Genomic DNA, 281,818 nt, shown 5'->3' with positions numbered 1-281,818 from the left:
AAAACACACTCAAATAAACAAGTATTATCACTAGAAATGACTTTTATCTGGTAAAGTAAAGAATCTATTGTGTCAAGTTAAATCTAGTTATTTAGCCAATTTTAATCAATAGGATTCAACAGTTTAGTATTATTTGTTGCTTGAGAAATTAAAGTTGTGTTTACTTCTTATCAAATACATTGAAAAGAAAAATTACATACACTTTTCAAATCAATTGTTCTTGCAGAAAGTAAAGTATTTCAATAAATTAAAAAAAAATCTGGAGCTCTACATTGCTTTAACTATTAGGTTAATTGAATTAATGAGCATTTTAATACCGATTAAAATCTGCAGCCACTGGAACCTGATAATCTCATCCAAGAAAACTGCACCAGCAGTAGCGCCAGTGGAGTCTCTCACCGCCGACTTCTACTCTTACTGCCGCCGTGTGATAAATGCTGTATTCCACGAGTGGGGACGTTAGATCACTCTGAGAATGATTTGAAAGGGAAAGAAACACTAAAAAACAAATGAGAAGCTGATTGGGATCTGTGGCGAACTTGGCAGGACAATTTCCTCTCCTCACCTCTCCCCCGTTGAGTACCAGCACCCACCAGAGCTGGAGGCGTCCCACTGGGAGAGCCTCTCTGTGGTTATCATACCCCATCTAGTGGCTGCACTGGGTTAAAGGAGGACAGTGTCAGCGGCACCTTTTAGACCTCCACTAGCTGCTCTCTACATTAATGGTAAAACAGACACACTGTAGATGTAAATAGATAAATAGATAGATAAAAGAGTATAGATATTTTGAGGAAAAAATTGCCTCGCTTTGGTTGCAATAATATAATAATAATAATAGAGAATTTGGATGCAAGTGACTGTGAAATTAAAAGAAAACAGAGACACAATTTCACTCAATTTGTTTGGAATATCTCATTAAGAAGAGCTTCAACGTGGTCCGACAATACAGTAGTGCACGTAGCACTCTTTTAGGTGCAAATTGAATTTGATTTAGTGTGGAGAAAAAAAAGGCTTATAGAGGTGTTGAGACTGAAGCGGTACACGGGTCGTGTTACAGAGATATGAAGCCATAAGAATGTGTGAAAGCGATGCCCTCTAGATCCCCTCTTTTCACAACCCCATTATCCAATTGAAAACTGATCTTCGGCGAACTCCCATTGTGCGCCTCTCTAGGAGAATAAATGCACCCAAAATTGATCGCAGGGCTCTGAAGTAGGCCCGCGGAGCTGGAGTTTACACATGGGACCATTTTATTCACTTCTGGTGGCAATTTACAAACACGTAAAAAAAACAAAAAAAAACTGAGAGCTCTCCACCACAACCTGCGAGCCGAACGCAGGAGCTCCACCTGTCTCATAGAGCCTTGTTGGAGCATCATTTTCCTGCCCACGGAGAGGGGGGTGTGGGGGGGGGGGGTGTAGCTGTGACAATGTCAAACAATGTGTGTTAACAATTCAACAGTACAGTGGGACTGTCTCAAGAAAGAGCAGCCAGTTTGGAGGATCTGCTAATGTATTGTGACTCCTGCTGTCAGCAGTTCAGCTCTGCACCCTGTAGTCCTGTATTCTCCATCGCTCTCTGCACTGATACCGTTTCTAAAGGCTGCTCACTATCACGCGTGCTGAAGCTGGGGGGTGGGTGCTCTGGTTTTGATGTTTTGCATTGTATGAGTGCAAAGAAAGATGCTTTCAAAACAGTCACGTGACCGAGATGAATTAAAGATTCACATTTAAGGTCTCCTTGTATACGTCTCAGCTTCCAGGCTGAATATTTTGGAGATACCACCTGATTATGTAAACAAATGGTCGGTTATTTTGGTCATCAAGTATCGCTTACCTGTTTTATGTCTCAGCAAGTGAAGATGTAAGTCTGTTAGCAATGTAAAAAGCCCAAACCTGTGTGTATCCAAAAATAAAATGGCAAAAAATTTATCTATAAAGTTTAGCATTTCTGCAATATCCAAACAATCGATTGATGGTTTATAACACATTCTAATACACTAAAATGTTGTAACCATTTTTTTAAAAGTGTTTATTAATGTATTTGTTAACAACTATAACTTGTAACTATATTAATGTATCTATTGATGGTTCATTTGATAGGGACGGTCATAATATAAATTTAAAAAACTAGTGTTTATAGCAGATGCTAGTTTTCGACGCCCGTCCCGAGAAAGGTTTTATGAAACTAATAGATTAGAAACATTTAAAAGACATGAGTGTAAAGTATAAATACATGATATATGATTGACATATGACACAGCTGTAATCAAAATGTGTCCCCATGTATTAATGCATTTTAAGTATTTACTGATTATAAAATTTGTGAATATATAATTTCTTCATGATTATTTATTGTGTGTATATACATATATATATATTTATATATATATATATTTTTACTACTTGTCGAACAAAATACACACAGCTATAATGATGATAATAACTTCTTACCTTTTGTGTCAAAGATCTTTCTAAGTGTTTGACACCATATGTAATAACAGATAGTCATATGTAATAACAGAACTAGTTCATATACCATGTGGTGTACCACAAGGATCTATTTTAGGACCCTTATTTCTTTATATACTTTATATTAGTATGTACATGTTGTGGTCTGATGATACAAACATGATTGTATCACATGTATATTTCCTTACTGGAGATTATCAGCAAATGGGGTTTAATTCATGTGTTTTGTTAACTATATTATTTTATGATTTATTCCTTTTTAAGTTATAGTATATTTATTTATTTTTTTAAATAAAGAGCTGGTGAATATTGCAGCCAATGAATGAGAGAGGAGGGCCTACGTGGTAACTTTATTAGTATAAATGGAAAAACATAAATCTGGGATGAGAAAAAGAGAAAACACCCGACCAGAGAATGTCTAGCCTTTGAGCAAACAGCAGGACAACCCTTCCTAATAATCATTCAATCCCTAAAAAAAAGGGGGGCTTAATATATGTGTTACTATAACCCTATACCGATGTATTAAGGTTGTTCATGTGCACTTACATGTCTGAATGCACATGACGTAGTATAGTTCTACTCTTAACCATATATTCTCAGAGTCTAATTTAAAATAAAACCAACAGGAGCACCAGGACGGAGCTGTAAAGTTGCTCTGGTAGATAAAACGCTGTCCCAAGCCTTATTATATGGTTTATAATTGTAGAGCCCTCAGCTGTTTCAACCTATTTCCTGAGCATCCTTTTTAATCAGGCCATAACCACCAGTACATGTGTTCATCCAATGGGTGATGCAATCCCTGAAGCCAAAGCTCTCTATTCATTAGATTGTTTTAATGTGCCTGAAAGCGGTTGTGCAAATAAACAAGCGGTTACAGTGAAAAGAGAGGAATCCCTGAGTCTAGGAAGGACTACAATTCCAACTTGTGCCTTTTTATCTTATTAATCCCACGCACCGTCATTCTGCAGGTCCCCGAAAAAAAGGACTCATAAATTGCATCTAATGGGCTTCAAATCAAGCACTAATTAAAACTGCATTAACCGTAATGAAGCTGAAAAATTGAGACCCCAATTTATTGGAGTTGTGTTTATACAAGGGCTGGTTTCAATAATACATGACGCAACCGTCTGTGTGGGATGAGACCGTCTTCCTAATGCGAACCTCCTGTGAGTGAGAGTGTGTGTGTGTGTGTGTGTGTGTGTGTGAGAGCATCAGTGTGGTGTGTTTTGGCCCTGGCCGTCATTACAGGCCTTGTTAGAGGTTAACTTTAGCAACATTCGGGCGTCTTTAGCGCCGTGGAAGGAGACCGAGCCGCATGGTGCCAATCAGCGTCACAGGTGTTCATAATTGTCTGTCTAATTGCTTCATTACTGGCGAGGAGGCCTGAGCCCCGTCTGCGCTTCCACCACATCTGGATTTTTTGGGAAGCCCTCTCCAGCTCAAACGAGGAGCTCTCTCTCTCTCCTGAGTTCTAACATGTATCTGCTTGTTGCCGTGATTTCCCAGGAGCGCGTCATTTATTTGTACGCCGATTGTGACTCAAACGCCTTTAATGGAAATTCCCATGGCTGCTGGGGGGGGGGGGGGCGTGGAGCGCTTACGGCAATTTGTTGACGGTGAGAACTCGTTTGTTTTGCCGTGAATGAATGTGAAAAGACGTAAAAGAAAGAAGAAAAAAAAAATACAACATGCAAATGATGTTAGCCTTGTGCTCCGGTGAAGTAAAGGGAGGTTTTTACCTTTACTGTGTGTTTTTGGTGTTATCCCAGTCACTTGTATGGTTAGAAGACCCTTGAGATTTCCCTCAAGAGACCTGCTGTCCTAATGAATCAAGCCTTTCCATTGTGGGAAGGACCTGAGGGGGGGAAAAACTGATTCTTTATTACTGAGGCTTCAGCAAACCCGCCAAATGCACCAGAGATCCCTCTTCACTCTTGTTATGTCAGAACACTGAAATCGCAAAGTGACAAAACAAAAAAACCTAGACCTTTTAAAATCCTGAAATCACTCCATGTCTGTCTGATTACTCACCGTCTAATGGCTGCAGTACTTCTCCCCGCGAGGAAATGGGCGATAGCTGAGGTCACCGCCGTTAATGAGACATTTAACATGCCATTTGCAGGAAGTGCCCCAAGATCTCCCCTCACTCCCAGATAAGCTCCATGACGCACGTGTGAAATGGTATGAGGGGGGGGGGGGGGGCTCGACCTCAAACCTCCAGCCACCTCTGCCCACCCACACAGGCTGTTATGTATCCATGCTCGCGTCAAGCCCGGGCCTGCGCGCGCCAATTAACTCCCAGCCATATGGATTTCAACTGTGGCTTTTGGCAGATGTTTGTCCAACCCAGCGCTCAATTTGCCGCACGGGGGGATTTGGTGTCACCTTTTGGGAGTTTCGAAGGTTTCTGTCAGATTTTGATTATCAGTCTTCATCAGGTGGATTGGCGTTTTCCCGGAGGTGAAATCACGGCCCAATGTGGCTGTTATTTAGACATGAAAGGGATCTCAGGCGCCCCGCGGTGCCAGCAGTCGCTCATGGGAGTTCGCCGCCATTGTTCACCTGTAAAAAAAAAAAAAAAAGAAAATCTGTGCTCAGATTGATTCAACATTGTGGATTATATTCATGTCCAATGATGAAAGTCTCACAATCAAATGTATGAAATGAATTATAAAAAGTATTTGTTGGTACAGCTCCTCTCTCGCCCTGCTGTCAGAGGTAGACGGGCGTGTCGTGACTTGATTCTGCCTGACAACAGAGTCTTCAGTCAGGCATGTCGAGGTCCTCTGAGGGCTCGCCGGTGTCTCGTGTAATGTCAACACTCAAAACACAACATGCTAGTCTTCATTTGTATCACGCCTCAGACATTCACGTCTCTCTCATACTTGGCGACCACACACAGGAATCCAGCTATCGTGACGTAATTAGACATGACGTAATGGCCAACAATGAGCATCTTATGCATCTTGATTGTCTAGAAACGGGAAAAAAACGGCAAACCGGAGTGAACATTTCCCGCCATTGTCTGCCCCGAATTGACTCGACGGTAGGTATTTCAAATACAAGTGGTGAAATATTTCATGTTTTTTGCAGCTTATGTGCAATAGACTTGGCAGCAACACAATGGCTATGGGAGGTGATTTATTTTCTTAAAGTAATTAAATGCCTACTTGATCATTTTTTTCCTGGGAAAATGTGAGAATGTGGCAAACAAATTAAAAGAGCACTCCATGACTAAACCTATCCCTGGGATTGGTGGAAACATCACAAGCCAAACGGGAGCCAAACCTCCTTAATCTACGTGGCGACATTCGCGAGTTTCTGAGGAAACAATTCGGAAACATGCATTCTATTTCTGTTTGCGCCCGATTATTAATTTCAATTTATGTAACCCCACTTACTCCCACAGTTTAATTAATGATGCTTGTTATCGGCTGTGTTTAAGAGGTAATGGACAATGCTGAATTTTGAGTGTTTACAGTGCTGGAGAAAAAAATCCCGCTTTACCCCTTTGTAATGGACTGCCAGCAAACAAGAGATTAACAGTGTTTGTCACTCTTGCTGCAGCTGTGTTATAATGCAAAGCAAAGCAAAGAGGGGAGGGGGGGGGGGGGGGGGGGAATTAAGCACATAACTTTGAAATGGTGACTTGAAATAGCTACCATGGTCAGAAGAACTGGCATGCCCCTCCATCACCTAATCCATACCATAATTCCTGATCTAATTAGAGGGAGGCTCAGCGCTAGGCCTGCCATAAAAGAATAAAGAGCACAGGCAGACCGTGTGCCCAGGGAGCGGAGGGAATAAGAAGTCAGTGAAATAGAAAGAGAGAGAGAGAGAGAGAGAGAGAGAGAAGTAAGGGAGGGAAGAGGAAGAGGGAGGAGAAACTAGTGCACAGTGAACTGAACAGGTAAACATGGCTGACCGCTGAATTAAAGCACCATGTAATGATCTCATGCACCCACTCTCTGTCACTATAACGGTATGTATATTTTTGAACGTATTCAGTAAATGTTTAATGTACTCACCAGGTTATTGGCTCAACTTTAACACTGTCTCTGTGGGAAAAGCAGGTAAATCTCAGGTGTTTCACAAATCTCTGCAGGAATGATGCACAAACATATGAAGCTGCAATAAAATGTCAGGAGCCGACTCGATGCTCACAAGGTAGCCGGACAGTGTGGCGCTGATTTGGTTTCGGTGCTAATCTGATTTTGGCAGATGTATAAGCATTTTTTTAATAGCCAACAAGGCTAATAGTGCAGCAAATGTTGCATCACACAGTTATTCCATTTCAGTTCATCCACAGAATTATTAAACAGTGCAATGTGTAAGATCTGGCCAGAAATGTTGTGTATTCTTGCCCGGCTGTTAGTTAGTAGTTGGCTTTTTGTTTGTACAACTGATGACTGTAAATTAAGATTGTGTGGACTCGGTAGTGGAGGTGAAATGCTGCCCTCTTTCTGTTTGGAGCAGGTGGCTACACCTCACACATTGCACCTCTTAAACTCCAGAATCAATAAGATAATTAGCAAGACGTGAATATAGTTTCACAACATTTTTACATATGAGGCGGGTTTGTGAAACCACTGGTATATTGTTTTCAGAGAGATACAGAGGCAACAATGGGTCAAAGAAAGGTAGTGTGTGTTCACAAATGAGTCATTCCTGCACTTGAACTACTTAAAGGTCCCGTGTGGAGTCTTTGTCCACGAGTAGCGCTGTGGAGCCATGCGTTTAAAAACCCTGAATGTTTGTTTATAATAAAACTTCAACACACCTTTAATTCATTATCACATTAATAATTCCTGCAAATGTACAAAAGATAAAGTTAAACAATATTGTTTACTTTTAGCCTACATTAAAGGCAAAGATAAGGTTTGATAATAGCCCAACAATGTTAATATGACTATTTGTACGCAGCTCAAAAGGCAAAAGAGCTAGCATGTTGCTAATACAACCATTGATTACCTCAGTCACTACTGTTACAGTACCATGACGCTAACAATGAGCACAAATGACTAATTCTTGCCCACAAAATAGTAATTCAGTACTGCACATTTCTAATTTGTGCACATGCGACATGAATAGGATTCCTGACGCCTGCAGGGCTTCATAGACTATTACTCATACAGCAATAACTCAAACAAAAACTGAAATGTTGCAAAGAGCCAGAAAACGTAACTCAATCGTTGTTTTGCGATGCAGAAATCTACCATTTCCCCTTCCATCTGGACAAGATGAAGTCATTTGAACAGCCCGGCCCCCGCTCGGCTTCAAAGTGTCCGTTTGAGGTCTCAGACTGGACACTTGCTGCAGGTGCAGCGTTGGAAACACTGATGCAAGACCAGAAATGTCCGACCCCTTTCCATAAAGAAGGGGGGGGGGGGGGGGGGGGAGGGGGGGGGGAATGGCAAAAGAGAGAAGTGAAGTCCCCTCATGTGTCTACCTGATCAGACATGCAGCCTAAATTCAAATTTCCAACATTTGAAGACCTTTCAAAGCCAAACTGCATAAAAACCAAGTGGGGAGATAAGATACCTCCCCTGGGTACTCAGGTGAAAGTAATAAAAATCACTCTGCTGCCTCTCCAGATACAGTAGAGCTACAATAAGTTAGCCGAGGATTACGCCGCTGAGTAGCCAGAGGCTGCGCGTGTATCATCGGCTTGGATAACTGCACTATTGCATACCACACAATCGCGCATTGCCAGTAATGTAGTCTGTACTCTGAATTACATTCACGGGGGATGTCAGTAAACTCCCCTGTGATGTATCTTTGTGGGTTAAGAAATGAAATACACTGATCCACGAGGAAGATAGCTGTGCTTACCAAGGTCAAGGAGGCTCCCCGGCGTAATTACGCGACTGCCGAACACAAAGGGCATTGTTATTGGACAAGTATAATGCTGCACATTACCAGAGCAACACAGCTGCCTCTATCAGCGAACACTAGCTCGGGAAGACATAGGGCGGGCATCAATTTAGCCTACTTATCTAAAGTCTCTAATTACTTGGTTTATTTGATAAACAGAACAAGGAGAATCCTTAAATGATTCTGCAAGATCCAAAGGGGATTAATTTCTTACTCCTTGAAAAAACAAATCACTGGTAGAATCCCTTATTTCACTCTTTAATCACACATTAATTAGCAGCAATAGGGGCACCAGTTACACTTGGCATTTGGTGAGATTGGGGGAGGAAAGAAGAAGAAGAAGAAAAAAAAAAAGGGCCGGCATTAGCCTCTCCAGAGGAGGCGGCGATGAGCACATCAGGCTAAGACAAAGACAACACAATCAGACAGAACAGCAGGAAGTGTGAGTTGGGAGAAAGGGGATCGGAGCTTCTCGAGCCCCCGTTCTCACACAAAGCACATCTTTCCTTCGGCAAAGCCAGACTGGATACTCAGACTCACTGGTCTGACAGTCTGGAGTCAATATTGCACCACCGTTTTATTCTAATATAGGTTGTTACGATGTGGCTAAACATCCCTTGATGGGAAAAGGGGAAAGCACCACACAGACCAGACAAGAAGGGAAAGCTCAAGAAGTTCAAAAGAGGAGAAAGATCCAGTAGACATGGACACACATATGGACCAGTTATGTAATTAGATGATGTGACAAAACGTGCGGCGCCAACACAGAGGTCACCGACGTGAGAAAACAGCTGCACACGAAACCTGCAAAACGTCTGTAATAGCAATAAAACTGTCCGGTGTGGAGCGTGTGGGGGGAAGCGTGGAGGGGAATGACCTCTGGGAGATTTAGCAGTTTAAGACGAGCACTCCAGGAAAAAGAAAAGGGGGAAAAAAAAGACTGAATGCATGGAGCAAAGCTGGGGCTAAACACCACGGCTATGTTTACATGCATGGACTCGCTGAATGAACTTTCAATTAAGGTTTGTTTGAATTATGCTATTTACAACCAACTGGCAAAAACAAGAGGACAAGCCTCTGTGTTGCCGTTTCAAATGAGGCTTTTGCTTGTAGCGTCAGTAGCAGTAGCTATGTCCGACTTCAAAATGCACATCAGATACTCGTGCTGTATGCTGATATTTGGGCCACTTATCAGATATCAGAATGCTAACAGATCGTGTGTTTTGAGGTCAACACAACGTGTTTTAATATCTGGTTTAAGCACCAAGCAAGATCCCTGACGACACGATCACAACCCAGATGTGACAGTTACTGTGCATCTGGGTTTGCAGTGGCATCCCTTTGCATTGTGGTTCTGCACTTCCGCGCTTTCTACTAGAAGCAACCTTTAAAAAGCACCGAACCTTCAACGTTGCGGCACCTGAACCCAAAATGCTACTAAACGGCTTTCAAGTCTTTGCTTAATAAAACATTTTTTTGGGGGGTCGACTGGTTATCTAAGATGAAAAACGTATCGAAAACAACGAGCAAAAATGGCCCGTAGAATGTGTTTTGAAACCATTATGCTCCCAGTCTGTTTTCTTATTTCGCGAGCTTGAATAAAGAGGTAGCTTCTCGAGCAATCTCGGCCTTGTTTGTTTAAGGTAATTACTACTTGTCCTCCCATCCTGCCGGCCCAGATGATGCATGAAAATTACCATTCCCCTACTTCAATCAAAGCTGGAAAAAGAAAAGGGAGAAAGGGGGGGAACAGAGGCGAGCAGATGGGAGGGGGAGGCGGAGGGAGAGGAACTCTGAGAGACGCGCAGAGCTCCCTCCCCGCATGACAAGAAAGGGCACTGTCTCTGATTAATTAGCTGGAGTTGGTAATCAGTTTAATAAGACTGAAGTTGATGGTGAGAGGTCCCCTTTGGCGGAGGCACGCTAAGCTTAGCACTCTGTTCAGGGCCCTCGCTTTCTTCCACCAAGTAAACACGCAGTGTCTATTTACATAAACAGTTGTTTCTTTTTTGTGGGGGGCTATTTTTCCTTCCAAACTGCCTCAAAGCCTAACACCAGCGCTTAAGTCGCTCCCAACAATGGCAGCGGGGAATTGCAGACAAATTCATGAATTTTTCAACATATGAGAACTAATTAAATTGAGGCCTTTTTTGAAATGAATATAGTGCGAGGTACTCACCAGCGCTACGCGCACAAAAGAGGGTATAATTCAGCGATTGAATTGTGGCGTGATAGCATTCAGCCTTTTACCATGGTGAGCTATACAGATGGCCGGGGTCCTTTTTTTCCATTCTTTTCTTTCTTAATGGCAAATCTCATTATGGCAGTTATCACTGTATGGAGAACAAGACGGGAACGGCGGCCCCACAAAGCCACGCGGTGCAGGAATTTGGTACCTGTCTTGACGCGGGACATGATACTTACGGGTCGGTCGGATCGTGATGGGAATTTAAAATGTGACTTTGCTTAGATACACTGTTTCATCAAAAATCAGCAATGTGATGGACCAAATAGATTTTATGACCTCTTAAAGGAATAGATTGGCATTCATGTGAAAATACACTTATTTGCCTTCTTGCCAAGAGTTACATGAGACGATGGACGCCTCTCTCATGTCTGTGCATTAAAGGGAAAGCTGGAGCACGGAGACAGTTAGCTTAGCTTGGAGTTAGGACTGGAAGCGGGGGAAACATGTAGCCTGCCTCTGGTCGAAGGTTAAAAAAATCCACCTTACCAGCACCACTAAAACTCACTAATCAATAGTGACTTCCCGGAGTCTTTGAGAAATTGCAGGGAATCAGAAATAGTTTGCCACATAAACCACTTTAAAGCCACAACTCATCAGTTTTAGTTTTTCCTTTTGTACGGATTAAACGAAGGAGATATAATGTGTTAATTAATGAGCAGTCGTCTTTGACTAACCACCATTCAAACCCACTGAACTTTATTTTAATGGAAATTCCAAAGTTTCCAAAGACACCAAATTTGTCTCAGTGTAGAGATCATGGATGGAATAGTGAATTATGGGTTTGAATACTACACTTCATCATACTGTCAGAGTAGAACGATTTTTTCACTTGTTCTGTTTTGTCGTTTTGAAAAAAATAAGAAAAAACATGGGAAATCAGTTTGAAGGAGTTTTAAAGGAGAATACCGGCATTATTCTAAACACAAATCTTAGAAGACCTAAACCAACAGTGTGTTAGTGTGTTAGTTTGTCTCTCAGTACTTTCTAACTGTGGCTCTCAGCTCCAGCCACATTTTTCCACACTGAAGCCAAAAACTGCAATCTTTCCGCCCAGGAGTCCACTGTTCGTACCCCATGTGAAGTGTGAAGTCAATGTTCATTTATATGTCATGTAACTGCGTACGTCAGTAACGGCACTTCCATAGTTATTTTAACCCAAATGACTTTTCCCAAACCTAGCTAAGTAGGTTTGTTGCCCAAACCTAACAAAGTATTTCACGGTCTTTTCCTCAACCTAACTGAGTTGTTTCCTGTGAAAACTGAAATTCATATTTAAAAGACTGTATGCATTTAACGAGCGGAAATTGACAGGTGTTGCTGGCTTTCATGGGAAAATGCTTGAAAAACGAGGAGTAACATTATTATTATTATTAGTAAGATATCATAAGAACCGTTGTATGAGGATACGTTGAATAGTGCATTTGTTGGGGACTATTTTCTGCGGCGGACTAATACACATTGGAGCACTATTGAGCGTTTCCGGCAGCAGCACTGTGTATGTGAAATTGAGTCAAAATAAACTACAGTGTGTGTGTTTGTGGTGTCGAAGGAACACGTCGTCCAGTGCAAAAGCGGCTCACTGATGTGTTTTTAAGCTTGCTGGCGGAGGAACAGAGGAATGAGCTACATCAGTGTTTGGATCAACTCATTGTTGGTTTTGGCCTTTTCATGGGATTTATTAACAGCAAGAAAAGTATTGAATATCACCAGACTTATCATTTATTGAAAGTTTGGGTGAAATTTTAGGGGAAAAAACCAGTGTTGAAGTGGTTGAGATGAATCATGTGTGTCACCAGCACAGCGCCTGTTTGAGCTCCATCTGTTAACTGAACCCTGCTCAGACGTAAATGTGTACCTTCTTTCCAGCCAGTTTGACATTTCTAGCCCATCAAACCCAGACAAAATGAAAGGATTGGCAGCTTGATAGTCTTCTCTTCGACTATCCATTTTCTTTCAGGTTCTCTGCCACTCATTCTTTTGACCACTGTTATATTTAAGACAGTTTTCTTCAGATGAATTAGTCATAAGAAGCCTCTCGCATATCAAAATCCCTATAAAAGTATAATTTAGCTTTCTACATTGGTCACTCTGCTACATATAAATCTAATAAGTCACGACTGAGACTAGTCCTGGAAATAAAAAAATAAAAACAAGTTGTTGCCGTCATGGCCGAGCAGCTTCTATCTAAAGTGAACTCTGAGGACCGAGCCAGAGATAAGGGCGCACCACATCGCCCCGTGGCGTTAATGATCGTCCGCCGTTACAACACAAAGACAGTCAAGTAGCAGATAGAGCACCGAAATAATTTAAGCAGTGCTAAGTGGTCCATTGTCATTCAAATGACAAATTATGCTTGGCAGAGGTTTTAGAGTCACTTCTACAAAGCGTTGCTATTGTTTGTGTCGAGACAAGGTTTTAAGGAGTCGGAATAGAGGGAATTACTTGGGAGAGTTTGGAGTTTCTTGGGGTTTGGACACTAAATTGGTTCCCAGCTCATCGGGCCTGCTCTGACTGTCAGACGACCCTCCTACATGGCGACATTAGGGCCGTGTGTGAGTGAAGATTTGGAGTCAACATGGAAGCTTAGATAAAAAAAGCTATCGGAAGATGTTCAGGTGAAACACTTACAACTTATACACAATGAAAGAAAAAACATTAGCTTGCTTAGCATGGTGCCTCAAAGCAAGGAGGAGAGGCGGACGTCGCCGACTCAAAGTGCGGAGGAGAGACACTGACCAAAAGGAAGATGTTTCCAAAATGGAGAAACAATAAAGTTGTTCTGATTTCAGAAACAGATAAGCCTGCGAAACCGTCAAAGGGGAAGAAACCTTCCCTGTTGAAAGAAATCTGGTTAATCTGCATTCTGGTTAATCTACATTCGCAGGTGCAGATTAACCCTTCCTTCGGTGATAGTCTGGCCATCGATTGAGGCTCGGTGCGGTGATTGTCTGGAAAGCAGCATAAGTGCCATATTATAGGAAGACTTTTACTATAGCATGGTACAGCATACCGTTCATCAATATATATATATATACCATTAAAATCATTGATTTAGTATGGCTGACGCTGATGAGGTTTAGACCTATGTCACACAAAGACAACCCAGATTAATTGGAAGAACTATCAACCTAGTTCATTGAATGCAATGGGGAGAAGTGAGCACAAAATAAAGACAAATGTTGTCGATAGATTAACAAAATCAAGAGTAGGAGGAAAACATCTTTGGGCCTTTTACGGTAAGAGCTTCCCAGGTTTGGGACATCCTTCCATTAACGTCATAAGGACTTTTACTTATTCCTTTGAACATAATCTAAAGACGTGGCTTCCATCACATCTAGTCGCTGCATTTTTGCCCTGTCTGCCCTCGTTTACTTTCTCAGATTGAGTCCATATAATCTAACGGGATTTTTCTTTTCTTTTTTTTTTAAAAATGTCTTACTTTGCATGATGCTGCCTTCGTCCTCACAGCTTTTCATCCCGTTCAGTCGTTTGTGTTTTTCTTTCTCCTGGTCTAATTGTGTATGTTGTGTGTTTTGTTTTGTCGTTTTATTAATGGACAATTTAACATCCAGCACAGGGGCAACAGTTTACAAATGTGAGTTCCTGAGAATACATTAATAAATGAATAAATGAAAAAGGTAAATAAAAAAAATAAACATTACAAAGCAATTCATGATCATTAGGTTCAAACGGCCTCTGCATCGAAGGATTAATTCGATGTTCTTGTTGCAGCACAGCTTCAGTATTAATCGATCGATAACAAGTCTGGAGCGGTGTCTTCCCCCTCTCTAATCAAGCCCGTGTTTGTAATGACCTGCGCCACAGTAGGCGAGTGTTCTTCATAGGAACTCCGCAATAAATTACCACACAAGCCAGACTCACCGAGGTCTTTCCTGGGACAAATCAAGGTAATGTTAATTACACCCATTCAATTCATTTGCTCAGCGTAAATCCCCCCCGGCTGCTCGAGGCCACGCTGGGTCCATTCTTCAAGATACAAAGGGATCTCAGGTCCATGTGTGTGGAAATAAAACCAGATCAGTGCAAGTTCTATCGGCGTGTTTATACACTATAACAGGAAGGGGAGGTCTCAATATAGCCCCATATGTTGCTCACCTATTCTCTCCTCTCTCTTCAGGTACTTGTCACCGCTTAAGATGTCATTACCTCAGTTGGGGCCTTTAAATGGTTCCATGAAGAAAAAAATGAAATATTCATTAACGCGGTTAATAATTCATTCAGATAAAATGCAGTATGTGGTTTGCAGAGGGGAAGATGAACGCATAATGGGTGCACGCTCAGCATATTTGTGCTCGGGAATGTTTTTATTTCGCGATAGCAGAAAGAAGAGAAATTAATTGAAAGTTCATTTTCATATTTTTTTTTTGTTCTATAAGTTATGCTAAATGATAAAATAGATGCTTTCCAAGCAGTTTCAAACTAAGAAACAATTAAGAGGGTTGTGTGAGTGACCCGCGTGCCACAGTATGGCTTTTAATTACGCAGGGTGTGCATTTCAACATTACATTTATCACATTGTAAATGTTAGCTTGACCTAATTCCCAAAGCTGTGGGAAACTGTGTGAACCACTTTGTACTTTGCTGCCTGGAAAAATTGGAACCATAACCTCTGCTTATCATGTGACAAAAGCCCGCAGAAACAAAACCGCACTTTCATAATTTCATGACAAGTTTTTTGCCATTAGTGCAAATATCGCAGCCGCTGTTCCAGACGTGACATGAAACAGCAGCACGAGTGCGTGCACGTTGCTTCAGTTAACACCGGAGTGGTAAAGTGTTCCCACACCGCCGCACTGCAGTGTAAACACCGCTCATCCAAACACTGTCAAACTAATTTCCTCACACCACAGAGCTTCATTTTGGCTTTCAGATGAATCACTCCTTCCTCTAATTATCAATTGTGACACCCATAATCACTGGGAGACTGTCGCGCTGACTAAATGGCATATCTTTTGTGTTATAATTCTGTGCATCTTGACAAACATGACCCATTAAACAACCCTGTGGCCTTTTTTTTGAAGAGCGACGATTACACTAATTAAAACGGCGAAACATCTGAGGGGGCTGCAGACGTGCCAGAATTAAACAGGTCATTAAATCAGCCGAGGAATATGTCAACATCCACACTGGCTGTCGCTCACGCGATGCGTTGCTTTGAGAGGAAGGTACAAATATACCTTGTGTACTGAGGTGGGCACGTGACTTACACGACATCGCATTATGGAAAGTGCCATGCCTACGGTGGCCTAGAGGTGCAAAACACGACAACATTGGCAAGAACACGTCAAACACGACATAGGCTTTTGCAACGATGTTGGTAATGAAACATTTAATGTGATTTCTAAAGTGTAACATATTTTGTTTGTCTAAATAATTTGTATTGTGCTTTCAGAAAGTCAGTGTTTTTTTTGTATAGCGTGTTGAGAAGTTGAATCTAATGCGGTTGTGTTTTGGCCCTCAGAGCCGCCGTACATACGCTAGTTTTCCGACGAGAACAAGCGGAAAATATCCTCCATGAAAATTACGTTCCCTTGAAAATCGACGGTACCTTTTATGAAGGTAAAACATTTTACAAATGTAATACGGATTGAACCCTTTATTAACACATGGAACATTTAACGATGGCAAGTGTAACAAGTTGCAGTTACGGGATAAAACCACACCGTAGCAGCTATTATGTTACAATGAAAACAAGACAAAGCAACACTGCCACGGCTGATGCACACGCTCCGTTAGGTGTGTTTTTTCAGCGTTGCTCGTCTTTATCAGCTGCATCTCGGAGATGGAGTTAATCCTCTCCTAGCCGGCGATAGCAGCAAGTGATAGTGCCGATGTCGCGTTACCACCAACACATGTTCCCTTTCATACAACAGCAGCTTTCCAACCATTTAATGGGATTGCTGTTGTTTTTTTTTACTCTCTCCGCACAACAAACACTTTTCCTAGAAGTGGCTTCGACATGTGCCCAAGGAGTGTGTCTCTGCGTTTCACAACAAATCAGCCCAGGTCAGGGGGCTAAGACGGGCCTCCAGGAACAGACTCACCACGACGATGAGGGGAAAGTGGATTTTCCAGCTTAAAAGCAGAATCATCTCTGCTCAGGGCATCGCCCTGTGTTCCTAGAGATTAATAAAGTGAGATGCTAGTGATACGGCGCGGCGCTCAACCACGTTCACCGACAACTAGTAGCTTTAAAAGTAGTAGCTTCTACCTATGGGTATCACATATTCTCAGATGCTTTTTGTTCTTCCATTGAGATGATGAATGTAACAACTGAAGAAAACCTTGAAAAGTTCTTAAGTTGTCGAATGTGCAATACACACCTGTGAAGAAGAAGAAAAAGAGACTCATAAACCCCAAAGCTCCAGAAGGCTCTGAAATTCGACTACTTTCTGTCCCGTTAATGAAGCATCTCTGATGTTTCCTCACTCCTCAGTCAAGATATATTTTTCATAGCAGTCATCAAAGTGAAGAAATCCCACGTTGTCCTTTGATGTGCTTAACGCACTTTTAACTCGCGTCTCATTACAGAGATAATTAATAGTTTAATTAGCACCAATTCTCACCGACTGACAGCCGCTCAGACACACAGTCATGTGGATGTGAAATGATGGAGAATGATTTTATTTTCAGATTTCAGCATTTGTTTTGCGTGCTCTGGTCATATCTAGCTTTGTTCAGCTCAGTTCATTGTGTCATGAATTGCCCACAAACTTTTATTTCTGATGTTTAGTTCATTGTTTTTTTTTTTTACCTCGTCCCGTTTCAGCCGACACAGCAAAGCTACGAGAACGCTGCTCCTCACCAGGGGACAAAATGCCCAAATATGTGCATTGCAAACAACTTAGGTGGGATTAATTTTAATTCTCATTACCTTGAAGCAAAGCAATCATTTTCTATGGTTGGGGGAAGAAAAAAAAACACACACAAAAAAAAACATAGAAGCAGGCATTATGAATAAAAGTAATTATCATGCTCGTGCTTCTTTTGCATGCTGTTTGCAATTAACACTTCCTGGAATCTGGATGAAGCGCGAGCGGCTGCGGAGGCAAACGCTGCGAGATCGAAAAAGATCAAAGTGACGGCGAGAGGAATCGAGGAGTTTACAGATGCTGAAGAGAGCTCATCGCACAATGAGCAGCGAGTGTAGGCTTGGAGATGTTGTTCGGGCTGAGAAACAATAGCTCGTCTCCCAACATGGGTGAGGGCCAACAGCAAAGCCTCTGTTTCATGTCTCCCCCCCCCTCCCTCCCCGCCCAAAACGTTCACTCAACTTCCAGTTTACAACTGCTCACACACTGTTTACAGCAGCCAAATTTCATTTTCTTCTCCCAAATCCTATCGCACATTATCCTGTACATTGCATTAGGGCCCTAATCTTTCCTTTCTCTCCCTCGGAAGAAGAAAAGGAGCGCCTTCATGATTAACCCACTTTACAGCAATAAATAAACGCATCATCCAGTAATGTACACCAGATTTAATTTGAGAGAGGGGGGGGGGGCAGAACACTCAAATCACTGAAATGTAATGAAAAATAACACAATGCAGACACCAATGGGCGCCTTAGGAATTAATTTGAATGCTCCATAATTTTCTCTCTCTCTCGCTCTTGCACCCTCTGGATTGGTTTTTCCTCAGTCAACTGTGTGACTACCCCCCCCCCCCCCCCCCCCACACTCAAGTCTTCAAAATATACAAAGAGAATAAAAAGAAAAGGGATCAGTTCGCTATTAAAAAAAAAACCCCACTGCTTTTATCAAATTAACTTAAAAAACAAAGCTGAAAAGCGGTCGTTCTCCTCCGTGTTTGTCACATGAAGCCCATGTTGCTTTTGGTTTCCCATCGCCTCTTCGCCTCGAACCTGCAATGCAAAAAAAAACATTGAGTGACTGAACCCTTTATGAATACATTTCAGCTGTCAACTTCAATCTCTGCGTGAGTAATCGGTCAAAGTCCAGCTAATGCCGGTTTCAGTTGCTGTATCCTAACTGTGCTTGAGCCCAGAGTGTCAAACGTGGCAGATGGAATGGCAAACACATACACGAGGACAGAGAGAGAGAGAGAGAGAGAGAGACAGAGAGAGAGAGAGAGAGAGAGACAGAGAGAGAGAGAGACAGAGAGAGAGAGAGAGAGAGGGAGAGAGACGTCCTACCCCCAGGGTATTTGGTTCTTCCTTTTCTGCGCTGCCCTCAAAGCTTCCTCTTCCTGTTTGTGTCGCACGAAGTCACGGCAATCAGCGGCTTGAGCGATTTTCACGGCCAGCTATTTAGAGGCAGACAGAGGAGAGGCCCGTTAGAGAATGGAAATCAGTCTGTGGCGAGAAGAAGCTTTCTGACTGATGTGACAGGGCGGCTCGTCGTCAGCGTCTCTGCCTCCTCCGCACCGAGCTGCACAACACAGGAACACGGGAAGGCTGTCCTGCTAACCCTGGAACTGAACACGCTTTACATTAGGACGGGTGATAAGGGTTTAACATACAGTACGTCACACCAAGTAACTCTTGCATAAGAGAAGCATACGCACATCGCTCAAAGTAGCCCTCTTCTCAAATATCAAGATCTGATGTTATTTTCTTAACTAAACTTCTTAAATAAATTTGGGTTTTGGATGGTTGTTCAGTAAAAACAAGCAATTTGAAGGTTATTCTCAGACTATTTTAGAGCCCAAACGCTAAATTAAGGAAAAATAATTGGCAGATTAATCAATAATGAAAACAACCAGGAGTTGAGATGTAGATTTCTGAAGTACTTCCTGTGTTTTTCTTTAGAAACAAGCCGTTTATAATCTGTCTTGGGCAATAGTCAATGAAAACTCAATGTGAAGAGAAGCAGCATAATGTGTGAAGTGTTCCGTAGCTCCATAAATTAAAGGAGCACCCTTTTATTCAAATTATTCTGATTCTATTTTGCCTTTTGTTTGAGGTGTTTAAAGAGGAAGTCCTATTTTAAAGCTCCTGGCTTACAGTCTCTCTCTCTCTCTCGCACATTGTTTCTATTTGATTACTTCTTCTTTTTTTTTCTTGTTTAATGTGCAAATGAAATAACGGAATGAATAAATAAACAATGTTCAGCATTTTGCCATTTCCCCCCCCCTCCGTCTCAAAAACCTTGCAATGGCATTTCCCCCCTCAGTGTAAGAGAGACTTGTGTTTCTGTTTGGAGTACTGCAGGCAGTCCCGGAAATCAGAAGTGAAGAGAATGACCGTGACTGCAAGAGGCAAACATTCAAATCCCGTGGAGGACGTATGTATTGTGAAGCAGAATAATCCCAATAACCCCAGTCACACAGAAGCACGCGAAACAAAGGCAAAAAGCCTGCCTCCTCTGTCACTCCTGAGATAGGTTTATTATTCAAGCAAAGGCAAAGTGTGATAAACAACTTGGAACAATTTCACCCAACCTTTGGGTAATTCTCTGTAATATTCAGAGTACAATCAGGGGGGGGGGGTCTTAAGGTAATGAAGAAATGTGCCACCACTGTGCCACTTGAAGAAAAAAAAAAAAAAAGAAAGACCTGCTGGAAAAAAAAAAAAAAAAATGTTTCAATTATAATTAAGTGGGATAAACTTTATTAGAAAGACTGAAACTAAAATATCTCCTAATGCATGCTGGGATTAAGCAGGTCAGAGCGAGCAGGCAGGAAAAATTAAACTCTAAAGGCTTTTTATCACCATATTTCAGGAACCAAGGGTGTAAAATGTTCTAATTTGGGATACATTAAAAGCCATAAAGGTCTTTCAAAAAGATTAATGGTACTTTGCTCGGATTTAAGATAAGGGCTTCGGCTGGCTGCAAGTGCTGGGCTCCGGCTGGGCCCTCAAGGCATTCATCTATACAGTCACTGGAAGATTTGTGAAAAGCGTCTGCGTAACCTGAAGCGTACATACTATGACAGCTCTCCAGTTCTTTTGCCATTTTATAGGTTTTAAATTCCTCAAATCATGTTTCCCCCTCTTAAAGAGAGTTATAGCGGGTGACGGCTCTTACATTTTTGCCGGAGATTTGCGAGCAGATAAAACCACACCAGGGTTTTTTTTTCCCCCCCCCTGCTCCTTGACGGGAGTGCTTTAGGTGCTAAATGCTTCCGAGTGTCTGCGATGCACGTGGAGATTATAGGCCAGACGTTTATTAAATTGTTGACAAATCTGAGAGCAGCTCCTGCGCTCTCTCTCTCTCTCTCTCTCTCTCTCTCTGTTTGCTGGGAAATAAAACCCCTACTTTAGCTCATTCTGGGAGCAAATCAAATGAAACTGCGTGATGCTAAATGGTTTCATTTGGAGATTTACAGCCAGAGCCGTTTCTTTTTTTCGACACCAGGATTACCCACATTAACCTGCTCTCCTGTGGGGTTGCATTTGAAATGCAAAAGGTCTGGAAAACACGCCTTCCCAAACATTCCGAAAGCTAAATTAAAACCCACGTCCATGCCCCTCATTTCCCCCCTTTTTTAAATTCACAACATAGCGTTTACTATATTTAAAGCATTAAAGGTCTTTCCTTTTTTTTTTTTTTTTTTTTTTTTTTTTATCAGTTTAGTCTCCAGTCCCTGATTGTCTTTACTGGGGCTCAACATTAATGTCAACCAAGTTACCTAGGAGACAGAACAGATCAAAGAGACAAAAAAAAAAAAAAGCTTCAAATGTCTGATTAATCAAGCCTGCAAACAGCTTATTTCTTTTAGCCTGCATGCAAGTATGAAAATGAGATTCCGAGAGCAGTACATTGTGCAGATTTGTTCATTCTTATCTGAACAAAGCCAGCGGCAGCTTATTTCATGGATCACTGGCACTGTCAGCGCTGTGGCGCCGAGCAGGTGACGGCTCCTCTTTCTGTGGCGAGAACAAAATTAGCAAAAAGTCGGCACAAATTAGCCTCTCATATTTTCAGTAATATGACATTATTTTTCATTTACTTTTTTTTTTTTTTGATCCACTTTTCAGGATTTTTTTTGATCCCCCCCCCCCCACCCCCCACCCCGTCCACCCCCGTCCACCACCGCCTCCCCTTTGCGTGCATCTTAGTGCCAAATCCTTTCACATCAGAGGCTGGGGGGAAAAATAAGAATGAAAGCACAAAGCAGGAGACGGGAAACCTCATGCGTTCTTTGTTTATGTGGCTCCTAAAAAAAAGGAAATTCTTCCCACTCGACCACGTGTTAATATACAATTAGATGTCCATCACAGCCGTGTTGCTGTGCCTTGTCTCTCTCTCTCTCTCTCTCTCTCTTGTGTGGCCCGGGCACAGCCGCGCTAAAAACAAGGTTTATTCAGAGGATTAATACTCTGACCTTTGGAAGATTTGAGGGCAAAGGAAAAAATCATGGTGCACAAAGCTGGCACTGCAGCAGCAGCAGCTTAGGGCCACGAGGAGGGTTAAGTCAATAGTACCGTTTTCTGTTCATTCATGTTTGGGTCGTCATGGAGATTCAAGTGGAGACCCAAACATGGGGCCTTAAGACCAAAAAAAAAGAAAAAAAAAAAGAAATCTGCATTGCTGCTGTATAAGCCATACACAAGATAAAGCAGGCCTATCTTAATGACAGTTTCACACTCTGTTGTCATGTGCGTGTCTGTTGCATTGCGTCCTTTCGGAGGTGTTTGACGAAGAAAAGAAGCATTGGGAAGTCTTTATGAGCAGCACGGGCTCCACGGAAACACTGTGGCAATTAAACAGCAAGTGAGAAAAGACAATAGCTGAATGAAAGAGGGGAAAAATACATCTCTGTGTGGATAAAGTGTTAAAGCTCCTATTAACAATACGAAATAAATGATGGCTTTAAGAAAGAAATGGCCTTAAACCCATTCATAAATTTCCTATCCAGGAAGCCTCTTCCAATTAAAACGTGTGAGAGGTGGATTAACAAGGGCTATATGGCTTTGCCTCGCTAAATCACCTCCCCGAGCTGCTCTGCTGCATTTGACGTGTAAACGATTAATGACCAGCCTAATTCCCTTATCACACTACCTTAATGCCTAAATAATGTGGCCTTAGTCAACTTTGGGAAAGCAGGGCTGTATAAGAAAGGAATGAATATCAGATTAGGCAGCTTGTGTGTTATTTCAGCGTAATTTGTTAGAATTGAGGCGGAGGAAGGGGGGGGGGGGGGGGGGGGGATAAATGGGTTTCTGGCTGCAAAGCCCCGGCGTCGCTGTGACATCGGGAAGGTCGAGAGATCGAGGGGTCAATCAATACCACCCGTATCGCATTAAAGAGGAAGGGACGCAAAGGTTCATTCAGCGAGTTCATTTCGACACAAGGGAAGTGATAGACTGGAGGAAACGCAAAGAATACAAATCAAGCCCTTTCAAGGTCTCGTGTGAGACAATAGATGTGATTATTGCTCGGTGTGAACACGCAGACCATCGCGGGTTCAACGAAATAACGGAATCTATTCGTGGATTCCCAAAAATGTTGCTCATCCAAGTCGTGGAGGAAACATTCAGATTCTTTACTGAAGTCAAAGTAGTAAAACCACGCTGTGAAAGTACTACGTTAGACGTAGAAGTACTGAAACTCAAATGTATGTATTGCCACTAGTGATTGGTCTTATTACTGATTAGTCTACTAACTCTTAACTATAACTTAATTATAACTTAGTAATAGCTATTACTCGATTAATTGTTTGGTCCGAAAAATGTTAAAAGAAATGTTAAAAGAAATGTTAAAAGAAATGTCCGTTAGAGTGACTTTTGATCTTTAAAGAGCGTGTTTTGTCCAACCAACAGTCCAAACCCGTTAGTCATTTAAGAAACAGGAAAGGAGCTATTTTTGCGGGGAAAATGAATTAGGACTCATCCGTTATCAAAATAGTTGCAGATTCCTTTTTCTGTCTCGACTACATCGATGAATCGACTTATCGTTTCAGCTCATATTTACTACACTACCGGGTAGTTTAATATATAGTAATGCCTCATATTTCATCGGCTCATCACAGGTGTTTCATGGGAAATCTTAATATGTCAACTAACAAGGGCTGTAGATAAATGTAGTGGAGTAAAAAGTACATTTGTCTTTCAATTATGAAACAATCGACACATTTGAAATGCACCTGCTACCAAGTATGATGAGTATCAGTCAGTGTGCCCCGAGTGTACGCGATGAAAGTACCTCAAATGTATAACTAAGTAGTAGTAGTCAGTAGTGTACTTGGTTACATCATTACTCAACCAATCGCTGCAGCTCTGCTCACGAGTTTAACGTGTATTTCTCTGAAGGACTGCGTCAATACCACCGTTTGAACAATGTGTAATGTGAAAAGCATCAACAATAGTCCAAACACGACAGCGTGCACCTCCATGTTGTTTCATGTAATCCTGCCTCCACTTTGACAAACACAATGACATGGCAAGCAAAAAGAAAGCCACTCCAGGGAAGGCACAGTGAAACAGCCATGTCTACATTTTTTCCTCTATTAGTAATCTGATGCTAGATACACATGACATGACATCTTTAGGGAGTAGACAAAAAAAAAAGAAGAAAATCTCTAAAAGTTCGCCTGCTTTGTGCACATTCCATTATCTCGCCTCTTCTGAGTAGGGTAGGCTTATTAGCAAGCTTTGAACTCACACTTACAATAATATGCCATCAACAGTTTTATAAGCTAATTAGAAAAAAACAGTTTAATTAATGAGTGACTGGCAATAAAATGGCAATCATGAAAAAAGAAACCGAGGGTGCTAAGCTTCCACTACCACCAATTAAGGCCTAATTACAAACAAATTATATATGTGTTTTGCTGTGGGCTTTAATTTGAAGAAGAAAAAAAAAATGGCTTTAATTAAAAGAGAAAACATGCTAATTAATTAAACAGCACACAAATCTACATTGAAAAGTATGCTTTGTCTATCAAGTAATTAATGAAATACAATAATCCAAATGAGATTCCCAGGCATTTGATAAAAGCTTAGTACCCATTTCAAAATCCATTTCAAAATTAATGGGCGAAATTTTAATGTGAGTCATCCGGAGATACAATAAAAGTTCATTCAGTGATAAATTGCTTATGCTGAAGGAAGAATGAACAAAGAGGAGAGTTTCCCTAAACTCTCTGCGATGTGGCCTGGGGGGGGGGGGGGGGGGGGGTCAGCCTCCTACTCCGATGTGGGGCGGGGAGAGCCACAATCTTGATAAAAGCCCACTTTCCACAATAGCGCTGCTCATTAATTTTTTTTTTTTTTTTTGGATTACAAACATGGGGCATGGCGGGGAGAAGGTGGCGTGGGAGAAGAAAAGGAAAGGTGCTAAATAATGTGAATATCATGAAACGCTCTTAGTTCAGCTCTTTGTTTCCACTAAGCCACCATGTCTCCTCCGAACAAAATGCCGCGACACCTTTGTTTCACAGCATTTAAGCGACGCTTTCCAAAGGGTAGATTTCAAGGACAGTGGGGCTTTTCCTTTCAGCTGCCGCTCCTATTGAAATACGAGCCGGGGCCGTAATGAAGGGATATTATAACCAGTTCAAACGCTTGCAGACACCGTAAATGCCTCCAGTTAATACATATTCATCACGTTAAGTATTGTTTATTAAGCGATCTAACAATTAGGAGGGAGCCCTTTTCAAACAGTTTAGGCTGAACGGGTTAATCTCGGTTTAAACCGGGTTAGAGACGAGTCCACCAGCCAAAGGCCATCCAGAGTACAGGAAGCCCCCTGGTCCAAAATGAGGCTAGATTAGGGGTTGTTGAGCCAGACGGTCTCAGGCAATCAGTCGACAAGCCAGCACAACGCGGGCTCAAAGAACAGTAACACTATGCACAACTCAACACGAGTGCGGTGTGATTTTATACTGTAATGCACCATTTATTCACTACTTATTTCTGGGAAGAATGTCAGAAACAACTGACTGACAATAAAAGACAGCAAAGTGTTCGTCCTCTCCTCTCTGACAGCAACATCAGGTTTCACAGAGATGATCGTTTAAAATTGTCAAGACCACAAAGTCATGCGAGATGTTTGCTGTGCTGAAGCAATATAATAGTTGGCCGCACATCTTAAAACAGGTTTCCCCTGAGAAAGTTGCTCATGACATTAATATAGTGTTACAATGACAACTTCACAGAGCATGTAAACGCATCCAGAGCCAGTGTGGGGCTTTGTCTATGTTACCTTTATTGCCCTTTATTGCCCTTTATTGTGTGTTCTTTTACCTCAATAATGAACGCATCACTACTACAGTAGAAGGTCAGGGAACCTGAATTAGACCTGAACTGGACGACAGCCAGAGACTGCTTATTGGATGGAAATGTAGCCAGTGAGTCAAGGATCTATGAATACAATTATTTACAGCTACTCTGTTTATTATGTCTGAGCAGTTCACCACATGTCTTGAATACACTGATCCTCCTTTGTGCCGAGCTCTTTTTCACTGTATAGACTGAAAATAAAAAAATTGCCTTTTGGGACATATAGGGTTCTTTGTTTGTGGCGCCGTTTGCAGGAGAAGCCAGCAGCCATGCAACCTAACTTTTTAATTTTCCATATTCTTCAGCTCCTGGAAGTAATGAAATGGACCTGACACCCCCCATTGTTAGAGACTGAGAGAGTTTCTGTTTTGAAGTGGTAATGCCACTCTAATGGCTGTGATGAGTGCTATGGGCGAACTGTGAACTCTAACATGCCGTGACAGTCTTTTGTGGTGAAATATGCCCACTTACTATATATATATATATAAAGTACAGCTCCTCACTATTTCAAAGGACGTCAGTGGTTCTGTGTTCTAAAAAGAAAACAGGGTGAAGGAGAAACTATTTGTTGTGACAAAGAAAGAACGGTACAGTAGAAGTTATTTTGAGTTGGGGACAGCTCAATGAAGACACCGATACACGTTCTCTCTGCATGAGATCATCATATGTTTAGCACATCATTTTATTGTCAATACCGATCCGGGTTCAGAATATCTGGTTGTCTGGTTCTGATGAACCTTCAAAAAGACTTTTCATACATTATTTAATTTGATGCATTACATGTATGGCCACTAGGTGTGATAACCTGGTAGTTTGTTGGTTTAAAATCATACATAAGGAATGTTATTCAGTATGTAGATATGACACCTTATACAAACTAGGGCTGGTCACATGGAGTTCCACAAGGATCAATCTTAGGACCATTACTCTTTTGAATAAATGTAAATAATATGAAAGCAGCAGTTGATTGTGAACATTTTCTCTATGCTGATGATTTGGTTCGTTTGTGTCCGTCGACATTGAGCACATTTCACTTTAAATCTTTTTCTATTTGCCTCAACAATAAACTTGCTCAAACTATTTCCTATTGGGTATGTAAGCTGCAATGGAGTCACGATAATAAGGTTAGATCTTTAGGCTAACCTTTTCAGGTAATTTTATGTTTCAAGAAATTGTCCAGAAGTCAAATAATCTAAGAAACAAATATGATCTGCTATGATACAATGAAGAGTTTATGTTACCATGGTCTTTCTGAGCAACAACAGGCTGGCTTACCACTTGTACACAATAAGATGATACAGGACATATTTCAACACAATAAATTCATTAATTTGAGTATGAGGCACGTTGAAGCATTAAGTGGTTAAAGGGGGCGTGTGCTTCTGGCGTCGGGGAGGAGAGGCCAACTTTGAACGTTGCATTAACAAACCGCAACCGACAGATCCTACTCATGTTGCCTTTAAACATTGCCAATATGGTTCAGTATGTACCAGCAAGTCTAGTCAAGTATTTTCCTATAGGTCACAGTACTACACTTTAGAGGACACAGGAAGCCCCACTGTGCTTTGCAGGACTGAGGAGTTATCAGCTCTTTGCACCGACTCATTTAGCAGGAAGAGCTGCATAATCAATCTGTCATATATGAGCTGCTGGATGCTATCGAGCCTCCTGACAGGCTCCGAGCCGTTCACACCATATGTGTCACGTTATGCTCATTACTGCATTAATTAGCCCAGATGCAACTTGCAGCGGTGCTAAACAATGTGCAGCAATCAAAGGATGGAGCCTTGTTAATTTGAGGACTTGCACCGTTTACTCTACTGAACTATAGGTCTACTTTAGAGGCGAGAAGTTTTTTGACATTATTTTGCGTCTTCTCCGGCTTGTGAAAGGAAATCCAAAACGTGTTGAGCTGGATCAACAGACATCTTTATGAGAAAAGACACCCTATCTGCACAGTTTAACGGAATACATTAGGGAGCTTTGTCTAAGCAATGTAGACATAAATAATATTCTGTTACCTAAAAGGGGATGTGATTTCTTTGCGCCGTCTTCGGGGGCGTTAATACTTTCACTTAAAAGCGGAGCGTGTCTCCGTGAATTCATCTAAAACAAAGACTTACAGCCTCTGGAAATATTTAAAAAACTGTAATGAGAATAAAAACCCCCAACCTGCAATATCCGAGCGGCGCGTCTCAGAAGTTTTGACAGATGAAAGAACACATATCTCACAATTTGTAAGGAGCCTTCAAAACAGGTTTTTTTTACCAAATTGTTTTAATGTTCAGATTAAAAAGAAGAAAGTGGAGCAAATGGAAATCATTAATTGATTTGAGGGAGCCAAAAGCAGCAGAAACAAACATTTGTGTCGTATAAAAGGGGACATTCTGACAGCAAGCGCTCTATCTTCCTTCCATTTCCCTTTGCTTTGAGGAGATAAGTGGGGAAAGCGTTAGATTGAGGATGAAAATACACTGAAACATTGTCATCCAGCATGTACCAGCGTTTTCTGAACAAAACAATGCCTAGAGGGACAAACAGGCCTCTTTAGTTCTTCACAGCTGTCGGAATGCTTTTGCATTTTTCGCGAAGAAAACCTGTTCCTATTCTTCCGGTGAAAAGCCTGCCACAATCACGTCTCGGTGTTATGACCGTAAACAAATTAAACATCTAAGCCATTCCGTACCAAATGAGCCACTCAATTATAACCTTGAAATTGATTCTGGCCACAGCGGGGATTATTGATCCTCTAAATGTTTGTCAGAGTGCGCCTGTCAAAAGTGAACAGGAGTGCGGTAAACAAACATTGGTCTTAATGCTATCTGCATTACAGGGCTGCACCGTTTAAGATATTATATAATCCTCTCGAACTGATTCAGAAGCCTTCAAACTTTTACCCTTATATGCAGCGAAGGCTCTCTTTGTATTCAAAAGCAAACGATAAAAGAACTTTTACGTTTTTTGGGGGGGGGGATTTTCAAAACGGTCAATTGACTCGACTCTCGTGAAATGAAGTTATCGCTGCTAAACAAGGCGCCGCGGCTGCCAGACCGCTGTCACGCTCCCATCACGGCTCTGGCACGACGCGAGTCAGGTGCCAGGGAGGCGAGAACCTCGGCTCAGGCTAAAACCAATCCACCGGCGCTCTAAGAGGCTTTCTCAAAGTACAGCGCAGGTGCCACTCACAAGAGCTTTTGTTTAACTTCCCCCATATTTGACCACTCTGCCAGCAGTTAAGATGGGAATATAAGGGCTCTGATGCTGCACGCTAATGTCCATTACACACCGGAGATACCGTGGGCCACCCATGTAATGCCAATTCAATGAACAGTACAACTGCTTCTTTTTTTTTCAGTTTCTAAACACAGATCCCTGTTGTTGGAGCCTACTTATTCATTCAAGGAGGGTGAGGCTTAAAAGATTTACTGACTGAATATCGTCTTTTCGGGGGACACATCTAGTCTGAAGGTTAGATAATGTTTTCTACTGTGATTTTTGATTTGTTATGGTATAGTTTAAGTGAAAGATGCAGTTTTTGGGCGTCCCTGTATCAGTGCAAAAAGACATAAACCGTGGTTCTCTGATAAAAAGTCAAAAAGGTACAAGCCTTTGGACATAAAAACACGAGGAGATTAGTTGAATATGACTCCTAAGGTGAGTATTGGTGAGAAACATCTAATCACAGCGCACGGCAAATTGTTTTGCGCAAAAGCTTTAGGAGGTGCAGATTTTGTGACCTTCCTACAGAGCCTAACTAGCTTTTTCCCCACTGTTTCCAGTTTTTATGCTAAGCTAAGCTAACCGGCTCGCTGGCTCTCGCTTCATATTTAGTGTACGGACATGATAGTGGTATTGATTTTCTCATCGTTACATTATATCGGAGCCTCCTGAGTTTCTATGTTGAGATAGAATATTTCCTGAACCATTAGCCCCGCCTTCTTTGCAACTCTATTGCAATCCAACAATGAAACCTGAGCCCAGAGTGTTTGTGCTGCTATTATTACAAAATAAAATTAAAAAAAGGCTCATGGGATGCTGTGAGCGACATGCATCATGAAACAAAGAAGTTCATCTTTGATGCTCCAAGTACGGCAATTCCCCCGGTGGAGAAGTAACACCGCGGCTGTGTGTCTTTTTAGCCACAATTACACGTGTGTTGGGCTACATTTTATGCTAAATTAGTTTCAAACCACTTGATCCTTGATGCCTGCCAAGGCGGTTAGTTACAAAACTTCAGGCACTGCATTTAGGGACATGTACACTTCAAAGGTATGAAACTCTTACCTGGAGAATGATTTAACAGTTGGCTTGAAAGCAATGTACCCTTCATTAAAAAGCAGAGCCAAAAGTCCTTTAGACACTGCAGCACTTCAAAACTAAGGGGAGGGCTTTCCATTAACTCAATGGAAAAGGGCTGCAGGACTGAATGGTGGGTGTCTGCGTGTGTGTTTTTTTGTTCCTCTATGTCTTTGCAGCAGAAATGGCCACGGATCCATTAGCCCGATTTGTCACAGCGGGAGCACCCCCAAAGATCTCTTATCAGCACAACGTACCTCTCGAGTGGCGAGCCTGTCGCTCATCTCCTCCGCCTTTGCAATGTCCCCTTCAGCTATGGCCGCCTCTATGCTCTTTTCTAGGCCGGACTGCAAGAAGAAGGGGGGGGGGGGGGGGGGGGGGAATTCAGTTTTTTTTCTTTTTTTGAAATAGGGGTAGAGAGAAGAAAAAAAAAAAAAATCAAAGAGTAACTTCAAAAGTCCCCAGGGCCTTATTTTTAATATGATTGCCATTACTACAAATATGTAGATTTCCCTTCACAAATGAAAACCTTTCTGATTGGATATTAGTGGGGAAATCTTAGAAATGCTACAGGAGATTACCAAACATAAATGTGACTCTTTAATTACACATTTCCATTACAGGCCTAAGCAGAAGGGGGTGCAGAGAGGCCCCCCGGTTACTGATGGCGAGGCAGTTCTGCTGTGATGAGCCTATCTGAGGAAGCCGAGCACTAGATTTCTTCTGCCTCCCAAATTTCATCATGCTAAATGGAAAAAAGAGGAAAAATACACCGGAAAGAGGCTGTAATTATGAATGTGTCCCCTCTGATGTATTGTTTGAGGAACCTTGGCTCAACTGTTAAAAGTACGAGGACGATGCCATCAGGCTTAAAAATGCAGAATTAGTAGAACAATTTTCTCCGTGACTCCAGTTGCTCGATTTCGCTTTATATAGTTTATTATTCTGCACATAAACAGAAGCCGAGACACTGACTTATCGTGCATTGTATCGCACAACACACCACTCTAGCTGTCAGACCACCATCCTTTATTCCCTGAAACATGTTTTTAAGGTCACTGAAGAGCTGCTGGGAGATGAATTAATGACATCTGGCTGCTGTGACAGCTTTTTCCTCAAATGACTGTGTGAAAGAAAAAGAATATGATATTAATTACAAGGAACTGCTTTTGAGGGATGAAGGAGCCCCCTCATTATGTTGATGTGACAAGTTCTGTTTCATTCAGCTTGTTAATCATTTCTTTTTATCCTTTCATAGTTGCCCTATTCAAAAGGAGGCTAAAAATCAGCAAAAACTCAATTTTATGCTGCTCTTAGATAAATTAAGCACAAAATACTCCAAAATAATCATTAAAAGGATTTCCAATTGAAATGAGAACAGTACCCATTCACTGGGTCAGCTATAATGTTCATCAAGCTTGCAAATATTATTTTTTTTTGCTTCATTGGCAATTTGCAAGCCTTCGCAATAAAGCGTTCATTCAGCTTAAAAGTGCAGAAATGTATCCGAATGAAAGAAAGTAAGTTATAATTTCTTTCAATTATGAATTCCACAGCAGCGGCACAAGGCCCGTTTATTATCAAACAATTAATTTAAGTGTTCTAGCCGCAGTCACAGCCGCTGTATCGGGTGCTCTCACCCTCCCTTCTTTGTCAGGCAAAGTGTAGATTTTCATTAGGTCTCGCGCAGACGAAGAAACCTACACTTCACTTTAATCTCAGGCACACGTGAAAGGAGATTCACCCTAATCTTATCACTAAAATGTAGCCAAACATAATCCGTAATATTCATCTCAGTGTCAGGTTGAGAGAGCGCAAGGATTCTTCTAATCCACGTGTCATATCGTGTAAAACAATGAGGGGGGGGGGGGGGGATACAGTGGCACGGAAACACAAAGGACGGGAAGGTGTTGCTAACAGCTACGACTGACACAGTATTAAACCTCGGCAGATAAGTTGGGAGGCAGCCGTCTTTATTACCTGCGGAGGGGGTTTGGAACATGCGGGGGGATGAAATCGATCGTTTACACCAAAGTGCTGCTTGAGATCACCCCAGTGCTTCTCCCGCTGCTCCTGACGCTCTCTGTCGACAGAGAGAGAATGTGAGTTAATGTTCATTAATATGCAGCCCAGCTGGACCTCTTATTTCTGTCGCTACATGCCGGCATCAGAATCCATACGTCTATCACGCAGCACGGTAACACCATCAGTGCTGGGGAAAGGGTATCATTACACTTCCCTCAACACAACACAGCTGTGATGCTACGACTGGTTGGTGATCCAAACGTACTGACAAATAGATGATTAAGCTAATTATTTAACTATGAATGATCTTCGTTTCTGGCATGTTTACAACAAATCACGCATACTGCCATTTTCTATTAGCTATGAGCAGCATCTTACTTGTTTGTGTTAGATCGGCCGTTTCAGCTATCATGTCTGCTTTTTTTTTAAATCTTTGTTCAGGAAAGTTGTCATTTCCTGGTGCCGTTTGACATGTGAGATTCACAAGCTTTTCATGCTGGCAGTCCACAGTTGCATGTGTGGAATTAGCTGAATCTTTTGGTGCATGAATGAATTTCACTGGTTGGACATAATAATTCGGTACCTTGTCTCTGTGGGTTCCTCACTCTCTGTGCCTGTTGATTGACACAAGAGACACAGTTACAGGTTTGTATGGGTGCAAATAAACGATCATCTTTACAGAAGTCTTTAAGTACAACAGCCAGTAAGGTGCTCTGTTACATACAGCATTACGAGGGTGGCTTAAAGTTCTAATATGGGTGAGTGTTTATTATTTTTCTCTCCTTTTGTCATAAAGACTGATTCACACCTTTCTTATGTCGTCTTCTTTTTTTTCTTCGTCTGGGGTCTTTTGTTGTCTTCATCTCGTCGTTCTTCTTCCGTAGATCCTTGAATTTCTTAAACACACGCACATATATACACACACACACACACACACACACACACACACACACACACACACACACACACACACACACACACACACACACACACTGACTTAATTCACAAACTGAGGCCACCACAACCTTAGATCTGCCTCTGCTATACACATAGTGTGTTATGATACACACACATGTAGTCCAACAGGGCGACAAAACACTTTTATTTACATTTTGATAGCTCAAGAAGGACTGGGGATTAAACAGAAATTGTAATTGTATTGTAATTGTTATTGTAAAGGTGTTTTCTTTAAAGAATTAGCCCTCATTTACAGACAACAAAAACAACAACAACACAGGTACTCTACAGCTAGCTTGTACTTCACAGAATGAATGCTAATCTTAGCTCACTGCATAGCAGGTCCACATACTTGCCACATTTCCTGTGATATACCAGGCATACTGCTGGAATCACTGTCTGCATCACTGGCGGTGTGAGTCGACTGTGCCTCCACCGCCGATGCTGTTGTGTTTTCCGCGGCAGAGATCAACTTTTCTGCAGAGCCCTCACACTCGTCTCCCTCCCTCTTCTCCTCAACAGCATCCTCCTCGTCATCTGGACTGAGGTCGTCTTCGGTTAAGCCTTTGGGCAAGAGTCCGCTGTACATTCCGAGTCAGTAGATTACGGTCAAATTATACGTTAATGTACTATTTGGATGGACTAAAAACGGTCAGAAATGGATAAATTACGGATTTTGACAGCGGCTGCTGGAGCAGGCTCTCATTTCCGGGTAAACACTGTGACGTTTATGATAAGAAAGCACCGATTGGCTGAAAACTAGGAACGTTCTGCACATGATCGAATCGGAACCTTGCTTGTAAATGCTGGGCAGCGGTGCACGAGGGCTAGACTAAAGCTCTCATTGGCTGTTTTTTTAAGCACCGTGGTTAACAGTTATGGTTTAATTTTAGTTTTTTTTGGTCTAGCAGAGCGGTTCTATGGTGCAAAGTTTTCGGTTATCGTGACATTTACAGCTCAGAATAGACGCGTGAACACGCGTGAGGCGTTCTAGCCGTCTGAGGGAGTCTTTGCAGTGAAGTAAAGTCAAGAGCAAGCTGTTGTGGAGCATTTCTAATTGAGGTGAGCCAGGCTTCTGACAGGTCCGTGAATTACCAGGAATCATTCAAATGTTCACCTATATTTGTGTCATGTTCTCGGCGAGATAAGCCGCCTTCTATGACCAGTGGTTCGCAATTTGCTCAAAGCGCTCTGGGCATTACATTATTATTAGAATGATTAGCATGCAAATCTTGTATAGCCCCTGGCACTGGCACAGGCACATCTACCCTTAAATTGCTCTTTCACACTCATTCACATTAGGCTTTCTTTTGGTTGCATCTTATTGCAGAGCCAATAATCTACATAAATTACAGCCTGTATTTTGGGTGCCATATGAATGTATAATAAAGAGTGAGACCTATAACACCAATGTATGTATGTATATATATATATATATATAAAGGGTCAACAGCCAGGCCCGGGCAGGCTGGACGCTGAGTGGGGAAGAATAGGTGAACCAGCAGTGTTGTGTAGGACTCACTGGGAATGGTGTGAAATGATACTTTGCAGTAGGATTTTGGATTTTGAGTACTATTCTTTGAATTTAACGTAAGAGGCCAAACGTCTGGAATGTTAAGCATCTAGACAGAGACTTTGAACAACTGCCCAATTACACCTTTAATCCGTGGACACAACATGAATTGACAAGAAAATGGATCAATGAGTCATCATTTAATTCAAGTTATCAAGACAAACATTCCTCCAGCTTTTTAAATGTGTATTTGCTGCTTTCTTCTGAAGCAAATTAACTCAAATTCATTTTAAACGGAATCCCTTTTGGCGTTGGACTGTTGGTCGGGCGACATATTTGAAGACACCGTTATGGGCTGTGCGATCTTGGGGTCGTTGTATGTCACTATTTCTTTTACATTTTAAAAGACGAGGCGATTAATCGAAAAGATAATCGACGGCTTGACCGATAATGAATGAATGAACATCTAGCCTCTTGGGACTACAGATGAAAAGTAGCCTCTTGGCTAACTCTGGCACATTTACAGCAATGTGTTTATTAATGTGCACTGTCCCTTATCAAATAAACCAGTACAATAAATGAAAATAAAATAAAGTTGCAAAAGCCCATAAAATCAGAAACCGGTAACAAATGGAAAAAGCCATTCGATGCCAGCTTTTTGATACTCTGTGCCACGGACACGTTTAAAACAAAAGTATTGAGGTTCTGACACCCAGATGTCAAAATGTTAAAAATACATCCCCTGGAGACCTTGCACGCTCCTTGACCTCCCTGCACCCGAAGAAGAGAGCGATTTTAAAATGCTCTTAAACTGGGATGATGAGGCTTACGCTGCATTGAACGTCATCTGGAACATTTTGAAATCTCGATCTCATCCCCTAAAACGCGGAAGCACTAACTGGTACCACTCACTCAGCATTATTGTGACTTTCATTACTGCTGTGACAAGTTGATGAGCACGGCGGCGTCTGAAGGTAAATGAGAGCCACAAAGCCCTGTTAATACCAAACAAATGTTGGCATTACAGGTCTGAATCATTTCCTTATTGATTACTAGACTTTGTGTTCTATTTCACACTTGAATTAATGTCTCTCAGCTCTCCCGCCATCCGTCTCTCTCTCTCTCTCTCTCTCTCTCTCTCTCTCTCTCTCTCTCTCTCTCTCTCTCTCTCTCTGGCATGTGCTCCAGTTCATTATTTCCGTCATTTCTTGGTAATTTGGAGTTGGCTGTTTAAAACTTAGAGCCTCTTATTAAGTTTTTGGCCGCGGCGGATAAGAGGCAGGACTGTAAGAGCACAGAGATAAACTAATCATCTTAAAACCCTAATTATTAGTATCTTACTGTGACAGGCTGTTTTCTGCGAGCCGGCCAAATTGAGCTTTTTTAAATGAGGAAAAGGCATATCTCTCGCGAGTGGTAATAATTTTAAGTCATCTCGATCTGGCTTGGTGTGGCAGAATTCATTAGTGCAGATTAGCACTGTGTGTACAAAGTAAATGAGATATCTAATGGCAAACGTGGAGGTCCGGGGACTCTTAATTTCCTCCCCGAAATGAGGGAGGACGTGAAGAGGCGATTATTTATACTTTTAACATCGTGGCCTTGTGCTGTGTGGAGTCGTCTGCTCCTTCACCGAGCGGTTACACTAAACAGTGCCACTAAACCGTCCACCTCTCACCTTCCTCTCGGTCGCGGCTGCAAGAAGGTGACGAGAACGAGAACCCCCCCCCCCCACACACACACACACACACAAATCAGATTAAACTGTGTGTTGCTCTGATGCAGAGAAAAGCTTGATTTCTTTTTTTTTCCGCGAGGATATGAAGGAAGTTAATTATGTGTGTAAGGAGAAGGTTGGGGCGGGAAAATAATAAGATTACAAAGAATAATTTGCTGATATAATTACACCAGAATTGGGTACACACAATTGTAAAATACATGTATTGCTTGACCTGGGTTAGCCAGTGAAATAAATCCTCCTTCTATAGCCTTTGTTAATTTGTTTTTATCATCTCCAAGTGGTGTTTGTGCAGGCAGTCCAATTTGCATGTGTAATTCCACTGTGCAAATTGACAACAAGTAGATAATTCGAGGGAAATAGGCTGGTTGCAGGCCCCTGCTATCTTCCCCGAGCCTATTCATTTTGAGGAACCGCTGAGGCATGAAACTCATACATCAACTATTTCCTGACAACGCTGAGGCTTATTGTCCCCTAAAATGTCATTACAGCCATTATTTATGAAGCTAATTCATTTATTAAACCATATTTACTCTGACAGAGTTTGTCACATTCTATCCATATCCGGAACAATGTATTTCGGTGAGTATACGCGCGGACACACGTACGTGCACCTCGCAAAGTTTCCCGAATCCACCCCGTTTTGTCACTCATAATAGTTGGAATGTTGCGAAAATGAAATGGCTTTATTCAACTTTTTATGGCAAAACGCTTCTACCTTGTGTCACAGAAGTCCACTAAAAATCTGTTTGGTGATAACCTGCCTCCCTTTTTATTTTTTTTTATTTTTTGTATCTTCGTCCTAACAGAGCGGAGTTACCACGGGCGTAATCAGATGGATTGCAGCTACTTTAGCGGCGCTGATAAATCCCCCCTCTGACAGCCTCCTTCCCAAATGAGTGTGCATTAGTCACTTTCAACGCGCCGCAGTCAGACATCTGGAGCTAAAGAGTTCTCGCGTCGAGCCTCCTGGCCTGTTGCTGCTGACTTTATGGATCTGTCAGTTTAGCGCGGCGCACACTTCATGACAGTGTGGATAATTTGCAATTGTGAGTGATGAAGTAACACACGGGAGGGGTGTGTGTGTGTGTGTGTGTGGGGGGGGGGGGGTCATACATTTTAATGTTGCATGTTCGCTCCCGTATAATTCCGTCATAGCATTCTCCCGCCTCTCTTTTCTTTGGACTTACCTGTCACCCAAAACGCACTTATCACAGCGAGTGGCGATGAGTTGTGTTTGAACTGTTTTTACAATATTGATTTGGAGGCATGACATTTTAATTAATACTGGGTGTTTAGCTGTCATACAGGCAGCCAGCCTCATTGGGTGTAGAGTGTAGAGACAGGCGAGGTGGGGGCAGTGAAGATAAGGCTGAAGTACTTAGTGTGAAAAGGCTGTAAAAAGGGATCAATGTGGCGGGAGAGAGACAGTCATGGGCTGAATTTAAGGTGGAGGAAAAAAAAACTGTAATATCTGCGCTCACTATATTTCTGTCAAGGCCTATTCTCTGCCCGATAACACAAATCATGGAGACACAGCGTGGCCTCTGTCTTCCACAGGTTGCAGACTGCGTCGTGCTATTGGGAGTCTGTGTTGCCAGCGTGCTGAGAGACAACCAGGGGGGGGAGGGAGGGAGGGAGGGAGGAATTAGGTAACTTTGTAGCACTCCATTGAACAGCAATAAGCTTTAAGGGCTTAGCGAGCATAAACACATTAAACTGATGAGATTCATCAGCACTCTTGTGTCAAATCTGTTGTGCCCACAGGAGGAGGAGGAGCTCACAGCGGCAGCGCTCTGCAGGGTGGGGAGAGGCGATCCGGTTTCCTGCTTTACCCAGTCCCACTGACACAAGGTGACCTCTGACCTATCGGTGTAGCCGAAACACATTTCAGACGCTTTGAACCGCTTGGAAATAGCAAGAGACTTAGTACAGGGTCAAAAAACGTTGGATTAATGATTGCGAGTCCTCGCTCCACTTTCTGATAATTGAATTAAAGACGAACTCTGTTTAATACGTCAGATAATAGAAAGAGTGTTCACAACGAGATCAGATCCCAAAGTGGTGCCTTGAATCTCTCTTGAATATCTGAATGATCGTTTACTGGAGGATACTGACACGCAGCTAAACCAAGACGAGCTCCACAAACACAGCATAGAGCTGCACATTGTCTGCAGTGTGAATAAAGGTTGTGGGACAGAACAATGGAAGACATGTATGAATCATAACTTGCTGTACAGAGGACAGTGTAGATTATTTACAGTGTAGCCTGTGCAGTCTGCTTCCTCTGTTAGGCGATGCATCTTAGTACATCATCTTAGTATACATCATATGATGTGCATATACAGTAATATGCATTAACATTATTTGCTGTTATCTGCAAATATTCACTGTTTCTACTTGACTGAATGACTGAGACCAAGAATCGAGTCACAGTTTTGGAATCAAATGCTTTTCAGTCGAGCGATTTGCCGATTTTACGAGCGATGGTTTCAGCACAGCAGCTGCGTTGTGGCCCGTGCGACGCCCACGCTGAAGCGACACGCGGCAGACTAATTGTGGTTGTAAGTGAACGCCTCTGAACAGCATCAAGCCAACCTTTAAACAGGAGCACGCCGAGGCATTTCTTCACTCTTCAGTCAGCTCGCCATATTTGATGTTTAATTGGTGTAATCTCAGAGCCGCAAAGCTGGGGGACTCTCCCCTGATGAAGTGATACATTTAAATTAAAACATTTCTTCTTCTCAAAGGTAAGAAGGGCCCCTCAACTTCATTTTTACCGTTTATCTGTTGTCTCTCCCCCCCCCCCAAATCACTGTAGCCTCTCGCCTTTTGGACGGTTTCACTGGAGGCGACCAGATTGGCATGAAATTAGCTCAGTTTGAGTCGTTACATGGTCCAATCAGACGAGCTGAGATGTAATCTCGGCTGGCCTGCCCCGCCAGAGTCCGACCCCTTCGGATGAAATGGACTACATATTCATAGGTTCACTTGCATGCTTGATTACAACAGCATAGATGGAAGGTACAACCTTTTTTTTCTTCTGTTTATCTTGCTTCCAATTTCCCCGTGCGAGAAGGAAGATTGAATACTGAATGTGATTGAGTCGAGACCTAAGGACACAATGACATGGAACTCATCTTTCACCAGTCCAAATTAAATTATGAAGAAATCACATTTACACAACCCCTTCAGTCCATATTTTACCCCATTCCACCGCTGATTGTGTCGGGGTTTTTTGGAATATTCTATCATCTCCAGCCGTCTTCTGTTTCATCCGCTCCCGCAGACACTGTTGTGTTTTGTAGCTAAACAGCGCGCGAGCCCTCGTAGCGATTCATTACCTTGGCTGACATAAAAATAATGCCTCGGAATAATGGGAAATATTACCTGATGAATTAATTACCACGATAGCATCTAGGGTAGGAGGCTTAAATGCCATCTTAAATTACATGCAGACATTAGAAAACTTTCAACTTGTCTCATTTGCATAGGAGAAGCAGCAAATAGGAAAGGGGGCAAGTACACTCTCTGGGAGGCCTGCTCAACTTATTGTGGACGTTATGAGTCGGTAATGACAAAGAAGAGGCTCAATGTCTCACCTATGTGAAGGCATGATTTGTTTACTGTATACGACATGTTTTCTGTTTCCTCTTGATAAGACCAATATGTTTATATTTATATTTCTATATATATATTTCAACGGTTAAACCCTTATCAATTTAAAACAAATTTAGTTTTTACAATGAAGCTGTGGCAATTTTCCCATTATTTTCTTTGAATGTCAGAAGTGATTGTCTCCTGCAGAAGTTCAGCATTTTTAATTGACTTAATGGACAAAATGCCAATTTAAAAACAGGAAATGAAAGCGGTCAGTTGGCCGATAAGAGACGCTCAGTTGTGCTGAATCCAAACACTGATGTAATTCATTGTTTTTCTTCCATTATGTGCACCGGGGACTAATGATGCACAACACAGGAAAGAAGTTTGGGAGAAGAGATTGGGAACAGGATCTTTTGTCACGACAGTGATATGATTAAGATATGACTGTGTTGATCAGAGCATTATTATTGATCAAATAATGTCAACAATAATGTGTAATTGTCACGCCTTACTGATTTCTTTTTTTTGAATGCCTTCCCCCGCATGTATTTGTTTGCGGTGCAATTTAATAAATCTATATTTTTTTCCCCCTCCTTCACCGAGAGCCCACCGCTAATTAAGCTCATGTGCACCTCCAGTCAGTTCACAGGTAAGCCCTCCATCACGGCAGCATGGCACAGGAGGAGGAGGAGGAGAAGAAGAAAAAAGCCCCCATATTGTGGAAATCTCTCTCTCCTCAGAGAAAGAGAGAGGGGGGGAGAGAAAGTAAGAAGGAATGCCTTGCCTTCCTCATTACACTGCTGTCATTTACTCTTCATCCCCCGTACTCTTTAGTGGCATTAAGACGGGATGTAAATTTGACAGTTAACGCTGTTAGAAAATGGCTAGTTCAAGAAGGGCAGGAATTAGAGATGGGCATTAGACGCTGATAAGCTCCTTTCCTCTGCCGCGGCGGCTGCTTAACATTCATGGGAAAGTCATCATCAAACAACGTTATCGCCGCTCTGTTGACGGCTGAGGAACATCATCACTATGATAATTTTTTTTATAGCTGTGAGCCAAAAAAGCACTCTTTTATTTCAGCGGTTTGTTAATGAGATAGGAGCTTGTTGGTATGGGCGAATGCAAACTTGCCACTCTCCAGCGTTTGTTTGACTCCCCCCCAGCCTCCCCCCCCCCACGCCTCCCTTTGCACCCCCCCTTCCACACTGTTTAATGTTGCAGGGAGGAGAGGGAGGGAGGAGGGAGCGGGGGGGGAGGCATTTTTTATGTACTCCTTTTCGAAGTGCTCTGTGTACATTGCTGAAGGAGGGCCTTTATGTGTACCTTTGCAGATCAGTCGCTCAAAGAGAGGAAAACACGGTTGTATCAACAAACGCTCTCTCCTAACAGCCCTGTAGCTGGCACCTGTCACTCACCTGGGACTTAGCCATAGATCTGAATGGATGGAGAGAGCGTCGGGCGCTCATTGAAGCCGGGTAAACTCCCACCAGCACTATAGCGCGCCATCAGCTCTGCCTTTAATGATGAAAAGGCTACTCAAGGCCGCCAGTAATTACGGCTATAAATGGTTTGCATTGTTTCTTCTCCATTCAGTCGTTACGCTCCCAGCAGCTCGGTTCAGAGGTCTCCTGCACCCCCGTTACCGCCGCAGCCATCCGCACACGGGCGCTAGCTGCCAAGGCTAAGCAGCTTTGCGTCGGATGGGGATGCAAACTGTGGGCTGCAGATACCAAAAAATCTGATTCGGGCTTTATTGCCGTTTGTGTTTTGTGGAGTGGGTTGTGTAGAGAGATTTCATCTTTGGAAATCCTCACCAGGGGAGACGACAAATCATCTCTAACTTGCTCCTAATTACTTCTAAAAACTTTTTGTTTGTTTGTTTGCACCACAGTGAGCAAAGGTAGACTATAGGATGGCATGTAATGTTGTCTTTAGGCTGCACTGTCAACATCCTTAGCCGGCTGCGTTAGTACAGTTAAAGCGTGCACAGTCAGAGGCATGAGTTATTGTGAGAGGTTATGACGGTTCAGGTTTAGTTCTTGTCAGCGAATGAGACTCTACTGTAGTGTGCTGGATGACGGTAGTTTGTGTTGCTTCTGGTTGAGACATAGCGAGTCTTCAGCATAGATTTCTTTTTCCTTTTTTTTTACATTTTTTTTTAACTATTTCTGGCACACAGCACCAACATGTCAAAACCAGGTAGAGGAAACACACAGCAGCCTGTCTCCACGATGCAGCGGAGCTCTTGGTAATCATCATGGCAGATGCAAAACCTGCAAAAGTCAACACTTTCTGGCGTAGAATTACTCCCGACATAGAAAGTCATGCATAAAATTTCAACATGTCAATTAAAAAGCCTGTGCTCTTAGGTACTTTAGTGTCAAGAAGTGTTTTTTACGCAGCTTTTTCGACACAGTATTCATAATGATGATTGCATGGAAGCCTCGGTTTATTGGAATTCAGCGATTGAAGGGACCACGAAAAAGGAAAACAGGAAGTCAGCGCAAAGTTGTGATATGATTAAATGGAGAAAAAAAAAAAAAAACATAGTTTATCGTCACATTAAGTGCATTAAAAATGTGCCTTTCTGTGCCGATCACATTACGAGAACGGACAAAGCCACGGCGCGTCGTCGCGTAAGTCAGCTTGTTGTACAACTTTGGAGTCGTTTCATTCCTTAGAAAAATGAGCACAATGCAAATGAACCGCAGATGTGCTGCAATCCTTTTTTTGGATCCACAGTAATTCTGCCTTTTTGAGTGGAACCCACAGCATTATCTCCACTTTGTAGTGGTCTCTGAGCCCATTGTCACGTTAGTTCTATGGTCCTCTGTACTGTAAAGCAGCTCTGTTATTTAGTGCCACTTTGGGAACGTGGAGTCAGCAGAGAGCTCGGTCTTGTGTTTTATGAGCACGGAGATCCTTTTGCAGGGTTGGGAACCCTGAAAAAGCTTGGAAAATAGATTTGATCATATAATGAGACCGGATTTGCTCTTTTCAATATCGATAGAATTAACTCAACAATGTGTTTTATGATTGTTAAATCGTTCAGTGCCACACACGGGATCTTCAAATGCAACCAACAGGAGAGAATCTGGCGGAGACGTTTGAGGCTCACCAGCGTGTAAACTCCTCATAACTAAGCCGAGTTTGGTTTTCCGTGTGTATGATAATCAAATGTAATTCCGCCCTTCATTGACATTACCATTTCCTCCACAATTTAAAGCCATTACTAAATCACATTGTCAAAATCCCCGTTTCCTCTCATCAATCCTACGTTGAGCTTTATTTGTGATCCTCTCTTTCTTTTGCCCTCACCCGTTTGATTCACTCCATTTCTCTCGTTCAATTTCGCTCCACGTTGCTGTTTATTTTTTTTATTTTTTTGAAGAGGAGGACTGGATTAAACCTACTGAAATAGCTGTTACCCAGATTTTAGGTCATCTACCAAAATCCATTAGGGGGGAAATATACAAATAACCCCACTTTCCCCTGCCATCCACAGTGGTCTGCTCTTGTGGCTGCAGAGGCTTACGGTGCTATTAATAGTAGGCAATCTGCAACAGTTTTATCTCCTAATATATTTATGGTTATTGTGTCGAAGGAAATAAACACTTGACGTGGATGAAGGCTGCGGTGTGGCTGCCGACCGGCGGTAAACAGCTCTACCACTTCTCCTAATGTATACTAAACGCTGTTGTGTCGCTTTATTATCAATAACAGAGAGCGCCGGCTGCAGCAGTTCTCATAATTCATAACTCATTCATTAATAATTAGCGGGTTTAATGAAACAGATACTGCAACATTAGTTATTAGGTGCACAGTTTCAACAGAAACAAATCCGCTCATTCAATACAATAAAAGTGGCCACATGAAAGAAATAAAGTGAAGAAGCAAAGAGCATTGAAGCTAACGAAGTGTATTACACACTTATTAAAGTCATTTTCCCTTTGCCTCCCAGACCCGGCCAAAAAACACTTTCAGATTCTCATTGTACTCCGAGGCAGGCTGTGTTTTTTTTTTTTTTTCCTCGTTAACTTTGAAGTAAGCTCAAAAAACATATAGGTAGACAGGGGTGGCATCAAATAATCAGCAACTTCAAAAAGCATGCGGCCACTTAGCACTCCTCAAGCTAATGTCCCCGAGACATTCGGAATGGAAATTATTCAAACTCATTTAGTGGCAGCAAATTGGTCTAAGTTCAATCAGAAAACAGACTGACACTGAACAAGAAGTGCAGCCTAATTATACTTGTTTGTCAAATGAAAATTTCATTTGGGCAGAAATGAAACCTTCGAGCAACTTCTTTTAAGGTGAGCTCCTAGTTGTATTATCAGCTAAATGCAGTAAAATCCATAATCATATGATGATAATGAAAATGGAGCCAATGTTAACATTCAGGCTTCCAGTGCCCCGGGCACACGGCGATAAAAATTAAGTACCATAGTCCTCTGCCAGGCACGCTGACACCCGGGCTGGTCTTTAGCCTCTTAGATGCGTTTTTGCATTTTAAAAACTTTATCAAAGCACTGTTGCAATGTGGAAAATGTCAACGTGAAATGCACTGAAGGCAAATTGGAATTTCATTAATAGTAAAATTATTGCTTTTGACTGATGTATTACTATGCTTGTTAAGAGCCGGAGAGTGGAACGCTCGTCTGTCTGGTCGGCAGCCTCGCCTCTTCTTGTCCCATGCCATTTGCTGAAAGTTAAGAGATCTGCTTCTCAACCGGGGAGGAAAAAAAAAAAAAAAACAGCAAGGAAGTTCCCCAAAGTTGCAGGAAGCGACGAAGATCTCGTTCATTTATTGGCTAGTGTGAGACGCTGAGACTCCTAACTAGGATACATGCAAAGATACTGAGCTTTATGAACAGGATAACAAAGGCCCTGTTGTGTTAGATGACATTATTGACATGGTGGTAGTTTCACACCTGCTTCACCGTGCAGCTGATGTTCACCTGTTTCAACCTGCCGTGGGGGGGGGGTTTGTGCCGTAGAGCAGCAGGCCTCTGTGGATTGGTATCGCAGGTAAATAGAGCCGACCCGGTGTGAAAGGTATCACTTCACCGTGCTCATTCATGAAGCCGGCGCTGTTTATTGATTTACCTCGTAATCCTCTTTCAGTGTCAATGTCGTCGATGGCGGAGGAGGAAATGGGACCGGCGCGTCAGACGGAGGGCATTTTCTGACAGCGGAAGCAGACAACAGATTAGCTTTTAATGGGATACGTGGTATTCCTGTTCTCCTGTGGGGTTAGGACATGTGGCACTCCAAAAAATTATTAGCTCCAAGGCTATTTAAAAAAAATGTTGATGGACCAGCGAGCATGATAGAGGAGTTTTATAATATTGTTATGTGGTAATTTAGTATTTATCAGGACCGCTATCTTCCATCTTCTACAAGTAAGATCAGACAGTTCAGTGAGAAAAAATAAGATTAAAATATGAATTAGCATAACTGTTTTAAATGAGTATTCTGAGGTAGAAACTGGCCCTTTAAATGTTATATATGTATCTCAGATTGCAGTAAAAAGGAGTTGGATGATACGACGTGATAGAGTTAGTTTACTAGATTTGAAATGAGATGAACGTTATTTTTGGAGTTAATCTCTGAAGTGTTTTGGCTGACAGTGAGAATCATCAAGCTATTGTTTTATGGTTGCAGCGCCTTTATTTGTTGCTAATTTAAGGAGTGTGTGTTGCTTAATGTCAGCCATTAGCAGCTTAAATAAGCTTGTGTTTTCAGGATTCAGGAAGTGCATTTCATGAATTGACTCCTCTGCATTGTCGTTTCACTGTAACTGTACATCTGATACTTGCAGAGGTCTTTGTTACATTTTGTTTTTTTTATTTTGTCATTCAACTCTGACTCCTTTTCTTAGTTTATGTGTCATATATTATATCAGAGAGTCAGAGGAAAGATAGCAGATGATCCTCTACTATAGCTGCATACAGTGTTGCAGCACAAACCCCCTGAGTGACTTCCTTTAGCTGGCTGAACAGATTTGTCAACCTAAACACTATCTCAGTGCTCTAATATCCAACACACAGATGCTGCTAACTGGCAGCTAATTGTATTTCTGTGTTAATGCAAAAGTAAATTGAGCCTTACAGTCTAATAAAAATACAAGATACAGCAATACGCCAACCTGTGAAAATATAAACATATGACAACATATAACAATATAGAAAATAACAACAAGCGCTACAGACAACCAAATGATGAATATTTCTTTAACAAAATACGTGAAAAACATGCAAAAGCAACAACTAAAGGCTCGTGCATTATCTCAAGGCGTGAATGACAACCTCCACAAGATCAACGCACGTGAGGGAATTTGAATGTGTGATTTTCATACTACATTCGAAATGAGTGATGTAGTATTACTGCTGGGTAACAAAATATAATGTGGTCGTACTCTCCAGCTAAACATATTTTTAAAAAAAATCTCCAATCCATCTGATAATTACTGTCAGTGTAAACACTGCAGCTGATGCACAGTCGGTAAAACCTTCCTCTGGAACATCTACATTTAAACGCCGCTGATAAGCTCGGCTGCTACCTGCTGTTCAGCTGGTGGGCTTTTGTGCGTTCTCGAAAAAGAATTCACATCGCACAATGTTGTCACTCTTTTCATCTCGTTTAATGACGCTATTAATTGGATTTGTAATGATGTTTTAAGCAAACTTATTTCCGGAGACATCTTTCAGGCGGCGGCGGCGGCGGCCCTCATGATAACGCTGAACAGTGCATGCCTGGAATGCTGTGGCCGTGGATTAGACGCCGGGGTGTTTGGCAGTATTTGTAGTGGAGCTCTGACCTCTTGTGCCTCATTGTGGAAGTGCAAAATCCCCGCGCTACACCAGCAGCGGTGGCAATGAGGAGCTCTGAAATGCAATATCTTTGTAAGTATGCACTTTGTAATTTGAAAAATTAAAGCTTCTCGGAGGCCTCTTTCACAGTCGCTCCATGTGCGGCACTTTATGAACCCCTCCGGTGACTTCCCAGAAAAACCCGGCAACAATAGTCCCCCGTACGAACGGGCCGGGTCACATTCTGCAACAGCCCAAAGAAATGTTCCACAGGGATCCGTTTATGGGCTGTTCACACTGGAACTGTGAAGGAACCTTTTATCAGTTTCTGAAAGGACGCATGCCGGTGCTGGTTGAACCGGGCAGCTGAAGCGACTTGCAGTAGAACTAAATATGGAGCCGGTGTCATCATCAAATCTGAATTCAATGAAGGTATGTCTCAGGGTGCCATTAGATATCCCATAACCCTTCAAAAGCACTGATTTCACTCCTGGCACATGCAATGAAGCAGCAGGATACGTGTTCCTTTTTGCTCAGTTTCTACCTCTCGGTGTTACTGTTGCTAACTTGGACAAACAAATCCAGCCTGGCATAGAGCCAACTAGCAACACAAGGAGACTCTGTCATGGAGGATGGTCTGTGAGAGGCCACAGATTACAGAGCAGTTTGATATCATCAAAATCCACTCAAAAAAGTCCCAAGATTTCAAATATTCCAGAGGACACTCTGAAGGACTTTCTCTCAGAGCAAGAGGAGACGTGACCTCACCCTCTGTTGATGAATCTTAGGAAATCTGTTAACCGGAGCCTCCATTAACAACACCAGCTAATATGGGAATGTTGGTTTCACATTGACCATCAGCAACTGACACCACTTAAGTGTAGCTGTATCGTGGTTAAGTGGTTATGTCCTTTAAAGGCTTTTTTAAATAAAAATTAAAGAAATAGTTGTATGATATGATATAATAAGAATAGGGTCCATGCAGACACCAGGGGAAAATATGTGAAAGAGTATTAGCTTATGATATTACCACAATAAAACTAATTTAGATTCAAATTTAAAATAAAAAGCTGTTATCGACCGGCATTTTTAGATCAATTCGGAGCATTTCAGTTTGTTTGTGTGAAATATTCAGACCCCCTATGAATCCTGACAACACGACTGAAGTACCTCCCGTTACAACAGTCCAAAAGTATTATTAAATATACCACTGGAAATACAAAATACTATTGTTTTTTCCTGAATGCATAGAGAAAATTGCTTCAAAATATTTAGGAAAATGTGTTTTTTTTCATGCGGCACATTTGACATGTAGGTGCAAATTTTCTTGAACCGTTACTTCTTAGAGTGAGTATTTGTTCACTTGCTGTCATCTGTAGATCTCAAGCTGTAAGCGCGTATTTAAGTCAGTACCGGGACAGCAAAGAGACTCACGGAGCCCTGCGCGCTGCTTTTGCTGTTGTTGATTCATCTGATGAATCCTAAATGAAGCAGAAATCTGTCACATTTACTCCGCAATGAGGGTCGCTGGCAAACTTTCTCTGGAAAATGAAACTATTATCTTCAACTAGACACGCGCAGGGCTCAATATAAATAAATAAAGTCACACTTATCTAGTGGCCAGTGTGATTACTGGAGCCAGAGCTGACATCCAAATTGACTCGCTTATCGTGTCGAAGTGATTTCAGCCGAGTGGAGACTGTAGATGAAAGCCCAATGATCTTTAAATAGTAGTTAAAGATGGTCCCTCGATAAGTCGTCCCACAACAGTTTTGATCAATGGAGCATGCATTCAATATATTGCCTATTTAGATATGTGAGATAAACTTAACTGGGCCTCTAAATGATTCATAAATTATATTTCCGTCAGTACAAGGTAATGACTTCATGGCCTTGTTGAATTCCTGATGCCGGGACTTCTTGTGAATGCTTCAGGAGAATGATGGTGAGCTGGAAGAGACACTATGTTGCTTTGCGTCTATTCAGTTTCCAATGCATGATCAAATATTCCCATTCTTTATTTCTTTATCTCTACATATACTTTATATTATATTATATATATGTATGGATGGAGGGAGTGAAAATGGACCTTGAAGCAGTATTTCAGGAGGCAGCCTTGACTACCTCGTGTCTAAAAGCCCACGAATTGAATTTGCCGTGCTCTCGTATACGACAAAGCCTGTCAGGTGGGAGCTCCGGCTGTGGAAAATGTCAAAGCTATTTTCCTCTTTACTAGTCAATGCGATGCTTGTTTAATAGTAATTGGAATCTTATCCTGCTGTTTGCTCATCATTTCCTGTGCCTGGTTATTCCACACCTAAACTCCATTTAAGTTTTTTAATAACATTTTAGAATAGTTCCCATTCAGGTAAACAGAATCTGATTACCTTGATGGATTGGAAATGTATGTCTGACGGTAGTTTATTTGATTTATTTATTCAAGGGGCCTCAAATGGAGGCACTTTAACTGAGGCAAACAAATGGCCGCCGTACGTTCTCCAAGAGCAGAGTGGTTTTTGCGGTGACGGTGAGATTTTATATATTTTGTTAGCCCACGCACTTCTCTGTTCCACTGCGGAGAGACACTGAGAGCGAAGATAACGTCAGGGTTTTTTTTTTTGTCAGCATATCATTGTTGCGACCTATAATGGGTTCCTCAATCCGCCTGTACCTGTTCAAGAGGGGGGAAAAAACACAATCCAGTGGGGTCGTTTGTGTGACTTAAGCCATTTCTAAAAACTGAATACATGCACACTCGGTGCCAGAGGCCAATGAGCAAGAGTCTAAAACTATTCTGTGATAGTTTTGGATTTCCCTCTCTCCATAAGCCTCCCATTGTGTTCGAGGACCTGCTTTGTACAAGTGCTTGCCAGCTGCTTACCAAATGAGGTTATAGTGTTTCCCTATCAACTGTAAATTTCAATAATTTGTCGGAGGGGCCCTCTCACTGTCAGTTTTTATCATATTATCAATGACGACTCAATTTTCCTCCGCCACTCCATCTCAAGCACTGACCCCCGGCCCTATTACAGTCCTGTAATGAAGTGCAATGGAGTGGTAATTGGTCCACATTATACCAGATCAGGTAACATTAGACTTATTTTCTTATCACAATGAGCCCTGCTGGTGACTCTCAATGAGAAACCAAACACAGTTCCTTTCTTATGCAGGCTATCGTCCAAATAACATTTCAGCTCCGGACCCTTTTTTCCCCATTTCAGTTTTCCATTTCAAGATTGCACTCTGTGTCCTCGGACTGCGCTTTGTCTCCGGCTTCCTCCGCTTTAAAAGTCTCCCCGACGGCCTCGGAGTGGGTGCAGATATGAGGTAGAGCTTTCCCGGGACGGGGGGGTGGGGGGGGTTACAGCAAACGAGACGGTAACATGACCGTTATGTCGGCAATATTAGAAGTACAGTACTCCCACTCCCCCTCCGTCACAGCCTCCTGCCTGCCTCGGAGTGCTCGGTGCTTAGCAACTTCAGTTGTGAGCATTTTATTCTGTCATTGTAGGCGCTTCTCTGTGAAGTGAGCAGATTTCATGAGCTCATGAAACTGTTTCAAAGTCTGAAAAAAAAAGTACCTGTCTGAATAGGGCCGCACTTCTTCCCGCTGCTCAAAAATTACCTTTTGGGAAAATTTCCACCCAGGAGGCACATTATGTGGACGTCGTTGAAATCAAATTCCGTTCTGAAAACTGGCACAAATCAATTTCCTCACACCCATCACAGTGATTGTGTGTCTGTCAGCCACATAAGGCTTTTCTTCTGAGTAACGACGAGTTAACCGAGAAAAGTTGCAAAATCATTTCTGCCCCGGTTTAAATTATCGTGGAAATGTAATTTCTAGAAAAACCGCCAAACGCAGTCGAGCAGCCTTGTATTGAACCTCATATTTAGCATATAAGAAGTGGATGTATTCACTGTGATGTCACAAATGAGTTAGTGGACTACAGTTTTGAAGCCTATAAGTTCCACATTTTGTCCGCCGCCTTCTTGTTTTTGTGCAACCAGAAGTGACACGAGAGGGCGGAGCTAAGTACAACAGAACGCTGAATAAGAATTTTTCGGCTTAAAGTTGAAGGTTAATTAAAGTTGTAAGAAGAAGACACAAACTCCGGACCGGACAACGCCGTGGTAGCAACCTGTCAATCACAAGGTAGTCCCGCCCTAAAGCATACCCTGCTTTATGATCTACTTTACTCTGAATGGGACCATCACTTAGTAAATGAACATCATGCTGTATCGTAGAAGATTGAATAGCGATTCAGACCATAAACTCATGTTTACATTGTTTACTGAGGGAATACCAGAGGAGTCGCCCTCTGCTGGCCATTAGCAAGAATGCAAGTTTTAAGGCACTTGCGCATTAGCTTCACTTTTCAGACCCCGGAGGTTGCCGCCTGGGGTAACATCACGGCTCAGGGAGACTTGAACTAACAATAGCCTGGTCAGCAGTAAACTGTTAACGTATGTATCACTGACTAATCCAGTGCCAGCGTAGCCGATTACCACCAAGCTTTTAGTCCCTGCGTGAACCTTTGTGCTCCGACAGGCAGGATCTCAGGTCTCTGTTGTGAACTGACGCACGATCTCTGGCAGAGTCGCTCTCTGTGCTGGAAACACACGGCTGACTAAAAAGACAGGATATTGGATAACAAGGTTAAAACATAGGAGCGAAAATATTCCCTTATTAAACTCGGGCTGCGGGGATTTGATTTGAGCCACCTAATAGATAGTGGTTTCAAGGGAGCCCAAACAAAAGGTAACGGGCCGGTCATGCTTATGGTAGCTAATGGCAGAGTTAGAAGAAATTAGGGGATTTTTTTTCGACAGGAAATTGTACTTAAAGGCGGGTCATGGATCACCCTGCTCTTCACAGGCAGCTTCAGAAGCCGCAGAGTGAACTTCTGCTGCGGCCATTAAAAGGTCTGCGTCGGAGGAAGAGGTCAAAGCAGAAACAAAACTAATTGCATTATTTAAAAAAGAAAAAAAGGTCACGGTCAGACAAGTGGATAAACTCTTGTCTTGTGACTTTGTAACTGTAATTAAAGAAATTGAAGTTTGAAGTCAGGGCAACCCTACACATACATGCCAAAATGCACCAAACACCAACAGAACAGCTTCTCGGCTCGGATTCGACACGCGTCTGGAACTTCGTTGAAGTCATTCTGCGAGCGATGTGATGGTTTGGTGTTTTTCTTTTGATGGAAGTGGGGAAAAAAAGCTGTTTCAGGTGCTTTGTTGGGCTGCGATCAGACCTATCAATCCACAGCCAATGATCACTGATGGTTGCTATGTGTTTATTGGCATCCACTTCGCCTGAAAAGTGGTTCAGTGAGTCTAATCCATGCCAGGAAAATGTTCCTCAAGCAAAACAAATCCCCAAATTCTGCATGAATACTCCATAAATGAGTAAAAATGCTGGTCTTTCACTTGAACAGTAGAAGTCCATCTCTTCAAACCAAAACAGGCTGCATCCATATTCCACATGAAAAAGTGTGTCCATAGTCTTCCAGCTGAGCACAATCATCATCCTGGCCTGCAGATGTCCCAACAGTCTTCCTCTGTTGTCTTCAGCTGAAGAGAAACACCCTGCAGAGATACGTCTTTGAGTCCTGTCTCAACACTCCAATGCCCATATTCGATAATAAGTATGGTGGGATTTTACTGCTAAAGTATATCACCACACCTGTTTAGAGCAACCTGCCTTGTAGTGGCCTTGTTGTCTGCATAGTGATCGGTGATGGAGACGTCCTGTTGGCTAGTGTACGTGATTCACTGCTGCCCTCTAGTGGCTGTGTCAGCGTGGTGCCTCGTGTTGTTACGCTCGGGTTGCTTTAATAAGTTAGTGGAGAAATTCTTGGTAGTAATAGTGACACCATACAGATGATTCATTCATCTATCTGTGTGATCACCTCAGCCAGCATCTGAGCACATAAATGACTCTGTACTTAATATAGAATCACAATAATAATATATATATATTATATATATATATATTATATATATATATAATATATATATTATATATATATTATTATGAGTGTCATCCTAAACATTGAAACTGCTAAAAAGCCTAAAAATACACCTTTACTGTCACTTTAAATGCTGAGTGTATCGGCATACATATTGTATGTGCGTATACGTGAGACACAGTGTGTCGGCGTGTTAAGAGTCAGTTTTATTTCCTATTTAAGTATAGCTATGGTAGTTCAACATTAACTTTTAGTCTCACAATATCAGTCTGTGAAACACCACACACGCCACCTTGTTAAGGAAGTGAAAAAACGGAAGAAGCGTGCAACCCTGAGAACAGGTGAACTGATGTATTTAAGTGTGTGTGTGTGTGTGTGTGTGTGGGTGTGTGTGCCGTATTATTGAGAACAGAAAGCAAAAGTGTTTCCTACATTAAAGACTAAAGGCTTTGTATTTATCTGTTTTCTGCGTCAAAGTCTGTGCCTGAACTCGGTCAGCTACCCCTTCTTTTTATTCCACAAATACTTCTTTTTTCTATTCTGTCTTATTATTTCTTTTTGCCCTGAATAATCGACAATCTACAAACGAATAATGAATTGAATCGCAAGACGTGTTGCACGACATGGAACCTTTGTGTTGCAGTTTCTCACTTCTTTAACTGTTTCAGGAAGTGGGGGCAGTGTCACCGAAATCAGGAAACCGAGTGTTGCTATTAATACAGCTGCGCAAAGGGCTGCAGTACAGCTGGTGAGAGCTAATGTAGCCTCAGTTGACAGGAGCTCTAGTGAACTTTAGAAACCAAAAAGGACATATTTGGGCAAAAGATGCCTTCTCTGGGGTGATTTTGTGCACTTTTCAGGCTTCGCGACCATGGAGGAACCCCACTCAAGTGTTCGATCAGGTAAATACGACATATTTTCTACAGTGTAACTGTCTCTTTAGCCAGTTTCAGCTGGTGAAAATGTCTTATTTTACCCAATATGGATTAGTCTTGAAGAATGTTTTATCTTTTCTTTGGAAATATGTTTTTCTTTCATTGAACTTCCATTGACAATTCTTCTCTGAGCTCATAGAAGTAAAAAAGAGGAAGCAAGCATCTCAGCCTTCCTGTATGATTAAATGAATATGAAGGTTATTTTTGATGTTACGGGTCCAGCCTCTCTGCCCCGTCACCAGTGGAGAGCTGTGAAGAAGGGGAAATATATCCGCGTTGGGTTTCTGTCCCAGTCGTCGTGTACAGCGGTGAACTTGACCTGATTAAACACTGTAATGAGTCACACTCAATTACTCTGACCGGTGTTGACGCAGCGCCGTGTTTGCACAACTCCTCGCTGGCTCGCCGCTGGTCTATCAAAACACGTCGGACATTCACTCTTCGACCACAGTCACCTTGACATTTTCGCACCGGGACAGCTGGTTATGTTGTGGAGCATTTCCACCTGCAAACATTACCTACTTACCTAGCACTGCATCACGGAGGCCGGACACATAGGATACAACATGGCGGGTGTCGTATCGTTAGCGTAATGTTTGAGCTGATTGTGATTCACTGCACGTGGTTAGGCATGAGCAGCAGTTTTTAAGGAACTAATGAGTAATATTTTCCAGTTGCATTGCTTTTGGTGGGGCAATGCTGAATGCCCGCACTGTACATACTCATCACTCTATATTCTGCTTTTCAGCTGAACCCGAATCACCTTCAGCGCACGAGCTGTTAATTCTGCACGCGGCCGAGGCGGAGGAATGGGCGAAGTACTTGCAGCAGATCTTGAAATCCTCCAGAAAGTTCCGCAAGAGGTCCGTCGTGCTGTACGCGGTCGACCCGGCCGATCAGCTCCTCGGACATGACTTTGACTGTTTCCAGAGCTGCGAGTGCGTCGTGCTGCTCCTCACCGGGGTGATCCTGGACATGCTCTGTGACCCCGAGCTGCAGGCGGCGCTCCGGGGTCTCCTTCACCCTCCGCACAGGGTGGTGGCGCTGCTGTGCGGCGTGCTGGAGGACGACGTGCCCACGAAGTGCCTCGAGGACTGGCCGAGCTGGAGGAAGCTCTACACCGACGACGAGCCTGCTCTCTACGTTTCCACCATTCTGGAGTCCATCTCTGATAGTACGCAGAAACACATCACACTTCTTTGTTTTGTTTTGTTTTGTGCCTTTAAAGACGTCACTTTTTGTGGTGTATTTCTGAAGCCCAACAGGTTATGACTATTTAATTGTTCAGATGAAGCTGATTAGAGGCCCGAAGGGCAAAAGTAACCAATTAGAGAGCCAGTTTGAGCTGTACTCTACTCCACTGGAATAGAAGTACATTCAATGCCATACTATATCTGGTGATCAAGATCTGACAACATTAAATGTTTGAAAAACACTCATCTTCATCTCGCCTACCCTGGAACAATGTCCTGGTTAATCGGGTTGATCCACAGAACTAGCTGTTTTCAGAGAGAGGGCAGAGGGAATAGTACAGAGGGAACCGATCACCGTGTTCAAACTGCGGTTTACCAAATGTTATCAACAGCACACGTAACATCCCCCCCCCCCACGTACATCGGGTTACGGTGGTGGCAGAAGTTTCAGAGGTGAGTACCTGAAACTTCTGCATATAAAACTGAAACTATCAGCAGAGAAAGTAAACTTTCACCAACATAAAATGAGCCTTTAGCCCTCGCTGAATAATTACAGTCAGTGTATTTCGGTGACAATATAAGTAAATCATTTCTTTGTTTTTGTATTCAAAAGGCAGACGAGCGGAGGCCGAACATAGGAGCAAAGCTGTAGCTGCGGCAGAGTTGCACATCACAGCAGCCTCTTTGACGGAGGATCCCGCCACCGATGACACGGGGGAAGTGGTGTCAGACGAGCAGCAAGAACCTGTCCTGAAGGATGGAGAACCTGTCCTGAAGGACGGAGAACCTGTCCTGAAGGATGGAGAACCTGTCCTGAAGGATGAAGAACCTGTCCTGAAGGATGGAGAACCTGTCCTGGAGGATGAAGAACCAGCGAGCATGCCGAACTCAACAAGCGAGGAACTTGGTACACCCACGCACCTCACCTGTCTCACTGTCCAGCCCAGCAGAGTTCTGTGCGGGGTAAGACTGAAGTGATTACATTGCAACTCGTGTTTTATCGTCGGATGGACGATTACGTGCAGAAGTGTAGGAGATAATCTCTAAGAAGCCGTATTGATTCCAATTTCCTTTTTCTTTTTTTAAGGAGCGGGAGAAACTTTTTATCATTTTCACGCATAAAGTAGACGATCGGTCGGTACCAGAGGTGGAGTTTTCATTTGAAAATGTAGCTGCAGAAAGGGTCCCAGGCACTGTGGAGAATGAATACACTATAAGTGTCATTGCACCTGGTAAGTGTCTCCAAGTCATTTGATCTGAAGCTGTTTTTTTCTTTTTTTTTTCAGTGTTGATGGCAACATCTTGAAAACTGCAATCTGAAATGACTGTATTTTCCGTTTCTCCCCACTAGATATGCCTGCTGGAGTGGTATCACTCACCATGTACTCTGACCAATGCTGCGTCAGCCTGAGGCCGGTTACGTATTACACCAACATGGGGGAAGTCAGTCGGTATCTTGAAGATGCCGCCGATCCGGTTAACTTCATCTGCCAGGTGGGAGCCTCATGCAGAAACGTTCTCTTTTCATTTCTCATTCGGAGGCGTGTGGCCTCGTGTTTATTGTCAACAGAGATAACACCTAAACACTTTATTAGGGCAGGAGTTGTGCAACTACGAACAAAATAGGAACAAATCGTGGATACGAACAAAAATAAGAGGAAATTTGTTTTTATGTTGCTTCCTGCACGAGGCCAATTATGACATTTAACTTAACGTTGATAGCTCTCCGTGTCATGTGAGTCATTTTGTACTTTCAGGCCTTCAACTTGACGTCCAATACAACCGCATCACTGGACAAAATGCTAACTGACTCGTTCAAATCCATGATGCCCGCAACGGGTCTTCAGCTGTTTGGAATCAGACAGATTGAAGAAGACAATATGGCAGCATGTGAGTACATTTCTTCTGATTTTAGTCGAGGGCATTCCACCAAATATTTGCCCAAAGTTGGGGGGCAGATGTGCTGTTGTTGCAGCTCCGTCAGGAGAACATATCTGGAAGCATTTGACAGCATATATCTGACATCGGCGATGCCTGTTTTAGGATGGATCACGATGAAGCCTCGGAGAGTAAAAGCATATTTTAGGAGTCAACCTACCGTCGTAGGGACGGTTTTATCTGACCGCCTTTTTGTCCTTCAGATCAGCGTAACGAGGAGCTTCCCACGCTGCTCCACTTCGCCGCTAAGTACGGCCTGAAGAAGCTGACCACCATTCTCCTTCAGTGTCCCGGGGCGCTGCAGGCGTACAGCGTGATGAACAAGTCTGGAGACTACCCAAACACGCTGGCAGAGAAGAGCGGCTTCTCGGATCTCAGACAGTTCATGGACGAATTTGTTGTAAGTCCGGTGATGAGAGCTCATTTCTATGTTGTGGTCTCCAGCGATGTGTCGGATCTTTTCAGTTCTACCCTGTGACCGTCTCTCGTGTTCAAACAAATGTAGGAGACGGCAGACATGCTCAAGTCTCACATTGAGGACTCCATCCACACAGAGGAAGGGGCAGAGGTGTATGAGTGTATGACAACTAAGTCTCAAGACATCATGATGAAGTACTCGGGTTGCTCGGAGGACATATACGAGTCGATGCTGGGGATTGACCCTGAATGTGCAGAGGACCTATGTAAGATGATTTTATGTATTGTTACTAACAATTATGACGTTTACAAAAACGTACGGTTAAACAATTGCAGCTTTTTTTTTTCTTCAGATGAGGTGATGACTGCAGTAGACGAGAACCCAGAGGAAGCTATGCTGAGGAAGTTCTTCCAAGGTATACGTTTGAAGTAATGACCTTAAATAGCAGCATTTATACCATAGTATAGTGTATATAATGTAGTGTGGGTGAATGCGTTTCCTTCAGCGAAACCACATGCCAGTTTCAACCAGGACAACACTGACCACCTTGTAAGTGAGGAGGAGGAAAAGGGAAGTCATACTGACTTTGATGAAATTGAAGAAGAGGAGGATCCATACAACATCTGTCCAGAGGATATCTATGATACTGTGGATTTAAACGACAGCTTCAACCCAGCAATCCTGAACCGCCCACCGGCCCCCATCCCCAGACCCGACTCCATGGCGGATCTTGAAAATTCTCAGACCTACATCTCCAGAGGTATCGAGCCGTCTCTTTTTCTTTCCCCCCAAAAATCACATCAGATTTCATAAAGTTGCTCTCCAAGCAAAACTAGAACTAACTTCACATTTCTGACAGTATTCTCAGATAAAGCTGCGTCCCAGAGTACGATGGAGACGGGATGTCCTGCAGGTAAAGCACAGTTTGAGAATCTTTCTTTTATTTTGTAGAACTGGTTTATAATCTCATTGGTTGCATACGACCTCGGCATGATAAGAGCCAAATATAAATCTATTGATGTTGTAACATACCACCAAAGGTTAGTAGAACAGGCCTTGCACTTTACTTTACTAAGCTTTAGGCTTGAGTTCATTCTCTAGTGAACGTTACCCAACGATCGATTCCAATGTTACAATGTCTGTTGATTCAGTGCTTCAGTGTGTTAGTTCAGATATCACTCAAGAGACTATGTATGAAAAACACGATCCTTACACCTTCACTCCAATCAGTGGTGGAATGTCACTAAGTACATTTACTCAAGTACTGGACTTAAGAGCAACTTTGAGGTACTTGTGCTTTACTTGAGATTATCCACTTTATGCTACTTTATACTTCTACTCCACTACATTTGTCTCAACAGCTTTAGTTCACAGATTTAGGTTATCAATAGGAAATATAAATCAACTAATAAATCCTGATATGTTTTTACATTGTAAACTATGCAGCAGTATATAAAGTAATGTAGATTAATCCTACCTTCACCAGCTGCAACATTAAAGTGAAGACTAATTATAATCCAGTAATATAATATATATAATACTGATATACTCTTATTGTTTAATGTTGGTATTTTCAGTACATTTTGATGCTGGTTCTTTTACTGAAGTACAATTTTGAATACTTCCTCCACCACTGTATCTAATCACCCATACATGTTAACATTTGTAAACTTTTTAAATAAACACTTAACAATTTAGCCCCCAACAAGCCAACATTTCCGCCAATTTGCATAGTATTTAAGTTTTCAACATTTGTAATTGCATGTGGGCCTTATTTGCAGCATCGCCTCACTTCTCATAGTCCGTGAATAGAAGACAAAAGTTTAGTGCTTTTGCTGTGCAGCTAAAGTCAGAGAGGACAAAGGCCTTTTGCTTTTTTTTGTAGTGTAAAAGTGTAAAATGTCCCGATGTTTGATGAGTCCTCTGCTTGTGTTAAAATGACGACCTTTTGCACCCGTCCAGCTCAGCATGCGGCGGCCCCCCCCTCTCCTACTTATGACCCCTACGCTGGGATGAAGACCCCTGGACAGAGACAGCTCATATGTCTGCAGGAGAGGGTGAAGGTGGGGGAAATTACCGTGGATGAGGCCGTCCAAGATTTCAAATCCTGGCAGTTTGACCATCAGCAGAGATCGAGCTCCATACGCTATCAGCAGGTAGATCAACTATACGGACTTTGTGGTCGGTCGGGTGCTGATTCGGGCTCATGAAGGGATCTGACGTGTGTGCTGCTTTGTGTTTTTTTCAGGAAAATCTGAAGCGATTACGAGATAGCATCACCAGACGCCACAAAGAGAGAGAGAAGACCGGAAAGGAGCTTGGTAGAATCATTTGACTATTATTTGAATATTTATTCTATTCATTATGAATCAAATGGCTCTAATGCAGATGTAATATAAAGCTCCACAATGAACTGACTATAAGCGTATTTTACGGTTATGAAATGATTAATAAATGTGCAGCACACAGCGGAAAAAAATCACATCCGGCTGTTTTTAAATAAAAATGCTTGAATTGGATGTGGTCTCTCCCCTCTTAGATTATGAGATAAGTGCTCCGCTGCAGAGGAACTTATACTGGGGCCCCAATGTGACGTTAGAGTGTTCTGTGTACGAGCCGGCACCCAGAATGGTTGCTCCTCTTCCTCCTCCGGCGCCTCAGAGTATCCAGCGAGGCAGCTGGAAGACAGGAAGTACGTCCAGCACATCCAGTGAGTCCCAACGCTTGTTTGTTTTGTTTGTTCGTGGGTCAGAAGTGTAACTGAATACAGTTCACAAACTCTTCGTCAGAAAGGGTCAGAAGCACTTCTGATGAGTGCTTCAATTAGTTGGATATTTGAAACAAGTACAAGTTAGAAATAGCTAACTTCTTGAAGGTAAAAAGTTTTATACATGACAGAATGCACCATGATGACTTGATGCTTCTGGCACTCGTCACCTCACAACCACGAGACACAAATACAAAAAGGTTCAGTCAAATTAGTTTTAAACCAGCACCCCATGTGCAACACTGTGTTTGTGGTCAGAACTGTTTCTAAATAATAAGGACCTAAGTGTCGGTTCTCAGCTCTTCACATGGGTTACAACTAACTTCATGAGCTCGCGTTCCGCCCCCAAACTTTTAGCCGTACGTTGTTGGCAACATGTGCTGAGGTTAGCTCAACATGGTCAGCTACCACAGCAACAGAGAGAGAGAGAGTTGTGTACAAGATGTAGTCGAAGCCTCATGAAGCATTGAAGCTTTCCAGAAAATTTGATCCCCAAAGGGTTCATTTTGAGGCTTCATGTGCAATTTAATTCATTTAAAATTTGACAGCATAAGAGATGTTTTTCTGTTGTTTTATTGTCTATTGTGGCCTGTTGCATTGTGGGAAAGTGTTGTTTAGTTTTGGTGTTAAACAGAAGTGTTTCTTATTCTTATAATGAAAATAGTTCACCAAAATTGTGTAATTATAAAAAGTACAGAAATGTATTGTTTTTGTTCAAAAAACTGTTTGATAGTTAAAATATGTCCAAGCTGTTTTATTTTGTACTTTTCATGCATAAATTGGTGTCTTTGCGAGGGATGAAAATCATGAGATATCCAAACTGCTGTTTATTACACAGCCCATCATTTAATGTCTCACTAGTTTGTGCTTAAAACAAACGTAAAGATTTAGCAGTTATACTAACCGTCGCTGAAGGAACTCAGAAAGGCAAGCGGTGAAAATAATACTCACATGGTGGTACGACTGATAACTGCAGCTGTGAAAGCTTTGTGGTGCAAATGCTTGTATTTTCCTCTTTTTTTCATTTGCAACTTGGGAAGCAGGGAAATGAATCCTTTAAATTAAAGCCAGTGGAATAATCCAGAACTAGATAAGTAGTGGACTGAACGGACTTGACTCAAACATGTTTGTTTACGTGTTATTCCCGTGTTCTCTGGGCTCCCAGAACGCAAAGCCTTTGCCTGAATGAGACTTAAATAGCCGCGATGATTGCGGCCATCTCATTACTTGTGAGAGATATGAATGTTTTGGTTTTGGCTCCCTTACATTTTCATGTTCCCACCTCTTCTCAAAACTTTGTTTCACAACCCTGAACAAGCTGTTGCTTCCTTATTCTGTTTTATTACAGTATGACGCACAGGTTATTGTTATCTGCAGGCTATGACATTTTTTAAGCAGCCCAACATCATCGCCATTCCTTCTCTGACTGTCTTTCCCACCATCCTGATGCAATACGGGGTTTCTCACAGGGCTGGGAAACTACACGCTCTCAAACAAACAAGGCGTCAACCCTACGATCTTGACAGATGTCTTGACTTCCAAACAAGTCCTGCTCTGATGGTGCCCTAAAGATGTATTTGAGATTTTAAGATCTGTTAACACTCCCTCTATGAATACCGTTTAGAACGGCAGAAAGAACAGAGGATACAAATGGGCATGTAGTCTGGAGGAGAGTCGCTCTTATTCTAGACATTGTCTCAGATTAAAGTCACGCATTGACTCACTTATTCAAAGGCCAATTACACAACAGGCATCCTGAGAAGCCTCCAGAGAGCAAATCTGCCCGTTGATAGAAATCTGCTCTTAAATGTTCAAATGTCCCTGAAACACTTACATTGGCCCATATGGCCCGTATCATGCTTTTTTTTTTTTATGGAAAACTTGCTTCAAACTAAAAGAAAAATGATCAAAAGTAAAAATAAATATGTGGACAAAGTTTGAGGAATTTGCTGAAGCTCCCCGATAGCTCATGCCTGCAGACATGTTACACAACTGTAACATCTTTGTTGTGAGACTCAAACGGGTATTTATATCCACATTTGGTGGTCATACAGCATCTTTCACCACAAGCACTGACCTCGTTGAAACTCGTAATCACGTGTTTTCTTACCACATTAAGCCTTTTTCTTTTCTCTCTCGTTACATCAGGTACTGAGAGCAACAGACTCAGCACTCACAGCACCTTCAGCTACAGCAGCGGGACAGAGCCTGACTTTGAGGTGAACAATCTTCCAAAAAGACTCTTTTTAACATCAGAAAGTGTGTCACTGCAGGGCTTTTATTGCTGCATTGGTGTTTGGAAACTAAACTCTACTTTCTCTTGTGGCGCTGCACGTGTGTGACCCTGTCAGTAACATGCCTGACATGACTAAATGTGCAACAGAGAGGTGGACAGAAAGTCTGGTCTTTAGTTCTGTAGTCACTACTTCAGTCCCTCATTTCCTAAAACGACTTACAAGTACAGATGTACTTGTAGTTTAAAAGTTATTAAAATACTCACTCTGCAAGACCCAAGTTTTTTTCTTTCTTGTGAAATCTTTTACGCTCGGCACGCATAGCTCAGTGGTTTCTCAGAAATCACCAGAGTGCAATAAGAACTGTGGGGGGTTTCTGAGGATTTACATTTTGACTCTATTTTAAACCCCCAACTCTTATCGCAGGAGTCTTTTATCTGTTGTGGTCAGATAGGCCGGCAACCAACACATATTTTCTTTATTCATTAATTCATCTTTCATATTGTTTTGATACAAATATCATCAAAATGTCTTTAAGCTAGTAATAATAATGATAATACCCAATGATATAGTACAGAAAATACTTTGTTGTCTACTTTTCGAGTCCAAAAGTCAGAAGTTATTCTTTGGTTTGCATGTGCAAAATCTGCTATTAAAAAGGGTATTTTGACTCACATCATATGACATCCAGGCAGGACAGAGTCAAACTCATTTACATAAAAACCCTACATTAGAAGAAGCAGCTGGTACTCGATGGGGAGGACATGGTTCAGTAAATGTGTGCTGTGGTAGCCAGCTGGCTTCAAAAAAAGTGTCTGTTCTTACTAATTCACATATTTTTTGGCAACAGGGCCAAACGGTTTCCTACAGACTTTGATCACCAGTGCAGCTCAAACTCGCGGCCCTTTGCTGAGTGTCATCCCCCTCTCCCCCACCCGTTCTCCATTAATCCAGTAATTGATTAATCGGCTAATTGTTTCAGCTTTAAAGGTGGAGTGTCGTGGAAGGTTGGTCTTATCAAAATGTGTTTGTTTTTTTCAAAAGGACACAATAGATGCTCCTCCTCCACGTCCTCCGCGGCCGTCTGCTGCTTCACCCAGGATTCCTCCACGGGTCCCGGAAAGGTCAGTCTGAAGACCAGTGATTGAGTTTACTGACGTTGCAATGCAGACCAGTATTGAACAATATAGCTCGATACAATTGTATATGAAACGATAAGATGTAGCAAATATATTGTATTGCAACGTGTCAGTGCTGCAGGGATGATGTGTTTTTGTACGCCATCAATTTTTGCATAAACATCTCACTGGTTCCCTTGTGAAAAATGTAGGATATTGCAAAAAATACGCTCTGTGGCAAACAAACGTTTATGATACCTATACATTTTTGTTCTGTAAGATACTCTTCACAAATGAATGCAATTGGCAGGAGTAAACAGCTAACGTTGCTAACCCATTGCTGGGTTTCAAGACTCATTAAGAGTAGAAGTGTGAAGGTGTGACAGAAACAAACAGAGAGACCAATATAGAAGCTAAAGGCAGCATTTACAATAAATGATAAAGAGGAAATGCTCACCCACCAGAAATGCTCACCCACCAGTGATTCACAAGTGAAGGAAGGAAGCCATACGCGAGACAGCGATAAAGCTTTTGATGTTCATGATGTGAAAAGATATAATTATCTACACAGAGGCGAGAGAGCACACACTGACAACATTTGAAAATGAAAGCTCACATTAAAGTGATGCTAAAAGTGGTTTGATTGTTAACTATAACTGAATTCCTGTGACTTTCGCTGCAACAAACTCTGCAGTGTGGTGATCTTAAATGATAGAGGTGTTAGTATCTCTTTAAGAAGTGTGATAAATGTGTGTACTGCTGCAAACCAGGTGTAAACTGATACACTTTTAACGTTACATCTGCAGTAACAAAACAAACGCAGTTTGTCACTTACCGAATGCTGTTCACTTAAAGAGAAAGTCCATCCTCCTTTCTTTGTTGACAAAGAGTTTAATCCCAGTACATCATTTCAGTTCCAGTAAGAAGTCCTTCTCGATTCATGGACGCCAGTGACAGTCGAGCCTCCCCAGTTGTATTTCGCCGGTCTGCGGCGGCCGGTTTGCAGCGGGGCCAGGATCCCACCTCCACCGGCGTGCGGACCGGCCGCGGACCGCAGTTGTGGAGCTCCGTTTCTCTGCGAACGTGTTCGTTGATCTGTAGATCCACTCGGGTTTCTCCTAAAGTTTTCAAAAGCACCGTAGCGTCCTGCCGTGCTATGGCACCAGGACGCTCAGTGAAAATGAAACACATTCCCAGCCATAAAGTGCGCTGTCAGCCAGGAACACCGTTCATAAAAATAAATAAACTACACAAAGCAAAACCCTAAAAATGTTATAATTTCTTCCATATCTTTCAATTTGAACTCTTACTACTCCAACTAACTTCTGCCAGCTTCCTTAAATTTCACATTAGTCACGCGCTGGCCCACTGACCAATCACGGCGCACGTTAATGCAGACGTACTTAGCAGGCTACCTGGGTAGCATCGGCACGTCAAAGAATACGCCCAACATGTCAAACTAAAGATCTGATTGGTTGAAGACTATGACAATCAACAATATCGTCCCCATTTACCTAAACTTCAAAGGCTCTCTAGCGTGCATCAGGCCTCTCTTACATAGAGACATAGGGGCTGAATCTGATTGGATAAAAGCTCTCCTTAAAACAAGCTGCACTGGAAGCAGAGCAACAGAGGAAGACAGGATCTGTGCAATGAGAAAATAAGATAATGGGAAAAAAATGTAGTGTATTTGTGAAAAATGATGAAATCATAAAATAGCTATGACTTTGTGATTCTGTTTAGGCCGGCAGAGAAGGCTGAGCTGGCTCTGACGGCCCGCCACTGGGTTTCAGTTCAAACTCTCAGATTTGTTCAAATGGATGTGAAAACTGAAAGAACGCATTTTGTTTGTGGAGACGTTGCTCTTCCTCTCGTAACATCGAAGAAAGACCGAGTATCTGCATTTTTAGGTATTGTGTAGGTTCTAATTCGGTGTCATTTGGATGTAACAATAGTTTTGAAGTCTGGATGTATCTGTTGCTATTTGTGTGTGTGTGTGTGTGTGTGTGTGTGTGTGTCTTTTTTAAAAGGATAATCAGGAATTGAAAGTCACAGTTCACCCACCCTTTACTGTATTTCTACGACTGCACCAGTCGATGACCTTACAGCACTGTCTGTTTCTCGTAGGGTGCCGGAGAAGCATGAGCGCTACATATCCTGCCCGACTCGAGCACTTCCTCAAAGACCCACCCAGAGACAGCCAAACTCAGCCCCTCCCATACCTCGACGCCTGCGCTGATCGACACATGTCTGCTTCTGCTGGGTTTAGTTTCTAAAGTTATGATTATTTTAAGAGGGATGGAGGAGTCAGAGAGACGGTGTGTTTCTCTGTAAACAACCATCAAGATATGCATCTATACATAGGAATATATGTATGTTTTTTGCTTTTATAAATTGTTTTGCATCTTTCAATGTGTGTGTATGTGTGTGTGTGTGTGGGGGGGGGGGGGGGGGGGGAGTGAGTCTGTGATATTCAGTGTTGTGGTATGTTGTTACTGTAAAAACAATGCTTTACCTCTACAAACCATGGGACATTTAAAGATTTTACTGTTGCAACCTTAAGTTTGATGTGTTGGAGAAAAGGGGAAATAATTGGTTTGGTAATTGAAATCTTAATTCTGATATTTAAACATAGTTGGTAGTGGGTGTCCTGTTCACTGAGCCAATGACTTTCAGTTCACCAGAACAAAAATAATATTCCTTTTTATAATTATGCTAGTACTTAATTGCAAGTTGATTTGACATTATATTGTACTTGTTTTACCTCAAATGATGTCACTGTTATGCTTCTTAAAGAACTTACAGTTTGGTTGTGATATTTGTATAGCTTTCTAAACTTGGAGAATTCATACATGGATGATGAAATAACCTTTAGGAGGTCAGTTTTATTGTACATCAGACTTCTGAATTTCATCATGAAATATAAAAAATATGTTCCTTTTATTCAGTTGAATGTGTTCTTCTTTTATTAATTGGCTCCTTTGCAACCAGTATTGTTTTTTTCTCATGCAGTGTGAGGTTTGGTCACTTGATGGCGCTCCATATTCTCTTTTTGGATTCCACGAACATTTAACATGTATGTGACAACTTTTTTCCAAGTAGATTTGTAAGCACACAGCGATTTAATGAAATTACAAATGACTTCACTGCTATGAATATGAATGAATCCTCCTGCCTGCTAAATGTGTCCGCTCTAAAGCTCTGGGAGGAGAGACACAGGTATAAAGTGTGAGAGAGCGTAGCCAGCTGGGACTTCCGGTCAACACTTTCAAAGTAAAACTACCGATAAATGCACAGTATCGTAGTGAAACAGTAAAAGTATGCTTTAAATTAAAGGTTATTTATTTAATCATTCACTGTATACATTTGTGATTCATAACCCAATGCATTGGAATTCTGCAATGTGATGTCATGATCATCATGCACTTCATTAGGAGTTTCAATGCATTTGTTTAGACCCCAGCTGTCAAACACATTCAACTTAAGTTTTTAATAGCTAAATCTATATGTATTTTTGGTTCCTAAAAAATGTATGTATTTATAGTTGTTTTATGAGGACAAATATACTTTTGAAGCTGTGCTTATCAATATTTTCATATTAACAATGGTTCAAGTGACTCTGGGTAATGTAGAGGTTTTGCTTATGATGACAAACCCTTTGGAGAATTATCTGTAGTTCCTCTCAACTCTACTGAGCACTTTAGCATCTTTAGCTAATTGTTTTGGTTTTCAACTTTACTGTTGTGTTTAGGATCAGTCTCACTGTTACAACTATACAGTCTATGCTATCAATTATGTTTCCCGCCTCAACTAGCAGCTGTAGTAGAGCAAAGCTATATAAAGTCACCTGCCGAGCACCACAGACAGGCTAAGTTAGCAACGTTAGCAGCTAGCTAACATTAGTGAACATAGTGGGGCATTTAGCAGCTATTTTTTTCTAAGGGGTTGATGGCGACTATATTATATTATATCATACTATATTGGACTCATATGTATCAAGTGTTCTGAAACAGGACTCCTAATGAATGCACATAATTGTCCTGGAGGGCTAAATTAGCTAATGCTAACACGGTAGACCTGAACTTGATAGTTAAGGAAATAACACATGTTGTTCAGCTGCCTCCAAGTGGCCCAACAAATATCATAACAGGTAAGTGCTTTGAGTCAAAACATTTGAATGTATCTGCTACCACAACAATATATCGGTTTAGTAATGCAGTGACTTGAGTCCGGGCCTTTATTGTGAAGAGCCGGCTGCCCGGCCCCCGGTGCCAGGTGGTGGCGGTGTGGTGCGGCGCTGCCCCGCTGACGCAGCTGAGGCCGGTGAGGGTGACGCGCTGACAGGGCGCTGGTGGAGAGCAGCCGTCGGCGCACAGAGCTCAGTGGAGTGTGTCTGCAGCAGCGAGCCTAACACTGGATAACCATCACACAGAGGTAAGCGTGTTCCTGCTCCATCACTGCTGCATGCGGCTCTTTAACGGTGTCTGGAGATGTATTATTATTATTATCCCATGCCTACCTTCTTTTTCTTTTTCTTTTCTTTCTTTTTTTATTACATTGGCACCATAACAGCTGACTTTGTGTTATTATTATAGCGATGATGCAAAACTAGCACCACTTAAAGCATTTCTTATTCATCGCTCCTTCACCAAGTGCGAATTCAGCAGACTTAATCAAACGTAAGTGCTTTTTTTTTTTTTTTTTTATGGAGTAAGCCCATTTTGATTTCGCATCTCAGCAGAGAGGCGCTCTGGCTGTGGGACAGTTACTGCAGTACACAGGCTGATCCATACGGTGCAACCCGTCATGGGGGCCGCACTCTGAAGCGAAAAGCCCGGGAGAAGAGCCAAATGATCAAGTCTGGGAATGAAACACCTCCTGACTTAATACTTTGCATAAATCTGCCCGGTCTCATCTCCTTAATCAATCCTCCCTGGTGTGGTTGTTTCCTTAAATTGGCTTATTACTCACAGTGAGTCATAGGCAGCAGAGCGGACCCCACTACTCCACAACAAGGCTGTGACATCAGGACCATTAATGGCATGCATATTATGCGGCACGGAGGTGTGAGGAAAAGTGTATCCAGTAGCATTTCACTATCATTTGTAGCACAGTGTTGTCACATTAGACCGCAGCCTTTTGTCATTTTTCATTGGAGGACTTTGAAGGTGGAAATGCCTTGAGGGATAGATCATCAGTGCTGCATGCTGAAGTAGTGATAACACAGCTTGAAGTGTCATTTGAGTGGAATATTTCAGTCCTTCCAGCGTGTGATTAGAGCAGCTGTGTTGTGTAACTGGTACGGTAGTATTAGTGCCAGTAACCTCTGCAGGTATTGACACAGAGGACCTGCATGTTAAACTTCCTGCTCCGCTCTGACAAACAGGTCCGCCCGAGGCCTCATAATGAACTGCGTGTGACACGGACAACATGCCTCACAGCACGAGTGTGGACCTATATAGACACACGGACAATCAAATATACGGACCCCTTTGTTGCAGCACTACAAAGCGCAGCCAGAATAGGCTTTTTCAACAAAGTAGTCGGCAGAGAGGAAGCTCTACAGTGTTAAATGAAATAGTGATAAAGCAAACTCCGGAAAAAAAATAGCTCAACACTTAAAAACACCAGCGATAAAAAGCCTTTAAATGCCGTCTTTTTAACAATATCCTCACCTAATACGATCCTAATGTCCTTTTTAGCATGTTTTCTGAATATTTTTTCGTGCAGCGTGTACCTCCCAGTTTAAAAAGAAATCATCACCCACATTTACTCCCAAGGGATCTGAGTAACAAGACGCTACACAAGCGTGATCAAATATTAACCCCGGTGCAAATAATTCATCAACTGCTTCGAGGACAGAGGCAAAGCAGTCAGACTGAAAACTTTTCCCCGTGTTTTGCTGTATGTGGAAAGAGTATCTCACTCTCTTCTGCTTGTCTTATCGCATGGACACATTTAACAGAGATAGTGTATCTAGACAGTGTTTGCTCAGAAAGAACAGGACCTCCATTAGCCACATGATAAAGGACCTTTGTGTATGTGTGCTCTAATCCGGTTTTTGTTAAACAATATTTTCAATCTCCCACAAAAAGGCACAGCTTGTGTTCCGCTCCGCTCGCGGCTACGAAGCGGAGCCCTGGCTGGAGACATGTCGGGCAGAGGAGTAGCAGATGTTTTACGCTGCGATGGTGATGGGTTAGCGTGCGGGGATGGAAGTCATATGTTACCTAGTGGTTTAGCCGGGAGCTATTTGCAGCAACCCAAACCCTTATGACCCGTTGCAAGCATTGTGCATTTAAAGCAAGTCAAATGTGAACTATGTGAAGCAGCATTTTTGGTTGAGACTGAAAGGATTCAGTGTACGTATGTCTCCAGTTTACTGATGTACAATGTATCTATTGCAGTAGTTTTCAAAGAGGATTATTGCTTTTTTTTCCAAGACGCAACAAATCAAGGTCAAAGTGTTGCTTCTCTGTGTTTTTGAGCCGGACAAACAGAAGTGATAACCTGTTGAGGAAGCATGGGAACCCAGCACAGTTAATATTTCATGAAGCTTGTTCAGAGTCGAGTTACCACGGCTCCCCTAGATTTGGGAGGAGCAAACCCCTCGGGAACGTGAATCTCCAAACTGAATTTCAAAGATTTACCGGAGCGGGCTGGCCTCCAGATCGCCCAGCCAGGTCTTCTCCAAGGCGATCTCCGTTTGGTTTGGAAATCTGACACCAAATATTAGAAAAAGATGAGCAGTAAAATGAGTGTATTCAAGTTAAACCAACACACGTGTCGTAGGGATTTGACACATATGAGAAAGACGTTGTCTTCGTAGTGAAGGCCCGCTGCACCAATGACAGTAAACTTGACAAAACGGGACAATAGCAGACATGATTTAATGATATTCTTCTCTTTGTCTTGGTATGCTTCTTAAAATCAGCTGGATATCGGCACGACGTGGACCAGAACCTTTGTTGTGACAGTGTTTGTAGAAAAACAGCCTCGTCTTCTCTGTGAATAACGGATCGCTTTGAACACCGGCTTTCTGTTTTCACTCTTCTTGATGTTACAACAGGTTGCTTAGCAACCCCCCCCCCCCCCCCCCCCCCCCCCCTCCCCTCTCCTCCCCGCAATCGTCTGGTTTCTCCATCTGCTGCCATTGGCTGAAGTGGATGGTGAAGTGAAGTGTTATGCTTTGGTTTTCCAGGGTTCGCGGCACAAAGGGATCATGGGCGCATGTAAACAAGGCAGTGAAAAGACAATTTATGCTTCACCCCCCCCCCCCCCCCCCCACACACACACACACACACACACACACACACACACACACACACCCCCACCCCCCTGTGTTACATGTCAGCGACTGATGGGAGACAACAGTTGTTGGAATATATCTGAAGGAGAACCAGCATGTGTCCTCGCTCGCTCATCATCCCACGAACCAGACCGGAATGAACAAGTGACAGTGACGCACGGCGAGGTTGACAAATCACTCACCCGCAGTGTATAACAAACAATAATGAAACTCTAATATCGGTGCCGCCGGCTGCTGTTGTTGATGGAGCGGCCTGCTGTGTGTGTGTGTGTGTGTGTGTCTGGGTGTGACGGCTCGAGTCAGACCGGTCCGGCGTTCCTCAAATAGACGGATGATGGTAGTGGTGGTGGTGGTGGTGGTGGGGACCCGCTGGGGTCCTTTCACACGAAGATACCTTCGTGGCACTTAAAATTGCTGGATTATCACATCGCTGTTTATATTCACGTTCAGCCGCCATATCCTATGACTCAATTATCAAGTGGTTGCTGTCACACAAGGCGCTCGGAGAGCTATATTTAGGGGTCGAAGCATCCAGCGGAGACGAGGTCTCTCTCTCTCTCTCTTTCTCTCTCTCTCTCTCTCTCTCTCTCTCTCTCTTCTCTCTCTCTCTCTCTCTCTCTCTCTCTCTCTCTCTCTCTCTCTCTCTCTCTCTCTCTCTCTCTCTCTCTCTCTCAATGACAATGATTTGAATTGTCATCGCGGCTCACCTAATGTGTGCGGTACGCCCCGTTATCTGAGCCAGGAGGAATCCGTGGGGCGCAGCTGAGCTCGTTATCTCGATACACGAACATCAAAGGAGCATCAGTGTGTCTCGTACTCATATTCCCAGATTTAAATGGCAGTAACTTATTGCTGTGGATTGTCGCCAACTGTATAAATGAACCTTCTTTATTTGCTCATGAGACGTTCTTGTTTTGAATTTTTCACTTTCCTGCCTACCAAAGTAAACTCTCTAAAAGACACACCGCAGGGCTGCTTGTTTATCCTGTGATCCGGGCCCTCTCCCTCTTGGAGTGCAGCCTGGAGGCCTCGCCGTGAAGATGTATCACCCTGGGTAAACTGTCAGCTCGCTGACATTCTTGTAACACTGGCTCTAAAAGCCTAGCAGGCGCGTTATAAGCGGGACCGGCCCAGGACCCTCACGCGTGCCAGCCAAGTGTTCCCTGTCCCCCGGGAGGGGGGGGAACTGGACACGGTCACGTCCAGTAACCGTCATGGGGCGTCTCGAGGACACGCTGGCGAGAGGAGGTGCACATCTTTCACTGGCTGGTGGGACGGGTGCTTCTGCTTTTTTTTTTTTAGCTTCTTCTCAGCCTCACATAAAGGACAGTTCATTCCGAAAAGGTCACAAACATGAGCTGTGGTGCCGATGAATCAATAGAAACTCGTTAAGTCTGTGATATTTCATTAGGTGAGGTTTTCAGAGAATGAAGTCATAGAAGCGGCGTTCATATAGACTCAGCGTAAGCTCCCCTCCATTATCAACACGAATGCGTAATCCCGTCTCGAGGCCCGCGATGACTCGCAGTGTTTAAGTTACATACATTTCCTTTTATGCTGCAGTTGTTTGAAACGGACTTCAAATAGCTCGGTGGAGGAATGTGTAGAATCCCAGGCCTCCGTCCAGCGTGGAAGCTGTTTATGGAAGAGAGTTGGAAGGGTGGGGGGGAGGCGGGGGGGGGGGGGGGGGGGGGGTATTCTCAATTAGGGGGATAAGCTGCTGCTCCGGAGCGGCCCTTTCGAGCCATGTTTGGAGCTGTCTGGTGGGATCCACGCACAGCGCTGGATAGCTTCGCTCCTCTCTGCCATTTGTTGACAAAGCAGAAGTCAAACAGCGTTACGTAAGGCCCCCCCCCCGTCCCCGTCCCCTGTCCGTCCATAGTACAGCTGAGCGTGTGGTGAGAGCTCTTTTGTGTTAGCATAGCTCACTTTTAAGGCGGCCTCTGACTGCGACACAGAGACCCCCCCCTGTGTGAAACCCTTCATAGCTCAACTTGGTACCAGCCCACCTTTGTTTGGGTTTCACAGATAAAGTGATTGTTGCTGCTCTGGTCCACTGGACATTGAACTCATGAAGGAATCCTGGGGAAAAGAAATCAATAACGAGAAACTATATTTTTATATATATATACTGTATCCACTCGGGCCAGACACATTTGTTGGATACCATCCAGTTTGTGTTTCCCAGATCTAATAAGATGGACGTTTCTCTCTGATCACAGCCACATAAAAGCATGTTTTATTTTATTTATTCATTTAAGAGTTTAACGATGTTTCTTGCAGTTTTATTTCTTAAAATGAAGCGACTATCCCTTCAGGTCCCACTACGATCCAGAAGGTGTGGTCAGTCACAGCCTTCAAAATAACAAATATTTTAGTTCTGAAAAAATTACGGAAATATACTTATTCGCTTTCTTTCCACTAGTTGGATGAGAAAACTGATACCTCTCTAATGACTGTACGCTCAATATGAAGCTGGAACCAGCAGCCAGTTAGCTTAGCTTAGCATAAACTGAATCCGTCTAAAGTTTTAGAATATGCCTACCAACACTTTCAAAGCCCACAAACTATCACATGTCATCTAGTTTGTTTAATTCGTACACAAACACCAGGCGAGCTGTTTCCACCTGCTGCTAGTCTTCATGCTAAGCTAGGCTAATCGACGCCTGGCTGCAGCTCCAACTAATTATTAGTTTTGGACCTGATATATTTCAAACTGTAGTATCCACATACATGGTGTCTTACAATACAATAGTTCAATAAACTTTGGAGTCATAGCTGTTATCACACATTAACATGCAGCAGTTCATCATGTTGACTGAGGCTTCATGACCTGATGGACGGTTACCTCGTCCACGAGTGAATTCCAGACGTCCTCCAGCGGACGTCTGTCTGTCTCTCATCTATTGGCCCCGCAGGAGCTTTTTCCAGGGGGGTGGCGGGGGAGAGTTTTATATGGTGGTCTGCACAGTTGTTGAGTGGGTGCCACATTCCCAGGTGGCATGTGGTGACAGGTCCATCTGGGCACGCCTGTTGTCAAAAACAAACGGACCCCCTACATAGCGAGGGTCAAGGTCAAAGCCGGGACCGTCCCGCCCAGACGAGACCCTCAAGGCTGAGCCAGACGCCCCAGGAGGCTTCAGAGGGACCTGGTGTACGTGGACCGAGGACTCGGCGTGCACATCACTGAGGAGGTAATGTGTTGGGATGATCGTAGTCTTTTGAGAGTTGCTTGTTTTGGAATGGCATCCAGTTGGAGATTTATGTAGCTGTGTGTGTGTGTGTGTGTGTGTGTGTGTGTGTGTGTGTGTGTCATATAGTGGAGCTGAGAGCTGCAGATGGGATGAATCCTCTCGCCTTTGCCGCATACTCCTGCTTTTAGGGTAATCCCACAAGGTTGAGCTGCGGGGGCGTTTCATTGGCTGTGATTTCCTGGAACCTTGTCTGATCACTTTAGTGCATGAATAACACCTGCGCCGTTACAAATGCAGGTTTCTCGGGTCTGTGAGTCTCAAGAGACGACCAGAAGACGTCTGAGCTCAGTGCTGTAGTTTGTTTTTACGTTCTTCCTCCTTTTTGAAGGAAACACCAACATCTCGTTGGATTCTCGTCCCGCTCGGTCCGAGACTGCTGGTCTTAATCTAACGACGTCAGATCAAAGAATGTGAGTTTCCACCTCACAAAGTTCTTATCTGTCGAGCTCCTCGGTTCAACTGCTGAACTTTTGAGCCCGCTCTCACATCCTCATCCTTTTGTTTGTGCCCGAGACATTCTCCAAACTGACCCCATGCGTGGTGAAGAGAACTCTGAAAGCTTCCCAGATTAGGAGTGACGGCACATTGATGGTTTTTGTCTGATAAAGTCAACTCTTACCACCCTGTTTGTCTTGGCCCAGTCACTGCCGGCCGTCCCAGAGCTCTGGCACTGGTCTCATCTTTTTTTCACCGAGTGGATGGACGGCGTTTTGTCCGGCTCTGCTCTGAGGCATCTCTTCCTAAAAAGGCCGGGGGGGGGGGGGGGAGGGGGTCTGTGCTCTCATGTGTTTATACAGCCAGCTGAACGCTGCGAACTGTCATCGTCCCCATTATCTATCGCCTGTGAGAGGTTTGAACACTCCCACATCACTCTTTGTTCTGTGTACTCACCATCTTGGGGTTCGTCTGAGGACGCAACGGAAGCACCCCGCGTAAGCACTCCTCAAAAGAATGTCTGTTAATGGTTTCCGCTGGGATGCGGGGGGGGGGGGGGGGGGGGGGGGTCGGGAAGCGAGTTGATTTTATTAAAGAGAGAAAGGTAAATAAGTACACAGAGTTTCTGATGCTCAGGGAACCGCTCAGCTCCGAGACGTTTTAAAAGGTTTTCAGCTCCGTGTCCTCGGGAGACTCCTTTGGTATCGCTCCCGTTTCCCCTCATCCATTTAGGCCTATTTGATCCAGCTGGAACACCTCTGCAGGTTGGCTTATTTACCGCCATGTGTAAACACCGTGCACACTCAGTCCCACGCTAACTCAAGAGTGGAACAAAGCAGAGATACGACTTTAAAAGCACCTCAGAATCGACGTTGTAGAAGAAATCCTCGATGGATTTACTGCTTTTTCCATCATCATCATCCAAAGCCTGCAAAACAAAAACACCGTGAGTGTGCGCGTGTGTGTGTGTAAATGCTTGAGTGACCGTTTGAGTGCCTTTGTGTGTGTGTATGTGTGTGTGTGTTTGTGTCTTGACTCAATCAGCCTCTTAAATGGGGACGTCTCCCTAAATCAGCGGTGCTGGCGGAGCACAATAGGAGGCCCAGCGGAGCAGTGGGACGTGTTTCACGGCCACTCTTCTGGTGGCCTTGGTGTTCCACCGATGCAGCTCAGATTAACATTATGTTTGTTGTCTCTCACACCCTCCCTCCGCGTCCTTAAAGGGGAACGCCGATGCAAGTTTGAATTCATGGCGTTGGTCCTAAAACGGGCCAGACTTCCTCCCGAATCAATCTGAAGGCAATGGTCCCCATTGAATTTAAATGGTTGAAATAGAATCATTATACACGGGAAATACCATTCCCTCACTCATTCCACATGTTGACATCGTAGATTAGATTGTTTCGTGGCTTCATAAACACAGATACAAACACAGACTGTTGAATAGCGCATGGGTAACCGTGAACATCGTTCTATATATCAGATCTTTCCATTTGTAACACCAGAAGTCATTTCTTTGTTATGTTTTTAAGGAAGACGGGTTTATTAATGGTGCAGTCAAAGCTGTGAATGAGTCAGTGATTACTAATAAAGTGTGAAGTCCTGTGTGTCACGGATTGGATGTAAACAGACGACTGAAGGTTCACCGCCTTCCTGTCTGGCTGCATTGGATCTCATTTCAGTGTGTAACCCAACCACAGTCCTCCCACAATTTCATTAGCTGTATACGTTCCCCAATTACAGCCACTGGTGGCAGTGACTCTATTTCTACAGCAGGAGCTTCAGACATGTGTAACGATGCTCCAGTACTCACATCTCCCACAATACAACACGCCCGATGCTCCTATTCTGAGATCTAGATCTATTTCAGGGCTCCTTTTAAAACATTTTCCTTGTGAAATTTAATTCAATTTGATTATTTCTTTTATTTTGAATGTTTTTCCGTTTTTATTTTTGCTTATTTTTGATGCTGTATTATATCTGTGAATGTACATTAATATCGTTTTATAATTCTTCCATATAAAGGGAAATGAGCATATGTACGTTATGTCTAATCTTCTTTGGCTTAATAAAAAGTACATAAAGTACACTAACACTGCAGCAGAACGGCTCTGGTCTGGTTATCAAACTTCCTCCTGATCCAAAACTAATATTAGATGTACTGATATCTACAGGTGCTGACACTGTTAAGCTACATACACAACATGTGTCACTCAGGCTAACTTTCTTAACCGCACTGTACAAACATTAGCATTGATTTGACTGTGACTCGTGCTCGCTGTACCGATCAGTCTCTTTATGTATATTCTCGAGCTGATGTTTAATCACGTGTCACACTTATTCATGTGCTGTTCTCTTCCCTCATATCACTTCCTGTGTTGAATATTTGCCTCCCTGTGTGTCTCCTCCAGGGCTCTCCACAAGGGGGCAGCGTGGGACCGAGCACAAGTACCAGTGAGTCGTCTGACCCTCAAAGTCCCAGTGAGTCGTCATGCTTTTGGTTTAGTGCTCGGATCGAGGACGTAGCTTTTGCTGAACACATCTGTGACAAACACTTCTGGTGAATCTTTATGCACCAATTTATGGAGCAAATGTCTTTATTTATGAGAAGGGAAACACAACATTTAGAAGCCAGGTGATAATTACATTCTGTGTTGCTTTTTAAATATTTCTTCTCAAGTAGATCAACTTTCATTCTTTCATTCTCTGCTGAGTCAACACTCATGTAGGCATAATTTACTCCCCGCTCCTCTTTTGTGTCTTCTGTTTGGGGAAGTAATCACTATAAATGTGCCTTTGGCACCTTTTTACGTCCACGATACATTCATTATTTTTAATTACTTTATAAACCCATGGAATTTAATAGTTCATGTTTAAAACTTTATTTTATACTGTATATCCTACACATCTGTGTTCTCTGTCAAGTTGTAACATTTTGAGGAACAAGTTACTACTTTAATCTTGTAATATTAGGAGAATTAAGTCTTAATTTAATGATAATAAAGTCATAATATTATAAAAAAAGAAAATGTACCTGCCCTTAAAGTCTGCTGTGCATACTCATAGCTGTTTTGGTAGTATTCCCTTCAGACTGTCTGACAGACACAGAACCCCGTTTGGGATTCTCTAAATGAGATCAAGTTTAGCGAAGCTCTTCATCGTCGGTCGAAAACCGAAAACAAACAGAAAACACTTCTGATCAGGCCTAAATCTCACCACAGTGTGACTTATTATCCACCCAAATGTGAACTTCAACACCTCCGCTACAGTGCAGAGCGACACAGAGCTGCCGGTCTGGTAATATCGTAATATTTGCTTCCAAATTCTACTTAATTCTGTCAATGTCAGATTAACATTTTGTCACATTGGCCGTAATACTGACAGACTAGACTAGATCCTGTCACTTATTTGAGGCTGTACTAGAGAAGCTTTTGTCGACCAACTTCTGTGCTCCTGAACTGGATGCAGGTTAAGCACAAAGACATTCAAATCATACACACAAGCACTTAAAGCTTTTTATTGGTACAGAATGTGTCGACATCCTTTCACACTTTGTCCTCTAAACCGGGTAGTTTTGCATTAGCTTTGTGATTAACTGTCATCAGCCACACAGAACTGAAGTGTCCTCGTCTTTGTGTGTGTATTGGAGTCCCGTCAGGTCCTCGAACGCTCTGCGCTGTCCGGATCACGCCTCTGACAACCATGAAGGGCTCTCCTGACCTGATTCCTGCCGCAGGTGACGTATATCCCTCCGCCTCAGCGACCTCTCAGTGCCTACAACTGTGGGACACCTCGTACTCACAAAGTCTTTAAAGTCACTTTAACAACCTGTGTTAAGGCGGCACGCGCTCCCGCTGCTCTACTTCCTGCCCTGACGGCGCCACCGTGGCAATTAGCTTTTACTGGGACAGTAGGATATTAATTTGATGGCCTGGTTTTGGTGTTGCAGTTCTATTTCGGTCATGTGGGGCACGAGGTAGCAATAACTCTGATTCCCAGCGGCCCTGAAGCGGGAGTGCACTCTTGACGGTACCGACTACAGGACCGTTGTGCCTTGAACGATGAGGAGCTGTGGAAGATGACGCTCTTATTTTGAATGTTGTTGTTTTTTTTTCAGATTTGGACCCCAGCAGAGTGTGCAAGGGGAAAGGAGTGGTGACTCTGAGGGCCACCCTCATCCACATAGACGAGGAGGGCCGCATCAGCACGGAGCCAAATGTCATCACAACGCCAAGTAAGTCAGAGCGAGTGGCACAGCTGCTTCACAACAACCTCTCTGCACGATGACAAAATATCTAGAGGCCAGTAATAGTTTGCATGGCCGTGCGAAAACAGCACACGTCACTGTAGAATGTGGACAGACAATGTGAACGTTGAGGTAATTAAAAAGAGCACTTCATCATGTTCCTTTAGTCGTAAGAAATCGACCCATTGCCTTTCACACATCTGTTTTCATGTCAGGATTATATAACGTGTCATGTTTTTGAAGAGAACTCTCCGAGTTGCGATATAAAAGTTCCGATTGCTCATATTTTCATGTGAGCGCTCAAAGAGCTTTATTGTTTCGGCCTGCCCACTGCACTTGGGAGCAGGCGCCTGGACTGTGGGCTTGTTTGTTGCGTAGAGCTCAGTGGAGCCGGACTGGAGGCCGGCCAAGGCTTTTGGGGGGAGATGCTTTAATTGTTGTAGAGTCTGAACATAAAGGCCACTGGAACAAACAGCCTTTGCAGCTCGATGAAAGGCCGCTTTGTTCTGATGACAAAGTTCAGAGATTGTGGGAGAAGCTCTTTTTTTTTTCTTTTTTTTCTGGACATATTAACATCCCTGAAAACCTCCAAGGAAAGCATTCACGCCCTGCGTAACGAAACGGACATTTATTTGCTCAGGAACGAGCTGTTGTGGTTCAAGTTCACTGAAATACGGTACTTTTTAGTGTCATCCTTTAGTGTTTTTGTTCTCGCTGCGCTGGCTGCCAAACTGAGAGAGCTCTGGACTCTTTTCAGGTGGCTGGACAAGCCAGATTAATGGAGACTGCTCTAAAGCGGGATTGGCCGAGGGAGGCAGCAGCATCACAGCTGATTTACCTCCTGTAAACAACACGCAGTGCCAGGTACGTTTACCTCCTCCTCCTTTAACTCCTCCACGTTTGTGGCGTCACAATTATGAGATTTCAGTGGAATTCCCTGTTATATCTTTTTTATATATATATATATATATATATATATATGTTTATTTTCTGTTACTTTCAGGCCAATTCAGCGGAGAGCCTGAAAGAGAATCAGGCTCCATCCTCCACCGACATCACGTCGACCTCCAGCTCTGTTTACCCGTGCACCAGCACAGTTAACCCCACCATCGTGCTGCTGCAACACAACAGAGGTGAGCCCGGCAGTCGGAGAGGACAGGTATCACGCAGAGTTTGCGCAGAGCTGCAAACATGCTTTTACATGTCTGTGCGGCATCTTACATAAAGGCTAGCCTCCATTAGCGTCGTCCTGCTCTGTGACACGAGTAACCTTTTGCTTTCTCACTTCTGCTGAGTCACATTTCACTGTGCCGTCCTTGTCTTGTCTTTCTCTCACAACAGAGCAGCAAAAGCATCTCTCTCGTTTCCAAGGTACGCCCTGGGGTCGTGGTGATGTCGAGTGGATATTTGTGACGTATTTGTCATTTCTGAGGCTGGCAGCCGGCCCAGATTTTTATTACAGAGCAATTTATTTTATTTTTCCATCGACTGAAGCATCTGTCACCCTCCTACTGCCTCGACACAGCCGGACGAATGCATTCGCCATTAATGAGTCATGTTTAATTCATCGATGTGTTGAAAACATTGGAAATGTTTATTAGTTGAAGGAGAATGTACCAGACCACACAGAAACATCACGGCTACGAGATCTTTGCTTTATATTCTTCTGCTATTCGTATTCTGTTTTTGCCGATTCTACACTTTCTTCCACTGTCGTGACACCTGACACATGCTGCACATGTGCTGCAGAGTTTACCTCGGACTCAGCAGTTTGTATCATTGAATGCCTCTACTGCCATGGAGTGAGCAAACAAGAGCGGAAAATTACAAAATATGTGTCGCGTGTTGTAACGTGTTGGGGGGGAAATGCACTTTGATGACACTTGGGAAGCATTTGTGCACTTATTTTGCACCCGAAATGCAATTTTAGAGACATTTGTCAGTGTTGCAACAATCATTTTGTGTTGATATTCGCACACTCTGCTTTATTTGGTGGTAAAAAAACGCATTATGTGAGGTAAAATGAAACAGTTTGTAAATTATAGGTATAAAATGCAAAATCTGATAAGAAGCACAGAATATATTGTGTGCGCAGCAGGAGGCATATGACACGTGGTGCCCATAGACTCTCTACGTAGGTTGAAACGCATACTAAGCCAACACTTTGCTGTCACTGATCACACATTATCTCTATTATTCAATGCAATGCTTACATTTATTGTCGCGCTATGTGTCATTATAAATGTGCTTTGAACTGTGAGTTTTGTCTGGCTCACAGTGTTTTCTATGTGTGTGTTTTTTTTAAATTAATAACAGACCCGACCCCAGAAAGAGACAAAGGCCCTGATCCTGGGAGGGACTCGGTCAGTCCGGTCCCTGATATGGACTGGAAGAGGCTGAGGCTGTCTCTGCACTCCCCGGTCCTCGGTCCTCTCAACAAGCCCATTGTCCCCGTACGGGTGAGCAACTAAACCTCCCATCAAATGAAGACATATCTACTCCCTGCGGATGTGTAATGGGCCTTTTGTTCATGGGTCTCTGATGCTACAGTACAATAGTTTGTATTTATAGAGAGCACATCGCTATACTTTGTTGTAACATAGCATTCAGCGTAACTCATTGTGCTGGAAAACAATAGAATTTACAATGAGGAAACATCTTTCCGCTGGAAAGTCACAATGTTGATGTATTTGTCCGTCATGTATCTACATTTCAGAACACTGAAAAGTCCAAAGACTGGTACAAGACAATGTTCAAACAGATACACAGAATACCAGGTAAGAGGAGAATCCTCACGTCTTACGTTTTAGTTGTGTGGTCAGTTTCGCCCGTGGTGTTCCTCTGTTGGTGGCCACGCCCTGTGTGTGTTTTCTCTGTGTGTTTGTATGTCATGTCACTCTGTGCTCTGTCTCTCCATCGCTGTGCTCAGAGGCTATTGAGGAAAACCCTTACCGCCCCACCTACATTTTCCCCGACAACTATGACAGTCAGATGAAATCAAAAGGTATCGGATGGCAGTGACTCCGCTCTCGTTGGCTTTTACTGATCTGCAGCCAAACCTTTTCCCTTTCAAATACTTTGGCTGCGTTTCACCCGTCCTACCGGCCCCCTGTGGCTAGTACAACGCCGCACAACGTGAAGACGCCCAGAGTATTTGAAAGGCTTTTATCTAATATTTCCCGACGTCTGTTCTCATACCATTGAGCCGCTACCTCCATGAGTTTTAGATACGCTGCAGGTTTCGTGCAGATTTCCTGATCGAACTCCGTTTTCAAGATCAGCAGGAAGATATTTTGACATGTCCCAGTAGGAAAAGCACAGTACACAATAAAATAAATGATGGCTTGATTCCATTTCCCTGCTTCAGGGTCCTGGTATTATGCATGCTGGCCCACTGTCACACTGTCACGACTTCCTGGGATACTTGAATAGAACGCAGCCATCGTTAAAGTTATTAGTGCTGCTCCTGCTATGACAAGTCAAAATGGCTGCTGTGAGAAGAGTGGTACACACACAGTTAAAGTAACTCTACATCACAAACTGGGGGCATGACATTTTAACAGAGTTGCATTATGGGAAATAGTAGTAGCCAGTAGGAACAAATAGTCAGGATATCTCAGCCTCTGCGCCATCAATTTTGACAATTGTTTTTTATTGCAAGTCCCCTAATTTTATGGAAGCGCAATTCTAAATTGCCCTTTAATGTTTTGCTCGGCTGCTAATGGTAAAGTTTATGAAAACGCTGTACCGTCTAATTAATGTTGGGTTAGGACTTTAACATCGTACACGATACATTGACATGTTGACAAGGATGATGCACGAAGCCTCGTAGTGCCGCCCTACTTTCTCTTAACAAGTTGTAACAATTACTCATGCCTTTCTCTTTTTGCTGTTAACATTCAAAGCTTCAAGCTGTTTTATTTTTGATTCCTAAACATGCTCATCATGTAGTGTACTGGTTTTGCCGCTAGATGCCGCTGCAGTCCTGCACTGAGGCTGTGGGCTGTGCTGCCCTGTGCACAGTCCCTCAGGCAGTATAAAACCTTCAGACCGTGCACCGCTCCTAACGAGCTCCACCAATCAATGTTTAGCAGAGGGTTCATGTTCCATTCACGCTCCTGGTTTTAGTTTTGGGTCGGTCAGCCATAGTGGAGGAGACAAGATTTGTACGAGGACAGAAGAGCCTGAATGCTTTTTCTTCAGTGGCATTTCCTCCTTTGGTGGTTGTGACTGATGTGATTCTGTAAACGTTGTCTTACACAAAATATATCACTTATACAGAGATAATTCGGATTGTGGCAGTCACGACTTTTATTTTTTGCTTTACAACGCGTTATTTATTCAGAGCCTCGAAGCGCATCGATGTCTGCATCCCCTTTTTAGCTCCTAATGCTTCCTGTAAAGTGCTTTGATTTGACACTCTTTGATTGTGTTTGGTGAACCTGTAGTCCTAATGGAAGGTGTGAGGTGTGTGTTTCTGTGTGTGTTTTTAGTGCCTTATGAATAATTTAGTTTTGGGTTATACTCATTACTTTTCAAGCACCAGAGCATAGATGGATAAAAGTTGTAATAAATGACTTTTGGTTGTTGTGTGCGCCTCTTTCAGATGATTGTCCCACTCCCTTTGGTTACTTGGAAGATGGTGAGTTTGGGTTTGATGCACAACACCAATATACAAGTATTTATGTATAGAGCATGCAGCGCACGTGATTTACACTTCAGTTGATGCATTCATGCAGCGCAGCCTCACGCTGTTGATGTGCCTGTTTTTCAGTGAGAGCGGTCCCGCGCTCCAAAAGTGATGCCGAGGTGGATTCGAGAGGCCGCTCGATGCCGGTGCCAACGCGCTCCTCTTCCCTCAGACCCTCCGCCAAAAGGTCAGCGTCCTCCATCTGCTCCCACCCTCCTCCATATGGCGTTCGCTTCGATATGAAGTGCAAAAGCACAGTGCTGCTCGTGTTTGTTAGCGAAGAAAGGAGACGTTTACAACCCGGAATACAAAGTAGGAAAAGTGATATAACTCAACATAAGTGGAGGAATCCTATTTGTTGTGATATAAAAGCATGGAACAGGCTCATAGTGGTAGCTCACATGTGTTCTCACAGTGTGACGTTAAAGTCACTTCCAGTGTCGTCGTATTGGTCTTTATTTACGTACAGAGCTAGTAAGCGTGACTAAACACGGCACAGCAGAGCAAGGTCTTCTTTCTGACTTTGCAAGTCTGTTGTTATTTTGTCCCCAGTGGCTTCCACTACCGTGTCCCACAGTACACACACACACACACACACACACACACACACATGTCAGCAGTGACACAAAGACGACCTGCTCTCAGAGAAATGAGTGATAGAGTGCTGAAAGAGGACAGGTGATGGAGGATAAACTGTTGCCCACTAGAGCTGCAGATGACATGTTGAGGACTGACCTTCCTCTTTCCTCGGGGCTTATGTATGAAAGGGGGCAACGCAAAACATGTCTAGGTAAAGAAAAAAAAAGCTGCTTGATGTTGTTGATGCTCAGAAATAATTTGATTCAGAAAAACAGTAGAGAGAATAGGTGTAGGGTTGGGTAATTCTCATTTAAGAGTCTTATTTTGGTCCTTTCATGAGTAGTTATTTTGGCGTTGGCTTTCTATTACAGTAAGAAATTCTCCCGGGAAATACTGCGCTCTGTTTTGTGTCACTGGGTCCAATCTTGTTTGCCTTATCGAGTTACCGATTTGGCTGAACTGTGAATTAGATTTTCTGCCATATCATCATTAGAGGAAGAGAGGGAGGAGAGAGAGAGAGAGAGAGAGAGAGAGAGAGAGAGAGAGAGAGAGAGAGAGAGAGAGAGAGAGAGAGAGAGAGAGAGAGAGAGAGAGAGGGGTAATGAGGGCGGACGTCATATTCGGGGAAAAAAACACAACAAAAAAAAACATCTTAGCCTCTGCTGGTTGCCATGGAGACTACTTGATAAGGATTGGCTCTCTTCCATCCCCGCACCCCACCCCCTCCCTGACACCCGCCCTCTCCACAGGAACGAGTGGGAGCCCCCGGATAAAAAGGTAGACACCAGGAAGTACCGCGCCGAGCCCAAGAGCATCTTCGAGTACGAGCCGGGCAAATCGTCGGTGCTGAAGCTGGAGAGAACGGTATGCTAGCCGCCTGCCCGTCTGCCTCTCTCTCTCTCTCTCTCTCTCTCTCTCTCTCTCTCTCTCCTTCTTTCTGTGTGCATGTCTCTCCAGCCACCACGCACACCCCCACCCACCACCTCTGTATCTAAGCTCCCCGGGTGGCAGCCTCACTAACAGCTCGGACGGCGGCGTATGTGTAGCCCGAATCGCCATGTGCGCCACATTCCTAAAGGGTGTCCTGTTGCGGTGACAGATGATCCTGCCGGGCAGCGGGGGAGTATCGCTTACAAGGAGAGCCATTGTCTCCCTGTCTTCAACTTAAGGTTATTGGGTCGAATCGGCGTGAGAGGATGCCAGCGCAGACACAAAACATGGATCCTGAGTGTGTGTAATGCCCTCTACCCCCGCTTCCGTCTCCAGCCTTAGCAGTTTGTGCTCAATCTCAAACGGAGCGGCATCATTCAGTGTCCTTGAGGGCTGTCTGTTGATGATGAGCTTTGTGCCATATGATAGATAATTGGCAGCTGCTCCCGAGATCTACAGTGTAACATTTACCAAAGGAGAACGCATACATATTGCATTTAGCTTTTCCGTTTTATAATAGAGGACATGGAGGTGATCAGTGTTGTGATGAAGTAGATTTATGTAATTACTGTTTGTCTGATGCCTTCGGTTACATCAAGCTAGTAGATGTCGCTAACCAAGATCTGGCCCCGAGCCCAGTGGCAAACAAACAAATACCCTCATTAGAGGGAGTTCATCCTGGGAACTCGGTGAAATAACGGACTTCAATCACAAGCTCAGTTATTACGGGTCAGTGTTCCTGTTACCTTAGCGGGTCACTTCCTACGTCAGGTCTGTTGTTTTTACTCTCTGGTGCTGAAAGATGTGTAACTTTAGCCCTTATAGAAAATACATATTTTAAAGATTGTTATGTTACATCTCCAAAAATTGCATGTTTTGTTAGTCGTCGTCGGTATGTGTCGTCTGGTTCAATAGAATAAAATGAAAACAATGAATAGTCTACTTTGAATAACAGCAGTTTTTAGGTCGAAGACTTGGTTCGTGTTTTTTCAAGTCTTTTTTAAGGCAATACCTAAATGCCCATATGTACATTGAAACAGTTTTTGGTTGCTGAAAGCAATCCTCCAGTCCAACCTGCCAGAGCCAATAGCAATGGAAGGGATGCCACATGGCATTCAAAAGTTCAACTGAGGCTTCAGCCGTCAAATCCAATGACTATCTAACAAAAGTTAAAGCCTTTTTTAGATCAAAATTCCCTCTTTGTATGTGATCGAACAGTGTTTCCTTGCTGAGGCATAGTAATATATATGTTTAGGAGAAACAAGTACAGCGACCCGTAACTTTGTTAATGTGTGTACGAGTATTGTGTTAAAGGAAACATTCGATATTTTGGGTAATAGATGCTTATTGGCTTTCTTGTGGAGAGTTAGATGAGTAGACTGATGCCACCAGTAAACATACAGCTAGAGCCAGCAGCTACTTAGCTTAGCTTAGCTTAGCTTAGCATAAAGGCAGGAAACAGCTAGCCTGGTATCAGCGCCTCTTAAGCTCAATCATCGTGTTACTGTTGGAGCCGCGGACGGTTTCCAGTCTTCGTGCTAAGCTAAGCTAATTGGCTGCTGGCTGTAGCTTCATATTCATCCCACAGACTTGACAGCGGTGTCAATCTTCTCGAGTAAAGTCTCAAAGTATCCGACGTTTCCTTTAAGATAGACTTGAATCAGTGTGAACCTCTCCTTTCAATGAGAACAGCTGCAGTGCTGCTGATAATTGATGGTGTTGGGCTCATTACCGTGGTGTGTGTATTCTGTGCTGTCTGAACTGTCTTCTCTTTGTCTTTCTCCTCCTCCTCTTGTTGCCATGCCCCTAGACTCAGGATGTAAACCCAGAAGATGTAGGTTTAGAGAGTGAGCCTTGGTATAAATTCTTTTCAGAGATGGAGTTTGACAAAGCGGTAAGTGGTCGCTGTCTTTTAAAGTGACAGTATTTCATTGCATGTAATAACATCCATGTTTCAAATAATGCCTAAACAAGCTGTGTTTATATGTCTATAAGGAATACTCCAGTTTCTGCTTCCACTTCCGATATTCTACTGAATAATGGGATTATTGATCGTGCACATAAAAGGTTATGTGACGGCATGTGTAAGGGGAAACTGTTTCCTCTTCAACTAAATTTACTACCACGTGTCCCATCAACCGACGTTTATCCAACCCTGTTTTTAATCATAAACTCTTTTGTTAACTTGAACTGTTTTTGGATGTATATCAGCGATCCCATCTGCAGCTAAACTTTTTTTCAAAGCTTTTGACATAGCTACTGTCATCCCTCGTCATCACCTCATACAATTTAGAAGGATTTTCTCCCCCTTCGTGTCTAAAATAGTCAACTGAGATCTATTTTTGCCCCCTTCAAACGTGTCTCTCAGCTATTTGTTTGCATCTGTGATGCTGAGTGAGCACAATCAGAAAACTGCTGTGGCAATTCAGATAGTTGGTATTTGATATTGTTTAGGGTTTGTTATACTCCAGTAGTAGCGCAGGTGCCCGTGATAAAGTATCTATTAAATCATCACAGGGTAGTTTTGAGTCATCACCATCCTTTTTTCTTTACACGGGGTCTTGCGATCTCTTGTTCTTCCATGTTGTTAACTCATCGCCCGGCGTTTGGTTCACCTTTTATGTCCACCTCACCAAGTGGGCGAGGCCTGGCCTGGATGATTCATCCAGAAGTCACTCTTCACGTGGAGAGTCTGCGGTCCTCTCGAGCATTCGGCTCCGGGATAATAAGAATTGCTGCCCCGTCTGCTGTCTGGTGTATTTACCAGAATACCCAAATGGACTCAGGCGTGTTGAAGCAGCATACGGTGCCATGACAAGTCCGCGCCTCGGAGCCTCAGTTGGCACCAGACAAGCGTGGCACCGTCCGCCTACAAACAGATGTTGGTTCCCCTCGCTCCCTGTCAGTCAGAGCCACAAGCGCCACACCCTGGATCATACGAGGTGGCACCGCGAGCTCCCACATGAGGTCATGTCCTAGCATCGGGCCAGACGCGGGGTCTCCAGCTCCAGGTTAGTGTATATGTGGAGGAGGTTTAGCGGTGGAGGTCTCATGGCAGCCTGGATGTTTGCCAGATGATCTGGGCCTGATGACCGGCTCCTGTATAATGTCAAAGTCACTTCTAAAGCTGCTCCTGGTATGCGTAGCATTTGACCTTAAGGCCCAGCCAGACACTCTGGCTCATTGGAGTTTGATTGACATATCAGCACTCACTCGGTATTACCGGGGGAGAGATATGGGTGGAAGTCTGCAGAAACCACAGTGCTCCGGGGTTAAAATGAAGAGCTCTGGTCCAGTTTGGTCTTATTGATGACCTTCAAAGTGCTGCGGTGAACCACTTCTACTAATTAAGTGGTATTACTCGACAGTATTAAAAGTTGCTCTGATCTACATCTTTGTAACAGTCTTCTTGTGGTTTCACGCCGCTAATTAGCCAGTTGTCAGCTAAATACCTCTAAAGAGCAGGCTTAGTGTAAGTAACACATTAGATAATCCGACCAGACGGCACTATTTCCTCCTCCTCTTTATCCCGTCCTGTCCAATCGTCACTCCTCGTCACTTAATAGCCACTGGGTAAGAGTGACGCCGGTGTAGAATCACAGTAATGGTTCTCTTGACGAACATGAAGAAGAAAAACGGTGACAGTTACGGTCAAGCACAGGCTCATATCGACGCACACTTAGCTCCGGTCAGGGAAAGAGCCTTCTGGCCGCCTACGACCGACACAGTGACTCCATCTGTGGAGCATGTGCTGACGAGGGGGCTGCTGCCACACTGTCTCAGCGCTGAGTTACATACCCCCCCCCCCCTACACCGCCACCTGACATATTCTAAAGGAGGCGACTCTGTAAGCCCGCCAGCTCATTGTGCTTTTATATTTAACCTCTGTTACACACTTGGCCTTTACCTTTAAGCGTTTAGCGGAGATGAGGCGAGGGGCGCTCGTGGCTATAACAGGCCCTTCACACTGGGGGAGCTGTTTGTTTTCATGAGTACACATCAACACAAATAAGGTGCTGGAAAGAATGAGATTCATGTTACCATGACCTACTCATGATCGCTATTTTGAATATGAAAGTGGCCCTGAGTGGCCGGGGACACCTGTTAGGAAACATGCGCAGAGGAATTCTGCAGAAACAGAGTCATCGGAGCTCCACTGACTCACCGAGGCTTTCATTCATGTCCATGTACAGCTCCGGACATGTCACGCTCTCGCTGCTTTCATCCTCCGTGTGCGTCTTCATCTGATAAGTCGGGGCCAGTTTTAGCATCTTGTTTTTTTATACGCTCTCTTCCTCTACCTTCTATTTGCCCCTTTTATTTCATTAGCTGGATGAAAAACGTCCCTTCGCAGTAATATGATAAGTGATATCAGAGTGGGATTAGTTTCAAGCTGAACAGTTTTACCTTTTATGAGAAAGAAAGGTTCACATGAAGTGACACTAATCAGGCATCTTGTAAATAACCAGATTAAGATGCCATTCCTTTACTCCAGATAAGCTTTCCATGCTTGTTTCCTGTTTACTTTCCACTGATGCCGTGTGTGTATTAGCCCAATTACCCAGGGGGTGCAAGAGGACACTATCTTCTCCCCCTGTTATCAGTTTTGAGGGGGGGGGGGGGGGGGGGGTGGGGTACAAAATGTGGCGGAGCGAGGAAGCGCTGCAGATTATTCAATGACACTGGCGTGTTCCCCCGGGTCGACATGGAACATTTGGCTTTATAAATAGACCGGACTACAGACCTGCCAGCCTGATGTTCTGTTCTTACAAAGACAGGCATTTATTCTGAAAGGTTATAAATGATCATCCTGCCCTGGCAACTAAGTGGAAAGGCATGTTGTGGCAAATGTCGCCGCGGAGAATGCTCCTTGTCTGGTCATCGGCGCGTGGAAGCGGACACTTGGCCGCGCCGTGGGGAAGTGGACGTGGTATTAGCGGCAGGGCCGGGCTGGCTGGGGATGGGGATTGTGCAATCGTATTTGCAAACAACACTTGCGCTCTTATTCATAGTGCCCCGTGTCACATCCGTTATTTTTACCTGCTGTGACGTCTGAAAAGAGGGGAGCAACAGAAACAGTGGGCTAAAATTAGTTGGCTCTAAACCATTCAAAATGCTCGTGGGTGCCACCACACTGAATGACCGCCCCTGTGTTTTGGAGCTAATATCTGCCTCTAAATACCCTCTACTTTTACTCTTGTAGTCCTTTAAACCGTATTCACTCACTGGTTTCTCTCACTTTATTTATTTGTGCTCTTTGTGTTTATAACTGTGTTATAAGGATCTGTTTCTACAATGAATATGTTTGACTGTATTCTTTACTTCGTCAGTAAGCATTTGTGTCTCTTTTTGGCTCTTTAAGTGTGTGAGAGAGAGTGTCGAGTGTGCGTGTGTATATGTGTGTAATCCGGCCTGCTTCCACCACCAGCTGGTTAATTGTCCCCCGGTCTGGTCCAGTGGTAATGAGAGTGACTCAATACCAGACAAAAGAAACGGCTTCGCTGGGAGACAGCAGCCCATTGGCTGAGCCCGTGACAGCCCCCTCCCCGCATGGGTGCCCCCCTGACCGATGCACGCCCACCCGCCCATTTTCCCCCCTCCCCTCCCCATCCCCTCTTCTCACTGCCGCTTGTTTTCTCCAACTTGCATGCAGGCCAAAACACACGCTTACTCCTCCATGCCGAGCCCAGTCCGGAGAAGCTAAGAACCCCGGCTGCTCGAGACAACAAAAAAAAAAAACAGAGCAGCAGAGTGAACGCCAGCGAGGAGAAGAAGAGAGAATCTGACCATAGCTAATGCCCCTGCCTCTGTTCTAGCTGGAGGAGAACCTTCCTGTGGATCTATCAATGACTTCTTTGTTTGGTTTGTTGCAGAGTGCCCCCTCTTTCAGCCCCCTGGAAACAGCCTCCGACCTGCAGCAGTAGTAAGTCCATGCCTCCTTCCCATTCCAATACTTGAGCTTTCTATCTTGCTTTCCTCCCTTCCAGCGTGCCGATGATTATTTAAGGCACGTTTTGGGGATAAATGTCAGTGAGAGATTTTCTCCAACCCTGTAGAGCTGGCCCACCCTCAGCGGGGGGAACTCCTGCTTCCTGAGGAGATCCTGTTAATGAGGCAAAAAAAGGCTCCCAGAACAGTGTGTCCTCTGTCCGTGTTTCACGGTGTTTGTTGGGAGGGTGGGAGTCATGGCTGCTATGTGGGGGATATATTTAAAGACAGCAACCTGGATGTCACTGGGAGAGAGGGAACTCACCCAGCTGCTGCATAACTTAAAAACCGTTATCTTCTCCTGAATGGGCGTGTGCACAGAACTCAGAGCGGCAACTCGCATTGTGAAAGAGGATGCTGGCCGTTACTAAAACAAAGCCTGCCCGAGCCCTTGATCTTTTTTGTTTTTGTCCGATGAGATTGACATCTTCTATTTTCGTTTGCGTAATAAAATGTAAGGAATTCGGGACTGAGCCACGGTGACTGTCTCGCGCTACAGTCCGGGGGGAAAATAAACTTCCTCCCTCCGTTTCTGCTGAGAACTTTCCATCTGCTACAATCATTATGTCACCGTGGCCAAGTACGTGAAGACAGATTCCCAATCCAACTTTTTAATCCAGCGGGTCGTTAGTATCGAAAGGAAGAGGCTCCCGGGGAAGGGGAGGTGGAAGTTCACTCACCCAAAACTTTTCAAAGGAAACCTCAGGTCATAAAGTGACTTCCTTCAGAGGCACACATGTTTAGGGCAGGATGTTGTTTTTATTTGAAATCAGAGACATTCTGAAGAAAACTTCTTCTAAATACATCATTTGATTGTAAAATGCAAAACCATATGCGCCTTGTGGCCGCATTAAATGAATGAATCTCTTAGTAAATGTGTGTTTTCAGGACTCTGTTAGACACACACACACACGCACTGTGTTTGCATGCATGATACCTCTTACCAGTTAAAGTATTTGGAGGATTGATTTAAATAGTCCCAAATTGTTTGAATGGCCTCACCATAGGAGATGCCACGGCGATGCAGTAGTACAGACTCAGTAGATGAGCTCCTCGTCGTTCCAGGGCACTAGATGAACATCACAGGAACCTGCAGTAGGTTCAGTCAGCGGTTCTCTCGCAGGCTGATTACTGACTGTTGACTTAACCAGAACCATAACAGGAGATGGACTTAAATCTCACACGGCTCCTGTCCGGCAGACTTCCTGTGTAGCATTTATGTGAATTCTTGTAAGTAACCCCCAGAACCAACCTGATTTTTAATGGCTCTCTGCAGTCAGCAGTGCACACAGCTATGAAAGAGCCGCTTGTGTTGAGGTGAGGGAACAAGGAGCGCAATGTAGCCTTACGTTGGTGTAGGCTTGTAAAACTCTGACTTGGCAACACCGCAGATATAAAACACATTATGGAAAATAGTAATTCCTCTTTTTCCGAACACTAGTGAGAAAGGGTTTGTCAAGTTTTCTCTCTCGGCTTCATTAACGTGTCACAGATAGAGCCGCAGCGTGAGTAACACGTGAGTAAAACCTGACAGCGGTACAGGTGCGCGGCAGCGGCCGATGCACCATGTGGGAATGTTCAGAGAATATTTATAGAAACGTGTCCTCGGCCTCTCTGGAATGCCAAGATATGTGCGGTAGCGAATGCCTCCAACTCAACGTCGCCCTCCAAATTTCTTCACTTTCTTTCCCAAGTTTGTTTTTTTTTTCCTCTGTCTCTGATTATTTTTCTTGTCTCCCACCAGTGTGCGAAAGACAGGAATTACCTCAAGATGCACTAAATGAGAACCATATGACAGCTCATTACCCAATTGGCGCGCCTCTGGTTATCACGAATCAGGCTGTGTTTGATTAGCTGTCTGCGTTCCTCTTGTCGCTGTCTAGCTCCTCGAGCAAGTCTGGACACAGCGAGGTGGAGAAGGACGGGGGATCATCCACGGGTGAGCCCGGGGCTCCAGAATGCGACCGCCATGTTTACAAGAGCGTCCTGGAGGGCGGCGACATTCCCTTACAAGGTCTGCGGGCCCTAAACAAGCGGCAAGCCAGCGCCTCCTCATCTAAAGGTAGGATAGCAGCCGCGTTAGGCCAGTAAAAGCGGCAGGTGTGTGTGGATGTTTATGGGTGTGGATGTGCGGCCAGACAGCACAGCGGGTCCATTTAAGGCCTTTCCTGCTGGGTCAGAACCAATGAGTTACAGCCGCGATGTTAGACCGCTCAAAGTGTCAGACGGGGATACATGTGTTCCCAGTTACCTTTCTGTTGGAAATCCAAAACCGTTTGCTTTCGCCCAGACCTCACAGCATCGGCCAATCACCTCGCGGCTTCTCATTCCCCCCGCCAAACTTTTGATTTATTATTGATGCCATGGATGTTTTCATCAAACGTGTCTTGGCCATCTGCTTTGGAAAACTCATGGAGGGAGTGAGGTTGTCTCGCTAAGTCGATGGAAGCTAACCTTGGAGAGTTTAACACCCCCCCCACCCCACCTCTCCTCACCCCACCTCTCCCCACCTCTTGCTCCAGTTGTGGGCTGCCAGTCGCTAGGCAGGCTTAGGGCAAGACTCCAGAGCGTTCCAGCGCCAGAGAGCGGATGGATGAGGAGCGGAGATAAACAGACAGGGGTGAGATCAACAGGAGGGACACAGAGGGTGGGTAGGCATGAGGAAGTCAGCTGTCAGTGTGAGGTCCGAGGGCTGGAATGCCTGCGCACATGGCCGAGGGGGGGGGAGGAAACACGGGGGGGGGGGGGGGAGGTGAAGAGATGTAAGCAAGATAAAGGGCAGGACAGTGTGACTCAATACATGTCGTTACTGTGCATTACATCTGGAAAGACTATTCCACAGATAGACATAGGAATAGAAAGTTTCCACTCAAAAGTTTTCTACATTTCCACAATAATGACTAATGTGTTGACGCTTGGAACTAAAATAAATCCCAAAAAGTTTAACTGCGGAGCCCCTGCAGTAAATGCATTTGGCTCTCCAGTCAACTGACTAGCACGCTCCTTCATTAGCCTCCTGTCCGAAGAGATAAAGCACAAAGTGCCAGAAACCAAACACTTCATCATGAGTCTCTGTCTTGTGCTCATGAAAGACAAAAAATATCTGTTTAAATCTTTGTCTTTGGAAGAGCTGAGCCTCCTCGGGGGGCTTTTCAGCGACCGGGACTCTTCTCTCTCTCTCTCTCTTTCTCTCTCTCTCTCTCGCTAGAGTATCTAGTTTACTTCCTCAGTGTGTGTTTTTTCTGCTAGATATGAATGTGACAGATGGGTCACTCGTGCTGCTGAAGTGTCTCGCAGCATGTGAATGTGTTGTGTCACTTCCCGGCTCCATCTGTGGCGTTATCGCCAGCGCCGCTACAGCCGGGAAACCGACGCGGGTATTCATCACAGCTCTCTGACAGACATATTTTTACCGGGCAGGTTGACTCAGGATTTATTTATTATTTACAACCGTGTAGGGGAGCAGCGTATTAACAGGGGTGCCATTGGGCATTTATCACTGCAGCCGCCTGTCTGATTGCTAAAAGTAGAAGAGAAGAGTATACAGCGTGTAGGAGGTTAAAGCGGAACAGGCAGCGGTCATGTGACAGAAAGACGTATGAAAACAAAATAGGTATAACAGAAAATACTTTTATTTTATGATCTTTTTGTTATTAAATGTACTGATACTGCAGTCAGTGTTGATAATTCCTCCACGACCTCCAACATCACATAACATCTCATGGCATATTGCTGTCTTAATACTTTATGTTCCACTTGTTATGTTTCTGTTAACAAATAATATTGACAATGCAAAGAGTCTTTCAGACAGTAAATATCCCCTTGATCCATTTTTACAAAGCATTATTCTTCATGCTGTTAGTATAGAAGTCATATTTTACTTGATGCACAACGCATCAAGTCTGCTTCCTCTTCTCATCCACTTCTAATGGAACTTGGTCTTTACTTTAGAAATGTGCCTGACTCTGTTTTAGTGTGTGTGAACCTGTGACCATTGTAATCTAATATGTTGTTTATTCTGTTGTCCTGCATGCTTGCCAGTGGATTATAAAGGTGGGAATGGCTATATAATTTCACCCTGCTCCTCTGTAAATAGTCGATCGGTTCTTGCCAGTAACGCAATAGGTAACCAGTGTAAGAATATGAAGCCTCTGTCTGCTGCCAAAGCCTGCATACCCCAAATCCTGCCCTCTAAGTTCAAGCCCAAGCTGCTGCCGCCCAGTGGTGACAGTCAGGAAAGCAGGACTAAAGCTGTCAGGCACCCGAAGGCCCACAGCTGTGAGGATCTGTACACGGGGCCGTGTGACGCAGACTTTGCTGGAGCGGAGGAAAGGCAGCGCGGGCAACATTCAGACTCCAAGTCCAGCTGCGGCGCCGAGTGTGAGGACGGCCTCGGGAACGTTTCCCCCGCAATTAGGAGGAGCGCATCCGAGTTCTCCAGCCTGTACAGGACCATGCATCAAATCCAGCGGCCCAGCTCGGCCGGCTGCAGCCCCCGCGGCAGCGTCCGCAGCCTGGCCTCCCTCTTTGAGAGGTCAAAGGCCGACGGGGGCGAGAGGTCGGAGGCGGACGACGGGGGCAACATTCCGCGGGATGCTGTGTCGTCGCGGGTCAGCGAGTTTGAAACGATCATCCAGCGGTCCGGCCCGGCGCCCAGCCGCTCCTCCTCCCTGCCCACCCTGCACTCCGGCCACAGCCCCGCCCACAGCCCCGCCCACGTCTACATGGCGTCCGCAGTGTCAGCGGAGTCTCTTTTGGTAGCTGACGCCACCCAGATGGACGCCTGCTCCGCAGCGGAGGCCGACGGCGGGAGCTGTGGGGAGGAGGCCCTGTCACCAGGCGGTTTGACCGCGGAAGAGGACGGACACGACGTCCGGACTGATTCCCCCTCCAACACCGAGGTCGAGCTGATCTTCAGTAAAAGTTCCCCAGAACTGAACCACCGAAATGTGGGCGGATCAAAAAGTCCCCCTGCCCCGTTGACGGCGTCGCCTCTGCAACACAACCACCTCCACCACCAACACCTCCTGCACCACCTGAACCACCAACTCCTCCTCAAACCCAGCAAATGCAAAGGCTCCTGCCCGGCCTCTTACACCCGCTTCACCACCATCCTCAGGCACGAGAGGCAGCAGGCCTCCACCCAGCAGGAGAGGCTGCCGCCTCTGGAGAGGAAGACCGCGCTGCCCGGGAACCTCTTCCTCATGGGCCCGGCTCCCTTTCGGCTACGGAAGAACCTGCAGTCCCACCAGAGTCGGAGGAGCCTGCTGGCCACCAAGGTGATGGCGGGCACCCAGAGGCCCAGCGCTCTGTCTCCCGAGCCCAGGCCTCTGATCCCGCGGCGCCTGTCCTCCCTGGAGGTCCTGGAGAGGCTGAGTAACGGAGAGGAAAGCGACACTGACCACCTGAGTAACGGGCAGGGCTTGGACGCCAACGGGAACCTACTGCAGCGGCTGGCAGCTCACCGCAGAGGTGGCTATCTCCATACCTTCACCACTGTCACCCTCCGCTCACCCCCCCCCCCCCACCCCCCCCCCCTTCCTCTGTGGTCACCCATTTATCTCGACTCTCTCTTCACCTTGTGTCCCTTTCTCTCCACAAAGCGACGCCGCCGCCCTCCCATCTCTAGTCTGTGTGGTGTGCTTACAAAGTGACAGAGAAGCCTCCATCTCATTGTGTCAGTGTGCTGTTTGGTGCTCTCCCATTTCACTGTGAATCAGTGCGATCCCGCAAACACTGTAGGAGGTTCAGGCAGCTTTTGGTAACGTATGTATATCTCTCCTGGTGACATCAGATTTGAGTTGTATGCAAGAGTGCTAGAGCCTGTGTAAGCATTACATCCATCCAGACTGAATTCTGTGTTTTATTACACTGCTCTGGCGTAGGATAACTAATATGAAACATGACTTTGGTCACAATGAGACGTCAAATCCTGTCCTTGCATAGCAAAGAAAAGAAAGCCTTCCCTAAAACTACAATCCCAGCATCCCTCTGTAATGGTTAAGCAGGATATATATCGATATAACATTGCATACGCTCTCTCAGACTGATGTCTCACCATGTCTGTATCTGGTTTTTTCTTTTTTTGGGGGAATAATTTACATCTGCCATCTTTCATTCTCTCACCATGAAAGGTTTGTTTTAGCCAGACAGGAAGTAAATAACAGAATGAAACATCTATGGTGGGGAACAAATTAAGTCATGAAGACATGATGAAGCTAATATAGTGAAAGGTGAACCTTCTGTAGACTAGTGGATGCCGATTGGTCGATCAGTAAAACCATGGCGTCATGTTTATTCTTTTGGCCAAGATACAGTAGGTTCCATATTTCCCTTCCTGCATTTGTTTTTGTTTTTTCCATGAACACACATCGGATCATTCTGTGTTCATTCCTATGTGCATGCAGGAATACATTTGGTTCTTTGGATGTGTGTGTGTATGTGTGTGCTTTTTGTTTTTAGTGTTACAGAGATTATGGTGTTCATCCAAAGCATGCGTAGTTGTATTTATTCTATGATTCTATTCTTTGGAATTGAGGAGTTGACTGCAATATCATCATCTTCTATTTGAAAAGTGTGGTTATCTCAGTTGGATGTGCCTTGAGGGTTGACGGTAGAAAGGCTTCACGGCGTAATCTCCATGCTGTTTCTGTTTCAGACTCGTCCCCAGTCCTCGGGGAGAGCCAGGATGAAGTGCTGCGAAGGCGTCACGGGGACAAAGAGGTGAACTTCCTTACAGATTTAAGCCAAACTTTTCATAAATTGCACTCCGCAGGGAAAAGCTTTAGTCCAGAGAGCTGGGTTATGAATGAGGAAATCATATATTATACATAACCACTGTGTCGCATGAATAAGAGAGGGGAGAGAGATCCGTATCTGGAGGGGGACAAACAGTTCAGTCTGGTTTCCTGGCAGAAAATCTTGGAGGAGCAGCGGCGGCTGAAGCGGGAACAGGAAGAGGCCGACACGGCGTCCAGGCGACACACGGGCATCGTCCCGACGCACCACCAGTTCATCACCAACGAGCGCTTCGGAGACCTGCTCAACATCACAGATAACACGGAGAAGAGGAAATCAGGCATAGAGGTACAACGTCCTATCCTTCTGTAAGCAGGAAGCCGGATGGCAGATGCTTTGTCAGTTTTGTGTGTGTGAGCCAGGACACGCAGCGCTTTCTCCTCTGGGTCAAAGGTTCAGAGGGGGAGAGCAAGTGATGTTTACCGGCTATATATCTACACGTAATGTGGTATTAGTTGCACCCCTGTGGTGTTTACCGAGGCGTGTGTCAGTCACAAGCACCTCAATCCTGTCATTGCCAGAATATTCATGTTCACACGGGGCACTGAGAGGGCAACAGATTTACAGCTCACAACAAATTCCAGAAAATCTTTTCTTAATACACGTACAATGACAAAGCCCAGAGGGTACAGTAACCAGAAAGTGTCAAAAGATGTCAGTCCATAATGGGTATTTAATCCTTTGGATAACTTTCATTCACTGAGGGATCTGTTGACACTTGAGTCATGAAATCAGAGTGAAACGAGTTTCCTTTTTGTTTCCGCACAGAGAACTCCAGCCATGGCTCGCTTCGACTTCAGAGCAGAAACTCTAAAGTGAGTAACGTATCTGTGACGGGTCTAGCAGGTGGTTGATGCAGGGACGTTGGGTTTTAAGATGCTGGTAAATTGTGTCCACCTTTTTTGAAGATTTACATACAATCCGACCGTATCAGCATTTGTTTTGTCTCATAGGTGGGGTAAGCAACCTCTGACAAAATGCCAAATCATACAATCGCAGGAAGTTGCTGTTTAGACTAGTAGAATCCTAATAATAGATTTACAAGTTGCCTTTTACTTGAATGTGAATAAACCCCACCCACCTGGTGTCAAACACAGGTCTGCATGAGATCACTCTTCCTTCATTCTCGTACTGTAAAATAGTTACTTTCTTTCTTTTCATGTGAGTAACTCATCTGTTTGGGACATTTCTAGGGAGTTGCCGTTTCAGAAGGGAGACATTGTCTACATTATTCGACAGGTGGATCAAAACTGGTATGAAGGGGAACATCACGGAAGAGTCGGCATTTTCCCTCAAAGTTACGTCGAGGTACGTGAGTTCTCTCCGTCTTTCTCGAGTGGTTGAAACGGTGTTTCTGCTGCACAGTGTGATTCAACTGAACTCGATCCGTTTTGTTGCTCGTTGCCTCCTTCAGCTCCTTCCCCCAACAGAGAAAGCCCAGCCAAAGAAAAGCGCCCCGGTGCAGGTGCTGGAATACGGAGAGGCCGTCGCCCGCTTCAACTTCAACGGGGACACGGTGGTGGAAATGTCCTTCAGAAAGGTGTGCAGTGGGAGTTAAGTCGATTCATTTCAGAGCCCTTTGAAGCGAGTTTGAAGGATTTTCTTAACACGTGGAGATGCTTTTGTCTCTGCAGGGAGAGAGGATCACGCTTATTCGTAGAGTCGATGAAAACTGGTATGAGGGCAAAATCTCGGGCACCAACCGCCAAGGCATCTTCCCCGTCACCTACGTGGAGGTGAACAGACGACCCCGCATCAAAAACGGGCTGGAGTATCTCGACCCCCCCGTCAGCCAGTCGCCACAGCGCAGCACCAACGCTTCTCCTCAGGTAGGGAGGCTGCATCTAGACGTGGTGAAGAGGTTTTCTTACCGCGTCTCTGAATCCATGCATTTTCATCGATGTTCACGTTGACTTCACTTTTGATTTTATTCTTTTTTTTTCCTGCCCAGTGAACTTGTCTCATCTTTCCTTTCCTTTTCCTTCTCTCATCCCCTCGTCGCCTCCCTCTCCTCCCACCTTCCCGTTGCTCTTAAAAGCTGTATCGTAACCGTCTGACCACCTCCCCGCTGCCCCTCCCTCGCTCCCCCCGCCGCTCCGTCTCCCCCGAGGTCCACGCCATCTCCTCTGAATGGATCTCCCTGACCGTGGGAGGAGGGAGCCCCCCCGCCGCCCCCACCCCTCCCCTGCCGCCGCTGCCCTCCGGGTCCTACCGCTGCGGCGAGTACCTGCCCCCGCCCTACTCCGCCAGCCCCGTGCCCAACATCACCGGCAGCCCGTACTGCGTCTCCCCCATGGCGTCCCCGTCCGCCTCGCCTCTCCCCCCGCCTTACCCGCCCAGGCCCAACTCAACGACCCCCTTCCTCACGTTCACCCCGCCTCAGGGTGGGGATTTCCTGCTCTCCCTTCACTCCCCGCGTCTGTCCCGCAGCGTGAGCCCCTGTGGGGGGCCGGTGCTGGATGGCTGGGTGAGGGGGGAGAAGGAGTCGACAGAGGGGGAAGGCGCAGAGGGGGACGGGGGCCACGCAGCCCCGCGCGGCAGGCGACACAGCCCTGCAGAGGTATCTTCCGCATGGTGTGCGGTGTTGCATCCCAGGCTCACTCAGAAACACGGGCTTTTGGCCACCGTTCGATTCCCTAAGATAGAAGTGTGATGAAGTAACTGACGTTTGTGAGTGGAGGAAGGGACACTAACTTGTAGATTTGACCTGAAGTTGGCCACATGGATGACTCTGCTGGTTTAGTGGAGGCAGATTAGGTTCAAAGTGGTCACACCGCTTAAAGCTGCAAGTCTGCATGTTGTTGTGTGTGTGCGCTACTAACACGCAAGTGTTTTACAGTGTCTTTCTGTGTCTTTCAGTGTCTTTCGGTATCTTTCAGTGTCTTTCAGTGTCATGTGGTGCGCCGCAGGTTTCCCAGCATTAAGAGGAGCTATTGTGTTTGCATTTTCAGGATCGATTTGAGAGCTCAGATTTCTTCCCCTTCATAAAATTCAGCATGTTGTTGTTGTTCCATGCGGAGGTGTGATAACATGGACGCCGTTGGAGTTTATTTAGGACAGTGACATATTTATTAGTGCGTATTTATAGGTTTGACATGTTGGCTTGCGTTTGAAAAGCTGCTGTGAGGTTGAAATTTCCACCGACGGGGAAATGCAACCTGACAGTGGCTGAGGTATGACGGTATTCACAGCAGGTGGTGGGCGTGCGGTGCGAGCGTTAGAGAAAAGCTCCTATTTTTTTAATTTTTTTTGGAAATGTCCTTCGCTGATTTGACATTTTTGTGTTGCAGTTCGTGAAGAACGAGGCTGACCATCACGGCCGGAGCTCCAGGAGCCCTGTGATGCTGTTTGACATCCAAGATAACAACAATGTCAACTCTTTTGCGGTAAGGTGGAGTTGTACAAAAGCAGTGTGTAGTTTGTTTAGTGACATCATCATCTGTTTAACTTATTAACCCATCAGATCCATTTGGCTCACATCATCTTTAACTCCCATTATGTAGAATATGTGAGATATTAGAGGACTGTCCCTTAATTAAAGGAGTAGTATGACATTTTGGGAAAAATATATCTATTTGCTTTCTTGCTGAAGAAGAAGAAGAAGATTAATATCGCTCTCATGTTTGTCTGCTCAGCATGTAGCTGGAAGTAGTTAGCCAGTTAGCTTAGCTTAGCATAAAGACACCAAACAGGAGGAAACAGCTAGCCTGGCTTTGTCCGAAGCTGATATGATTCACCTACGAGTGCCTCTAGACCTCACTAATTAACATAATGTGTTCATTGGTGTCTTGTTTGTTTAATCCGTACACAGACCAAAGTATTTGGGAGTTAGGTACCGCATGACTGAAAGTGGCTACAGGGGTTTCGTAATGTAAGGGACAGATGAGGTGGTTCGGCACCGACAACTTTAAAAAGAGTTGTTGAATCAGGTCGATAAGCAGGAGAAGTTATTAACAAAAGGTTTACAATAAAACAAGGGGCAACAAAATGTAACTAAGCTAAGCTAGCCGGCTGCTGGCTTCAGCTTTGTATTGAATGGACGGATATGGGAGTGGAATCGCTCTTCTCATCTAACGCTCAGCAAGAAAGCGAATGAGAGAACACAAGAGTACATTTACCCAAAACATCAAGCTATGACTTCATCTGTACCAGTGAGCTTCCCTTAAACACTGCACGATCACACTGAACGGTATCCTGTTAAAAAGTGAACTAATACCTCATGTTTCCTGTCTACATGCTCTCACTCTTGCCTTTCCATGCCTCTCCTCCCGGGCTCCACCAACGTCTCCTCCGTTTTCTCTCCCGGCTTTTAACGGATCACTTCCTTTCCTGCCTTGCTACTTACTGGACCGACCTTCTTGTCTCGCCCCCTTCGACCACACCCCTCACCCCCTCCCCTCCCCCCTCCTCCCTCTCTAACTCCTTCACCTCTTCACCTCGGCCTTCTTCGGTGGGGCCGCTGTCTGTCTCTCTCTGACGACTTCACCCACTACTACTACTACTCCTACCACCACTACTACTAGGAGGCAGTGTGTAATGAGATCTTGAATATAGCTGAGACCTCGGTGAGGTACTGCAGCACCCTGTCCCACCACCCTCATGACTCTGTCCTTAGACTGCACCCCCACCCCAGTAAACAATCTCTCATCATTTCCCAGCAACCCCAGTCTCACAGCAGCAGCCCGGAGCCGAACCGTCTCAGCTGTGGCATGTGAGTAAGATCGCTTTCACTTTCACGCCATGTTTTTTTTGTTGTCATAATTTCATCACTGCTTTTGGGATTTTGCGTCTTCTTAGCATAGCGAGTTTACCAGTCTCGTTCTTTCCTCCAGTTTCCAGGCTCTGTACAGTTACGTGCCGCAGAACGAAGACGAGCTGGAGCTGCAGGAGGGCGATCTCGTCAGCGTCATGGAGAAGTGCGATGACGGCTGGTTTGTCGGTATGTGCCTTGCGGGCCTCGGGGGGGGGGGGGGGTGCATTCCTCTGGGATGCAGTCACACTCGCTGTGTCACATCAATCCTTACAGGGTTTCTGCACAATGACAGCAAAGGATTGTACGCGTGCAATGTGCACGCTCGGGGCAGAAGTAGAGTCATTCTCACATCCTTCCATATAGGGTTTCTAAAGCGTGACAGCGGAGGGTTGAGTGCAACATGCACAGGACTTGCCATTCATCTGAAATATACCTTAAATATGTTATTTTTGCTTTTAAGTCAACGTCGTTTTAGCCTTTAATCTGAGAAAGAATCCTTTTTTTTTTTTTACTTGATCCTTGTTCATTCTTTTCTCTACAGGAACCTCAAAGAGGACGAAACATTTTGGGACGTTCCCTGGGAATTACGTGAAGGAGGTGAAACTGTAAAGACGTCTAATCTGGCTGTAACACATGGTCGCCTGTCAAGCTTTGGGAAGTCACTACTATCGCGCATGGCTGTTGGTTAGCGTAGTCATTTAGCCGGGCGAGTCCATTTTGTCTGGGAAAGTGTTCGGTTGGGCCTGAGGTATGTCAAACTGTACGTGGGGGAGGCGGAGCCAGAGACAGCTCACTGCCCGGACCTCCGTCTGGTGAACACTTCGACAACGCTTTGCACACTCTTCTTGACAGAATTTGGTCTGTCTCCACGTGTGGAATTTCTCCGCGAAAACCTACCGCAAAGTAGCTTTTTATTGTACAGATAAATAGCTTCCATCTTGTCCATGTTATCTACAGTACATAAGTGTTTACGTAGCACCTGAGTCTGGAGGCCGGCAGCAGAGCAGTGTGTGGATTAAAGAGTGGATCTGATTACCTGAACTGGACTTGGGAGGATGCAGGATGTGTTTTTATGAGATGTGTGGGTGGAGCTGTTTGCCGCGAGCTACCTTTCAGGAACCACAGGTGTTCATCGTGATTAGCTAAGTATGAACCTTCAGTGTTAACAGACATTTAATCCAATGTGGTGGTCCCTGCTTCTGTTTTAGATTATGTATGAAGCCCCTCTAGAACATGGTCTCTGACGGACCTGTTTTACTTTCTGTCACATGTCATGAATCTTCATATTCCAGTATTTGTGTCACAGAACGTCACAGAACATTGGCGACTCAGTGTAACCCCAAAGCTTTAGATACCGGTGCAGTATTGCCTTCATTTTTCTATCTCAAAGTTGTTATACGACAGTTATTACCAAGTCATGTGCTGTTGGCTCCTCAACAGCAAACACGGGACATGTGGACTGTGTTGAATGTCTGATAAAAGTGAGGAGAAACTGTGTGTATGCACATCCTCTATTTTCAAACCCTATTTATTTGTCCTTTCACACCTCTTCCGTCTAAAACAGAAGTAAACCGTGTCTGCTGATGGATGAGGCCCGTAGACGCTTGGCTCCAGCGCAACCACAGGACAGGCGTGGTAGCACTTAACTTCCTGAGATCCCACCCTAACAACATGATAGCAGATTAATCACACACACAAAAAAGATATTTCATGTTTGCCAACGAGGTGTCTTAGAATATAATCATTTTTAAGAGCATATTGAGGTTTTAACCACGCCCCTACTGACAGGATTGTATGTTTTTTTTCGCCATGTAAATGTGTACAGAAAACTTTTAAGAGGCCTTCCAAATGTGGCTCCATATTTTCATATTGTAATGACTGCAACTTGGCTTACACAGTGAGTGGAATGGTTTGAGTAAGAAGCATTAGCACTGCATGCACAAGAGGTGGACGGATCAAATCGGAGCATGAAACACGATCAGCCATCGCCTCGACATCGGCCACCTTTAGCTTAAAGCATTAGAAGCGATGACAGTACCTCTCTTTGAGCTTCCGTCGCTCCCTAATGGAAGATCGCTTTGAATTTTTGATCCGAGCCCCCCGAGAGCACAGAGCATGTCAGAGTAGTCCACGCGCACAGGTCGAAAAACGATAGCTATTATTTGTTCTCTGCTCGCATCTTCATCGGATTCCTCGTTGTCATCAACCGCCGCGCCGCGCTCATCAATCCTTCGCAGAGCTTGACAAGTAGCTCTCGGTGCTTGTTACGACCTGCTCGGGCTGGCTGTTTTCATGGTAATTGCTAGGGAAGTATTTTTATTCAGTTGTGTTTATACCAGGTGGACTAGTGTGGCTATCTGATCCTCCAGGTATCCGGGTCCCCCCGGGTCCCCCCTCCCCCCAAATCCACACATTTCTAATCAGAGGGTGCCGGACTATCAGTGGGCCGACCCGTTACACTAGAACTCTTCACGAGTGCACAAAAGCAGAAACATGATATGTGAAGTATTTAAAAGACAGAACAGCAGCTCTCGCTTATATCTAGAAGTGTGTGTTTTCTACGGCTTTGTCTTTTTAATGTGTTAGCTACAGTTGTGATGATAAACATCTGGAACATGTATGTGGCCGCCACATAAGGGACGTATGTAAGTTTAATAAGTGACAAAGTGCATTCATGTAACAACAGTCGGTAGCAATCAGCGTTTCATCCTCTGGCAAAAAAACAAGGAGTTTCTTTCTCGCCGCCGACAATTTTGCCAACATCTGCAAAGGAATGTTTCCCCAAGATAACACGCCGCATTGTGGGTCTGCCTGTGTATCACTGATATAATATTCGGGTATTTTGTTACACCACAAAAGCATGTTTTCCCCTCCGCTGCTGGCCAAACATTTTTCTTTTTTGTTCCTGTGTAACTCCAGCTCCGCGTGAAAATGTGCTGATTGGCTGAGAGTCTGTCGGCTTTTCTTCCGCTCCATCTCAAACACACTACACGGTGAACAAATAAACAATCACTATTTAGTCACACACACACACACGCACACACACAACTCACTCCATATTGTTCCTGTGGTATTGTACTCCAGAAACAGGGATGTGTGAATGTATGAATATATGAATGTGGCACAATGCGCACACACACAATATGTAAAAACATGTCTGTATTTTCATCTTGAATGAACATGCAGACTACTGAGCAGCAAGGCACAAGAAGGATTGTAAATATGTAAAATAAAAAAAAATAGACTGCGAGCAGACTGAGCTCTCCGTCACTCGCAGCGCTTTATTTACCTGAAGGATGTTTTTTTTGGGGGGGGGGGCAAAGCACAGAGTGGAGCGTTACGCATATGAACATTACGCTGCCATTTGTGACGATCATAATGCCTTATGTTAGAAGCAGAATTGTGCCTCATTTTCACTTAGTTTTCTGTTTTTTTGGTTGGGGGGGGTTCATTGAAATGTCCCATTACATATTTAATGTTACCATGGTTTTCCCATTAGTCCTAGTCTCTGTGATGGGAGAACATTTACTAAGAGCTTGTCAGTTACTGTGCAAGTACCTAAAAGTGTGACACGATGCTTTAACGTAATGATTAATAATCATAAGGATGGACTAGTTGGATGAGACACACACACACACAACCTGCAACAGGTTTGCTTTGTTTGCTTCAATTTGCAGTGCTGTTACATTGATAATATTAAAATAAAGATGCTATACACTGCTGTGACTTTCGGTATTATGCAATATTTAATAAACCGTTTAAACCATTTGGTGTGTTATCTGTTTTCTGATTTCTGGCAAAGATCTGAATTAGTTTGACGTATAGGCTCATGTGGCGTATAAATGTTAACAGAGTAAAGTCAGCAGTATAAAGGTTTACGAGCTCAGAGCTACACAGACGTGTTTAAAGGCTCATTCTGTGGCTGTGGAATCAGCAGCGGATGCAAATTTATGTGAGCTACAGGAGCTGTTAATATCCGGGCTGCTGAACTGTGAACTTTTTATTTGGTGTGGCACATAATTTAGGCTACACCTTGGATAATTATTGAAATGAATGAAACAAGTTTAAGTGTTAAAGAGGATAACTTGGGTTTACATAAATAGTTGTGTAAAATGCCATTGAGGTGATGCTGTTGACAGATGTGTTTGTACAGGAGCAGATGTTTTTCTTTGCACTTGACTTGATGTTAAACACTTAAAGGGCTTCACTTTAAAGCCCTCACAGACTCCAGTGGCCTGGAGGCCTGCTGAGGATGCATGTAACCCCCACAAGAAAGGACGTGTTTCATTCGGTCAGTCTACAGAGCTTTTTTCTCTCCGCTTTCAGCAGAGATCCCCTGGCAGGAATTCAAGTTTTTTGGGAGCGGCACATTCCACATCCTGGGATTTAGCTCGACCATAAATGGTAAGCTCGCATGTAACACGGTGACGTACCGGCAGGCCGACATCCCTAAAACAAACACTGGAGCTCCTCTGAGAGGAGCGGAGCACGAAGAGGACTCACTCTGCTCTGACAGTATTTTCATTGAGGTTAAAGGTTCAGCTACCATAATTATTGTTTCTCACTGGTTTGATCAGGATATACATGGATGTTTTTAGTGAGTGATGGCTCACAGTGGGTATAGTTGCGGTCCCTCCTTCTGTTGGTTCTTCATCAGGACACAACAAACAGATCTGGCTTTGCTGCAAAGTCAAAGTTCCTTGCAGTAGCTTTAAAATGGGACCTGAATGTAGCTGGGCACAGTAGTTTATAGCAACAGGAGGAGGCTATATCTCTACATCTATTGGGCTCTATTTTCAGATGCAGTCTTGCGAATTAATACACATTTATTGTACTGGTAACTATTTATAAAAAACAAAGCCCATGTTTATTGTATTGCAGGAACAGTGTAACTCATTTATGTTTTTAATAGTTTTTTTTGGCACAGAGGAATAAGCTTTATTGAGCGTTGGATAGTCATTACTATGTTCAATCAATTGTTGGTTTTGGTCTTTTAATCAGAACTGTATATACAAGTCTTCTGGTTGCGTCCTATGGTTAGTTGTTCTCTAGGTCAAAATCATCCAAAGTCATCCCTGTTACCTTGGTCAGCTTCCCCGACACACATTACGGAGTGATACATTTTGTCAATATACGATCTTTGCGCTCTCATTTATCAGCGAGGAAACTTCAAAATCTATTCGTCCAAGTGTAACCTGAGGGTCCACCCACTGCTCTGCTGCTGCGGAGCCAGGCTCAAACTTCTGGCTATCGATCTTTGCACATGTCACATGCAGTAGGAAGTGAGCTGCTGGTCTGAGACGGATCTCTAAACAAGGTAGCAGACTCCCCGAAAGACCAACAATACCGCCATGCCTCTCCGGGTTGTAGTGCCGGGTCCTGGGCCCTGGGGCTTCAGGCTGGTCGGAGGAAAGGACTTCGAGCAGCCGCTGACTATTTCCCGGGTGAGTGTTCCTGTTAGCCGCTACATGGTCACATTCAGGGTAACCACACCTGGGCTGGTCCCAACGAGACTTTCCCCTCTCGCTGTTTCCTTCACTGCGAGCAGACAAGTAGTTCACGTTAGCTCGAGGCTAACGTTACTTCTCAGACGGAAGTTAACTGATATCACTTTAATTTAACGTTAGCTAACTATTGTTACGCTGTCGGTGTATTGTACTTTGAGCCACTGACAAGAATTGTCCTGTGGTTTTTACACGTTAGCTGTGCACTTTTACACAGCTAACGTAACATTTCCCCATTTCACTTCTTGTTATTTGAAAGCTCACCGTTACGCTTTTTTTAGTGATGTTTTATGTTTTATTTAACTATAAACTTAAGTGTACCGGTCAAAGAAAACTAGTCAAAATATGCCAGCATTTAATAGTTTCTGCAGACTTCATTATATACGTGGGTTGTCATATTTAATTTACTTTAGTCATAACTTTAAATTAAAAGCATAATATGGAAGACTTTTTTTTTTTTCTTTTTGAAATTCCCGAGTGTCCCTGAACTTCTAAACCCCCCTTTGACTTCCTGGTAGCTCGTTCTGTTAATTTACTACCAGCGCGTGTGGCCTAACGTTACCTACATGCAACGCGTTGCTCTGCATCCTACACGTTTCACAGTGTGTCAGTAATGATTTAGAATATGACCCTCCATTGTGTACTCGGCCTGAGCGGCGGCTGCTGTTCCTGTTGTAAATGTTGTTCCAGTGTGAGCTCCACTCCGCCCATGGAAAAGTGATTAGGAATGCCAGGACTGAGTCTCTGCTTCATGCCGTTATCTGCGGTAGTGTGTCTGCCCTCCAGGCAGCTCTCGGCCTCACCCGTGTGTACTGTAAATAACGAACCGTGTTAAGGTCCTTGAAGGTAACAGTTGAACAGTCCAGCTGTAGCTCTGAGCTCTGATTAGACTATAAAGTTGTATCTGACTGTAAACCAAACCTGTGTTCTCCACATATTCACAATTTTTTTTTAAATATAAAAAAGGTTGGGCTTTGCCTCTACAAGTGTCAAATACCTTCCAACACAAGCTCATACAAAGTCCCTGTTTCTTATCGACTGTGTCCCCCGTGTTGCAGGTCACCCCCAACAGTAAAGCCGCTCAGGCCAACCTGTGCATCGGAGACATGATCCTGGCCATCGACGGAGAACCCACGGAGAACATGACTCACTTGGCGGCGCAGAACAAAATCAAGGGCTGCATAGAGGAGATGGTGCTCTCCGTAGACAGGTGGGATGTAGCGACTTGTGCAGAGTCTGACGAACGCTGGGGTAACGTGAGCCGGCTCGGCTGCAGTCCAGGTGTTTTTGGGAGTGACGTGGTGTTTATTCGTGACTGTCTGTTGTTGTATTGACATCTTTACTTTGAGACAAATATGTATGCGAAGCTGCGTTGTAGTCCTGTGTTGTGTCATTATATTGTAACTTACTGGAGGATTTTCTATCTTCTTAAAGCCAATATGTGTGGTACTATTTTGTGATTTTTTTTTTTTTCAATAATAACACAAAGGCTTCTTGTCCTTCTCCTCTGTTCCGCAGGTCAGAATCTAAAATGTGGTCACCGCTTTCCTCGGAGGAAGGGAAGACTCATCCGTACAAGATGAATCTTGCATCGGAGCCAAAGGTGTGTGTGTCTCTGTGTGTGTGTGTGTGTGTGCGGTCTTAACACCACAGCGGGTTGAGCTTTTAAAATGCCCCCCCCCCCCCCCCCCCCCCTAAACTCTCTCATTCAGCTTGGAATGTGGAGTCCTCACAGGTAGTCTCATCATACGGTGTCTGGAAGCCTGCACGTTCCTCTCCCACTGCACCCACAAAGCCTTGTGGGTTTTTCTTTTCTTTTTTCTCTCTCTCTCTCTTTACACTGCCAACGATGAAGTCATTGTTTACTTCCCAACAGGAGGTTTCCTAGGAGATGGTAGTTTATCAGCCAAGCTCTGACGCAAGCCTCAGTTCCTGCCCGCCGACTGGAAAAGTGTGAATTCATGTAGGAAACGGCGTCTCGAGCTCCGTGTGTTTCACAGCTCACAGAATGTTGTGCATTTTTCACACACACACACACACAACACGTGTTTCAGCAGCTTGTCTGGATTTGGTCACTTTTACTGTGTGTTCACTGTTTCATTCCTTTAAACCCTTGCTTTGGGCCGTACGGTCACTGCTCGTGTTGGATTTACTTGCTCCCAGAGACTCTGAGGTATTTCTGCGGTTCGGTCGACGGACGCTTGAAGCATGAGCTATATTTGGAGGCATTTCCGTGCTCCCACCGTGATGCATGAGCTAGATTTGGTGGTATTTATGTGCCCACTTTCATGGCGTGCCAGTGTCATGACGTGCTCCTCTTAAAAGAGACCGTTGGCTATAATTAAGTCCGAATCCGCAGTCGCACATTATCCCGCTAAATTATGTGTGACTTTGAGTCAAACTAGAAGCAGCCGGCGAAGAAGCGAATGAGGCCATTTTTGACGTTTTCAGTTGAACAATATTTTCCATCATTATTGAATTAAAGGTTGGGTGTTTTCAGATATTGAGTAAGATTCCTGACGGTCCTAATTATCTGATGCATGTTTGTACATGTGCAAGCTCATACTTTTTATTATTTATTTATGAAATGACAGTTCATCTGAAGGCGTCAAAAGTTGTGACCACCGTTGCATCGAGGTTGCACAACGAGTGTTGCATGTTTCAGACACAAGCCTCTGCCTTCACTCCCTTTTTTTTTTTTTGCTCGGTTACTCACTGGAAGCTCTAACGGTACCGTTTTTCTAACAGGAAGTGAGACACATAGGCTCCACCCACAACAGGAGCGCTCTGCCGTTCGCCGGGTTTGGCCCCAAGGTTGTGACCAATCAGTACAACAACCCGTCCGGTCTCTACTCTTCAGAGAACATCAAGGACTTCAACTCGGCCGTGGACGAAGTCAAAACCATCGTGACGGCCAACGAGCCCAACAACCAGTAAGTTGGGGTCGGGGGGGATCAGAGACTTTGACTCAATACAACAACAATCTGACAGAATGTTAGCGTCTGAAGTGTACGTAGTTGTTTGGTATCAACATCTAAATGTTGCTTTCTTGGCTCAATTGGTTCCTACTGGGCTCTGATTCGCCCTCTACTTACTCTCCAGAGTGTCCACATACGTCACAGAGAGCAGGTCAAAGTTCAACTACATGCTCAATGTCTCCACGTCGCACGCTTTTTATTGGTGTTTCACTTATGATTCACAGTCCATTTGGACTTACCCACCATTACACAACTTAATTATATATATATGAATAATGGAGTCTTTCTCCCTCTGTGTGTTGGTTGTTGCTTTGTTCGGCCTCGTGGTTGAGAGCCGTGAGGAGGCCGTCCCTCCGCTCTGATCGTCCACTTTAGCTCCGAACATTCAGTTCACAAAGGCTCTGTTTGATCAAAGAGTTCCAATGTTTCATCCTAAGAGAAAGAAGCGCAACACATCTCGGAATCAATCGCTTTATTGATTGGACACACGGGTGTAAGTGGATTCTCAGTATTTCTGCTCAGTTCGCTCAGCAGAAATTGGGTTGCATAAGGCTGTGTGATGCATGTCTTTACAAGTCACAGTAATGTGGAGACGATGAGGTATTCACTCAGCTATTGGCAAATAAAGGTAGACGATTGGATCACTTCATGCCACCTTTAAGACTAGGAAACACAATATTTAACTATCACAAAACAGAATTAAGAAAACAATTCCAGGAAATATGGGTCTTCCATCTCATCTCTGTTGGGTACTAAACAGCAGAATAAGTCTTATTTCATACACAAAAGAGCAAAGGTGTTATGATGTCATGGACTATTCCAGCCGTGCTCTTTATGTATCAACATCAGGAATAACGACAGGACAAAGTGTTTGCCGTGTGTTTCCTGAGAACGCGTTGAAATGAACCCTGTTGCTTCGTAGGGCTCCATCAGATCCATCGCAGACGGTCAAGCGGCCGGCTGTAGCAGCAGATTCTGAGGTTTACAAGATGCTGCAGGAGAACCAAGAGTCCGACGAGCCTCCGCGGCAGTCGGCGTCATTCAAAGTGCTTCAGGAGATCCTTGAGACGGGTACGGAGCCCGTTTATTACTCCCAGCTTTTAGATTAGATTACAGATTTTCTTAGGGGGGCTCAAGAGCCCAATGAAAACGCTGCGTCAGCGATGTGTGTAGAGCCAGCTGAACCTCGAAGTACGTTGAGGTGATCCTCTCTGTGTTTTGTAGGGGACCCTGATAAACCGTCGGGGTTCAGGAGCGTGAAACCTCCCGCCACAAAGATCGGCTCATCGGTGGGCAACACGGACAAGTTACCCTCCTGTGACAAATGCGGGTCCGGGATTGTGTAAGTATTCTACGTTTCCTCTGCACATTCACCACAATCATTTATTACTTCATCTGAACAAGTATGTAAACCGTCCACATTGTGACAAAATGTTGTGACACAACACAAAGGACCCGAGGGTGTCTCCGTCTGGAGTTTGTCTCCACCTTGTGGCTGAGTTTAGTTAGGACCGACGGGGAAGTCTTGTTTCCGCTGTTGTGCATTGAAATGTGTTACAGCAATATATTTCCCCTTAATAGTATTCTTTACTTTTCTTTTTTGTTAAGATATTGCATGAAAATGTCTTTAGTTGCTCATATCCTATGTCAGCCCTGGTTCAGATTAGGACTCATTCTGCATACAGACCCGCACACTCGCAGTATATGAGAATCAGGATGGCCGGGACGTTTGTTGCATCTCTGTCTCTTTAGTTTCCTGACACGTCTCCCTCCTGTCCGTCTGTAATAAAAGCATAATAATAAGGCTGTTTCTGTTGGAAGTGCGATGTTCTCCCGTCCATGTACCGTTGGACATGTAGTGAAGCTTCTAACCTTTTTAGCGCTGCACATACCATGAAAAGCTGATCCCAGCTCCTGATGTAGTGTCTGGATGAACGACATCATTTAACGTGATCTATGTGACGTGTCTCCTTCAGGGGGATGGTGGTAAAGCTGAGGGACAAGTTCCGCCACCCCGAGTGCTACACCTGCACGGACTGCGACGTCAACCTCAAGCAGAAGGGACATTTCTTTGTGGAGGAGCAGATTTATTGCGAGAAGCACGCACGCGAGCGAGTGACTCCTCCAGAGGGCTACGACGTGGTCACCGTCTTCCCCAAGTAGAGCGCTGAGCTGAGCTCTGCCTCGGACTGCACGCCACTACGGGACGCCGCGACGCAACCAAGACATTCCAACATTTAGCTCTTGCTACTCCCAAGACTCTCGAAGGGTCTTTCTCTCGCATTACGCTTCAGTACAGTCACTGGTAGGCAGGACAGTAAAGAACTACATCTTTGAAAATGTTGATTTGCACATTGACTTTGGCATCTACAAAAGGAAAGTTGATACTATGAAATGACGGCATTCAATTCTTTTTTTTCTCTCCCTAAAAAGAAATGTATACTTTTCCATTTGATTGACAGCCACTGTGTTTAAATGATATTTGTCTTTGTACATGTTCAGTATGTTCATTTTGAATCCTGGAAACAAAGGAAAGCCACACTTTTTCACCCGGAGGGACATGTTTTATTAAATAAATAGACGTACTTTTATGCAGCAGAAACACATTTGAATATTACCAAAATAAATATTTTTAGCTCAAACCAATTGTCTTGTCCTCCTCAATGATTGTGCGTCACGGTCTCCGAGTGGGACGGATTGTAAGTTGCTTTGTCATGAAATGTTGTTCTGAAACTCTCTTTGTGAAACACTTCTCATCTTAAACACTCATTTTGAACCCAGTTAGTTTAAGTGCTTTAAAGAACTATACGTTCACACTGAAGGTAGAGAAAGCTGCTGCACTGATGCCTTAAAGGTTTTACCACAGAGAGCAGTACAGCAGCTTTCTACGTTTCTCACAGTTCCTTGTAAAAAAAATAATAGTAAATATAAAAATAGTAAAATGCTCGCGATTATAAAGTCAAAAGCGCCAAGTGTTTTTCGGATCATCTTCCCCACAGGCTGCCTTGAAATAGAAGGTAACGGGGATGACAGCGGACGGGTCTCTCGATAGCATCTTACACTTCATCTGAGGAGAGAACGAGTAACAGTGTGTCGGCCCGCAGACCGCTGAGGTCGCACACCCGGACCCGGACTCTGCAGGTGACGCCGAGTCCCACTCCGCAGAGGACACGCTGGTCGGGCTGCTCAGGTCGGACCCCACCGGCGGCAGGTACTCCGGCGCGCGCCCGTGCTGGTCGGCCATGCGCAGAGTCTCGCTCAGAGCCCAGATGTAGTTGTGGGCGAAGCGCAGAGTTTCGATCTTAGTCATCTTCGCGTCCTCGGGCAGAGCCGGCAGGATTGTCCTCAGCGCGTCCAGAGCGGAGTTCAGGTTGTGCATCCGCGAGCGCTCCCGGTCGTTGGCCTTCGTTCTGCGCCTGCCCCGCTGTCCGGACTGCCCGCGTCTGCTTTGGGGTCTCGGGTTTGTCATTGGGGAGGCTTCACCTCCGGTGACGGTCAGCGGCTCTCGTGGCTCGTGACTGGTGTCACCGGCCTCGTTCACGCGGCTGCGGAGAGCTGGAGGAAACCCGCAGAGCGTCACTGCGGCTCTGGATGTGCGCCGGTCGTTTGGGGAGCACGGTGCTTTGGGAGACATGCTCTGCAATAGAAAAATAATTCACATGGAATCAAATATCTGATGCATAACCATAAATATAAAAGAGCATTTAGCCGACCACTGTTTAGTTTGCAATAATATATTTTAAAGAGTCAGTTCATCAAGTTTGGTTTAAAAATAAAACTTTATTTTTTGAAGCTTTTGAGCCTCTTACATGTGTATGAAATGATTTCACTTGTTATAACCAATGCAGCTTTTTAGCTCAAACTTTTTAAAGCGTTAACAAGAGTCATGTAACTGCGCTTCCATCAGCAATCTATCTGTAAAAGACCAAATACCAGATATTAAAAAATGGATGGACTTACCTGACAGGTGATGCTTGGATATGGAGACATCCAGTCGTCCTTGTTAATCCTCTCTTGGAGCTGGAGGCAGCAGACGCTGTATGTGCAGCTGACAGTGAGGGATGGATGCGCATCTCTTCTATTTTATATGGCCTTTATCTTATCTTTTTGCCCGGTGGACGCCTGAATCAACAGCGACTGTCAGGGGGCCAATCAGCTTCCAGGCAGCGCGTCCTTCACCCTCTCCCCCTCTCGGCGGTCTTCACACTGCTCAATTTCTTTGTGTCATCTTTGTAATTTGAGTGGTGAATTGCCATATATGTAAGCCAAGGTAAAAGTAACCAAATGTTATTGTGAGATCAAACCTGATTTTGTAGACGAGACTTTTTCTTGGCTTTCCCCCAAAAGTCTGCCTTTAAAATCAGCTGAGCTGCTTCTTTGGGGATCTTATAGTAACTGTCTATACTGTTCGTTATATTGTGACCCCACAGAGCAGTAAGTGCTGGACGTCTGGGTAAAATAACACTATTTGGATCTTTGTATTGGGAGGTTCAGTGGGGACACGCGTGTTTCTGATGAACAACGTAGATATCATCACTCAGCCTCCAAACTGAACTGTATTTTTCACATTTAGATTTCAGTCAAAGTTCATGAGCTGTGGAGTTCCAGGCATTAAATGGAAAAAAACTGACATAGAGTAAAGAAGTATATGAATGTCTTCTTTTTACGCATAGAAACTCTTCATCCACATCCGAGCATTATGAGAATGACCTGGTACACGAGTGTGGATGGTAAGTGTTCATCTCCTCTGGAAGCTCTCAAGGCCTGTCAGTTCTGTATTTGTGCAGCATGCAGTAATAACGTCCCCGTGTTAATAAAGAGACGCTGGAAAGGTATCAACAGGTTGTCGTATCTTTTGTACAAAGGCTATGGAGAAATATTTTAACACATCACTGTATTTCTCTCCAGAACGATTTTGTTTTAAGCACGAGGTGTGAGTTTGCAATTGCAGGTGTCATCTGATCTCTATCTTTAAGGATACTTGTAATGCCACATTTTACGCACTCGGGAATATTGGCACATACCGTGCTGGGTACATGTTGGGAATAATAACTTATTCTAAAATTAACTTCAGATGCACCACAGTACTGAAAACCGAGGTAAAAACCACAGCAGCTCCTCAATTTATTTAAAATAAATTGCTTATTAGTACGTATACAGTTGCGTATTTTTGGTTGTGCGCATATCACATGACCTGGTAAGGTTGTCATAAAATAGCTTTGAGCTGCTTGCAAGTTGGTCCTTGCTTGAATGTTGACAACACTTATTTTAAGGAGTCGCTTATCTTCGTGTTAGCTCACAAAATCTGAACTACATCAAAGGAACTGAGACGTTTAATGCCACATATATTTGGACAAACATTCGCCCAATGCCTCAGAGCGCAAAGCTCAGGTAGCTGGACAAGGACCATTACGCATGGGGCCACCCAACGTAGAGTATTCGAAAGGGAGAAACCTTTTGTGTGAACTGGTAGTACAAAGGGTCCTGTTGTGTGCCACAACAATAAAATCCCGATTTATTCTGTAATGTGAGCCTACATGTGTGCGCTATGACATCTCCAAAAACATGTCCACTATCGCCACAACTCAGGGGCGCATTAGATTAACTTTACTTTCGGAGAGTTAAAGATTAGTAAAATATGTCAACAACACGCAGACACGTTTCAGCCCCGGTGGGGGAGGAGGAGAGGGAAGAGGGGGAAGTGTGGCAGAGCTCAAACATGATTTACAATTGCCAACAAAGGATCACAAAAAGCTCTCCTTAACTTTCTGTCTAAATATGTGTTTTGGAAACAATCTGATAACCATATGCTTTCAATAAACTGGACAAATACACCGGTGAGATACGAGATGGTGCCTTGCTGTTATAAAAGGCACAGAAAGTCTAAAGTAAACGGAATATTACCACTTTACAAATATCCATTGATGCCAAATCCATATTCGGATAGCGTGGACAGGTGTGGGTTTGAAGTTGTCAGTCTCTCTTTTTATCAGTGTGCCGTATAGTGTGCTGCTTGTTATGCAAAGTGTAGGCAAACATAAGCGCCCAGTTGCTGTGGAAATAGCAGATATCGGAGCAGACTTGGTACGAAAAGTGATTTAACAATATTTAACAATAAACTGAGCAAGCTCCGGAGCAGGTGATACCTGACCGATGCTCCTGATTAATACTTCCTCAACTGCTTCACTTTGCAGTCTCCTTTGATTATTTATTAAACGAAATCTATTTATTATTATTTTAGCAAACAGAGGTACCAGGTGGGGCTTTATTTTCGTCTTCAGCTTTTTGTTTGAAGGACGTTTTGAGGGGGGCAATCAAAGTCCAACAACTCGCTGACCAGATTGTTGTCATCCCGAACTAGCAGCGAAGCCTTTCAATGTGCCCCCCCTTCCTCTTCTTCTTTTTCTGGCAAAGAGCTGCCGGGTGGGAAAAAAAGAAAAAGGAAACTTCTTCAAGATAGAAAAAACATCTTAAAAACATTTAATTGCAACCCGGATGCCATATGTACACCTCTTGTGAAACCCCTCAACAATGTGACTGCCTTTTAAAAATTATGGAGTGCGTCTTTGGAGACGTGTGCGCTTTTGGAGTGGTGCGCGCATCGTGACCAGAATGACCCCGAACACACTTTACACAAGAAGTAATTCACTTTTAATGTGCTTTAGAGTTCCCTTTCACAGGCAAGGCATTGTACCTCTTACCTCAGCTTTAGAAGACAGTGTACACCAATTACAGCGGAATAGCTGTCCTATGGACACAGTTTGTCTTTTAGAAAAGACGTGAAGCACGAGGAGGGCTGTGGCTGCAAGCCGCCCTCTTTCTCCTCCTAAACTAATGCAGACGGGGTTTTCTTTCTTCTGATAGCTTGTTGTTGTTTATTACTGGGTCTTCGTGGACAAAAAAACCATTCTGCAAATGGATAAAATCCTCAGAAGACATGTTACCTTAAGACTACCTTCCTTTTTATAAAAATAAAATGTAGTAATTGAAGATTAGTATATATTTCTTTAGTCGTTTCTTGCAGTTCATTATACAGAAATCTCCATTTAGCTGACTTCCATTTCAAATTTGGACATATTTCTTTCCCCCAATTCTAATAGATTGAAATGACTAGTGAAGTGAAATCAACAGAATAATTAGTTGTTTAAGGAAGGCAGTCTGCTCTGAAGGTTGATACAGCAATTATAATTTGCTTTAATTAATATCTTGAACATGATGACATATCTAACCAATAAAGTCTTTGATTTTAGTCTTTTTTTTTAATGCGTATGTGGAGCTCAGTGGTGCACAACCTCCCCAGGAGAGTTTAACCACTATGGACCTGCAGCCATCACTACAAACCATTGGGGATAATAATGTCACAGTCACAGCCTGTGCACCACATGAGCTCACTGACTGAGTTATTGATTCAAACATGTTGGTCCATTCATATTACATCCGGAATCATTGTTTGCGTAATACAAGGACACATGTGTTGTTCTTTATATAGCTATATTTCCACTTTATCATTCCAGCTGCTGCGTTAAAATAAAAATAATAAAATTAGCTTCTAAATAACGGAATGTTATATATGCATCTAAGGTAGAAAGGAGATGTGTTTCTGCTGCACGTGTCCTCATTCTATAGTTGTTGGGGGTGTTGTTGTCGCAGTGCCAGAACTCGGCTGCTCCGACGTTCTGTTTTCACTCCTGAAGAGAAAACAACGTTTCATGTCATTACAAAAGCGAGACCAAACGATGCCTTCAAGTCATGTCGGAAATATGGAAGCTATAAGTAGAATAAAGGTGAACAACCTAACAGAGTTGTACATTTGAGTGTGCACAAGAGCATCGCCATTTTCAAAATGCAGAGCGTCGAAAATACATGGCTGTCAGTTCAGTCGTCACTTTTTTAGTTTGAAACAGCGCTTGGTTCATAAACAAACATCAATATCTATCCCATCAACCGACATTCACACATGTAGTTTTCTTTCTGCGACTATGAGGGTTTAGCAATCTGTGGAAGTGTTCCAATATGGTTTTCACTACTTTGAGGCCAATAAATAACTACAGAATTAATGCAGTTGTGTGTGTTAACCCAGAGTCGTCCAGTAAAAACAATGAATCTCCAAACCTGTTAAGTTTAATTTTTTGTGAAAAATTGGATTATGTAAAAAAAAAAAAACATGGTCACAAAGATGGAAATAGGTCTGTCTTTGTAAGCTTTTGAAAATGTAATGTAGATGTTTTAATATAGAGGCATTATGTGGAGAAACAAAATGTACAGACACAAAGTTGAACCGTTTTGATAAACTGAATCCATAACATGTAAAAACATGAATAAAAAAACAGTAGAACAATAAATGGATTAACAATGACAATTGAAAAGTACTGTTTGTGCCCGGTCTAGGTGTGTTGTGTTTGTGATTACATGTATTGAACGCACTGACATAACTGGGAGTTGGAGTTTACGAAGAGCATTAGAACGCAGCATCAGCTCTTCGCTAACACGTCCAGTAGTGGGAGTCAAAACGTGCGGCGCAGCTGCGTCCTCCTCCTCCGTTGTTAAAAATTAGATCTACACAAGGATGCGGCGCCACGCGGACGGCTCTCCAACACGTGATCAGACCCGTCCGCGGCGTTGTCAGATCTACTCTCGCATAGACCTCGCGCAGCTTATTAGGCTGCTCGTTACTTCCTGAATCAGGGTTAGCTTGCTGCTGTTTTTTTTTTGTCGGTAGCATGTTAGATGAGAGCCGGAGACTGAACGCAGGCTACTGGAGGTGACTTTCCTAAGTGGCACACACACGAAAAGAGGACTTTCGGCGACAACATGGACGCGTGGGTAGGTGTCGCTTCACTTTTATCTGTTAATTATTTCCCCCAAATTACAGACACACTGTGATACTGTGACGGTGGCAGCGCTGCTGGAAGAGGAGAAGACTTGTTTATCTTTGTGAAGTGAGCTAACGTTAGTTATGAGACCACTTGTTTTGCTCACCGAGATGTCCCAAGTCCACCAAACTCAGTGCGCGCGCGCGCGCGCGTGTGTATGTGACCCCTCATGCCGAAGCCTTTCGTTACAGAGTTATGGCTGTTTTTTTATAAAGAACCCTTTCACCCACATTGGTTCTTTGGCTCCTGAAATGAGTTGACCCTCAGTATGTTACTCCTATATAAGACAATAAAGGGAAGTACAGTGCAGCCACATGACTGCACGATAATGCTTCCATTAAGCTGAAAGATTTAGTTTTGATAAGGTGTCTGCTGGTAAGATTTACAGCTCCTTCCCATTGTTTATTGCCCTGCTTAAATCCTGTTCAAGTTAAACCTGCAGGAAGCTTAAACAAAGCAGCACTGCCACCAGAGAGCTGTTAGGATTTGGGGAGTTTTCTTTCCTTAAAGGAGCAGAATCAAGCTTTGTTGTCAGCAGCCTTGAGCCAGAGAGGACTCGGCACCAAGGGGCATCTCGTCTGTCACATATCTGCTGTCAGTGCAACATGAACCATCTGTCACAGGCCGGACTCCCATCTGATCAATACAGGGAACAGAAAGAGGAAGAGGAAGAAGAAGTCATCCAAAACAAAAAAGCTTGTTTTGCTACATGTCACGTGAAGCTCTGTTAAAGAAAATACCACAGCTGTAACTATCCCCCCCCCAGTGATTTCTGGATCTCTGTTGGACTAAAAAGCCTGTGTGATGTCGTGCTTCACAGTCTGTTTTCCTCCTTGATGTATCCAGGAGCAGCCACCTCACACCCAGTACATTTCCATGAGAACATGACCTCTCCTCTGAGACAACAAAAGCTCTCCTTACAGAATAGTCAAATGTTGGTGCGAGTGAGTGGTGGTGGGGGGGGGGGGGGGAGAGAATGGGAATGGGCGTGTGTCACAAGTGTCTTTGTGTGAACTCCGATTAAAGTTTTTCTGAGATGCAAAAGATAGCGTTGAACGGTCTGGGAAAAGTGTGGGTGGAACCTGATAGGCCCCGAAAATGTGTTGGATAACAGAGAGGTGTGTGTGTGTGTGTGTGTGTGTGTGTGTGTGTGTGTGTGTGTGTGTGTGTGTGTGTGTGTGTGTGTGTGTGTGTGTGTGTGTGTGTGTGTGTGTGTGTGTGTGTGTGTGTGTGTGTGTGTGTGTGTGTGTGTGTGTGTGTGTGTGTGTGTGTGTGTGTGTGTGTGTGGAGAGACACTTGCCTTTTTGCACAGATCTTAGATAACGCCGGTTTAATCTCGTCTTTACGACGGATGCGTGACAGCGATCGCCAGCCCTCGTACCTTCCCAATCAAACCCGATCCCTATCATGACAGCTGGAGTCTAGCCACACACGCGCACACACACACGGTAATGGCTTCCCCCCCTGTCTGGTTCTATGCAGCTGATCTGGCCCAACCTGTATGAGAGCATGTCATCCAAACAGGCAGGTATGACAGCTGTGGTGTGGGCAGAGGGGCGGACTCTGCTCACCGACAGCCCTCCATTGAAGCTTCACTCACTTAAAACCACTTGATATTCTCATCTGCATGCATCAAACAATGAACGCAGTGTTTCAATAGCTCCAGGAGACGTGCCTCATTGTGCTATTACGGCCTGTTTGTATCAGACGTGGATTACTCAACATGTTGTCTTTTGAACCTTTAAGCTTTCCTCCGTCTGATTGTGGCTGAGTTGGAGAAACAAGGGTCCACGTTATCCAACGGCCTGCGATTGTGTCATAAAAAAACAAGTGGGGAGAGATAACGGAAAGATAATTTCGCTGCACTTATGAAATAGTATTGACGGGTCATTTTATTTCGTGGTTATGGCTGTGATTTAGGCTCAGTTTGATCTTCTCAGGCTGTGAAGAATTCAGATTGACAACAGATATTGCAGCGTTTTACTGGTGATCAGGCTAGGAACTAATTGTACATAATATCCCCGATAGTTCTGTCTATCGTGAGGCAGACTTCCTGTCATGTCATGATAGTGGTTGATTGCCAAACATCCCCTCCTCCGCTGGTTGGATGTGTTGTCTGTGGGTTTCGTTGCTGGGGAGGAGTCTGCTGATAGTTCTCCAGGCTGCTGAGAGCGATCTCTCACTCTCACCTGGAGACCGAAGGGAACACTTGACACATTAGGTGTGAGGGGGGGAAACTGAACTCCGTGGGTCTGACGATGTCTTCTCATGTAAGTACTTCCATTTGGGACTCGTGGGAAATGAGCTACTTGCCTTTTTTAAATCGTTACAAAGTCACTCTTTCTTAAAAGTGAGTTGTTGGAGTATTGTTCTGTTTCATTCAAGACGGATCTCTCTTTGGTTCTGAACTATTGCAGTTCACTGTTTATCAAGCTAAACTGTAGTATTTTGTTCAATTAGCAGCATGGTTTTTTATAAGGATGGCGATAACACGGGATTATTCAACAGTCACGTCCTCGTATTGACATATTCAGAGGAAAAACCAGCTGCCTGTGTGATGTAAGGTAAGTGTGTTGTAAGACGTGCATGTGTCTCTTGTGTCCAGAGTGCCTTGGAGGTGTATAAGGAGATGGTGCTGCTGTACCTGGAGGAGGGCCGACGGCAGGTCAACTCGCACTGCGTGGACCTGGAGCCGTGGCAGATCATCGGAGTGACGGTCTTCACCACGCTGGGAGCGATCTGGATCAAAGGCTTCCTCTTCCAGCGAGAAAGTAATCTGTCACACATGGTGCATTGGTGCAAAGTAGGGGGGGGGGGGGGGGGGGGGGGGGAACTTTCCTGAGGCAAAGATGGCAAATTGTACTAGTGTGATTTACACAGTCATATTCTCTGAAAATGTGAACATGTTTACTGACTTTTAAGTAGTTTCCCTGGCACTCTGCAGTTAGTATCTTCTACTACAGTACTCGTTCCTCTCGTATGTTTGACTGCGTAAACGCCATCAATCAACAAGACTTTCTAGCTCTGCCGTCTATCCATCAATCAATCAGCGGTTGAATTCCTCAGCCACGAGACCGCGGCTCCTCCCTGTCGAAGTTGCTCACTGTGAGCCGTCTCAAAGGGAAGTGCGTGTCTCCGGCGCTTTTGTGTAATCCCTTTGTCATCGGTCACGTCTCGTCTTGGCGCGTGATTAGCGGTCACAGTCAGCTGTTTAGTGTCTGTGGTTGAATTGAATGTGTGCCAGTCTTTCACCACAGCTGCTGCCATGTGTGTGCTTTTTTGGCCAATAGGTCTCCCGTCCAGAATCAAGAAGCTGTGCTTTCGACTCGTCAGAAAAATCCCCTTTGTCGGCGCAACAGTAAGTATCAGTGGTGAACGGGTTCCTTCTTCTACCCCCCCCCCCCAGCAGATGTGCACAGACTCTGACGTCTGAGACTCTTTATGAGTCACTCTTGGATGACTTGAGTTCAGCACGTCAGCGTGGGCTGGGGAGGAGAGGGGGGGGGGGGGGGGGGTCGGGGGTCGGGGGTCGGGGGTCGGGGGGGGGGTCGGGGGGGGGGCAGACCTTTGGCACACTTAACATCATGCTCCGGTGATAACGTTCGGTTACTTCTGGTCGTTATATCACCGACGGAGAGCTCGCTTTCAGGCTTTTATCAAAAACATACGGGGGAGTGTTGACAGTGAAGTGGACGTGTTGTGAAGTTCAGTCTGACGCGCGTCTCGTTTCTACTTTACTTCACTGTTGTTGTTTTTGTAGTCGACGCCAAGAAAGTAACGCCGTCTTCTCGTTACGACAGATCCAGAGCCAGCTCAACAAGGCTTTGGATGACATGTCTGCCAGCCTGTGCACGTTGAAGGAGGGGATGAGCTACACCAAACAGCTGCCCTCTAAAGGCCTCTCTCAGAGTCAAGTGCTGGAGAAAATCCGAGAGTACGAGACTCTGAGTAAGTCATCACTCATTCCCGAGCCTCATCATCTGCGTGGCCGACTGCCTGAGGAGTATAAGGAAGCAGTGTGGCCTTTTTTGTCATATATTGAATAGAAAGAAATGTCTCGTGTGGTTGCAGATGAGGTGCAGTGGGAGAACGGCTGTGTTTCGGGGGCCGTGTACTGGGGTGATGAATCACTGACCAATCTGCTGGTGAAGGTATGCATCTCTGTGTGATACATCTCCGGGCTTTAGAATTCCAAGCACGAAGAGCCACGGTTGAACTTTAATACATTTTCGCTACAGTAAGCAGGGCTGACGCATTCATTGTTTCTTTTTTGTATTTTATTTTTGGACAAACAACTGCTGCCTTTTTAAAAAGAGACTGCTGCCACCCTGCTTTGTGTGTCACAGTCGATGTTTTAACTTCTTTTGTCACTTATTGTTCCCCCTCTTTTGATCCCAGGTATATGGAGACTTTGCATGGAGCAACCCGCTCCACCCAGACATCTTCCCCGGCGTGAGAAAGATGGAGGCGGAGGTTGTCAGAATGTCTTGCACGCTCTTCCACGGCGGACCGAACTCCTGTGGCACAGTAAGTCGTCATAATTATGCTCACAGATTGTAAAAGCTAAGGACGCATCTCAACAAAACTCTCTGCGTCCTTAACCAGGTTACCTCAGGAGGAACTGAGAGCATACTGATGGCCTGCAAGGCGTACAGAGACATGGCGTACGAACGTGGCGTGAAGTACCCTGAAATGTAAGACGAGCCTTATTAGATATGGTTTGATGAGTCATTTCAGTGACTATGAATCATTGTTGCCTTCTCATCTTCTCTCAAATTGTCAACCTTGAGCAACGTGGCAGCACTGCACTAAATGATGGTCATGACAAGACATTTTTAAGGCTTGTTGTTGATGACTGTGTCTAACATTATCTTCTTTTCAGTCTCGCACCTGTGAGCGTCCACGCAGCCTTCGACAAAGCGGCGCATTACTTCGGGATGAAGCTTGTTCACGTTCCCCTTGACAAGCAGACCATGGAAGTAGACGTGAAGGTGAGAATACTGTGTGTGTGTGTGTGTGTGTGTGTGTGTGTGTGTGTGTGTGTGCCGATTGACTGCTCTCCTTAGAATTAAGTTATTCCCATATTGTTTCCTCCGTCTCAAGGCTATGAGGAGAGCCATCAACAAGAACACCGCCATGCTCGTGTGCTCGGTGCCTCAGTTTCCTCATGGAATCATGGACCCAGTTGAGGAAGTAGCCAAGGTCAGCAGTGAAACATTTTTCCCCCCTAAAACGCTTCTGAAACGAGGAAGTGAGCTCTCTTGACACTTTCCCCCGGTGTGTTCCAGCTGGCTGTGCGCTACAACCTCCCGCTGCATGTGGATGCCTGTCTGGGAGGTTTCCTCATTGTCTTCATGGCCAAGGCCGGTTACCCACTCGCCCCGTTCGACTTCAGGGTAAAAGGTGTTACCAGCATCTCGGCTGACACGCACAAGGTAAGGAGTGGTTTTGTGTTCCCTTCAAATCAATTACGTCTCGTGTTTGATTTCCAAACTCAAAGAATACAAAGAAAGTTATGATATCTACCAACACATCTGGAAGTAGTCATTGTGTTATGTGTAAAGACCAATGTTGACTGGCTGCATACTTTTCTAATACTGCATTGTGTGCCACTACATGTCTCTCCAGTATGGCTACGCCCCCAAAGGATCCTCGGTGATCCTCTACAGCGATAAAAAGTACCGTCACTACCAGTACTTTGTGGCTCCGGACTGGCAGGGGGGAATCTATGCCTCGCCCTCTGTCGCAGGCTCCAGGCCTGGAGGAATCATCGCCGCCTGCTGGGCGACCATGATGCACATGGGGGAGGACGGATACGTCGACGCCACCAAGAAGATCATCAGCACGGCGCGCAAAATCCAAAAAGAGTAAGACACTGCCGCGTATTGACAGCGAAGTAGAGATGTGTTACGAAGAACTTTGATTTCATACATAAAATGATCACCCCCCAACATTGACTTTTCTTTTTCTTCTGTTTTTTTTTTTGACAGAGTCAGCAAGATAAACGGAGTGTTTGTTTTTGGGGAGCCAAAGGTGTCGGTGGTGGCAATAGGCTCAGATGTTTTCGATATTTTCCGTCTGTCGAACGCGCTGACGACAAAGGGCTGGAATCTGAACACGCTGCAGTACCCATCCAGGTATATATATTGAATAAAATAAATAAATAATATTACAATCAATAGTCCAGAGTGTAATGTTAACGGTGCGACGTTGTCTTTCACAGCATCCACATTTGTTGCACAGTTCTGCACACGCAGTCGGGCGTCGCTGATCATTTTGTCCATGATGTCAAAGAGCAGGTGGCCATCATCATGAAGAACCCCAAAGAGAAAACCACGGGAATGGTGAGCTCGCTCTGCTGAATGTACAGTACAACTCAAAACGTATAAAATGTACAATCATCATATAAATACAGGTACACGCATTAGATTTCTTTGCGTGTATTCAACCGTGGCCTCTTGTCATCGAGCCAAGTGAGAGAGAGTACACTTTCCATTTGGCGTGCAGCTTGATGAACTATGTGAAATATGTGCGTCAGTCTCTATTGTTTACCAATGCCGTTGGTACTCGTGGCATTTTGTTTTTCTGCCGCACAAGCCGTCGATTCACGTTGACGCACGCTGCGCGTGTGCGGCCGTTTGAAGTGGAGTGGAAACTCCACCCAGCAGACACGAACCTGCTTTGTGCCAGACAGGTTCGTTAGGAGCACACCCATGAATGAAGTGTCGCCTTCAGATTGAATAACAAACACATGATACATGAAGCAAAGTCCTACTGATAATAGAGATCCTGAGATTATAGTAATGCATATGCACTATATATTCAGTTTGTACATTACTGAGGCTCAGAGTGTCCCATTGGCATTTGGGGATGGGCTCAGCTGTCTCTGTTTTGTCTAATGGGGGGGGGCCTGCAGGGTCAGACAACACAAACGCATTGCTTTCCATCTGCAGTATATACAGCTCAGATGAACTGTATTCTCTGGGCGTTGTTAAAAGGTATGCTGGGAGATGTAGGAAATCCTTAAAGGAAGTGCAAGTAGTCGAGGCACGTTTATTAGAAAAGCAAATCATCAAATATTTCCTGAAATGCTGTAAATCCACAGACGGGACACACAGACTGTGTTTTTCTTTCGGTACTGTGCGCTTGTTAACTCAGCGGTGTCGTCCTTGTCGTTTTCAGGGAGCGATCTACGGCATGGCCCAGTCCATCCCAGACAGATCCATGGTGACGGAGATCTCCCGAGGTTTCCTGGACTGTCTCTACAGCACTGAGGTTTCCAAGCCAGACACCAGCCACATGAACGGCAACGGCAAAGCCCACTGAAGCAGGACGGGGCCCTTCCTGGCTCGACCCCTCCGCACGCAGGGAAACGCGCTCGCCTCCTCCCAGAGCCCCAGAGCTCAACGGTTGCCTTATATTGCATAACCTACACCATCCTGAAAACATCTGCAAAGATCTCAGAAGCACAAGCCATCGTCATTTACAATCGCTTGTAACATTGTGCCTAAGTGGCACAGAGAAGAAATGACTGGTTCCGAAAGAGTTTCAGTCTTTTCATTGGATTTCATTAATGTAGTGTGTGTGTGTGCGTGTGCGTGTGTGTGCGTGTTATTCTATTTGTTTTAAAAAAATTCATTTCAATTTCAGCTTTTGTTAAATGCGTATGTCTGTCATAATCTCAACCAAACCATTCCTTTTTGAATTTTGTACTTTTTTTTTTTTTACTGCCGGAACATTTCAGCTTGTTTCCATCACCGCTTCACCATCTGTCATGACTCGGCAAAAAAACACAGACCACTGAATGCCCGTTAGAAACGCTGTGCTGCCCTCTAGCATGGAAGCGGATGTACTGCTTTAGACTGACTCTACGCGTGGAGGCCTGACGAAGGTGAAAGTTCTCATCATCATCATGCCATAGTTCTCTGGAAGACAGCATTTCTTTAATGTAGAAGCACTGCAAAGCCCTGAAAGGAACGTATCAGGTTAATCTGTGAATCACTTGAAACAACAGCTCTGATGTTGTAGTAGGGGCTTGCCTGGGAGCATGAACATGCATGTTCTCGTTTTTTAGCACTTAGTATGATGACGATCGTTTTTGTTTAAGTCTGCATTCGTGGAGGGATGTGTAGACGGAGGGAGAGAGATTTGGAATTTTAAATGTCATTAATATTCAATAAAATTGTCTTTTAAATTTTAAATAAGGAAGAATATTGAAAGCGGTTAGTAGAATCCAAAGCTTTTTTTTAGCCGCTTTGGTTATATGTAATTGTTTGTTAGATTTGGTACTTCCACTCAGTAGCTGGCTTGTAAAGTAAAGCAATGACATTTAACGTACTTTAACAATCCGGACTGGAGGCCGTTTCCAACTCTGCTCTAATGTTTTTGATCAAGAAGCAGAAACTTAATATTTCCTGCAAACAGTCACCTGTGTACCACTCGTTTTAATCATTTGTCTCCTAATTCAATCTACCTCAGTTTCTAACCAATGCAGTTATTCATCCACTGAGACATATTCCAACAGGGCAACTGTGTTTCTCCCCCCATTTCTAACACAATAAACGTCACAATATTCAAGCATTTAACAAACTGCTATAGAAGTGTTCTTAGATATACTGAAAGGAAACAGATCCGTCCTGTGATGGAGGTGTTTTGACCCACAGACTGACAGACTTGATAGTTGTATGTTGGGAGAAACCCACTCGGCTCTGCCTGAATGTGGCTATATTTTGGTAAATATCCATTCAGCAGGATATTTACACATTTACCGACAGGTTGACAGCGTACCGGTGCATTCTGTAACACCAAAAACGACCTTCTCTTGGTCTCTTTCTGTCATGTGCTTTCCTAATATTGCTTGTTGAAATTGTGTATTTCCATTAGATTAATTCCATGTCTGTGCAATATATACCTTTTCCTTTGACGGAGTGAAACGGCGGGGAATGCTCTACTATAAATGTGTAAAATAAAACTAATTAGAAGCATAGTATTTAATGACAGCTTATTGGCCTTGTTAGTGTAATTTAACCATTTGTGTGACCACTGGGTGTTTTTTTTTAATCACTTAATTTGTGAGCGTTTTATGTCTTCAGCTATTTTTTACATGCTGAGCAGTTTTAAAGAGATTAGACATGAATGTATTACGGTTCTTCTTACATGTTCGGGGATTTTAGTCCGTACCTGGTTAAAAGACTGACGACAGACCGAGGACACAACATCCCCATTAGCGATTGATACCATCATGTGTCCGGTGACCAGGTGTGGAAACCCTTACTTACCCATGCAAAGAAAAAAAAAAAAAAGACTGATTCAATCATGACTCATCCTGTGTGCTTTGGAGAAATATCTTGTGACGATTGAACGGCAAAGAAATCTCTTTTGAATAAAAACTTTTAATGCAAATTCCTCTTTAAAGCAAAGTGACGACAAACCGTAACGGAGGAAATGTAACTGGGGACGTGATGTAGCAATAATGAGCGTTCACCTCTGTGCCTTCAGAGGTTGGAACTTGTGACATCAAAGCAGATTTTCTCTCCGACATCCTCAGGGATGTGGCTTTATAACTGCAACATCATTAAGCTCCACTGGTCTTTCAAACATGCACATGGTGGACTAAGTAACACACAAACACCTTGACATAATGTAAAACAAATGGCACCTTACATCAGTCTTTAAATGTTTAATTTTGTTTTTGACAACCATTGCGATTAGTTTTTTGGAGCGCTGGATGGCATTTTATTGTAAGGTTTGTTTTTTTTACTTCTGTTCACTATGTCATCATGTGAGGTTCTGAATGTTTAAAGATTTGTATTCATGTCAGAGTGCATGTTTGAGTGAGGAAGCACCTGCCAGGTTTAACATGATCCATAGCAAACACTGGTTACCCGCTCTGGCCAGTTAACACAGTCACACTCTATAGCTGACTACAGCAGATGGTCTGTTATGTTTTCAATAAAATGCATTCAGTCTGATAAGATCTTTTTCTGGTTGTTGTTTTTTTTAGTTATGACAAGAACAGTTGGACAGAGAAAATAGCATTTACTGACAGTAAAGTACAAAAACATTGGCACATAAGACACTAGTTGTGACAAAGGGACACATGTACCATTGTGAATGTTATCTGTAATAACTGGAATGTTTGCTGAGAAAAATTACTTGAAATCTTTATTGTGTAAACATCTTAACGTTGGTTCATAATCTATTTATCACGTGCAAAACAACATATTTTTAGAACACACATTGGACCCTTTGCAGTACCTACAGCTACATTCCCCACAATTCAGTGGAAGGAAGTATTCTTTGGATTTGCAGGATTTCTCAGAGGAATGAATACGTGAGGAGCTGTTGGCTGATAACGTGTTGCTCACATCAGGGATGCCTGGTCAATGAAGGTGGCCAAAGTGATGTCTCTCTGGGACAGCCCCCCACAGTCATGTGTGCTGAGAGTGATCTGGACCTGGGGGAAAGGGAGCAGGCAACTCATAAGACAAGAAACGATTATTTTGTATCAAGTAACTGTGTGTTTGCTTTAGCCATTAGATGGACAGCCAACTTTATAAAAGCATCATCCACTCTTGCCTTCCCATTGACATACAGCAAAGCCAAAAAGAGATTCAATAAAGGCAATGTGGACACAGACATGTGCAATATTAATACACTTGGAATAAACTGGCATTATCAGCACAATGCAATTAAATGTACTTCCCAGTAAAAACATTTCAGGAAAGTTTGCAAGAAGTTGTTTTTCTAACGTTTACGAACCTTCCGCTAACCGCTCTATTACAACAATGTTGGGTTGGGGTAATGAACATTTTCTGGAGGGTAGGGTTAATGTCTATTAAAGGTGGAGCTTTCAATTCTATGATGCTGTATAATTTAATGAATAATGATGTGCCATATAATTAATATATATATATATATATATATATATATATATATATATATATATATATATATATATATATATATATATATATGTGTGTTATATTTTGAGAGTAAAATCTGAATCTGCAACATAACCAGTGACATTTCTCTGTCAGGTAAATGTAGTACTACAATGTTTTCCTCTGACAAGAAGAGCACAGTCATGAGTGGTACGATTAAGCGCTTTGGGGGCCTTTTGTAAGTAGGGTATAATTAATATCGTTCATATCTAAACACCATAATACATATACAGCTGTTTGGTTCCTCTTTAGTTTGGGGACCCCACTTGGGTGCAACGTCATGTCAGGCGCCATGCTCGGGACCAAAGCACGCGCAGTGTTGAGTTGGCAAAATTGTCTGTATGAGCGGCTCTTTTCAGCAACCACAACAGGCATGTTTTCAACGGGCACTGCACTAGTGAAACAAACATCAGGGTGTTTCCGGCCACCTGATGAACGTAAGTACAACATCCGCTCTCTTTGAGCTCTGCTTCAGTCTCCACCAACTCCATCAGCTGCGAAATGCTCCACTGTGTTCAGCAGCTAACGTCAGTAGCTAGCTAGCTTGCACTGTGTCAGGGCAGCGTGCAGCGAGTTCACACCGTAAGCTAGGGCAGTAGAAGTGAACCAAAACAGTTCAGCTCTAGCTTAGAGACAGACACCTCACTGCTTTTGCAAGCACACTCGCGTTGCACAAACCCCTTCCTGTCTCATTAGCTAAACACGACACACCTGTGTGATCTTTGTGACAGCAGGGAGATGTGTCCAATCAGCCAACTTCAGTTATTGGGACAGTGCTTTTAAATGGGAGCGTCTGTCAGCGTCTTTCATGATTTTGCCAATAAGTGTTGATAACATTAGTTGAAAGCCTGCTGATTATGGAGCTTCTGTACATGATAGTCACGATATTGGGCGCTTCTATAATAAAGAAAGCCAGTCTGCACCAGGTCCAGCATGTGCTCTCACTGAACCATCTTTGCATGTGTCCTTTTTTTTTTACCTTATTATAGACATTGAACCACTCGGGGTGATGGTCCATCTTCTCCGCTTGCAAAGCCACTCTGGACATGAAACCAAAAGCCTGAAAGGTAAAGAAATCATGCAGTCATGTATGTGCATCATACACAGTAGATGCTAGTTCTGTGGATTCTGTGAGTGAACTGTGATTCGTTAGATACCTGATTGAAGTCTTTGAAAATAAACTCTTTGTAAATGGCGTCCCGTCCCACGACCTCCACCCACTGAGCGTTGCGCAGCAGGGGGAGCAGGTGGTTCCTCTCCTCCTCAGACAGACTCTGAATTTTACCAGCCTGGTAGGAGAGAGCAGCAGTAACAGTACAGCAGATCTGAGAGGGGCAGTTTCACTAACACAGACTGTGATTGGTTGCACAGGATCCCATCTGGAAACAATGAGAGGCTGCATTCCTGGTTTAAAAGACTAGCTGGTTCAAAGGTATGTTGTGGTGGTGGGAGGGAGGGAAGAAGAGGGGGTGGGCCTCCCTTTTGGTCACTCAGTTCCTAATCTTGACACATGATGCGGGGGTCACATTGATTTCAATTTATTTATGCTCCTTTCATGCAGCCCTCGTGACCCTGACTCTAAACTGCACTTTTGACATTTCACAACATTCCTCAAATAGATGTCCAGGGGGACTTTTGAGGGCTTTGTCCCCAGACGAGCGGTAAAGCCTACAAACCAGAGCAAACAGATGTGACGACCAGAGAGCAATGACATCAACGGGTATCGTAGCAACAGTCTAATCTACTCAATCAGCAGAGAGAATGCAGCACACACACACACACACACACCCCCCACAGGTTTAAACCTCTTCTACTCATCGGATGCGGTGTTGCGGTTAATGCAAACACAGAAACAGGAAAATATGCTCATGTCATTCTTAACCCTGCAGAATTATACGGGCACATTATAAAGTTTGTATCAAAATAATCTGCATTCCTCACTCTGCCATAAAACATTATCTACAGGAGTTTTACACCGTGAGAGTGGCTAAATGGCAACAAGTGTGCGTGTGTGTGAGGCAGTAAGCAGCTTGGTGTGGCAGACTGAACACACACACACACACACACACACACACCGTAGAGAAGCTGTGTACTCACCATGTTTGCAGAGTGTTTTCATGCACAGAGGTTCAGCTCCAGCTCTCCGTTGCACAGATCTGCTGTAGCAGCCAGTGAGAGTGACTGGAATGAGTCCATTCAGCAACAGGTCCTGTTTAGCTGCCCCTGCAGAAGCCTGAGCAGAAATCCTCACTGCTGATAGGCTGAACTGTCATTTGTTGCACAAGGCATGCGTGAGGCCAGCTATTGAAGCAGGATTCTGCACACACTTGTACACTGGCAGTGTCTGCTGTGTGACGAAAGAAAGAAGCTGCCGTCAGTCATGTACACTCTTTAATAATATATGTTATGTTGTATATGCACACGTATTAAAACAGGAACTTCTATTTTAGAAATAACCGCGCACTGTTAATGATGTCTCTGTTCAATGGGACAGCAGATTTTAAAGCCAGCGCTGCGCTTCAGCTGGCTGGAGTTCATGTCAAAGGTTAATGAGCTGCTCCTCGGAGACGGGCCCCCCGTGAACTCATCTGTCACGGCGAGCGCTCAGGGAAATGAGCTGCTTAATGAAATGAGGAGAGGGACCGGATGTGACAAGTGATCAACATTTAACAGTTGGCTGGGTGGGGAAATGAGAATGGCGCTGCGATTTAGAACATAACCATTAGATTGGAGTCAAATGGTTTTGTGGATTGTGTTTGGGAATGGAGCTAATCCCTCTGACTTCTACACACACGCACGCACGCACACACACGCACGCACGCACGCACACACACACTCATATATAAACTTTTTCAACTGCTGAAGTGTCTGTTTTCATCATTGATTCTTATTTTATTCATCATCTATGCAACTAAATTGCAGCCTAATATTACCCCAAACAGGATTCCAAACATATGCATCACTAACCAGTTTAAAGGAACCACCAACCACGCGTGCCTTGCTGCCCTTTGACCGCTTGTTATATTGGTGTGAGTGTTATAAAGATGAGCGGTGGAATTGGCTGTTTTCAAGCAGCAACATGGAGCCCAGGAGAACTCTTCAAGCAAGTCTCACTCTGTTAATCCTTGTAAGCAGCAGCAGCAGCTACGGAGGACACTTGAAATCAGGTGAGTCTTCTATCTAGTCTAGTCTAGTCTTCTATCGGAGTCATTAGTGGTAGATGTGGATCCTTCTGCTGTTCAGTCTTCAACAGTCAAAGCTGTGTTATTTAAGATTTGTCGCATGACTCTACCAACGAGCTGCCTCTTGTGACAATCACAGTTAGGTCTCCGTAAATCACGGTTAACATTCAGTTCTGACAAATGGACCTGTCGGTAGTATGAGAACGTACTTGGTCAATAGTATTTAGTCCAAATAGTATTTAGTCTGTGTTATCTTGGTAGTGATAGTCATCTGATGCACCCTTCTGCTATCTTATGTTTATGATGCACAAAAAGCTTTGCCTACATCATAAATGAGTGCTGCTTTTGAATCTATGCAGGGCCCACTCTGAAAATGGACCAGGCTCTGTTAACATTACATAACCAGCTGAGTGAAGAAGTGCAGGTCTTCTACACCTCAGATTTCTGCTACAAGGTAAAGGATGCGTACTGTCTGTTCGTCTCTTCCCTCCGTCGGTCTCGTTGTCCAAGATGTCAGCAAAGTTACCAAAGTTCTCCATTTATATATTTTGGAGGTTCTTAGTGATGGTGGTTCTCCAGTGATTTAGAGTTGGACCCTTCTGAAGGTGGTGGACTCACAAGACCGATTGGGAAAACTTAAATTAAGTTCATAGTATCTTTTGATATCCTGACTTTCAGTCCCTAATATCAGTCAAGCTTTAAAGACACTAGATCCTACATTTCCCATAATGCAACACAATGGCATTTTTGACTAGACTTGTCTGTCAAACCCCACATCCTCAGTGTGTAATGCATCTTTCTGTTAAAAATCTGAAGTCGTCATAATGTTAGATGGAGGACTTTGTACAAAAGCCAAATGTCGGTTTGTACAAAAGCCGGTACGATTCTGCTTCAGCTCATATCCTTTGCGAGTATAGTGTATCCGAGGCTTTGGGAGCATTACACATTGCATTTCACTACGTGTGTATATAACAAATAAACCATAGAATACCTTTTAATCATCATGAACCCTGCAGATTTGTCTTGAGACCCCTTTGAGAGTGCCGTACGTTAAGCCAGTGTTTCACCTGTTTTTACTCCCCAGTGTGTGTACCAGCATCTAGTTACTGTGAAACCCAACTACAACAATGCATCTGCGGTGGTCAGCACTAAATTCGCTCTGACTCTGCAAGTGGAATCACAGAGCAGGAATGCAACTCTTTGCAGGTAACAAGTTTTAACTTTGTAACAAAGCATCTATAACCAACCTACGATCCTTCGGAGGTAAAAATGCTGATTAGTTTCCTGTTGACTCATCTTAACTAGCCGTGGGAGTGTATTGCTCTGGTTTCCAGCCATGATATAGTGCGGTGGCATCCCATGATTGCATCAGCAGTCTGTGGGATTATTTACAGGGCTGGGGGAGTAATCCTGACCTGCTTTCTGGACCTGAGTGATGCCCTCCCTTAAACTACCTCCCCGGGTATCGATCAGGAGCCTTTTTGGGGTTAATAAGACCTGACATTCCACTATTGATGAAAAGGGCTCATTAAAGCTTCAGAGCTGCTCGTCCTTTGGAAGCCTCAGCGGGGATGTTAACTGGAGGAGACAGGCGGCATATTTACAAACAATCAGGACTGACAAGACACCAGGGCAGAGTTTTCCATTTGGGGGTCACCTGTAAACACGGTGCCAGAGATTCGGTTGCAACAGGACAAGCCTCTGGTGCTCTTTCTTACCCTCTGAGGTCTGGTCTTGAGCCCCCGAGATCAATGCTGAGGTCTCTAACAGGACTGTGCTGCTATTGATTCCCCTTTTCCTCTTTGAAAAAAAAAAACACTCCAAGTGATAGCTAGTATGTCATCCCAACAGTGGATCAATATGAGCGTGTAATGCATGTTTTTGGGGCCTGACACTGGAGATGACGAGAGGACAGGAGGGATGCACTTTAAGGCTTTAGACAGTAGGTGGTGCTCCTGAGCTTCATAGTGTTAAAAAGAAGGCGATAGGGAGACCATTTTTTTATAGTCGGGTCAAAAGGGAAACAGCAGCAAGTGAATGGAAAAAGGTAATTTAATATCTGCTGCTGAGGAAATATAATTTCAGCCTGTAGTTTTTATGTGCTTTTAGGGGAAGTGTGTCTCAATATTTCACTGTTTTGGATGCAGGTGGAGTCAGACGTATGGAGAAGGTGGTCATTACTCCGTTTTTATCCAGATGTCCGAGGCCACCAGTAAACCCAGCTGCACTGATGCTGTGGACAAGAAACCAAACAATGCACACCTGCGTAAGTGCACGACACTGATGAAGGACACAGGATGGTGACGTTCTGTGATCAGTTTTGAATAACACACTGGGAGCGAAGGTGATTGCTTTGCCGAGACACAGTGACAGTAAAGGAACCTTGGTCCACACTCAGGCCAAGCCTTTGATCCGCTCTCTACTTAATTGAGTCAGCAAAGAGAGGAATCACTCGGCCTGTCCACATCTACCGAGCAGTAATACTCCTCCATCTCCTGGGACATGATGCGTATTGATCAGATAAGACGTGCTTTCTTGAAAAGGGATAAAAGAAAAGCTTTTCTGTTTTGTTTTGAAGGCCTGGCTCCGCGCGTGGAGCATTGTGGGTAATACATTAGGGAGTGTGGAAGGATTAGGGCGTAATGGGATTTTGAAAGCGTCTCTCTCTCCATAATGTACACTGTACTTAACAATATTGCAGATTACGTTGTAGATCAGACTTTTAAGGCCAAGTAGCCATTATCCAAGCAGATGTATGGTCAGTGTGACGGCACCCTTCACCGTATGATGAGCTTCCATTAGCTCCGCAGACCAGTGATTACACAAACTCCCCATAGGACTGGCTCAGCTTAAGTAATGGTCTGGTCAGCAGCTCAAGGCAGGTTAGAGTTGCCCCTGCGAGGGAATTTCAAAGTTTACTTCAGCGTCTCAGATTGATCGGCCGCGGCTCTCTGTGAGCTCATTTCGACGGGTGCGGTATTCCTCAAGGATATATGTTCCTGTGCAGCTACTATCAGATCCACCCTTTAATCACGTTAGTACTGTATTCTGCATTGTTTCACAAACCACAAGTCACCTGCCGAGGATGAGGGTGAACCCTAATCGAGTTGTTCTGAAATGAGTCCATTCGTTTTCTATTCATTCCGACAATAACTAATAGAGGCGAGCGCGGCGGACGTCTGGTGTTGTTCCACTTCGTGCAGCAGAGATGCCACGACTTTTTTTTTTTCCGAGGCCGATATAGTGACCACTCTTTGTTCAGAGTGGATGTCGTCGTCGTGTGGATTCAAGCTCAGGTTGACATGGCTGCTTTTTGTTTGTTTTTCGACTGAAGACAAACACGGCGCGTACATCCGCTTTATTTCCTGTGCTTTGACGCAAGAAGACCCATACTGATATCACCCTGTGTTATAGTTCTATGATTGGTAGCACAGCTGTAAAATGTCTCAATGATTTTTTATTGCTGCTGGTGCAGATGGCGGGGTGAGCAATAATGCAGTAAACTTGCATTTAAAACAGTTTAAATGGTTTTTAGCATGATTTACGTTCAACATTTGTATCCACAACAATCAGTGAAACAGATGCAGGAACAGAAACTCTTTTTTTTGGTCCTTTTTGTTCCTTAAACAATGAATCTTTGTTCTGTGATCTATGTAGATTTCATCATTCTTTTAGCAAATCAAAGACATTTCAGCTGCTATGTTTGTGTCCTCTCGTACGATATACCTCATCTTGACCTCGCTCCTGTCTATGACGCCCTCTGACAGACCAGCTCTCTCCCTCAGTCTTTGTTTTCTTGTCCGTGTTCCAGTGTAGCCTTACATTTTCCTTTTTTCGTACGCCTGCAGGCTTAGATTACCCAGATGGATCGACCCAAGAGTTTTCCATTAGGTCCCTGTTTGTCACTTGAGGGATCCCCTCTGACACTGGTTGACTGACGGAGAGCCACAAGGGAGTCCAGAGGCGAGCAAAGCGGACAGTTTGGAGTGCTAATCAGGCCTTTTATCCCCAGTCAGATCCCATTCTGATAGAGATGTACAGCATCAAGCTCCTGACGTGGACTTCCAGACAGACGGACTATGGCGTCGGATGGTACAGTCTGATTACACAAAAGTCCCTTTTTCAACACTTCCTTTTCTTATTTTCCAGCTCTTGTGGTGGCAGCTCTCTTACTGGCCATAATCGCTCTCTTGTTCGTTATGGCACCCTACATCTACAGGTACTCGTATGTTTGTTTTTTTACATCATCCATAATGAAAATACCATCCTGCACTTCCTCCTCCCTCAGAACAAGGCAGCTCAGACTTGTTGTCCCGTTTACAGGAGCCGTTGTACATCCAAACTTATTAAGACCATGTGCTGCCGGGGCCCACAGTACTCCATGGATAATGTAAGTAAAATCTGCCTCTAATGAATGCATTAGATTAATATCTTAATAAATGCATCGAGATGACACAGAAGAGTGGTTTGATCGATTAGATTTAGATCAATCATAAAGCAATCGAATGAAATGAGTGGCAGTCTCATCAGTGCACACTGTAAAATGTTTGCGACGCTAAACATCTCTGTATGAACTGTAAAATACACAATTGTATTCATGGTTATTTGTGTATGATAATGATTTTGTTATGTCCTTGCTTGGCCCCTAAACTCCTGGAATTTCCCAGAATTTGAAGCGTTCAGAAGAGCGCCTCACAAAGCAACTCCACCACCTTTATTTCTTCACTGCAGAAAAGTATTGACTTACGATCAAACATTAAAGTTGCCTTAATCCAACAGTAACGTTGCATTATTTTCATTGGCAGCTACGCAGCCTGAGCTGCATACCAAAATTGCTCTGAGCCTCCAGTCATCAAGACGTTTAGGAGACACTAATGGAATGATTGATACAAATGTTAGCAGAGCCAATTGTACAGCAGACTTGCATGGAAGCGATGCGGCGTCGTGTCCGTCCAATCATCTTGCTTGATGGCAAGGGCTGCTGTGTAATTTCTGTGAGCATGAATGGCTCCTCTCATTCTTCCATGCAAGATGTCTCTGTCTTCCATATGCCGTCTGGATGGCATGCAGATCCATCATGACGTATTAGCGCTGGTGTCTTCCTGCTCTGGCTCTTTAAACTGCCGCGCAGAGGCCAGCGAGTTTGGGCTAATCCAACTGAGAGGGCAACAGGCCAGAGTCATCTCAGTGCTGCCTTCACAGGGAGAGGGGGAAGAAGAGGCGCCGACACACAGCACAGAGGATGACCTGTGTAGAAAGATATCCAACATCATTTAGAGGAGTTCTGACCCATGTGGCAATTTGGATTTTTGGGGTTTTGTCAGCATTTCTACATTTCGGAACAATTCTAGTTTCAACTACTTTTGTTTTGTGCTACAAGTATGTGATGGTGTTTATGTATTTCTAATTGTGTACTCTTGTTTTTAACCTCTCCATTTTTTTTTAAATTTAAAAGTACAGATAGTACCAAAAATAAAAAAACAACACTTTGGTAGAGAGAACATAAACACTGCGCTACAGAGCGTATTAGGGCCTTTCAGCCATTGTTTTGAATTCACTATCTTGGTTCAGTAGTTCTGTTCTCGTCGACCTTAATTCCAGCAGAAGCGGGCAGCGGTTTTGAGCAGAGAGCTCTAATAAGTTACCTAATCAGCATTAAAAAAGACTGTCGGACAAAGTTAGCAGCTAGCGAGCATAGAGCACCATATAGCACCATCTTTCTCAGGAGTCAACAACTAAAAAGAGCTAAAAGTAGAGTAAATATTGGACTTATTCATCAGGTGACCAGGAACGTGACTCCAAATGAATGTTGTTCCTTGTCTGCCAGATGTGTGGATGTCTCGCCTTTTCCCTGATCATCAGTATGAGCGAGAGACTTTCAATGTTTACACTTTGTTCCGTTGCCCAGAACTAGACAAAAAAAAATCAGTCAATACTGCTTTAATACGTCAAACTGAATATCAGTCACAAGTTGAAACCACACGCTCAGTAGTCCCATACAGTAAGTTAACACATGTTATACGTTTCATAACACCTTGTATGAGCCAGGCTGGTGTTTAGTTACTCAAAAGCCACATTATTTTGTCTACTCTCTAATGGTTTCTACAGGACCGAGCAGAGGCTTGTGAAGCTGAGCACGATACCACTAAAGCTAAACCAGCACGTCTGCTCTCACTGGACACTTTCCGAGGGTATGTACGCCATCAACAACCATCCTGTTTATCGGTCTATCACCACATGCGGCTCGTTCACGTGCTTATTCTTTTTAGAGCAGTCTGGGGCATGATGAAGATCTACAGGCCCGATGTAATGAATAATTACAGGGGTCACAGTCTGGCCACATGCTCCCCAAAGCTCTGGTTATCAGGCGGTATAGCTTTGGGCAGGATTTCTGATATCAGCGCGTCTCGGGTTTGGAACAGTGTGTTTCTGTTGGACAGGAGTGATGCATGTGATTGAATCTGGGCTCCCTGCTCGCCTTAATTGCGGCCTGGGGGTAGACACAAAGCACGCCTCTCTGGAAACAGGATGCTGGTGTGGCTTTGACCTCCCCCTTGCCAAATAATTGATGTAATAATACCGTCAACATATCAGCACACATCCACACGGCCATAGATCTCCTGCCAAAATGGGGAGCGAGAGGAAATCCAGCAGCATCCAGCAGACAATTGGCATCTTCTCCATCTGTGGCTTCCTTTTTGGATGGAAAACCATCTGAAACTAACCGTGCATACGTGCTGAATTCAAAGTACCACATAGTTTCCTGTAGTTTGGGAGCTGAATTAGTTGAGTTGAGACCAGACTTTGCAAAGGTTCAAGGAAAGGCTACATTTCACGTCCGTTGAGTTACGCTGCCTGCTGCAGTTCTTATTAGCAGACCATGTCACTCTGGTGTTACAGGTACTTGTCACATATTGATGTCCTGATACTACTGGAACCTGTCATACCTGGCAACACACTGAATCAAACTGTGACTCAGCAACTCGAGATTAACGCTGCGTGTGCCTCTCCACGGCCATATGACTTATGAGCCATACTCCCCAATAAGTAACAACTTTCTGCAGAGAACAGACGCATCGTCGACATAAACGCTGAGACATTTCTGCTGAAAGGTTTTCCTGATCATTGCTCAGGCTGCTCTGACATGATATACAGAGAACAGCGGGGTACGGTTGCGCGTTAATTTTTCTAAAAGGATTTGGTTTTTAATCTTGCGCCGCGCCGCTAAAAGCCTGTCGCCGGTTTCCACGCTGTGGAAAATCGCACCGTCAGTAGTTCGCGGTGCCATACGACGGAGGGAACAACTATTACAGCAAAAACAATGGATTGTCGGTTGCATTTAACACCAGCTGGCTGACTCGTTCTCTTCGTTATTTTGACTGAGCTCCAAGTTTTCCTCTGATTCGGTTTCAGATATGCTCTGATGTTTGGCCACAAAAAAAAAAAAAAAAGGAACCTTGACATTTCCACTCGAGTAGTAATTTATTATGACTAGATTGGATGTCCGTGTATTTGATACGGCCCGGCACAGTAGGTAACTCAATACTCTGCAGTGATAGAGTGCAACTAACCATTTGCAACAGGGAAATGTACTAAGCTAACACTAATTGGTAATGCATGTACAGTGATTCAAATCAAAGAAGTCCATAAGCGTCCATCAGCGAGTCATAACCAGTTGTCACTGCTGCAAGAAAGACACATCCATCTGTAATCTGTTGGCTATAAATCACGAATGCCAGACATAAATTAAGTCTATTGCTGAAGTGACAAATGCTCTTTGGAGAGCTTCACGGGGATATTTACAACTTCAACCCGATTAGGAACCGAGAAACAAGCCTGTGGTGTTTCAACCCTGGACATTATTAACTTTGGTGCGACAGAAAGCAAAGTGACGTCAGTGCACATCGTATTAATAAGCACTTGTAGTTTCCCTTAATCATAATTAGCCACCACTAGTGTCACACGTGTGTGTGGTGTTTGTACTGTAAAATTGAGCTCCGCGAGTGCTCTGCTTTGAAAAAAGATGTCCAGTAAGCTCTGATATTGCAGGGGTTTTCACCGGGTCTCATCTGGCCAGTAATTCACCTCTCGTCTTTGTCACTATGGCGACTAATGGATGTGTTTCGTCAAAATGTAAATGACGGCCTGCGTTCATATGTGTGTGAGCGCATTGGAGAGAAAGAGCACATGGACAGACGTGCCGCAAGGTTTACTCTACTTTAATAGCCCCTTTGAGATGATAGCGGCCGATTTAAAATCTTGTATCAGCAGGTTGGGGCTAAAAGAGCAGTAATGGCTTTGGTGCACCCCTTAATTGAATCTAGGCAGAGAAACAAGAGGAGGCAGAGGAAGATACAGTGCATCTTATCAGGGAGTCTTGTTCTTGGAGGTTGTCCTGATCTTGTTATGCCTCTTAAAGACCCCCTCGATGATATTACTTTTTTCTTTTTGATTCAATAAAACATGAATTAAAAGCATAAATTCAAGTATTTAGGAGGGCGGACGGCTTTGAATGTGCCTCAGAGTAAACCTCTCGACCATGCAACCGTTTACATTCCCCCACAAGTTTTGTGTGTTGTGTAATGCCCCCCCCCCCATACATACATACAGACATTCAACTCAAACACCTCTCTCCCCTCCGGTGTCTGATTCAGTGGAGCACTCCATCACGTGTGCGGTGTTTCAGCAGCCTTGGCCAGTGCTAAAGTATAAAGTGTATCATATATTAGACGCAAAGTCTTTAGTCAGCACTCCTGCTTGGGGAGATCCAGAGGACAAGTGTTCATTTCCTGAGTGATTCATAATGCTTAGATTGCATTACCTTGCATTTGTGAGTGTGACAGAATAAAAAGCCCGTCCTCTGGCCTCTTTGATTCCAAACTTCATATTGCATCAGATGTATTAGTTAGACGCTAAGAAAGCAGTTAGATACGAAGGTTTTATGCTTTATTTATAATTGTTTTTAAAAAGTTTTCACACATGTTTCCATCATTCACGCTACTGCGTGACGGTTAATCCAATTGTTGGTGATTTGCTCAACGGTGTGATATAGCGCTGACTCATTGTTGTGTCTTTGTAGGTTTGCCCTGACAGTGATGGTGTTTGTGAACTATGGAGGAGGAGGCTACTGGTTCTTTCAACATGCACCATGGAATGGTTGAGTAACGTATAAGACATATACACTTTTCAAGTAGATTCAACAGCTGGAAGGACAACAGCTGACAGCGGTCATCCTGTTTCAAGGAAAGAGCCGATACTTCTGACATTAATGTCCGCCTCCCTTCACATGAAGCCAAATGTGAAATGAATGTGTGAACCCAAAGCTATTAGTCAATGGCAGCGCTCTCCTCATCATGTCCGCAGCATATTCTGACCCGTTTGTCACTAATTATGATCAATGAAGTCTCAAACCAAACACACGGGGTGCCATTCCTCAAATGAGCCAAATCAAAGGCGCAGATCCATAGATTTAGATTGTTATTAACAACCAGGGAGGAGACGAGAAAGAGGCGGGACCAATGTTTAAATGGCAGCTGGGAGAATATGGGAGGGGCAGTGCGTGTGGAGTATACTCGCCTCCTGCAGCAGCCGCTCTTGAGAAAGAGACGGCGGTGAAAGGTCAAAGCGATGTAAACAATGTAAATAAAAGTGTTTTTAAAAAAAAAAGCTAAAATGTCACGGCCACTTTTATGTAATCCATGTCCCGTGTTTAGGGGTGTTCTTAATTTAAATCTTATAATGGCCTCTTTGCCACATCTACACGGGTGTATTGATTTCAGGGGTGGTTTGATTAATCTTCTCTTTGCTGCTGTCACAGGAGTGTAAACATTTACTCACCTTTTTGAAAATGGAAAGTTAATGACTGAAGCGGCACTTTAAGGACATAACATCGTTCTTAATTTACCTTTGTATTCATTTTGGATTGCAGAGATTATAGAAAAGGGCAAGAAGTGTGAACTGTGTCTAACGGCATCCAATTCCGGTTTGTGTGTGTCTATTGATGCTAATGTATGCTTGTGGATTTATTGCAGGTCTAACTGTGGCAGATCTTGTCATGCCGTGGTAGGTTTGCCATATTTTCAGTTCTATTTTAATACATACAAACATGCACTTTTCTTTTTTTTTTACATATATACATGTTTTAATAGCACAATACTGTTGTTCCTTCCAGGTTTGTGTTTGTTATTGGGACTTCCGTGGTGTTGGCTTTCAGATCCATGCAGAGGAGAGGAGTTAGCCGCCTGCAGCTGCTGCGCAAGGTCTCCTGGAGAACAGTCGTCCTCCTGATGCTTGGCTTCTGCTTCCTCAACTACTCTCCCCGAGACGGACCACGTAGGTGCAAAACATGTAGCGCAGGACGGAACAAATGCGTTATGTTTTGTTCTGTACTGGAGAAGATGATGAAAACACAGACTCTGTTATGTCTAATAATATGTCCACTTGTTACATGTACAGCACATTAGCAACATCGGAGAACAGAGAAGAGGCCTCTCTCTCTCTTGCGTTAATGCACCCGTTAGTCTGAAAGATGAAGCTGGGTAAAAAAACAAACTGTATAGGCTTTATGTTATGTAACATCTCAAGATTCATTCCATATCATGTCATACAAACCTGCAACAATTGCTGGTTAAATCAAGTAGACAGATTTAATCAGCAACTATATGCAGAACATTTGTTCGTTGATGAATTTACACTTTTTCTTGACTTAGCTTTATATCAAACTGAATATGTTTGGGTTTTTGACCAAAACCAGACATGTATCAATATCAGCTTGGGTTCCAGGAATTTTCATGGGTTTTCTTATTCCTAAAGAATCAGCAGACCGATTGATTAGGAAAATAATCACTATCTGCAGCCCTGATATAGTAGAAGATACATGTAATATAGCTTATATTTGGTATGTTCATAATATGCCTTGTTTTCTCAAAACTGCAGTTAGTCATGTGACAAAGACAAAGATGTGTTTTGATCCAGATGTGTGATAAAAGCCAAAGCTGCAGGGCTGTGTCAGGGGTTAAAGGAGGGGGGAAAATCCCCATTCCATCGTCCACCTGGGGATGCACAGGGCGCCCTGAACACATTAGCCATCCCCAGTGCTAATGGACTTTCCTGGGTGAATGTCTGCGTAACTGGGTTAACAAAAATATTATTATTGTGAGTGTGCAGTCTCAAAACCCAGCACCAGGGGACGTTTAACGGGCAGATTGAGCAAAAACAAGCGCTGCGGTAATGGACAATTACAAACAGATAGTGTTACACTCTTCAGCCCCATGCAGCTGCTGTAGAGGCTGCTGCTCATCATAACAGCATAGTGACTTTTACCATAAACTGCAGCTTTGTCCCTCCATCTCCAAGGACGTCCTCTGCAGTTCAGTCCCAGGGTCTGATCTAATAAGAGAGTGGAGTCATATCGGCTCAATACGTTAAACCGGTTCAATGTCAGACGGGACAGAGGAAGGTGTTAACCTTTGACAGAAAGCATGAGTCATTTCAAATAAGCGCCGCCACGGTTAGATCATCATCGAAGCGGTCACCTTGAAACTCCAGTTTTTGTTATTTCATTTTTGTTTTGTCACTGAAATGACAGACTTGCACACTGTGTTGTTGGTTCAGACGTTTAGAAAGCACTTTCATTTAATGGATGAATTTCACATTCAATTAGATAAACTCAAAAACTAATCGTGGCGAAGTGAAACACATGGCTGTTTCTCTTGATTGTGTCAATCAAAGACATTATTTAGCTCAAGGCGACAGTGTTTTTTAAAATATTTAATCTTTGACCATTTGACATCTTTTTTGGATGATGACAAGTTACAAGAAATGATCAGTCAGATGAAGACGAGGTCAGAACGTCAGAGTGTGTTCAAATAACAAAAACACTCTTTTTGAAACGTTTTTTTGGCTCAGCTCTACTTACGACTTTATTCCGTTCTGCTCACTTCCACCATAGAATCACTGTTTTATTCAATCTATCACTGAAAGTGCTCAGAGATGGGAAGTAGAGACAGCAGAGCTTTCACTTCTTAAATGATATTGAACGTCAGGAAGGGTCTCAATTCCACACCCAAAAAAACCTACAGAAATAAATCAGAAAGTGAAACAAAAGATTTTACAGTTTCCTGCTAAACTGTGACTTTTTTTCATTTAAGTGACAAATGTGTGTGGGGAGACAGATATAGTTAGTTATCTGGGTGGAGGTGTAACCAGCAGACAAATGTGTCAAAAGTAAGAGCTTCCTCCTTTCCCATGAAAGGAGAGATTTCCGCCTCTTATTTGATTTGTCCGGATCAATGATTGGGATTACACGTTTTTCACGGCACTTTGTGCGGCAAAGAGGTTTTCAATTAACTAATGTCTAGATTACCATCAATCTCTCTACTACAAGCCCATTTTATCTCCCCCCCCCCCCCCCCCAATTTGCCGAGACAAAGAGATAACTGGGAATCTTTGATTAGCTTCCCAGGTTCTTGACGTGTCCGTATCCTGAAGGCTGACACCATTTCCCCGGTGTGGCCAGCTGTCCATCATCCTCCTTCAGGAAGCAGTAGCACTGTGGTGGAACGATAGAGACGAGGTTCTCTTGTCCTCCACTATAAATCTCCTGATTTATAATTTGCTCAGATCAGCAGGAAAAGCTCCACACCGCTGAGTTATATCTGAGCTTGTACATGAGTCGTAAGGTCATGTGTTCATCGTTGGGTGTCGAGGCACTTGTAGGCGTTTCATGCTGCGTGCCGTTGACTGTGTTTCAGTGTCCTGGTCCTGGCTGAGGGTCCCTGGAGTGCTGCAGCGTCTGGGCTTCACCTACTTTGTTCTGTCCCTCCTGCAGACTTTCTGGGGCCAGAAAGAAATCCCACTGAGAGCGGTGAGCAGCTCTGTCAAGTCCACTTTAGTCTGTCATTACACACCAGGGGGACAAAGGGGAAAAAGTCCAGCCTGAAACAAACACATTTATAAAAAGCTAATTTGCTGCCAAGTTGCACCTTAGATTCCATAGTCTGTTACTGTCGCTGCGATATCTGGCCAAACGTGCATCCAAATACTGATGTTAAACGGTGTCAAAGGAGATTATTTGTGTGCTGTGATGCAGAATCCCTGGTGGAGCCCCGTCCAGGACGTGGTCCTCTACTGGCCACAGTGGCTGATTATCATCCTGCTTGAGACTCTGTGGCTCTGCATCACTTTGCTCATGCCCGTACCCAACTGCCCCACGTAAGTCCAAACAAGGTTCCCTCTGTTGTCTAACTGACCCAAGTGCAATCCTCTCATTAATCAACCGCACACACATATGCTAAACGTGTAAATCTCTCCATGCTGAGATGATCTCCAGTTGGGGCTGCAAGCAGCGGTGTTAATGTGCACCTTGTGTGTTGCCGGTGTTATGAACCGCCGTGATTTATGGGCCTGTGGTGGATGCTTCAGAGGGCATAATTAGCCAATCTCAGTCTGTCATGTGCAATAAGAGGAGCGGAGGCAGAGGATCCATCTTCCTCGCTCGGCGTCTTCTGCTCAGTGCTGCTTTTTTTCTCCCCATTTCTGTGGCCCTGCATGGCATCAGTGTTAAAATAGTCTGAGTTCAAATAGTGGCACTGTCTCTTCCAACGTGTAATTTGTTTGTTTGTTGTTGTTGTTTTTTTTGGTGGAATGTGAGGATGATAATGATGCGTTTTATTTATAGGTGCCCTCAGGGACACCTTACAGGCACAGTTAAAAAGCAGCAGTGTATCATAAAATCAAACAAACCGGAGATATACAATAATAAGTGGATGTACTCATTAATTAATTAAAGTGAATATCTTGCGAGAGAGAGTTTGTGCAGCTGAAGGCTGAGTCTAGACCTCATGGTAGTCAGCGACATGTGGTGAACACAAAGCTTAAAGCAGTCGGATAGAAAAACCTGCCTGAGGAACTTAGTGTCTCGTGTTCTAAGCATTTTGTTTCGTTGTTTAATCACTTATTATTTTGTTACCTTTTCAATGTTAAAAAAAAAGTCTTTTAATACTGATGATTCTATGATGTTTGCTATCAGAGGGTATTTGGGAGCTGGTGGAATCGGTGATAACGGTCTTTACCCAAACTGCACTGGAGGCGCAGCAGGATACGTTGATAGCTGGATGTTTGGTGACAACATGTACAGATACCCCACATGCAAAGTAAGATCTTTTTCACACACAGCATTCATTATTTTATCCATCTATCTTAAAACCTTACAGGTGGAATTAAAACCACCTTGCTGGTCCTTTTCATCTTGCTTTTTCCAGGAAATGTATCGCACCACGCAGCCCTTTGACCCGGAGGGGGTTCTGGGTACAATCAACTCCATTGTCATGGGATTCCTGGGGATGCAGGTACGATGGATCATTTATTTCTCCTGATCGGAGTTCTTTTTAAGGTGTCAGCAAATTTGTTTAGTTCCAAATTTCCTATTGCTTGGGATTGGAGTAATGTTTTTCATGATACTGTATTTTGCAAATGTGTCGTTTAGCTCAGTTCAGGTTATATATTGAATAATTATGAAGGCTAATTAAAGGGGTCAGGTCAACCTGAATGGGTTTTGTGATATCTGACATTTCATTTGTGACGCTCAAACCTTTGTTGGCACCACTGTCTCAACTGAATCGCTCTCCATTCCCCCCCCACAGTAAGTAATAAACGGTTGCAAGCAGCAAGTGACCTGGAACAATTTACGGAAATGTTGGTTTTGTGTTTCATAAATTAATTGTCGCACGTCGACGCAACTTCTAGGAACGTCTTTTATTAAAACAATGTCCTACGTAAAGTACCAATGCTAATAAAATGAGCTGTCGTACCGTTTTTTAACGGCAGGGTTTTACCATTTCTTTCTCGTATCGGTATACCGTGCAACACTGCAAGAGAGGGGCCGGCGCTAGTGACAACAAACCCGTAAATCGTTCTAAAGCACAAATGTACACATCCCCACCTCCTAGCAGTAGTTCACTGTGTCCTTAAACCAAGATTATGTGAACGACTCTTTCCCGCCTAATTGTAAGTGCACAGCTGCCCCCCTTTAATGACAAAATGTTGTGAGGGAAAAAGTGAAGAGAGAGAGCTTTAGGTCTTTAGACCTGAGCTTCTGATGGCGACTGTGTCACTCATAACCATTTGTGTTGTGGGAAGTAGCCGTGCAAAAGCAGCCACATTGCTCAATTCCCAGTGGGCGGTGAGCACTGAGCCCTTCAGTCAGCGAGTCTTAGACGACACGCCAGGTGTCCGCTGCCCTCCTCTGTGCTCGCCCGTGCTAATGTCCTCAGCTGAAACATATTCATCATCACCAAATTAATCAGAGGGTGTGGATGACTTCCACCCCACATCTGGAGAAATGTGACCGCCACGTCAGGGACACACGGCATTGACACCCACATCCCAGGCATATTCGGTTACCCAAGGACAAATACATGTCCACACCGGTTGTTGGTGTTTACACAGTATTTCTCATTAAATGTATGATTTAAATGCCTCCTTCTACCGCAGGCCGGGAAAATCATCATTTTCTACAAGGGGACGAACAGCCGCATCCTCTGTCGATTCCTAGTGTGGGCCGTCATCCTGGTACGTTACATCATGCGGAGGCTTTAAACACAGCTGGTAAAGTAAATGAGCATAAAAGTGAATTGATCATTTAAAACCAAGACAACAAATCACTTTAAAACATCGTCCTGCCTCTATGACTCACACAGAGCTAAGCACCTTTATGGTTTTGCCTTGCAACATGTTTTCCTGCCACTCGGGTATTACTCATAAAGCCATTCATTAGCAGGACTTAGTTGAGGACATGTGTGTGTGTGTGTGATCTCGGTACAATTAAACAACATCCATGTGTGGCTGTGTTTCCGGGCAGGCATGGGTATCCAGTGCCTCAAGGGCATATGCACTGTCTCCCATTGCCTCGTGTGTCTCACATGTGGTTTTAGATTCAAAGAGTTGTGCATATTACTTACGGTCTACTGCATCTGATGAAGAGAATGGCTAATTCACAAACCTGCACAGTCTCAACAAATATTTACAGACCAATCACATGACGGTATGGATACAGCGGAATAACAGAAATAGATCAAAGTCCATTCAAACCCAGAATAAAAAGATTAATTTCTTCATAAACCTGCGAAGAGAGCATTTGTGGTTGTATTTGTTTTGGATCTGTGTTCGTTCTGGGTGGTCTCACAACACAAGAAGAGGCAAGCTGGCCTCTATTTCATTGAGAGGGGGAATGCGTCCCACAGGGAGAAGCCAAGTGTTATACGAGACGGCCCGTTTTGCATTTCTAAACCTGTGACAGGAGGCTGTGAAGTCTGCTCTAACGAGATTGACAGATATCCATGTAGAAAGGCGTTGCTGAGCTCTGCTTGGCCGCTGTCTGTATGCACGTACGGCGAGATGCTGCAGAGATGAAGCCGGTTTGCAAAGTGTTGTTTGTAGGAGCCTGCATGCCGTGGAGGCAGACATCCTGAGCTGGCAGTGCTGTGACCTGAAGCGATGATGGAGCTGGAGGAGCTGGCGGCATCACTCAGCCTTTGAAATCAAACTGTGCAGGATGAAAAGGAAAAACACAGAAACAGACCCAATTAGTTTTAGGTTATGTCGTTGTTGTACATTACTGTTACTTTTCTACTATTTTAGACATCAGGTTCCTGCAGACGTGCATGTGTAACTGTTTGACCATTGTGATTAAATCACACGAAAGGTTCTTAAATTAAGTCAACAATTTCATCCATTAACTTAGTTTTTATCACTGCTTCATCTGACGTTTGTCGCATCAAGTCAAGTTTATTTGTGTAGCCCAATATCGCATGCAATATCTCAATGGAGTTGTCAGGCCTGTGATGCTAATGGCTCCTCTTCTAGCCCACACTTTCCACAAAGAAAAGAAAAATCCCCCAAAAACCTCAGCATGTGAGAAAACAAGACGAGGAGTGCACAGTCATGCTCGTAGCTCTGTGAGGCTGCATTTAGCCACAGCAGTGCTCTTGCGCTAAATGCTAACATGCTCACAATAACGACATGCAAGCAGTTAAGTTTACCATGTTATAGTTTAGCGTGTTAGCATGCTAACATTTGCTAATCGCCTAATAAACCACAGTATTGAGTATTAAGATCTGATGATGTAAGAGAATCACCAAAGTTGTTACAATTAATCCTCGGGGGAGCGTGAATGTTTGTTCTACATTTTATGGCGATCCATAAATTAAATGTCCAGACATACAAATGTTGACCTCGTGCTGGCGTTGGAGAAAGTAAAGTCGGGGCTAAACAATTCTTTAAGATTCATCATCTGGGAACCATGAATGTCTGTACCAGATTATGCAAATACGTTTTTTTAGTTGCGGACAGACAGACAAACACTGCCGTCCCCAAACAACAATTGTAAAAAAACTAAAAGGTTGTTTAAAACCATACTACAACAATACTGTAATCCAATAAGTATTTGATAATTGTAATAGGTCAGGATGTGATCAGGTAAGAATCCTGTTCATGTGAGAATCAATTTAAATTCTGTTGTGAGAATTGAATGTCGTTAACCTCAATTCTTAAATGACAAATCTCCCCATTATGTCTCCTGGTGTTGAATCTTATTGACTATCATTGTGGAGCGAGTGACTGGAGGGAGCTGAAATATATTAGATCCATTTGGCTTCTCCCAGAGGCACCAAGTGATAAAGTAACACATGAGGAAATAAATAAACATTAGGCTTTTATGTTTTCCCACCGTATCTCTTGGTTCACGGTGGGGATGCTACTCAAGATTGTGATGCTGGAGATGTTATATTGAGGATCATACAGCGTTTAGTGATTGATCAATACAGGGACTTAAAAATCCTGCTTAACTGAAATGGAGAATAACAATAAAATAGATTTTCTCACATTGCAATGGTTGATAGAGAGAGCTGGCCTTCTTTTTTATTGATTCTGGGAAGAGATACAGACCATGTGTAAAGTATGAATACAGCTTGCGATCGCCCCATGTGTTCTGCTGCGTATGTCTATTTACTTTTGGTTTCTTCTTTAATCTCTAGTAGCTAAATAAGCTAAATCTGTTTTTAGTCCCACAAAAGAAAGAAAGCAAAATAAGTTTTTGGCCTGCTCTTCATATTGACTTTTCCAATCTGATTTGGCCTGAGAGGGGAGGCAGAGCTGAACTGAACCGCCTGTAGTTTCAGACATGTGCTCTTAACATTAGCAGGTCGTCTCGGTGGAGGGAGGGAGCTCATTTCTGCAGGCATCCAACCACAGGATTGATATTATGCACAGGAGGTTCACCAACCAGAACCAGAAAGTGTTGATACAGTAAAAGACAAGCCAGGTTTTACACCACAGTGAGCTCACTGTGGTTTTGATTTCTTTTTTTTTTTTGCGGCAGATTGATATTCAGGGGCGACCATGCATCTTCCTCCTAATAAACAACAGCCCCTGTTAATTAAAATCCAACGATCAGGCTCCAGAAGTGAGATTGAAATTGAGCGATTGCCCCACATACCAGCCCCGTCCCACATCCTGCTGCCTGGATAGCCTGGAGACTCAATCGCGCCCCGGCTAGGCTATTTCCACACCATCGATTCTGTCATCTATACACATGATGGATATGCACCGAACTAGCATGTTTGGACTCTGATCCATTGCCCTGGGTTTCTCTCTGGAGCACACAACGTTTCCTCAAGTATCTAAATCACATGTAAAGGTAAATAGATGAGACAATAAAAGCTTTTAGTGATAAAAGAGTTATCGAGATCATACACAGTTCCTCTGTATCGTGGCTGGTAAGGCTGTGGAGTTGACTTCAGATGGGGTGTGACTCTGGAGGTGGCTGTCTTTGAGGTGCACCACATTCCAGTGTGGAGGATCAAATTGGCGTGTTTGCATTCCGATATTGTGTGTGTGTGTGTGTGTGTGTGTGTGTGTGTGTGTGTCTTGATGGACCTTAATCATCTGACTTTCAGATAATCGGTTAATCTGCCGGACTCTCTTTATTCTGTTGCCTCACGTTTTTAGCAGCCCAATACTACTTGCTTTATCGCCCTCCATCGATTTGAAATCTGTTTCATTTCCACCCTCAGGGAATCTCTGCAGCCATCCTTTCTAAGTGCACACGAGACGGAGGATTTATACCTGTCAATAAAAACCTTTGGTAAGTGCTTCCTGACCCTCTAAATCCAGCCACTTTTCCTCACAAAAGAAAGGATGGGTTTCCAACAGGCACAAATCAAGGCTGCTAAAACACGCGTTTACTTACCTCTAACGACAGCTACGACTGTAAATAATCACCCGCGCTGTCGGGAGTGTGAGGTGGAGCGGTTATACATCCTCACAACATGATCACTCTTCCTTACAGCCAGGAAAATAGAGGATGCTTTATCCTCTCTACTCTCCTCGCTACACATTTTACCAGCTCCGTGTGATGGAATGAGATCAAGCTCTGGGAAAAGGCATCTATATAACCACAGTGTTGTCTCACCGCTCCCGAACTATCATATGCCTTTTTGGTAAAACAAGGTGCGGCATTCTTGAGAAGTGTGTGTGTGTGTGTAATGGTTTTGCATGAAATGCGGCGTAATTGCAACCTCAGACGCACATTACTTTACGAGCTCTGCATTTGTTCCACTCCCACATTCCCCTTAGTATGACGTGAATCATTTTAATGTTGCAGCAGGAAGACTACCATTTCATCTGTGATGTGTAAGCAAATTCTTCACGATGTTCCACAGGGGGCCCCCGCTAACGCTCTGCTCATCCCTCGCCATTACCTGGCTGGCTTTTATAGGCAGTTCATCATACACAGGTTATTGAGCTCTTGAGTACGAGTCCCTGCCTGGATGTCTAGAAGTAATTAACTCCCGGCTAAGAATCCTTTTTGGCCCCACTTCAGCTGAGATAAAAAAAATAAATAAATTAAAAAGGCCCACTGCAAGGAGGCTCCGGGAGGCAGCCATTTTACATCAGTTGATATTACATCAAACATTCTTGCACTTAGGAACAGACAGGGACATGGCTGGCTGGCACGGCTCCACGGGGCACGTGCCAAGGATCCACCGCTGATGCTGGGACAGTTTGCTGGATTGGCTCGAGACCCCCTGGGCGTTATTTAGCTGCAGCACAGGATTGATAGACTCTGTTTTTACACCCTTGTTCACACCGCACCACTTACATTTTAGTGATGCCAGATGCACGTTGTTGTAAAGTGTTGCTGATGGTCTGTCTCTCCAGGTCGCTGTCCTATGTGGTGTGTATGGGCTGTTTCTCCTTCCTGCTGCTGGGAGGCATGTACTTTGTCATCGATATGAAGGGCTGGTGGGGCGGACAGCCATTCATATACCCAGGTACTGTTTATTCACAAATCAACGGGCTCCCTGTATTACACTGGTATGTTATGCTTTGGTTAAAAAAACAACAACCTCAGAAACATTATTGGCACATGATTAAGCACCTCAGAAGTTGGCAGAGAGCGAAACAGAGCTACAAGGAGAGTGAATGTTGAACTTGAGGCCAAATGACTGCGTACTTGTCGGATGTGTAAATAGACAACTGTTTGCTAACAAGTTCGCCATGTCAACTTTAGATATGATGACATATCAGTGTTGTGCTAAAACATCAGTTAAATCAGGCGTAAAGGAGAAATTCTGGTACATTACAACCTGGGTCAAATAACTGCAGCCTTGTTAACACTTTAAGTGCACTTTGCACTCGCTACCTCCATTGAAGTAATTGGGGAAACAGGAAGTCTGATATATCGGAGCAAGCAAAAGCAAAACCAGTTTTACATTTAATTCTTTAGTCTTGATCAGACTCAGAGGCGAGCATTTAAAATCATTAATGTAAAATATAACTTGATTTTGAAATATATGTTTTGTCTGAATTTTTCCAAAGTTTTCCAAATCTCTACAGCGGAGGTGACGAGTGCAAAGTATAGCACGACTCATGAAGAATGAATAAATAAACATACTTTACATTAAAGCAGAGTAGTCCTGTTTGACTCTTCTCCTCTCGTCCTCAGGGATGAACTCCATCTTTGTCTATGTTGGCCACTCTCTCCTGGGTTTCTACTTCCCCTTCAGCTGGGAGATGCGCTTCCAGGACAGCCACTGGGAGTGGCTCTTCCAAAGCCTGTGGGCGACCGCTCTGTGGGTGCTCATCGCTTACCTGCTGTACAGGAAGAAATTCTTCCTCAAAATATAAACCAGGATGATCACACGTCCCCTTTTCATTCTATAGATGCGATTTATTTTTTTTTGTTCCAAGCAAACGCTATTCATGTTAAATTATATAGATTATCATAACTTCAGTGGGAAAAATCTGGCCTACTGTTGTTTGCTTACTTGACAGTGTACTCATTTGAATGAATTGTACTGATGCTAATATCCGAGCCTTCTGATAAAGCAAGCGGCTCAGAGAAAGTGCTTTTAAGTTGTGATCAAACATGCTGCCGCACAGCAAACAAGTATGAAAATGTTCATCCATGAAACCCATTAAAGCAGTAATTTCTAAAGAACATGTCTGATTCATCGTCAGTGTGGGCAGCCGAGGATTTATTTGATGCCACTTGTTTTGTGCACTGAATAGACTGATTAAATCAAATATACTGAGGTGGTACTTAACAAATTACGCCGAGTGATTCCACTACACACCAGGCCAGCCATTATGAGTCTGTTGCCATGGCCACTCCTTCTCCTTCTGTCTGTGTGTGTGTGTGTGTGTGTGTGTGTGTGCACCGATACCATCTGCTGTCCGAGTGACAGTACTTTAATAGGGGTCAAGATGCACAGCTCACAAAGGAGTTTCATTAATGGGACCGACACCTCTTCCACTCATTGTATTAGAAAATCAGGGAAATTACACAAATCCAATTCATCAGAGCGCAGCGACGTGCCCCCTCATAGAGCCCGAGCTCGTTACCGGTTTCACATTCTACATATTTAACACATTGAGCTACTCACCTGCTGAAACCCAGTTTATTTTACTGTTTTGGATTCTAACATTTCCACATGGTTGACAATCGGGTTGAGTGATTTATCGCTGTGTAGAACGCACACATGACGGTATTGAACCCTCGGCATCAGGTCAGGTGGTGTGTGTACATCATGAAATGAGCATCTAGTTAATGAAATGGAGAAGCATCGTGCTCTTCTTCCAGAGTGAAGCCATATTACACGCTGCTCAGTAATGACATTGCGTAATATGCTGTAGTGGTTTTGGTAAGTGTCTTACGAACAGAAGTTGTTGTTTGAATCCCTGTAGGTGCATCCTGCCTTCTTGAACAACACTCAAGTTCATAATTGCTTTCCCAAACTACCGAGCCAGCGAGCAATGGAAACGCATAGCTGCATCTTCTTGAGATGAAAATGAAATCGATACAGACTCACCACCGAGGTCTAAAGATATCTTTTTGTGTGCTTACATGCAGTGATAAAGCTTTTTAATTTAGATATAAGCATTATCTAACTCAATATGAGCGACTTACAGGAACTGCAGCAGCTCAAAACTCATTAGAAACATCCCAAGAAGTTGTTAATACTGATCAGAATTAGAACGTCTAGACAGCGGAGATGATGAATATTCCGCTTATGTTTCAGATTGAATTTCTGCAACAGAGACATCGTCAGAATAAGCACACAAGAAAGCGTTGTCGTGGTTCAATGACTACACCACAACATTTCCGTGTCTCTATTGATTCTCAGTGAGCATATGTCTCAGGATACCTATAGCCCGTCATATGGAAACTTTATCCCAGATACAATGTTCTCATTCAGACCGCTCGGCTCGTCTTATATCACATAATGATCCCCACACTCTCCCTTGATACAGCCAGCAGCATTGACGGTGAACATGTGGGTACAGTATCTGCTAACGTGTTGACATCAATATTATATCTTAAAGAAAGTGACACATTTCTTAAGCAGCACCTTTTTATTTTATATTCATATATTGGGTTTTAGATAGAAGCTGAAAGGCAAATCAGTGTTGTTTGGCTGTATAACAATAAAATTGAATTTAATAGTAATATAATCTGGATATTTTTAGGCTTTCAACTTATATTTTCAGCAGGTCCCAAGTCAGTATAATTCAAATGAATGATATAATACAAATAAATATAAACTGACTACAGCTATTTATTTGACTTACTCACGTAGGATTCTTCCTCTTTATATACAGTCTATGGTTTCTTCTAGTATTTCCTTTTTTTTTTTTAAATATAGCCTAGTTGATACAAATGAAACAAATTGGACCAAAGACAGCAGGTGCAAATATATAATACTAGTGTTTTCTTCCTCTTGGCGGAAGTGGCTGGAGCTCCTGGGAAGCCCTGCTGTCCCCTCTGCAGCCCAGTGAGCTCCAGTGTTTGTGCTCCATGCAGAGACATTGATTGGAGAGCGATAGCTGTGTGAGTGACTGGTGTCCTGCCCCGAGGCTGCAGCAATGCATCACTCCACACACCATCCACAGAGAGATCCCTCACTTCAACGACGGCCTTTGGCCACGAACATACACTCAATACCTGAGGGGAGGGGGGGGTAGGTCCCCCCTCAGAGTTTGGCCAGAGTCACACAGCTGGTCTTACAGTGTTGGGTGATTTTGTTTTGGGACTTAAAAGTGTAATTTATGAGCAGACAGACACTTAGTTATTGGGGAAGTATAACTAATTCATATGGTGTTTTAGGGCTGCAGCTCAGCGGTGAAATGGTTCATCATTCAGCCTGATCCATCCCCGTTGGCAGGAGTTCCTCAGATGCTGGGCCGCTGACTGAAACCTTGTTCTCAAATAGACCTTTTAAAAATATTTGAATCCACTGAAGTAAACCTGTTAATGCCATTGGTGCTGCTAGATGTGAGATAATGATACACTTCATACATGATTACAGATCTGTTATGATGAAGCAGTGATTAAAATGAGCTCACCTGATATACCCTTTTTAATAAAACAGTGCCTGTACCTTTAAAATGCACCATTTAATGATAATTGTTAATAATTTTTTTTCTCCCCCCGCGGAGTGTTAATGAGGTGACTGACCTGTTAAATTATGCTCTTAAATTTCCTGTAGATGCTGTGCTGCCTGCTGCTGCGGAAGCAGCGGGGCAGTGAGTAGTGAAGCAGTGAAGCAGTGAGCCTCCTCCCCCTGTCCAGCGAGCCAGTTAGCCAGCCAGCCAGTCAGCCCAGCAGCAGCCACTGGAGCCGCACACAACAGCGCGTCTATGGGACACTGAGGATTTCATCCCCCTGCCCGGAGCCGCGCGCACAGGACACCCACTGGTTTATTCAGCGCCTTCATTGCTCTGAACGGTTTGATTTTTTGTTTTTGGTTGTGGTTTTTTGTATTCGTCGCTCTAAGGAACTTTTTTGAATCTCATTTCCAATCAGAAACTTTCACTTATGGTTCGCAAATATGGGGTCAAGTTGTGGTTTCTCTCGGGGAAACATCGTTGTGCTGCTGCTGCTGCTGCTGGAAGGTAAGCGGCATCTTTACATTTATTGGTAGTCTCGTGCACATGAGGGGCCACAAGATGAAATTGGAAACAATTTTAAATGTATGTTGTACAGAAGAGTGTTTCCAATTGGTGGGTTACTTGAAAAAGACAGGGAAACATAACAACAACAATTCATATTTTTGTAAATAAAATAAAACTAAATGTTAAAGAGGAGACAATTAGAAATTGTGTTTTATAATCCTAAATCCCGTTTGAGACATTATCTGTTAATCTGACAGCATCAGTTTTTGTTTAAAGCATCCTCTTAATCTCCTGTCTGTCAGAAAGGTAATTACTTGTGGTATGAAATAAGATATATAATAGTTTGGTTTGGGATGCACTCTAAATTCACAAAATGTATGATTCTGTGCAAAACTGACAGTCTTATACGGGGGAAAAAATGAAGAGAAATACAGAGAGGAAAGATTTCTGAGCTGCAACAAACTGAGCCAGTGGACCTGAAGTCTAGATGGCAACTGACAAATAGGCTACACATGAAATTGGCTGCTCATGTGTGAAGCTCAATAGCTTTGCTAAATTGCAACATTTTGGAAGCTGAGTGAGTTTCAAGGCTTTTCCCAGAAGAGTCTGAAATGGCACAGAGTTGGCATTGTTTCTTGCTGCAGAAAGTGATACTTTGCATTGTGCGCTGTCTGTTATGCGTGGTATGGCACTCTGAAACCTGGAGTCAAATGAATACGGCCGTATATCATAATATTATAATCCCATTCACAATCCCACAGCCCAACTGTACCAACAGTCCCCTCCCATGCCGTCTATATTTAAAGTGTCTCTCACTGCTCAGGAGTGTGCAAATCTCATGTGTGTGGCAAGTATGTCAAATGTGATGCTCGGACAAATATAGGCCATTGTGTGGAATCCCTGAATTTTGTTTTTGGACTTTCTCTTAACTGAGGTTACTATATCAGCGCTTTCATACGGGATGTAAAGTGTACAACTGGGACGCTCATCGCAGTCTTTTAGTGGCATTGAGATGTGAAGAGGGTGCTAATTTCCATGTGGATGGGTCAGAGCTGTGTCATGCCTGCAAAACTGGGCTTACGGTACCAATAAACTACAAGCCTACGTAATCGCCCAGGGGAGCACTTTCCTGCAGTGTTGTTAAAATGATTAATGCACATTTTTAAGGTGCCACAGTTGTATGTAATGCTCTCTTCTTGTTTGTCACTGTGACAGACAGTGTGGCTCTCATTGCACGGGGCCTGAGAGATTGTATTCTCACATCACACTCACAGTAGACATGATGCTCCTGCATTACATTTACATCTCGGCTCTGCTTTGTTCCGCGTGTATATTGTCACCGAGGCTGGCGTTCCTCCCGGTATTTATAGACGAGCGCAGTTGGTCCAGTTCGATTTCATATGTCAAGGACGTGATGGTAATTAAATGGGTGCTGAAACCTACACCTTACGTAAACGCCTCACCTGCCTGTTTGCTGCAACAAAAGACCTCCACTTGTACAGAGGAGAAGAGGCGAGCTGCAGGCAGGTGTGCAGCAGCTGCTCCCATCTCTAGGCAAACACTGGCTGTTTGTTTTCTTTAGGAAAATATCGCCTGTTACACAAGTGCACACAGTGTTCAGATTGCATTTCGGACGTTAACTACCCTCAAAATGACACATCAGATTGATTTCGCTGTATATGTTGAAGCTGATTTTCTTATTTTACTTCGCTTTTTAGAGGATGTTCTGACTGTTGACGCCATTAACAATATGGCCATTTCCTTCTGCACACTTCTTTATAAGTTACTCAATCTCCAAATGAGTTTCATAAATGTGTGGGTCCTCTTCTTCTAAGTAATCTAATCATGTTGTGATGCACTTTTTGTATCGCATAGCCTCTTATGTGAGATGATATCATTACACAAGTCATTAAATATTTGATAGAATCGAAGGAAGGGTTAGATTGTAGAAAACGGGAGATAGTGAGGGTTTTGGTAATTCCCATCATCACGGTTCCAGGTAACTCATTAGCTTAGTGTTTCTTGCTGAGGTATTCAAACACAGGAAATTGGCAATCAGCGTTCACTATAAGAGTCATCAGCACTTTTACATTTGGCTGCGTCGCCAAGCACTTACGAGTGGAGTTAAGCAGAAGAAGTAGAGGACGTCATCCAAGTTACTGAAATCCTCTGGTCAGTCATGGCTTTGTTCAGATTTGAACCTCTGATAATAGGAGGGAGCATAATTGGCTTTTGTGTGCGCTAATGAGATCTCATGACTGAGACTAGTTTCAAGAAACGCTGGGGGCTTATGGACTGGTTTGCTTTTCAAAAGGTTAACAAAACGTTCAGAATTGAAACTCAATATATACCGTATGTGACTGAAACCTGGCGTGAGCCTTCACTGAAATGCACCAAATCCTTTTAACAGACACTTCTGTGTAATCCATCAGTACCACAAGAAGAGCCACAGATGTCTTCACATAAAAGCATCGATCCGTTTGTCTTCCACCGTGACCTTGCTGCCGTAGCTTTGACCCCGCTCTGCCCTGTGACCTTTGAAACCTTAACCAAGTGGTAATCCCCAGTGATGACCCCACCGTCCAAGAGGAAGCCACCACGCCTCCTCCTCCTCGCCTTAGAATGATCATTTTCATCAGCATCTTCTCCTTTTGAGGAGGACCAGACCAATAAATCTCATTTGATACATGCTGCTGTTTGATTTAGCTCCTTATTACATTACATGATTTAGTAAAGCTTCTGTCTTGCGCTGCCTATGGAGGCATGATAAATCCTGTCAATTTTCTAGTCCTGCTGTCACTACGTCTCTTTTAGGATAATTGGAAAACATCAGCTGACAAGTTCTTTGCTGTCGAGTTTATCTTTTATATTTAATTACGTAAAACAGCGTCGCTTCTCTTTGTGTATCTCTAAAAAAATCAATAATTTCATTACTTGTCTATGACACTGGCACAGGGACTATATTTTTTGGTGTTTAGTTTATTGCTTTTTTATAAAAAATGGTGGAATACAACAACAACTGGCCTCAGCTTCCCTCCATCCGTCTCGCCGCGTCCCTCCCTGCGTCCCTCCCTGTCCCTGAAAGGCTAATAAACTACAAATGATCAGAATCAGAGCAGTGATACAGCAGTTTCACTCTTTCGAAGTTTGACGCTTTGTCTTTCAGTTATAGCTCCTCCTTTTGCCAGAGCATGCTATTTTTAATCAACAAAATATTGGCAAAAATGCATCATCCCATTTATAAGTTTTTGATCAAACTGAAGTGTTTGTTTTTAGGATCTTGTGTGATGGAGGGACACCGACGACTGCGTTATTACTTCCATAGCTGAGAGTCTTAGCCCCCTGACTCTGGACTGTTGCTTCTGCCGCTGTTGCACGGATGCCGCTCCTACCTGTCAAAGCTCTGTGCCTGATCCTCTAGTCAGTTCAGGGTCACACTTCCCTCTCATGCATGGGCAGAATCTAATTTGCTGTGGTGAAAGGACAAGGAGACATTGATTGAAATTCTGCCCTCTGGGCATTCAGTCCTCTCGTTTCACATGGGCCTTGACAAGTTATTTTCCAGTCGCCTAGCGGTGCGCGCCTGTGTTTGACCCGTCGTTTACAACAATGAACAAAACAAAAGAGCGAGTTGAGCACATTTGATTCCACACGGTCGTGTGTCACTGCGGAAGTGGACGTGGGTGTTTTTAAAGGTGCTAAGTGTACCAGCTTGAAACATGAACATCTAATTTATAAATTCATTTTAATTAACAAACCTCATTTAAAACCCTGTTGCTTTTTGTCAAAATTTGAATGTTGCTGCGTTCCCGCTCCTCCACCGGCCCCACCCTGGCATCGCCCTGTGTCCATTTGTTTGCTCCGTCACTTTACTGAAGTGGGTAAACATGTCGGAAATCATTTTTCCACCACCTGCCAGTGCCAGAAACTCTGAGAGCTTCGCCTTCATTTGTGCCGGAAGATCAGCGCGCTCCGTTCTCTGCCACAAAGCCACGGCCCTCCCTTTGTTTCCATACTGTAATCCATCGGATTCACTGTGAAACCTGATGTGGTGACACACTATGGAGCAGCAGTCAGAAGCTAAAAGTACCAGTCATCTCCACGGGGCTCTTTTTGGTTTCGGTGCTGCCTGATATCTCAAAGTGGTATCAATGTTAAATGATGACATAACTGTATTTTGCCACAGCCAGCCAATGTCTTTGTGCACTTCTGTGTACATGTCAGTGAATCTGATGGCTTGTTACCACCGCTGTGATGAGGATAGAGATCAAAGAGATCAAAGCAGTCTAATGACCACTGCGTCAAACTCAGTCGGGAGCTCTGTGATGTACCACGTGGTCAATTTTTGATGCCGCTGTCACTCCCACAGGAATTGTTAAACTGAATTTGTTGATGCAGCTAACCCCTGAGGAGATGTTCTATTAGATTTCTTGATGACTGATGAACATGGTTCATTGGATCCCAGCTCTTGTATTCTCTGAGGGCTAATTGGATTACATTATGTGGTGTAATTGATTATTATGTTACGGTATGCATCACGGTAACCTGAGTAATCTACCTGGAACCCGACTACCTCCTCCCAACTGAGATCAGATATCGTATTACTCTGATGAAAAGTTGAATGACTCTGTCATCATAACAGGATATGACTGTCTTTCCTTAATTACACCTCATTGTTTTGAAATTGAAAGGATCACAATCGGGACTATATTAAATCCAAGGTTCTGGATCCAGTGTGAGATGACGAAGCAATCGTGCACGCTGGCACAGGAAACCAAGAGGGAGAGATGTCCAAACATTGTGATCAATAAAAGCTTTTATAAGTGGACTTACAGCTCAATGTGCAGATTTTTTTGTTAATTGAATCCTTGACGAGAACCGTTAACTGTTACATCTTCGGAAGCGGAGTAATCGTGATAGGTTTCAGAGTGATTATGGTATTTATTGTGTTTGTATCACCATGACATGCTGCAGCTACTTTGTAGTAAATGGATTATTTGAAAATGTGGCTATTGAAGGACCTAAATTGGGGCTGTGAAATGAACCGTAGCTGTAATACTTCTGTGGCCATGATGCAGCTGAACAAAAGAGTACAACGGAGATGATTGCACACATGCAGCCCCCCCCCCCCCCCCCCCCCCCCCCCCCCCCCCCCCCCCTGTCTCATCAGTAAAAAACAATCAGCATCCCTGTTGATTAGTAAGGTTATTGATTGGTCTGTTGCCCGATACGGGGCCTTTTCAGTGGGTCGTTACCAGGGACAGATGCAGCGCACGTTGACCTTGGTAGAGCAAAGGGCATCGGGCTGATCTCTCACCGCAGGGGGCTCCAGTCTACGAGCAAGATTAGCGAGGGAATGAATCATACACTCCCCCTGCTTGTTGACAAGGATGCTCGGTGAGGACGTCTGGGTGGGAGATCCGCGTTTTATTTCATTGAGACTTGAGGGGCATTCACAGAGGTAGAGGCAGCCTGTGGGTTAGTCTAGCACATGAGCTCATAGCTGGTAAATCTATCAGCCGAAGCACGCATTGAGCTAATTGAGTTCCTGTCTTTGTCTGGGACAACGGGGAGGGCGTACCACCCTATCAGCTCCGACCAGTCCTAGACACACCGCCGTGGTCCGTGGCTGACTGAGCACATGGCTTCAGATTTTGTGATGAGCCTGTGTCCTTTTTGTCCTTCCACGGTTAAAATATGAAACGGAACTGACACAGGCCATAATTAACTCAAGGAAAACTGCCATCGTCAAAGTCATACGTGTATAGACGAGAGAAAGGTTGTTTTTTTTCCTCATTGTTGTTGTTTTTTTCACCAAACAAGCGACGTACGAGTTCAGTTTCAGTCTATCCACTCAGCAGCACATGATATCTCTTGTAAACACGGGTTGAGTCCTCCTGTTCAAACACTGGCTTTGTTTGCAAAAAGACTGACTCTGGCTTTTGAAGAAATGAGACAGTATATGGCCGCTAAGCGTCGGTTTTATTGGTGTTTGAAGGCTGTAAAAGGTCTGCTTATGGTGGTAATGTTTGCTCACTTTGAGTTATGGGGAGGTCAAAGCTGTTCCAAAAACAGCTCATTGTCCACGTATATATGTGAAAAGCGTGTCCGTGTTCCTAAGAAACAGAGTTGAAATGAATGTGCTGCATCTTTTATTTTTTCAAAGGTGAAATGTCGTGACGATCTGTTATTCCTGCGCATCATTTAGGGAAGCTAATGAGTCATACTTTTGGAAAATCTTCATCGTGACACAGACCAAAGATGCCATTTGCTAAGAGAGGCCTGCTTGATCCATTCAATTAATTAGTTTTGATATAAACTGCTTGCTTTCTGTTGGCTTCAGTCCTGGAAAGAAATTGAATTTTGAATGATATAAACAAATTGTGCTGTATGAGGGGGGTCCAGTCACTGTGGCTTCGAGCCAAGGCCGGCGTTCATAAAAACATTCAGCTCCCACTGGTTCACATGTCGGACCCTGTAGGTTTATTTGTTGAGCTGCTGTCATCCGCTCTGTTTGATTCATGACGGTGTCATGTGTTAGATGTCTGTGGATTAAATTCATTTCTTTATTAATATAACACAGGGCTGTTGAAAGGAGTACATTTCTAGCTTGATAAAAAAACACAATTCAATCCAAGATCTTTAGCATTTTATCAAATGAATACCAGCATTAGTCTAATAATGCATTATGATGATGGTTAAGCTGCAGTTCTCCACTCTTATTGGGCCTTTGTCAGTGAGGTAATGGCTCCCTCTAATGGCCATTTTGAGTATACAGATGGAGACCTATGCTGAGATTGCATGATTTCTTTGCAATTAAACTATATTTTCTCACAAAGAAAACTGAAACTCAGTGTTGCTGAGAGTTACATTTCAAGTTTTTTCACAGTATGTAACAGTATGTACCATGTTGAACCATTGTGTTTCTGCCTCCCAAGGTCTTGCAACACTGTACTATTTTATAACACTGGAAAAAGTCAAATGTTTCGATAAAAGAGTTGGCTTTTCATCAGACTCAGGGGTATCAAACAATCTGTGGTGCATTTGAATCAATGTTGTTTCACTTAGGAGGAAACTTAAGCTCATCCTTTCATGCTGTTTTGGTCCGGTTTGAAATCTCCAGCTTGATAACATCCTAAATTCACTTTGGATGATATCCTCTGTTATGTAACTCAGGAAACAAACATAGCCAATTTGCTTAACCTCATTTTCGCCGCGGGTAGATATCACATCCATTGCTGCAAATATTTTCCCTTTTTTGAATTCTCAGATTTGTCCAACACATTGAAGACGTTCAGTTAAAGTTATTACAGTGGCTGCCTTTTATTAAAGAATGTATATGAGAATTCTTTGCCAGTATGTCTTTTTGAGTATATTATTAAATATATTTGATTACGTTGGGGTTTCAACCAGAACAACCGAGACAGGACATTGAACACATGTATAAGGAAACCATTTGAGGTGGCGTCTATTGGGTCTAAATACCTAACAAAAAACAATATAAACCAGATAAAGCCTCAAGACATTTTTCAAGCTGAACGGTTGTGGTGAATTTAGCAGAAGAAAAACCATCGCTCAAATCTGAGTCATGAAACTGACACCCGCCATCCCAGAAAGATTAACAAACAAGTGGCCTGCTGTTTGCTTTTGTCTCGGGAACACTTTTTAATAAAAAGGGCTGCAGCCTCCCTGAGTGTATCTCCATCCTTCAGGAAGGACGGCCACATTTTATCCATCAGCTCGGCCTCCTGTCATCCAACCCCCCCCCCCCCCGCGAAATTAAATCAATGTCTGAAACCAGAGCCGAGGCCTCAACTGCACCAACAGAAATAGAAAATCTAGTTTTGCTGTCTGCTAATGACATTAGTGCGTTCCCTAAATGGTCGCCTGCCGTCGTCAAAGAGGAACATAACAGGGGTATAATTACAGGAGGAACACTTGCATCTCCATTTTCCTGTAAAACACAGCCTGCTATAGCTCTTTATGGATTTCCTCAACACACATGCACACATATATCCCCCCCCCTCTGGCAGGTAATGATTCATCTCTCCTCCATATCGTGTTATCCTGTGTAATTAAACTTCTCAAGGTGAACAGAAGGAGAATCGGAAACCACATGTTATTGACCGTATGAGAAATTCATTAAAAGAGCTGCATAAGTGTCATTTGAGCCCTCCTTTCAATATCCGCTAACGGGGGAGATGACGGACGTATCGGAAGAGAAAAAAAAAAAAAACTGAATCTGTCATATTCCATTTATGTGTTAATTTCCATTCAGTGGCCAGACAGCATTGTCCGTGGGTATTGTTCCCACAGTTAAATATCCAGAAAGAGATGTCTGATAACTGCTAATAATAACCCAGAATTATCTACTGTCAGACCTTATTTTCAGTGATCACAATGTTTCCCTTAGAGGTAATATAACTAAACCCCCCCCCTGTGATTCACTTGGCTACCTGCTTTTTTAACATCTGGTTATTTCTTCTTTCTGCAGGAGCGACCGGGCTGTACTTCCCTCAGAATGAGTACACTGAGACGGTGTACGTTGGCCAGCTGGCAGGGACGCCGATCCTCCAGGTCCACGCCATGCTGGACAGCGCCTCTGAGCGGCCGCATTTCTACCTGTGCTGGACGAACTCCCTCAGACGCCCGGCCTACAGCTCCTGGTTCAACCTGGACATCAACACTGGAATACTGTCCTTGAACAAAACCCTGGAGGAGAGCGACTTTGCCTTGCTATGTGAGTCGGAATGCGAGCATTTTGACGGCAACGTATAGTCTCTTTTCAGTGCCGCACATGCGAGTGAATTAGTGTCTTGACGTTTATCCCTTTTGCATAATGCTTTGGCTCCATGTGCAGGTCTCTGCCCTCGGGATGATAATGTAATTGCATACAGGCAAAAGAAAAAGAGCTTAGTCATCAAAAAGAGCACTGCCTGAGATTAAAAACGCCGCTTCACTTTGTCCCGTCAGATCAACGCTCGTGGTCCGTGAAGAAGTTGTTCCTGCATGCCATGGTGGTACCGAGCTTCACCAGGAAGTCCCAGTGCATCAGAAACTCCCCTCGGGTCACCCTGGACTTTGTCAATGCCACGGTGCCCAAGTGTGCTCAGACAGATATGAAGGAGCTGTGCTTCCCTCACAGAGACACCTCCAACCCCCACATCATGGAGAACAGGTTCCCCGGGGCCCTACGGCAACTCAGGCGTCTCACCAGACTCCACGTCTGCCCCAACTACACCATCGCTTACCATGTGGAATCAGGTCGGACACTTTAAAGAGAGACTTTGTAACGTGTTAAAGAGGAAATGGCGTGTTCTTCCTCTTTACATTTAACAGTTGAATTAAAAAGCAACAAAACACACCATTGTTCAATTGAATACACTCAGGTGTTCTGCCGGTACTGGTATGACCAGTATGGTGTCTAAGTTAGTAAACCTAAGGTAACTATTGCTGTATAACACAATGCTGATCATTTTCTGACTCTTATCAACTTGTGCTACTGTTAAACTAAACCCTATTTTGGCTAAATGCCTTTATTCCATCACCGTCACCGGTAGGCACCGTGGCAACTGTTAGTAGCCGTGCTTTAAATCACACCCGTACCAGCTCTGACTCGGTATCTTGCATTCAGACGGCGGTTGTAGACACATAATACACGCCTGACTTTGGTTGTTCCCCTCGTCTGCAGACACTCCAGCACCGTTCGCTGTGGATGAGAACACCACGGAGCTGGTGGTGACGGCTCCGTTGGACCGCGAGGAGAGCGAATGCTACCGACTCCTGCTGGTTTGCACAGTCCGGACAGAAACGCTCATCACCAAGGTGGAGACTTCACTGGACGTTTTTGTCAACGATGAGGACGACAATGCGCCGTACGTGAACGGAACAGACACAGCAGATGTTATCATCGGCTTCAATCGGACAAAGGTGAGGGGACCAATATGACGCGGGTCTGATCGGTTTGGTTTGTTTTATCGACACAATGTGGGCTGATTTGATCTTCTTTACATGTATTTATTTATTTGTCTTCAGGGTGGCTCCTTTGGGGCTTTGTTCGTCTTTGACCGGGATTTAACCCCCATCTACCCCATCGACCAGAGTCACAATAAGTATGTGGGGACCTTGCTCAATAATGACCCATGGATAAAGGAAACGTTTGCCATAAAAGGCACCTTCAGTGAAAAGAAAGCTGCTCTTGGAGGAATTCGAGAGACCGTCCACGACTACCGTGAGTAATCCTGGGGCTAATACAAATCATCTGTTTTTATGAAAACTGTAGTTTTTAATCCGCCTTTGCGTGTTTTGGCCCTTGATTTTAGAGCTCGTCCTGAAGAGGAACCTGAACGTGACTGAGACTCGCTCCCTGCAGCTTGACTACCTGGTCAATGACACCACCTACCCCGGTCTGGAGGGAACAGTGTCGCTGCACTTCAACGTCACCATCTTGCCCGTCCACATCCGCTTCGCCAACATCACACATATGTTCACGTTGACACGACGAGCTTCTTTCTACGCTCAGGTTCTTATCTGTACTATCATACCGATCTACAGCTCTCTGATTAGTCTGCTGCTGTCTTAAAGTGTAGGTCGACATGTTTTCAAGTTTTGTAGTAACTCGCGTCAAAAGCTCACTGCTGGATGAGCCGCACCTGTTTGCATCACATCAACATGTTTGAAGATGATAACGATGTCCAGCCGAGGAGCTCAGGCTCGCTAAAACAAAGCCTCAATGAAAGATTAAAAAAAGAACATGTGCTGGGAAGCAAAACATCAGCAGAGCATGAAAACTTTCTGGAATATTCCATCTGCCTTGATGTCACTGAAGTGGTCAGAAGTGCAACATGCTTCAAAGTTTTCATGCTGCAATGATTTTATTCCTCAATAGGATGTAACTCTGAAATGTTATAGTGTTATTTCTACTCCCTATTTAGAAATCCTAGCCATTCAAACAGCTTAAGAAGTGTTATTACACTCTTGGGCTTAATGAGACTGCCACCTGCTGGCTCATAATGTAAAATAGAAAACGGTATCTCTGTAATACCGTTGTCCATAAAGCTGTTTGTATTTTGCCAACCTTCCACTTAAATGACATACCGTCTTCTAAATCTCTCGTCCCATCTCCTCTCAGGTCGGCAGAGTCTGTGTGGAAAACTGCCAACAGTTTGATGGCTTCAGGGTCACATACCGGCTCGTGGTGCCAGATAAGAACGTGTCTGCAGACGTGCAGTTCTGCTACGCAGCCATCGGCATCGCCCAGGCCCCGGACGAGATGTGGGGACTGCTCTATGTGAACGACTCGGAGGCGCTGCGCAGGCCCGAGTGCCAGGACCTGCAGTACCTCGTTGTTGCTCAGGAGGAGCACACGCAGCTTGAGGCCAGCACGCAGATATACGTCATACTGGATGGCGAAGGTGAGACCGTAACAGTCGAGGTCCACTTCATATTTCAAGAGGTTTTTTTAAAAAGACAGGGTTTAGCCTTCACATCGTAATGAAATCTGAGCTGTCTTTTGAAGATGTGTGTTTTTGGCACTTGTTGCACACAGCAAACAAGGCCAGTCAGGAGAGCCAGCAGTTCCCGCCCTGTGCCGAAAACAGACGGCGAGGAGACTGTGAGTCTGTCCGAGGCCTGGGGGCGACAACAGGGAGATGCCAGTGGAGGCAAGACACTGAGAAAGGTACGTTTCATTTAACGGGCACACAAACATCATTGGATCATGTCCATTTTAATCATGAGGCCTTGGAGTCATTTAACTAGAACCAAATGTGGTGGTCTAAGGATCAGATCCAGCATGTGCGTCCTTCCCAGTAACATCCTTTTTTGCAACAGGAAGCAACAAGAGTCAGGGAAAATGTGGTCTTCATTTTGATAATTACAAGCTCTAACAACACCATATGATGGCTATTGAGGACTTAAATTTAGGCTAACAGCAAGACAAGCTGGTCATACTTCCGGCATTTGTTTGTCATCTGGTAATGTTTTCCCTCTTAAGTTTTTCTCTCCTCTGTGTCAACGTTCCAGGAATTTCGGAAAATTACTCAACCTGCTCCCCTGACCTGCGCACATGTCCAGATAGCTTTTGTGATGCGGTTGAAAGCAAAGACGCGTCAATATGTCCACAAGACTGTACAAGTAAGAAACATGTGCCTATACTGATGGATTTCTTGCACAAATGTGAACATGTAAAGGACATTTTGTATCACGTTATTATTTATTATCTCTGAAGAGGAAACTGTCACTGGAGGTCATGAGCGAGGCCTGAGGAACGGGATCCAGGCTGGATATGGAACCTGCTACTGCCTCTTTGAGAGATGCTTTTGTGAGAAGGAAGTTGTCGACGGTGAGTCGTCATAGCTCACACAAAACGGTCAATATTAAAGTGAAATACGGTCTCTGAGAGGGTCCTAATTCACGTCCTCTCAAGAATGAACCAGAAATAGATTGCTGCTTTCTTGAAATCCATCCAGAGGCGATATGTGACGAGATGTGCAAGACCATCATCGCCACGGCTCTGCTCCTCTCCTTCATCGTCTCCATCCTCCTGTCGTCATACTTCATCCACCGGTACCACAAGAACTCGCCTAAGCCCCCGATCGCCTCTGCTGAGATGACTTTCCGCCGGCCAGCTCAGGGTTACCCCATCAGCTTCCCTGCTAACAACATTCGCCGGGGCTCGCAGGATTCCATCGAGACAGACACCTTTAAAATACCTGTAAGCTGCTTCTTTTGGCCCGTGACCGACTTTTCTCAAGCAAAGTATATTGAACTGGTTGAGAAGTCAACAATTTTCCTGTGTTTTTTTCAACAGGAGGATCCTAAGTGGGAGTTTCCTCGTAAAAACCTCGTACTTGGCAAGACTTTGGGAGAAGGAGAGTTTGGGAAAGTTGTCAAGGCAACTGCATTCAGGCTGAAAGGAAAAGCTGGTTACACCACTGTGGCTGTGAAAATGCTTAAAGGTAAGACAAGCCAGCCAGAGGCCAGACACGTTGGGGAAGTAATTGGTGACGTATGAGAAGTGAATGTCTGAAGAGATGAATGGTTTCATCATTACAATCCTTTCTTTTTCCTCCACGACAGAAAACGCCTCTCACAGCGAGCTGCGTGACCTGCTGTCAGAATTCACTTTACTGAAGCAAGTCAACCATCCGCACGTCATAAAGATGTACGGAGCGTGCAGTCAGGACGGTAAGACATCAAGCGCTCCCGCTATCCCCTTTCAGGGCCTGCGTGTTGCACGTGTGGACTCTTAAGTGCTGCATTTCTCTGAATAGGTCCATTGCATCTCATCGTGGAATATGCCAAGTACGGGTCGCTCCGCAACTTCCTGCGCGAGAGTCGGAAAGTTGGCCCGAGCTACATGAGCAGGGACTCCAACCGGAACTCCAGTTACCTGGAGAACCCGGACGACAGGGCGCTCACCATGGGGGACCTGATCTCCTTTTCATGGCAGATCTCCAGAGGCATGCAATACCTGGCGGAAATGAAGGTATTTGACAAAATTATATTTTCAAATAAATATATATGTGGGCTCGCTGCAGGAATTTGGCAGTTGAAGCATTTGCAATGTCGTGGCTTTAATTGAGGATTTTGGTCCGACAGCTTGTTCACAGGGACCTTGCGGCACGAAATGTTCTCGTAGCTGAAGGGCGAAAGATGAAGATCTCAGACTTTGGCCTCTCCAGAGACGTGTATGAAGAGGACTCGTATGTGAAGAGGAGCAAGGTAAAGACCAGAGACAGAAAAGTCCTCATTTCAGGTTTATTTACAACAATTTAAAGAAATGTAAACAAACTCTCTCGCTTATTTCCAGGGTCGTATACCCGTTAAATGGATGGCAATAGAGTCCTTGTTCGATCACATTTACACAACGCAAAGTGACGTGTGAGTACAAAAGACATTTAAATAAATAGTTTGTCATGTTGGGAAACACACTTGTTCACTTTCTTGCCATGAGTTTGAAAGTTAATATGGGTATTTCCCAAAATGTTGAATTATTCCTTAAAGCCATTATTATTCCATTCTCTATTTATTGAAATATTCTTATGAGCCCCTGTGCTCTCTTCCAGCTGGTCCTTTGGTGTGCTGTTATGGGAGATAGTGACACTGGGAGGAAATCCATACCCAGGTATCGCTCCTGAACGCCTCTTTAACCTGCTCAAGACTGGCTACAGGATGGAGAGACCAGAGAACTGCTCGGAGGAAATGTGAGCTCCACTCTGTCGCTCTGCAGCATCTCCTCATCTCTTCTGAGTGCAATAACTCTCCTCCGCCACATTAAGACAGTCACGGAAAAATGACTGTTGGGAGGATTAAATGATGCTGATTCTCACCCGCTGTAAAAACCTTTTTCCTCTGCAGGTATAATCTCATGCTTCGATGCTGGAAACAAGAAGCGGAGAAGAGGCAGACGTTCTCAGACATCAGCAAAGAACTGGAGAAGATGATGGTGAAAAGTCGGGTATGGCGAAGCTTCACAGTACATTAATATGAGTTATTCATATTCTTCCACAGGAAAGCAGTGGTGTGGGGGGGGGAGCTATTAATCAACCTCTTTCCATGCAATACTGGCGCACTTGTGACGCAACACTTTGGTGATGCATCATTGAGATCGGGCTGTCAGACGCTTTATGCTTTCCGCTCCTTATGGATTTGCAGTTGGCCCCAAAATAAGCCGTGTATCACTTCTGGTGGACATCATGTACTGTTGGCTTGCTGTTTAGAGTCCCATACACACATGCGGCGTTACGCTGCGGTTTTTGCTGTATGATCTGTCACTCTTCCCAAATGGCTTTAGATACCATAATTTAGGGTTTTGAAGAGCAATCCTAAAATGCGGCCTTGGGCAGCGTAATCACAGAGCCTTCCAGTCAGGCTGTTGAAGTGAGGCTAAATATAGAAGATTTAAGGACATGGGAATGCAGACGTCCCAGAATACAGCAGGCTAGTTCTTTCCCTGTCGATGTCATAGCGAGAGAGCGCTTACACAAATTTCCGCGGGACCTTTTGTGAGTAGACGTCACCGCACCGTGTGTGACCTTTAGCGCGGTGATTCCTCGCCCTCACTAATCAGCCTAATCCCACCTTCATCTGCTCTTGTCAGGATTACCTGGACCTGGCTGCGTCCACGCCAGCCGACGCCCTGCTGTACGACGACGCCCTCTCTGAAGAGGACACACCACTAGTGGACTGTAATAACGCCCCTCTCCCTCGAACCCTCCCCTCCACATGGATTGAAAACAAGCTCTATGGTAGAATCTCCCATGCATTTACTAGATTTTAGAAACAGGACACACAACACAAGCTCTCTTTTTTTGGCAAGTTGTGATTGGCTTTTCCGTAGTCAAGTGTGCGTGACTGTGATCTCGGCATGCCTTGTGCTGATCAATGCTGACATATCTCCCATTTCATCGTAAATGAGAGGCTCAGTGAGAAAAAGATCTTGTGTCTTGACTTTCCTGTTTTACTTGGACCTGCTTCTAATGTACATGAATGCTGACCAAAAGTGCTACATTTGTAAATATTGAGTATACCCTTCATTCTAATTTATACGGCACTGCCCATACTCATGCTTCATCTGCATTTGATTTGTAGATAGTTAATGTCTTCACTCCATCACATTTCCATTGTCATCATTCCATTATTCGTTTACATTGGAGGAAACAGTGTGTAACATTTGAAACAGGTCCTTGCTGAATCAATCACTCACTGTGTTTGTTTAATTTCAGATTGTCTTACATTTTCTGACTTTCTAATGTATATTAGCTATTGATATATATACTGATTTCACAATGCTGAACAGAGAAACGGTAAGGCTTTTGAACGCAACTCTCTGGTGACATTGATTAAAAGTAAAGAACACATTGGACTCGCTACCTGTGGTCCATCTGCACTTCTGAACAGTAAGATCGAGGGAGTCATGGGTCAAAACAGGGGCTTCGATACATCACAATAGCTCAATAAATAGTCAATTATACGATATTTCACTTCATGTAACATATACAAAGCCATAACTGTACACCTCTGAGAGTCAAATCAGGACTTGTTTCAGAGACCGTCACTAAAGAGTTTGATTTGAGAGCCTTACTGTCTGCACGCTGTTAAATCTTCTACTGAGTGCAGAAAAATGATATGTTCTCGTTTTTAGGCATGTCATACCCCAACTGGCCTGAGAAGAGCCCGGTACCGCTCAACAGACATGATGCCACTAATCCAGTCTTTACAAGATATGCCAATGATAGTGTTTATGCAAACTGGATGGCTTTGCCCTCACCCGCAAAAGCTGTGGACAAGCTTGATAGCTAAAGACAAACCGACCACTGTAGAGAAGATGACTAATTGGTAGATGTGTATATTTCTATAAGACTGTACATATACAATCTGATGCTAAAGTTGGTTCCCTTTTATTTCTGTTGCACGGGTATTCAATGTGTAAAACTGGGGTCTTTTTTGCTGCAGAAGCGGCAGGATCAATGTAGACCACGCTTCATCCAGCTCTTCAGTATGTTAATTATTACCTCACGGGTCATGGTGGCCAAGTTGTATCACTGCATGACTATTGTACCAGATTGTATGCCAGTGTCAATGTCTTTTAAGTGCCTGTGCCGCTTCTACAATAGCCTCCAATTATTAATGTGTGACTGTGAAGATCTTGTTCCAGCCCAGGAATTAAAAGGGGACGTCTTTACCATCACCTGCTGTAGACAGCTGGGATTGAGTGGACAAAAGCAAAAGGCTGAACTTGTTCTAAAAACATGTAAAGTTTCTACTTTGGAGCATTGTTCTCCTCAAAATGTCAAGAGACCCATTTAGTGTTTCTCCCAATAGATGTTTTTCAAGCTGTTCTTGCCAAAGAAAAGTAACACAGACATGATAAGTGAACAGTTTTTGCTTTTGTTCTTGTTTTTTTATTTTTACATGACAGATATCAACTAGTGAGTGCTACTCCAGTGTAAGGACATAATGGACTTAATGTAGATTGTGACCATGTCCCGTGTCAGACTACAGTTCACTTTTGGATTCACTGTAATGGCAATCTTTGTGGAAGACGTGTGATTATGTAAACTAATGAGTGTTATCATTTGATTAAGTTCCAATTAATAATAAACATTAAAAATGTGCAATTTGTCTACTCACCTCATGTCTCTAAAAGATAGATAGTGAGCGTCTCTTTACTGATTTTTCTTCTTTTGTTTTGCATTTATTTCAAATATTCCAAATGCAACTTATGCTATCACATGAATCATATCACTCCAAGCTTCACTTTTAAAGATTTTGTACTGATTTAAGCTCCATTTTGGTCTCCATCTCCACCTCTTCTTTCAGGATACACTGGGCTGTCAGAGTATGCGCGCTACTGTGACGTCACATGAATGTATTCATAGTTATATCACCATAAATACAAAAGAAAAACTCAATGTAAATTTAATTTCAGTGATACAGCCCTCAGTAGGCTTCAGCTAATGGCTAACGACAACAACAACACTAACCCTGTAAAGAAGTTGGACACAGCAGTCACCTGAGTTCACCTAAAACAATATAATAATATAACTTTTTTGACACACTATACTGTCTGTGGCTTTTCCATTAACTTGTCATGACTTTTTTGACACTTTATTATGACTTTTTAAATATTACACTATGACTTCACTCTTTTTTTCCACATACTGTACAAGTAATAGCTTGGATTTACTGTACAGTGGCTTTTTAATCACTTTTTTTGAAAATACTATACTATGACTTCTTTGTCTTTATTGTTTTTATACTACAACTTTTTTAAGACACACTTTACTTTGACTTTTTTTACAACTGTTTTTAGAAATACTATACATATATTATGGCTCTTTATTACTTTTTTATACAAACTATTGTGACTTTTTGACACACTTTCCAATGTCTCTTTTACGACATACTGTTGTATGGATTTTTTTTACTACATTACGACTTCTTTATGACTTTTTAAAACATACTATGACTATTTTTTTAGACATACTATAGCATAACTTTTTTGTTTTGACTTTTAGACATGCTATACTGTGACTTCTTTATACATTTTTTTACACAAACTAAGCTATGATATTTAGTACTTTGTTGACATTTGTAGAAACTATATATAAATAACAACAAATCTTTAAGTCACTGATTAAATTGATATAGCATTACTAGCACATTCCTGCCTCTCCTAAAATAAAACAATTCTGCTCAACAAGAGTAAGTTACAGTACATATAGCAACATAATCATGTTTGAAGCCTGTACAGCAACTTACATGATCATTAGTCATTTAACTGCAAGCAGCTTCTTTATTTCATTAAATGTGTTTCTTAAACTCTCCAATGTTTAGTTGTGAGTATTTTATTGATTATCTGTTTCCCTCCTGCCCAGCAACCCTCCCTATATTTTTATTTCCTCCAGATGTCCATGAGCCTTTGTGCTTGTGGCTTTTGCCAAGTGCTTATCCACAGTCGGTATTGATTTTTTTCGGACAACAAAAGAAGGACAAGTATAACAAAAGCGATATAAAACGCCATGTTCCTTCTCACATTAATCTTTGATGTTCGCCTCGCATCATTCGGGGGAATTTGTTACCACTGGGTCGTTTGTATATTTGCCCCAAACAGCAGAAAGAGTTAGAATAAGTTAACTGTCAGCTTCCTTCTGAAAAAAAGGCAGCATTGGACATTTATTAAAATAGATATGTGACAGACTGCTCATCGCGCTGTCCGTGGTGTCTCAGTGATTTCCACATAATGTGTGCTGGGATAGGCTCCAGACTGTCATTGTTAATGGGAATTAATGAAGGCAATGACTAAAAATAGAACCTAATGGGAACATTTCCTGGTTTACTCTAAGCACCATAATGATAACAGATGTCATGTTTGCACATTAAACTAGTAATCTGTCTCCACTTAAGTACTAATTCAATTCAGAATTGTCAGCGAGTGTAACATCACAGATAAGAGGTTTGTTTTACCAGTTTGCAAAGAGAAATACAAAAAGACATTAACTAATATGTATAAGACATATGTTGTTTCTGTTCACAGTGTATGTGTTGATACAAGTGGCATAACATGTAATTATTTAATATTATATAATGATGATAACCTTTTACGGATAATAAAAACCTTTTTCATTATAAACAAGGAGCTTCAGCGTGTGAGATGACGACACTCGTTAGCAAAGCTCCCATTGGTTGGTTGTTGACCGGAAGTAGACTCCAGTCCACTCTCTTCTCTCGGCTCCGTGGCATTTTGCAGCACAGGCTGTCTGCTGCTGCTGCTTTTACGCAAGACTCACAGCAGTAAGCACAGTTCAGGAATGGACAAAGACGGAATTATGTGAGTAGTTGTTTGAACACTATTATAACTGCTTAGCAGGCTCGCTAACAGATATAAAATAACCCAAAAGCGAAGTGAAGCTCCAAAGACCGCTAAGCTAGCTTCATAACCGTGTCAATATCCGGTTTGTATTTTCAAAGTAAGTGTACAGGCTATGTATGGTGTCACATTTTCCAGAGCGACAGAAGGTGCATACATTTGGTCCATGACTTCTGTGCTGAGTAGCTACAACACGACTTTGTATCCCAAAAATGTGCATGACACATATTGAATGCAAATTTCAATCATAATTCACTGTAAAGTTGTACTTTACAAGATTAAAAAGGCAGCAGGCCATGCTCTGAGTTTTTCCCCATTAAAAGTAAGTCTTTAGTCTTTTAAGTCTTTAGTCAATTCACTAGAATTTACAAAACCCTGTTAATGTATGAATGTGTAGTCTTTATGGGTTAATTAATTAAGACTTGGGATGTATTCGTACCAACACAATGATATAAATGTCAAACCTGTACTTCAGGTTTCAGCCAATCCTGTGTTGCATTTATCTCTTGTGCTGGTCCTTGGCAGCTAGAAAGAAGACTACGCTCATTTAAAGCACACAGTGGTCTATAAAGCCTAGACTAATATGTCAAAGTGATGACTAGCAGGAGTTTAATGGGATTTCTTTTCTTTTTCTTCTTGCATGTGAGAAGGGTGTGTCTTGAGAAAGCTCCTCGTGACATTGAAACATTGACTCTTTTTAATAAAACTATGCAGATGAATTAACTTTTGTTCCCTTGGAAATGTGAGAACTGTGTTGCACACAAACCACGGTGTATGTTAGAGGTGACAAAGCTGCGGAGCGCAATGTTTAATCTCACTGACATTATACAACTTTCAGTGGGAACAGCACCTTTTTGCGAGCCTTACACTCCATGAGCTTAGTGCCCGTCTCTGTTTGCACGACCGTACTTCAGGGCAAACGTCTTGCAAAATACAACTTCCTTTTTTGGCGTTGTGGAGGGGCTCTGTTAAGATTCTGCAAACAAGCAGTTCTCAGTGTACAGCTTTTGTTATTGTTTCCTCTTTTCTGACTGGTTGAAACCTTGAGACTTGAGACTTGAGATCAGCAGAATGGCCCCTCTGTGGATATCTCATTGGACTCAGAACCCTGCTGGTTTTCATTATAGCCTGATTTACACCGTTGAGGCCAGAGCTGAAGACTATGACTGTCAGGGTAAATAAAAAAAACGGCATTACTTTGTGTGCTGAGGGTGTGACTCTGACCTTCAAGAAACAATTGTGTGCGGTATGTGGTGGATACGATGTGGTTTTAAAGGCTCCATAAGGCTAGATACTGAGGACTTGTATCGGCTGGCCATGTGTGAGAGCACTTTAGCATATAAGTCACTCAATAATCAGGAATACGTCTTCCAATACCGGGCTTGTTTTATATATTTTGTCCCCGTGGTATGTGGGTAATATGGCTGTTCTGCAGAGTGTCGTGCTGTTATTTTGAAAGTAAGCCGCTCAACCGGAAGTCAATATTGAGTAGCTTGCTGTGGAGCTCGCCCACCAGTTTCCCTCTGTGCTGTTGTGTAGCTTACACGGCTAGTCGCCGTGTGTTAGCTTTCCAGGTGAAGCTCGTTTCTTCCTGTTCTCGTTTGTTCAGGTTGAAGTTAAATCTTCAGAATGTTAAATCGTGATAAAAAGTTGGACACATAGTGCACACGTTGCTGCAGAAACATGTTTTATGAATGACATTTTCACTGGCAGGTTGGTCAATTACACAATGTTGTATTATTAGATCTTATTGTCTGATTATCTGGTAATAACCCACAATGTTTTAATCTGAACCAGAGCTAGTTATCTAAAAGTCTTCACAAATTTCTCCCTCCTTGTGTAGTATATATCATATTTGTTGCCTTATTGTTGATTGCTGTGATTTTTTTTTTTTTTTACCTAGGTGATCATCGCATGGATTTACCCAGGACAAATGTATGAAGACAGTTATAGGTTGGAGACAAGAAACAAGACCTTCACAGTAAAATGACACTTCCAGACCTCTGAGATGATGTGCAGACGCACATCGTAAGTAATGTGATCAGAGGGGAAAGGGAATGCAGACTAGCCAGCTATAGCTTGTATGCAAGCGTGATGCCCAGGCGGGGGTTGACCCTCCAGGGCCGGTTCCGCTGGCTCTTTCTGGGCCTCTTCCTGCTGCTGGTGCTGCTGCTGTTCGCGTACCTGCTGGAGTGCACCCCTCCAGCAGACGTCAGCCTGGCCCTGCCCGGCCTAGCAGGGGAGAGCTACGGGAAGGACTACTACCAGGCCCTGATGCAGGAACAGGAGGAGCGCCACCTAAGCCGTGCCACCAGCCTCAAGCGCCAGATCGCCCAGCTCAAGCAGGAGCTGCAGGAGATGGGCGAGAAGCTGAAGCTCCTGCAGGACAAGAAGGAGCCGCCTGGGGTGCAGGGCCTGGCCGAGAGCAAAGACCAAGAGCCGGGAGATCTGCTGGAGTACCTGCATTCTCAGATCGACAAGGCCGAGGTGAACACCGGCGCGCGCCTCCCCAGCGAGTATGCCCTGGTGCCCTTTGAGAGTTTCACTACCTCCAAGGTGTACCAGCTGGAGATGGGGCTGACGCGGCACCCAGAGGAGAAACCGGTGCGCAAAGACCGCAGGGACGAGCTGGTGGAGGTCATGGAGGCGGCGCTGGACATCATCAACAACCCCGATGAGGAGGACGGCGTAGAGGAAGACATGCCCATGCAGAGACAAACCTACACAGAGGGTCACTTTACTGAAGGTAAGGTCCACGCTGCCCGGCTACGGACGAATAAGTGATCACTGTAAACCGATGCGTTTTCTCAGAGAGCCATTGTTTTTTTCATATCTCACAGGACTGTACAGGACAGAGCGAGACAAAGGGACTCTTTACGAGCTCTTCTTTGCCAAAGAGGATTCCAGCAGCTTCCGCCATGTCACGCTCTTCAGGCCTTTTGGTCCCTTAATGAAAGTCAGGAGCACATCTGTAGAAACATCAGGAATGGTTATCAACATCATTGTGCCGCTGGCAGGCAGAGTAGAAACGTTCTCACAGTTCTTACACAACTTCAGGTGAGAATGAACCAGAAACTGTTCGACACGACTCCGCATGTTCTCCTCGGATGCGTGTTCAGGAGACCCGTTTCCCCCCGGATTCAGCCATTGTTCTGCAACCTTCGTGTTTCTTGTAATTCATTTGAAAAATGCACGTGTGTTTTTTAGGGAGGTGTGCATACAGCAGGACAGACGAGTACATCTCACAGTGGTTTATTTTGGGCCGGAAGGCCTGCCGGAGGTGACGTCGTCTTTGGAAATAATGTCGAGGTTTGTCCTTTCGCTGAGAAAGAGCTTTTCAAATGTTCGTGGTACTCTTGTGGTGGTGACGTGTCGTGTGTTGTTTTCAGGGAGGAGAGCTTCACCAACTACACCCTGATCCCGGTGGACGAGGAGTTCTCCCGAGGCCGCGGTCTGGACGTCGGAGCCCACGCCTGGAAGAAAGGCGACGTCTTAATGTTTTTCTGTGACGTTGACATTCATTTCACACTTGAGTTCCTGAGCACCTGTCGTCTCCACGCTGCTCCGAGTAGGTTTCTTGAAACACATTATTGTTTCTATTCATTGTTTACAGGTCGACCTTTACTAAATTGTTCTCAACTGTTTGTAGATAAGAGAGTCTTCTATCCAGTGGTGTTCAGTCTGTACAATCCTGCCATAGTCTACGGGAATCTGGAGCTGGCTCCACCGACTGAACTCCAACTGGTAAGGACGTCACGTTTCTCTTAATGGGATTTGTACAAAGATTCTTTAAATCTGTGTTCTTTAAAGGTCCCCATCACACGCGGTTTAAGACCGTCTGTCTGCTTGGGATGGTGATTTGCATCTGGTGTTTAACGTTCTTACTACTACAACTACTTCTTATCTCAAAATCCGGTATCTATGAGTTTGCTATGAGGTTTGAGTTTCCACATCACACTAAGCAAGTGGAAAAGGACTTAACTGAAGTATTTACATAAAATGTATTTCAGTTCAACCGAATACGTGGTGTCCCCTCGTTTATTGTAAGTATGAATCTCTTTTCAAATAGATTCACAAAAAAGACGCTGGATTCTGGAGAGATTTTGGCTTCGGGATGACGTGTCAGTATCGCTCCGATTTCCTAAATATTGGTACGAAATTATGGCAATTAATAATGAACTAAGTTAACTCATAAACAACTGAGAACGCTGACTTCAACTTTGACTCCTCCAGGCGGGTTCGACCTGGAAGTCAAAGGCTGGGGCGTGGAAGACGTCCACCTGTACAGGAAGTATCTCCGGAGCGACCTGATAGTGATTCGGACGCCCGTTTCCGGTCTCTTCCACCTGTGGCACGAGAAGCAGTGTGCCGACGAGCTGACGCCGGAGCAGTACCGCATGTGCATCCAGTCCAAAGCCATGAACGAGGCCTCCCACTCGCACCTGGGCATGCTGGTGTTCCGGGACGAGATCGAGACTCACCTCCGCAAGCAGGCCTTCAAGACCCAGACCAAAACAGAGGACTGAACAAAAGCCTCTTCATCACCCTCACCTTCACCATTCCAGCATTTAAGACTGTGAGGCGCCGACAATACTAATCGCACTACAGCAAAGACCTGTTTACATGGATCCTTCTGCATTACACCGCCCAGCTGTAGACAAATGAATGTACAAAGACAAACATGAGTCAATGTGAAACCTAACAACACGGTAGAACGAGCGTCATCGCACACAGGTGCACGACCGGCTTTGCTAACATTGAACGTGCTGGATGAGAACTAACGTGGGTTTAGGTTGCCGATGTATTTTGTGCCGTTATGATCTTGGGGAAACGCAACTTCTCGTTAAGCCGTCCTACCTGCTTTGAACCAGTTTCTTCACCTTCTGCTTAATTAGCTTTCACTGCTGAATGTGACCTCAGCCAGTAGATTTCAGCCCCCCCCAAAAAAAATAATATCAAACAAGATCAAATACAACCAGCTGCTGATGTGTAGAGTAGAAGAAAGAGCGCAGTTACAAAATGGTAAGAAGTCCAACTTTACAACTATTTATTTACTGTTGACAAAAGGAAAAATAAGAAGTTGCACTTTGTTAAAATAAAGGTTAGAAAACACAAGTTGACCTCACAAGCAGAACATTTCTGCAAGTTGAGCATCAAAGCAAATAACATTCTTTGCCGCTCCAGTTACTGGCAGTTGTGTACGGAGTCGTTCTGTTAATATATTTATAGGTTGTTTCAGACCGGCGATGTGTTTTAAAAAAAAAAAAAAGGGAACTTATTTTGTGTGTTTTATGTGAGTCACTATCTTCCTTTGCTGAAGTCGGCTTCCAAGTGACCGGTTTAACAGAGAAGCATGATTTAATAGAGCCAGGAGCAAAGATGAGCTTATAGCATGCAGCGCTATGACAGCGGGTCTGTGTGGACCAGAATGACTGTCTGAATAACATTAACACTCGTCCTCACAATGTTAACGATTCCTAAAACTGGACTGAGTTTGAATGTTTGAATGCTCTTGTAAATACTTTTCTAATATTTTTTTTGGTTCTTGTGAGTTGTACATGACTACCTGCTTAAAATGACATGAAATGTTATTCCATCTCATAATGAGGTTAGAGAGGCGTGACGTTAACGACGTAGAGCAGGCAAGAGGTGCTTTATTCTTCTCACAATGAACGCTTATTCTTGCATCTCATCCTGTATTCTTTTTAATTCATGTTTTGCTAATATTACAGCTTTTTGTAGTTGTGTGTTTTCCTCGCCCTGCAGGAGGAATGTTACACGTCGTCCTCTCAGCACTACACAACCATTCAAACAAAGAACCTGTGCAAGGAAATGATTTATTTTGAAAATGTTGGCCATTAAATAAAACTTACAGAAGGCTGCATTAACTGCTGATAAGTCATTTCTGCTGTTTGCATTTGCTTTGATACATATAGAGTACATTGATCAGTTCTATAATTTAAACTATAAAATGTAATATCAAACATGCCGGCGTCTTTAAATCTACAAGCTCATTTGTATGCTTCTTAATTTAAGACAAATGGCATAATACAATTGTATTATTCATCTGTAGACAATAACCTACATGAATAGAAAATAAAATAGAAGAATTAAAATCTAGGAAAACTGACGTGAAATAAACCGAATGGGAACGTTTCAGACGGGCTTCTCTTCATCGTATTAGTGCGCCATCTGTTCAGGATGGATCCCGATGGTCTTGTAGATCTCTTTGAGGAGAAGCAGCGCTGTGTCTTCAGATTGCCTAAAAACAACAGGAGAGTTATTATAAAGGATTTACCTTCAGCTGCTGACGGCTCACTCATAGCAGCTGAGCTAGAACTGTGGCAGTAGGAAAAGCACAGGTGTTACTAATGACATTAAGGCGGGATCAGTTCCACTCCAGTGTGTGATTACGTCACCAGTGTGCCAGCACGCACCACACCAGGAAGCAAAAACTATTTTTAAAAATAACTTCTTCCAAGTTCCGATTGGACCAGCTGTAAAAACGAAATCACATTTGCAAATTATATATATATATATAAAATAATATATATAATTTGCAAATGTGATTTCGTTTTTACAGCTGGTCCAATCGGAACTTGGAAGAAGTTATTTTTCTTGAAGTTTTGCAGATACAGCAGCAAAAAAAAACTGTTTTATAATCGGGACTTAACTGTAAAAAAAATCAGTAAAAAGTGTCTAAAAGTCAATCCAACCAATAGTTGGAAGCTGGAACCATCACATTCTTGGTATTTTTGTTTGATGAAGTACTTACCGATTCGTTTACAATTTAAATTTCGAAATAATAGCGGATACATCTTCTGTTGATCGGACTAATCGTTTCAGCTTTTGATGCAGTTGCTCATTGGTGGACGGCCTGAATCTGAAACGTTATCGCTAACGTGTGACCGTGCAGCGGTAAACAGCCTGAATCAAACGGAGGTTCTATGTACCAGTAGCAGAGATGACTCTGGAGGGCAAACAGGTACTCGTTGAAACTCTCGATGGGCTTCTCCTGCAGCACGTAGTCGATGCGATTCCCTCCATTCAGCATCCCCACCTTCACCTCAGGCTCCTCCTCTTTTAGTGGCTCCGGGCTCTCTGGGATCTTATGATCTGTAAGAAACCAGAATGGAGTTATAAATATCTCACAATACAGTAATAACTCGATCGAAGAGAGAAACTCACCCTCCCGCGCCTGCTTCTCCTCTTCTTCGATCTGATTGGCCACCATGGCCAGCTCGGCCTGAAGCTGGGCAGACGAGGTGTGAGCGCGAGCGAAGTCGTTGAGCGTCTGCCAGGCGCTCCTGAGGGAGCTGATGAAGCCGTGCTTCAGGTCGGAGCCCATCCTGGTGAGACTCTCCTTCAGCTCTGCGACACAAAGAGATTCATCACTAAACCCATCCGCAGGGAGACGAAGACCCCGGCTGCGGTCTGGTTGTGAGGGCGACGCGAGCAGAAATGTACGAAGACACGATGAGTGAGTGTCGTACCGAGATGAAGCCTCTTCCTCCCTTTGTGGTGTGGGATCAGAACAGGCTTGAAGTCCAAGTCTGGTAGTATCATGGGCTCGATCCTGTATGCCACTGGGTCCAACTGAAGGAAAATGAGTCAATCACACAATAATATGTACGGACTTGCAGTTAAAAACCAAGAGAAACATGCTAAAATAATAACTTTTCTAGCTTAATCAGCAGTAATTCCTTCAGGGTGCACATGTTAGACGAGCTGCGTACCGGATGGTAAATATTGAAGAAGCCTTTGCACGTGGGCAGCTGGTACGTCTCATCGATCTTCTCCAGTCCCCGGACAGTCAGAAACATGCCGATTGGCGAACCCAAGGCGAAGAAATTAATCGGCTCAAAGTCCAGAGCATGGTAAACCACCGACACCTGCAGAACAAATGTTATTCAATGTTAAGAAAAACTCAGAATCAGCCTGAACATGAACCCCTTATTGCGTTTAAAGCCACATTTACCTGCCCAGTGCCAACTTCAAAGTAGTTGTAGTCGACGTGGATGGAGTTGCCCACCGGAAGCTTCTTCACAGAGGGATCAGGAGGAGCTTCAGCTGCTGGCGGCGGCGCCGCGACCTGACTGACCTCTTTGAGCTCCGCCTTCTTCTCCCGGGCGGCTTGACTTGCGGCCTGCAAAAACCGAGACGGAGACACCGAGAGCGCGTTAACCGCCAGCGTCGGTTTGCGAGCCTCACAGGCGCTCGAGAGAGACTTCACGTACCTGCTTGTTCACTCTCTCTTTGACAAACTTGGCGACCTTCTTCCTGGGACCCAGTGGGAGCCCCATCTCCTTCAGGTCCTCGATTGTGCACATGAGCTGAAAGAAGCGGGACAAAGTGAAACAGCCACAAACATCTTACGAAGAAGAAGAAGAACAACAAAAGCTGAGCTGCTACCAAATTACCTCCCACATTTCAGTACTTAAATACATTTAAAATGTTCCTCCATGGCGTCAATCACATCTTATTATTATTCATAATGTTGGCCTTTTTTTGACTTTATGACAAGCAAAGGAGGCTTTTATTCTTACAAAAGATTCAACGTCAATCTTCTCCTCATCGAAGGTGTCCTTGTACTCGGACAAGCCCAGGTGTTCCAGCATGGCGGAGAGATCCTCAAACTCCTCCCCGTCTTCTTTGGGCTCCTCTTCCACAGCCGGAGGGGTGACGGCAGTATTTCCCTGATTCACCTGACGGGAGAGGCAGAATGTACAATCACGCACTGCAGCGGTCTTTTTTTTAAAATGATCCATTGTGCACACCAGTGTGTCAAAGAGCTGATCAGGTATTACGTGCATCACATTCAGTGGGGAAATACATTTTAATAGCAAGATCAGACGTTTGATAGACGACACGTTACTGTTTATGTCCCATTAACTGGTGTGTGACCTGTTTGGTGTGTCCATTAGCAGTGGGCAGGATCGGCACGGCCGGTGCAGAAGAGCCATTCTTCTGATTTGACAACAGGTCAAAGAGAATCAAGGAGCCTGCGAGTGCAGAGGAGAAGCAAAACCATCCGAGTGAACCACAGAAGACAAACACAAAAGCCAGCGGCGGAGAAGCTGAGAGTCAACTGGTTTAGTACCCAAGCTGTGTCCGGACACTGATGTGCTTCCTCTGTAGTCTGGGTTCCTCATCATGAACAGGGCATAAAGTCTGTTAATCTCTTGGGCGACTGTGTCCATGATGGTCTGGCAGTAAGTGGGACTGTTGTAGAAGAGCACGTCTAACAAAGTCTCATTTGTAAAGTGACGTAAGCGTCCAGTGCTGGGCAACGTAATCTTCTTTATCCTCCTGGAAAGAGAAATAAGAAATGTGGTCATAGTTGATTCAGAAAAAAAAAACACATATATATGTTTTTCTTATTGTTAACAAATCCCACGAAAAGATCAAAACCAAAAAGGTATTGTCTGACATGTCTTCTTCCTCCATGCTGCAGAGCTCCATTATTCAAATACTATTAAAACACATCAATGAGCCACACACACACACACACACACACACACACACACACACACACACACACACACACACACACACACACACACACACACACACACACACACACACACACACACACACACACACACACACACACACACACACACACACACACACTTATGAGTCAAACCACATACACTCTCCTGGTGCCACTGCTATTTGGAGTCACAAAAACACCAAATAGGTATGAATCCGCAGCTGAAAATAGTCCCGAGCAAATGCATTATTTCCTCGTTTAAGGCCAAAAACTACAACGGCCAGCTGTTTCTAGGAAATGACTGAGCCTCGTTAAATCTTAAATCTATATATTTGTGACCTGTTTTTGAAGATGTGTAATAGAAATAACCTTTGGGCAGAGTGCCACAGAGTATTGAGAGACAGACAACTGCACTGTTGGGTTTGGTCATTTCATTTGCCGTCAATAAGAAGATGACCTTCTGTGAATGAAAAACTGACTTTGAATGCATCCATGGATCCACTGTCATTTACACATACTTCCTTAACTTCTAAAGTGTGCGTTGTTCATCATCAAAAGCTTCCACAGTCAGCGTGAACCTGCCTCTCCTCACCTGTCCACCCCTGTGGCGTCTCCGTGTAGCGCCGTGTGCCACTGGACGGGGAGGAACTCCACCCTGCTGATGGCGTGCTCGTCCAGCGGCTGGTGGAAGTGACTGTGCAGCAGCTTCAGCGACACGCTGCGGAAGTCGTCCACTGGAAAGCACAGGGATTACTTCAGTACAGCTTAACTTCAGGAGCACCGTCACACCGCGGAGGGCTACACCAATTCTGGCGAACGGCACGATTTGTTTGGCACTCACCACACTCGACCATGCTCCGAAACCTCAGGTCACACACCGGACCGATTCCATGAACCATGAACACGAGATGATCCACCTTGGCGAGCTCACCTGGAACAGATGCAGAGGATGATCACTCATCGCTCTGTTAACATCTCAACACGCACCTAAAACGGTGCTAAACTATAATCACGCTGCAATACTTTAACAGCTGGATATTAAAATGCAGCTCACACAGTTGAATCGGACTCAACTGTTCCTCATAAAACAGACGGATGGCCGGCACCTCCTCTAATGTCTTATGAGATGCCTCATCTCACTTTCTGATGTCCTGACAATTTATATTTTCTACGAATACGTTTAGAAAAGCTTTCTTGTTGGATCAATGAGCTCAGAGTTTATTACCATTTACATGAGGAGTCTAACATGACATAGTACAACGCTGACATTTATGTTGTTGTTTTTCAAATAAGTGCCTTCACGTCACATTAAATAAACTGGGGGCACAGAGGAACTTGACTACCATCTGGTACTTCATCATGGTCATCATCAATCCCTCTCTTCACCACTCTGGGCCTGGTCTGCCCATCCTGAGTTGTGCCCCACTCGTCTGGCATGGAGGAGGGCTGAAACTGCACAATCACCTACGGAGGCAAACGGAACTCATTAGGTCAAACTAACGGGATGAATCATTTACTCTCATCAGACGGCGGCTTACCTTCGGATTGTGCATGACAATGGTCTCTCCTGATGGGAACTCCAGCCTACGGTGCCACTGGTTGGTAGACACGGCTTTCTTATATTCTGCCTGGAGTTAAAATCATACTGTTTTAAGTATATAAAGCGGTTTATAACACAACAAGTGCACATTCAAGTTGATGAAAAGGAGATATGTTTTGCCTGGAAGTGGCAAGATGTTGTCCCCACATTTGATTAACACAACAACTGTTTCTGGTCACACGTAGCAGTGAGACGAACCTCCAGCTTGTCACTAAACTCCTCAGAGTACGGAATGAAGCGACTATCCGTGTCCCCTTTGTAGAACCAGCTGCAGCGCCGGACCTCCGTGGGCTCCTCTTCCCAGTACACCGCAGTCCGTATGCGGTCATAGAGCTGCACGTCGTACCGACCTCCGTCCGTACGTATGATCACATTTTCTGGGTCCGGTTGAACTGGAAGAACAAAAAAATAAAAAGGCCCACAAAACGCGTCAGAGCATCTCACAGCTTCATTGCTCTGTGACAGCACCGACACTGCCAGAGTTACATGCTGTGAGTGACTTCTCTGGAGAAAAGCATTCACGGACCACACACCTGAGTTATAGGTCTCCTCAAGCTGGAGCGAGTCAATGATACTGAAGGGAAGCCAGACGCTCTTTGACTCCACTTGCTTGCAGTAGAACCAGTGAGGCTGAACAGCCTCATAGACATTGTAGTTGTATGGCATCATGGGACCAGCGGGGACTATCGCGCCGGCAGTGGTGGCTGTAGGCGGAGGCGCTTGAAACTGTCCGGGAGGAGGCTGAGGAGAGAAGAAATCAAATGAGGCATAATGAGGCATATAGCTGGTTCTCCGTTAGTAGTGATTTCAATAACCGGACAATCTGACAGTCACTGATTAGCATATATATGTGTATATACACACCTTTGTGAATGTGGCTCCTGACAGCGGGAATGTCTGTGGTGGAGAGCTGAGAGCGTACGGATTCTGCTGAGGCGTGTGTGTTAGTGGCAGGACCTCTGGAGCTGGAATATACGGACTGGCTCGGCTGCTGGTGGGGGTGTGCCGGTACGGGTTGTGACTCTGTGGCTGCATCTGTGGAGGCGGCGGGGTCATCGTGGCGGGGGGAGGAGTGTGACGCCCCATAGGGCTCTGGTAAACTCCACTGCCGAACGCTGGAGGTGCGGGATGGTTCATTTGGGAGCCCGGCGGGTGTGGCGGAGCCACGCCGACACTGCTGGGAACCGACGGCGGGCCCGTTGATGGGGCCGGCGGCGGGCATGGCGACTGGCCGATGGCTGCGAACGGGTCACTGCTGGTTACGGGGCTGGAGAAGTAGTTGAACGTAGAGGGGGCCGGCCCATTCCCAGAGGTCTGACCTAGAAAGCTGTCTTCTTCTCCAACATCAGTGGAATCAACTAATAAATCAAAGCAGGAATTTGAACAGTGACTACATGTATTTGAGACTCGACAAGGGAAACATCCAAAACAACGGATTAACGTTTAAACACAACAGAGGAAGTGGGCATGTCCAAGAGGACATCTTTAAATGTCTGGAGTTGTGTGGGACAAAACCTAAGACATTCTGTTTACAGTGATGTAAAATGATATTACACATTTAAATAATGTATGGCTTATCAGCATTACTCAATCAACCATTTCATCTCTATAGTACATCAGTACATTTACAACAAACACCTGCCACTGAGGATGTTGTGAAAGAGGAAACATTGTATATACAACCCAGACTACAGCTAAAGTCGGCTAGTTTGTCAGTAGTGTTTTTAAGAAGGACTTTAGTTTGTCAGCTGACACAGACAGAAGGAAGTGGCCAATTTAAAGGCATGTTTTGATGACTCTAAAGTGGCTGCTAACCCTCCTCCTGTAGCACCACACAGGGTACAGTGTGTACAGTACACACCACTGTCAACTAGGCTCACTTCTCTGACAGACGACCGTCAGCTCAGACACGCTGTTTCTCTCCGTTTCTCTCACTTGTACACTGAGTGACAGCTGACCGCAGAGCAGGAACCGGGGTTAGTTAGCTAGCTAGCTAGCGTAGCCTGCTAACGACACCGCTAGTGTTTGGGACGTTTCCTCGGTCGGTATTTCATCTCACCTCCTGACAACACCGCTGGACCAGTGGCCTGACTCACTGGCATGAAAGGCAGATTGAAGTTAAACTCCGGAGCAGCGCTGAACAGTAAATTTGCACTGGTGTTGGCAGCATTATTATTCTTTCTATCTGCCATTTTCCCCTAATATTACACGTAGCCAGTGACGTTACTGCCGCAGCCCGGCGGTGAACGCCCGCTTCTCCAAACGGTGGTTTCGCTGCCCTCACAGATTTCACCGACCTCTAGAGCATTAATAGCGTATTAACATAATACAGGACGGTTGAACACATCTTCTATAGGTCTGCTAAATCCACGTAGGTCGTCTGGCCGTTGTTCGTTGGTTGTAGGAAAATCAAACACCTCATCTCACTACTGCCGCCTACAGGCCAACCCGTTCAAATACAGCGAGCACTGTGACTTTGTATCATTTGAATGGGCTAAAATAATCAATGCTATTTTTAATTAAGAATATTATAATAAACGAGTATACGGAATACACGAGTGGCATCCTCACTATACCACCAACCTAAACTCAAAACACCCCGCCCGGTTACAGCTCCGTGCTCCGGTTGGTCCCCGTGTTCAAAACAAACGAACTCCGCTCTTCGACTGGTGACGCAAATTTCCCGCCCTCACTTCTGCCATCCTGTGTGTGAGAAAGTAACCAAATAAGTGTTTTGGACGGATATTTTATTTTGTTATATTGTATATTCTCCAGACGCTAGTCAGTGCCTAATGATGCCTTCCACACAGGACTGGATCAACGACCCTCTCGGTGTTGTTGAAGGGATGTTTGGTAAGACACGCACCGGAACTTCACTCCTTTGACAGCGAACTCGTGAACCTCGCGAGTTAGCTGTATGGCTACGGACCATGCTAGCGACCATGCTCCTCACATGTAGCCCTTAGGAAAGAGAAACTGATTTAATAACATGCGGGTTGAAACTGTCAACGCTGGTGTGTTGCAGCTTGTTCCGGCACCGTCACATGATGAAGTGCAACTCTGTGCACATTAACAGTCCACGACATGATGCATTCACGGGTCTTTAAAGTGTCTTAAATTCGTTTGAAACGGTCTTAACTTCTCTGAATGCACTGAATTGGTTTGGATATAAATGTTTGTTAGGTTTTTTTGTCCTAATAACAGCTTCAGAAGTTGTGAAATATAGTGTTATTTCTTTGTCAAGATATGAATGATGTTCTGTTCAGCTCCTCTTATCCACCAGTACGAAGAACCAGAAGCTGACGCTGATCATTATTACAAAAACACCTAATGTTAAAAGCAAGCAGTCATTTTTGGAGTACTTGGATCATTGAAAATACACATACAGACACAGAAACATACAGTAAAAGTCATCATTGTGATGTACTTTCTCACTTGTCAATAAAGTGGACGATATGTGTTTTTATACTAGTCAAACCGAATTTTATTCATAATAATAAAATATTTTTCACATTATAGTTTAATTTGGTTAATGATTTGACAGTCATGGGCTATTTTGAGTAAATGTCACACCACCACGATTACGCACTGATTTTAGTTTGTTTGTTCATCCCATGCTTACATTATAATATTTCATATAAAGTAACCAAGCTGAATAAAAACGAATCACTGGTATTCTCAAAGCCGAGGTTTTCTGTTATTATGAAGGCCAAATAATTTTTCTGTTACCTTAAATTACCCTCTCGTTGATTATTTTTAGCTGCTTCCCAGAACAATCCAAACTCTGGATGGGAGGCGAAAGCGGTTGAATTCTTCAAAGATCACCTGAAGGAGAAGGACGCTCACACCTGGGTAACGCCGCTCTCCGATGCTCTCCACACATACATTCCACAGAGATGCAGAAGATGCCTGTACACGTCGATGTCACCGCGCTCGTTTCAGCGCTCGTAAATGACGACCGCCTTCATTTTGGTGCAGGTCCCGTCTTTAAACGATGTCCCTCTTCACTACCTGAAGCCAAACAGCCTGGTGAAGTTCCGCTGCTTAATCCAAGACATGTTCGATCCGGAGTTCTACATGGGAGCGTACGAGGCCGTCGATCTGTCTACAAAGGCTAAAGTAAGCGCTTCCTCTACCTCTCCTGTGCAGCTATACATGTACAGCCCTCTCATGTGTATGTGTGTGTGTGTCCGTGCATGTTTCTTTGCTTTCATAACGCATGAGACGTCATCACAGTATCGTCTGATTTTACTGTCTGACTGCCCCACAGGTGTTGCGATGTGGGAAGTACAAAGATGTGACGGAATGCGGGGTAAGTACCACTCGAGAGATCCACAAATCCCTCAATTCAGCTTCGGCTTTGCTCACACACGTGACAACGTGTTTATCTCCAGGTGGATTTTAACTCCAGGAACACTGTGACTGCAGAGAGACAGACTTTCTACTGTGTGCCGATCCCCGGAGAAAGCCCCTGGGTGAAAGAGATATCCTTATCTTGTCCAGATTGTGTGTGGAGATGCTCCTCAGACTGGATTTTTGTCGCGTGTTCTTCGCTGCACCACCAACTGGTGTCGGATGTATTTTTATAACAGTGCGCCCTAGTTTTCCTTAATTCTGTCGCACAGCTATGCCGGCTCCAGCCAAGCAAGAGTGGTTCCCTCCACCTCGTACACACCGACGAGACAGAAACGCAGCTACGAGGAAGACGACGACGACGACATGGACACTCAACCGCAGAAGCAGAGGGAGCCGCATGCTGGTATGAGCTGCTGTTTGAACATGGAGCCGAATGCAAAACAGAAGCGTTGTCCATTCAGCGTTTTACTGCTGTCAAGGTGTTTTTAATAGACACAAGTCTTATAGATAAGTTTTCTTCCCATGGAGATAAAAACTCACCTTGGGAGATGAAGGTAGTGTTTTACTGTATTTAGTGCTCCATTATGTGTGCTCCTCTCTCTATCTGCTTGTATAACCCACAGGTGAATGCAACGTTCTGTTGGAGTTGCCACTAGGCACTCTGGGAAGTGTAGGAAGCTGCTAATTGCAGCAAGTGTAGAGAGCTGGTACACCAGAGATGTAAATTATTAGTCTCATGAAATGACATTTTAGATTATTTAACAATAAAAGTATAAAGATTGAAGATATTTTGCCATAAATGCAGACTGCTTCCCCCCCCCCCCCCCCCCCCCCCCCCCCCCCCCCCCCCCCTCCCCTCTCACTGCAGGTCCTCAAAGTGCATCAGAACAGCAGGGCAATGGTGACTGTAAGCGGCGGGAGACAGAAGCTCCTTCCAGCCAGGCGGCATCTGCCTCCCCTCTGGACCTCAACTTCCCCCTGCCAGGAGAGAAAGGCCCCTCCTGCCTCCTCAAGGTGCGTTTGTTCTCCTCCCGGCTCATTTTTGTTGCCGGCTCGGCGATGCGTCTCTCTGATCTAAAGAGGTGATTTCGGAGACGATGCCGCCGTTACCGGCGGAGTGTCCAAGTAGAGAGCAGAAGCTAAAATGTGCGTGTTGCTGGCAGGTGTACGAGGACTGGGACAGCTTCAAACTGAACGACACAGTGGAGGTGTTCGGGATCCTCTCCGTCAGCCCCGCTCTCAGCGCGCTGGCCGACGAGAAGTAAGACACGGCATTGAGTTTGATTTGCCCTTCCTGGCGCTCGATGTGCTTCGTTGCTCACTCTTGGCGTGTCCACAACAGAGACGCCGCCCCGTCCCTGCTGGACCCGGCGGACAGCATGGAGACGGCGGAGGAGCAGAGAGTGCACAGCCCGCCGGCCTCGCTCGTCCCTCGCCTCCACATGCTCCATGCCGAGCCGCTGGCCCACAACAACCCGCTGCTGCCAGCCGCCGCCTTGGAGGACAACAGTGCCTGTAAGGACCAATAGTAGACTTTTCTTATTTCAACCTCAGTATTTGAATACCAGGCTATTTTACTACATCTGCAGCTGGTGTTCCCATGATAAGAAGCTGAACAATCGCACTGTCGGAAGAGATCCGGGGAAATATTTGGGGAGGGCACGACATTTTGCATCGCCACGATTTTTACAGTGATGTAAATGTGTCTAGCTGCAAGTCATCTGATTTGCATACTGAGTGTGGGTTGTCTTGACACGCGGTGGCGGCCGGCCTGCACTTTTGCAAACGCGAGTGTGTATTCATCCCACAAGAGGAAGCCCGCGTGAGTAAACATTGGTGAAATAGCCCGATGTCGTCAGCTCAGCAAACATCAATGTTTAATTGTGTCGTTCAAAAAACAACGTGGGCGTTTTTTTGGTAAAACATTAAAACACCTTTGACTGGAATATTGCTGTAAACAAGAGAGGACATAACAGGCCTACGTCATTAGTAATATCAGAGGATTATCAGTGGTGCCTCTGCAAAACCCTGACACAGTCTGAATAAAATATTCCCGACTAGTGTCTCTTTCTTGAGCTTACACGATATTAATGTGTAATATGAAATGTTACAAAATGCTACGTACTATGATGACATACAGGCTTCGTCAGCTTTTTACAAAGACGTCAAGTCAAATGACGCGGCGGCTAATCGACCAGTCCGTCAAGATAAAAATGTATCGATACTTTAAAAAAATCTGTTTTAAAATTGTATTTATCAAGCAAAAATGCAAAACATTGTTAAATGTGAGAATTTGCCTCATTCATCAGTTAATCAGATGCAACAAGGAAGACAAACCAGACACTGGCTCGATAAAGGATATAGACTCGATGGGGACATTGATGTTTTCGTGTCGGCCGCTGTAGTTCTTCACGCTTGGCACACGACAGAAGTTTCAGTTGGTTGCAATCTGCTTCCTCACCGCTAGATGCCGCCAGATCTCCCCCCACACTAGACCTGTAGTAGCCATGGGGACTTGTCTTAACTCTTTTATCCTTCCTCCTCAGTTTTATCTTCGACCCTGAGCGAGATGGCCGCTGTCAGGGCAGAGCTGCTCGCGTACTTCTCTCACATCCTCCTGGGAGACGCGCTGGCTGCCGAATACCTCATTCTGCATCTCATTTCTAACGTGTACGTCAAGTTTAAATCATGTCTTTTTTTGTTGCTTCATGCTTAAAGCCAAAGGAGCTTCTTTTTTTTTTTTACATTTTATTCAACGATGCGGTTAATTCTCTCTCGTAGGTACACTAGACGGGACGTTCTCCCACTGGGCAAGTTCACCTTGAACCTGAGTGGCTGTCCGACTGTCTCCTCGTACACCGAACGCTTCTACCAGATCATCCAGCAGCTCGTGCCGTCTGTGAGGGAACATTGTCACTTCCAGCTACTGCCAGTACTCGGTTAATGAATCTATTTATTTTAGTTTGGAATGAACGACCACTAAAGTCCCCCCTTCCCTTCCCCTGCAGTCGTACTATCTGGGCATGACCCTCCAGAATATGAACCAGATGCGGTTAGTGCCAAAGAAGGACTATGTGGCCAACCGGCTAGTGAGTGGGGCCCTGCAGATGGCCAGAAACACTTCCCTCTTCCTGGACGAATCCCAGCTGGAGCAGGGACAGCTGGATGCAGCAGGTGAGGCTTCTAGAGACCACGAGGGGGCGACGCTGAGAGAGGTTTAATGCCCTACCTGCAGGCTGCAGACTGTAGGATCAGATTGAGCTCACGCTAAACGGGCTGGATCTTCTTCTCTGTGTGTTTTGTGTTTTTGTTGTGTAGGTGTGCGCAACGTCACGGCCCTGGGGAACCTGATCTCGTGGCAGAAGGTTGATTATGACTTTAACTACCACCAGATGGAATTCCCCTGCAATATTAACGTGCTCATCGCGTCAGAGGGCCGCTCGCTGCTGCCGGTGAGGACAAAGAGGGATGTGGCGTGCGACTGTAGGACAAAAACACTCACCCCTACCCACTACTGATTCCCTCCCAATCAGCCGCAGGCTTAGGTTTCCTTCAGCCTCTCATGAGACGAGCCACATCTGACGCTGGAGGCTGTTTCCAGCCGGCGTCACGCTGTCATCTGGGCCGCCATTGGTCGGCTGCAGCAACCCCTCCAGCCAGCGGCTTTAGCTCGGGTCTCACTTTGTTGCGAACAGCCCGAGGAATGTGCCGCGTGCTATTCCTGTGCGTTGGTCTAATGGGTTGTCATGGTGGCAGCTGTGTGCCAAAGGAACAATCCTGGGAGAGGCGTCAGGCTCGGCCATCTATTAGTCCTGCAAGTGAAGGGCAGCGCACTGTGAACCACTCCCAGGGCTGATTAGAAGTCAGCAGTGCATGGCCGTGTTTACATTGAATAGCTATTGGCTGATGATCAGCTTGACTCTCCAGCTGCTCGAGTGCTTCACGGTCAGCCCGCCACGGCTTTGCTCCTGTCTGGCGAGCTTTGAAGTTTTGATAACATGCCAAACTAGGCATGCACGCAGCAGGCAGAGCCGACTTTTGCATAGCAACCCGTGTGTGTGTGGAAGAAAAAGATGCATTTAGCTGTTCTATGTGCAACGTTCTTCCCTGGCACTGTGTCAATATTTCTTTGTCCGTTACTCCACAGTCGGACTGCCGGATACACCTTCAGTCTCAGGTCGCCCCGCCCGACATGGACGAGTATCTCGGCAGCATCCGAATGCATCCGCAGGCGTCCCAGCTGAACAAGTTCAGAATGTACCTGAGCGTGGCTCGGCTGCTGGACTACAGCATCTCTGATGAAGTCACGAAGGTGAGACGTGCTGCCGTCTTCAGCCTGAGTTGGGTTGCACACAAGATAGTGAGATAAACCCTGGGGGGGGGTAGTATTCATAAAATAATAATAATCAGTGAAACTTGGAACTAGTTGCTTGCAGCTTATTTGTTCCTCTATGTACCTACCAGGCATGTGTGTGTGTGTGTGTTTATAATGAGCAGTCTGTCATGTGTGTGCATTAGTGTCCTTTAACAGCTTGTTTCTGATGTCCTCAGTCAGTTGAGGATGACTTTGTGGATATGAGGAAGGACGACCCCCAGAGCATTTCTGCAGAGGACCTCCACAGGATGCTCGTTGTGGCGAGGTGGGCTGTGACTGTTATATAAGCTACTTTATTTGATCTAGTGAGAACAGCAGCCTGCAAAGCCTTCTTTAAAAGTGTTAAAGAAACATAACAAGCCATTATGACCAACAGTGGAAATGCCAGATATGACATAAGCAGGGACAAGGGGTTTATGTGACCAAAATAAAATAGTTGTTTAATACTTTGAATCACTTGTTAGTCTGAAGGTCTGGGCTGGGAATCTGAAATGTTCTCGCTGTATTTGGAGTATTAATTAGCGCGTGGGACTCCGTCTGCAGGTTGCTGTCTCTGAGCCTGGGACAGACCTCTCTGTCCAGAGACTGCTGGCTCAGAGCCAAACACACAGAGATGCTGCGGAGGAGCCGGATGGAGCAGCACAAGTGCGTCAACGGCAACGAGCCGTGATCAGAGCAAACAAGATGGCTTTTTTTTTTTTTGCTTTTTGATACCTAAAAAAAAAAAAAGTTTGTAATAAAGATGTTTTTCATGTGTCATATAGTTCATGTTTGTTCAACTTCATTTGAATATATTTTCACCTACTGGGTTGCAGTTTGTACTCATTTTGCCTTAATGTCTCAGCCTGCTGCGAGGTCCATGTCATTATTTCTTATAATTCATTTTCTTGAGTATATACAGCAAACTGATATGCTGGCACGGAGACTTACTGTTAATGGATTTGACAATAAACCTCATGCAACAAATGTACACCCATATCTTTTTAAGTTTTATTCCAATGAAATGTTACGAGACAAAGTGTACTTCAAGTAAAAAACACACCTGAAGAGGATAAGAATAAATAGGATACTTTAATATACAATACAATCTCAGTACACCGTGGAAAACAATGACAACAGTCAGTTGGTAAAGAGGAAAGATGACCATAAAACATTGAAACGTAATGGTGCTGATGGTAGAAAAATGTGCATAAACAGTGCAAATCAAATGCCTTAAGACCTCGAGTCACATGACAGTTCGTCATGGTCTGGGGTCCTAACAGGACGGGAGGACAACCACAGACAAAAAGGAGGAGGTGGTCGCAAAAGCACTTGGTGTAAAAAGGAAACGGAGGAAAATCTCACCCAGCAAACCACAGGATCAAATCGAACGAACAGCTTCTGCATATAAAAGACACAAACACTGAAGCGTTGTGGTCCATATTGGGAATGTTGAGGATTACGGTTCCTTTCAGCAAGTTTGGGACATAATGCGTCCCCGCTCTGCTTCAGAACTGCTCCAGTGTTTGTAATCCTGCAGGAAGTTTAAAAAAAAACACACAAAACCCTTTTAACCTCAGCATTAAAACTTTGCATTACAGCTATTACCTCAAAGCTTTGGCAGCACCACACACCATCTATCAGCAGGTTCAATAATAACTATGATGTAGCACCCGCAAAGCAGCCAAGGCTACAATCTCACTGAACACAACTATAGTCCGATAAAATACACAAGTGTCCCACTTCTTATCTGCTAGTGAGCAAGCTGAACGCAGAAAACAGGCAAAATACAAACACAAAATACGAAATGTGGAACCGTCTATCTTGGGATATTTCAGCTCAAAAGCAAACCGGATAATTATTATTCCTCATAAATAGACACAGATATACAGCAGTGTGACGTGAGGAGACAACCGTGGTTCATTGTACTTTCTTCTGGAGGACTGTAACAAGGTCATGGAGACAAAACCTCATTTGTTTGAGGTTAACGGAAAAAGTGTATTAAATATAACTAGGTTTACGGCTTCATAGCACATAAATATAAGTAGGGCTCTGAGGCGAGCGCTCCTAAATACCAGCAGCAGGGATGCGCTAATGCACACACACTGTACAGTACATATATACACACACACACACACACACACACACAACACGCTGTTTCCTTGTATGTGCCAGTGGATGAAATATCCCAAGATAAAGCTCGATGACAGACAGTAACCCTGAAGATGATCGTTTATACAGTACACCAAATGTAACGTGTAAATGATGGACTTAAAAAAAAAAAAGAAGGTAGATTTAGCCATAAATACCTGATATACATAATCCCACTTCCATTCCCTGTTAAGGCAAATATGCTTTCAGTTTGGGGAGTGCATAAAGCGTCAGTGTGTCTAATCATTGGATGGGAGCAATTGCATATATACCTACTATATGCTACTCTCCTGTCTCTGTCAAACAGGATGCACGACGCTGGCCGAGGACTCGACTTGTTCAAACAAACCCTCGGGAGTTCAGAAGTACAACCATTAGTTCTATCGCTCTATCAAAAACACCTCCAAACCAGTGGGGTTCTGGTTATTGGTGGTTAGCCACGACAGGACGTTCTTTTCAAAATATAATGCTCATACCTCTCTGACCTTATTAAGATGCCACCCTGCCATCAGTTGAAAAAAAGCTTAAGGGAAGGCTGTACTCAGGGAACAGATAAACATACGATACTCACTGTACATATCAACAACCGGGATACTCTTACGAAGGTCTTGTGTTGTCATTATTTCTATAACGGCATATCTTCTAAGTTACACTGGACAACACTGATATCACATCGGATAACTACTGACAGTATGTCGCCTGGCTAGTTTCTGACAGCTATACAAAGGGGAATAGTTAAAGATATTTGGTCGGATTCTACAACAACTGTTACAAATCGAGGGCTATTACGAGGCCTATATCACAAACGCCAATAAGTGACCCGCACCAACAGGACGACGCACAGTACATGAGAAAGTCAGCTTGGTCTTTCAACGCACAGCTAATGTTTACCCGCCTCGTCTACACTCAAGTTACCGTTAACCTCACATGCAAGCACTGCGGGTACAAGAACCTGTCAGACTCAGGAGAGTAACATGTTTACATGCACAAAACACAAGTACATGAGTTTAAAACACCGTAAAAACCTAAATCTGTTCTTTCGTCTTGTTATTTGTCTCTTACAGTAATCGTAATGAAAATATCCTTGAAATTTGATAAGAAAACTGAAGTTATAATAGGATTTCCTTCAAAAAGGTAGCAATGTTAATAAAGTGATTTAGGACATAAATTTATTTCAATCAAATATTCTACCGTCTAAAATTGGACATTTTTTGGGGAATTCTAACAATTGTTTTGAACACCTGACATTGTTGCGAGGTTGCATGGCAAAAAGGGATCAGAGCTAAACTTCCCGTAGACCAAAACAAGTGGACGAGACAATCAGTGCTCTCTTCAGAGTGAGGGAATCCATAAGTATGTGCACATAAACATGGTCACTGTCATGTTGGGCTTAAGTATATGTTTCTGTGTTCTGTACAAGAGCCACCGTTAACTAAAGGGCAACTTTAAGAGCGTGATTCTTGGCCGAGTAGCGACGCTATGTGCAAGCTTTTTGCTACTGCTACCATACAGGAGGTTTCTACACGGCGTGTGACTACAAAGTCCTGCTACAAGGAAAGCACTAGATCTGGATGATCCTGGTCTGGCACTGTGTAAACATTGCCTTCAGCTCGTTCTCTTGGGCTTCGTTGACAGCATCCGGCTCTGGGCTCTTCTGTACCTTCGCCACGGCAAAGTTGATGCCCTGGGTGAGTCCCGCCTGGGTGAGGCTGGCCACCTGGACCATGGAGCTCTTGATCTTGGCAAAGGGGGACACCACTCGGCTGCCGTTGCTGTCAGCGGGTGAAGGGCCCAGGCTGCCCTCCATCTGTGAACCCAGGCTCCTCTGAGAGCCTCCTGAGGCTGCAGAGCTGGGCTTCTGGACGGAGAGCAGGTTGGAACCGGAGGCGGTGGAGTCGACGTCTAGCTGGGAGGGCCTGGGGAGCTGGGGCTCCTCCGGCTCGTGCTGCGGCTCGGAGAGCGGCCGCTTGTCCGAGTCTGCCAGGGTCTTGTTCTGCACAGGCGCCGCAGGGTTGAGTCGGGGGACAGCGGTTGGTGGCAGCTCTCCAAACACCTCAACGGGTTTGGTCTGTGCGTCCTGGATAAACTGGTGGCAGTAGGCGTCGATGGGAGTACCAAAGTCGATCAGAATGGCTTCTTCGGCCACCGAGGCGGACCCTGGGGACTTTTCATCACTGGCTTGGGAGAAGCTTTCCTGCTTCCCGTCACAGCCGGTGACTCGGATGACAGAGGGGATATTTAGCTCCACGCTGCCAATAGACTGGGAGCGACTGCCCAGTCGTGGGTTTGATGCTACAATTCCGCAGCTGGGCAGCACATAGTCCACGTTTTCTAAAGAACCAGAACACGGGCGCTCCGGATCAGAGTTGTAGGAGTCAGAGTCGTCTGAGATTTCAGAGTGGCCGTCTCCGATATCTTTTAGGGCTCCTGTGCCAGGGTTGTTATCCGATGTCTCCAAGCTACTATCAGACTTCCACATGTTGACATGCATAGTTGGCTTTAGGAAATTGACTTTGACATCAGGCTTAGAGAAGGTGCCCAGCCTCCCGAGGGGCTTGAACTGGCCAATGTTTACGTTTGTCTTGGTCTGTTTCACTCTCTGGTTGAGAGAGGAGAACTTGTTGAGGAGGAAACTTTTGCCCTGAGCTAGACCAGAGCTACCCTGGACCTCAGCAGGTTTGTTCTGGATGCCCATTATATCCTCATGAGGTTTACTCTGCCGCCTGTGACACAAACGACATTAAGAACCTTGAATCACAGCTCGCATCATTGGTCAGAAGTTAAAAAAGTGTGCTATGATGGCTGCAAACGTTCATCTTCATTACATCTAAATCTGTGAAAAAGAGACTAAAGCCAATCATCTTAATGAGGACGGATTAGTACTCACCTATCCAGCCTCTTTTCGACCACAAGCAGGTCCAGCCCTGTGGCCTGTTTAGTTATGCGAAGCATCTCAGCAATGCATTGCAATGTGTCTGAAATACATCAGAATGTAAGTCAACCAGTAAATGCATTTCACGTTCCAAAACGTTGCCCTTTTCCGCCGTTTGAAGAATTTTAAGAATGACTTCCTACCCTTTCCATCGTCCTCAGGATTCCGTGTTGCTGCTCTCAGTGTGTGAAAGTATCCGCTCGTCTCTTCACTCCTGTAATGCAGACGCATACAGCAGAACTTCGGCTTCCCAAACAGAGTGGGCTCCGGACCTGCAAAAGAAACCGCAACTTCCATTTTTAGTGATGTGCCTTCCCTGCATGAATCATAAACTGCCAGAGATATTGCTAAAAGGTTACTGAGAAACTGTTCAGCACACTTTTAGGAAGTGTTGGGTGACTCAGTGAGTGTACAAGAACCCTCACTTCTCCTTTGAGTCGAACTTCTTACCAATTTCGATCTTTTCCAAACCCTCTAAATTGAGACGCTGGTATTGGTCGACTCTATCTGCTTCTTCATCGTAGCTACGAGAGAATAAATGCAAACATGAGTGAATCTATCACAACAATCTCTAAAAGAACAATGTTGGTGGAAGTCAGACTTACTAAGCAATGTAATAGGCTTTGTCAGACAGAAGCAGCAGCACATCCAAATCTTTGTTGTTTGCATCAACGAGGCTGGTGGGAGATGAGAAAACAGTGTCATGGAAACGACTGTAAACGTAGTAGAAATAGTGCAAAAGACATGTCAGGTGGCCACTGACCTCATGTCACAGTTGATGAGGGCCCAACCTCCATGGAACTTCTCATCGTCGGGCAGCAATAGCTGCATGTAGGTCTGCAGCAGGAGGCTGACCTGCTCCTGCGCTCCCCTCTGGCTCTCCTTCTCCTTCTCTTCATGCTCCTTCTCCTTACTGAAGATGGAGTACAGGTCCTCCGTCACCGGCAGGCCCATCATTAGGTCTGCAGGGAGAGGCAGAGGATTCGGTGGAGTCGATCAATGGGTGCGATCACTTATATATATACGGCTATAAAAAGGTGTCTGTTTTTCCATACCGATGACAGATTGTCTGTAAGCATCTCTGAAGCGGTTCAGATAGTAGCGGTTGGCCGAGTTCACGCCATCCTTCATCACGCCAGCCAGTTTCCTCTCCCCTGTCCTGGTGAAGTCTCCCTAAAACAGATCAAACAGTGTCTGTTAAATATATCTTTGACTTGTGATTTCAGTCAATTTCCATGTCCAAAAAGGCTCAGTTCATATTCATCATTCTGATGCGTTTAATCTACTGAAATAGTGCATGCTCTGTTGTCAAAAGACGATGGCATGCTTGTTTAAGCAACACTTATTCAGGTGTGAATGTGCGTGCAAAGGCAATGAGGTTACCTTGAGCGCTGCTGTGCCTGCATACTGCCTGCTGATGGTGTCTCCATTGTTGGCCCACATGATCTGATAAATCTTGTAGCATTTGGGAGGCAGAGGCTGTTCTGGAGGCATCACACCCAGTTTCTTCAGCTGCAGGAAAACAAGAGACATTGGGAAAGGTCATTTCTTTGCACATTTATTTAGATCTACACTTGTATTTGCTCGCTGAGTTGCTGGATTTCTATAAAGCCGAAAACATTTGGGTTGTAAAGTCTGGTTGTGTTGCTGCGCTTGGTGAAGATCAGTTCTGCCATCTTTAACAGTGACAAGGAGTCATGTTGCCCAGTGAATCTGTTGGACCTTTTGTGAAGCCCAAGCTTTAGAGTCATATAAAATATGTCACGGGTGATATTCTATATTATTAATACAGGCATTATTTGTTTTTCTCACCTGTTGTTCCATCACTGCCCGAGCAATAGCAGCCTGGACCACGTTGGTCCTGTCGAGACAGTCCATACAGTTGACTCTGAAGATCCCCTCCTGCTTGCAGATGACTCCGGCCTGATCCACCCTGACAGAGGAAGATGCATAGATAACAGGATGCATTCATGGATTACAATCTTTAACCCAATAACAAAGTGGCTCTGTAGCATGTAGCAGCATTTCTCTGAAAGATCACAAATTACAGACATTCCACTTACCAGGCCCACTTCATGTCAGTGATGATATCAGAGATCGCATCCGTCAGTACTTGCACGTTCTCAAACTTCATACCTCGGCTGAGAGAAAACAGGATATAAGAAGCATAAAGGGGAAGTACACGCAACGTGGTATGAAAAAGGAAGACTGCATTCATAACCAAGTTGCACTGCTCAGGAAAGTGTTTCTCTTACCAGTGCTCGTGAAAGTCAAATGAAACGTATGTGAGGTTTGGGTTGTTGTAAAGCAGGACTTGCTTCAGATATGAGTCACCAATTATCTTCTCCCGTCCGGTTTGATCCACCAAGTTGATGATGACCTGAAGAAGACAATACAAAGTGCCGTCATTTAGCCTCGTGTGTAACATCTGCCCCTCTGAGCCGTTCCTTTAGATCACACTGAGATGCTAAATGTTACAGGAAGTATGACTAAAGAACTTTCAGCTAACTTATTGTGAGGATCAATATTAGTCAGGATGCTCCGACATGAAGCACATGGTAGTTTGTTGACAGAATAAGCACATTGGTGATGAATAAATACACAAAAACAATCCTTATACAAGACTGATGCATCGTCGATACCGATGCTAAGCAGATACCCAAACATACACTCCGACACGGCACACACACCTGCGTCTTGTAGAGTTTAAGCTGTTCTTCAAAGTGATCAGAAAAGTAAGTCATGGTCTCCTTCTCTCCTGAAACAGACACATATGCACACAAATGATTATTATATAAATGAATCTGGCTAAAGACACAAAGAGAGCTAGTTCACAAATAACTTGTGTGAAACCCAAAGAGAACACTGGTACTGAATGAAATGTATTTTTTAAAAAGGTAAAACTATAAAACAAAATAAACTGGAAGTGCACTTCACTCAAACACAACCTCTGTATTGGACTGTATGCAAGGTAATGCAGTTCTGCTGACCTTTCTCTAAGCGTGGCCGGGGATTGTAGCGGTACCCCGCCTGGCTCCAGAAGACGGGCACGGAGCCACGCGTCTGCACAAAGGACAGAGTGTGGCTGTGCACGTGGATCAACTGCTCCGTCTCCACATAGTTAGCCACATGGCCATCGGTATCCACTCCTCTGCGTTTGTACCGCATCCCTTTGGGCAAGGAGAAAGCATCCACTCTATTCAGATTATTTATATCACAGATCATGCTTCAATGGACCAGAACAAAAACGTATTGTTTGCCGAGTTACTCAGAGCCTTTTGTGGAAGGAACCCTATGATGTGGGAACAATCGGTACTAATTACACAACATAACACACACATCTTTGACTCAATCTGAGCTCTGGCGTGACCTCCCTCTGGGCCAGGCCGACGGTAGCCGTAGCTTTACCTGCGCGGTGGCGGCTGCGTCTGGAGATGAGGGCCACGGTGAAGCGGGGGTGGATGTCATCCACACAGGTGACCTCCTGTGGCGGGGTCTCAGGGCTGCTCCTGTCCTCATCGGGTGTCTCGTTGTAGTTCACCACCAGCTCCTCCACCTGCACAAAGCCCTGGATGATTGGGATCACCCACAAGTCCACCTCTGGCACCTGCAGCAGTCATAGAGTTAAAAAATAACAGCAGGGCAAGTAGATTAAAATGAGGGTTGTCAGGTTGATAATTGAGCACTTTGCATCCACAAAGTAGATAACCTTGTAGAACGCAGAGCCGTTCGCCGCTCTACTTACTGAGTATTTTCATACTCAGGGCCAGCTGAGAGAAACAAACCATCACGGTGCCACTCTGTATTTATGTATGGAAGGGTTTTTACCTGAAGGTCAATGATGTCTTGAATCATATGTTTATTCCAGAAGAAACGGTCATCCACCTTTAATAAAGAATAACAATTACTGTAATTTCAGACGCAAGTGTTTTTGCTTTACACTGCAAACATGTGAAACAAGTTGTGAGTTGTGTTTCTCTCCACACCTGTTTCCATAGGGGTAAGCTGGACTTCTCAGAGTCTCCCTGACGCTGCACGCTGTTTGTCAGGTCATAGGTCGTGCTGTAGTAGAAGGAATCCGAGTCCATGAATATCTTGTACAGCTCGTCCAGCAGCCGCCTCTCCAGACGCTCCTTCTCTTTGTTTTCCTTGACCTGGAAGGCAGGGGAATACTGGATTGGGCGTGTGGATAGAAAAGAGCGATAAGTTGAAAAAGCAAACAAAGTAAAGTCCCGTGACAACTTCAAAGCCTTTGAAAGCACGAAAGAAAAGAAACGCAGCATGCCTGCTTGAAGATAACAGAATACATGTTAATACAGTTACAACAACAACAATTACCTTTTTCTTGATGGGCACAGCCACATTAGATTTGATCTGGCTGAAGGTTTTCATCAAGAACTTGGACTCATCCGGAGACTGGGCCAGTTTCTCTGGTTTATCGATTCCAAAGTGATGCTTCTTGCAAAGCTGAAAAAGAAGATTTGCTGTCAAATTTCATTTTCTCACATTTCTCAAATGTGTATTACTACCCACTACAAACAGGAAAATGGGAACTATATAGCGTCATGTCTTTTTTGTTTTGGCTAACCTAAGGCTGTAAACAGATACATTGATCTAAAGGATTTCTAGGCACAACAGGGGTGGACTGATCATTCTGCAGTACAATGACGACGTACGGGGGACTAAAAGCCTAACCGGGGTCGATCCTCCTCCTCCGTAGTTACTCACGTGAAAATATTCTGTCTCATCCATGAAGCTCCCCTGAAAGACTAACATCTTAGTAAAATTCAACTGCCTTTGCGAATCTATTACAGTGAAATTAGATATAATTTCCTCTCTAAATATGCGAGTGAAAATAAAATATATATATATATACATCAGCAACTCATTTGGCATCAGAGTCAGCCCATCAGAGATGAATCATACGCTGATGCACACAGGGTATTCTTGGATACATTTAAACATAATAATTAAATACAATTTAGTATTGTGACAAGCACCGTTATAATGACTGTCAGAGGGTTGAAAGCATGATTAAAACACAAGTGCATGACCACTGCTCCTCTAACTCATTACAGCGTTAGTGTACACACCTCCAGCTCAAGCTCCTGAGGCTCTTCGTCAGACAGAGGAATGACGGCTATCTTGGTGATCTTGTAGACTTTGTGGTCGCCTGGTAAAGTGCCCACCAGTGCTTTCTGTCGGATTAATACGAGGCCCAGAGGAAGGTCTGCCAGGAGGAGAAAGAAGAAGGGGGAGTTGCATCATGAGTGCAGAATTTATCACATTCTGAGAGGTGTGAAGAAAGCAGCAGCACCACGGCCATTAACCGCAGATATTTTGAATAAGGTAACACATGACATCTGGTAAACAAAATACCTAAACCATGTCAATCTAAGTGAATTAATAGAAGAATATAATTGTTATCTGTTTTCTTGTGAAACAAGGTTTGATTGCAAACTTCGTACCGTGAGGCACCAACAAAATCAGATTTATCGTCGATGGAATCATCACCATCAGCTCACTCGTCTTCGTAATGACTCACATTCCAAAAGCGCTTTAACACATTTTCTCACACCTTTCCTTGTGAGTAAGAAACATGCTATGCACTGGATGATTTAGTTGCTCAAGCATCCACTGCCCACAGATGGGAAATACTGGTAAGAATGTGTGTGTGCTCGGTGCAAACGCAATACTCAGCTATGTTCATCATTCTCTACTCACCTGTGTGAAGCTGTATCTTTCCAATGACACCTTCTACCAGACCCAAACACACTGGATTCCAAGCCAACAGCAGGTCTGTCGCTGAAACAGAAATATGAAGAGGAAACATCAGAAAAGTGGTGTAGCAAAAGCGCTCACAAAGACACGCTTGAGATCAGATTAACAGCCAGGGTGAAAAAAATGACATATGTAAAGCACAGGGCCCATGTAGGACGCTCTGTTTAGTGAGGTTATTTCATGAAAATGTTTGAGCATGTGCACCTTTTCCACCAGCCGCAGCTAAATATTCACACTAAGAAAGAAACAGAAAGTACCTCAAACGGTTGTGGTTGGGTGTTCTTGTGTTAACACTAAAAGCTGTTTTTAACACCCAGTAAAACACTCTGAACCTTTGTGTGCACCGGGCCAAGTTTGAAGTCGGTTAAGGCAACGCACAAACTCAGTGACTAATAGAAAAACTGGAATGCTTAGCATTGGTGGCGGATTAAAACATCATAATGGAGAAAATTGGAAAAGTGTGAGGGGCGTGGCTAAGGTTGGTGAATATCAACTGAAAGACAATGACTCTTCCTGTTCTACCAGTCGGAACATTTCGTGTACAGGGGAACCGGCTGAGAGGGCCCACAGGAAAAGTGTTGCAGGAAGAAAAAAAAACAAATACAAAAATGATTTAGAAACAAAATAACACATCTTCACTCGATGTGTAATATCACCGAACTGCTTCACTTGAGAGTGGAGTGGAAACCCAGTGAGGAGTGGAAACCCTTTTTCCAATTAAATAATGAAACAGTGGTGCAACTAAAACCCTGTTCAGGATGGCTGCACAGCTTCAACCGACACGGCGGACAACACGCGCTGCCTTCTGGTGACTCGAAGGAAACTTCTCTTTCAGTTCAGCTGTTCTCTCCCTTCAGCTGGTGTAATTCACACAGCCACACTGTACTCCATTCAAGACTAAACCATGGCCGATTCTCTGTCCCAGCTATGAGCCACAGCAGCACTGGAGTTCTGCAAAGGGACTAAAGGTGTGATGTTAGGAGCTGCTTTACACACTCCAGTAACACCAGCATGCCTGTACCTGTAGTTATTGTACCACGTAATACGTCAGAATGGTGTCATGGATTTATAGTAATTCACCATATTAGAATAGTAAATCTGTTAAACTAGCATTTCATATAAAATATATTTTTTAAATCTGTTATTTTAACCCCCTTACAATCCTGTACTATGTGTATTTGGTTTAAAGAAGAAGGGCAGAGTGCAGTTCACCCTTCAGTGTGTAACATAAGGAGCAAAGCAAGAAGTTTGGAGTCTGTTTGGGGTGTTGGCACTGGCCGGGATGAAAGCTAGGACGATGATTTCAAGACTTAATGGCGCATCCAACAATTTCCATCTTAGCATTAAAACAGTCAACTTGTTTTGTTTGACGCAGCTGTATGAATTAGAGCGGTTACATTATTACGTTAACGCGTATTTCAGAGATTAACGAGTGACAATTACGAGTGGGAGATTAGACTAAACTGCTGTGTTATAACGCTACACGGTGACAAGAATACTGTTTGTAAACTCCACACAGGCCATGAAAAGCAAAGCATTTATATTACACTAAAAAGGTAAAAGAGTGAAGCGTTAGTTTCAGGTAAATGGCTGCATTAAAGAAAGCTGTCATCCGTACGCACCAGGTCTGACGGTCATGGTCCCGTCTCTCCGGCTGCACCACAGAGCACGGTCCCCCCTCTGGAGAATGTAGTCGTCTTTGGCTTGGAACAGCTCCATGTTGTCCTTTTACGCGACACGGGGACGGTTAACTAGCTGGCTTAGCAGCCAGGTGCAGGTATTTATACCCGTCCACGTCTCGGAGGTGAACTGTCGCTAGCCAGAGAGCGACTGGCTAGCAACGGTTAGCTCGTTCCCCACAGGCTCGTGAGCTACGGCAGCTAGCTATCTCGCGCGCTAGCAGCAGCTAGATGCGTGTCGGATTTGTTTATTCCGTTTCTACGCATACTGGTAATCCAATTCCCTTTCCACTGGAGAAGCAGCCCTTCACACGGTCATGCCGGACAGAGTAGAGGCAGAGACGCATCAATGAGTGAGCTGTCCCGGCAGCTGCTGCGTGAATTTCAAGACGTAGCCGACAGTTTCCTGCTCTAAACAATAACACGTGACCTGTTCCGTAACAAGTACGGTGCATAAAACTGTTATCATCATTTAGTAAATACATTATTAGAGTAATCGTGAACTATATGGTTAATTATGTATATGATGTAATTATATGTTGTTAACTAGAATCCCTATTCTGATGAAAGTGAAAATATAGAATGTGTGGCTTTATTTGATTGGCTTTTAACAGCCATTATATTGCTTTTATTTGTATTTTTTTATTAAATAATGTGATATATGTCGGAGAAAGCTAAACATCATACTTACATTACTGCTTGTTTAGTGACAGCAGGGTTAATGCCAGTTGAATCTGGAGACATTTAGGGGATTATATGTAAAACAATCATTAAAAGTAATTAAGTCCCTATTCTGATGTTACAGTTTAAGGTCAGTTGTATATAAAAAGCGCTAAAACACACCACTGGTGTCCCCATCCAACAAGGAATAATGGGGGAAACTTGTTCCCAGTCATGACTCAGTGGAGCTCTGAGGGAGAAGGCAGAGAGCAGCTGACCTCAGACTGAGACGTAGCTGTTAAACTGACCAAAGAACAGTAAACCAGACTTAAGTCAGCTGAACACTGTCGAGGAAACATCTTCAACTCCTCTCAGACTGACCCGGTCTGTGGGAAACACAAATATTAGTCAAAGATCCATGTCAAATACATTTTATTTTCAAACATACCAACGTGACTTGCTTTCAACAATGCATCAGTCTGCTACTCATAAACTGTGATTAACACTACACCACAATCCATAACTTGTAAAGGTGTGTTAGGCAGTGACCCCCCCCCCCCCTCCCTCACAGATGGCTTATGGTTGTATTATAGTGACACATTACTACACAAACAATTAGCATAACCTTCAAAATAATTTCAAACCGTTTGAAATGACACATTGAAGTTTTCTTGCACTTCATCTCTTTAAGAATTGGCCAACTTCTCACAGTTGGCAGTTTTAAGGCTTTTAGGCCGTTTTTTGGGGGGTTAGCGTCATTACAGATTGTGGCTGTGGTAGTTATACATTCTGACAACCTGACAACACCAAGTGCTGATTGTCTGACACGTCAAGTAAGATACACATCTCACCTCCATTTGTCATTACACATTCATAAATGTACCAAAATACTATATGATATAAATACTGATATAGTGTTTGAAATAACAAGTAAACCAATGCACATACCAACACATCAATCAAAACCTGTGTAACCTATATATTTCAAATGAGGTGCTGCTGTTTCAGCGTAATACATTTCAATGATGGCAAAGTGCAAAGACGGCAAAATCAGTAATGCACCAAAAAGCAGCGTCTAACAAACATATTGACTGTGTTCTGTGACAAAGCAGCTCCAACATGGCCGTGTGGCTATAAAAGGGGCACATGCTTTTCTGTTGACTTGAGTTTTTGCAGTGAGTTCTGCTTCAAATCTCCAGTGTTTGCACTTGTGTTCCGACTGATTTGTTTTGACTGGATTAAGGGAAGCTCCATACAATATTTGATCAAGACAAAAAGGCAACCACACGTAACGTTTCTTAAGAAAATACCTCTGCTTTTCTTCCCATGTATTTAAATAAAGGCCTCTTATTCAAACTTCAATTTGACTAGAAATCAACACCTTGACCATGACAGCTGTCTTATTATGAAGACATTGGCACAACATAGAAGGCAACAACATTGGCTTGAAAAACATGATCGCACTGAGCTACCATCAAGTATGTGCTGAATGGCAGTAAATACCAACACTGTTAATCGATGCATGCAACTTCCACAAATGCTGTAGATAGAGGAGGAGGAGGAGGAGGAGGAGGAGGAGGAGGAGGAGAGTTCGCCGGGTCGGGCTCGTTCACTATCAAATATAAAGCAGGTTATCCTTCTTCCCCTCTTGATTATGAAGTGTGAAGTCATTAGGATATCTCCTTTGCCAGCTCAACATTTTCCTTGGTGATCATTCTGGGCTCTCCTTTCTGTGTCTGGTTGTCTCCCTCCATCGCCGTCTCGCACGCAGGCCTCGCTGGCTGCTCCTCCATTTGCTCCAGTTCGTCCAGGATGTTCTGAACACGACGGACTCCGTCCCGTCTCGACTGCCGTACATCTACGCGACCCTCCGGGTCGACAGAGTCCAGTGCTAGGAGCTCTTTGGTCAGCATCTCCTCCAGTAACATGTATCTCTTACCATTCTTCTTTCCGTCAAAGCCTCTCACCTCCTGCTCCAGCTTAGCAACCCGTCCAACTATCTGCTGTACCTTAGCCAAGCCCGGGTGGACTGGGCTCTGGGCGGCCTGCTCAGCCTCAACCTTTACGGGTGGGACCTCTGGGGGAACAGCTGTCGTGTCCTCGGGTTTTGGAGGTATTTGAACTGTGATATCTGCAGTATGTTGTTGTGGTTGTTCTGGTTTCTGGGGCTGCTGGAACTGTTGCTGCGACTGCATTAACTGTTCGGGATGCTGAGGCTGTGGAGACGTCTGAGGTGGTGCGTGCTGAAACTGTTGTGGCTGCTGAAACTGTTGAGGTTGCTGAAACTGATGTGGCTGCTGAAACTGTTGAGGTTGCTGAAACTGTTGAGGTTGCTGAAACTGTTGTGGGTGCTGATGTGGAGGCTGTTGGAACTGTTGTGGTTGCTGAGGCGGGGGCTGTTGGAACTGTTGTGGTTGCTGAGGCGGAGGCTGTTGGAACTGTTGTGGTTGCTGAGGCGGAGGCTGTTGGAACTGTTGTGGTTGCTGAGGCGGGGGCTGTTGGAACTGTTGTGGTTGCTGAGGCGGGGGCTGTTGGAACTGTTGAGGTTTTTGGACCTCAGCTTCCGTGTGCAGTGGCTGGGGGAGCTGCGTGTTCTCGGGTTTCTGCTGAGTGCCTTGTTGTTCCTGCTCCATTTTCTGGGGCGGGTCTCTCGTGAGGACATGCTGCTGAGCCTTGGAAGTTACAAAAGAGTCGTCACAATCTAGGTCAACACATGCTGACAAGAAAATCAAAAACATTTTGAAGATAAAGGGAAAAATCCAAGTGAAAACACACACACAAATATTTACCTGTGGTCTTTCTCCCAGCACCTGCGTTACAATAGGGGACTGGCTTCTAATATGAGGCTGGAGGTGAATAGAAGTAGCATCGCGATGCTGGGGAATCAGTACCGGAGAGGCTCTTTCCCGGGGAGGCTGCATCGCCGCAGAGTAGCCAGGCCATTCGTCGGTCTGAAGGCGATAGAAGGGCTGCTGGTGCTCCGAGTGGGGGACGCGCTGAGAGTAGACGGAGGGATTCAGCTGAGTCTGCGATGGTGTCTGGCCTCCTCCACCCTCATGGATCACCGGGATGTGGATGTAACCTGCTTGAAGACCAGTGCTGCTGGGCCTCGGGGGTTGGTGATGCGGAGCAGTGTAAACCTTGAAAACGTAGCAAATTGAAAAATCAGGCATTTTGGTCATTTATTTTGCATACAGATGACACAGTCTTGCAGCATGCATGCTTAAATCCAACCTCTGGTGTTTGTGAGACAGGCGAGCTGGCCATTCCAGGCTCCACGGAGCAGCTATCTGAAGGTCCATGTAAAGGGGATCTGGGCCTGCAGTGGAGCCCCGGCGTCGGGGAAGGTGTCCGCCCGTCCGACCGGATATTCTGTGCAGTGTTTGGCTGGATGTAGGAATAACACGGATGCTGTTGCTGCCTCAGTTCTGCGCCCTCGTGGAAGACGGGGATAGGAACATATCCGGGGCGCAGAATGGGGTGCTTCATCTCTCTCACAAAGGTTTTCTGTAGCTCCTGAGGGCTTGGTTCTGGTGGTATGTTGGGTCCATTTGCTGACACTTCTCTGACCTGAAACATGGCCAACAGTATATCATTTAAAAAGTTATTATTTCTATTACATGATCCAGCAAAGGAACACAACTAAATATAACACTCTAGAATACCTCTAGAACATTTTAGGCACCACTAACATTGTTTTTTAAAGTTATTAAACAATTTCACTGCTAAAATTATGATCCCTAGGCCTAACAAAATGATCAATTATGACCAAATATCATCAAATATTTTGACAGTTGGACATGTTACAACAGCCTATTATAGACATATTAGTACATACAACCGAATGTTTTTAATACATGGAGGTATTTTTAATAGGAAAGCTCTCTCAGACCTGAGATAACTGCAAAGGTCAAAGGTTACAATTTGACACGGGGGGATGCCAAATGTATCACCTCTATTGAGTATTTGATAACGTCTGATTAACGTGAACTAACGCTCATTTCCACTCAGACAGTTGCTGTGTTTGTGTGTGAAATGTAGCTCCACGATAAGACGGGAATCTTTCACCTTATAAACTATCATGTTAACGGCTAAACATCATTAGGCCACACGGAATCTCATTTGACCACTGAAAGAGTATAAATAACACCGGAATACATTTGTATGCATACCAAACCTATATTGACACTGAAAGTATGGGGACTTACTATCGCAGGAATATTATCGCTGGAATTAAAAATAGCATAATATCTCCGTAAATACAACAATGGCACTATCAACAGGCTGCTGGGCGTCAGACAGTGAGACTCATCAGGAATAACGCACATTTATTAGCCAAAGTAGAAAAGGTATTTTTATTGTTCTATTAGTGTACTAAGTGACTAGACACCTGCAAATGACAGCTGTGGAGCAACAAGTCTTCTGGTAATTCGGCACTCTGTCAATGATCTGAGAAGAGACCAAAGCCCTTCTACCTCCAGCCACACAACAAAAACTGCATTTATGTGTAAACCAGTGTCATCTTTGCTCTCAGACAAAAGTTACTAAGTAGCTGTGAACGACCCTTTGCCCTTCTGCCATTTCTGTATGGGACACTTGCACACTGCCAGCACCATTGCACCAATTTTATCCCCCGACAGCTGTGTCTTTCTAGCAGATTCTTCGGGACACTAACTTTGGACAACACCGTCTGTCTCTGAGACGAGAGATTACCAACTGGCAGCCTGTCAGGTTAACTTCAGGGTCTTCTCTGCAGACCCGCGCGTGTTTTCACCACATGTATTAAATACAGCTGAGCGCCTCGATCATACGGTTACACTCTACAGGCCAAAGGGAACTAGCCTCAATCCTTGTAAGGGAAAAAGTTGAATACGAGCTGGACGTCGCAGTGTTTTCCACCGTGAAACAAATGTTCTTAATGAGCTGATCGTAGGTCCGCTGCATGGTGAGTCATCGAGTAATAATAGTGTTAGATCATGACTCGGGAACATAACGGGGTTGATCACCCGTTATAATAGGCTTATGAGCTGTCTGTGAGGGGGAGGCGACGGTGCCTAACGAGGCCTACCGTCAACAAGATTAATAACGGTGATATAGCGCAACGCGTTGCTTTTAACGGCGCACCGAACCAAAACACGCACTGTAACCGACGTAGCGCGACATGAACCAAAAAAAGTGGCCGTTAAGGAGTTGTACGGCCGTTAGCCGTTAACACTGAGAAGCCAACTTTATCCCGCTCCTCTTTTACCTTTTTCGCGTCGTGTCGCGGGTCATTCCAGGTTGTCGTGCGGTTGTTGTGATCCACGAAGAAGGGCCATCCGGTCTGAGGGTCAATTTTGACCTCCCAGCCGAGGGGGAGAGGGTCGTGGTCGTTGTTGGCCGTTGTCGCTAACGGTGTCGGTGACTGCGTCTTCATGCCGTTCATGTTGCTGGCCGTCGAGTACTGAAACATGTTCTACGGGCGACGGACGCTTTAAAGATTCCTTGAAGTGACGTGGAAAAGTGGGCTGGAAGTTTCTCGAAATAGCCGGGTTAATGTTGGAGGCGGACGGCGCTGGAGACCGTGGCATGGGTTCCCAAACCTGTTATGTCGCAGACCCCCCCCCCCCCCCATAGACACAGAGTACACCTCTGATCTGCATTACATGTATTTATCCCAGGGAGCCGCACTGAGGAGTATTTTCTCCGCAGCTGTGGAGAATGTGCTCGCTCCACTCATGACGGACTCTGCTGCTGACGGGGAAATATCTTCTCCCTAATATTCCTGTACCTCTGGAGCCCCCTTTTGAGAGCGATTTTCTGTGTTTTGCAGATCTGGGAATCCCAAAGCTTTTTTTTTTTCATAACGAAATGGGTTCCCCCAAATAGATGTATTCAGACTCCCACATGATAAATCCTTTCCAAGGAGACTCAGTCTGTGTTTTGCTAGAATCTGGTTCACAATTAAGCCCACGTAACTGTGGTGGTGTGCTACAGCGTGGGCACATGCAGCGACACCTCTAATGACAGCCCTTCCTTTATCACAGGACTTACTCCAATTCAGCTCATGGGGAATACCAGAACATGTCAAGGACTTGGAAATAGTGAGGAGATTGACAACACATATACAATAGGAATAATAAAGGTGTTTTTTTATAGGTGATAATGCGATAAATCATTGTCAGAGTCTTTATTCAGTGATGATGTTGTTTCTAGAATATTAGTATGCAGACATATATCTGCCTTATGCAAACCTATCAAGCCGTCCTGCCTTGGCCCATCTCTGAGAGTCAGGTGGTGGTTAAGAAGTTGCTTTTATTGAGTACAGACCTCAGTGTTGCTCTACACAAACTGGAACCACAAGCAAAAACTCTGGATTTTGATGGAATTGTTTTCTAATTCAACGAAACAGGAGAAATATTTCTGGTTGGCCTTTAAATAAAATCACTTAAAAATAAAAAAAAACACCTGTCAAAAACTAATTAAAGAGTGTGAAAGTTCCTGTCTCTGGCGCCCCCCAGTGTTAGTGTTGAAATACATTGTGGCAGACAACAATACAGGTTTCCTTACATACTCCCAGAGGTATCACAGCAATGTATTCTTTAATTCAACAGTCTCGTGATTCAGCGGCATTTTTAATATATATATACCTTTAAATACTATGTGTATTGAATACTTAAATATGTATCTATAAATTAGTCAGTACTCAACGCATTTTAATACACATTTTGTTCAGTTAGAATTACACTGCTATGAGACAGAATGAGTAATTCAAAAAATGTTCTGCTCACGCTGGCCCCTGAGCTCAGATCATAGACTGCAAATAGGCTCAGGTCCAGAAAGTTCGAGGTGGTTCGAGACACCGCCAGATCCGCCGAACACCGGTGAGTAATACAAGCTCACCCTGGCATTCTACTTCAAAATAAAAGGCTCTTCCGTTGCCTTATAAGATAAATTAGGTGCTAAATGCGTTCGCTGTTTTGGCTTTTGTATTTGTTAATTAACTAATCACACCCAGGAACAAAAGATATTTAAGAAATTTATTCTTTACAATGTTGAAACTGTAAAAATGGTGGCTATTCGTTACCTCACTCTGACCTCGGCTCGCCTGGGCGCTTTTTTTCACACCACCCACGCACGCACGCACGCACGCGCCTGCTAGCTCTCTGGACTCCCAGCGTGACGTATACCCTGGCGCCCGGTTAGCTAGCTTCTGAGCTAGTTAGCTAGTTGTTGTAACTAGTTAATTAACAGGATTCACCGGAATCGGTAAACGTTAGCTGTCGGCTTCGGTCATGGACGACGAAAGCTATCCCAAGACCCTGTAAGTACTGTTATGTGTCCAACTGCAGTGTTAGTTAGGTATTCTTAGCTTCGCTAACGTCGGGACCCGGTGGCTAACCTAGCTAACGTTACACAACCCTGGCGAATACCGCCATACAGCACAATGTTATGTCTCACTAGCGTCAGGTTATTAAACACAAGGTTAAAAAGAAACGCGTTTGAAGAGTTAAACGGCGGCAACTATCTCGTTAGCCGTAACAAACGTCTGGCTAGCTTGAATGTCAGGCAAGCTAACGTTAATAAAAAATAACGTCACATAAGTAACTCACCGACCGAACCATGCAAATACCCTAAATTAGCTGTAGATGGGTCAGTTTTTCAGATTAAGTAATATTATCACAGTCTGTACCACCTCGTCGTTAAACTACAGTTTAACAGCTTTCACTGAATTATCCCCTCTTCTCCCTTCAGGTATGTGGGAAACCTCTCCAGGGATGTAACAGAGATCCTGATTCTGCAACTCTTCACCCAGATCGGGCCTTGCAAAAGTTGTAAAATGATCACAGAGGTAAGCAGCCAAGAATGTTGATTTGATCTTTTACGTCTTCTCCTTTTCTTTTCATGTCCCCTGTATTCACATACATGGAGGGAGACCATGTCCAACTAATTATCCAACATTAGATCATAAATTGGAATAATAAATCCACTGTTGACTACAAAGGAACTAGACACATTTTAGCTGCAGTTACGTCACATTGGTCCACCACATAGTGGAAGTGGAACCCACCTGATGAACCTTTGTGTTTGACCTTGTCCCACGCAGCATACAAGCAATGACCCGTATTGCTTCGTGGAGTTCTTTGAACACAGAGATGCTGCTGCAGCTCTTGCAGCCATGAACGGGAGGAAGATATTAGGAAAGGTAGGACAATACGTCTGGTCCAAAATTCAAAGCTTGGCCGCGCAACTGCTTGAATTCCCTTGTGATCCCTCTTCCTTGTGTAGAAAATGTCAACTTCTCAGATTCTCTGTCATTATTTTAAAGGCTCTCTGTAACATTCTTTCAGGAGGTCAAAGTAAACTGGGCCACCACTCCAAGTAGCCAGAAGAAAGACACGTCCAGTAAGTGTTCACCTATTGATTCTTATAAGCTGCTGACATCTTAAGTTGACCAGAGAATAGTAAATGGTTTCTTCCCTCTGTTTGTTCTCACCTTTGTGTCGTTCTAGATCACTTCCACGTGTTTGTGGGAGATTTGAGCCCTGAGATCACCACTGAGGACGTCAAGGCTGCATTCGGACCTTTTGGGAAAATCTCGTAAGTCTTCACTTAGAAGGATAATTCTTTTTACGTGCAGTACAACACATTCGTATGCTGCTGCAATGCAAGCATATTGATTTATCTCAATTTTGGGAATATTAAGTTACTTCTTAGTAACGTTGTGTAAACGTATGTTCTGAAACAACTGTCTATGACCATGTTTGCATGCATACACTATGGGGTGACTTAACTGTAAATGTAGTGACGTTAGGAAGTTCGTGCATGTTGGGATTTCAAACACTGGTCCACAAGGGATGACATCCTGACGGTTGTTGTACCTTCTCAACAGTCTACGAGCCACGTCTGATCTCACGTGAATCATTTAGTTTTGGGATTAAAAAAAAACAATGGTTTGATATGAGACACTGGGACACCCTGGTGTCCTAGGGGTTTGTGGGGGGGGGGGGGGGGGGGGGTCTGACCATGAACTGCAACGTCCCCTTTGTCCATGCATGTTGTCCAGCTCCCCTTCTCTCTCCGAGTATATTTGAAAAAGCCACGTTATCTTTTGTGAGATGCAATGTTTACAAGTCAACCGAGATGGTGAATGTTCAGGAGAACCAATCCAGTTTCGCTTCATCGTGATGTATTTTGTTTGTCAAATGTGTATTCAACAGTGACATTACATCCATGCATGTAAACATAGTTGTGATGGACCAACATGCATACACAAAGTACTCTTTCACATGAAAGTACTGCACCTTTTTACCAACATGTGTTTTTAACAGATTTGAACAGTCTCGTTTTAAGTTTCCAACACTATACCTGTAAGTTGTTAAGAGCTTTGTTCCAGTTACTTACATGTAGTCTGTGTATTTTGTATTTTTATGACTGAAGTGTCAACTTTTAGCCTACTCCTTTTGCATATTTAGGCTGTGGTAAGTACATATAATGTAAGCTGTGTGTATAAACCTGAACAGCTTTTAGTTGTGGGTCTCAGTGAAGTAATAGCACTTTGGTTATTTTACAGAAATGCTCATAGGATTGGACAGGAGCTTGAAGGCTAACAGCAAGGAACTGTGCACTCTGGAGACTCAGATGTAGTTTTTTTTCTCTATTTATTCCATTCTTTCCACATGTCTTTATTTGTAGATGCTATGTATTAACATGATCTAGCTTAGATTAACAAATTCCAGCACTCAATGTATTCCTCTAAATCTATGTTTTAAATTGTCTCATTTTGATTTGCATAGTGTTGTTTGTAGTGCAATGATCCTCTTCCAAAAGTTCTGAAAATGTCAATTTCTCAAAATTTGCAGCTCCCCAAACTCCATACTCCATAGTGGTGGTAAAGAATTGACACGGGAAAAAAAAGAAATCTGTTAACAGGCCATGTATGCCGTTTAATTCCTTTTTTCTCTTTTTGATATTTTCTATATATTTCTATTTGTAGCGAGAGCACCAACAGCAGATTTTAAGAATGCATGGTAATCCCTTTAATCTGTTCCTTTTTTTTTGTGAGTTTAAATCAGGAAGTGGTGCTCTAGTGGCAAGGATCCATTAATTCATCTGAAATGATTTAAAACCAGTACTGTAGGCTGCATGTTTTTGTACTTGTTTTGTGTTCCTCTCAAGTGTTTTAACAAGTCAGTGCTCAGCACGAGGTCATGATAGCTAATGTACATTCATTTAGGACAGAGTAGAGTAGTTCAGTTTGTTTTGCGTGGTTCCTTTTTAGTGTGAAACGTTAGAACTGAGAAGTGCACTGAAGTCGTTTTCACGTCTCCCTCCAGGGACGCCCGTGTTGTGAAGGACATGACGACAGGCAAATCAAAGGGGTATGGATTTGTGTCCTTCTTCAACAAACTGGTAAGGCTCCAGTGCAAGAACACAGACTGAAGGTTATTTCTATTTTCTGTTTATTATCCTACTTTAATACAGTCACAGTCAAGGAAATCTATTTAATCATAGTTGACAACGCCATCAATCATCTAACATTACATAGTTCTAGTAATAATACAAGCAGCAAATGTATATTTTGAGAACCGAGTATAGTCGCCAGCAAACTTTACAGATTCATCACATTCCAGAGAGTTAACCGTCTTTGATTTGGATTCGTAGGATGCAGAGAATTCCATCATTAACATGGGGGGACAGTGGCTGGGAGGACGTCAGATCAGGACCAACTGGGCCACACGTAAACCACCAGCTCCGAAGAGTGTCCAGGACAGTAAGTGTTAAAGATCCCGCACACCCACACCACGGAGTTCACTTACTGTACGAGGCGAGTCCATTTCACCTGGCAGATTTCTGTCTGACCGCACCATCAGGACCGTGTTAGATTGACTTCCTCCTCCCTTCCTACACCTTTAGCCTTATTGGTGCATCTGAAGCTCGCCATAGGTCTGAGGGCTAATCAGCCTGGATAAGTTAAAGTGTGCGTGTGTGTGTGTGCAGGCCCTTAATGCCTAGTTCTCACTACAGGACTAACACCCTGATCGTCAGCGACCTGAACTTGACTTAAAGACCGTACCTTGCTTTATTCTAGACTTTAATATATCACATTGATAACAAATACGGGAGTGTAGGTCATTTTATCATATAGATCATACGTTACAGCTGTAACTTGTTTTTATTCCTCCAAACACACCAAACATCATACACGGATACAAAAACTAGGCAAGACAAATAACCGTGAAAATAATAAACAAAACCGCAGAATGAATTAAATACAATAGAGAAAGTGAACTTAGTTTTGACACTTTGTGTAAGAACGTCCCTTAACGACTGTTGCTTGTCTTTTATTGCAGATGGCTCAAAGCAGCTGAGGTTCGATGACGTCCTGACTCAGTCCAGCCCACAGAACTGCACCGTGTACTGTGGAGGGATCCAGTCTGGACTATCAGGCAAGTGTCACGCTGTCTAAAGATGCACATTAGTAGTCTTACTGCTTACCGCACACTTTCCCTCAAATAGCCTGAAAACTTAACCACTAACCTCTTTTCTGTTTGATTCTTTCAGAACACCTGATGCGCCAGACCTTCTCACCTTTTGGTCAAATAATGGAAATCCGAGTTTTCCCAGAGAAAGGATACTCTTTCATCAGGTAACGCCTCGGTGCAGTGCAGCATCTGGCCGCTAGATGTCAACACAAGCACACTGCATGACTCAATGACAGCCAGTAGTTGACTCCGTGTCAGCGGCCTTTTATGTTCTGTTTGTCTTCACCCAAAACAGTTAGCCCGGACGTGTATTTTCAATTCTGCTTGATGACTTTGACTGCTAAGCTGCTGTTTTTCCTCTTTTTCTTTTTTTTAAGGTTTTCCTCCCACGACAGCGCTGCCCATGCCATTGTTTCAGTAAACGGCACGGCCATTGAAGGACATCTAGTGAAGTGCTTCTGGGGCAAAGAATCTCCTGACGTAGCAAAAAATCCACAGCAGGTAGGGAGAACGTCACGGACAATGAATATTTGATCAGATTTAGAGAACAGCATGTATTTTTATAACTTCAGCAGAGATGACGGGAAAGGAGGCGAGTGATGTCTCCGGTCAGACTAGAGCTACACTGAAACTGATCGAACTGACAAATGCAATTTTAGGAGTCTTTCTGTTAAGCCTATTTATAATAACTATGAAACGAAAATAGAAACCGTATTACAAATCCAAAGATATGTTTTCGGAGTGAAGCCGTGGATTAAATGGCTCTGTACTTGCTGTATTTGCTCCTAATTGAGCATAGAGCTATTGGGACTCTTCATGTATTCACTTCCTCTCTGTTTGTCACTAAGGTTGAGTTCGGTCAGTGGGGGCAGTGGAATCAGGTCTATGGGAATCAGCAGCAGCAACAACAACAACAACAACAACAACAACAACAACAACAACAGCAGCAACAGCAGCAGCAGCAACAACAGCAGCAGCAGCAGCAGCAGCAGCAGCAGTATGGGCAGTATGTGACCAATGGGTGGCAAGTTCCCTCCTACAGCATGTACGGTCAGACGTGGAACCAGCAAGGATTTGGAGTAGAGTAAGTTGAATGAATCTTTCCCCTTTTAACCTGGGGGAGGGTTTATTTATTATTTATCGATCTTCATATGCAGCGACCACGGTCATACTAACGGGGTATTTGTGGCGTCTTTGCAGGCAGTCCCAGTCACCAGCCTGGGTGGAAGGCTTTGGATCTCAGTCAGGCCAGGCTGCCGCCGCATCCGGCCAGGTCATGTCCAACCTGGCCAACTTCAGCATGGCTGGCTACCAAGCGCAGTGAGCCGGCCCAGACCTAAGCGTAGTACCAAGAGGATTTCGTCAACCCTTTTCAGACCACGCAGCACTCTCTCATCTGGGCAGATGCTGTGTTGGAAGAAGGGCAGGGGCCATATTCACAAAGCCTTTGTAGCTAATAGTCGCTCCCAAACAACCAGTTCACTCAGAACTTTAAAAAAAATAGTTAACATGATCATAATTCATAGGTCTGTTATGGATAAGTGCTCTTCTGGGCTTCTGAAGTAAAGCTAAACCAACTGTCTTTGTCTTAAGATGTTAAAGGACACACCGACCTTTTGACTGTCTGGCCCTGTGAAACCTTACCCAGTGTGTAACAAAGGATTGTGTAGCATCATGACTGACAGAGACCGTTTGATGCCTCTTATCACACGCTGGATAAGTTCACCAATGGGCCAAAGCATCGAAAAGTAAGTGTGGTCCTTCAAAACGTAATTGTTGCCCTCCTATATTCAGAAGTTGAGCAAAAGATGTATCTGAAAAACATGACGTGTACTCGTAGAAACCTAACCGCCACGGTATTTTTGATGAGTTAGAAGCACAGTTACTACAAGACATCATGTCACTGGAACAAGGATTCAAATCATGGAAACCTCAAACTTTAATATTGAGTTATTATACTTAAGCAATATCCACTTTCAATATGTTTTCCTTTAAATACATTTCAGTGTTTGTTACAGACTTGTCATACTTTCACTGCATTTTTCTGTCATTTTATGAAACCGAGTACAGTCTTCATGCGTTGATGACGTTGATTTCTGTGGTGTAGGTTGGTTTGTAAAGAGGCAGCGAGCGGGTACCATCGGTCATGGATCTGTGCTACAAACTGCTGTAAAAGAATTAAAAAGTTGCCAAAAGAATGAACCGACCTGCTAAACGTTGGTCTGGGCTTAGCTTCAGCTCATAGAAATTCATTCCCTCTTCTGATTTATTAATGATGAAAGCTTTGTGAATAGAGGCCCTGGAACGACAGTTGACCTTTCAGTATGTGTGAAGAAAGTATTTGTATAAACTGTGGCTTTAAAGGAGCTCTAAGCCGGATGTGGTATCTCTTGGGTACATTTTGTGTACAAAGAAAATTGTCACCGACGCAGATCTAAAAGCAAAAAAAAAACAAAAAAGAAGTTTTTTTTTTCAGTTTTTGTATCGGAGTGATCAGCATGATATTTGCAGACTTTTGATGGATTTTAGTTTACACCTTAATGTAGCATAGATTTGACTAATTTATAATCCTGTATGTCAAAGTAAAGGCTACAGCCCATATAGAGAAAACATTGTAAAAAGCTTAACCCCAAATCTTTGTAAAGTGACTGTGTGCTGATTCTGGGGGCTGGTTTCCTGGAAAGTTATTGAATCTTAAATATTTTTCTTCCCTCCTCTCGATAACTCATTTAATTTATAATCATTTATGGGGTTTTTACAAATAACATTCAACTTAATTTAGCACCTAAAACCAGCCCCTAATGGTTTTTGCATTGCATTTTTCATAATTATTTTGTCGCTTACTTGTGCAAAGACGAGTGCTTACTGATTTGGGACGGTTGTTATTTTACAAAAGCAGAAGCTTTCCTAAATACATCATTGATTTGTCAGGGCAGCAGCCACTCTTTGCCCCCTTTTTTAGTGCATTTTGAAATTTCTCAGTATTTGCAGAATATTTCCATATATTCCAGAAAAAGTGTTTTTAACAAATCAGCGGCTAGTTGTGCCGAGGATTTCTCAAAAGATGTCCTGCCATTTGGATTTCCTTTGCGTATGTGCCACCCTGTACAGTACATCACTCTCACTCTCCTCTTCGTGTGGAATCAGCCGACAGACTTGATCACGCTTTTGTTTGTTTGCTTATTAAACCCGGGGGGATGTCTGTGTAACTGCAAACAGTGTAAATATCAACCCTTCACGACACTTTAGAAATAATGTACATACCGTCGGTAGAACTTCCATCATTAAGTTTCAGCAATATGATTGATGAATAAGCCTTAATTGATGTATGAGTAAATTCAAACGTGGTGTTATTTACGGAGGCTCTATTACAAACCCAAATTCTTTTCCGTTGTGGATTTTTCCCATTTTTACGTTTGTGTGCCATTTTTTTCCGAGAGTAGCAGTAAAGCGAGTGATGTTTCAGCTTCAACTGCACGCTTATGACATGTAATACATTTGTTGCTTAAAATATTGAATGTAATGGAAATTTGCTTTTATGACAGTAATACATATAAGTTGAACGATATAAATGATGTTTAATAATAAAGGATGAAATACATTTTCCATTAAAGCGGGAAAACTCAATAAGTGACTTCAAATAAAGAAACGTTTGAACCTGGTCGTTCAGTATATTTATTGGACACTAATAAATTGTGCTTTACACAGAGAACAATTATGAAATACGCGTTCTGAAATGAATGTACCTTCTATACATTTGCTCCAAATGTCCCAGATCCTATTTATTTTTCCATGTTTTGGCAACTCAGGAGATGGACAAAGGTGGGTAATAATTATTAAACAATGTCTTCCATATAAACATAATTAGGGAATTATTTTGTAGATACATCTCACTACACTGTGCAACAAGTCAAGGGGCGCTTTGAGCAGCCGTGATAGAATGTGAACATTCATAAACATTAAATGACTAAAGCAAAGCAAGCATCGCTGAGTCAGACATTAGGTGGCAAACACGCTGCATAATATTAGATTATATTGCATAAGTATTTTCTTCTAACCTACTCTTGAAATATATGTATATTACACAACACTACTATGTAGATTTATATTCAGGTCTCATCTACAACATATATTGTAGCCTTCTACATATCTGAGCTTAAACTTGAACCAGATGTTTATATTAGCTCTAGTGCGGTGGCCTAGTAAGCAAAGAATTTCAAAAATGTTTTTATACAGTATTTACATATTTCCATGAAATGAGTGGTTGTAATTTAAGAGCAGTTGAAGCAAAGTACTGCCACGTCACGCTGTCGCTAGTTTGTCGATCTGAGGAATCCAGACTTTTAACATGGGAAAGAAGAACATATCGTTGTTGGCGTGTGACCTGCTCATCCTAATGTGTGAGCTGACGTCAGAGAACCCGTGACTCTCAAGAGGTGAATCACATGTGGCAATCGTATGTGGTGCTAACTGCTGGTCTCCTTGATGACATCTCATTCTTCGTCCCTCTGTCCACACAAACCAGGACGCTCCCATGTGAGGCAGTATCATCGCTCTGGATAGGGGTAAATCAAAAAGTCCACATTTTGTATTCATAGGATGTAAGAAAACTATTCTCTTTGGCATTATCAACAACACAGTTGTTCCATAGCTTCAATAAACCTTTCAGTATACTAGATAATATAGTATCTGATGCGTACTACAGGGTTTATGGAAATCTTAATCTAGTTCTATACTCACATCGTTTTTGGTCGCAGTGAGTTTCCTTGCCGTTTCGTTCCCTTTAGCTTTCTCTTGTAATCCCAGTTTCTCCATAATCAACTCAATCCTGGATGTGATGCCTGCCACAGAGCTTTCAAGCTGGAGAACCTGTCTGGCCAGTCTTCCATGTTGAGAGAAACGTAATTCAGTTTTTAGTCCATTTGTAATGAAATCAAGTTCTCATATTTGAGGACAATTCATATGGTTCAATGTAGAAACTGTTCCCACCTTTGAAACTGTTCCCGGTCCACGAACGTATGACTGGAGTGGTTCTGCTCATTGGACGTTCCAGGAGGCTTCTCCAATACGTCTTTCCCATAATGCATTCCAAGATTGTTGAGTTCAGCGCAAAGAGCATCCTTACAAACAAAAAGGGGAACACCATTGTGAATTCAATGTCTTTTTTTTTGCTTGTCGAGCTAAATATGAAACAAGTCAAACTGTATGGACGATCACACAAACCCTCTTTTCCTCCAGCTCGATTTTCATCTTCTCTTGTTCGTCTTCGTCTAGAATTTGGTTCCCGTCATGGTCAAACCGGGAAAAGGCTGCAGAAATTTCATGATCAGCATGTCCCATCCTATGACATCATCAAAGCATTGAGGGTTACTTACATTTCATACTTAAGTTTGAATATGCTCCAGTTAAGTCCATTTTATTTACATAGCCCAACATCACACATTTGCCTCAAGGGTCCTAACAATCTGTACCGCATACAACACCCTTTGTCCGATGACCCGTGCTATAAATAAGTAGAACCCACCCCCCGCCAAAAAAACAAACATAAGTAAATAAATGGAAGAAACCTCAGTAAATGAGATTATAGTTGATATTTTCTCACTTACTCTTTCAGAGTTTCTCTGAAGTCCTTGAATTCAATTTCTCCAGATCCAGATCGTAGCGCCTTCTGAACATCTGATATTTTCTCCTTCTTAAGTTTCAACTTCGTAAATGTCTTCATATAGCTCTGAATTAAAAGACAATTCCATTTTGTTTGTAACTCTTGAAAAACTTTATCCAAAGATAAATATCTATTTTCACATGAATCAGATTACCTGTTTGATGATGTCAGTAATCTGTAGCTCATCTTTTTGGCCCGAGAGCTCCTCCTTAACTTCAGAGTATGTGTCATTTATGATGGCCAGAAACATGTTCTGAGGGACAGATACATAAAGAGGGACTGAGAACGCTTTATCTTTATCCTTTTAAAATCAAACGTCTTGTGTTTACCTTCTGATGCTTACCAGTAAAACAAAGAAAACAAAGAACACATAGGTAACAAAGTAGATTGGCCCAAGAACTCTGTTAGCACGATCAATGGCATCGTAATCAAAGTCTCCGAGAATAATCCTGAACTGTGTGAAGCTGCAGAAAGAGAAAAACAAAAAGGATTGATTTATTCATGCTCAATCATCCTCTTCAAATATTTTGTGAGGCTGTTTTGGACACTTCTTACATGCACTTGACGAAGGTGCTGAAAGATTCAACCTCTGTCCCAAAGAGCAAATATCCAAGCTGAGCGTAGGCGAAGAACACTATGAAGAACATTATGGCGAAGCCCAGGATATCTTTAGCACATCGACCCAGTGTGGAGGACAGCTGAGTCATGGTCTTGTTAAAACTGATGTACTTGAAAACCTAAAGAAAACACTCAATCTAAGGGATGACGCCTGAGCCAGATCATTTGTTAAGTACTGTGTTGGAGTGAAAGATGTTACTTTACCTTGATCCACGCAAAGAACAAGTTCACTGCATTCATGTTGTTGTACTGTGTTTGCCAGAAGGCCAGAAATTCAAAGTCAGCGTAGATACCAGGTTGTTCCAGCAGTTTGCCAAGCAAGTTGTCCACTTTGACAGTTCGGAAAATATTGAAGACGATGGCAACGATGGCAAGCTGGGACGGAGAATAGTTACACTTCTTTGAGGCGAAGCAAAATCAAAGAAAAGGACATGTTTGAATCAGAGGAGAATTACATTTTCTTACCATTATGACAACGATATCCAGTATGTTCCAGATGCTTTTGAAATAGGAGAGCTTGTGTATTCGCAGCTCAAAAATCTCCTCCACAACATAGTAGAGGATGAATAAACAGAAAACCATCTCGCAGCCGAGGATGAAGTAATCCCAGTTGGTGATGTAGCGAATCAGTTTGACGGTTCTTATCTGGTAGGAAGGGATTGCTCCACCAGTCGCTGGGAATTCAACCACCAACCTGAAAGAGCGAATAAAACTTTAGTCGACCAATGCAATCATATCAATCAATGGGTAAAGTTGCTATTGTCAGTTGTGCTCTTTACCTGATGACGCAGAACATGTTGATGTTTGCGTTGTAAGTGGAGAAGTCGAGGAAGGCTGCTCTGGTTCCTCGGTCGAGCCACAGGTTGTCCACCAGCTCCTCCAGAATGATGACGCTGTCCTCTTTGGTTCGAGTCAGGTCTCGGTAGTATCCCGCTCCACTGTATGTGGTCAGCAAGCCCCAGTGAGAGGAACCTTTGACTTCTTTCTCTGTGTGGTAGGTCCAGCTGCAGGGGACCAAGACAACTTTGCTGTAGTTCTCCAACCTAACTGCATACCCAAAGTAACCCTGTAAGGAAAACAGAGAGCGACTTACGCGGTGCCATTGATGAGACCGAAGCTCAGGTCGTCCTCCTTCTTGTCGTTGTAAACATCGAAGCATCCCGTGATCTCATCTTCGAAGTCCTTGTGAACCTTGCAGGAGTTGTTCATGATCTTGATCTGCCTCATTCTGGGCACTCCCAACAGCATGTTCTCATAGTAGATGAAGGACTGGTCTCCTCTGTCCAGGGACTGGTTGTTGTACCATTTAGTCCAGTAGAGGCCGTCCATCAATGGGCCCTGAGCATACTGTTCATGTAACGAGAGAGCAGTTTCATTTTCTCGTTTCTCAGTGAATTCTCATTGTTGTAAACATGGAGCAAATGAATATGGAGGAAAACTCACAGTCCAGAAGTCGGCCATGGTGCCAATGGACTGAAACTTCACCCCACTATTACCGCCTGTATTCACAAACAGGTCCGTCATGGCTTTCGTGTAGTAATAGGTGCTCGAGCTGGTCATACCGTATGTCACTGAAAGACAACGTCATCACATTGTTAACTGCCGATCATTGGTTCCTATCTGGCTTTGCTCAGGCTCAGCTGTAAATGTTGCTCTATTCAACAGTCGGAGATAAGACTACTCAGAAGCAGACACGCAAGGCCCCATTGAAGACTTCTTTGTTTGGCTGTGTTTATGTCACTGCAGTCAAATGGATCAAGATCAGAAGCCATCATTTGTTTGAAGAGAGAGCACGCTGACCTGACGCAAACAGCCTCTTCAAACAATGTAAATCTAACCCAGACAAAGCAACAATGGACAGGGCCAAATGCTCTTATCGCAAAAAGGCAAGGGAGCAGTACCCAAGTCCCTTTCACTCCTAATGCTCAGCTGGACAATGGCTTTCTCTGGCAGAGGGATGGGGAAGGCATTTGTGGTTGGCATTAAAGTAGGGGGAGGCTTTTGATGGTGAATCAACAGTCCAAAATGCCCTATTCACCAACAACCTGCCAAAAGCTGAGCACTTCAACAGGGGATCAACATTGCTAATCAGGTAAAATAATACAGGAACACAAAACAAAATATGTAATTCAATCCAATGAAAATATACCGTGATGCATTTAGTGTTTAATACAACTTTTAAATGTCACTTTATGGACCATTAATGTGTGAAAGACATTTTGGACAGTAATTGGAAGTAATTTTCATGCTTGAATGTCAATTCAACAAGTGTATTTATACATACAAATTCCGGGAAAGTAGGTGTAAAAATTCTGTTTAAATCAGGTATCACTATACTTTCCTTGAAGACTCTTACATTTTAGAAGTGTACAGGACACTTTCCCGTTCTGTACTGCGTGTAAGAGAAGCGCTAAAAGTGCACATATACCATTTGACCAGGGTACTGATCAGGATTTCTGAGTGCCAGAAATAGACATTCATATTGGATATTTCATACAGGATAGTAGAATACTTACAGAGGCATATATCCACCAGGAACACCAGATAGACCATTAACTCACGTAGAGTGGTTCGGACAAACAATTCTCTGTTGTTTGAGGTGTTTTCAGTCAGAGTTGTGCCCCAGAAGCCTACAGACAAATTACAGTCATTATGATGCTACATTATTTATAGAGTCGAGTGTTTTAAAAGACCATGCAGACGGTGTATCAACTTTGATCCTGGGTTTGAAATAAAGTAGCTGACCTAAATTATGATGGTCCACAGAAGTTTTATGTAAAAAAAAAACCGGAGTCTCATCAGTACTAGAACCAAAGAAAGACGTAAGATGAGATGTTTTTGTCAAGATCTTGGCTAGGTGTCGTCTATACTTATTATACTAGCTGTAGAGATGTCAAATGGTAAATGGACTGCATTTATGTATCTCTTTTCTAGTCTACCGATCACTCAAAGTGCTTTACAACACATTCAAGTGTCTTGCTGAAGGACAATTGAAGGAAGCAGGAGTTGAAAATGACTAGAAAACTGCTCTACCTCGACCTTATAGAAGACGTACTGTTGTAAACTGCTGAATGGGTTCCACTTCCTACCTTTGATGAAAGAGCAGCAGCCTCGTTTCTTCACCGGGCTTTGGTCAGGGGATGGTGATTCCTCCAGGAATGGACTGGGGGTGTCCAGTTTGTACATGCTGTCCATGGAGCCCTGGAAGAGGGGCTGAGAGTTGTAGATGGTGCTGACCTCTCGGGGCAGGGGCGGAGGGGAGCCACAGTAGCCCTGGTTCACCCAGGCTCCGTTGCCCATGCTGTCCAACTCCACCTGCCCGGTCAGGTGGCTGTCGGCCCGGTTGTTCAGGCACTTCATGCTGTTAAGACACCTGTGCGTCTCGTGTGGACTGCTGGTGTGTAGATCAGAGAGGAAAGTGAGGCAGAGCAGGGCGGGCAGCTTCTAAGCACCTGCTGGAGAGACGTTTATAAAGAGTGGATGACATAAGCCTGGTTGAGGGAGGAGCTGGTCCTCTGTTGGAGCTTTTGTAGTCTCGAGACTGAGACCCAGTTAAAAAACACAACATTGACGTACTTGTGTCCTGTTTTGCATGGTTACATCACATTGATTTGGTCTGTGATAAATGATAATCGTTCAACGCATTAGGTAGAATGAAAGTAAATAACCAGAAAACAACATGAAATGACAACCCTGCTTCAACCTTGCAGTGAAGAGCTGAAATCATCACAAAAATACTTTGCCAAATCGAACGATCTTCATCCCATAGTTCTGAACAACACCGCCACTTATTAATATGCTGCTAAATGTCTTCATCAACATCCAGCCGTGTTGGAAGACTGAATAATTGAGCAGCTAAAAGATAATTTAATCTGTTTTGCCCTCTCAATTACTTCCATGCTGAGCACATTGTTGTCACTGTTGATTACCAACTCATCCAATAACGTGCTCCTATTGAGGAAATCAATTAATTGCACGTCGATTGCATTTCTGTCACCAACTGTTTGCCGCTTGTGACCAAATTAATGAGGAGCATAATTGCAGTGTCACTGATGGTCTCCTCCTCATTACTATTACGCACTTTTGACTCTGCCATCTATTCATTTCAACACGCCAACTGTCAGAAAGCATTTATGTAAACATTCATCACTATGACCATCTGGATCAAGCGTTTGGCACCTCGTCTATTGGCCGAGTCTCCTCTGCCAGCCCAACAAGCCCCCCCTGCAACACTTACCACACGTGTATTTACAGGAAGTGTTCTTGGCAGATATCAACAATTAGTTAAACAGATAAACTAATGAATACTGTGATATCCGTCCACGTTTGTGTGTGTTTGTGTATTTTGTGCAGCTAGAGGCTTTAAACCCCAACCGACTGGATTGTGAGATGATTTAAAAACAACGCAATTCCAAGTATTACATCCCAAAATCAACGGCAGGCTAATAAGATGCGTGTAGTGTATTAGCAGTTGGACAATACATTTAATACACTGCTGGAGACGTCTTATACTTAATGCAGATAGAGTTTGGGTCCCGCTGTGGGCGTTCATGCTTCAGCGGCTGCGAACAGAGCGATTACACACGGCCATTACCACACAATAGAGTTTAATTTCTGCTCCCCCTCTGAAGCCGTGGCAGGATCTGGCACACAGGCTTCCTTAATTTGCTGTGGCTTGTGCCACCATTCAAACTTTTTCAAATCTGTAACAATCACTTTTCAGGGGCCGATGATTGCCATTTAAATCTGTAGCTGTGTGACTCTATCAACGGACAGTTGGCATCCTGGTGTATCTCTACTGACAGTAGACTGTGCTGTAGCAGAATTGAATCATAACTCTTTAATCCTTAAAAACTCCAAAAACAGGTTATTTTTATAGAGAACATTCATGAAAAGGATAGGGATTTTACTTGCCCCCCCCCCCCCCCCCCCCAACATGAGTTTATTTTAAATGTTTATGTTTTGGTTCCCCATTGACGTAAAACAGTCTTATCGCAGAGCGCAGGAGCTCAGGACAAAAGGAGGATTTATTCCCCAGTGTGCAGAGCGAGGCAGTGCAGCAGACACGAGCTGCCATTTCTCCTACTGAGCACTTGACACTCACAAAACAAAGGATGAGCTTTACATTAGTTCTTCTCCCTGACGACCCTTCTTTTATTGGTTTCACGTTTTATTACCACACAAAGAAGACAAAATGAGACCATGAGGGTTAAAATGGCAAAGATTTCTGGATAATATGTTTTTATTGAAATGAAAAAAGTATGCATATGCGGTAAAATGTACTTTTTAGTAAATGTACTATTTTCAATATGTCAGGTTTATATTTTGCAGTTATAATTGCTTTTCAAATATTCAAAAGTAAACTAAAGTAATTATTTTGACAAGGAATCAGCTTTGTGTGTAGTTAAAAATGTCTTACTTGGCATGTAATGTAATTACATATAGTACAGTACCATTATTTGGTTGCTGTATAAAAATCACATATTTTACCATCATAATTATCCTTTGCTATAGAAGATAATAAAGAACAAGAGAAACAATTTTTCATACAAAATAGTTTATTTTCTTGATCAAAAACTAGAATTCAACAAAATAGAGGTCTGCGTGTGAAAAATAACATCTATATTTCATCTCTACAAACGTACACTTCGACAAAAATAGTTACATATTGACTCTAACGATGCAACTAAGACCACAAAGATTTCCCCAGAATCCATTTAACATTGCACAATATTTTAGGGCCATATCGAAAATAACTTTTGATTTAAAATACACCAAATAATACACATCTTCAGTACAATCTAGTGGTCATCACAATGACACTACATTTTTTGTCATTGCTACTACTTTGAACAAAACAACTGGTCAACAGTGCTGGGTTTCCTTGCAAAAATAGAAAAATAAATGAAGAAGAAAAATAATGCAATACAAATGTATTTACTTTCTCCTGGATTAGAGGAGAAATATTCACATTGTCACTCACATCCAACAACATGACTGATTATCTGCCACCTGGCAGCAGTTTATGCGTGGACCTGGTGGCCATCGAACGGATATGAGAACGACGAGTGGATGTAGTCCTGATCAGTGGGGGAGTCGTACCTCATGAGGCAGGGGTAGGTTTCAGGCTGCACGCAGTCAAACTGCAGGTCCAGCCACTGCCTGTGAGGAGCGTTGTGTTTCCTGGCGTCTGTCAGGATCCGGTTGAGGGCCATGATGTAGCTGAGGGCCATCTGCAGGGTTTCATACTTGGACAGTTGTTTGTCCTGGCCCCACTGGGGGACCACTTTACGTAAGCAGTCGAAGGCTGTGTTCAGACCCTGCATCCTCTTCCTCTCTCTGGCATTGGCAGCATTCCGTCGCCTCGTGACGGTCTCGTATTTCTCTGGGCTCTTGGAGTCCGGTTCCGAGGACTCGGATCCAGAGTCGGTGCAGCTGGGTCGCCGGGACTTCATGATGTTGGGTTGAAGAATCAAACCTGCCGTATGTCCTCTGGTTGGAAAACTCAGCGACGAGTTTCGGCCTCAGGGTTCCTCAGGGTTCCTCAGGGGTCTCTGTGTTATCGCCTGGCTGATGTCCAAGATGTATGTCCTTTGTGTCAGATATTTGTAACTCCAGATAGTGGACAGCCTGAAGAGTCCAAGATGTCTGTGATCCCGGAGACAGTGAGGGAGCAGCTTTTATAAGATGGAGCAGATGAACAGGTGGCAGCAGGTGGAGTCCCTGAACCCCACCCCCACCACCCATCCTCAATATTGCATATGGAGAAACACACCCATGCAGACTCATAAACATCCACACACACTCTTAACACACACACACACACGCACACACACACACACGCACAACAACAAAACGTTAATGAAATTCCAATTATCTTGGGCTGGGCTATCTGGCCGTGGCTTCACTCAGAGCCATGTGTCACAAACACTAAAAGTCTACCATCTGGAAGCACAACTCCCCTCAGCTGATAGTGCAGACAAACCTCTAAGAGATCGTGGATATTTCCCGAGTCAATAGAAACCTAGCAATTAACATTTAAGGTCTGAACTCTTAATTTAGATATAAATTAAACAACATTTTGACACATTTTGGAATGTTATAACAGTCAGGTATTAGCAAATGTATTAAACTACACAAATGTTTCTAAAATGCCAATAAAAGCACCAGTGTCATTTTTATTTAATTACTATTCACTGTACTTACATTTTACTTTTACGTATATGCAAACATAGAGTATCTCACGTCGTTGTATAATTAATAGTCTTCTATTTCTTATTGAATCAATATTTTACAAGTTCAAATATTTTCTGCTTCTAAAATGTAAGATTCTTGTATGGACATTGTAATAACTTTGTTACTAAACCATTGTTATATTTAGCTGCCATGTGTCTTTATTTATAAATCTAGATATGAAATCTTTGGAGGCATCTTGACCAGAAGTCCATCGGGTTTTAATAAGCCACCAAGAAGTGCCCTCTCACTTCTCATGTGACTGGTCTGCACGCGATAATAACCATAATCTGAGATTAGCCTGAGGCAACAGAAGTGGAAGTGTGGCCCATAACCTGAGGGATTTTAACAGCACATCAGGGGGATTATGACTCCCAAACAATATGGACCAAGATGGTGTACAGATTACTGTGCCATCTGAGATTTGGAGAGCACTTTGTGAACATGTGAAATAGTCGACAGTTCTTCTACTTTATATATTATAAAGTACGTCAGTCAGAAAGTGTGTTTATCAGCGCTGTGGTCTTAATGAATCACAGTATGTGGGATGCATTAATGTTCCTTTCTTTCCTTGGGATCACATGTGAAATAAATAATTGATCTGTGTGGTGGTCCGAGACAAATGAGACCGACAGAATCATTTGCCTGTCTGTCCTTCCCATCTGCCAACATTGAATTGTGTAATTCAGGAGGATGGATCTGCATATCTTCCTCTGTTCCACACACACACACGCAAACACACTGTTGACTGTCAGCACACGCAGCCACACAAAAAACAACTTTAATCAGACTCTGGTTTTACTCTACTTTAAATTCGATCTCTCAGTTGCACTTTAAATCGCATTTAATTGTGTGTTTGCCTGAGAAAAGATGCATAGATTGAGCAGATTGTGAAGATTTCTTTACATATAAAATAATGAGCTCCTAGTTATAAAATACCCAACACTACACAAATGAGTTCAATCTTCATTCATTTACACATTAATGCATCAATATTAGTAATATGTGACCATTTTGCACTGTAAAAAGGAGACATTCTGCATGACTACTTTTGATACCTAAATATATTTTGTAATACTTCTGTACTTGTAATTTAAGTAAAATTTGAAAGCAGGAATCGAATCGAATCTTTAATAGAATCTGAATTCTGCTTTATTTTCTGGGGCCTCTCCTTTGTGGGCTCCTGTCACTGCGCTGAACTCAAAGCTTGGGTGCAGAGGCAGGTTATGAATGATTAATCACTGTCGGAGGCCTAGAATAATGCCCGTCTCTGGTATTGGGTCATGGACACAAGCTGATGCTGTCTGGTCATTTTGGGATGGACCGGTTATAGCTGTGCAATTAGGCATATAATCCCATCTACCAGTTGGTTCATTGATTACAGATTGATGTAGTTTGCCAGCTGCTGCTTGTCTTGTCTGAGGGCCTCGTCTCAGACGTGGCCCGGCCCTTCCGTGTCTTCCACCCTTTTTTTTTTTTTTTTTACAACCACTCACATGATTGGCTTGTCTGAGCACTGGTGGCTGAGCCATGCTCTCTGTCAAAAGCCATATGTCACAACTGAGGAGTGACCGGTCTGCTGCGACAGAAGCACGTACCTTCGTAAATCCAGCTTTCCTTATGGAGAAACGGAGATTAAGGCACAAAGCGTATGTTCCAGTACAGGAGAAAGTGTAGGAAAGGATTCCCTCTGCGTATGTGTGTGTTTGACTTGATAAATCTCATTATCAGCACAGGATTAGTTTAAAAGAGCAGTGAAAATAAGCTCATGCTTCATTTGACTGAGCAGAGAGAAACACGTCACAAGTGTGTCACTACTTTTGTGTTTCCAATGTGGGAACTTTTATTGCTGGTTCAAAAGATTACTGTTATTACTGTGTCGACACTGCAGTAATCAGGGGAGAACAATTGGAAAATGTAAAACAGTATTTGAAACATCATGGCAAGATTCAGTATAAGTGAGCTATGAATAATTAATTCAATATAAAAAAATACAAATATTGGATTTTCAAAACCAAACCCCATCCCATTCAAAGCCCACAGATATTTTCTCCTGAGCAAACACACGCAGCACTCAGTTAACAAGTAGGCCTGGCAGCTGGTCAGATGAGGCTCGGAGCATAATTAGGTCACATAAGGTGATTTTATGCCTATTTGAACTCTCTTCCCCTATATTTGAACTGATTAGCAATGCTTAATTGGCTTCAGAGCTTTCCTAATTGTTTTGAATTTGGCATCAGTTTAAGCTAATAGGGCTCCGATTGAAGCGTGATCACAACAAGCTCTCAGCAATGACAGCAACAGTTTAGATTTTAACCCACATTAATGTCAGAGCAAAATATCCATTAACCCAAAGGCGTACATTACATGTCCCCACTACTTTATCAGAAGGCAGTATCGGACCCCTTCACTTTATACAGTCCGAAAAAACCAACGTTATATTAAAAAAAACTAAAATGAAGAAATGAATGCACTAGCACCACACAGAAACAGCACCAGCTCTCACGCTGTCATTCAAACCGATTCAAACAACCTCAGCAGAAACGTTACGTTAGCAATGTCCAAACCCTCCCAAGCTACAGAAGACGCAGGACATAAGACATCTTTTTCAAAATAAGAATGTGAGTGATGTCTCAGACAATCTATATTTGGTTAGCTAACGTAAAGTTATGAATATTAATAGTGGGATCATGTTGGAATATCACTTACTAAATGTCTTCAAGTTAGCTAGCCATAGATAATGGCATAGCTGAAACGTGTTATTTTTTTTACATGTTATTTGAAACAATCACAGCCACTCAACACATTCATGAAAGTGTATTTTTATTTTTGGAAATCCTTTATTGTGTGTGTAACTCAGCTGGAAGAGTCCTTGGTAATAGCAAAAAGGTACGTGTCTGTGACATAGCACCTCCTCCCCCATCTTTGAAATCAAAATGCTGTCCCTGCATTAACCTCCATCTAAAGAGGGAAGAAATGAGATAACTTCACCAGTTCAAAGTTCAGGTGCTTTCTAAGCAGCATGCAGCATTATACCCACATGTCCCAGCAAAGTAAACATATCACTCATTTGAATAAATATAACTTTATTCTGAGAGGGACAAAACTATTTTACAAAGTGCAACTTTACATCAGTTGAGTATGTGCTTTTTTTTCAATATATTTTTTTAACCGACTTTGATAGAAGTTCAATTATAACCTCTGTGTGACTTGTTGGTGTCATTTCAAAGCAAAGCCAACAGTCTGTCTTACCACAAAACAAGAGCGTCGAGTCTCATCCTACTCATTCCTCTGGTAATGCATCTCCAACTGGAGATACGTTCACGATAAATCATTGTCCATATAAAGATGAATTAAATCACCTGAAGGCCAAACATACTTGAAGAAATATTTTGTGTTTCAACTAGTAACCATGAATGAGAGCCACCTAACAGCATATTATTATGACTATGACTGCAGACACGGTGTGTATATAATATTGCATCATCATCAACCATTGGCATGCATGCACATGAAGAAAAAAAAACATGGCGCAAAAATATGAACCAGTGATGAACATCAAGAAATGATCTAGGTAAATGTAGAAAGAATCCCAACTTGCTGGAGCCATTTAAATAAACTGCTCTAAATGGCACATTCAAATCTCTATTTATATACTCTAAACTACCTGTGATTATTAATACATAAGTTTATATTTATAGAGATTTCATATAAACTTTAAAAGAAACTATTACTACCAGTTCAGGTATATATATTATTTGCAATAAAAATAAGCAGTGCTTGTACCACTTTGAGAACAGGACTAACAATTAAGAACAGATGTTCACCCACATTCAGCAACGCGCTCACTCATCGTAGCTAAATATGATGTAGAAAACAAACGTGAGTCATTCAAACCGGTCAGAGAAACACTATTCAACCCCGCTGAAGGCTCATGAGCTAAGACTTTGCAAATCTGTTTTTCTGTATGTGAAACACATCTTTCGTGTGACTTGAGTAAATAGGAATGGTAACAAACCCACTATCGGTGCTGATAGCTGTAACGCAATAACTCATTGCCATTCTACTCTGTGTATCACTTCAAAATGCATCACATAAATCACATGGCAATCTGCTCGTCGTTCTCCTTGTAGCCCTCCGCGGTTTCGACCTCAGCGTGTGCTGGGAGAACTCTGGAGGGTCGCCATGCTGCAGTGTCACAGCTCCTCGCTCTCCAGCATGACTTCCGGAGGGGAGCTGGAGAACAGGATGGGGTTGGTCTCCGACGTGGGGAAAGTCGACCTGATGTCGAGCCCCTGGCCCGTCAGAGCTGCGTAGCGGCTGCCCGTACGCTGAACCTTTTTCATGGGTGCAGGGATGCTCTGATGCCACTGAGCTAAAGGCGCAGCAGATAGCTAGTATTACTACCAAAATTAGGCACATTTCTTATTAAAGCCGATAGTCACACAGCTGTGCAGAATATTCACCGTAGATATCAAGCCTGCAGGTGCACGATACAATTCCAGCCTCGTTTTTTGCCGACACTGTGTACCAACCAGCATCGTCTTTTGTTGTTGGCTGGATGAGGAGACACACATATCCGGTTGCATCCTGGGTCATGCTGAAATAAACAGATCATGGAGAATTCATTCCAGTTCCAATAGAGATCTTCGTAACCATTAAGTTGCAATACACAGTACTAAAACAGCTACACAGCGAGACCCAGAACTCCTACTGACCTGATTCTGTCCTTAGTTTTAGGAATGGTGTCATTGTCTTTCTTCCAGAAGATGACGGGAGGGGGCACGCCCACCACCCGGCACTCCAACCTGACTGGGGTCCCATTGGGAATACCCATGTTCTGCAGCTTCTCCACAAAGTGGGGAGGGTGCTTCATCTCTTTCTCTGAAGTGGACATGACTTAGATTACATGGACTTCCAAACAGGGCATGGGACATCACACTATTCAACTGACTTGTGTATGAGCAATTCATTTCCTTTTCATTGAGCGCATCCAGTCCTTACCCACAACTTTGAGCTCGAGAGTAAAAGAGCTCTGCCCTGCTTTGTTGCTGGCGATGCACGTGTATGTGCCGGCGTCATTCTGTGTCAGGGGATCAATGACCAGAGAATGGATGCCATTCTCCTGCACCAACATCTTGTGGTAAAGGTCTGGATAGATTGGCCTCCCGTTGACCAACCACATGAGCTCCGGGTTGGGGAGGCCGCTCACCTGTAGGGCAAAAAAACGTGGAAAGTAAAATAAGGCAAATTCAGTATTTTTGTAGTAGGTACATGCCAGGACCTGCTGCCTACCTTACAGTCTAGTCTACATAGTCTTCCTTCATGAGCCAGCATGTCCCCCGGAGGCTGGAGGAAGTGAGGCCGAAAAAATTGCTCCTGGGTTTGCTCACTTTCCACTTCCTGTATGCGGGCTCGCACCCTGAGAAACGCAAACAGAGCATGTTGTGGGGCCCGAATACACGCTTTGACGTTAACCCACGTTGGTCTTTATTGTGGCGTATGCATTTTAGTTTCGATACACACAATCACAAAATATCACTATTGTCAGGGAGGAAAGTCAACAATTGGCGGGTCCCTCATGCTGCAGAGGGCTTCTTCTTACCTCTGCAGCCCACACTGCACACTCAGTCCTGCTCACCTCTGAGAGTGAATAGGTGTCAGTTGGTTTCGGGGAGGTCCCGTTTGGACCATCAAATGACCCGAGCAGCTTATTCGTCCCTGATGGTCATTAAATATCAAATATCAGATTTTGTAGCTGGTGAGAAGGCGTTGACAGTGTGAACAGGAAGTGTGAGGTATCACCTGTGGATTAGCTGCCATGATGGTGTAGTTGCCGTCGTCGTCATTGGTCGTGGACGCTATATGTAGAGCACAGGTCCCATCCATCTCTCTTATCTTCTTGTAATGGGTTTTCTTCCTCAAGATCTGCTTGCCATCCTTGAACCAGTAAACCTGATGATGAGACACACACGTGGAGGGTAAAGTTGAGGGATGAAAGTGACAAGGGCATGCTATCATTGGTGCAGCACATTTTGTGACCTCTCACCTTTGGAAAAGGGATTCCCACTACTTTACATGACAAAGTGACCGGCACGCCTTCCATGGCTCTGAAGTTCCTCAGTTTCTTGTCAAATATGGGCGCGATGCATTTTCCTGTAGGGACGTCATCGTGCTGCACCTCATCGTCCGACTCCTCCACCGGCGTCCGCTCCAGACGGAATTCGATCTCGCTCATTAGTCTCTGCTCGAAGTTGGACACTTTGTACTGCTGGAAAAGTAAATCCACCACATAAAAGTAATAGCCACAGTCAACGTTTGCATTACATCTGTCTCGGACATGAAAGCTTAACACACTGCAACAAATGCTCTTGGAGAGGTATGCAACAATCAGGAACATGAGATAACGTGCATCTATTAACGTGTAGCATCCGTGGTATTAAAGTAACAATATATAACTCAAATCTCTCAACAAAACGGTACTTTTGTCACTTTATTAAGCCAATTGATGATGATTATCATGCAGTGGCATGGCATCTGTCTGGCGGTATCATTCTTGGTTGGTAAAACAAAATAGGACTGAAGGTTAAACAGAGTACAGAGGAAGGTGAACTCGAGAGCAGGAGATTGTTAAAGAGTGTCAAATGAAAGGGCAATATGCAGGTTTGTGAGTTGAGGTTGGTTTTTGTCTTAAAAAAGTGGACTATGTCATGTTGGCCTTTTGGGAAAATCTGAAATGCAAACAGAGGAAAGGGGCTGCACGCTTCAGTCGGGAAAATGTCAAATGAGTTAACTGAAAACTGGAGAATACAGCACTACACAACAGTCGAGTCGTTCCATTTCATTGGCTTAATGAATGCAGGCAGTGTTGGGGAAGCTACTTTGAAAGCAAAGCTTTGCAAGCTACCAATTACGTCACACTAGAAGAAGTTGAACTACAGCAAAGCTACCCGGGTGATCTAAAGCTACTTAGAAAAGGTAGTTCAAACTAAAAAACAAAAAAAAGATATGACTGCATATGGTACAAAAAACTCACACTTGTTCACAGGTCATAAATATTGAACTTTTTAGACTATTTGACTGGCTTAAGCGCTGGTCTTAACAAATGGGCTTGTTGTTTTGCACTTGCAGGCAGGCACTACACAAAGGTGAAAGGTCAAGTGTGTGTTGGTGGCTGCCTGACAAACGCATTGAAAGAATAAAGGGTCAGGACAGATCAAAGGGGTTTAGTTACACAAGAGAAGCAATTGTTCAATAAAACAAAACAAAAAATCATTAATTTCCTCTCATTAAAGCAGACATCTCTACAGTTGATATCTCCAAAACTAGGCAACTCACACCAAAAACAATCTAAATTGATAAATAGCACTACAGTTCAGAGGAAAAATATGTATTTTTGATTTTGGGGTGAACTGTCCCTTTAAACTACTACGTAGTTCATTACTCCCCAACACTGAATGCAGGTTATATATTAGTACAGAAGCTGGAATGCTTGATTAGAAACATTAACCGTGATATTTAGATAATGACGTTTCTTGATCTCGGTCTGAAACATTTTAATAACCCATACAGCCTCGAGCAAACCAGTGGTTGGGACGGGAAGATCCTTGTACCTCATCATAGTTAATGACAGTAGCAGGAATGTTTGGTCCAAGGGGTCTGCTCGCTGTTTTCCCCTCATTACTCAGCTTCTATGAGAGGATAGGGATGGATGAAGACACACATACTCTACACACAAACATATAGGCCTACCGATGGAATAACACACAAGCTAATTGTTAATAGCGTGCGTATGTTGTTACGCTACACGGACACACAACAATGAATAACTGGGGAGGGAATGATGGCTGATGCTCCGTTGAATTGAAGCGAGTTCCTCATTGCCTCCGAGTCAATCTGAGCGATTTTATGTCCCTTTATCATTTTACATTATAAGATATCTGTCTTTTATTATCTTTTTAAATATGACTCTCAAAATGAATTCATAAGTAGAAACCTGGAGACAAGTGAGAATACAGCACAGTCATTGGTTAATATACAGTAAGTGCATAACTTCATTCCTAAAAGCTTAAAACAGTTGCTTCCTTAAAATGTTACGATCACCTTCGTGTCAACAAACAGATCAGTTATTGATATTCATGAGCAAGGTTGTGATGGAGGCTGAAATCCACTTTCAATTTAGTAGATTGTTCAGAGAAAATATCTTTTTTTGTTTCTGTCGTAGTTTGCATTTATTTATTCACCACCAGATCACTGCCATTGAATCGGTCAAAAAAGGAGAAATCAAGCAGAGCTGGAGACTACTTAGTACCTGTTGATGTATGAAATGTGGAGTATCGTCTTTAAATCGAAGCTTTTTCTCAATATCTTGGAGAAGACTTTCTTTGCTTTCTCGGATGTCTTCAATCGACGGGAGGCGCATCTTTGGTACGTTCTTTTTTAGCCTGAGAAGATAGAAGGGAAAAGTGTATTATAGCATGCGACAGTTCACCACTCTCATGAGCATCGTGGTCCGTCAGAGACGGCGTACCGTAAAGGAGCTCCCTTGGGCAGGCCCATTGAGTTGGTGGGCTGACTCGGGGTCAGGGACGGCAGGACGGAGCTCAGGAACGCCACTGGGTTTTGAATGGGGCTTGGGGTGGAGCTGCTGGACGTGGGAGAGGAGGCCTGGGGAGGCGACTGGGCTCTCATGAACAGGCTGTTCAGGAATGACGCTGACACCGGTGTGGGTGAGGACACGAGGGAGGGAGGGCTGGTGGGAGACTTGAGCACCCTCGTGGGGAAGATCCTGTGTGGCGGGGAGAAAGGTGGGAGAGTAGGGGAGCTGGCGGCGGAGGAGTTGAGCTCAGCGGCCAGCTCTAGGAGCAGAGGGACCGGTGATTCTGTCGGAGAAGGACTCCTGACCGGTGAGAAGGCCTGAGCAGCTATGAACTCTTTTGGCCGGGCGTAGTTGAAGCTGTGGGAGGTGGCGGTGAGGTTCATGAGGGAGGCGTGGGTGCTTCTCAGCAGCGGAGCAGGAGATATGATCTGCTGTAAGGCTGAGGCCGGACCTGTAAGGGCTGTACTAAGCTTTGGTGCAGGAGGAGGGTAAAATTGGGGAGTAGGTGCAGTTCTGGCAAGAGCTGCAGGGGAGAGGTTGAGGTGGGATGCATGGATGGTGTTCATCTGGGTTACAGGAGCTGCACTGAAAGGGAAGGCTGTTCTCAGCTGTGGGGCAGGTGGAGGAGAGGTCACCAGGGACGAAGTCTTTAGCTGAGCAGAAGTGTTGTGAAGAGGTGAAAAGATGGTGTTGAGTGCTGGAGCCGAGCTCAGAGAGGGAGCAGGGGGAGCGGTGGTCAGCGGAGGTGCAGAGTGGGGCGTCTGCTTTGGGGGCGACGTGGTGTTGAGGATGGGCTGGAAAGGTGGCGGATGGGGTTCACAGTGCATTCTGGGGGACCACAGCGGACCTTCATTGGCGCTTTGGATCTCGGGCTGGATCTGGATGTGTAATTGACTGTGGGACTGAGGCTGGGTGTGGGTTTTGGTCTCAGGTTCCGTCTCCTGCTGCTGCTCCATAAGGACCTGGTTGTGCAGCAGCTGGAGCTGGACTGGGTCCCTGTTGATCGAAGCAAAACTAAAATAAAAAGACCGACCAACAAATGACACTATACATGGTGAAAATGAGAGCGGCTCAGTGCGCTGCTCTCATAAATTAAGTCCGCGCTGTAAACCCCAGCAGGGATGAGCCAAAGTCAGCATGAAGAATACTCTGCCCTTTTATGGGCTACCAACAAGTAGTCTACAAACAAAACACCGTCCAAGCTCTTTCAGCTTTCATTCTAAACAGAAGGCTCTCTTTGTTGTTTTTTTATCAAATTGCTACAATGGTTTCAAAATGAAACAATACAGGACAAACTGTCATTTGTGTTTTGAGCAAAAAACAGCAGTAAACAGCTCGTCAAAGCATAAAAGATTTCAATTATAGCGTTATCAGAAATATTAGAAGAACATAAATACATAGAGGGGCACTTACAAATAGAAAATGCCATCCTTTGTTTTAGAAAGCCGGAAAGTCCACATTTGAAGTCTGCATGCATTCAATTGTGAATTGCAACTGACTACAGCTGCTAGTTGAGCTAGAGGAGGAGGAACCTCCCACCCGAAATGAGACTCATGTGCGTATACTTGTTTTTTTATTTGCTCTACTCACAGTTTGGGCTTAGCCAGCACTGGTGGTGGTTCTTTGTTGGCTGACATGGCGTCGTCATCATCAAACTGACTGGATGAGTCACTCTGTTCATCATCCTCATACTCGGGCAGTTTGAAGTGCACATGCCGGCCGACCCTGAAGCCGGAGCGTGAGCCTTTGTGGTTCGTCTGGGCGCCTGTCTTTAGGCAGGAGTTAGGAGGGGGATCAGGGAGGGGCACCACAATGAGGCTCCCATTCTGATGGTTTGGGGTCCCCTTGACTTTGGGGCTCGTGTCAGGTGATGCCACCGAAGGTGGGGACACTCCCTGCTCAGCTGAAGTCTCAACCGCAAATTGAGAAGTGAAGGGTCTTGGGTATGAGAGCACCTGTCCGTGGCTCTGTGGTTCTGGACGTGGTCCACCGGGTCCAGGAGGGTTCTGGTGGAGACAGGGAGGATCTAGGTTTGGGGTGCTGGTGCTGTGAGAGCTGAGGCAGGAGCCGCTGCTCAGGCTGGAGGGTTCCAGACTGTGTAGACTGGCGCGGAAGGGGTCTGGACGCAACATGCTGGAGCCGAGGGGGTCAAGACGGAGGGTGCTGGTGCTCAAGGGGTCCAGACGTAAGGTGCTGGAGACGAGCGGGTCTAGGCGAATGGTGCTGGAGTGGGGCTTGATGCTGTTGGTCACAGTAACCTCTGGTTGAGGGTTTACAGCGGGAGCTGATGAAGGTTCTTGGATTTGATTGGGCTTCACCGTCAAACTGCTAAAAGGCCTCACATGGTTGCTGTTGCTGCCATTGCCTGATGAGAATCAGACAGATACATATCGGCATTCTCCACGCTCTTTCATAAGAATACATGACAGCTACAAGTGAAACAGGGGGGTTACCTTTGACCCTTAGAGTTGCAGCGCTGGACACAGTTCCATAGTTGTTGCTTGCTGTGCAAGTAAACATCCCTGAATCTTCAGGAAAGACCTCAGCAATGACCAGAGTGCATAATCCCTCTTGGAAGTAAAAAATAAAAAAAGAAGTGATACTCACATAATCAAGTTGGTGCGATATAACTGCATTATATTAACTTCTCAGCTAGAGAGTCTTGACAGACTGAGGAAAGATACAGGACTTGTGTTTCAGATGCCCAGCAGTGATGCTTCTTTGTGTCATGGGGCTGAGAGTCTATCTGCAGCTAAAGCAGGTTGAAGCGCTTTGACACAGGATGAGAGACTACCTTATATGGTCCAGGGAAAAGCAGCCCTGGCTTATGTACAGAAGAACAGCAGCAGCCTTCGCCAAGGACTATAAACACTTGAGCAGATGAATATGTACACACTGCAGCATCATACACAGATAGGCCGCTGCTATGGTGCAGTCAACAGTTCAATTTAATATGTACCTGATTCAGCTGGAGATCTGGGCTCTGAAATGGAAACAAGCACCGAAATCATGATGAAACTGTGATAAACGTTATGATTTAAGAATATGTAGCAGTTCTCTGAGAGTCATTATTATCACTGATCACATTCCACAATCAGTTGATGCAAGATGCCCTTTCTTTTTAATTTGATCTGAGAAATACATTTTGTATATTTATGCTGCTGTATTCCACACTGTAACACTGTATTATGAGATGTTACCATTTACAGTATTTACACAAGATTTCGGCATGTAAACACATTAGTAACCTGAAAATATTTTACAGCAATATCAATATTTTTCAGCGTTTTAGGCTCATTAATAATATTCCCTGGCCCGCATTGGACAGAAATTTACGAATAAAGGACTTTATGTTTTAATGTCTCGCGGCAATATGGATATTTAATGGACATACAGTACACTAACAGCCTTTTAAAGCAAAGTGTAATTATTAAAGCACTGAAAGTAATTTCTGTCATTAATCAGGCAATTTGGAGATTTATGTTTATATTGTAGCATCACTGTTTTCTTATTTTTTGTCTGCATGCCAAGGTTTTTAAGAAACACAAAACTGACATTACATAAATATATTCAATTAAACTGAACTTGTTTAAGATGTTAATCTTAATTAATACATTTTTCAAGGCATGTCAAATCTGGCACACAATCCGCTGACACAGCGCTCTTAAAGATAATTAAAGCACATTTGCAAATCCGAATAGTACAGCAGTAGTGGGGCAGCAGAGGAGCTTACTTTTCTGCAGGATCCTGAGGTCAGGAGAGTCCTCTATGGTTTTGCCCTCTCTGTACCAGTCCACTCGAGGTGCCGGTACCCCTTTCACACGGCACTCTAGCACCACCAGCTGGCCTTCTGACGCAAGGAGGTCCTGCAGGCTCTGGTGGGACAAGACAGTGTGAATGTCACCTCAATAAACACATTAAAAGTAGCAGTATGAATTCTGTTGAGAACGACTTTACCTTTGTGAATACAGGGGCAGCCATGATGGGTTGGTCGTTCAACCCTTGTGGATAGTTGTGGATGGAGGTTTGACTCTGAAGACACAAAACACACACAGAGGACGTTTTAATTAAAATACACAAAAACAGTCATTGGAGAACAGTTATTGAGGAAGGACTTGTTTCAGCTCTTCTACCTCAGGTTGGGGTGGTTGGGGTGGTTGTGTTGGCGCAGATAATAGGACAGGCAGCGCGGACGAGACCGCTGCATTCAAAGGCAGCGATGCAGCTATCAATGCGGCTGTCTGCAATGGCGGTGGTGTTGCCGTGACAGATGTCGACACCTCCTGGGCTTCTGAAAGTTCTGGATCACCAGGGGGCAAAGCAGGAAACACCTGCACAGGTGACGCTGTGGCCTCCTCCTGAGCAGAGTGTGCTGTGGATGCCACAGATGTTTTAGAGGACTCTGGAAGTGGAAGAACGGTGGCCGATGTCCATACTGTTAGAAGAGGTTCTGGGATTATTTGGTTAGTTGTTGGAGAGGAGATCTGCTCATCTGGCTCCTCGGTGGCTGCTGCAGGTTGGGATGACGCAGAGTCTTTCCCTTCTGCAGAGAGACTTTGGCTCGATGGTGGAGGTGAAGATTTATTCTGCAGCCTTTGAAAAATCACAGGAGGAAGAAAGGAACAGTCTCATTTAGGGAAGATCCACATCAGTTACTTTTTTTTATCAGAGTGTCCCAATGACAATGTGGTAAAAACTCACTGGGCTACATGTTCAAGGTGCTGTTCCCCCTCAGAGTCCGTAGAGGAGGCACCTGTTGGTTTGAACAAACAAGCGCGCACAACTCTGTCACTGAGAGTGTTTAACTGAACCGTAAAAGTGTCAGTAACAAAGAACCGAACAATCACCTTCGACATAGATCTCCGCTGACGTTGAGTCGGTGCCATAGAAATTCGATGCAAAGCAAGAGTAACGTCCGGTGTCTTCCTCGAAGGCCTCTGTGATGATCAGAGAGTGCAGCTCGCCGTCGGTGATGGTCTGAATGTCAGGGCTGTTCTCCAGCTCCTTGCCCTCACAAAACCACCTGTAATTAAGCAGACGCACCCAAACGGCTCAGTGCAATTCCACATTCTTCCACTTCCACGTTTATATTATAGGATTTTCTGTTATTTTCAAAAGCATGTATGTTGGAGAAAATCCACTTTTGGGTAAATTGCACCCTACGGTTAGCTTTAAAGGTGCACTATGGAGTTCTTATGAGTGCGTCTCTCTTTTGTTTGTACCGTGGATGGGCATGTGGGCGGCAGTGCAGAAGAAGACTGCCAAAGGTAAACATGGATGTAGTAAACAATGCCTGATTTGAAGTATAAAAGAATTCGACTTTGCAAATGTTTTATGAGGAAGGAATTGCATTCAACACGTTTGTTAGACCTCGAGGTTACACTCAGCGTGTTTGGATGAGAAACACTGACTGTAAACATGAACCCTCTCAGGTCGTCAATAATGTGCTTTAATCAATATTATGCGCATTCAATTACTTTAATATTATCCACTTCTGACCAACATGTCTGGAGTGGTGCTCAGTGACTACGGGACATGTTGGTGGGTAGTGTATGTTTGAATGAAATGGTTACTGCCATGTTCACATCGTATGTACAATATGTACTGTAACTTTACTTGAGCTGTTTTCAGCAAGTACTCTTAAACCTTCTTAAAAGTACTTGAAACCCTATCTTTTCACAGTTCTCTTTTTCCTTCTGTTAACATTCTGACACCACTTCTATGGGGCTGGTAACCATGTGATGTCTTTCCCAGTTCCCTAATAGTGCCCCTGGCTTGGTGCCATCCAGCAGAGTTATGCAGACCAAGAGCAAAATGTTTTGTTGAGCAAGCCCTATCCCTTTCCCTGTAAGACAAGAAGCATAGCCAGAGTACCAGTTTAGAGGCTGCTTCAATGAACTGTTGATGTTATGAAGATGAGTGTTTAATGAAAAGTGTGCGCCAATAATCAGTGTTGTAATCTATCATTTGATACTGTCAAATCATGAATAAATGGAAAGAAATCCTGTTAAAATGGGATTTATGACAAGAAAACGCTCTACCTGGCTAACATTACCTACCAGGCATTAGTCCTACTAAGTAGCATCCCGTACATTGGAGTTGCAGTTGGCAACAGTCTATTTATTCATCGTAAAACTATAATAGTAGACCCAGAATATCCCCTGTCCTGACCAGCAACGTAATGTACTGGCCTCTCCGTCAAAGCCCATCTATTTCGAGCAGGAGAGGTCTCGGCGCTTTATAAAATCCAGCCAATAAACATACAGGAATGAGGTGATGTGTGACTCGCTGGCAAGACGTCATCATATAATCATAAATCATTTCCAGGGCTTTCACCGGGCTCACGGATCACATGCAGCATAACACTTTTTTTCAAATAACTATGCGAGGCAATCACAGAATTATGCTAGACGCTCAGGAGTGGGCTATCAATGTACCGCCTGTGGCGAGCCGTGTCATTTCTAATGCGTAAGGGTCTAAATTGAAAGCGTGAGTGGTAGAGGAGGTGGCACAGACCCCGCTCACTGCACCTGTCAGGGCTATTTTCCCTCTGGACTTCAGAACCAGGGAGGAGATTCCCCCCCGTTGGAGCCTGGGAGCTCTGACTGGCTGACCCAATCACATATGCAAAATGCTAAACATAGACTCAGTACACACACAATGCTATATACCCTGACACACCAGAGACAGAACACCACTGCAAACGGATGGGAAATACGAACCTGACAACTCTATTTTCACTCATTTGAGTAATAGTTAGTAACCCAGTAGCTGCAGGGGGCAGGAGGAACAAACACACGCATCACACAGGAGTTAATGAACAGAGCTTTATCTTAATATGTCAAATAAAAGCCAAGCTTGAACACCATGCTGAGGACGTAACAGTAGAAACCAGTGAAACAGACCTTCAAATCCTCAGACTTGTACGTTTGTAAGACACTGAGACCAAAAACAAACCGTATAAAGATGTGGTGAAGCAATACCAGTATAAATCATCATCTTACCAAACTCCTCATGCTTCTGTCAAGAGCTCAGACGGTTCCATTATCAGACGCGACTACAGCTCACAGTGCCAGTCCAGTCTAAAAATGGCAGAGAGCTACATTCTCCCCGGACACGTATATGTTGGTGGCTCAACAATGTTCAGTACGACAAACAAGCCTGTTGCCCCTAAATCTTAAAAACCTCAGCTTCAGTTCAGGCTTTGTTTTCAGGCCCAGGTCCAGCCAGGGTTTCTTGTTAGTCTTCAAAATGTGCTCTGCTTCACTCTGATACCAACTGAATACAATGAGAGCTGTAAATTTCAGCCCATGTTAAATGTAAATGTTCTTGATTAGAGTGAGACCCTCATTAGAATCTGATGGTTTTCTTCTTAAGAACGACAGAGAGACAAATGTGATTCCCCTTTGTCCCAGACATTACCCTGACCACCAGCGAACACACACTCACACACAAACACACACAAACACACACACACACACACACACACACACACACACACACACACACACACACACACACACACACACACACACACACACACACACACACACACACTCACACAAACACACACACTCACACACAAACACACAAACACAAACACACACTCACTCCATTCAGAATCAGCTGTTGGATATCATCACACGTCACTTCTGTCTGCTTCTCCCCCAAAGAAAGAAACATCATTCATCTCAACTCACACTTCTCAAAATGCTAATAACTATTATTAAGGACACAGACATGACTCCATAACACAATGTAGACACTAGAGTCTACATTGTGCCCATATAGATATTTGAGAGTTAAAAACTCTGATAGCAATAAATTGGCCAATAGATATTTTTTTTATCATAATTTCTTAATTCTTACAAAAAAAAGAAAAAAAGTTGATCACTTAAATTTGGCTATAGACCAAGGTGTATCCTGAGTGGGACATTTTACAGTTAAACGATTTACTCATCAGTTACAGCAATAAAGTAGCAATACTGCGTTTAAGTATAGATGGAGTTTATGTAAGTATTCCATTACAAGTTAAAGTCCTGCATTTAAAATATTCCTTCAGTAAAAGTATGTAAGTATTATTAGCCAAATTAACTTTAAGTATCAAAAGGAAAATGGCCCTTGTGAGTGTTATACTATTAGATATATTATGATTGTTGTAAAAAGTGTAAAAAGTGCATTATTTCTACCACAAAGCATATAAAGGAAATATTTTGGCAAAGTACAAATCCCCCAAATGTATACTAAAGTACAGTACTTGAGTAAATGACTGAGTAAAACTAATATCGTGACACCTTACCCTAAACTCTTGTAACATCTACTCCAGACAAAAAGCTTTTTTAAAAGGATCCAGATCCTCATGTACACTGCAAAATCTCCACTGACACTTTTCAGTGAGACTCATTTTGAAAAAGCATGGAAGCAGAAAGTCTTAATGCATCTTCTTAAAACAGAGAAATAAACCAATATCAGCAATTGTTTGCCTTACCGGACTTCAGGCACAGGGAGTCCTCGAACAATGCAGTCCAATTGGACCTTGCTGCCCTCGGAAACCTCCCTGCTTTTCAGTTTCTGGATGAAGAAAGGAGGCTCACACGATGGCTCCGCTGGGTATGGACTTTCTGTCAGGGCACCGTTTTCAGCCTCCTGCTCCACCTCCTGGGAAACATGGTCGTACTGCGGCTCCTCAGTAATCCTCCTGTCCTGAAAGTCCACATGCCCAATCCCAGAGTCCAGCTGGGCCTCTGGTTGGTGGCTAACAGCGGGGCTGGGTCTCTCCATCTCCACCTCCACGGCCATGACAGAGCGCTCCCTGTTGTCTGGGCCGAGGGGATAAACTGTCTCATCGTTCTGGCTCTTGTTCTGGTTCCTACTCCTGTGGGATTTGCACGATCTCGGTCGTGCCCGTTTGGAGCTGTTGGCCTTGAAGAGCGAGGAGAGCTCCTCGATGAAGTCCGCTGCCTTGTTGAGGAACTCTTTCTTGGACTGGGTCTCCGGACCATACGGGGCGTTCCTCTCCGCACTGTCAAACTCGTTGAATCCCTTACCGGTGTCCCTCGTGTTCCGGATCATGTTTTCCTGCCGTGCGGACGCTTTGTGCATCTTTCTGTCTGATGTGAATGTTGTGTGTGTTGCTGGCAGTTCTTTGAGTTCAGAGGCTGGCTTGGTAAAGGGCACAGCGGAGGGGGCAGGAGAGGGGCTCGCAACAGATGGGGGTTCAGCGGAAGAGACTGAGGTGATATAGGAGGGGGTTAATGGCGGGACAGAGGCCTTGACCTCTGCCCTCTCCTCCCGAGGCTCATGTCCGATGGCCTGGCGGGCCAGGTTCACACTCTCATCCAGCTCCTCTTGGCTGAGGAAGGCCGAGAGGTCAGGGAATTGGGGATCACTGTGGCCCACAGAGTCCTCGGCCTTGCCTTTGAGTGACGCGTAGATCTGAAGGCGCGAGGAGGAAGCGTCGGAGCGGCTCATCTCGCTGTGGCGCTGCTGGGCTCTGGCCTCCGCCAGGTAGCTCTCTCTCAAGAGCTGAGCCAGCGACGGTGGCTGGTCAATGTTGTTCTCCTGCATGCTTTGGAAATAATGAAAGGATATTCAATTACATTCCACACACAATTCAATTCACAATTTGTGTGGAAAAATACTAAATACTCATTTTCCAACACATTAGTGAAACATAAAGTGAATTGACTGTTCACCATGGTGGATGGATGGATGTCTGCAAGTTCATGTTCAGACTGTACTGAAAATGACAAACCGTCAATCCACCAATCGATTACTGGATCGACAGAAAAGCGAAAATGCACAAATTCCTCCTTCTTAAATGTGCAGCATTTCTTTACTTGTTTTATGAGGATATCTTTGGGGTTTGGACTGTTTATCAGACCATAAAGCAAACAAGCCAGACGTCCACTTGGGGCTCTTCACTATGTCCTCTTATGTTACAGAACAAATGATTAATCAGTTTATCAGATTGAGAAACTAATTTGCCGACTAACTGTAAGTGGACGCCCTAATAAGCAGTAGTGTAAAGTATACGCAAGTTGCAGTCAATAGGATGAACTGTGCAGTCTTTTAATTTACTGTCTACAGTAACAAGAGGAGGACATCAACTAAATAAATAATATAATATATATATATATCTGATACATATAGTAAAGAGCTAATATGAACATATATTGTTATGTACCAAAGATGTAATAACTCACATTAATATTTAAAGTAAAGAGTTAAAAGCGGAGGATATGTGGTAAAAATAGTTTTTTATTTCAGCCTTCCTCTCGGCTCGACAGGGTATCAGGTTTATGCACTGAAACCAGAACTGGAGGGATACAGGCAGGCTTCCACCTCAGGCCAACACTTGTGTGACGTTTAGTCTTTGCACAACTCTTTGACACTAGGCATGAGCAAGTTATTGAATACAGACACGAGATAGGGTACACATATGCTGCTGACACTCAAATCAGCTCAATTAGGAGAGGCAGCGATGCCCTTCCAACGGACCTGAAGCTGCAGCTGTTGTGTACATTAATCCTTTGCAAACAGGCTCCAAGCCCACCGAGTCATACCTAATAATAGCGAGGGGGTCAGTTTACACGAAGAAAAAATCAACACACACACAAAAAGCAGTACCCCTGCATCCCGTGAGCCCCTTGTTACCGTGATCTTGATCCGCCAAAACAATCACTGATCAAATGACACAAACGGAACTTTAATTATCATAAATGGGACACTGCTGAGTGAGCCGACACACCGTCACAGCCAGATACAACGGGGGCCCTGGCTAAACACAGCAGCACACATCCGGGCAGGTTAAGATAATTCAATTTAACGTTCAAACAGAAACAGGGCTCGAGCCTGTCTGAGGCTTCAATAGCAGAGATGTTCCGAGTCTAAACACGGCATATGAGGCTGATGCCAAGAGGACAGTCCACAGCACACTGAACACTGTGTTTTACCTTCAGAATGAACCCAGCTGGCCCCTGTGAAGGACTGGTAAAATCCTCAGAGTGCACCTGTGATTCCGGTCTTCTGGGGAAATCTTGGACACAGGCAGCTGCCCAGCCTTCCCGGCTTCAACACACAGAGTTCACCTTGGAGTTTAGGGGGAAAAGTATGGAGCCGAGCAGCTAGGGTAACCTGTCACCAGCACAAGTAGCAACATTTGTCAGTGCAGTAGTCGCAGGTTATTTTGGGGAGGCCTGGCCCCATGTGTCTGGGTGGCGTCCCAGCTCATTGGCCAAGAAGGGGGGGGGCATGCTGTAAAGGGATTCCTCCTCCAGTGGTCCGTCACAGACCCCCCATCCTACAGAATTAGAAGCCCCTTCTCGAGCCTGCCAGACACTAATGCAGCAGAGTCACGGGAACAGACCATTTTTTTAAAAAAGCACCAATGTTGCGTAAAGAAATGCATTTGAGCCAAGTGGAAGTTTATTCACAGTTGTTTCAACATGGACATTGCAGCATGTTACGAGAGAAAGTGAGCAAGTAACACAGTACATCAATAACAACAACGTTTGGCATCTGCAACGAGTCGGACTTTCTTCTACCGTTTATCAAAACGCCTTCTTATTCAGGAGAACATTCGTTAAGAACCCAGATTTAAAATATTGAACAGTGAGAAACCAAAACCACCTCTGTGTACCCATGATGAATGAAATCAGTTTTATTTGAAAGACGATGAGAACCATTTCCCCAAAAAAAGCCCACAGACGGAAACGAAAAGCAAGCCCGAGCGTCTGTTTACACTTAAAACAGTGTAAGACCTTTGTATCAAATACTTCAAGTGAATCATTTAACAAAAATGCATCCGTGACAAAAGCTGGTTTACACTGATCACTATGCAAAGACCAAAAAAAACAACTATCTACATCATGAACAAGGCTACACATGTGAGGAACATTTAATGCACAAGCACGCCAGACTCGGGCCAAACAATATTTGCATATCATTAATTCTGTAAACTCCATGCATCATTGGATATATTTACAGTTTAGGGACACTTTAGGGCAAGTTGTCAAACAAACTGAAGTCAAATTTTGAAATTGTCAAAACACCACGCTGTGGTTGGTTAAGCTGTCTGGCAAACAGCGTAATGTCCTACATGGCAATCCTACATGCAAAGCTAAAACAGACAAGTGATATCTAAAGTTAGAATTTGATTCAAGTCGAAGAAACAAACAAACAACCAAAGCCAGCTCAAAACTTGCTAGTTTAAAAAAAAAAAAAAGAAAAAAAAAAAAAATGGCTCAGTGGCTCAGACGGTATGCAACATTAAACAATGTCAGCATGAAGCCAATGCATTATATATATTGAAGAAAAACCGCAAATCCTCTTTGGCGCAACGGGAAAATACAATCCGGTTTACCAACACAGTAAAGGCAACATGAAGAAGAGAATCACAGCCGAGGTCGATGACTTCGCTCCCCGCGTTTCTCGGGTCTCTTCCCGCTCACTGGAGTAGAGTGAAGCCACTGGGTTACAGACACAGTGGGTGAAAAACTGAGGGAGTTGTAGTATTATCACATGGACAGTATTGTTAGCAGCAATAGAAAGTCTCGATTAGCCCAGTATATCAAAAAGACACTTCCATGTTAAAGGTTAGGAATGAAATACCCATCATCGGCGTATCCATCGGTAGGATATCCGATCAGAAGGCACCGTGAAGGCACTCTTCAAATGAGGAGAACATGAAGACACCCATCTCAGAGGAACAGCACCACCATGGAAGTCTGTGTGCTTTTTTCTTTTTTTTTTAATGTTTCAGTGCAGTAAGACTAAGCTTCTGCTATACAACTCAACATCATGTTCTCTCGTTGTTGTTCACAGTGTTTTGTAACCTTGAGTCGAGAGATGAAACTGACACATTGTCAACATTGTAGCTAGTCCAGTGAGCCAACTCGTGATAAAGATGTAGGAGGCACAGTAATAGTTCTGCATCGAATCTGCCGACTCTGCTATCAGGAGTCATCGCTGGCCCTTTTGCGAGACTGGTCACCTCTGGGAAAACAAAAAAAAAAAAACACACATCGCATCAGTGATTTAAAAGTGAAGGGCTTGATCAAAAGCGGGTGTCTGTATTCAGACTGTGACTGTGCGAGACCGACGCTTTCGGGGAAACAGACCGAGGAAAGCCGTTCATGGAGAGCTCCAGCTGTAACTTCTGGTCATGAGCGGCGTAGTCGGGCAGCAGAGACTCCACAGCGGGAGGGTTTATTTGGGGAATAAACCCAGAGAAGAGAGCCGGGGCCAACAGGGCCCAGTCTGAAAGAGAGGGACATGCTGCAGTGAAGTGGAGGAAATAAACCTACACGGCGGTTTTGTTTGGAGACAAAAAGATGACATCAGCTTGCAGCACAGACGCGCTTAAATGACATTCAAAACGGACGATACAGTCCTCGATGCGACGATGACCATGGCTCACCTGGTCGGAGGCTGTGGAGGCCTTTAACCACACTGGCCATTGTAGATGGCTGCACTTGGAACGGCATGGAATGCGCCTTGAGGAGGAGAGCTGAAACAAGAAAAGAAGGGAGGGAAGGAATGAAGTCTTCTGCAGGCATCGTTCCTAAACCCTGAAGCAAAACTCCCTGTGCTTTTCCAGCATCAGAGACAAACATCTGCACCTTGATTTAGTTCACATGTTGGAGGAACTATTTTCCAATGTCATGGAGGCCATCAGGGCTTCAAATGGAGCAACAGACTCACGCATCAGTGTGTTCACGTGTATTTCTGCGACGTGATCGGCAAACAGCTTCATCAGATCCTCCCTCAGGTCTCTGTTCAGCTTGGACTCGATGTAGAACTTGTTCTGAAAACGAATTGAGAGGAAGAGCGATACCGGAGCGCAGCGGTGAACTTCACTTAATCGTCCAAAAGGTCTATGTCGTCTTTACAACAGATATAAGACGGAGGGAAAAAAAAGATGCCTACCAAGTACATAAATACAGGAACTATACATTGAAGAGAAGCTGTGTATTGCGTCAGCGCAACATTGAAGTTCTCAATGAAGTCCTCGGGGGGGCTGGCCTGGAAAACAATCACGAAAGTTTTAGTCAACAGCTTAGTTTCTGTGGGTGCTGTGTATATAATACGTCCCTTGTATTTGGATTCTCTTACTTGTAGATGAGTGGAAACCTGTTGTAGATGATTTGTTATTTTCAATGTCAAATCATTGTAGAGCAGCTCAGAGTGCTGCTGACAAACACACTTGTAGACGTAACTATAGGAAACAAAGAAAAAAGGAGAAACCCAGCAGTTCAGTTTAACTCAAATTACCGGTGATGCTCGTGGCCACTTTATGAAGGTTCCTCGAGGCAACAGAAATCACATACGGTAGGGCAATGTTGCCCAGCTCAGGTGTGTGTTTACCTGTATATCTGTGCATAAGAAACAGAGATGTGGTCTGTGGGGTTCTGGATCAGCAGACGGTCAATTGCCTTCTCCAGGTTTGGCCAGTGGTTTTTGCGGTAGTCTTCTACAGCCATTGCATTAAGAACTGGGTGAAAGGAGGAGACGCTGGTCAGGTTTGAAATGACCTGTTATATCAGTGCAAAGGATTCTGGTCGAAGCCACCAGGCCTCACAGACCAGGAACATACCAGTGCAGCAGGCCGAGCTGCTGAGTGACCACAGGAGAGCAGGCCCCGCGGTGACAGTGCCTGCTTTATGTGTACTTACGGAACTTGGAAGTAGAATCAAGGCTGAATTTTCCCTCAACAGCGGCTGGCGGAGCCGTGCAGTCAGTCTCGCTGACTTCGCTGCTTTCACTGCCTGAATCCGAGTCCATGAACTTTGACCCGGTGGTACCGGACCACAGTTTCCCTCGTCGGGTCCCAGGTTCTCCTCCCGGCACCGGCGGACAGGCGGACTGCGGGACCGTCGTTACATCCGAGAGCTGGCTGCTCAGATACGTGCGGACTTTGCTGCTGCTGCTGCTGCTCGCACAATAGTTGTGGTTGTGATCGTCTTTTAGGTCCAAACTGTCATCTTCCATGGCCTCCATTTACACCCGCGGTCCTGTGTGCTGGATAAACATTTTAACATCTAAGATAACAATTAAGGGTAAAGACAAAAACTGTCAGGCGTCTTTGGCGGTGTCCATCTCGGTTTAGCTGTTAACAGCATTTTTACGACACGTCGTAACACCGAACAGCTGAGGGAAAGAAAACTGGGAAATGTAGTTCCAAAGGCTTAAATTAAAATAAAGTTCTCAAGCTGTATTTATGGTAGCGTTAGTCAACTGGGCCGTGCACAAGGACTCAATATGAATGCACCGACCGTCAACATATTGACGACTAGCCAGATATTACAGCGAAATTACAGGTTCAAATTACACCTCATATTACCATACCACGCATGCGCAAACTAGGGGCGTTTAACAATGGTATTCCACCAACTACGTTTACCCTCACCGACGTTAACGACACCCTACCGAAGTTAAACCTTGAATATCGCACTGTATTCCTGTTATAGACACTTTCCTTCGAATACAACAATGTTGAAATGTAACTCATTCGTTGTCTCTCTCAAACCCTTCGACTCTACACGCTGAGAAAGCCACACAAAGTGAAAAGAGGAACTGTGAGGGTGAACTCTGACGCTAGGTGGCGCACTTTTCTCGCCTCGCGCCTTCACTTTAAAGATGTTGTGAATTGATTGATTGAAGTCTGTTGTGCATGAAATAATAGCAAGAAATTGTCGGTTTTCATTTTTTTTTTTACTGAGAACCCAAGAAGAGATAACCCCTATAAAGATGTAAAAAAAAAAAAATTGTATTTCCTTATACCGTAAACAAAACATGACCTTGTAGATGGTATGTTAATTATGTTGGTGTAGAGTTTACCTTTATCCAATACATTGGCTCAAATATGTCCATCCACCAACACTTAATGTTTACAGGCAGTAGGCTCCTCTGTGGAGTGAATGTTTTAACTTTATAATCTATGAAAAGTGACATGGGCAATAAAACCACTTTAATGAGAAGGAGAAAAAAAAGGTGCCATTTTTCAACTCGAACTCATTGAATATATTCCTACGGTTTAATAATACAACTTAGTAGAACTTTGTACAGATATAAACTAGCATCTACTCTTGGAGGAGTATGTCTCACATCAGAGTATAAAAATAAGAGGCTTGACCATAAAAAAGTAGCTGCCACATGTCGCAAGGAACACCTTTTCAATAGTTATATATTTAACATACAAAGCTTATGACAACAGAGGAACATGGTGATAAAGCGTTCTTTGGTCTGAAATGAAAAAGTACTGTTCTGAATTCTAGCATTTACCCTTAATGAAAGGGCAGCGCTGAACTTTTATATTGCAAGTTACACAATGTGTTCCAAGTAAACCATCTAAAGATTTATGTATGTGTCTGAAACTCATAGTATCCCCTATTTAGCAGGCAGGAGGCGTAGATATTTACATGTATTTCTAATTGGAACATGAAGCAACTGTAAAACACATCATTAGACCACAGCTGAGTTCACACCATGGACTGAGACATTCAAAGTCTTTGCCTGTAATGACTGCAATTCAGGAATTAAAGCTTAATCTAGTGTTGCATTATCGGCACGTTGCAGGCAGTGGACGTCTCGGAAGAATTTCCCAAAAATGTGAATGAAAATGAGATGAGCACATGAAAAGAAGTCTGAACCATAAACAAAGACTACTGCATTCTATTTAGTAAGAAGTACACAGCGTGAAGTTTCAGACACAATGCTCGTGACCAAACTGGGCACATAAGAAAAACTTGCCGTTGTCAACAAAGTTGTCAAGCAATTTCACCTTTATGAAAAATAATAGTACGGTTGATGAGTCAAAAATATACGAAACATATATGTATATATAAAAAAAAAAAAGAAAAAAAAGACAATTAGTGCTTTGTCGACTGGGTACGTTTACATTTAAAGGTGTGTGGTGCTTTGCGTCTTTTCAGAAGTACTGTCTGTCTGCACACTTGACGCGGCGTTATTGGCTAAAGCGCGTTGCAATGCGTCTCTGAGACAAGTCTCTCCCTCCGCTGCTAGAGTGTCGGCGTCTTCCGGCTCGCTGTCGTCGTCCTCTTCTTCTTCTTCTTCAACCCCATCTGCGCTGCACTCGGACTCGTCACTGTCGCTCCCACAGGAGCTCGACGTCTCGTCTTCAGAGTCGGAGTAAACCTCGGCCCCGTGGAAGATGTAGTGATTTGGTGCTTGGAACAGGTACTGGCCTGCTGTGGGAAACAATACAAAACTAATTTACAAGAGCTGAAATCAATAACGAGAAGATTTAAAAGAATTTATAATTATTTTGGATTGACATGTATTTTGCAGCTGCATGATGAATGGTTGGCAACTGTGTTTTAACTCACCGCTGTCTCACTTTCAAATACATCAAAATATAAAATATAGTTATAATGCATAAAAATAAAACCACACTTGTTAATTATAGTAAAGAGTGTTCGCTCCACCATAGTCTAAAGCAGTGGTCCCCAAACTACGGCCCGCGGGCCGGATGCGGCCCGCCTCCACATTTGGTCCGGCCCCCTGAACAATACCAGAGACGCATTATGATTTTTTTTCAGTCTGCACAATTAATCAAATTAACCCCCCCCCCCCATGATCGGGCCCTAGGTCAAACGATATGTTCAGTGATGTGGCCCTCACAGGAAAAAGTTTGGGGACCCCTGGTCTAAAGCTTACTCTCAAGGCGTTTGCTGATTGGACTTCTGTTGATTCGACTCATCCAGCATCGTCTACGAAATTCAAGGTTGGAGGTTTGGCTCTTTACTTCAGCGGCCTCGTCTTTTGGCGCGTCCTCTGCTGGCAACTCGGAAGGCTCGGCCGTCTCTTCGCCGGGACACTGAGCGTTTGGACAAGGCTCTGGAGGTGGCACATCGTTACCAGCAGTGTCTGTGACATTCAGACTTCCCGTCTCCGCTGAAGGCTTAGTTACAGAGTCCGTACTGTGCTGCTTCTGCTGCTCCTCCTGAGCGGCATCAGCGGCAGCAGGCGAGGCCTCGCTTGGTGGCTGTTCTGGTAGCCGGGGGGGCTTCTCTGTGGTCTCAGTGAGTCTTTCAATGTTGTAGCAGAGCTGCTCAAAGTCTCCACCCAACCGATGACAGAGCTCGTTGACAATGACGTCACAGTCGCCGAGTAGCTCCACGTCAAAGTTGAGGTGAGGCAGCTGCTCCCTATTGATCAGGATCTGAGGCACTTCATGTGGAATGGAGTCTGAACGGGATGAAGAGCAAAAAAAAAGGTTTGGTATGTTTGGGTTAAACGCACGCACAATAGAAACACATTGGCTTACAGAAAACATATAGCCATTCATCTGACAAACATACTTGGGATGAGGGCAACTGGTCGAACTTTAAGTGAAGAGCCGATGACGATCAAGAGGTCCACCTCGTCCTTATCCTGTTTCATGGCTCTGTGGAACATTTCCGGAAGATTCTCTCCGAAGAAGACGATGTCAGGTTTCATGATCGCCAGGGGAATATCTGGACAACGTCGACAACGAGGGACAACCTACCGAATGATTTCACGTTGTTAGCATTATAACGAAATATTGTTAAAAGGAGGGCCAAGGCAATTTCCATCTTGCATTGATTCAACCTTTCTCCATACCAACACGATACCTGGGCTTCGGGTCTCAGACGATACCCAGTACCGATCCAATACCGGTGTTTAATTAATAAGCTGTATGCCTCACTGTGTGGAAGTGACTGGGATCAGTATTTTATGTTTAAGGCAACATCAACCTGATAGTTTATTTCTAATTTTATGAACTTTAAGGAACAAGCCTTATTTGCAGTATATTAATGAGAGACAACTTTTCACCACCACTATGTAAACGTCTACAAAATTGACTGTAGAGTTGATTTCACTGATTGATGCTTTCAATCAGTATTTTAACTGACGTACGTGTCGACAATACTGATGACCATAAGTTGTTTTTTTATGATAAACATACAGCGTAATGAGCACCAATTTTCTTTTTCTCCCCATTAAAAGTCTGCACAGCTTAAACTTTGCATGTCCAACTTTTATCTTGACAGCCTTGCCAACGGCAGTTTTTTAATTTTTTTTTTAACAATTTCCTACTTTCAAGCCAATAATGCAATGCAGCAAATAATGATGGTTGTTGGTTACACCTGTTCGACAAGTCAAAATATCTGCGGTGAAAAGGATCAATTCATCTTTAGTTTCGCTCCTGGAATGGTACCGCTCCGGCTTTGGCTCTGGTTCTGACACAAAGTGTACAAGATCTCTCACTCTGAAAATGTATTCACGTCAGCTTCCTTGGGTCCTGCAAGGGTCTACGCTGGAAGATGCTTGTTTTATGCAATAACTACGAAATAATGGATTTCAATTGTTGCAGGTTTTGCTTAATACGTAGTGTTTCCATTCGTGTCCAGCAGTGCATGTGAATGTGTAAATATAAATGAATAAATACCTGGTTAAAGATGTCTTCCCTTATAGCTTCACAACCCATTTGGTCTTGACAGACGAGACAGGAAGCAGTTGCAAACGACCCTGAAATAAGAATTTAAAGTTGACTTTCACAATCCTCATGGACAGAAATGTATTAAAAAAATAAGCAAGATCCATCTATAAGCTGTATCACTCACCATGACACTGGATAATCCGCTTAACTCCAGACACTTGTTCTAATGTATCAATGTTTTGTGTGTAATTGCGCAGCAGCTTCCCCTGCTTGTCCAGCATAGATATGAATTTGTGACAGGGTGAAGGCTGGAACTGGCCCGGGTAGATCTCCTGTAACAAAGAGGATGCATTCAACTCTTGAGGACCGACTCCAAGGCTTGCTAGGATCATGATTTGAAGTGGACACAATGAACAAACCTTAGCAAACTTGAAAAAGGGCCTCGGGTCCCGTCTGAAGTATTCAATGTCGAACATAGCTTGAGGGTCTGGAAGATCAGGAAAATCTACAGCAAGCCGTGCATAAATCCCATCTCTGGAGCGAAAATCTGGTATTCCACACGAAACTGACACCTACAACAAAAATACAAAATACAAGCATACTGACTGAAGAGCATTATCACTGGTACTCTGTATTCACTCCGACACATAGTAATTCAAACAGTACCACTGTTAAATAGGACTGTAAATGCATACCCCAGCACCAGTCAGCACAAGGATCCTTTTACTTTCATGGAGTAGCCTGACCACATCTTCTAAGGTGTTAATATCCTTCCGCTTCTTTCTTTTCGGAGGTTCTGAGATGTTGATGATAATCTGCCACAGTGTCATGTCGTCCAAATCTGGAGGGAGGACGGTCTCGGGCAGCAGATCCCTCAGAATCGTCCTCGGGTCTGTGTCTCTGATGTGTTGCTGGATGAAACTGTAGGAGCCTGGCCGAGAACACAACAACTCAGTATGACGGGTATACTACAATGTATACGCTGCATGCAATTAGAAGATAGCATTAACTATTTTCTTCTTACCAAGTATATAAAATCAGTGCAGCTTCAGGTAAGTTTTTTTTTTTTTTGGTCAAATGCTACTCAAATTCTCCTAACCAGTTACCTATTTGCGGTCGAGGTGCCCAGTCACTGGAGCTCGCGTGTGAGGACCTGTCGTCGTCCTCGTTGATGTGGTCCGGCGTGACGGCCAGACCGTTGGAGGGAAGATCGTCATGTCCGAGGAAACCTGAGTACAGAGAAAGTTTGTTAAATGAATATATAAAACTAGAGATAAGTGGAGGCTATCACTAATAATCACAATGCTCATTTACAGCCTTTAGCCGTGGTTAACAGCCTCGTTATGGGACGGAGATGTAACGTCACCCGGCTAAAGAATGCCAAGTGTCAATCAAAAGTTTAGTGAAGCAAATAAAACAGCGTCGTAAAAATCCCCACATGACGCGTCACGGACAGTTTTCTCTTTCATGTTTAGCGTCAACTACAGAAAAGTTAAAGTTGCAGTCATGAGAAGTAACGTTAACTTCCTCCTCTCTGAAGTCCAACGCCCACGCGTCTTCACTGTGTTTTATCGTTACCTAGAATGTCACGTTAATTTACGTTAACGTTAACGTTATATTCTGTTTCAAACTCGCCGGTTTAACTACTAGTTGGTAAAACAAGCATTGTCCCACAGTAAGTCGCGTAAATACGTGAAGCTTTGTTAAACGTCCGTCTCTTCACATACCGGCGCTCTCCTCCGTCGTCCCGAGCACCGCGCTGTCGTCTAGCTTCACGACTGGTTTGTGCGGCTCGGAGACCAGCAGTCCCAGTCCATTGTTGTCTCCGCCTAGCGCCGCTGGGGCCTGCTCTACCGCCATCGCCGGCTTCGCTTCCTTCTCCGCTGTTTGCGTACAATTCATCGCCGCCTCTCGGCTCTCTTTGGCCCCAGAGACACACGAGGATAGGTCTTCTTGAGCGACTTTGAATCCGTATTTCTTTACCGGACTGATTTTCGACCTTTTTGCGGCAGGTTCTTCCATATCGGATGCGCCTGAAAAGGCCATTCCGAGACTAGTCTCTCCGTCCGCCATCTTCAGCCCGCAGAGCCGCTGAGCAGATCCTTCCTCTCGGACAGCTGTCTCATTTGCATTGCGCACGTGACTTATTCTCCACCAGTCGAAACGGCTGGAACGTCCCCCTTTTACGTCGATGACGTAAAACCATAACAAAATATTGCTGCCTTCAAACACTGTCAGAGTAATTGTGAAGTACTCATGGCCGCACAAAGTTGTAAATAATACATAGACGTCAAAACTAATAATAAGGTATTTAAGGTATTTAAATAATAGCATGTGAGCTTTGTCAGTAGAAATATGTTATAGCTTTCGTATTACATGAATATGTTTATATTTTAATAACAAACTCAATGCCTCCTGGACACTCAACCATTGAAATTTGGCCACATACTTTATACCACATGATAAGTAGCCCAGTCCTCAAAAACATGATTTTATGACAGAGTTGACTATTATGTTTTTCTAATTTTTAAGGATGCTTTTGCCTTAATTCCTCGCCTCCATGAATTGTCTAAACTTCGAGCTGAGTGTGCAGCTGTAGCTTAGACACGTGAATGCAGCATGCGTCATATAGTGAAAACGGACCGTTGAATTTTCTGCACAACTCAAGAGAGATCTCCCTCGACAACCAGCTGGCAGTTTCCCATTGCCGACTAAAAACCAGCTGGTAAAATAAATAAAAAAGATAAACTTTGAAACATTTTTTGTGAGGGAACCACAGCTGCAGCGAGACTATCAGAAAGCCTTGAACCGAACATCTGTGAACCAGGACAGCAGGCATTCAAGCAGCTCCGTGACAAGAGACCGTACACATTTCAAAACAGATTTCTATGGAGACTATTTGGAACAGCAAACCAGAGGACCTGGAGGATTACTACGGGTTGTTAGGATGTGATGAATTGTCGTCGGTAAGTTCTTGCCTGCGGGTTTAAGGATCAGCCTATTTGTCGGGTGAAATAGGTGTTGTTTGCATCTACAAACCAGAACATCAGGTTACTGATTGAAGAATTCAGAAGTGAAAGATAACGCAGAATGCTGGATGTACGCAACATATCAGCCACCTGTAAACCTAAAGAGTATTGAATTATGTATGCTCCAGAGGTTAGTCTGATCCAACAGAGACCTGTTAAAGCTTCAGCAAAAAGATGTCAGAGGAACTAGTCGTGCGTCATAAAGTGCCTGTGTCGTATCTTTTTTTTAATTATTTTTTTTTTTACAGCATTTAGTTCTTAATAATTAATTCTTCAACACGGTAACATGATGGAAACATCAGAATTACCAGTCGAGTAGCCTGACTATATGGCAACATCATGTGAACATGAATGTTTACCTTGCCTGTAGCACTAAGAACAGTGCTTGCGTCATAGGAGGATTAAGCTATGCATGCCCGTCTCTAAATAACAGATCAGCACAGATCAATATAATTTTCAAAGTAACATAAAAAATAAAATGTTCAGAAAATCAGTGTCTATATTGCCCTGACATGTATTTGTTTTGTGGCCTCACAGATATGTGCGTATATTCTAATGTGTTTTACCACAGTGAGTGATGTCCCCTGAACACCTAATAAGTCACTGATTCCTGAATTTCAAATATTTAGATTGGCAAAAACTCATTTTTTTTTTTAATGTAACCTCTTTCCTTGCAGACTGAACAGATTCTCAATGAATACAAGATCCGAGCCTTGGCATGTCATCCTGACAAACACCTAAACAATCCCACAGCAGGTAAATATGTGAACCATTGCTGTGACACGTTTATATTTAAAAGGGACTTTCAGATGCGGATACAGAACTATATATATTTGCAATGATTACTTGCCTACTTATTCCACAAACAGTTAATGCATCTTTCTCATGTCTTGACTTCAAAGCAAGTTATGTTAATGTAGAGCTGCAACTGCATACATGCTAATTTGGTATGCATGATGATCCATCTTAGACCCTGATATTTTCTTTCTTTCTGACAGTGGCAGATTTCCAAAAGCTGCAGGAAGCCAAAGAGGTTTTATGCAATGAAACCCAAAGAAAAAGCTATGACCTTTGGAGAAGGAGTGGAGTTACCATTTCTTTTCATGACTGGCAAGCCTTGAATGACTCTGTCAAAACTGTATGTAATGTCTTGACTTTGGTACGGATTGAAAAAACAAAATATATATATACATATTGTGTAATCTGTTTAACCTAGAACGTCTGGTGATGTATGTGCTCATCTGTTTTCAGTCAATGCACTGGGCTGTGAGAAGTAAGAAGGAACCAATGTTGGAGGCCTCAAATGCAGGGATCCCGGTCACTTCCCCGGCAGAGGACCTTCAGTCTGACCAAGAAGCTCCGAGGATCCCCCCACATGATGCCATGCCCTCTGCAAGTAAGTGAATCACTAAATGGAAAAGTATTTATTTGCTACTAAAGTGCAAACAAGCGCATAGAAATCCTGGTTTTCAACAGTGCGTCTGTGGCAGATATCAACCAACCGAGGAACAACAAGGAATTTGATTCTGGTTTTTAATACACAGAATATACAAATAAACAAAAAACAAGGACAACATAGTAGAACAGAGGTATAAATGTGCAAAGTTAGAAGTCAGTTGTAACCTCAGTGACAAGTAGAATAATGTTTTTTTACGAGTATATCGTTATTGTTCTTCTTTATGAAATACAATGATGTAATGCATTACTGTGTGACACGGGTCCAAACTGTTTCTGTCCCATTCATTAGTTACCATGTACCACCCAGGAGTATGTGTTGTTCTCACAGCATTAAGCCCGATGCGACTAACTGACTTTTCTCATCAATGCGTAGGTGATTACTGCCATCGGCGTTTCCGTTGGGAGGCTGACTCCCCGTCTAGTCTGCTGCAGAAGTTTAGAAATTATGAGATATAAACAAACTGTTTAATTTAGTTCAAATGTTTGTTTTTGTGTCTTGTTGTCCTTAGTTTGGGTCCTTTTGTGAATATGGTCTGGCTGTAACTCACTAAACAATAAATGTGTCAGCATATGACATTGTGTTAATCATTTGTTTTGTCATTAGTTTTGTTAATTATGTTCACCGACACACACGATGTAGACATGACTGGATTATACTGGAGCACCCTTAACTCTGTTATGTGAATGTTTGTGTTGCTTTCAAGTCCATCATTTTGGGAACATAAAACCGAAGCATCTCATGTCCATTATTTTGCTTTATGTGTGTTATTCAGTGTCAACAACATTGTTGCTTAAGCAGGATGAGGTTTTAATCAGGCGTCAATTAATATGTCGAGCCAAAGATGTGATTGTGGCGGGGCCTTCAGGGAACCTGGGGAATTACACCCCAGGAAATATCAGCTTAACAACCTTAAGATATTGGGTTTTTTTTTTTAGAATTGTTAGTTACTGAAATTAGACAGACGTGTTTCGTAAAAATGAACGAAATGTTTTATTTAAAGAATCAAGAAAATAAGAAAATTGGCAGGGACGGGAGCTGCGGGGAGGAAAGAACATTAATGGACAAATGAAAATGACTGAAACCAATAAGGGATTTCAAATAATTATTACAGGTTAAACTAAAACGGCCCACTAAAAACACAAAAAATACCATTCTATAATGTCTGATCCAACATAAACTAGGCAAAATGGTGGGATTTAAGTAGAGGCCACTGGTGGGGAGGCAGACTACATTGAAGAGCCGGTAACTGACCTCAGGTGCAACACAGCCAACAGAAATGGTGCAGTCGACACTCTTATTCTTATAGAAGTGTTTGTACATGCATGCATATGGTGTAGGGACCTCACCATGGGTGCCTAGCCACCCAGCAATGGCACTCTGCTTAACCTAAAGAAAAAGGGAACCAATAACAAAAAGAATCAAGACAAATAGACAAACAAACCCAGTTGGTTGAACAATTAATCAAAACAGAGGCAAAACAGCTGCAGGTGAGCCAAATGAAAATGGGGATTAACAAGGCTCACCATGCTGCAGAATAATACAAATTAAGGTTGTGACTACTTACCAACTCATATGGGGCACTAGCGTATGAAGTCACTCAGACAGCAGGACAATGAAGCGCTCACCCTATGCTTCATTCTCTGGGGAGCGTTCCTCACTACATAATGTAAATGGTCTTAAATGTATGAGGGTTGGCTCAATGTTACTCGGTCATCTTATCATAAGTTATCCATGTCTTTAAATATCAACTACAAGATGAGATAAGATAAGGACTGGATCAAAACCGTAAACAACAATGAGGGAAAAAAGATGTTAAAAAAGATGATATACTGAGAAAAAAAAGGAGATTAGATCTGGATATTGATTAAGGACAATTGATGGGGTTTCTCACCTAAGCTATAGTCTATCTGCATTTAAAGGTTAAAATAATACCAGTTCAGCTGTACAATGAATAACACAGCAGTACCTGCAGTAAAAGCCCCGCCAGCGATGTCCTTATTAAAGGTAACGGTATATATTATGCAGAGAGACTTCTACATACACCTGATAATATGTGGTATAGTTTAATAAATAAAAATGTATCTTACTTCATTAAGGGATCTAAATTCAAATGTTAAAGACCTTCGACGACCATCTGTTGTTGAGTGACATGCCACCACCCACTCCTCCCTTGATTTGATCCCTGTTGAGGCTCTTCACACCTCATCACTTTACATCTGACAACAGTCAGCCAGGGTTGAAAACACCCTGTGTGCTGGTGCAAAGCCACCTGTCAAGTTACCAACAAAAAGCACGCAGTATTTATCTATGAAGTAGTGTAAAATAGAATGTATATTTGTATATATTTCAGTAAAGTAGCCTACACATAGGACAGTACAGTCACGGTACTAGGCTACATGTGCTCAGTAAATGTCCCTCACTGATGTACAGCGTTCACTTTAACATACGACACACACTGTGCTTCTATCTAGCGGTCACTAAAGAAAATGCTGCCCCTCAGTTGGCTGGACTTTAGGAAACTTAAAATACGACGGGGTTTCAGTGTTTCTGCCGCTAGATGCCGCTGTGCCTTTTGATGACGTTGCATTTGTACGAGATAAGAACCCGATGGATGTCTCTGTTTCTCGCCGGGTGCGGTGGCGCGCGCCTGTAATCCAAGTTACCGGGAGGCTGAGGCTGGCGAATCGTTTGAGCTCAGGAGCTCTGACCTGCAGCGGACTATGCAGATCGGGTGTCCACACTAAGTTCGGTATCGGTATGGTGCTCCTGGGGGAGCCCGGGACCACCAGGTCGTCTAAGGAGGGGTGCACCGACCCAGGTCGGAGACGGAGCAGGTCAAAGCCCCCGTGCCGCTCAGTAGTGGGATCGCGCCTGTGAATAGACGCTGTAGTGCAGCCTGAGTAACATAGCGGGACCCAGTCTTTTTTTACAAACAGCCACAACAACAACACAACAACAACAACAACAACAACGTGTTTACATGTTACACGGAGTACTGTTACAGCACTGCTCTCCACTGCTTTATATTCTAGTTCCCAAGAAAACATTCAGAAAGCAGAACTTTGTTTGTTTGTCCTGCAGCGCCTCCACCTGGAGGAGAGGAGCGATCAGCATCAATCACAGCAGTCAGTGCAGCACCACAGATACAGCGAACTAACTTTATGACGTTCAATGAACTTGGTGGAGAGGTGAATAGTCACAGAAAATGTGTCCATAATAATGAATCTAGGTATAAAGATCACACACATTTATAAATGTAATTTTCAATCTTGTTGTAAGATTGTTTTTTTCATTGCAGGAATCTTATATCAGCCTTAAAAATTAACAGAAGTGTTATAACAAAGCAGTTAACTCACAGTTCGCAGGACTTGGTTTACAGTTTGACGACAAAAAAACACATTCAATAAAACACATTTTTCTCGAACAAACAGATGAAAAACGGAACAATGAAAAAGGAAATAATGTGTTCAAATACTAAAGAGCAAAATGTCTGAACTTGTGTCTGTCTGAACACTTCAGTTGGCCAAATTAATCTTCTTGTAAATTGATTTTAGTTCATAGAGTAGAACGAGGAGTTTTTTAACTCCAGGCATTCATTTGAAGTATTTTCAGTTCACGGTGTAAAGGATTGCATGAAATCCATGCAAACAAAATGTGGACCTTCAATGAGTTGTTACAATATCTTGTGGGGCAATCTATTTATTGTAACACCCACAGTGAATGTGTAGAATTATATATGATGACATATATATCATCATATTATAGCACTTCAATTGGATCAGCACGCAGAATATAAGTGTTAGAGAACAAACGATGGCATAAAAACACACTGGAGAACTAGACGTTGAAGGGGATAATTTACACCACAAGATGGCAGTACTCCAACAAAAAAAGCGACCTACCAAAAACTGTTAGAGAAGAAGAAGAAGAAGACTTCCGGTGCCAGACGGATGTACTTCCTGTGTCTCCATGCACATGTGGTAAACAAGCGAATGCATCGCCGGGTGTGCAAGCATGGACTCCTCACTAAAGTGGGATAATCTGCCCAAAGCTCCGAGTCTAAAGAATCTGACAGAGAGTAGATTTGGCGGCCTGAATGAGTCTCAACACGCCGCCGTTCAGGACCTGACGAAAGCTCACATCGAGTCGTTTGACCAGGCTGTCACTGACGGGCTCAGCCGCGTTGTGCAGGTCAGTTCAACTTTCTTTGAACAAAGTTATCAACCGCATGTCATAGGATTTCTTTAAGAAAAACTAAAATGACGTGTACATTTAACACCAAATGAAGCTGTAAACGATTTAGTTAACTATAACTGCTTGTTTTTTTAAATAACGTCAAATGTTTCGAGTAGTTATATAATTCTGTGTATTTGTGACTGTTTGAGAAACTACGATACAAAAACAATTAACCACTATTCTCAAAAACCTTTTCAACTTGTATAAACTTTTAATATAATATGAAAGCTAGAAGTAGGTACCCCCCATATTTAGTTCTCAAGCTTCTGTCAATTTTTCACCTGCAAAGTTTGTAATGTTTTTTTTTTTTGTGGTGTAACATTTCTTCTTCAGGCCATCCCTCCCGTGGAGTTCACAGTGAACAAAGATGACAGGCTCAGCCTCGCGTTCGTTGAGGCCACCATCTACACCCCGGTGGTCGCCAAAGGGAGCATCTGCAGGGAGCTGAAGGTGTTTCCAGCTGAGTGCAGGGGGAGAAAATGTACATACAAAGGGAAGATGGTGGTGAGTCTGAGATGTGTGCCAACCAGGAATGGCTCAACGAAAAGGACCATTTCTGTATCCAAACAGTATTTTTTGTGTGTTCTGTGTCATCTCAGGCAGATGTCAGCTGGTCAGTCAACGGAGTCCCCAAAGGCATCATAAAACAGTCCATGGGTCAGTTGCCCATCATGGTGAAGTCCAAGATGTGTAACCTGCATGGCATGTCCCCCAAAGAGCTTGTAAAACACCATGAAGAGGCAGAGGTGAGACACGCATTATAAACATTTGCAAGAGTAACATAAATTGCATTGCATCTCTCTGAGTAATTAGATACATAATTCCCTTTTTTAACGTTAACAGGAAATGGGAGGCTATTTCATTGTGAATGGAAATGAGAAGGTTATCCGTATGTTGATCATGCCAAGGAGGAACTATCCCATTGCCATGTCGAGGCCAAAGTGGAAGAGCAGGGGCCAGGGATACACTCAGTACGGTAAATATAATCTTTAAAAACTGTGCAAGCGCAGTGTAATGATAGTCCATGCTCAACAATTACAGCTGCATATCTTTTAAATGTTAGATGTCACCAGAAATGCTTCCTCGCAGGTATTTCCATACGCTGCGTAAAGGAAGAGCACACGGCCGTTAACATGAATCTACATTATTTGGATAACGGGACTGTGATGCTGAACTTCATCTACCACAAAGAGCTGTTCTTCCTCCCACTCGGCTTTGCACTGAAGGTAGTAATGAGGGTCCATGTGTTTAGGAAGTGAATGTTTTATTTATTATTTAGTGAAAAGAGAGATGTTAAATGTCTTCATAACAATATCTTAGAAAAACATAATGAAATATTTGGTATGAGCTCTTAGGTTGCCGTATGATGTGTTAATAGAGTTCTGTGCTATCCTCCAGGCCCTGGTGGACTTCACAGATTTTCAAATCTACCAGGAACTGATCAAGGGCCGCGAGGAGAACTCCTTCTATAAAAGCTGTGCGTCCGAGATGCTGCGCGTGGTCATGGAGGAGGCCTGCACCACCCGCAGCAAGGTGCTGAATTACCTCGGAGAGCGCTTCAGGGTTAAGATGAGCCTTCCTGAGTGGTACACAAACGAGCAGTGCGCCAACTTCCTGCTGGAGTACGTATTTGTTTTAGTCTTCACCGGCCTGCCTTACGGACACGACAGTGTTATGTTTTTGTGGAACATTTAGTAAAAAATAACTGTATTCTGTTTTGACCAGTGAGTGCATCTGTATCCACCTAAAGTCAGACACGGAGAAGTTCTACCTGCTGTGTCTGATGACCAGGAAACTTTTCACGTATGCCAAGCAGGAGTGTATGGAGGAAAACCCCGACAGCATCATGTGTCAGGAAGTGCTCACTCCCGGTCAGCTCTATCTCATGTTTATGAAGGTACGGTCCCGAAGTCGTTTGAACGAGCACTGATGGGTGTTTCCTTTTTACTGGCCTCTGGCGATGACCTCAGCAAATGAGTGAAGGATTTAACCCCCCACAAACAATCCCAACAGGAGAGAATGACGGCCTGGTTGCAGTCTGTGAAGCTGTCCTTTGACAAGAGAGGCAGCAGACTGAGAGGAGGATGGAGCCCTGAGAACGTGATAAAGATGTTCAACCTGGGCACCGACCTCACCAAACCCTTTGAGTATCTGCTGGCCACAGGGAACCTCACCTCCAAGACAGGTACGGCCGTATGAGTCGAGTATGAGCCATAGACTGTATATAAGAGGTGGACGTCACGTCGGCCATTTGTATGTGGACTTCCCTTTTGAAGCCTGGAGTTCGGCATTTTAGTTTTTGGCTGTCACCATCTCGATCCAAACTGTTACAATTAACTTTCATGAAGTGAAGACATGATGGGGAAAGGATTAAGATTGTAAAACGTAAACACGGACAACACTGTGGTAGCGACCTGTCAATCATAATCTAGCCCCGCCCTAAAGCATCCCCTGCTTTATGGTCTATTTGACTCTAAATGGACCATTTACTAAATGAACATCATGCTGTATTGAAGAAGACTTGAAACTAGAGATTGAGACCATAAACTCATGTTTACTGAGGTAATAAATCAAGTGAGAAGTTGTCATTTTCTCATAGTTTTCTCACAACCAGAGGGGTCGCCCTCTGCTGGCCATTAGAGAGAATGAAAGTTTACATTACAGTCATTTAGCGGACGCTTTCATCCAAAGCGATTTCAATTCAGATTCTATCACATTTCTAAACCGTAGGCAGAGCTACAGGAGCAATTTTGGGATCAAGTGTCTTGCTCAAGGACACATGCGACTAGCGGAGCCGGGGATCGCACAGTTTAAGCAGCATTGGCTTCACTCTTCAGAACCAGAGCTTGCCGCCTGGTTTGAGTACATGTTTGCGGTATAAAAATGTAGTTAATCTGTGAAATGAAACATGATTTCTCCCCCCTGTGCACAGGCCTCGGCATGCTGCAGAACACAGGCCTGTGCGTTGTAGCTGACAAGCTCAACTTCATCCGCTACCTGTCCCACTTCCGCTGTGTGCACAGAGGCGCGGCGTTCGCCAAGATGAGGACCACTTCTGTTCGTAAGCTGCTGCCCGAGTCCTGGGGCTTCCTGTGTCCCGTCCACACTCCAGACGGAGAGCCGTGTGGACTCATGAACCACATGACGGCCATCTGTGAGATCGTGGCATCGACCTTGGCCACCATTTCCCTGCCCGCTCTGCTCTGTTCCCTCGGTGAGTCAGCTGATCTGCTAAATTAACGCCACGATGCACAATTACACGATATATGAAGTTAAGAGTATGTCCTTTTAAACTTTGTCTGGCACACATTTTAAAGCACAAAATCGTTTCCGTCTCTTGCGCCTAAGGTGTCACTCCAGTGGACGGAACTCCTGGCCAAGCTTTTTCCGACTGCTACCCCGTGATCCTGGACGGGGCTGTTGTGGGCTGGGTGGAGACTGAATTAGCCCAAGGTGTGGTCGACTCCCTGCGGAGGTTCAAGGTATGTCATCTGTGTGACGTGTACAAGTTCCAACAGGCCGTACCGCCCACATTGTGTGTGTGTGTAGAGAGCTGATATTCAAAACGAATACCCTCAGGTGCGGAAGGAGAAGAGGATCCCTCCCTGGACCGAGATTGTTCTGGTTCCCAAAACAGGCAAGGCCAGCTTGTACCCAGGCCTGTTCCTCTTCACGACACCTTGCCGGATGGTGCGGCCCGTACGCAACCTAGCTCTTGGCAAGCAAGAGTTGATTGGCACCTTTGAACAAGTATGTGTAAACTGTGATTTATAAAGATGCTGCGGTAGTTATATTACCTGAAGGACACGACTGTGAAGGGGGATTTGTTTTGCGTATTGGCCGCTGAAACTTTTATTTAATCATCTTTTTCTGTCTTGTGCCAGCTGTACATCAATGTGGGCATCATGGAGGACGAGATCCAGCCAGGAGTGACCACACACCAGGAGCTCTTCCCTCACAGCATGCTCAGCGTGGTGGCTAGCTTCATCCCCTATTCGGACCACAACCAGAGTCCTAGGAACATGTACCAGTGTCAGATGGGTAAGTTGTGAGACCACCGTTAGAGGCTCCAAGCACCCGCACAAGGTGTATATAGGCTAAGATTCAAATATATCAATCCTTTCATTACCATTTTGAAGCAGCGTGTCCATCAGAGATTTAACGTCTTCTCTTCTCAGGTAAGCAGACTATGGGTTTCCCCCTGCACTCGTTCATGGACCGCACGGATAACAAGCTGTACCGGCTCCAGACCCCACAGAGCCCACTGGTCAGGCCCAGCATGTACGACCACTACAACCTGGACAACTACCCCAGCGGCACCAACGCCATCGTGGCCGTTATATCCTACACAGGCTACGACATGGAAGATGCCATGGTGAGTAAAACACAACAGTTACTGTAGTTCTTATGCCTCTGCGCCGGCGACAGGCGCAGCCAGAGGCTTTACGTTTGCAAGTTCTACTACCGTAAGTCTGTCCGGTCCATTCTAGTTCCTGATAGAAATGGAATGAAATCCACAATTTGCTCTTATTAGATTATTAACAAGTCGTCATGGGAGAGAGGCTTTGCCCATGGAAGCATCTACAAGACTGAGCTGGTGGACCTGGCAGACAAAGTGAGGGGAGATGACAGCGTGGTGTTTGGGACCAAGGCAGGCGACCCTAAAGTACAGGACAAACTGGACGCTGATGGACTTCCGCACATCGGGTCGACAATTCAGTACGGAGACCCCTTCTACAGCTACATCAACCTCAACACGGGCGAGACCACTGTCCACTTCTACAAGTAAGTGTCGTGTTGTACTTTTTTTTCATCATCTACACATCTAAAAACCAAATTCTTCAGTAGGAACAAACCACAATGTGAATGTGTTTTTCCTGTATTTGTTCCTAGGAGCCAGGAGGCCTGCGTTGTGGACAACGTAAAGATCTGCAGCAACGACACTGGCTCGGGCCGCTTTAAACGCGTGTGCATCACCATGCGAGTGCCGCGAAACCCCACCATCGGTGACAAGTTCGCCAGTCGCCACGGTCAGAAGGGCATCCTGAGTCGCCTGTGGCCGGCCGAGGACATGCCCTTCACAGAGAGCGGCATGGCGCCCGACATCCTGTTCAACCCCCACGGCTTCCCATCCCGCATGACCATCGGGATGCTGATCGAGAGCATGGCCGGCAAGTCCGGATCCCTGCACGGCCTGAGCCACGACGCCACCCCCTTCACCTTCTCAGAGGAGAGCTCTGCGCTCGAGTACTTCGGCAAAATGCTCCGGGCGGGTGGCTACAACTACTACGGCACGGAGCGGCTCTACAGCGGAGTGAGCGGCCAGGAGCTGGAGGCCGACATCTTCATCGGGGTCGTCTACTACCAGCGGCTGCGTCACATGGTCTCCGACAAGTTCCAGGTGAGAACCACCGGAGCGAGAGACAAGGTGACCAACCAGCCAGTGGGGGGGAGGAACATTCAGGGAGGCATCCGTTTCGGGGAGATGGAGCGAGACGCCCTGCTGGCCCACGGCTCGTCTTACCTGCTTCACGATCGCCTCTTCAACTGCTCGGACCGATCGGTGACTCAGGTGTGCGTCGACTGCGGCAGCCTGCTCTCCCCCCTGTTGGAGAAACCGCCGCCCTACTGGTCGGCCCTGCGCCACCGCGAGACCGTCTGCACACTGTGCGGTAAAAGTGACTCCATCGACTCGGTGTCCGTTCCTTACGTCTTCCGCTACTTTGTGGCCGAGCTGGCGGCAATGAACATCAAAGTCAAATTAGATGTGAAGTGAGTTTTTTGCAGGACAATCGGACCAGAGATGCATGCCTTAAATGGGACAAATCAAGAGAAAGTCACCGCTGTTAATGCTAATTAAAAGGTACAGTGTGTAGCATTTGGGGGGGATATTGGCTGAAATTGAATATAATATTAATAGGTATGTTTTATTTAAAGTATTATCGCCTGAGATCAAGAATCGTGTTTTCGTTACCTTAGAATGAGCCGTTTGTTTCTACAGTATCCCAGAACGGATAAACCAAAAACTGGCTCTTGATAGACGTTCACATTTTTGTGTCTACCTCCGTAGTTAGTAGTTCTCCTACCCGCTCGGCACAAGGAAGCAACCTCGATCCTACACGCTGCACCTTTTTAAAATGGGTCCTGATGTCCTCTGAAGTTGCTACAGAAAGAATAAAAAACAAAGTGTAGAGCCATGATGTGTCACAATAACCTGGTTCCTTCTATCTCCATTAAGTGTGTTATTAGCCCAGACTTAAAAGAAATGACAAAGTAACAGCATATGATGTGTTGACATCTGTTACTGGATGGAGAAATAACCCAGAGATCTTTTTGTACAGTCACATTGAGCGTGGAATAAAAATGATATTTTAGAATGAATTCAGATCCTTTACTTTAAAACTACCAACTCCACTAAAATAAAAGTCCAACTTTACAATTATCCTAGTAGTAGAAACAAGTATTATCAGCAAAATGTACTTAAGTGCTCATTCTGCAGGAAAATGGCCCATGTGGCAATATATACAGGATAAGACTTGAGCATAAGAATTATGGAGCTGGATCGTCGGGAGCTAGTTTCAACTTTTATGTCTTATTTTTCAAAAGGTTGGTAACCACTAGTTCAATCTTTAACAATTAAATTCATTTATTAATTTGATTGTATTTTATGTATCATTTCTCATCTTTCAATGGAATCATCTGATGAAATCACATCGATGATACAATTACGTCCTCAAGATTGATAACAAGCACATACTTTCTCAAATGTCTCAGAAAATCTCATCATTTTACACTTCAGTTCTGAATAACATACTCTGTACTTTTAATTTTAGAAGTATTCAATTAACACAGGAGTAAGGGGAAAAAACATGGTTATTTAAAATAGATTGATTTATTGAATTGCCAGAAAACATGCTATATTGTGATATATATTTATTGATATGAAACGACTTAAATCGGAATAGAAGACTTTGGTTATATTGATTCGCCCTGATAGTAGCTTCTGAAATGTAGAATAGAAATACTCTAAGATGGTGTGTAAGATTCCTAGCAGAATGCACAAAAGTAAAAAAAATGACAATCTTAACATTCCCATGATTATAAATTAACACTTTAAGAGACGGTCCTCTCCATTCTCTTCCTTCACACACGGTTTGAATCCCCACTTGTCTTTATTTCAGTTGTTGCAGAATATGCGGCAGCTCCATCACAGTAGGCACAGTGTAGTCTGGAGTCACTGAACCATCTGGCAGAGCGCCTCCTGCACTGCTGATCCAAACCGTAGCCCGTAGTCTGGCATCAAAGCCCCCCTGAATATCGGTGTCCAGAGAGTCTCCCACTATAACACAGTCCTGGGCCTCCACCTCCAGCATGTCGAAACACACCGTGAAGATGGAGAGGAACGGTTTCTGCTCCGCGTGTTCTCCCGCGACCACGATGGCGTCGAAGAACTCCTCGCACCCGACTGCCTTCACTTTCTCTCTCTGAGTCTGAGCCTCGCCGTTGGTCAGCAGCAGCAGCTTGTATCTGCCGCGCAGTTGTCTCAGGAGGTCGCGTATTTCCGTGGACAGACTGAGAACCTCCAGGCGACTGTTTTTCCACAGGTAGTAGCACTGAGCCGCCAGCGAGGGTGGCGAACGGCCGCCCACGGCCTCCCGGATGCTCTCCTCCCAGTGACCCACACGGACCTCGTCGATGGATCTGCCGGCGGAGGGGTCGAAGCTCTCCTGGAAAAGCTTCTGCTTGAACTTGTCACAAATACTGCCGACGGTGTTGTCGTCGAGGCCCAGCGTGGTCTTCAAAAGTTCACTGGTCTGTAAGATCGGAACAAACCACAAGATTTAGGGATTGTTTTAGGAGTTTAGGCTAAAGTGCCATACAACAGTCAGTGGTGGAAGAAGCCCGGTCGTAGACACCACTGAGGACACTCATTCAGGTTTCAGCAACCTGTTATGTGAATATATATACTTTTCTTTTTGTCTAAATCAGTACCTGATGTCAGATACTTGTACAGACAATGGTGACATATCTAATTAAAGACTAAAATTAACATGTTATACTATAAATCAGCTTATTTCACATCTATACTTGTGTATTGCAATACAAAATGAGACATTTTACTCACTTTTTAAGACGTGTTTCTGAGAAAGATTAAATATAAACAGAAGGCTGCTGGTTAGTACTTTTAATAACCAAACCTGGGCAAAAAGTACTTTTCAGATACAATATTTAAACCTCATCCAGGATTCATAACCGCCTCTAAACTACGTCCCACTGAAGTAAAAGTACAAATACTACAGTGAGAGTTGCTCTGCCCTGACAGGTGCAAATAAACTGTGTGTGTGTGTGTGTGTGTGTGTGTGTGTGTGTGTGTGTGTGTGTGTGTGTGTGTGTGTGTGTGTGTGTGTGTGTGTGTGTGTGTGTGTGTGTGTGTGTGTGTGTGTGTGTGTGTGTGAGTGAGAGAGAGAGAGAGAGACAACGGACGTTTTAAGACGTCAACACTATGACATGCACATAAATAATAAGATGAAGTCTACTTAAGTAGCAATACAACAAGGTAACAAAATGCTGCATTACAAGTAATGCAGTTGAATTAAAAAAAAAGATACTTATGCATTGAAATACACAACTTATTTTTTAATTATTAACTGATGAACAAACACTTATATTACTCTTGGGTAGTTTAATCTGTAACAGTACACATGTTATGCCCCGATGATCAGAGCCATTTCATGATTATATGCTTTATACTTTATGTACAATTTGAACATTCAAAGTATAGCTATCAGATAAATGTAGTTGGTGTCAAACGTACACAACGTGTCTCTGAAATGCAGAAGAGTAAAAGTCACCGGTAGTCCTGTTAACTGAGTTCATTGAGCACTTCCTGTAAACAGTCTATGGTCGAGCGCTTACCGTTCTGCTGACGTTACAAATATGGAAGCTACCGTTAAATGCTACGAGAAGAACATCAGACTTTATCACCTTTGTTATCGCTATTCCACCTGCCCGACTTGTTTCAATGAGCGTGTTGTCCAAGTCGAACAATATCGCCTTCACAGCTTTGCCGTCCATTGCCAGAGCGCACTGTTCATTCACACCAATGTGTCGTAGCCTACCTGGTTGCACCCCACGCGCGACCCGAGCTCGATGCGGAAGTAGCCGACTGCCGGGTAAACTGCATGATAGGAGTTGTAGTTTTGATAAATGTGCAGCGCTTGCGAGTTTCTTCCTCGAGAGGACGCCACTAAATCAAAAATATGAACTGTGCTTTTTTTTCTCCCTTTTGCCAGCAGTTCACAAGATTCTCAATGAGCTCTCCAGACACTTCAAGCAAGGATTTCAGGAACTCCAGTCATAATGACTTGCATTGCATGACAATATAAATGTGTGTCATTTAAAGGAAATGTGGTCAAGAGAGCCGCTTGTACATTAGCAATAGTGTAGATGTAGAAATATTACTGTTTCCAAA

At 43.9% G+C, this 281,818-nt stretch overlaps 22 protein-coding genes across 29 annotated transcripts; 11 read left to right on the top strand and 11 right to left on the bottom strand.

The window, feature by feature from the left end:
- Positions 1-18,304: 18,304 nt before the first annotated feature.
- Positions 18,305-33,782, bottom strand: fam204a (family with sequence similarity 204 member A). The gene is made up of 7 exons (XM_079168336.1): positions 33,429-33,782; positions 32,928-33,015; positions 32,703-32,733; positions 32,075-32,177; positions 30,352-30,441; positions 18,767-18,876; positions 18,305-18,475 (listed from the first exon to the last, which is right to left on the bottom strand). The coding sequence occupies exons 1-7, from the start codon at positions 33,663-33,665 to the stop codon at positions 18,424-18,426; spliced, it is 711 nt and encodes a 236-aa protein (XP_079024462.1). The 5' UTR covers positions 33,666-33,782; the 3' UTR covers positions 18,305-18,423.
- Positions 33,783-53,528: 19,746 nt separating this feature from the next.
- Positions 53,529-65,737, top strand: pik3ap1 (phosphoinositide-3-kinase adaptor protein 1). The gene is made up of 17 exons (XM_079168593.1): positions 53,529-53,622; positions 54,404-54,829; positions 55,462-55,811; positions 55,936-56,080; positions 56,200-56,342; positions 56,606-56,738; positions 56,990-57,186; positions 57,292-57,469; positions 57,557-57,619; positions 57,710-57,964; positions 58,064-58,117; positions 59,167-59,360; positions 59,453-59,525; positions 59,744-59,914; positions 62,120-62,190; positions 63,250-63,329; positions 65,451-65,737. Exons 1-17 carry the CDS (start codon positions 53,592-53,594, stop codon positions 65,560-65,562), a joined length of 2,676 nt encoding a protein of 891 aa, XP_079024719.1. The 5' UTR covers positions 53,529-53,591; the 3' UTR covers positions 65,563-65,737.
- Positions 65,738-78,008: 12,271 nt separating this feature from the next.
- sorbs1 (sorbin and SH3 domain containing 1) lies at positions 78,009-106,073 on the top strand. Its single transcript, XM_079168966.1, has 26 exons — positions 78,009-78,057; positions 78,439-78,555; positions 79,325-79,431; positions 79,571-79,700; positions 79,909-79,938; positions 80,884-81,026; positions 81,284-81,344; positions 81,497-81,571; positions 83,174-83,209; positions 83,342-83,444; positions 84,586-84,700; positions 86,577-86,660; positions 90,640-90,689; positions 92,638-92,816; positions 94,796-96,226; positions 97,413-97,477; positions 97,670-97,840; positions 98,321-98,367; positions 98,746-98,860; positions 98,967-99,092; positions 99,187-99,381; positions 99,591-100,112; positions 100,843-100,938; positions 102,076-102,263; positions 102,385-102,491; positions 102,847-106,073. The coding sequence occupies exons 1-26, from the start codon at positions 78,024-78,026 to the stop codon at positions 102,912-102,914; spliced, it is 4,395 nt and encodes a 1,464-aa protein (XP_079025092.1). The 5' UTR covers positions 78,009-78,023; the 3' UTR covers positions 102,915-106,073.
- Positions 106,074-107,546: 1,473 nt separating this feature from the next.
- On the top strand, positions 107,547-113,427 carry pdlim1 (PDZ and LIM domain 1 (elfin)). Its single transcript, XM_079169436.1, has 7 exons — positions 107,547-107,749; positions 108,868-109,019; positions 109,328-109,412; positions 110,558-110,742; positions 111,710-111,858; positions 112,012-112,129; positions 112,764-113,427. The coding sequence occupies exons 1-7, from the start codon at positions 107,657-107,659 to the stop codon at positions 112,948-112,950; spliced, it is 969 nt and encodes a 322-aa protein (XP_079025562.1). The 5' UTR covers positions 107,547-107,656; the 3' UTR covers positions 112,951-113,427.
- Positions 113,428-119,498: 6,071 nt separating this feature from the next.
- Positions 119,499-129,638, top strand: sgpl1 (sphingosine-1-phosphate lyase 1). 2 transcript variants are annotated; one of them, XM_079168879.1, is made up of 14 exons: positions 119,499-119,610; positions 122,266-122,431; positions 122,951-123,018; positions 123,461-123,608; positions 123,732-123,811; positions 124,059-124,187; positions 124,266-124,354; positions 124,543-124,651; positions 124,764-124,862; positions 124,949-125,095; positions 125,289-125,527; positions 125,651-125,797; positions 125,884-126,004; positions 126,843-129,638. In XM_079168879.1, the coding sequence occupies exons 1-14, from the start codon at positions 119,599-119,601 to the stop codon at positions 126,984-126,986; spliced, it is 1,698 nt and encodes a 565-aa protein (XP_079025005.1). In that variant the 5' UTR covers positions 119,499-119,598; the 3' UTR covers positions 126,987-129,638. The 2 variants fall into 2 exon arrangements, with proteins under 2 accessions (XP_079025005.1, XP_079025006.1); XM_079168880.1 differs by lacking the exon at positions 119,499-119,610 and adding an exon at positions 121,842-121,930.
- pcbd1 (pterin-4 alpha-carbinolamine dehydratase/dimerization cofactor of hepatocyte nuclear factor 1 alpha) lies at positions 129,385-132,801 on the bottom strand. Its single transcript, XM_079168881.1, has 4 exons — positions 132,701-132,801; positions 131,761-131,892; positions 131,583-131,663; positions 129,385-130,116 (listed from the first exon to the last, which is right to left on the bottom strand). Exons 1-4 carry the CDS (start codon positions 132,701-132,703, stop codon positions 130,024-130,026), a joined length of 309 nt encoding a protein of 102 aa, XP_079025007.1. The 5' UTR covers positions 132,704-132,801; the 3' UTR covers positions 129,385-130,023.
- An 869-nt stretch (positions 132,802-133,670) lies between these two features.
- On the top strand, positions 133,671-155,254 carry LOC306703354 (heparan-alpha-glucosaminide N-acetyltransferase). Its single transcript, XM_079169298.1, has 18 exons — positions 133,671-133,770; positions 134,145-134,239; positions 134,870-134,991; positions 135,933-136,051; positions 137,935-138,004; positions 138,109-138,175; positions 139,894-139,976; positions 142,865-142,941; positions 143,817-143,847; positions 143,957-144,117; positions 146,538-146,650; positions 146,876-146,997; positions 147,815-147,938; positions 148,047-148,133; positions 149,278-149,355; positions 152,856-152,926; positions 154,003-154,115; positions 154,790-155,254. The coding sequence occupies exons 1-18, from the start codon at positions 133,683-133,685 to the stop codon at positions 154,969-154,971; spliced, it is 1,803 nt and encodes a 600-aa protein (XP_079025424.1). The 5' UTR covers positions 133,671-133,682; the 3' UTR covers positions 154,972-155,254.
- A 2,899-nt stretch (positions 155,255-158,153) lies between these two features.
- On the top strand, positions 158,154-175,354 carry ret (ret proto-oncogene receptor tyrosine kinase). Its single transcript, XM_079169276.1, has 20 exons — positions 158,154-158,238; positions 166,733-166,978; positions 167,212-167,502; positions 167,930-168,168; positions 168,274-168,469; positions 168,561-168,760; positions 169,370-169,652; positions 169,787-169,918; positions 170,263-170,373; positions 170,468-170,581; positions 170,709-170,953; positions 171,050-171,197; positions 171,319-171,426; positions 171,513-171,727; positions 171,841-171,963; positions 172,052-172,122; positions 172,308-172,445; positions 172,600-172,699; positions 173,342-173,489; positions 174,386-175,354. The coding sequence occupies exons 1-20, from the start codon at positions 158,175-158,177 to the stop codon at positions 174,541-174,543; spliced, it is 3,330 nt and encodes a 1,109-aa protein (XP_079025402.1). The 5' UTR covers positions 158,154-158,174; the 3' UTR covers positions 174,544-175,354.
- A 2,106-nt stretch (positions 175,355-177,460) lies between these two features.
- Positions 177,461-183,289, top strand: csgalnact2 (chondroitin sulfate N-acetylgalactosaminyltransferase 2). The gene is made up of 8 exons (XM_079168928.1): positions 177,461-177,574; positions 179,517-180,359; positions 180,454-180,670; positions 180,821-180,922; positions 181,003-181,181; positions 181,263-181,357; positions 181,683-181,764; positions 181,847-183,289. The coding sequence occupies exons 2-8, from the start codon at positions 179,708-179,710 to the stop codon at positions 182,137-182,139; spliced, it is 1,620 nt and encodes a 539-aa protein (XP_079025054.1). The 5' UTR covers positions 177,461-177,574; positions 179,517-179,707; the 3' UTR covers positions 182,140-183,289.
- Positions 183,290-183,431: 142 nt separating this feature from the next.
- On the bottom strand, positions 183,432-191,082 carry sec23ip (SEC23 interacting protein). 2 transcript variants are annotated; one of them, XM_079168927.1, is made up of 18 exons: positions 190,766-191,082; positions 189,571-190,064; positions 189,240-189,447; positions 188,905-189,098; positions 188,645-188,734; positions 188,450-188,570; positions 187,948-188,037; positions 187,699-187,840; positions 186,714-186,922; positions 186,518-186,615; positions 186,160-186,318; positions 185,851-185,946; positions 185,592-185,759; positions 185,350-185,505; positions 185,107-185,209; positions 184,802-184,984; positions 184,567-184,729; positions 183,432-183,875 (listed from the first exon to the last, which is right to left on the bottom strand). In XM_079168927.1, the coding sequence occupies exons 1-18, from the start codon at positions 190,896-190,898 to the stop codon at positions 183,794-183,796; spliced, it is 2,889 nt and encodes a 962-aa protein (XP_079025053.1). In that variant the 5' UTR covers positions 190,899-191,082; the 3' UTR covers positions 183,432-183,793. The 2 variants fall into 2 exon arrangements, with proteins under 2 accessions (XP_079025053.1, XP_079025052.1); XM_079168926.1 differs by having other exon boundaries at positions 184,567-184,984.
- A 334-nt stretch (positions 191,083-191,416) lies between these two features.
- On the top strand, positions 191,417-198,357 carry mcmbp (minichromosome maintenance complex binding protein). Its single transcript, XM_079169432.1, has 16 exons — positions 191,417-191,559; positions 192,467-192,558; positions 192,685-192,825; positions 192,977-193,018; positions 193,101-193,191; positions 193,331-193,465; positions 193,931-194,076; positions 194,226-194,323; positions 194,405-194,577; positions 195,609-195,732; positions 195,844-195,961; positions 196,071-196,236; positions 196,381-196,514; positions 197,210-197,374; positions 197,614-197,702; positions 197,981-198,357. Exons 1-16 carry the CDS (start codon positions 191,499-191,501, stop codon positions 198,105-198,107), a joined length of 1,902 nt encoding a protein of 633 aa, XP_079025558.1. The 5' UTR covers positions 191,417-191,498; the 3' UTR covers positions 198,108-198,357.
- Positions 198,358-198,507: 150 nt separating this feature from the next.
- inpp5f (inositol polyphosphate-5-phosphatase F) lies at positions 198,508-210,314 on the bottom strand. 2 transcript variants are annotated; one of them, XM_079169278.1, is made up of 20 exons: positions 209,903-210,314; positions 208,224-208,304; positions 207,593-207,729; positions 206,838-206,966; positions 206,486-206,671; positions 206,328-206,384; positions 205,908-206,106; positions 205,490-205,669; positions 205,190-205,257; positions 204,755-204,879; positions 204,563-204,640; positions 204,312-204,432; positions 203,883-204,011; positions 203,555-203,672; positions 203,263-203,461; positions 203,105-203,176; positions 202,950-203,023; positions 202,643-202,771; positions 202,455-202,542; positions 198,508-202,290 (listed from the first exon to the last, which is right to left on the bottom strand). In XM_079169278.1, the coding sequence occupies exons 1-20, from the start codon at positions 209,997-209,999 to the stop codon at positions 201,129-201,131; spliced, it is 3,429 nt and encodes a 1,142-aa protein (XP_079025404.1). In that variant the 5' UTR covers positions 210,000-210,314; the 3' UTR covers positions 198,508-201,128. The 2 variants fall into 2 exon arrangements, with proteins under 2 accessions (XP_079025404.1, XP_079025405.1); XM_079169279.1 differs by having other exon boundaries at positions 206,486-206,653.
- Positions 210,315-211,191: 877 nt separating this feature from the next.
- Positions 211,192-216,071, bottom strand: bag3 (BCL2 associated athanogene 3; the record flags this gene model as incomplete). The annotated part of the gene is made up of 4 exons (XM_079168675.1): positions 211,192-213,291; positions 213,409-213,759; positions 213,854-214,189; positions 215,868-216,071. 4 exons carry the CDS (start codon positions 216,069-216,071, stop codon positions 212,290-212,292), a joined length of 1,893 nt encoding a protein of 630 aa, XP_079024801.1. The 3' UTR covers positions 211,192-212,289.
- A 1,714-nt stretch (positions 216,072-217,785) lies between these two features.
- tial1 (TIA1 cytotoxic granule-associated RNA binding protein-like 1) lies at positions 217,786-225,739 on the top strand. The gene is made up of 12 exons (XM_079169076.1): positions 217,786-217,922; positions 218,354-218,450; positions 218,706-218,804; positions 218,950-219,004; positions 219,112-219,199; positions 220,936-221,011; positions 221,264-221,372; positions 221,953-222,048; positions 222,164-222,248; positions 222,462-222,585; positions 222,933-223,168; positions 223,285-225,739. Exons 1-12 carry the CDS (start codon positions 217,894-217,896, stop codon positions 223,406-223,408), a joined length of 1,218 nt encoding a protein of 405 aa, XP_079025202.1. The 5' UTR covers positions 217,786-217,893; the 3' UTR covers positions 223,409-225,739.
- Positions 225,740-226,525: 786 nt separating this feature from the next.
- Positions 226,526-231,724, bottom strand: pkd2l1 (polycystic kidney disease 2-like 1; the record flags this gene model as incomplete). The annotated part of the gene is made up of 15 exons (XM_079168597.1): positions 226,526-226,639; positions 226,825-226,966; positions 227,074-227,204; positions 227,308-227,425; positions 227,691-227,812; positions 227,901-227,999; positions 228,090-228,210; positions 228,302-228,483; positions 228,569-228,739; positions 228,830-229,058; positions 229,144-229,368; positions 229,458-229,711; positions 229,808-229,935; positions 230,881-230,994; positions 231,454-231,724. 15 exons carry the CDS (start codon positions 231,722-231,724, stop codon positions 226,526-226,528), a joined length of 2,421 nt encoding a protein of 806 aa, XP_079024723.1.
- A 2,663-nt stretch (positions 231,725-234,387) lies between these two features.
- Positions 234,388-234,819, bottom strand: atoh7 (atonal bHLH transcription factor 7; the record flags this gene model as incomplete). The annotated part of the gene is made up of 1 exon (XM_079169271.1): positions 234,388-234,819. The coding sequence occupies one exon, from the start codon at positions 234,817-234,819 to the stop codon at positions 234,388-234,390; it is 432 nt and encodes a 143-aa protein (XP_079025397.1).
- A 3,631-nt stretch (positions 234,820-238,450) lies between these two features.
- Positions 238,451-255,314, bottom strand: mypn (myopalladin). Of its 2 annotated transcripts, XM_079168743.1 has the most exons (21): positions 255,152-255,314; positions 252,685-253,764; positions 249,044-249,219; positions 248,898-248,949; positions 248,330-248,789; positions 248,154-248,228; positions 247,930-248,071; positions 247,156-247,179; positions 246,650-246,766; positions 245,787-246,561; positions 244,128-245,192; positions 243,909-244,041; positions 243,211-243,288; positions 241,647-241,868; positions 241,403-241,552; positions 241,239-241,318; positions 240,893-241,019; positions 240,602-240,809; positions 240,316-240,481; positions 240,064-240,197; positions 238,451-239,972 (listed from the first exon to the last, which is right to left on the bottom strand). In XM_079168743.1, the coding sequence occupies exons 2-21, from the start codon at positions 253,761-253,763 to the stop codon at positions 239,794-239,796; spliced, it is 5,442 nt and encodes a 1,813-aa protein (XP_079024869.1). In that variant the 5' UTR covers position 253,764; positions 255,152-255,314; the 3' UTR covers positions 238,451-239,793. The 2 variants fall into 2 exon arrangements, with proteins under 2 accessions (XP_079024869.1, XP_079024870.1); XM_079168744.1 differs by lacking the exon at positions 243,211-243,288.
- Positions 255,315-255,616: 302 nt separating this feature from the next.
- Positions 255,617-259,294, bottom strand: cacul1 (CDK2 associated cullin domain 1). 4 transcript variants are annotated; one of them, XM_079169388.1, is made up of 8 exons: positions 258,872-259,294; positions 258,564-258,690; positions 258,312-258,414; positions 258,126-258,221; positions 257,901-258,003; positions 257,617-257,706; positions 257,318-257,456; positions 255,617-257,192 (listed from the first exon to the last, which is right to left on the bottom strand). In XM_079169388.1, exons 1-8 carry the CDS (start codon positions 259,194-259,196, stop codon positions 257,153-257,155), a joined length of 1,023 nt encoding a protein of 340 aa, XP_079025514.1. In that variant the 5' UTR covers positions 259,197-259,294; the 3' UTR covers positions 255,617-257,152. The 4 variants fall into 4 exon arrangements, with proteins under 4 accessions (XP_079025514.1, XP_079025512.1, XP_079025513.1 ...); XM_079169386.1 differs by having other exon boundaries at positions 258,126-258,414; XM_079169387.1 differs by lacking the exon at positions 255,617-257,192 and having other exon boundaries at positions 257,249-257,456.
- Positions 259,295-259,900: 606 nt separating this feature from the next.
- On the bottom strand, positions 259,901-265,754 carry sirt1 (sirtuin 1; the record flags this gene model as incomplete). Its single annotated transcript, XM_079169435.1, is given in 10 exon segments — positions 259,901-261,406; positions 261,876-262,406; positions 262,520-262,703; positions 263,632-263,711; positions 263,807-263,954; positions 264,042-264,194; positions 264,318-264,553; positions 264,729-264,851; positions 265,350-265,724; positions 265,727-265,754. Coding segments are annotated over 10 exon segments (2,166 nt in total). The 3' UTR covers positions 259,901-261,098.
- A 530-nt stretch (positions 265,755-266,284) lies between these two features.
- Positions 266,285-268,685, top strand: dnajc12 (DnaJ (Hsp40) homolog, subfamily C, member 12). The gene is made up of 5 exons (XM_079168694.1): positions 266,285-266,588; positions 267,329-267,407; positions 267,650-267,789; positions 267,903-268,047; positions 268,483-268,685. Exons 1-5 carry the CDS (start codon positions 266,511-266,513, stop codon positions 268,563-268,565), a joined length of 525 nt encoding a protein of 174 aa, XP_079024820.1. The 5' UTR covers positions 266,285-266,510; the 3' UTR covers positions 268,566-268,685.
- A 3,527-nt stretch (positions 268,686-272,212) lies between these two features.
- On the top strand, positions 272,213-278,698 carry polr1b (RNA polymerase I subunit B). Its single transcript, XM_079169426.1, has 15 exons — positions 272,213-272,301; positions 272,680-272,850; positions 272,946-273,092; positions 273,190-273,322; positions 273,436-273,572; positions 273,745-273,968; positions 274,072-274,243; positions 274,360-274,531; positions 275,279-275,560; positions 275,695-275,828; positions 275,926-276,096; positions 276,231-276,387; positions 276,525-276,721; positions 276,881-277,131; positions 277,240-278,698. Exons 2-15 carry the CDS (start codon positions 272,845-272,847, stop codon positions 278,120-278,122), a joined length of 3,066 nt encoding a protein of 1,021 aa, XP_079025552.1. The 5' UTR covers positions 272,213-272,301; positions 272,680-272,844; the 3' UTR covers positions 278,123-278,698.
- A 332-nt stretch (positions 278,699-279,030) lies between these two features.
- nanp (N-acetylneuraminic acid phosphatase) lies at positions 279,031-281,464 on the bottom strand. Its single transcript, XM_079168892.1, has 2 exons — positions 281,332-281,464; positions 279,031-280,160 (listed from the first exon to the last, which is right to left on the bottom strand). The coding sequence occupies exons 1-2, from the start codon at positions 281,419-281,421 to the stop codon at positions 279,519-279,521; spliced, it is 732 nt and encodes a 243-aa protein (XP_079025018.1). The 5' UTR covers positions 281,422-281,464; the 3' UTR covers positions 279,031-279,518.
- Positions 281,465-281,818: the final 354 nt, after the last annotated feature.

The sequence above is a fragment of the Pholis gunnellus genome (genome assembly GCF_910591455.1).
Source record: "Pholis gunnellus genome assembly, chromosome: 11".
Lineage (NCBI taxonomy): Eukaryota > Metazoa > Chordata > Actinopteri > Perciformes > Pholidae > Pholis > Pholis gunnellus.
Note: the sequence above shows the minus strand (reverse complement) of the source record. Positions and strands in the feature narration are given on the sequence as shown.

Bases quoted from the DNA above. Each gene is read 5' to 3' on its own strand.
- fam204a (XM_079168336.1), bottom strand. From the start codon at position 33,665: ATGTACAGCGGACTCTTGCCCAAAGGCTTAACCGAAGACGACCTCAGT. The intron at 33,016-33,428 runs GTATGTGGACCT...CGTGTGTTTAAG, and splicing joins TATCACAGGAAATGTGGCAA to AAATTCAAGGATCTACGGAA. The intron at 18,877-30,351 runs GTACGTTGTGCT...GCCTCTAAATAG, and splicing joins ACAGGCTCGCCACTCGAGAG to CTGGCCGTGAAAATCGCTCA.
- pik3ap1 (XM_079168593.1), top strand. From the start codon at position 53,592: ATGGAGGAACCCCACTCAAGTGTTCGATCAG. The intron at 56,081-56,199 runs GTAAGTGTCTCC...TCTCCCCACTAG, and splicing joins TATAAGTGTCATTGCACCTG to ATATGCCTGCTGGAGTGGTA. The intron at 56,343-56,605 runs GTGGGAGCCTCA...TTGTACTTTCAG, and splicing joins CGGTTAACTTCATCTGCCAG to GCCTTCAACTTGACGTCCAA.
- sorbs1 (XM_079168966.1), top strand. From the start codon at position 78,024: ATGAAGGGCTCTCCTGACCTGATTCCTGCCGCAG. The intron at 79,939-80,883 runs GTACGCCCTGGG...AATTAATAACAG, and splicing joins GCATCTCTCTCGTTTCCAAG to ACCCGACCCCAGAAAGAGAC. The intron at 92,817-94,795 runs GTAGGATAGCAG...CATGCTTGCCAG, and splicing joins CAGCGCCTCCTCATCTAAAG to TGGATTATAAAGGTGGGAAT.
- pdlim1 (XM_079169436.1), top strand. From the start codon at position 107,657: ATGCCTCTCCGGGTTGTAGTGCCGGGTCCTGGGCCCTGGGGCTTCAGG. The intron at 109,020-109,327 runs GTGGGATGTAGC...TCTGTTCCGCAG, and splicing joins ATGGTGCTCTCCGTAGACAG to GTCAGAATCTAAAATGTGGT. The intron at 112,130-112,763 runs GTAAGTATTCTA...TGTCTCCTTCAG, and splicing joins AAATGCGGGTCCGGGATTGT to GGGGATGGTGGTAAAGCTGA.
- sgpl1 (XM_079168879.1), top strand. The intron at 122,432-122,950 runs GTAATCTGTCAC...TTTGGCCAATAG, and splicing joins CTTCCTCTTCCAGCGAGAAA to GTCTCCCGTCCAGAATCAAG. The intron at 124,355-124,542 runs GTAAGACGAGCC...TCTTCTTTTCAG, and splicing joins GGCGTGAAGTACCCTGAAAT to TCTCGCACCTGTGAGCGTCC.
- pcbd1 (XM_079168881.1), bottom strand. The intron at 131,664-131,760 runs GTATCTAACGAA...TTTACCTTTCAG, and splicing joins TTTTCAAAGACTTCAATCAG to GCTTTTGGTTTCATGTCCAG. The intron at 130,117-131,582 runs GTAAAAAAAAAA...CCTTTCCCCCAG, and splicing joins GGTTCAATGTCTATAATAAG to GTCCAGATCACTCTCAGCAC.
- LOC306703354 (XM_079169298.1), top strand. From the start codon at position 133,683: ATGGAGCCCAGGAGAACTCTTCAAGCAAGTCTCACTCTGTTAATCCTT. The intron at 136,052-137,934 runs GTAAGTGCACGA...CTTATTTTCCAG, and splicing joins ACCAAACAATGCACACCTGC to CTCTTGTGGTGGCAGCTCTC. The intron at 146,651-146,875 runs GTGAGCAGCTCT...GCTGTGATGCAG, and splicing joins AAGAAATCCCACTGAGAGCG to AATCCCTGGTGGAGCCCCGT.
- ret (XM_079169276.1), top strand. From the start codon at position 158,175: ATGGGGTCAAGTTGTGGTTTCTCTCGGGGAAACATCGTTGTGCTGCTG. The intron at 158,239-166,732 runs GTAAGCGGCATC...TTCTTTCTGCAG, and splicing joins GCTGCTGCTGCTGCTGGAAG to GAGCGACCGGGCTGTACTTC. The intron at 171,728-171,840 runs GTATTTGACAAA...TTGGTCCGACAG, and splicing joins AATACCTGGCGGAAATGAAG to CTTGTTCACAGGGACCTTGC.
- csgalnact2 (XM_079168928.1), top strand. From the start codon at position 179,708: ATGCCCAGGCGGGGGTTGACCCTCCAGGGCCGGTTCCGCTGGCTCTTT. The intron at 181,182-181,262 runs GTAGGTTTCTTG...AACTGTTTGTAG, and splicing joins TCGTCTCCACGCTGCTCCGA to ATAAGAGAGTCTTCTATCCA. The intron at 181,765-181,846 runs GTACGAAATTAT...TGACTCCTCCAG, and splicing joins CTCCGATTTCCTAAATATTG to GCGGGTTCGACCTGGAAGTC.
- sec23ip (XM_079168926.1), bottom strand. From the start codon at position 190,898: ATGGCAGATAGAAAGAATAATAATGCTGCCAACACCAGTGCAAATTTA. The intron at 189,448-189,570 runs GTGTGTATATAC...TTCTCTCCTCAG, and splicing joins CAGGAGCCACATTCACAAAG to CCTCCTCCCGGACAGTTTCA. The intron at 188,571-188,644 runs GTAAGCCGCCGT...TTGCCTCCGTAG, and splicing joins TTGTCATGCACAATCCGAAG to GTGATTGTGCAGTTTCAGCC.
- mcmbp (XM_079169432.1), top strand. From the start codon at position 191,499: ATGATGCCTTCCACACAGGACTGGATCAACGACCCTCTCGGTGTTGTT. The intron at 191,560-192,466 runs GTAAGACACGCA...GATTATTTTTAG, and splicing joins TGTTGTTGAAGGGATGTTTG to CTGCTTCCCAGAACAATCCA. The intron at 197,703-197,980 runs GTGGGCTGTGAC...CTCCGTCTGCAG, and splicing joins AGGATGCTCGTTGTGGCGAG to GTTGCTGTCTCTGAGCCTGG.
- inpp5f (XM_079169278.1), bottom strand. From the start codon at position 209,999: ATGGAGCTGTTCCAAGCCAAAGACGACTACATTCTCCAGAGGGGGGAC. The intron at 203,673-203,882 runs GTAACCTCATTG...GATCTGTTTTAG, and splicing joins CAGGCACAGCAGCGCTCAAG to GGAGACTTCACCAGGACAGG. The intron at 203,462-203,554 runs GTATGGAAAAAC...CTCTCCCTGCAG, and splicing joins TTACAGACAATCTGTCATCG to ACCTAATGATGGGCCTGCCG.
- tial1 (XM_079169076.1), top strand. From the start codon at position 217,894: ATGGACGACGAAAGCTATCCCAAGACCCT. The intron at 221,012-221,263 runs GTAAGGCTCCAG...TTGGATTCGTAG, and splicing joins TGTCCTTCTTCAACAAACTG to GATGCAGAGAATTCCATCAT. The intron at 222,049-222,163 runs GCAAGTGTCACG...TGATTCTTTCAG, and splicing joins GATCCAGTCTGGACTATCAG to AACACCTGATGCGCCAGACC.
- mypn (XM_079168743.1), bottom strand. From the start codon at position 253,763: ATGCAGGAGAACAACATTGACCAGCCACCGTCGCTGGCTCAGCTCTTG. The intron at 248,072-248,153 runs GTAAAGTCGTTC...TTGTCCCACCAG, and splicing joins CTGCCCCTGTATTCACAAAG to AGCCTGCAGGACCTCCTTGC. The intron at 245,193-245,786 runs GTGAGTAGAGCA...TTCGATCAACAG, and splicing joins GTGCTGGCTAAGCCCAAACT to GGACCCAGTCCAGCTCCAGC.
- cacul1 (XM_079169385.1), bottom strand. From the start codon at position 259,196: ATGGAGGCCATGGAAGATGACAGTTTGGACCTAAAAGACGATCACAAC. The intron at 258,415-258,563 runs GTAAACACACAC...TGTTTCCTATAG, and splicing joins TCTTATGCACAGATATACAG to TTACGTCTACAAGTGTGTTT. The intron at 257,457-257,616 runs GTGAGCCATGGT...CCTCTCTTTCAG, and splicing joins CCTCCACAGCCTCCGACCAG to ACTGGGCCCTGTTGGCCCCG.
- dnajc12 (XM_079168694.1), top strand. From the start codon at position 266,511: ATGGAGACTATTTGGAACAGCAAACCAGAGGACCTGGAGGATTACTAC. The intron at 266,589-267,328 runs GTAAGTTCTTGC...CTTTCCTTGCAG, and splicing joins GATGTGATGAATTGTCGTCG to ACTGAACAGATTCTCAATGA. The intron at 267,408-267,649 runs GTAAATATGTGA...TCTTTCTGACAG, and splicing joins CCTAAACAATCCCACAGCAG to TGGCAGATTTCCAAAAGCTG.
- polr1b (XM_079169426.1), top strand. The intron at 273,323-273,435 runs GTAAATATAATC...GCTTCCTCGCAG, and splicing joins CCAGGGATACACTCAGTACG to GTATTTCCATACGCTGCGTA. The intron at 275,829-275,925 runs GTATGTCATCTG...GAATACCCTCAG, and splicing joins ACTCCCTGCGGAGGTTCAAG to GTGCGGAAGGAGAAGAGGAT.
- nanp (XM_079168892.1), bottom strand. From the start codon at position 281,421: ATGGACGGCAAAGCTGTGAAGGCGATATTGTTCGACTTGGACAACACG. The intron at 280,161-281,331 runs GTGATAAAGTCT...CCGATCTTACAG, and splicing joins GTGGAATAGCGATAACAAAG to ACCAGTGAACTTTTGAAGAC.